The sequence below is a fragment of the Embiotoca jacksoni genome, unplaced genomic scaffold (genome assembly GCF_022577435.1).
Source record: "Embiotoca jacksoni isolate LCO1_2020_lvr unplaced genomic scaffold, fEmbJac1.0.p SCAF_17, whole genome shotgun sequence".
In the NCBI taxonomy this organism is placed as follows: Eukaryota; Metazoa; Chordata; class Actinopteri; family Embiotocidae; genus Embiotoca; species Embiotoca jacksoni.
The window spans coordinates 4,530,774-4,819,131 of NW_027185307.1; the positions used below are offsets into that span (position 1 = coordinate 4,530,774).

At 43.3% G+C, this 288,358-nt stretch overlaps 5 protein-coding genes across 11 annotated transcripts; 3 read left to right on the plus strand and 2 right to left on the minus strand.

The window, feature by feature from the left end:
* Positions 1 to 22,766: 22,766 nt before the first annotated feature.
* Positions 22,767 to 25,872, plus strand: LOC138199219 (uncharacterized). The gene is made up of 2 exons (XM_069151154.1): positions 22,767 to 22,955; positions 24,265 to 25,872. The coding sequence occupies exons 1-2, from the start codon at positions 22,928 to 22,930 to the stop codon at positions 25,479 to 25,481; spliced, it is 1,245 nt and encodes a 414-aa protein (XP_069007255.1). The 5' UTR covers positions 22,767 to 22,927; the 3' UTR covers positions 25,482 to 25,872.
* A 10,050-nt stretch (positions 25,873 to 35,922) lies between these two features.
* On the minus strand, positions 35,923 to 40,789 carry bambia (BMP and activin membrane-bound inhibitor (Xenopus laevis) homolog a). The gene is made up of 3 exons (XM_069151310.1): positions 40,218 to 40,789; positions 37,986 to 38,270; positions 35,923 to 37,046 (listed from the first exon to the last, which is right to left on the minus strand). The coding sequence occupies exons 1-3, from the start codon at positions 40,291 to 40,293 to the stop codon at positions 36,631 to 36,633; spliced, it is 777 nt and encodes a 258-aa protein (XP_069007411.1). The 5' UTR covers positions 40,294 to 40,789; the 3' UTR covers positions 35,923 to 36,630.
* Positions 40,790 to 46,664: 5,875 nt separating this feature from the next.
* Positions 46,665 to 71,917, minus strand: waca (WW domain containing adaptor with coiled-coil a). Of its 4 annotated transcripts, none has more exons than XM_069151314.1 (13): positions 71,654 to 71,917; positions 71,413 to 71,443; positions 70,401 to 70,593; positions 60,629 to 60,720; positions 59,770 to 59,885; positions 59,521 to 59,636; positions 53,952 to 54,197; positions 51,838 to 51,960; positions 51,545 to 51,693; positions 50,932 to 51,056; positions 48,739 to 48,937; positions 48,514 to 48,641; positions 46,665 to 48,416 (listed from the first exon to the last, which is right to left on the minus strand). In XM_069151314.1, the coding sequence occupies exons 1-13, from the start codon at positions 71,692 to 71,694 to the stop codon at positions 48,347 to 48,349; spliced, it is 1,629 nt and encodes a 542-aa protein (XP_069007415.1). In that variant the 5' UTR covers positions 71,695 to 71,917; the 3' UTR covers positions 46,665 to 48,346. The 4 variants fall into 4 exon arrangements, with proteins under 4 accessions (XP_069007415.1, XP_069007413.1, XP_069007414.1 ...); XM_069151312.1 differs by having other exon boundaries at positions 50,905 to 51,056; XM_069151313.1 differs by having other exon boundaries at positions 51,545 to 51,696.
* A 2,499-nt stretch (positions 71,918 to 74,416) lies between these two features.
* mpp7a (MAGUK p55 scaffold protein 7a) lies at positions 74,417 to 218,801 on the plus strand. 4 transcript variants are annotated; one of them, XM_069151315.1, is made up of 20 exons: positions 74,417 to 74,570; positions 110,625 to 110,793; positions 124,653 to 124,771; positions 137,376 to 137,453; positions 146,192 to 146,272; positions 156,146 to 156,277; positions 173,908 to 173,989; positions 174,508 to 174,593; positions 175,263 to 175,337; positions 177,140 to 177,336; positions 177,944 to 178,008; positions 186,490 to 186,510; positions 186,617 to 186,631; positions 187,479 to 187,511; positions 194,390 to 194,560; positions 201,603 to 201,683; positions 205,115 to 205,208; positions 208,044 to 208,152; positions 209,802 to 209,945; positions 216,525 to 218,801. In XM_069151315.1, the coding sequence occupies exons 2-20, from the start codon at positions 110,757 to 110,759 to the stop codon at positions 216,702 to 216,704; spliced, it is 1,800 nt and encodes a 599-aa protein (XP_069007416.1). In that variant the 5' UTR covers positions 74,417 to 74,570; positions 110,625 to 110,756; the 3' UTR covers positions 216,705 to 218,801. The 4 variants fall into 4 exon arrangements, with proteins under 4 accessions (XP_069007416.1, XP_069007417.1, XP_069007419.1 ...); XM_069151316.1 differs by lacking the exon at positions 186,617 to 186,631; XM_069151318.1 differs by lacking the exon at positions 110,625 to 110,793.
* A 15,105-nt stretch (positions 218,802 to 233,906) lies between these two features.
* On the plus strand, positions 233,907 to 277,347 carry odad2 (outer dynein arm docking complex subunit 2). The gene is made up of 21 exons (XM_069151155.1): positions 233,907 to 233,983; positions 235,413 to 235,654; positions 236,028 to 236,182; positions 236,576 to 236,783; positions 236,993 to 237,099; positions 237,713 to 237,849; positions 239,201 to 239,317; positions 243,579 to 243,799; positions 244,366 to 244,497; positions 246,667 to 246,820; positions 255,013 to 255,159; positions 255,538 to 255,747; positions 256,820 to 257,053; positions 258,645 to 258,755; positions 258,902 to 259,056; positions 264,034 to 264,214; positions 264,306 to 264,367; positions 266,772 to 266,886; positions 270,107 to 270,295; positions 270,523 to 270,744; positions 276,490 to 277,347. The coding sequence occupies exons 2-21, from the start codon at positions 235,431 to 235,433 to the stop codon at positions 276,613 to 276,615; spliced, it is 3,207 nt and encodes a 1,068-aa protein (XP_069007256.1). The 5' UTR covers positions 233,907 to 233,983; positions 235,413 to 235,430; the 3' UTR covers positions 276,616 to 277,347.
* Positions 277,348 to 288,358: the final 11,011 nt, after the last annotated feature.

Here is a 288,358-nt window from a genome sequence, read left to right on the forward strand (position 1 = left end):
TCTCAGAAGTAGCTTTCTCTGAGAGCTGAGTGAGAAGTTCAATACCACAAGTCACAGCCAACACATGGTTAGCTTAGCTTAGCACACAGACTCGAAACAGGGGAAAACAGTGAGACATGTCACCTTCAAAAATCAAAAGTTATTGTTTTAACACATCAGTCTTTGTATCGATTATACAAGCATGACGTGAGGTGTACCGTGACTGATTTGTTTTTGTTTATGTTGTTTCCCCGGTTTCCATGCTTTATGCTAAGCTAAGCTAAATGCTATCTGTTTTGATTCCAGCATCATATTTAACTGACACATGTATGGTATCAATCTTCTCATCTAACTCTTGGAAAGCAGCCTAATATGAACATTTCCAAAGTGATCAAACTGTTCCTTTAACTTGCAAAACATGTACTAATACAGTGTTTAAAATGAGAACCGACTTGTAAAAAAAAGAATTTGCCTTTAAAATTGTTAATCTATATTCATTATTACATTATCTTATGATACATGAAACTATTAAAGTACATGTCTATAAAGTTGCACATGTTGTCTTGAATCTTATTTATATGTAAGGCACTCACTGTTTTTCATGTTTACTAGTTTTCACTGAAAAAGATCTGGATTCTTTTTTTCAAGAAGAGCAGACTGAATTAAATCAATTTTCAGCCCAACTTTACACAAACCATAGATTCAAAAATACTCATTTCCTGCTGAGAATCCCACAGTTTACAGTAAACAACATACAATCGTCTCCAGTCATACAAAGTCAAGAGAAGCATGGAAAGCTGTAATTAAGCACCAGGATGAGATGGTGAAACTAAAGTGTCAGCATTGAAAATTTCATTTTAAAAGTTTTATGCTCAGGCAGCATAAAAGGAAACACAATAAAAAACAGTGTTTTCTGAGGAAGTTAAATCAACATTAAGGAGAAATGTTTTGGTTTTAATATACAAAACTCACAGAATCAGCCTTGATGTTCTCACTGATTCATTAGTATGGGAACAAATGTGCAAACTGGAATGGACTTAGCAACATTGCCAAGGTGGCCTGTTAAAAAAACAGCTTTTGTTATTGTCATTTCTTGATATTTTACATGGATAAATTGATTGAAATGCAAATCTAAAATGTTCTTTGGAAGGAACTTTAAGCAGTCAAAACTCCATCAACACTCGCAGTAGAAGAGAGAATAAAATGGAGAACAACTTTAATGTCAGACCAAAGCGTTTCGGCTTGTGGCCTTCATCAGGGTCAACATGATCAAGGCCAGGTCGAACACTATTGTTCTACATACTGGAGTTTGGAGCTCTGGGGAGATTTGTTTTCTTTCTGCATCTTGGCAGTAGGTGAAGTTGTTCCCTATTGTTCCCTCTGTTATGCTTCCTTTGTAAGGAACGTAACATCCACCCTGATTAAAGATAGTTTTCTAAACATTAGGTGAAAAAGTTTTCATTCATTCCACATGAAATCAACAGTTCAATTGTGTTGATTGTAATCCCACTTATTATACTGTTTTTAAATTTCTTAAACTTCTTTCTGTTTGTCCCCAAAACTATTTTATAGCTTTCCCACAAAGGACTTTTGACAGTGCACGATAAAGACGAGGACACACGGCGGGGACACAGTATCAACAAACAACAGGACATAAAATACATAAATACTGTGAACATAAAAGATGAAGTTAAATGAAAAGAGAGAAATACTACATCAAAGCAGGCTGTCCAGCTGCTCGCTGCTCGCTGTCGCCTGCTCTGCCTGCACTGTCGGCGACAGGAGCGACCGCGGCTAAACATATAACAGTTACAAAACAAACAGGGGAACAAAAAGAGCACAACTGTCCTCTGAAGTCTGGAGGCACCCCGGGGCAATTACACGCCTCTTCCAATCTCTTTATTTCTTTTTTTCCCCAACGCCGGCCTGCGCTTGCTCATTTGCTGCCAGTTTCACTTGGCCGTCTGTTGAGCGGCAGCGTCCGTCTGACTGCACAGGCCGTACTTGCTGTCGTGATGCCTGTTTGTAGCACTCTGAGCGGGTAGGATTTTGATTCGATTTAAGGAAATGAGAGCTGGATGCAGCGATGGTGACATACGGAGAATGGAATTGTGTTTGTTGGATGGGAACCTCACGGCCTGATGGGTAATTTTTGGGGGGGACGCCGCAGAGTTGTTTTTTTTTCAGAAATGAGAGGTAAAGCATTCGTAGAGTAACACCTCCCTCCTTTGCTCCGACGCGCACACACACACTAACACACACAAAGACACACACACACACACAGATATGAGGGTTATCTTGAAATTTGTGGCAGTATGTGTTTTTGTGTGTGCTTCCTCCTTCATCATCCTGCTACTCCCTTAAAGAGTTGAACAAAAACTTCTTAGAAAAGAATGAAAGGTCTGTACTTGTATTTATGTGTGTGTGTGTGTGTGTGTGTGTGTGTGTGTGTGTGTGTGTGTGTGTGTGTGTGTGTGTGTGTGTGTGTGTGTGTGTGTGTGTGGTGCTAATGGCTTTAGCGTTAGTTGATGAAGGCCTTTGTCTAAACATCCCTCTGGGGGATCTTAGTGGACAACATAAACACTGTTTACATATTGAAGAGCTGGAAAGACCCTCCACCTCATCCCTAACACACACACACACACACACACACACACACACACACAACACACTTCCCCCCACACCTCCCCCAACCATGCAGCATGTATATGAGCACCCGCTCTACCCTGAAAACCTCACTCACTGATTGAAAATGAAGAATTGTGCGAGATGCTTTGATGAACACACACAAACACACACCTACACCCACTCCAACCACCACCACAACTACAGTAGCCAAGTGTTTGTACACAAACTACTGTCTGCTGCTAATTGAACCTCCTCTAAACAGCCCTCGTCTTTCATTAAGCTGGCCTCCTGGAGGGGGTGGGGGGGGTTCCACTGTTCTACTAGACAGCACGGTAAATATTTGCCCTGTATCTGTCTCTGCTCATCTGCTGACACGGCCATTTGCACCTCCTCCTCCTCCTCAGTCCATTCCCAGTCCTGTCCGTTCATCCCTTTTTTCTTCTTCTTCCTCTCATTTTTCCTCCCTTCTCTTCTTCTGCAAACAGAGAATGAAAGCGAGGAGCCGGGCGGGACAAACAAAACGCTGTGGGTAAACATTCAAAGGGCTGCTTGTTAAGCTTAAACACATGTCACGCACTCCGATGAACCATCGGTGACGCACACACACACACACACACACACACACACACACGCACGCACGCACGCACACACACACACACACACACGCGCGCGCACACACACACACACACACACACACACACACACACACACACACACACACATACACATAGGGTTCTGTGAATGAAGCAGCTGCACTATAAAGTACACTACTCCTATTTACATGATGAGGACACTGATTTAGGCCCTTGAACATTTCTTTGATTGTGCAGACCGTCTTCATGATGAACTTCTGTTGTGAATTGATAACCGTCGTTATTTGAGGACAACAGCCCCTTTTTTAGAGGAATACTTAGATTTAGGTACAAGAGACACGATATTGATGCAATGCATTGGATTACAGAGGTGGACACTCTCTGCAACTCTTAAGTATTTCACGTGAGGACTGTGAGCCTGGCTGCGCCGACTGTCGCTCAGCTTCAGTTTTCTTCGTTGTGAATACAGTCTGGGAACTCGGCTCGTATTAGCGTTTGGACATCCACTCTGAAGGGCGGACCAATCAGAGACCAGTTTTGCTGGTTAACAATGTTTGTCCCGCCCCTACTGCAGTGCGATTGGACAGCTGGTGACAGTGACGAGCGCAGTGTTAACATTTATCAATTCCGGCTGACCGGAAAAAACCTCCAGCGCCGAGCACTGAGTGTTTACTCATCACCTTGTCAAGCTGCTTCATTAAAACAATTTACAACAAATGCTTTGGTGAACACAGGCAGTAGGTAGTTGCAGCGCTGATGTTGGCCTGATTCGGCGCATGCTGATTGGTTCAAATTAACCCGAGGTCGACGCCCAGTGGAGGGTGACAGAAAAAATTGGGCCGGGTTCGCACCAGGCTAGACGACTGCAGCTACACTGGTCCAACAAATAATGGCCACGCATCATACTGATGTCTTTTGATTCATTTATAATCTCTCTCTCTTTCCTTACTCTCTCTTCCTCACCGCAATTACAAATGAAATGTTGAAACATACATTCCTGAGCCCTTTTTTGGTGTTTCTAAATCAAATGTCCGTTGTTAAACAGGCTCACACGTTAGCATGTCAGCAATGTCTGTAAAAGCAACAACAAACACTCAAAATGCAACACATTGTCCATGTAAACGCACGTCAATGACAATATAGAGAAATATTTGAACAAATAAAGCACAATTTACCGTGTTCACCTCTTGGACCACATGCAGAACAGTAATAGGAAAAGGAAAAGATGAGGTCATTGAAAACATTCACATGAACTGCTGTATGGGCTTCCCTTGCTTCTGTGCCAGCAATGACCCACAATAGCACAGTCATGCTCTTAAGTTAACTTTGGTCATGTGACCCGTACTTTTACATTACCCTGATATTAAGAATTACGATATTTCTTAAATCGACATTTAAAGTTGACATATTTTATTTACATTTTTAAAACTGTCTTAAAAGCTCTACATCTGGTGTTGTAAAGTTAAAAATGAGAGTGAATAGTGGACTTACATTTATGAAGTCTTTCCTAAATATGACTTAACATATGTTAAGTATGAGTCTCCTGCGTATTGCGACTGTTTGCCATATCAACTTAATCCGGTGATGATCAATGAGTTCCTCCCGGAGAGAATCCGTTCCAACAGTTTGATCACTAAAAGCACAGAGACATTTCAGAGCTATCATTCTCTCTGTACTCTTTTACAGCGGCCTATAATCATGATGCCGTATAAACTGTTACGTAGCTGTAGGTTTATTTCAGTCACCAGGAGCCGGGCTCGCTGTTAATGCGACTTTATGTTTAAGTGTCGGAGCCAATAAAATCTTCAGACTATAATAGACTTAAACCCTACAACGTTCATGTTTGGCACCTCGGGCTTTGACATCATCCTGCTCTGTTGGAATGGAAACAGTGAGCTTATGAGCGCCATCGTCACTGGCCGCTGCACCCTGAAGCCTCCTATGGGCCGAGGAACTGGCATGTACAGTGTGTCATTTTCTAAATGCTATTAATGCTCAGACACAGTACATGCCAATGTGGGATCGCGACTTGGTTAATAGCAAAAACTGAAGTCTGAACAAATTAGACAGTGGACATTGCCAGCTCTGTATCGGTGCATTACAACGAGATTGACAGAGCCTCTCTGTGGATCCTGGCCTACAAAAAGACCCAAATCCCATAATGATTTAGGATGTCAAGCAATGACACTCCTTAAATCTTAACTATGGCCTTAACAAATGAAATGGGCTTTTTTTTTCTTTTAACATTGTTAGGAGCCTTCAAGATTACCCTCAAACTGTCTTTGCCATTTTACCAGTTTCTCTGCACCACATGCTAACGTTCACCTCTGTCTCTGTTTCTATTGAAGTCAGGAATCTATGTTTAGTGGCATTATGAGTTGGCGCTGAAACGGAGCCTGAGGGATAAAATGAACGGAGAAACCGGGGGAAGATGAGAGGCTACTGGAGGCTGGCACGGCTCAAATGAAAGGGTGATGGGAATCTGCAAAAGCTATCCCAGACACTGCAAAAGTCTGTGAGCGGTGAAAGGGGACAGACATTTGTCCACAGTTGGTGTGTAATGATTTCAAAAATGTCACTCCACGTGATACTGGATACTTGAGCAAGTTCTTTAATTTTGCAGTGAAGCTAATCTCTCTTTGACATGTGGAGTATTTTCTTTTCTTTTTAAAGTCAAGTTGAACGTCGTTAATTCTATTTTGGGGGGTTAAAAATAACGTTCAAAGTATTATATTTCCATTGTCTTTAAATTGTTGCAGCGATAGCACTCATTATTTATTATTTAATGTCTGGGTGGGCACTTAAACTAGCTTACTCTATAAATTAAATACCAATGGCCCTAGGTAGTTAGCTATAGCTTGGGCGCTTGCATTGCTCGCCATTAGTCCCCACTGATTAAAGCACTCACTACATTACCTTGTGACTCCAGACGTTACACTATATACTAATAATATACAAAGTACTGAGGTTACAGGGCTAACCGTTGCATTCAGTTTGGGAGCTGACGATGACTCACCAGGGCTGTGTTCAGAGTCTCCTCTTGTTCACTATAGTTCGCTACACAGTGAATGACCATTTTGTAGTGCTGTTACATTATTTGCCTGTTCGAAAAAGGGAAGGAACTTGTATCCATGTCAATTCACCACACAAACTTAGGCTATATACTGTTATCTTAAAGCTTAGATTACTTAGCCATAGACTGTCTACACTGGACATAGCTTCCATGTCTGAAAAGTGAAGTCAATGCAGAAGTGCCTTAGTGCAATACCACTGAGGTCCACCAGGGACTGGCTCCAAAAAATCTCTGGCTTCAATAGACTCCCATTTAATCTATTCCCATTCTCTCATTAAATACAAAGTCATTATGATGTCACTGGCTGGGTTTGCTTCCTCTGATCAGTCTCTTGGTCTATTTGAAAATAATTGTATAATTAATTTGGTGTTAGGCCTCACAGAGCGGTATATTTAAAGGTCTGTCTGTGTGACATGCCTGGGGTGCAGTCAGGTTTCAGTTATCGGTGGGCAGTTGGTAGTGCTCTTTTGAAAGCCCGAAAAATATGGACAGTAGCTGTAGTGTCACTACAGTTACCTGCATGTTTTCTTAGAGAGGAGAATTTAAGTTTCTCTTACTGTCAAACATGTTATCGCTTTCGATTTCAGAAGAAATTGGTGGTTGTTCCTTACTGAGAAATCCCTTTCACCCCACAAACCACAACTGAGCTGCAGCAGCAGAGCCTCTGCTCTAATTCAGCATGTCTTAGTTGTCTAACAGAGCAGTCAGAAAGTCCTGTCGAGCTGGTTGAAACCAGTTTTGGGGGTTAAATGACAGGTCTGGAGCTGCTGGAATTACACAGATTGTTAGAAAGCTTCTGCTCCCAGAAAATTAAGGCAGAAATGAACTGTCATTGCCTCAAATGCCTTTATGTTTTGAAAGGTGTGGTGGGTGTGCACAGCAAACATTTCCCCGGATCCTTCTCATCCCGGGTAACTATCCAGAGGGAACGTTCATATGAAGGCAGCGGTTACTCGTGTTTGTGTTCTCATGGCTACGTGTCCATGAAGAGCGAGACAAATGCAGCTAAAACTTTTAACTCAGCACTGAAAAGCAGTTGTTCCTCTCTAGGTTTCCCAGGTGTGTGTGTGTGTGTGTGTGTGTGTGTGTGTGTGTGTGTGTACATGCAGGCTTGTCACCAGGTGCCTCTTCTTATGTCTTCACCGCTGCTTACAAACACTAATTACCATAGAAAACCATTCCCAGGCCAGAGAGAGGTACACATCATCGTGACAAGCGCCTCTAGCAGTGAAGCACGGAAAACAACAGCAGGGAGAGAAAATGTGTCCAAACAGAGGTGTCAGAAACAACAAGATGTTTGATTGGGCCTTTTACAAGCTCATTACGTAGCAGAGAACCTTGTAATGTTTCCAGATTGTCAAACTAAGGGAGGATGATGTCAAAGTAATGACATAAAGGAAAAAGGAGGCAGGGTGAAGATCAGGGCTCCGACATTCCATCTGCCGAAGGATGTTAATCAAGAGCTGATCCGGCAAAGATATTATACATAAATTGCTGCTATGAAAGGGGAACAACTGAAGGACACTCAGCCTGTTTAAACCTCAGGAACTCTTTCACGGGGCCCAGGAAACCTTTCAGGCAGTCAGGAATCTGTTTAACCAAGCCCCGCTGTGTAGGACTGTGTTGCGATTTTGTGTGGAGATTTTGGCAAAGCAGTCAAATCATCTACAACTTCTGCATTCATCAGGTGATACGCAGCGGCCCAAAAGCATTTTTCCCCACACAATTATTGGAAAAAGGAGCAACAGTAAAATGGTGAATTCATTTTTGTGAGTGTTACAAACTCTGTGAAATGACTTTTTTATTATCAGAATTTAATCCATTTAGTCAACTAACATTTAAAAGGTCTAGAAGAGCGGTATAATTATTGGATTAAATTCCATTCATGTGTGTGAGGACCCAACCTGGTGAAGGCTTGGAAAACTTTTTCTGCACATGCACTACTCAGCAGTTTGAAGGAACAAAGAACCATTGGTTGTAATGGATATATGCTTTGTCACAACAAAATGCAACAGGACCCATCGAGGTGTGCTGTTGAATCATCACATTTGCACACTTGTCCCATATTTGCACTACAGAAAAAAACATGCACGATTATATACGAAGCAGTAAAATTATTCCTCATATCATGCGAACCATTGTTGTTGCTGTTGAAGTTCTTTCATGGTTTTTCTTTTCAGTGGACCACACAATTTCCAGCTTCAAAGTATTTGGGTTTAGGTATGTCTGTATAATATGTATTCAGGCTGAATTTATGAATCGGAATATTTAGTATTTTTATTTAATACCATTGGTGAACAGAGCATTTTGATGCACCTTCATCTGTCTTTAGTTACACTAACCGGCTTGGGACATGGCAGCGCTTTAAAAAATTATGAATCGGGTATGTATGACTCCTTTATTTGGAATTGCTGACTCCACCCTGATTCACATGATGTCACAGCTGAATGCAGTGAGGATACTGCACCACAGCCTCATACGAAGATCAAATATTTATTTACATGAGCAGATTTTATAATTCCATTCACATAAAACGCTGCTCTGGTTTCCCCCTCGCTCGCCCTCATGACTATTGGATTGCATTCACTAAAACCCAAATAATGACTTGATTCTATTAAACCCTGAACTGTTACACATAATTTGGTGATAAATGAGGGAAAACACAGACCGGGTCGACAAACTGTTGCTCTGCTCCGATGCCTCCCACGCAACCTTTGCAGCGTTACCACAGTGAACTGCAGACAATGTAAGCCTTTCATTTAATGTCTGCATGTCGGCATGGGTGTGTATCCCACAGATGTACAGAATATCTGTACCGTACCCAACCACAGCATGCACACGTTCATTTTGCAGAATCACCCACTATGCCAAATAGATCTCATAAACTTGCAAGCAATTACGCTTCGGTTTTGGAGTCTGTGGTGGCAAATCAGGGCACGGAATTTACGCGAAATTCACTAAATGCACAGAGCTACACACATACATGCTTCCCCCAGCATCTTGCTGTGTGGTACGTCCTCTCCTGAAAACTCATAAAGTTGCGGCTTTGTCGAAAAACTCGTTACATTTTCGAGCCTCTCAGCACCTCTGCTAATAGCAAACATAAAAATTGCAACTGCTTCTGGTGGGGCAGGAGTAGCTGCCAATGGGACTAATGAGTCAAGAAAGGAGCGATGCTTCAGTGCGTCATCACAGGACAGGAATTTAAACTTTCATGATTAAAAGCTACATATTTGAATTTCTATCAGATTTTCTGATTGCAATCCGAGTTTGATCTTTTTCTGAAACCCTTTACTAGTTATTGTCTCTGTGGCGATGCCGTCATGCGTTTCTTTAACAAGCCTTGATGTGTCTCTGTCTAAACAACCCAGTGTTCACCGTACTGCAAGACTTTTACTGCATTCTTTGAAGACTCATTTTGGAGATGCGCGTCATGTCTGGAAAACATTGACTTTTATCATTTGTAGAAGAAAAAAAAGAAATGACATCTTTTCAGCTTTCCTGAGGCTCTTTCTCAGCAACAGGAAGTCTAGTGGCGTTTGAAACTGTAACCGAAGCCTGTACCCTGCCCTCCATCTCCACCTCCCCCATCTTTGATGAGTGTAATTGGGAGTTGGTTCCATGGAAATGAAAAGGTAGGGCTGTTTCAATGATGTATAATCATTGTGTGTAATAAAAACAGAGAAGAAACACAGGCCAGGAAAGGGGGGGGGGGGGGTTGGCAGTGTTAAAACAAAGATTAAGAGTTTTCAGTTGCTGGAAAAAAAATGTAAGAAATCAATCTGTCCTTAAAAAAGAGCAAGAGCTGAAACCTCTGCGTCTTAATTATGGTGTTTCTGGAACTGTCCGATGCAGAAAACAGAAAGAGAGAGAGAGAGGTTGAGTCTCTGAAGTCCACTAAACTGTAGCTGGTGGGCCGCTTCGGGCTGTAACAGGATATCATAATGAGCCGGCCCTCCCGCTGGGCATTTCTTCCTGTCTCTGCTCTGCCTGAGACAGTCTACCTGAAGCAAACTGCTAGCCCTCGTCCGCTTGCCTCCCATTTTACTTTAAACACGCTCGTTTGCCTTTTTCTTTTCCCTCCTGAGTGTTTTCGCGTTAGCAAGTACGTGTTCTTAAATTGACAGAGCTCAGCCCTCCTGCAACGTTTCACCAACTGGGAGATTCACATGTTTCTGCTTTCGTGACAGTTGCTTCTCCACCCACAGTAAATGACCAGCAGTGAGTTATTGAAGGCCTGCTGGTAATTATTTGTAATGGCTTGTTTTCTTGTGATCATGATGTAATTACTGTGTCAAAATCGCACAGTGATGACATTATTATATTGACATAACAAACCTTGTTTTACTGGTATTATGACATAATGACTTTGATAACGATCACCACAAAAGACTCTTACATTATGTTGTGCTTAAGCAGCGATTTTGGGGAAAAGGTGCTGTAGCTTGTTTTACTGACATTCATTCTGTTCATCATTTTGTTAGGGGAAGGTTTTTACAGGCTTTAGGAAACATGGGATGCACCAGTACCTTAATTATTGTCATAGATGCAAGCGGCAACCAGCAGTGACCTCGCCCGTTGGTTTGTGAACGGCCGTTTAGAAGCCTCGAGTTCAGATTTTGGCCGTCGCCATCTTGCCATTCATGAGCATATTGGAGCCGGTAGTGATTTGGATGAGCTGGGGGGGAGCGAGTGCTGGATCTGATTGGAAACCCGGCGATACTTAGTCCCGCCCACTGATAGCCGTAACCTGACTGTACCACAGGCCTGTCAATCAAACAGACGCATCCCCAAAAACACAGCGATTTTAGATTATTTTCTCATTAATGACGGGATTATTTTTCAGATGCACCGCCAGACAACATGTAAGAAGGAGTCATTTTAGCTAAAAACATCGAGGTAACTCGTGGAGAAATTATATTGACTGAGAATTTTATGAGACTTGTTGAATGGGAGTCTATGGAGTTGGAGCCAACCTCTAGTGGCACTTGGTGGTATTGCAGATTAAGGCACTTCCGCATAGGCCTTATTTTTCAGACCCGGAAGCTGCGTCCACTTTTATATACAGTCTATGCATAGATGACATCCATTTCTTCCCACTGGAGCTTCTTCCTCCTCTTGTAGCTGGAGAGAGCAACGGAAGAATAAAGAGTGTAGAGAAAGTAAGGAGGGCGGCTTTATGAGGGGCAGGTAGGATACCGATTGGAGCTGTGATGTGTGTTGCAGCCAGCAGAGACTGGGAGCTGGTTAGTGTGTGTGTGGGGGGGGGGGGGGGTCAAAGCTACCATGGAGACAGACATGCAGGGGAATGAGTTTCATTAGCAGAGCGCTCAGCGGGCCCCTGTCAGTCACTGCTACAGGAGCAAAACTGTCTTAAACAGCTAAATGCGATGGAGTCCAATCTACGGTGTGCAATACAAGGCATCAAGATGTTATCCACAATGATTGGAAAACAAGCTCCAAAGAAGATAACTAAACGTAATGAAGCATTCACATTATAGGGTTATCTGTACTGATATGTTTGGAGCTGACTTAAAGCTTGAGAAGGCCCAGCCCGCACTGGACACCTGCTCACAGCTTCAGTTTGAGCACTGTGATTGTAGCCTGGAAACCCTTTTTTGCATAACATTTGCACACCCACACGAGGAGAACATTCAGCTATAACCCATATAGAAAATATAAAACATTAACTCTTGATCAAATCGGCAGTATCAAAAGGATGTGGTGGAGGGAGCAACAACATTAGCAGCTAACAGCATTCGCATGACAGTATCGGCAACGTCAGTGAGTGCTTATCTTCTAGATGCACATGTATTTCTTTTTAGACATAACTTAATAGAAGAGTTCTGCAGCCGTGCCAGTGGATCTGGGTCTGCTAAATGCTAATGTTAGCATGTTAACATGCTCACTACGACATTGTTGCTTTTTGGCAGGTTGCCCACGTCTTGCATGTTCACCATCCAGGCCAGTCTCATATAAAAATGTATTGTAGCTCCATTGGTCCACAGAGAAAACAAATTAGTTTCACAGTAATGGCTCTAAAATTGGAGAATGAGTGCATTTCAGAATGGGTTTTCGAAGAAGGAAGTCATGTGACGGAGTGGAAAGTGACAGGATGGATCAAAAAGCACTTACTTAAGCAACACGTGTTCTAATCCCAACCACGATCTTTTCCTAAAACTAACCACTTGGTTTTAGTGCCTGAACCTACGATACCTTGTGTGTACGTGTGGGAAGCTGGCAGACTTTGTCAGACGGTCACGTTACATGGATGTAAGAAAAGCACAAGTATTTCAAAATTTGTGAGCTGTGATTGTGACACTAACGTTGTTCGTACGTTTCTACGTTTCGCAACGTAGAGCAACATGGCTGTTACATGTTTCGATGTGAGTCGATCTTAGCATATTAGCATGCTGTTTGCCAGTTAGCACTAAACTCTAAGTACAAAGACTGAGACTGCATTGTCATTGTAGTTATTGGTATTTTGTCAGAAATCAAAGTGTTGCACAAAGAAACTTTGATCTTATGATGATTAAAAGTCATGGGATCACCTGTACACTACCTCTACTACTATCCAACAGATGTTCGGGTATTTCGGTCTCAATCAAAGCAGCAGATTTAGCATGACTAAAAGCTTGGTTCTGTGACCGAGATGAAAAACAGAAGACAATACGTACAATGTATTAAATCCCATTTAAAAACCCTTGAGTAAGTAAAGATATCCCAACCAAAATGCAGAAAAAGATACTTTCCAGTGGTTCACTTCCAATCCTTTCACACTTGGGAGTTAAACCCCGCTGCAGCTCACTCATGCCAGTCACATTCTCCTCTTAACCCTTCGTTAATACCTTCCCAAGTTTGATTGTGCACCAGCAGATCGTGTCGCTGGGGAGTTCTCGGAAGGTCGTGAGAACCGTCCTGTCCTGGTTGTGTCAGTATCTGCGTTTCAATCTAATTATTTTAAGACTAGCGGTGAGGGAGCTCTTGCTGTTGGTCCGGCCCGGAGCTTAGCTTTTTGGACCACGCTGCTGCTCTCCTCATTGTGCAACCGCTGCACCGTTCGGTAGGAGAGTTCAGAAACCTCGTGGAGGCCATGGGAACTGGGAGGAAATGTGGAAATTGATCCAGAATGTGGTTATGAATTCATGCTTCATTTCAGGCCATGTGAGGCTGATGCTCTTATTCAGTGCAAATGAATGCAGCAGGAGGAACAACTCTTGGACTACAAGTGATGCTTACGAATGAGTGAGAAATTGGTTCTGCAACCAGTAATCCAGCGAGGATTCAACAGTTTGTCATCGCTATGTCATTCATACATCTTCAACTTCTCGTAATATCTTGACGTGCAACCAACAACTACAGCACTCATTTTACTAAGCAGATCTAATGCAACTGAACCTCATAATCAACCAGTTTTACATAATCTGATCCTCACTGGGGAGATCTCATGTAAGGTTATCGTCTCTCCAGAACAGTTTTGGGTATGTGGTTGGACCAAACAGCACGTCTCTCCTCAGCAGCGCAGAGGGGGAAGCCTGCCTGTCAGCCTGTCAGCCTGTCAGCGCTAATCGCACCTCATCTGGTTCCTGTTTGCAGCTTTACAGGGCTGCTGCCATGTCCCAGTCAGCTTGCGCACGGTTTTCCCTCCTCTGCTTGCATATTCATTTGCCTGGCACAAACACTTGTTACCTCAGGACTTTCTCAAGGATACTACAGCAGGATGCAGCACTGTCATGACGTTTCCGCTCTCCTGCTTCCATAACAAACATATACAAAACCTCCTCCGACAATGTGGTCTTCATTGAGTGGAGATTAGATTAAATGAAACTTTAATGATCCTTGTGGTGAAGCTGCTTGTTGCAGCTGCAAGTCATTTGACACAGCTAGGATAACATAAGATGTAAACAAAAGAGTAGAGCAAAAAAAATAAATAAAAGGCTTGAAGGCAAGCATGACAGCAGGTACAGCTTCAACTTAATCCTATAAAAGGAGCGAATGCGAAGATCACATTGTGCCAGTGTATGTGCATGAAGCGCCAGAGGGCAAAGCAGACGAATCACAGTGTTTGAAATTCATGCAGATGACATCACACACACCCTTGGTCACGAAAACAAGGAAACGGATGATGAAAAATTCCTGGACGCTGCTGTGAGAACGGAAAGGTTTTGCCAACAGCGGATACATCTCACACACACACACACACACCCACACACACACACACTCACACACACTCACACACACATACACACACACTGTAATCCGCTCATAATGGCACACATACACAGCGGACCAACTCTGTGAATGACTAAGTGTCTAAAAACACATACGGCCCTGCTCACTATTCTGACGCGATGTACTGTAAGTCCAACTGTAAGGGCACTCGGACAGCACAAACCTCTGTCGAGCCCGACAGTCCCGTCTTCTATCAAATGCAAATCTGCACCTGCAACCATTATATATGTCTGGATACATTTTCTAAAACTATTAAAATGATGTCTCTTGTGCCGAGCTGAAGCTTCACATCTCTGCTGTTCTTTAGGTTCAAGTTCATCTCAGAGAACTACCGGTACCCCAAAATGTGTATGTGTGAATCATGGTGTTTCTAGACTGGCGTAAGTTTTGTCACCTTTGAACATGACTACTATCGACTACATGGATCCAAATCACAACATGGATCATTTTAGGTTACTGTTATTGTCAAGGGCATTACGCCTCTTTCTTATTAGTCGGCCCGCACTGGCTACTGGAGCCTAATTAGCAACTGTCGCTAATGTTTTATTTTCCATGTTGCACAGCCACACTTCCAATTAAATAAGCCTCGCCTCCGGTTGTGTAAAAATGTATTACAAGTACCATTATCGCTAAAGGCCGACAGATAGAGAATACATTACTAACTGATCAGCTAGCAGACCTGAATGAGCACATTAGGTATAAAATAAGCAATAAGTGTAGCAACATAGGTGCTCGAGAAGAGCAAGCTCGTTTTACAATTAAAAATTAGCCACCGTACAGAGATATTTAGATGTTGGTGAGGTGAGATTTACCAGCTAAGAAATCCATGAACAGCAGCACAGCAGAGGGCGCGAACAACAGGAAGTGACCAGATCTGGGATAAGCATGTACGGCACAGGCCTTCGGGCATTGTTAATGAAAGTGGATAGTTAATGAAATGATAATTAATAAATAATTCATGTTTCCACCCCGTAATTTGAACCTGCTACAAACTTTTTATGGGTTCTTCCTTTGCCAATGCTGCACTCTTCCACCAAGTTCCATTAAAATGGAGCCCATAGTTTTTCAATTATACTCCTGACAAACACGAACAAACTGCTCTAAAAAACGTGACCTCCATGGTGGAGGGAGGGAAGGGATCAGAAGTCTGCCATTAAATTCAGCTGGCTTTGATGATGTTTGCATGTTTTTGCATGAGCATATCTGTAACATATGCTTCGACACACGTTCTTAACCAAACATAATTAATTAAATTAAATTAAATTCCATATTCGAATGATGAAATAAGAACTCTCGTTGGAATCATACATCATATCTTTTAATGTTCACAGATCTCAATCTATCCTCATAAACCTGATTTTACAGGACTTCTGCGTCTCTGAAGCAGATTAGACTGTAGCTTCTCTCAACACAACGCAGCCTGACTCTAAATGCAGCTCTTTTCATTTTAATAGGAGCAGATTCTCCCTAAAACGCCATATTAAAAGTGCAGGCAGTTAACTAGGCTTCTTGTTTTCGTTTTCCACTGTGCCAGACAGAGGCTCTAACATGGCACCAGTCTGTTATTCAGCCAGCTCTCAGTGTTTATGACCTTATTAACAAGAACATCAGTGATGGTGTCAATCGCTCACTGTTTCATAGAGAGACTGTGAGTGGCTCTGAGCAAGATGTGGGTTGATCGTTTTTAGTTTTTATTGTTTGGCTTGTTGTTTTTTTTCCAGATGGGGAGAAGATTTGACTTGAATCAGGTTTCAGAGAAAATTTATTCACCTGGGTCTGTGTGATACTTATCAGTACAATTTCCTTATAAATTCAGTAATATATAAACTGCAAAACTGACTTAAGTGGTTTTAAATTGTTTTAATTTGGCATGTATAAATAAAGTTTTAGACAATACAATTTTGGGATTGTCATTTAGCTTTTGTATTTTTATTTTTTTTGAGTAATATTGTTTCAGTACACCCCTGATCCGGCAGGCAAACTCACGAGAACCACTGTGCTCATGTAAATAAACAGAGATGCCATGTAGAATATCTCTTGATAGTTGCAGTAATACGGAACATTTGTCATACTGGAAAGAAGTGTTAGTGTTAGCTAGTGTTGGCTAGTTTTCTGGCACTGGATGATGTGCCTGCACCTAATAAACTGCAGCTTCTGGCACCAGAATGAAACAGAATCTCACAATCTACCCTATTGAGAATCTCTATGAACAGATATCTGCAATTGAAACACTGAACCTGTAGGCAGCGGGTCAATATTTTGAAATCAGACACAATCTGGTTTCCGTTAAGTATTGGTTGCATGCAGGTAAACAGTCTGTGTGGAGAGCAGGAGACAGCGAACGCAATGGTAGAAATGTAATCTTGGAACCTTTCAGCTACTTTTTGACAACAATTCAGCTTTTTATCGGCTTTGGTGAAGTGATTTTAAACTAAACAGAGAGAAAACTGGCTACTGGTGAAATAATCTGTTTGTAGACGTCATTATTCAATTTCAACTCCATTCCTGCATCTCAGGTTGCTTATTGGCCTGCTCACAGAGGAGGAAGTCTTGGCCGGGATATCCACTGGTTACACCGGAAACCCCAAACTATTTTCTGTTGCTCGCGAAATTGCCGCCTGACCAACGGTTGCTATCAAATCTGACGCAAGTTGAGCCGGGCGCCCTCTCAAGGCATTCAACCAGTTTCATATTTTCCATTTTTCTGTCCAATCTGCCATAGAGTCATGTTTTTAAGAGTGGTTCCAATCTTAAGTTAAACATGTACTGATAAATTAAACATACAATTACCGAGTTGAAATATAGATTTTAGAAAACTGAATTATGTTTTCCAAACTGCGTTTTCTGTTCTTTTACTGTTGTTAATGTGTGGAATAAACAGGAGATAGAGTATTAAAATGTTGAGTTACACCTTTAGGGCCCTCATAACCACAGCGTATCATTCACATCAAAAGCTTGCAAATTGGGTTTTTTTCTGAAATAATTGTTTTTTTCTTATGTTTATCCAGAAATATTTAGTTCAAATGTATTTTTTTGGACAGTTGACTTGAATCTTGGTTGTTCTGAGCTATAGCTAACCCAGGTCCCATCAAAGACAACCCACACCAGGTCAGGCTGGGCCTCCTGTCATCTAAATGGGACAGGAGTTAAGCCAGTGCTTCCTGTCAGACTGGAGGGCTCTCAGGTTCCACCTCTGGTCTAAATTAGGTCTGTCTGTCCCAGACTGCCACATGAACCCTCATCCCTCTCCACCCCCCTCCGCCATCGTGCCCACATCTCTCCTCCCCCACTGTCACGACTCCCCCGTACGCAGGGCTGGAAAGACTACCAGATACCCTGCTCAGGAAGAGATGGACTGGAGCACTTCTGGCAATTCACCTCAGTGGAAGTAAAATTACAGGGTTTGAAAATAGGCCTCTCCGAGTCTATCCTAATAAAAATACTCACATGTCGAATTAACATTGAAGCCATACTTTCGAAGAGCAAATACACCATAAAAAACGAAGGAGGGAATCCACAGTGTGTAGAAGCGCATTCCAGAGTTCAGCCAAAGCTAATGCAGCTTTACACAGAAGGTGAAACACATTTTCTGCTGGTCATGTAAATTTGATCATACAGTCTGATTATTCACCCCAAGCAGCTAATATACCAACTGTACAAAGATTAGCTGCAAGTTAGCCACAGTTTTGCATGCTATGTCTGTTATTTTCTATCATTTCCACCCGGGGTCTCCTCCTTTTGTATCTCGGTTCTGATGGGACACACCATGGGGCTCAGCGAGTGGTTATCATCTACTGTTGTTTTTTTTTTTCCAAAACCAAACCAACATGTGACGAGCGGTTTCCCTCCTCATCTACAGGGAATGTTGTACTTTAACCTGATTTAGCATCCTCCGACGGCTAAAACAACATTTTAGGCTGAAGTTTAGAAAGTAACTGATTGTACATTTGACATGTGAGCGTTAAAGGAATAGTTTGACATTTTCAGAAGAGGAGATGAGAAGATCACTCACATCCGTCTGCTAATATGATGCTGCAGCTGGATTTGCACAAAAACAGAAACATATTGTACTGCAGGTATTTAATCTGTATGAAAAAGCATTAAAGTATTCAAATGTGAGTTGTTGCAGTGTTACAAGAAGTATTGTACCTCCCTCTTCTTGGTCAGGAGACTCTTCTCATCCAACTCAATAAAACAACATAATTCTCCAAAATATTTTAAATATTCAGTTAAGATAGACTTAACATCCGTATGACTCGATGTCATCTATATAGCACCAAATCACAACAAAGTTCAGCTTACTTTACGTTGAAACAACAAAATGTTCTAACATTCAAGAGAGGAACAAAATTCAACAATTCCCACATGTTGGGAGGAAAAATTCCGTATTAAAAGAAAGCTAAAGGATGGACAACATCTGCCCTTTGATTAACGGTTAAAATGTTAGACTGAGGAAAAACTGTCTGTGGATGTATTGCACTTTACATGACATTTAGTTGACATTTTCCTCCCGTGCTGCCTGTATGTCTGCTGCAAAGAGAGGCGACAATGTGTGTATTTTGTAACAGACGTAGTTGTTGAAAAAAGTGACACCCCTGATGTGAAATGACTGATTTTTACATTTAAAACACCCTCTTCAGTTGAATAAATGTGTATGAATGTAGAGTTGTGCTTCCACCCTAGCCTCTTGATCTGGCCTCAGACTGCAGAAGTCTGCCCAGTGTTGAGGAGACAGCCCTAATCTGCTTCTCACTCTTAATGCGCCACAGATGAGGGACGCCACCGTCGCCTTAACCACACAGGATGTTCCTGGCTCCCGGACTGAGCTGGGCTGGGTTTAGAAAGTGGGCTGTTCACCGGGCTGGAGAAGGCAGACAAGTTACGGGCAGAAAAGAGGAGAGGGTCTGCAGTTAAAAGCACTTTCCTGTACACCCCACAGGGGAATGAAAGGAGCAACGACTGGGGGAGAAGGGGATTATCACAAAGATCTTGAGAGGGGGGAAAAATCTTTAATGTTAAAAAGGTTAGAGTGGTCACATCACCTCCCACACTGAAAAAAGGGAGCAAATGAAAACCAGAACTCCTTCTTCCAGCTCACAAGTTGTGGAATTATAAAGAGCAGCCATGGAAATATAATGTTATGTTTAATTCAACATGTTTCAAAGATAATCAAATAAAATAACATTTACATTCAAGTGGAGGAATAAATAACGTCTGACAAAGCAAAGAGCATCGGGAGATAGATAATCAAGCGTGGCCGATGTCTTATCCTGAAACTCTAAATGGGTTTTAAATATCCTTTTGTGGCTTGAATTTATGAATCTGGTTAAAATGGGCTTCATTCTGCCCTAGGGGCAGAGGGGCCCTGTTAGATATGATCTTCAGTGTGGCCATTGCATGCTCCGGGTGCGTTTTAACAACAATGGCTCTTCTGAGAGAGCCCGTAAACATGTGCCTGGGACCTTGACCCCGGCAGTAAACAGTCCTTCCACCTGATGATGAATAGCAGAGCTGGGCAGGGCGCGGAGAGGAGACGAGGCCTGTGGCTCCTTCTCTCTCTCTCCCAGCTGCTGCTCAGACTCCAACATGCTCAATTTGAGAGAACTTAAGCCTCTACCTTTGGGCCTTCGTCTTATTATTAACAAATCTCACGAGACGACCAAAAACAAGAATAAAAGTGGCCTATTTACAAGACTGTATCAAGGCCTGACACATCTTATTCCTCTGTGCCGTAGAGCTCCACTGTCGGCTAATAATTTAAAAACATAATTGGTCCACACTGTTGCTCTGGCTTCATTCCCATGGATTTGAACACTGTAGCTTATTTAAATCCCACATACACCATTGAGCCAGAAATTCTCACTACAGCACAAAATGTGTATTAATCCGCAGCTGAAAGTAGACCCCAACAAATGCTCCATTTCCTTCTGTTTATGGGATGTTTGCTAAAGTGCCCGGTCATTAATGAATAAATTCATGAAAATATATGTGTAGGCTAGAAAGTAGTGATCCACACATTGTTGTATCAGGTCTTCTCGTGGGATTTTTTTTTAACGATAAAACAATATGTAGAATGACTCCAAACCTGACCAAAGTTTACTCAAGTACTGGAAGCTGTGCACGTTCTACATCACTGTTTATTTCACAGCGACAGATACCATGTTATTTTTCAGATCAATATCTTATATGTAAAATACATAAACAGATTGTTTTATATGCAGTGTTATATGTAGATTGTACTGTTCTGCGGAAGCAGATTATGTGTAGTCTCTTAAAGACACACTCATACATCCCCTTGGCTGATGGAGTTTGGTGTTTTTGAAGCTAGGTTAACTACAGGGAATCTCCTGATTCAGCGAGGAGCGGATGGAGGAAGCCGTCTCTTTGTTTATCCTGACCTGTTCAGTGGCAAATCCCCCGAGACAAGGCCACATCTCAACATATTTATGTTTAGAAATAAACTTCCCCTTCTGTCCTGAACAAAAGGAGGCGCTCTGGGATTTTTAGTAAAGAGCTGTTTACATTTATTTACCAAAATGGAACTTCTGGGTTTTTTTGCACAGTCGACCAGTAGTGCATGTGGACTATATCAGGTATCTCACTCAAGCTCTGAATGGAAGAGTAGTTTTCAGTCTGGGAAAGGCCGCCATTGTTGACACAGATCAACACATCCTCATGTTTAGATTGTGTGTGAAAACTGAAAATTGTCTTCGGCTACAGAGGCACCCGCCTCCGAGAGGTGTCCCGCTGAGAGCCTCAAACACTGAGGTTAGGTTGAGGTCACTCAACACTAAAACCACTGGCCACACCAAACCTGCCTAGAAAAACAGCCACAGCACCACCGAGTAAAGACACAACCTGCCCTGTCCCTCCGGTTTCCCCTCTGGATGCCAGTTTGACCCAGAAGGGCTTCAGGTAGCTTCCAGCACACACAGACAGGCCAGATAAGCTCAGAGGCAGCTGTTTATCTCTGCACGCTCCAGTTTCCAAACAGGACACAGACTTGCAAGAGCACAGAGAGGCCTGAGGCCTGATGGACTGAGTCAACTTTGTGGGTGGACGGGGCTCTCAGCTCACATTCAGTGTAGCAGCAACAACGATGCTGACAATTCAAAGAGACAGACATGTTTCTCCAAGTAGCTGCAGACCAGTGATCATTTACTAATGAGTTCATGTTATTTACTATAATTCAATTACGTTTTTATTTATATAGTGCCAAATCACAACACAGATTATTTCATGGTACTTAACACATTAAAGTCCTTACAGCAAGACTTTACAACATTATACAGAGAAACCCAATAATTCAACAATTCCCACATAAGCTAGGAGGGAAGAACAAGGGAGAAAAACCTCCAACAGAGGGAAGGAAAAACTCCCTCTTAACAGGAAGAAACCTCAGACAGAACCAGGCTCAGAGGTGGGCGGCCATCTGCCTTGACCGGTTGGGGTGAGAGGAGAGCAGAGAGAGAAAAGGACAGCATAGAGATAAAAGAGAAGAACTGTTGGTGGAGACGACAAGCGCAGGACAGAGACATGCAGCTCCATGACGGGACATCTGCAAAAGAAAGAAGAGAAACTACACGAGCGAAGGAACTGAATGGAGACAACAGACAATAAGAAAAAGAAAAAGCTATGGGAGAGAAAAGGATGGTGAGGTGTGAGTCAGTTAAAGAGTAGAAGGAAAGAAAAGAAGCTCAGCATGTAACGAGGTCCCCCAGCAGCGTTGGCCTATAACAGCATAACTAAGGGTTGGTTCAGGTCTACCTGAGCCAGCCCTAATTATAGGCTTTATCACAAAGGAACGTTTTGATTCTCATCTTAAAGCTAAAGAGGGTTTCTGCCCCTCCAACACAAACTGGGAGCTGGTTCCACAGGAGAGGAGCCTGAAAACTGAAGCTCCGCCTCCCATTCTACTTCTGGAAACTCAATTGCAGACTTTACACTTTCTCAAGGTAGTAAATACAGCTGAAGAAAGAAAAAAAATGTGTATGACTTATGTAATAACCTGATTTACATCAGTTATTTTGGTTAAATTGTCTCCATGTTAAATATGTGACTGTGAACTTCAGATGTCATTATAGTTTTGTGCATTTATTATAAGGTTTGGCATTTCAGTATTATATTTTGTTTTGAGAGTTAATTAATATTGTACAGTTACATCTTTTCAAGTACTTGTAATGTTGGTTTATTCACTAAACTCTTTAGTTTCGATTCTTCATGCACTTCAGAGGAATCGAAACAAGTTGATTTGAATAACCTCAGGCGGAAGTGGGTTGAGTGAGGAGCGAAACGAAGAGAAGAGAGACAGAGACGAAGAGAAGAGAGACAGAGACGAGAGACAGAGACGAAGAGAAGAGAGACAGAGACGAAGAGAAGAGAGACAGAGACGAAGAGAAGAGAGACAGAGACGAAGAGAAGAATGGCGCAGAGCAGAGAGCAGGACATCTGTAAGTGGCTCCAGATTATAGTGTTGCTTTGATATTTTGTGTGTGTGCGCTGTGAACTTTAAAAAAACAAAAACGGGCACACAAAACGCTTCGCTTCACGCTTTGTGTGCCCGTTTTTTATACGTCCTGATTTGGTCATGTATTGTTTTTGTTGTTATTTCCTACTTTGTGCAGCACCTACAGACAAAGTTAATTAACCTTGACCTTAGTCATTAAAAAACACGAATCCTCCTAATTATTTCCGAACTATTGCACTAACGCATCACAATGATACTTTTGTACCGTTGTAGTAGAAAAATCTGAAATATTCAAACATGATTTGACGTTACATTTTCTGTTTGACCCAAATTTACCCAGTGGGTGACGTTTACATCCATCAGCTGTCAATCATTCCCCAATGTCTTCATTCTTAACTTTTCTTTTTCCAGAATACATTTTCATCACTTCACACATCCCTGATCTCCTTTTGGTTGCTCTACAATTTATGCTTTGAAAAAATGTGCTGTTGCATAATTTGGAGCAATTTTTATTGGAAAACAAAAAAGGAGATCATTTATATGTGAAGTCTTGTTCGTGACAACACATTGAAAAAGACTGAATTTATTGAATATTCTCACACAAAAAAAAAAGTCCTTAAAAACGATTCAAGCATTATTTATCCAAAATAATCTGGTATTATAACCGGCAGATGTATGAAGTGAAGTGTGAGTGAACACTACATGAGTCTGATGCGATTAAATATTTGTCAAAGTATTTTTCTTTTTTTTCTGCGATCCCTGCGCTCACAGCCGGCTGTACATACAGAAAATAGGCATCGGTTTTATTTTTATAAACGGGATGCGTGTCTCAGCAGGCTGCGTGTTCCAGGTCTTATCTGTTCAGCTCTGAAGATGGCTCGTTTTGAGGAAAATTAGGTTATCGTTTTTTGGTTTCCTTCGTATGAGACGTTTGCATTTTAACAACATATAATTCAGAAGTTATTAATTCAGGAAGTCGGAAGCTACTCAATAATGTGCCCTCATTATCAGCTCAGCGTAATGTGTATCCGCTTCACAGGTGTGTAAATGGACCTGGATATCAAGCATCCGTAGCGCGAAACAATATTGTGTTTGTTTTTTAAGAGATAAAGACGGCGTCGTCTTCTCTGTTCCTCTCGTCAAAATGTTTCTACAGCAGCGATGCAAAATGCATACAGGGAAACACTGCACACTGCTTCTTAAATGTTTTTGTGTTGTGATTGTCGTCTCTGCCAAGTTTTGCTCAGTTCATCCTTTGTAATTTTTCTTAATATTTTTTTTTATCTCTTTAGCAACCAGAATGGAAGTGCTGACCCTACGTGAAAGGGTACTCCGCTTAAGGAAGAATAGACACAGTCTCCACAGTTTGCACGGTCTTGACTTTGGGATCATGAAAGACAAAGGCACATATCTGTGGCTCAAGCCAGATCAGAGTGAGGAGTTCGGCCTCGGGGTACTTACCCTCTGTGACATAGTAGTAAACCAACATGGTAGAAACAATCTACTGGCTGGGCAGGCGCTGATCGCCGTGCTGACAAGTGGTTTCCAAGCACCCAAAGATCTCTTACATGCAGTCAGGAAGCGGATCGACTCAGATCACACCCTGATCCCCCTGAAGTATGCTGGGGGTCAGTTTCAAACCACAGCTTGTTATGCGGATCAACATGGAGAAATAGTGGCGAATCTCAATTCACTGCACAGAAATAATGTTGAGTCTGAACATCGCCAACCAGGAGCTTTCAAACAACGAGCCAAGCTGATCAACAGCATGCCTGTTCACGACCACATCCTGACGTCGGTCTGTACTTACGTCTTTGCTTTATCGATAAAGGCCGTTACAAGCCCTGACCGAGCGATGGAACATGCCCTCAGACTCATCGGGCACCGCACGGGCGGCATGCGTCCACGTGAGCTCATTTACCCGCCCTATGAGGTCACAGACAGCTTCTGTAAGGCTGTTATCAACTTGATTCAGCAGTGCCACTTTCTTAAGTACACATTGGTACTGATGTACCTCTCCTTGCATGATGCAAGTGAGGCACCTTGGAAAAGCAACGTGGCCCACTTAGGGCGCAGCTTGGAGGGGGCGGGTCTCGGTATTTACAACCAGATCCGAGATGACCTCGTGGCCCCTGGGGAAGTTCCACTTGCTGATTTAATTATCCTTAGATCAGACATGCTGAACTATAAGCTAGCAACAGAGGATGCAGAGAAGCTAGGTGACTTCGCCCCCTTCGTGCGTTTTTTGAATATGCCTCAGGCACATTTCTTTCAGGCTGGCAACTTTCAGTTATTGATCCCATTCATGAGAGGCTATTTTGAAGTCGTCAAACCGAGCAATAATCATCTGCATGTCAGCGAGTCCTACAAAAACGAAAGAATGCGCCAATTCGGAAAACAATGGGCGGAAAAGATTAAAGCACGAGGATCCACTCAGGGACTGTATCGCACCTACAAGCACCACAACCAGCGGGACGAGGAACTCGATTCTACAGATTCATCGGAGTAGTTCATGAGGTTTTGACCATGCCGAGGCCCGGCAGGTGCTCACGGCACAACACCTGGAGGACTCCCATCGAGGCGGTCCGCCTGTGGACCAGAGTTCTGGCTCAGTTTTTGTTTTCTTATATTTTAAATGGAGTTTTGTTTCTGCATGTTTAAGTTCTGCATTTAATTAATACCCATTGAAAACTGAGATACTGTGTGTTGTTTGTTGTTGTCACATGATGTATTCATGAATGAGTTGCTGTATATGCTGTATATTGCCTTAATAACATTACATTTTGTTATCAGTGATGACCCCTTAGCTGTCAGGGATAAAGTGAGAATCATATGTTAACCTCGACATGTTTTATCATACGTCTCTTTCACCATTTGTTAATAAACAAAGTTCAAAATGACTGAATGCTTAATTGATTCCCGTGTTGAGTGTTTGTCACAGTAGGATCCTCTGGTGAAATGGTTACACTTAGATTATAAGGCAATGAGGTTTTTTCAAACTTGAAAATATTTGTTTATGGGCGTTGGCCCAACTTTGAATAATACATTATTCATATTTTTATAACTTCTAATTTATCAAATTCAACTAAAGTGCCTACGGACTAATAGGGGGAGGAGAGGGAGGTGGGGGGGGGGTGAGTGTCAGGTGGAAAAATAGTGTGTAATAAGGAGGCATCAGACAAATAAAAATGTGTTTTCTTCTGGCAAAACTACCGACATTAGTTATATTCAGACAACAAAATTCCAGGTTAAATTTTAACAGAAAAGTAAAGTAAAATTAGTGATGCTCATCAAGTAAAACATGTCAGCCTGTCTGCAAGTCTGAAACAATCATGAGAGTGATTTGAAAGAGCCAGCGGACTGGATGAAGTGGAAACGTACATATCTTCAACATGTTTCATGTCAATCAGAGAAAACCATGTGACTCCCCTGATCGAAATATAAAAAGAGTCCATCATATAACTACTGTCAAATTAGAAAAAAGAATTGTAACATAAATGCAAAGCATGCTGGGAGGCTTTTCTAATGGGGGAACAATGTTTCTAAAGAACTGAATGATATGTGAACGATCAGAAGGATATAGTGAGACGGAGGCTGAGTTCAGTGGCATGGTAACATAAATGCATCCTCTTCTGTAAACTCGTCAGTCTATTGCACAGGAATGGTGGACTTCCCCACTATGAAAACGAATATATAGAGAGGTTTGATTTCATGAGATTTAAGGAATAACTTTACAAGACTGAACTCTTGATTAAAAGCTCTGAATGTGAAAACTAGATAAGTTACAACAGAAGTCACGTGACATCACTTGAAGTGGATATTATACCTAAAGATCCAGCGAACGTATGTAAAAATGTATATAAAGCTGGAAAACATTTTTATGAAACAAGTTTTATTCTACACCTTTGAGTCCAGTTTCCCGCCCTGTTGATACCAAAGCCATCTCACTCAATGGGACTGAGTGATACAAGTCTGCCTTCCAGGAACTGGCCAATCAGACCACAGTGGGCTCAGCAGGAGGACGGCCTTAAAGAGACAGGAACTGAAGGGCCTGTTTCAGATAGATGCTGAGCTGAGCAGCTGCATAAAGGGCAGATACATACGTTTTTTTTTTTAACTGTAACGCGTGCGAGGATTTAACGTCAGCGGAGCCCCAGAATAAAAAAAAAAATAGATACCTAGAAATCTGTGTGGTACTTCCCCTTTAAATGCAGATTATTTACATTTCCAAGTCTAAGCCACATATTATATTTATGCCAAAAAAACAGTGTCTGGATTGTAAAATATTGATTTTCAGTCTCACACACATTAGTCTAGCCTTAGTTTGACCTACAGTGAGTATAAAAAAAACTTATAATCGAAGGCAGATGAGTTTACATTTCTGTGTTCCACAACTTGCCTGAATTGGAGCAACTTAAAAACCAAACAGAGAAGAGTTTTTCCGATCAGCCGCTCACACAGGCAGGATTTCTCCAGTCCATTCGGGTGTGTGTGCACAGGCCTGCATGGGATGTTTTTGGGAGAATTAGATGGGGACATGATGCTTAGGGCGGAGGGAGGGGTGGGGGTGTTGACCCTGTGCTGTGCTGTGTCTGTGCTACAGGGGGCGGGTTAAGGGCCTCGTGCTGGATCACTGGCTAATAAGTATCCGGTCGTTCCCCGAGGGAACCCGGCTGGTCAGGGTGGGGAGGTGGTGGCGATGTCTGCGTCCATCGCTTAGTAATTCACCACTGCGCGGCTCACTTTTCATATTCAAAATTGTACCAATTGGGGTTCCCTGTGTGTAACACAAACCTGCCTGTTTGTTTCCCACACATTCTGCTGCGCTGATGTCTCACTCAGCACCACAAAATGAAATTTCTCATTGCAAAAACACACATTTTCCCCCTAAAACTAATTCCGACGTTTAACATTCCCAAGGAATTGTCATAAAGCGCTCCAGGAAGAAAATAATTACTCTGTGTTCCCCACATACAGCAGCTCCTAAATGTCATATTTTACATGCCCCGAGGCGATCCACTCAACATGTGGTAGCTGCGTCAGTTAGCGAGCGCTCAAACATAAACAAATAGATGAATTGATATTGTCAGGCTGATGGGATCGGAGCGCTCCACTTGGTTTTATTGCCCGCGGACTCCTTTGGCGGCGTGAAGCGGCGGGTCCTCTGTCAAAGTACACCCAGAGTAGTTCTCCTCAACGCGTCGGACAACTCCACTCGGCAAAGCCAGAATAAACACGAGATGAAGACGGAGCAGTGTAAATATGTGTAGATATACAGTATTAGGTCTGAAAGATGAGGCTTTTATCAGTGAGAGTAGATGAACAGTTGGTTTAAAGTGATTTATCTCTTTAGCTAGTGAGATAGATAGATAGATAGATAGATAGATAGATAGATAGATAGATAGATAGATAGATAGATAGATAGATAGATAGATAGATAGATAGATAGATAGATAGATAGATAGATAGATAGATAGATAGATATAAAGATAGAGAGAGAGAGAGAGATACTTTATTAATCCCTCGGGGAAATGTTAACGTTACAGCAGCATATACAGGGCAAAGCAATACAAATGACAAATAAAAAATAGAGGTCGTAAAAAATATTAAATAGATTTTTTTTTTTTTAATGCACATTATATACAAAAAAAATAGAATAATATTAAAATAAAATAAAATAAACAAACAACAGTGCAAGGGTGTTGTTGTTTTGTGATGGATTTTGCCAGAGGTAAGTTCCTGTCTTATTGCAGTGGACAGGAATGATCTCCCGTATCAGGAATGATCTCCTGTGTCTGTCCTTGTGACAGCGGAGCTGGAGGAGTCTGTTGGAGAACGTGCTTCGATGTAAGACAAACATAAGATGAGTATGTCTTCATATTTGTCTTCAAAGCTTCGACACGCGGCATCAGAGTCCTCCAGGAAAACAGGGTCACACCTGCATCAATGTCTTCACCTTCACAACTTTTCTGCCAATAAAAATCTATCTATTTAAAGACTGACGGTACAATTTGAAATGTTTTAAGGCCATTTTCTAACCAGCCTACAGTCATAGCGCTACTGTAAATCACTTTTGCTGTCTATACTGTCTATATGTGGTTAGGTTGCAAAGTTCGGACTTGTTGAATGCTGACCTAAACTGTGCCGCCCATATTAGAAAATACACTAATTTGCTTTCTTTGATGAAAACATTTACACCAGTTTTGAGTCCGTACGTTAAAGCTGCAGCCAGCAGCCGGTTAGCTTAGCATAATGTAGCACAAAGCTGGAAACAGTTCACAAAACAAAAAACGAAATCTGTCTAAAGCTATAAACTGAACTAATAAACATTTCTCTTGTTTGTTTAGTTTCTGATGGTTGCCTGGCAACCTTACTGCATTACCAGGACTCCAGGAGGTCACTGCACCCGACCAGGGAATAGTCCGACACATTGATTGTATATAAAAACGGATGTAAACTCTCGGTCTGAAAAGTGAAGGCAATGTTGAAGTGTCTTAGAAATGCAATACCACTGAGGGCCACCAGGGGCTGGCTCCAAGAAACCTCAAGCTCCATATAATGAAACACAAAGACAATAAATGATGGTGTCATCAGTTAAATTCACTCCTTCTGATCAGTGTTCTGGTGGTCCTCCTAAAAATAATTAAATAATGAATGAATTCGATATAAATCATCAAGGAGAGGTATGTTTGGTTTGGTTGACATGCCTGCGGTGCAGTCAGGTTGCTGCTGTAGTGTCCTCTGGTTTTTCAGTCAGATCCACTGCTCGCTGGTCCAAATATGGTCACATCTGGCTCCAAAAAAAGTATGCGGCTTTAAAGCGCCAGCTCACAAACCAATGGATGATGTCAGGGTGGGTCGCCACTTGTCCAGCAAACAGCTACAAAAAAAACAGGTTACTATTTTCATATTTAATTTTTTTTTACAGAGAAAAGGTTTTATCTCAACTGGAAATATCATAAAGTACATACTGGACTCTATGAAAGCAGTCAAAGTATATGTAGTTAACCTACTGATGTATGTCAATCAAAGTCAGTTCGTCAAACAACACAATAAACTGGCAGTTTTTTCTGTCTTTGTCATGTTTCATTGTAACACCACATACCTGCTTGATTTTATGGAGCTGGGACGCAGCTGATGTAACTTCACCGATCAGTCTCGGATTCCAACTGTGAGCTGGAACAGCAGCTTTAATGTACACACTCTGGAAGAATCTATGTCACCGACCGCATGTTATTTTAGACCACTTCCTAAACTCTGATAGGGGTTTGAGCCGTGATGTTGTCAGAAAGACACAGGCCTCTCTGCTTTCAGCCCAGTAATCCCCGGGATCTACACACACAATGAACACACATCAGAGCCAGCCAGCCAGCCAGTTGAGTCCCGAGGCTCAAGGTGCAGGTCTCTGTTAGGTGGAGAGAGCTGGCCCGCTGCCAAGCGGGGAGGCTTTGTGAGAGCCATTATCATGAGTCCTCAGCATGCACGCAAGCTTTCGGAGGTCGCCACACCTCCGGCTTGCCCTTCCTCCTGCTCCTCATTCATGCTTATTAGAGGTCTGCTCATGTAACCACGCCTCATTTTAGACAGGCTGTCATTGTAAACTGTGGCGAGCTTGACAGGCGTAGCAACACGTATCTAAGGGGGCGGGGCTCAGTGACCAGACAGCACAAAGAGGATCAAAAGGTTACCGAGATAGAAATACATTTCAGAAACTAAACTTTTATAAAGACTCAGAATACATGGTCCTATTCATGTCATCTGAGTGGACGAGTGGTTGTCAGCCCCTTCGGGGCCGCATTGTTCAGCCATCTGTCTTCGGGGGCCCTGAGCTGACAGACGGGGGCCAGTGGGTGCCCTGAGCTGCACGAGAAAGACGAGGCGCGTCACCTCATCAAGAGCAGACCTGCATCTGACAGTTCAGCGAGGACTCCAGACCTACAGACCTGAGTACGAGTGTGTGCATGAGCTCGTTTGTTTGTTAGTCTTCAGTAGAAACCCCTCTTTAAGGAGCATACAAAACTCTTTTTTTTTGCTTTTTTCAGACGATGACATTTAACTTGAAGAAGCCCGCTATGTCCTGTAAACATTCCCAACATTATTATTTTTCTTTTGGGGCAGATTTATATCTAAATGTTAACAACCCACTGGGGTAAATGTTTAGATGGAGGGGGCAGGAGGTAAATGAGGACACGCACTGTAGCCATAGTTTGATCCACTGGAAGGAAATGAATTGGCTAAATATTTAGATCACGTCTTCTTCCAGCGGATGTCTGTCACCACAGAGGACCATTTGTCTCTGCACTCAGGCACATTTCTCAATTAAAATTCCAATATTATTTTTTTGTCTTCTAGGATGACAAGCAGTGTTTATTTTCTGGAATGTCTCTATTTGTTTGTGGTTTGGAAATGGTAAACAGCCTTCAAGTATCAGTGATATGATTTAGACCACAGCTACTTCACACCGGGGCCTTTACAGAAGCTGCTTCAGCTTTACAGCAGCTGCTGTTCAGTATGAAGCGGCGTTAGTATGTAAAGGCTGCAGCTATTGATTGTTTTCATGATCTAATTACCTGCCGAGTCTGATGTTTAGATCATCACACCTTCCCAGAGTGCATTGTGACAACTTTACATTGATTGTTCTGCCAGATCAACCAGCTAAAACAAAGACATTCAATCAGAGGCCCAACTGCAGACAGATTTATGATTGAGGCACAGGGTCTGATTTATAGTTTATAATGTCTTCACAAAAGTAAATATGGTATTTTTTTTAAATGTACTCTTCAATGGGAACCATTTTTGGATATTAAAGAACAATCATGCAGCCATGGATATGCATTAAAGGAGAATTCTGGTTTATTTTAACCTGTCCATGTGTCTATTGTAGCGCTATGGGTCATCCTTACTTTGAACTCTCCACCTCTGTGATAAAAATTCTGAGAAATGCACTTTCATAAAACAAAAAGCACAATCTCCTTTTTTTTTTTTTTGATGAATCACTTAAAAAAATGTGTCTAAAAATAAACAAAAATTCCACACCTGGAACAAATACCAGGATCATCTTTCAGGATGTGACGCCACCATGTGCCCCAGTGGCCACTCTCGGTACTTCAACACAAAAAAAGAAAGAAAGAAAGAAAGAAAAAAATTAATTAAAAAAAAATCTCCCACAGCCCAACAAGCATTTTCCCCATTGACGGCCATGATGAAAGGTTCGTTGCTATTCTTTGTATTATGAGAATCACAGCATAAAGCTGAGCCAACAACATTAATGTGCTAGAATAAAAAAAAGCAACAAAAGCTAGCAAACTTTTTTTTCACTCTGCCAGTGACTGAACACCATCTTTTCCGTTTCTTAGAATACATCCGTGCACACAGAGTGACCCAAAATCCCACAATTCAGTTTACATTCATTGCTAATTTTAGGTGTTAATGCAGAGAGAAGCTGTTATGTAGCAAGGCAGGGTTTGTGGGTGGAGATGGAGATGCAGCCAGACAGCAACCCACCCACTGGCTCGTGAACTGTTGTTTTGAAGCCTCGTTTGACATTTTGCCCGTTGCCATCTTGGTATTGTATTTTGGGCCAGAAGCGATCATATTTGGTTAAATGGGGAGGAGCGAGAGGGGGATCTGACAGAGAACCCAAGGATACAACACCTGGCTATCTATAGTGGAAACCTGACGGCACCCCAGGCATGTCAATCAAGCCAGACATGCCCCCCAACTTACCTCTCTTTGAGGTCTCACATGTAATTAATTATGAAATTATTTTCAGAAGGACCACCAGAACACTGATCAGAGGGTGTGAATTCAATTACTGACTCTATAATGACTGGTGGAAGAATTGGATTGGATTTTCTACTTCATGAGATAATTTTACACTTTTTGAATTGGAGTCTGTTGCAGGCAGATGTTTGTTGGAGCCCCTAGTGGCCCTCAGAGGTATTGCACCTTGAGACACTTCAGCATTGGCTTCCCTTTTCAGACCCTGCGACTAAGTTCATTTTTATATACAGCGTAAGGGTGCAGCACGTCGGGGACCAAAGTTGTCATTTGTGGGGGAAAAAAAAATCAGGAACCAACTAATTTGTGACATTTGAATTGATAATGGATTGAAACCATTATTTGTTTACGACAACCGCTGTTGAATATATGCGACTTGCAAACTCATCACTTCTGCACTGCATCCAATCGAAGCGTTTGTGTTCCACCTGGTGATCTGGTGAGCTGGTGGAACATGTTAAATGTGAGGACATGGGAGGAAGAAAACCAGGACGACTATACAAGGGTTTAAAAAAAAAAAAAAAGGCCTATTGCTACCCTGGGAGGTGTGCATCTACTGGCGTGTTCAGGTGTTAACAGGTTCCATGTGTGTTTACACTTCATATATTGTTCCACATGCTGCTGCTGCCACAGCGGGCGCAAGGCTTCCTGGACCGTTACTGCATCGCTGCGAGCGTAGTGCGAGGAGGAGAAACACGGAGGAACGCCTGAAGGTGGAGAACATTCAGGCAGAAAGAGAGGACGGTGACATTTCTGCAGGGAAAATTCACTGGTAAACTGATGGTGGTGTTGAAGGTGTGTGTGTGTGTGTGTGTGTGTGTATGGGGGGGAGGGGGGGGGGCAGCTCGAGATCTCATCCAAACAAATTGGGGCTCCTTTGATGGAGAACCTCGTTACATTTGCATGTGAATACAAACAGCTTGACCGCCTGGTGCTGCACAAAACAGACAGATGATAATAACGACAGCCGCTGGTACTGTGGAGGCGGAGCTGTGTCTGCAGGCTGTTGGTGGGTGTGTGTGTGCGTGTGCGTGTCTGTGTCTGTGTGTGTGTGTGTGTGTTGGTCCAGGTGGTGTGTGCATGTAACTGATGCACAATACAGCCAGATTCAGAACAAAAGAAGAGCCTCCCTGCATGCGTCCAGATGGTCGCTTCCTATTGAAAGAGAACAACAAACTCTTTTTAGGCATACGTGTGGCGATTTCCCCACTTTTCCAAAGCCACCTGACACCCACGGGTGAGGCAGCAAAGTGGAATCAGGCTAAAGAAAACAGCAGCCACATTAGGCAGCCCGGGCGGAGGACATTGTTGTTATTACAAGGGTAATAGTCCTGAGGGAGGCCCCGAGCTCGGGCTGAGCTCCGCTAATGCGAGCTGCCGTTAAGTGGTTAGCTGCTAATAGTGTTTTCCTGTCCTCCTAATGGAAAGAAACAAGGGTCGGCGCTCCTCAGCCCGAGCGGGGCCTCGACTGTCCAAATACCTTGCAGGATGTCTCGTTCGCAGTTGCCACGGTGACCGTTGAGCGCGCAGGGCGCGGACTCGTCACCCTTGCGCGTCCCATCACGCTTTGCGTCACGCAAACGGCACGCGGCGACACGACACGGCGCTCCCCGTCCCGTCCTGATCGCTGGCCAGTGCCGGACTCCTAGAAATGTAAACACTCAGCAGGAGTTTCGGAAACTCCCGAAGGAACGAGGGCGACAGAAACCTGACCTCGAGACTCCGAACAAGCTGTCAGAACCAGCCGTTTACCGTGCTGCTCCTTTCTGTTTGCGTCCACATTTTGCAAGAATTCAGCAGGAAAAGTGTCCCGCGGCGGTTGAAAGACTTTGTGCCAGTAACCGGTGGTGCTGCGTCACGTGACGTTACGGTCCCTGAAACGGGCCCTTAACCCTCAGAGCAGCCGTGGACGGTAACGAACTGTGTTTACGCAGGAGCTGCTACTTAATTACACTTTGAAAATCCGTGTAGTTCCATGTGATGCTGCTCAACACATCTGCTGCTTCTTTTGTCAGATTAAGACTTTAAGAGTATTTATACATTGTTGTACCGGCACATTTCCTAAATACCTCTTCCACCACATCTAAAGGGAAATGTCACTTTAAATAACACTAAACAATTGTCTTAATTCCTCATCCAGTTACTGGATAATCTGAGAGCGCACTATAAACAGTTTTAACTGGAACAACTTTAACCAGAAAAAAAATAGTCCTTCAGTTGACGAGCGATAGAGAAATGTTGCTGATGCATTTGATTTTTTTTAATGTAACTTTTAAACCCTCAAGAACCACTGAAGGATTTTTATTTACCTTCATTGTATTGGGGTCGTTGGTAAAAACCTCAGACACGTACCTCAATGTCTGTTAAAAAAACCAAAAAAAAACCAGGGTAAGTTCAAGGATAAACTAACCTTTGAACAAAGAATGAATTTGGTTGAAGTTATTTCCAAAAAAATAAATACGCATGAGCTGTCTCAATATTTCCTGGAGAAAACACAATCTTTAAATCATCACAAACTTTTATTCTCTATGAAAAGTGACTCAAGCTGCAGGAAACTGGACGTGTTGGGGACTATTTTCAGCGGTGGATTGATACACATGTGGTGCTCTGGCGAGTATTTCCAGCAGCAGGGCGGTGCACGGAGCATCGAGGCCTTTGGGACACCTGTTGTTGGGATCCGTTTATCAGCAAGTGAATTCCAACACAAACCTCTGACTCAACAGCATTATAACATGGGAATCTCTCCTCACCGACAGCCTGCTGAACACAGAAAGCCAGAAAAGGTGCTTACTGGCATTACAGAGTGTAAAATTAGCTTTACTACTTCCAGCATAAACTGGAGGTGGTGACAGGAGAGAGAACGATATTTGAAGCTGAAACCCTGAAACCCTGAAACCCTGACCTCTGGAGAGGGTTCAAGAACAACGGAGACAGACGGGGCAGCTCTGCTGGAAGACAAGGCCTTACTGTCGGGTCCCCACACACACACACACGTCCTCTCTCTCTCATACGCACACTCATACACACACCTGTGTCCTGGATTTGAACATCTGACTCTTAGCATCAACACTCAGAAGCCACAATATTGTACGTGTAAAGTTCACTTTCTTCTACTTTTGTTTTAAGGAGACAAACAGGAAAAAAAAAGAAAACGAGAGGGAATCAGTAACTAAATAAAAAGTCACTTTTAATGGAAGTTTTTCTTTCACACTCACAATCAAGCTTATAGTCTGATCACAGAGAGAGATGTTGGACATTCACCCAGAATAAGACACACGCTGGTCAGTTTTATCAGACAAAAATATATATATATTTAGAATCTTTACAATAAGCTTGAATCAGGAACCGTACACAGAGGAGTGTGCACACCTACAGTCAAACACTGAATTTTTTTTTTAACTCCTCCAACAAGTCCTTTTTTTTGTACCCTGGTGTCAGTGTAGAATTCTTGTTTTAAGCAACGGCAACTTTTTTTTTATTTTATTTTTTTACAAATGTGCAAATAAGACATATTTGGAATCCTTCAGCGCTCAGTGTAAAAAGTCCAGGATCCTCAGGAGCAGTGACGGAGCTCTCACTCCACCTCAGTTCTGCCCTCTCGAGTTTAAATACAGCTCCTCGTTGCTTTGCCTTTCATTTTCAAGTAAAGTGCTCCTCTAGCAAAAACCACACGGCATGAGATCAGTCTCGTATTTTTTCGCCACTGGTTGAAAAAGAACTGAAAACACAAACCCAACTGTCCGATGGAGGAAAAACATGGGAATGTCTCTTTTTAAAGTAAAAAAAAAAAAAAAAAAAAAAAGCTAAAGCCAACGATGGGAGAGGCAGTCCCGGCTGTTTTGTGGGGAGGTAACGGTCTCGTAAGTCCCAGCAGGAAGTCATACAAACTCCAGCTTGCCGTGGCCGCTGTACATCCCCCAGTGCACCAGAGACAGGATCTTGTCGTTGCCCAGGTCGGCCTGCCTCATCTTGTCGCAGGTCAGACAGCAGTTCTCGTGGCCCGTCACGGGCACCATGCACTCCAGGTCCAGTTTGGCCACGTGGCCCTTCTTGGTGTGGTGGCCGTGGAAGCTGTAGTGGAGCCGCGACAGCATCTGTTGCCGCTGGTCCTGCAGCCGCTTGTTCTCGCTGCGCAGCATCCGCAAGGCCAGCATGATGAGCAGCACCAGGATGAGGCCGCCGGCGATGGGCACGGCGATCACGGCCGCCCGGAACCACACCTCCTTGGCCGATGCCAGCTCCTGGACCCGGGTCACCAGGTTCCTGTTGCTGCTGTCCGGCTGGTACCTGCTATCTGCGCGCACACACGGGGAGAGACACCTGGTTAGCGGCACGCTCGTGTGGTTTCCGCTGATCCCTGTTATCACGTACAGATTTTTGCAGGCTCGGCTTTAAAGCGAATGAATATGAACTGCTGTTTGCGGCTTAATGAGAAGGAGCTGCTCTGCTCGACAGTCCTGCCAGTAAAGTAACCACAGGGAGAGAAAATGAGAGACAGACAGACAGACAGACAGACAGACAGACAGACAGACAGACAGACAGACGGGAGCGAGGAAGCGAGAAAGGCCAGCAGGGGCAAAAACAACCGAGTCAACTTGTCCCAACTGAGAGCCAGAAATTAATTGACGCTGCTAATAAACTATATTCTGCTCTGCTCGGGGTCACAACAGAGAAATCCCCTCCGGAGAGCTGCCCTTCCTCTGCGGCTCTCTATGCGCCTTTTCATTACTCCAGAAGCTGGTGCTGCTGTCCAGCCTGCAGACTTGGGAATATTCATTCTATGAGGCGCATTCCTACTCAGTGGGAAAATTACATGGTGCACACATAATAAAAAGAAGAATATATCTGATCTCCTTCCAAGTGCTTAAAGGTAAACTGGCTGCTCCCTGCCTTCCCAGGCACAGAGCTGGAGCCCATTAAAAGTCAAATTGAAGTTCTGTTAAGCTGGAAAATAGAGAGAAGAAAAAAAAAAAAAATAAAAAAGTAGGAGGGGGCAAGGGTGGCCTGCATGTCCATAAACAGCAAGTGTTTGAAGAACCCTACAGCTAAACGTATTGCTTCTGGAACTGGAAAGAGGAAAACATGGAATATTTACTGAGGAGGAATCGTAAAATCCCCCCAGAGAGTCCAATCATTTTAAAAAGCAGTTAAAGGGAATTTCATATTTCAGTTTCAGTGAAAAATAAACATCTCGACAGCCAGCGATTCAGCTCGGCGAGGGGTTCTTCTTTACCTGTCGAGTCCCTGGGGTGCGCCAGGTCTTGCAGGCCTCTGTAGTTGCACATGTCGTCGTGGCAACACTCCAGCGTCGTGGCCCCGGCGAGGGCGTCCGCGGCCCTTTGGCTGCTGCTGCTGCAGATGTCAGCGGCGTTGGCGATGGGGTCTAAACACCCGTGGGTGAGGGGGGAGTTTACGTTGTGCGGGTCCAGGACCTTCGTGAAGCAGGCGTTCAGTTCTGATTTGCACATATATCCGGTGGCCACGCAGTGCGGCGCGTCACAGTAGCACCTTATTTCTCCTGGAAACAGCAAAAAGGCAGAGTTAGGGAAACCCGTGTACTTACAGCCTCTGAAGCGATGATTTAATTTGACTTAAGTTCTGCTGATATTTTGCCTGTAACATGCAACAACGAGGTTCCTAAACTGCGCAGAGACCGTCAAGGGACCCTTGTAGAGTTTTCCTCGATCAACCGTCGTTAATATTAATGTCATGATGTCAATATAACCCGGCTCCTTAACACATATCGTTTTGTTTTCCGGGTTTTATTTCTGCGCCGTTTTTAGCGAAGTCGTGTCTATTTATACGAAATAAAATCCAACAATAATGCTGCCGCTCAGATTAATGGTTCACATTTGCAGTCTGTTGTGTTGCTACTTTTATTTTGAAACCTTCATCTCAAAGTATCCGCTGAACCCTGCAATAAACATCCAGGTAACTTTAAGGAGCTCAAGGGACATTCCAGGCTGTTGCCTCTATTCACCAATCACACCTTCATTAAAAGAGCTTCTCATATAAATGGCCCTTTTTGTCTGTATAATAAAACAGGAACCATGTAGCTTATAATTAGTGGTTTGTTTGCCAAAGTCAATTTCTTTCAACCCAAATGGAAACTGGTAAAGAGGGTGTGTGTGTGTGTGGGGGGGGGGAATCATGGAGCACAGTGCAGAATCCCACCCCCCCCCCAGTTTGCAGGCAAAAGCTTTACTTGTGGTCAGGGCTGCCTGGGGGTTGGGGCGTGGTGGGAGGGGGGCAGCAGGGTGCTCGGAGGTCTCATCTAAAGAGCTTCCAGCAACCGTATCATTACGGCTGCCTGCTTCTACACGGGCCCACTCATTACTTCATCCACTGCCTCTTTTTCAAAACATAAATCTAGGCCAAGGATCTGCCCAAACAAAACAAAAGCAGTACTTTAAGTTTCTATACTTTTATGGTCCTCGTGTCCTCCGGAGTCATTATGACGCATTTACAAGACACTAAATGCAAATCTAGTTATCCAACAAACCCATGTTATTAATTCTTCATTAGGACCGGTGACTGTTTTGCATTAAAACAACAACAACAACAAGAAAAAGGTAAATTATCAGAGCTCCACAAATAAGAAAACAAAAAGTCTTCTGGTATGTTTCCATGTTCTGGGTTCAAAGAATGTTTCAGAAAGCCCAGTTCCTCTATGAATGCACCAACTCGCAGTGCAGGAGCACATCCATCAGATCAGTGTTTTCCCTGTGAATGATTGGAGCAGCAGGGCCCGGGCAGGTCATTTGGAGAATATTTCATTAGAAAGGAGAGGCCCCTTTGTGGGCTGAAGGGGGGGTGGGGTGGGGGGGGGCACAGGCCGAGCACTGGGGCTTTGGAGCCCTGCTCGGTCTTGTATGAATGGCAGCTTCAAAACGGAGTGAAAGCAACTTATCCAAGTGAAACATAACAGCCAAGACGTGTAACACATATTGTAACACTAATAATAGTGGTTCAAAGAGTTTGGATTTAAAAAAAAAAAAAAAAAAAAAAATTTTTAATTGGGAGTTAAAACTGGGAAACCTTATGAGTCTACAACTTTAATGACGTTTTTAATCGTAGTGGTTTTGTTGTTTCCACTGCAGTTATTTAAGCTTTTGAATAAGAGTTGATTCAGAGTTTTTAGGAATAATACAAAATACGCACGTATAAGAAAATGTGTCAAAAAGGTTCTGGTTAAGTTGTAATGGAAAATAATAGTAAGTACAGCCTCGCAGAGTAGTTTAGTCTGTTGTTTCCTAACACGGGGTTTAAAGGCCAAACGCTCCAGGATTGTTTGGCTGCGATGTTTTGAGGAACACCGGCGCGAGCCTGCGTTGCGCGTGAGAGCGGCACCTCTCCGCGTGAGGTTTCAGCTCGGTCGTGTTTTAATCACCACCAAACACGGTTCATCCGGATTTTCAACGAGTTAACAAACATGCCCCGTCCGCGGAGCAAAGTCTACACGTACCTTTGGTCAGAAGGACGGCCATGGCACAGAGCTCCAGTTGTAGCCAAATGGAAATGAAACTGGACTGGCGATCCATTTACACCAAATTACTGCGCAGGAGACGTCCTCGTATGTCCAGTAGCAGCAGCAGAGTCCGCTGGGCAGAGAGCCGCTCGACAACCAAGATTTACATGGAGCTACGGCGAAAAATGAGGCATTCCTGTGCTGAAACACGACAGCTCGCAACCCTGACCGACCGTACAGCGAGTAGCAAAAGATATTACCCCAAAATGTCTCCTCCCCGGCATGGAGACAGAAACGTTTGTTGTTTTTTTAAAAGCGGTCCGACATTACTGGAGCACGCAAAAAATACTGCGTCTTCTTCTTCAAGCCGAAAGAGGACAAACAACAACAAAAAAAGAGTGATAATAGTCCTTAAAAGAGAGTGAAGTGGGATAGAAAGTTGTCACAGCGGGTCCCCCTTTGCCTCTCTATGTGGTCGATCACGGTGAAACATCACTTTTGTATTCCTGGACGGAGAAACGGCGAAATAAAGACGAAGGAGTCCACCGGACCGAGGACTGCACACAGACCGGGACCAGGCACGATTTATCCGAGCAAACAGCCGTGATCCGACAGAGCTCCGCCCCCTGCAATCTGATTGGTCAGACGAACGAGAGGGGCGTTAGTCAGAGGACGAGACGATAACGTATCCGGTCATTCTTTTCAAAATAAGACATGGCACGTTATAAGTCTCAGTCAAACATGAGGCAAAGGAATGCGTTCAAAAAGTTAAAAATGTCTTAAGGTGGGAAAAAAAAAATAGAATAGAAATAAAAAATATTGATTAAAAGTTCCAGTAAGTGGGATTTTAACCATAGTATGTTTCACATTAGAAACAATGTAGAATATATACAAACAGATGTACAAATGAAAAGTTTGCTGTTTTTCTGGGGTTCCTTTGTTTATGAGGACAGCAAATCAGCTAGTGTTGTTACATTAGTGAATAATGGCAGGATATTGTGATTTATTGATGATACGTTTTTTTTTCCAACCCGCTTCACGAGACTCAATCTTTAAAGCTGCTTTTTATTTGAAAATTCTAAATCTGCGACACATTTTCACAGAACTTCTTATATTTGTATTATATTATTTCATTGTTCAGTGCATTCCAATTATAGATTGTCTATTTTCCTCTAAGTGACCAACAGCTTTTATTTTCTAGGTCAATATCACCTAAATTCCGGTCTTGTTCTATTCTTCACTCTCCAGCCTGATCAAGCCAATGCTTTCATTCATTGTCCTTCATTTCCATAATGCCATGTTCCATATGTCATTATTGGATGCCATTGGTCTGGGCAGCAGTCACTCCACCAGTTTAATAAGTATCCCGCACACTTTACTCATACCTGACAACAGAAATGTAGACTTTGGACATAAGACTTACCATAAGTAGTAAACTATTTAATGTTTATAAAAAAAACCAAAAAAACAAACAGAGTAATGTAGGCCTATATAATAAATATGAAAGAAGCGCGCGTCTTCTTATATGACAGATTACATGTAGGTCTAATTACCGACCAAGTTTTAGGAAATATCCAATAAAGGGCAGACTGTCAAAGAGTGCAGGTTCTTCGGGTATAAACGATTATGGGAGATAGTGCATGCAACGTTTTAATTGCGTAGGTTAAAACATAGATGTGTGTTTCATACCCTGTAGACTGTCAGTGATCTCGTTAACTGCGGCATGGAGCCCGGTCAGTGTGGCCAGCAGCAGTGGATACCTGCAGCGTCATCGTGCCGGCAGCCTGGGTGACGCCGCGCTGAGCCGCTTCCCTTCAGGCTACCAGACTGCCGCTGCAGGGAGGAGCGGACAGCCGCTCAGAGAAATTAGCAATCCAAAAAAGCACATGGCGCCACTGAGACGACACTAACGCACGCGCGCGCAACGCACGCGCACAGACATAATTGCCCTTAAACAATCGGCAATGCAAAACACACGCGGGATCTATATCGGCCCCAAATGCTTTCTGCATTAAAAACAACAACAAAAATCTATATTTACAGGACATGATATATATACTCAATATATTTAATTAAAGTTTATTTTTATTTTATTTTGCAATAACGGCATAAATAAATGACCCACCCTCCCCCCCCCATGCAGAAAGTCTAAGAGTTAGCCTACTTCATCCTGAGCAGGGTTATCAGAGAAGATCCAGTCCGCAGAAATAAAACATCCGCGGGCCTGTATTGTGTCCCACAGACAACAGGATGAGGATCCTGCTTTAGGGAACATGGAGGACTACACACTGCAATTACCGTAATTATCTGCAATTCCACTGAGGCGCCAGTCCACGTCTGCCGTTACATCATTTATCTGCTGAGAAGTGCGTGGAAAGGCTGCAGGCCGGCGGAGGTAACACTTCAAAATGCTGGATCCCTTCATTCTCAGGAACAATGACCTGTTGTAATGTCTTTAAAGCAGTTTCTATAATACTGGGCGTCACTGTCTGGGACTGGCATGATGTGCAGTTTCCATGATTACGGCTCCTATTATCAGTGCGTTGGAAATATCAAAGACTGTAGGCATGAGTTTGGACTTTCAGTTAAATAGGATCAAAAATGTCCCTTTAATAGACTGTGAGCAGAGGTTACACGACCGGCAGCCTCTGAATGTGGTTGGTAGTTCAACATTACCACCTGGTGGTCAGAGCGGGTAACGACAGTTTTATTCGACAGTCACTTCTGCTCCACTTCTGAAAATAGGTATTCAGGTGGATGGATTCCTTTTCTTTCTTTCTTTTTTGACATGCACACAAACCCAGTAATTTACATCAAAGGGGAATTCCGGCTATAATGTTATAAGACACTTGTGAGATAAATTACACCAGCAGAGGTCTAAAAAGACATTAAACTCCGGACCAATATCCTCTGTCTGTAGAGCCTCCCTGCTTGGTAAACAACCACTTCTCCTGCCTCGCATTCAGTTTGCAACGCAGGGTTTACCTTAAAAAAAAGATAACCCCAGTGACATCACTATGACATCATCAGGGTTATTGTATTTTCAATATTATTTGCCTCTTATTTCACAGCTATTTTAGCCTGTAATTTATAAATAGTCATTCATCTTTTTTAGTTATCACTCCCGGTTTGTGCTGTGTACTTTTCTTTAGTTTCTGACATGCTCTTTGTTAAATAAACTTTACATTTAAAAATAAAAGCCCCTCTGCAACCACAGGGGACATTTATAGAAGAGTTTTTAACGGGCCGAGTAATACGCGTCCTTATGACATGTAAAGTGAGGTTGATGAAAGTCTGATGAAGGGAACCTGCTCATTGGGAAACTTGATGTTTGAAAGCCCACCAACAACCAAACAAAAGCGTGTGTGTCGCCCCGCGGAGAGGATGAGCGTCAACGAGCTCTCAGCACAGGGAGTGGGGGGGTGGGGAGCGCGTTTCATCATGTGAATGATCTTACAGGGTGTGATCACGCCCCACAGGTTGCGTCGGCTTTCACACATTAAGGAGACAGTCGTAGGTGTGACCTGCCGCAGACAGGAGGGACTCTGCTTAACAAAGCCCCCACCCACCCGGCTTCCAGAATCGTGCCGCTTTGATGAGCCGAACCCGAATGTCCATGAGAGCTCCCAGCAGAGCTTCCTCCGACACCTCCTCTGTGCTTCCTCCTCTCCCTTTGATGTGAGCCACATCATCAGAGACAGGCAGACTGTCTCCATCCTCTGATCTACTTCACTTCTCTTCAACATAATGCAGCAAATACTGTCTCCATCAGAGTCCCGTGTGGATAAATGCAGTGGACACGCATGCAGGGAAGCTGCTCCACATTTGGTTATAGAGGCTCAGAAAGCACTCGGCCAGGGTTCGTCTTCATCTGGACTCCTCTGAGACAGGAAACTGATGGCATCCACTTTTGTTTCGCCTTGTTTTATGGAATTCATTTATCTCCTCCTCAGAAAGAGATGGTTTTGTAGATAATCTGTGCTCGACTCGGTGGCTGAATGCGAGGCCCTGCTTCTCTACTTGTACGTTTAGTGCCGGGAAACATGGTGGAGTTTGAAGTGGGACTTTAATGCGGTTCAACCCTGTAAATGACAAGACGGTTATTTACAACATAAACACAGCTCTGGAGAAAATGGACTGTTTTGGTATAAATCTGATTAGATCTGTCTTGAGCCTGAAACTTCTTTTTCAATGTTGGTGTTTACATGATAAACAAAGCAAAAAGCAGTATTGTTAACTGTTTAACCGTCCTGTTTTCTAACCTCTGCCATAAGTCTGATTTGTCATTTCAACCAAACAAAGTTCAAAGCTTCCAGCGGCTAAAACTGCAAGAAAAATGCCGCCGGTGCCCATAAAGGAAAAAAAGGCAGAATTCTGCCGTCTCTCAGATCAGATCATCGGTATTGAACAGTTCAACACTAACAAAACAAAAAAGATTGCTTCCGATTGTATGCACAAAGACCAGAAAAATGTGAGAAGTAAAACATTAATACAGTTTATTATACATGTAAATAGCTTTTAAGCTCAAGACTAATTTGAAAGATTTCATTTTAGTTGTATTGAAAGGAAACTGTGCAAAACATCCGCTCAACAGCATGTCGTTGCTACGTGACGTGAAGGAAGTTATGTTCCTGTAAATGAAACATGTAATGTGTGATCCGTGTAAGAATGCACTAAGAAATAATAAAAAAAAAAAATTAAAAAGGAAAAAGTTTTAATATCTTGTTTGTTTGTTGGGAATAGGTGGAATTGTAAAAATAATTATAACAGAAGGTCTCAAACCTTTTCCAGAGCTCACAGTCACTAGTTGGAGCTCAGAGGGTTTTTAACAGCAGGTGAAAACAGCAGAAAAAGTAAGTAAACTGACCTTGTGTCGAGACTGTCTGTACAATCCTGAGGTGGAATAATTAAGTAGCTACCGCCACCTGCAGGCAGCGGATGGTATAACCAGTAACTTCAACCTGAGACGGGCTCAATGTGCAGAACTCTACTTCATACCGAGGACCGAAACCTGTTTTCCGTTTCTCCTTGGGTCTTAAGTCTCAAGAGCACGTTCTCCAAAGTTCACTTAAAGATATTATAAACTGTAAAGTCCTCATGTTAAAAAAAAAAAAAAAAAAAAGTTCTTAAATTGTGAGGAGCCACTGGTTTGTCCGCGTGTCCGAAACACAACAACAGAAAGGTGGTGAACACATAAACTGTGTGGGGTTCAAACCTCCGCGGTGGTTTAATAAAACATTGTGAGAATGGACCGATGAGATTTCTGTCAACTTTCACTTTTACTCCACTACATTCTTTAAAAAAAAAAAATATGTCTGACATAGGTTACTATTAGTCAAATAAAGTCCCTAAATAAAATTACAAAAACAAAAAACGATTATAGACTGAATTCAAGCAGCTTTGATGGATCAGTGGTCCGATAACAGACAACATAGTACCTCACCGGTAAATGACCTTAATGCGCTTAAAAGCCTGTTTATTTGCTGCCTATAATATCAGAGAAATTAGCCTACTTTTGATATTTAAGTACAATAAATATCAGACATTTTATGACTTAAGTCATTTTCTAATGGGTGACATTAACTGTGTTATCTGTACTCTTGACTAAAGCGTGGTTTACTCACCGCTGGATCTGAATGTACAAGTTCGGGAGTGAACAGGATTTAGCATTTAGTATGCACTCGCAGCATCGTGGGTGCGTTTGATTTGTGTCCATTAACCGGGCGGTGCATTAAACCCATTGTAGTGCGCAATATCGTGACGTAGCACGTGACTTTTCAGCGTGTAAATTTTGCAATTTCAAATGTAACGACGGACAATATCCGATGTAAATTACACTAATAATAGTACATTTACAAACCATTAAAATACTTTAGAGAGCAAACACAAAACATCTCATTTAAGTCGCAGTAACGGGAGTAACTGTAACGCGTTACTTCCAGCCTGAGCGCAGTGTTAAGAGCTCCACGGGCTGCTGCGCAGGAACTACACACACCAACAGGGGGCAGTAGAGTTCAAAATGAAACTCTCGGTCCACGTAGAGTAAAGTGATCACAGTTTTCCAGCTGAACAGATCTGATCATAAATGTATGGACAGTCACGAAGTCCTTCCATTGACACAACTACAGTATGAAATATAACCGGTCACACTTTTCCTGCAATAAAACCACCCGAACACGTCTGAAATCAAACAAGACAAGAAGCTGAAGCTCGAGGGACCATCAAAAACCCAAGAACAACATGGCCCTGGAGAGGCATATTTTATTTCATTTGTCAATATACTTCAGGAAACAATATACAAAGCAATGATGTGGTCACCTTTACTGAATGTGTGGTGCAGTTCAGTTCTCAATAGATAATATGGTGGGGGGTGGGAGGGGGGGGGTTAACAGGCCTTTGCAGCTGAGGACCCTGCTCTTCGACAGTATGGTGGGGGGGGGGGGGGGGGGGGGGGGGGCAAACGAATGAGAGGGATGGAGCGTGCTGGACAAACAACCGTGTGCGTGACATGCTTGTTGAAGATCTTCTGTTGTTGGTCGAAGGGGATGACAGAAAACGAGTGGGGGAGGGGGGGATGGGGAAAAGAGGCTTAAGACTTTCAACAAGGCACTAGTACGAACCGAACCTAACACCCCAATAAAATAACCAGTGCTCGCTTTAGTTTAACACGTTTATTACAATACATACATTTCACATTTGACCTTTGACCTCTTGCGGCCCTGCGCTGACTCGGGAAAGTGCTCCGCGTGCGCCCACCTCCGACCCACTGTGGCCGTTTACAGCCCTCCTAGAGCTGACGAGGATGAGTGGATATCATTAGGATTTACTGCAACTCTTATAAATAAAAACCTTTTTACTCTGCGTCCTCGTCTGAAAACTCCCACTGTGACGTTAGCGACTGTACAAAAGGAATGAACCAGCGGTACCACCTCAGGGGGGGGGGGGGGGGGGGGGGAGACCAACAAAGAAATAGGAGGGTGTGATGTCAGAGGAGGGGGCGTGTCAGGGCAGGGCCGAGGTCAGGGGAGGGGAGTGGGAATGGTCCAAAGCAGCACGCCATCACATCTCATTATTTTTATTAGGTTGTTTTTTTTAATTTATTTTTTTTGTGCGTTTTTTTTTGTTTGTTTGTTTTGTTTTGTTTTTTAAATCACTCACTCCACCACACCACCAGGCACTGGTTGTTGTTTTATTCAGACTGGGAAATGCAGGGCCACCAGAAGCTGCAAACAGATCAGTGAACCATTGTGCGCAGGGAGGATGGATCTGCAGAGAGGGGATGTTTGCTGCGCCTGAGTACATGTTACAGTTCACACAGAGAAGGTGGACAAAACAGAATAATCACGTTACCCAGATTTGGAGGAAAAAAAAAAAAAACTTTCACACTTGTGTGTTCTGCTTTTAAACCGTTTCTGTGTAAATAAATGGCTTCAAACATCCTCCTCCGTTTACATGCAGGTCGCGCACGCGCACACAAACACGCACACACGCGCGCGCACACACACACACACACACACACACACACACGCGCACACACACACACACACACACACACACGCTCAATGGTTCAATGATCTATGAACTGACAAAATGAAGCTTTAAGTCTGCAGACGAGTTAACATGAAGGAAAGGCTTGCTAATGAATGTAGCCGCCTAGGCGTTGATTAGTTTGGATGTCAAAAGCTTTGATAGGCATGGCTTTCCATGGCTTCAATCTACAAAACATATTTACAACATGGATAATAACATCTACAAGAAATCTACATTTTTTTCCCGCCGTGGGTTCTTACAAAACTGAGTGTTGTAAACCCCCCTTCCTCCTCCTCCTCCCACAACAGCTCTTCGTGTCTCCCTCTTGGTTCTCCCAGCCCAGCGGTCCAAAGCCAACCCGACTGCAGCTCTTGTGCGCGCAGGCGCGTGTGTGTGTGTGTGTGTGTGTGTGTGTGTGTGTATGTGTGTGTATGTGTGTGCGTTAAGACTGGGCTCAAGAGGAACTGAACAACTGCTCTCCCTCCAGCCTCCAACTATGTGCAATGGGTCTCATCCGCCAGCCCCCCCCCCCCCCCCCCCCCCCCGCTCTCTCTCTCCCCCCCCGACGCCCGCGTCCGACTCCCGAACACAAGTTCTCAGACCATGAAGGAATTCTGGTTCTTCAACTTTTCAAGTTCTTTGATTTGCTGTCTCAGAAACAGTATCCTGTGGGGAAGAAAGCGAGAGTGTGAATTAGTTGCGAGGAAGGTTTGTCTTTTTTTTTTTTTTTTACAGCGGCGCCGGACGGAACGTGCATTCTCACCTCTGCTCACGCAATGTCGCTTGTATTTCACAGACTCGGACCAAAGAGCGCAGGTTCTTGAGCTCGGTGCAGTTCTCGGACATGCAGATGCTTCCCATGGTGTGGGCCTCTTCACGTAGTCTCGACGCCTGCGGGATTATTGGTCACAAACGACATTCATTCTTGAATACGACTGAGCAGAAGTTTAGGATGAAAGGTGCGGTGACTCGGTGACTCGGTGCCGACCTGTTTCTCTGCGTGTTCAGCCGGCCATCCCTGCACATGCTTGATAAGGTTCTCGTTGAAGTGGGCGGCGAGGGTGGGGGTGAAGGAGCAGGTGAGCCGGGCTCCTGAGGCGGCGGGGGCCGCCGAGGTGGAGTTGGGGGCGTTGCTGCTGCTGCTGGAGGCGACGTGGTTGGGACCTGGGGAGGGACTCCTCCGACTGCTGCGGGCGGGAGGGGGGGGGGGGGGGGGGGGGGGAGGGAGGGAGACGCTCGGTTTTAGGAAGACTAGAAACGCTGAGTAATGTGAAGAAGCTGCGACATAATGAGTCTCTGTTGACATTAGTACCGATGCTTTCACAGCAACAACCGAATGTCTTCGATACCATCGGGGGGGAAAAAAGAAGCCTCGTCGACCGTACTCAATTTCGACAGCGAAGCTGCATTCAGGCCGGAGTAGATCTCAGTGAGCCGCAGAGTTTCCCATACGAAGCCTCTATCGCCGGTCAGGGAGACAAAAATCACTCCGTTCGACTCGTCAATAAATCTTTAATAAGAGCGTCTTATGGGACGTTTTTAAAACTCATTTTAAGCCACACATCGGTCTTCGTTGCGTGTGCTGCAGTAACTCAGGACGTCTTCGCGTGCAGTCGTCTTTATAGTGTCTCCCAACAGCACGTGAGGCGTTCAGGGAACATCTTTAAATTGAAGCTTTGGGCGACAGCGGCCATGAGAGGCGTTTAGAGAACAGACGAAATGTAGCGTCAACAAAACAACTTGCATACGTGGCATTTGAGGGACATCTGTAAACTGTAGATACACTAAACAACCTGCGATACACTCTTCCCATGAAAACTGAAGACTCACCCTTTAATGTCTCAAGTTTTATTGAAAAGTTATTGAGAATAAAAGTGCAGGTGTGTGCAGTAACAGTGTAACGCCACCAAAGTGATAACTTGGACCATCTTCACAGGCCACTAAGGCGGAGTACTGAGGACCGGTCTGAAACTGAAGGTGCTGAAACGGTCCAAACCAGAATACCGAGAGGCTTCAGAGAATATTGATGCTACACTGAACATGAAACGAATGAAGGACGTTGGAATACCGACAGTGTTTTTTCTTCATCTTCTGATTCTCCCTAACGACGTCGCCCAACTGGACACATTAAACATGTCGAGGTGGTAACTGTAGCAACGCTACAAGAAACGGTCACCACGACATGAACAGCTGTTATGCAACAGTGGAACAGCTGGCGAAACTAACGGGACAAACATTTGTCTTCTCCGTTTTAGATTTAGACTGATTTATTGTGACGCCAGCCTTTCAAACCACCGACAGCCAAACGGCCGCTGCCTCAGAAGCATGTTTAACCGTTCTGTTCTTTGTTTGGGGAAAAAAATTACAATAAAACCATCCGGCCTTCATGTCAGTATCCGAGAGAACTCGTCCTCCGTCCTCACTTTCAAACTGAGTCAGCTGCCCCGACAGAGTGATACTGACATTTGTGTGCACAGCTGTATGTGTCCGAGTCGACACGAGGTCCCCCGAGACAAAAATCATGTGTAATGACTTCATACATTTTCGGCTGCTGTAATAAACAGCTGATAAAGCTGAAAACACACACCGACTTCCTCTCACGATCTGTTGCACAAATCAAATGAATGACTTCAGTGAACGAAAACTGAATGAAGGAGCCACTTATTGTTCCATCAGTGACCAGCAGATGGTGCAGCAACACAACACAACGAAGACCGTCTTCATCATTCATGCCGAAGGTGAATGTACCGTTGCACATTTGGGCAGATTCAGTTATTTCCAACACTGTGTGTGTGTGTGTGTGTGTGTGTGTGTGTGTGTGTGTGTGTGTGTGTGTGTGTGTGTGTGTGTGTGTGTGTGTGTGTGTGTGTGTGTGTGTGTGTGTGTGTGTGTGTGTGGGCAACAGGTGGAGATGAAATCAGTGCCTGTAGATGTGAATGGCGTTTACAACACGTCTTAAAAGGTTGAATACAATTAAACATCTCTTGTGTACTAATCCAGGAATGATTCAGCACTCGGGAAGCAACAAATTAAGTTTTACAAACTAACAATAAACATATGCCGTGATGTGAGGAAAAGCCGAGTCGAGACTCGCAGACATTCACACCCACACCGAGACGCTCAGTGCCCCCCCTCCCCCCCAGCTCATACTAACTTTGGCGAGATGCGTGCTCGTACTGACCCTTGGCGCTGGAGGGTCCGCGGTGAGGCCGCGGTGGCGTCGTAACTGTGCTGCTTGTCGCTGGAGAGGGTCTGCTGGGATGACGGCTGCGGGTGAGACGCCTGCTTCGCTGCTGGCGCGCTCACCTGAAACACAACGAGATTCCACACGCGACGTAAACACACGGACACACAAACTTGCAGGTCGTGTCCGGACACTTCATTCAGCCGCAACGTATCTGGAGAGGTCAGCGAGTTCCATAACAAAACATCATGATACAATACACCGTTTTGACGGACACGGGACCGCTGCCGTACACATAGTGTTTCAGTATGAAGCCGTGATCTCATTCTGGAAATATGAATCACGGACTGAAGGTGTGATTACGTTCTGCTTCTTGAACTTCGGACGGGATGTAAAATATTCTAACTGAATAATGTCCAATTAATGAAATAAACGGGCTTCTCGGGCCTGAAGAAACATTTCCAGTGAAAGTGTTTCATGTCTTTACAAGCCGGGTATCGGTGTTATTTGTCCTTGGAGGAAGTTCCTTTCCCAGGGGAAACGTCCTCTAACATTTGCCCGGCTGGATCTTCTACACGCTCGCCGAACACGCTGCATTTTTGTGTCTTACTTTTGGCTGTGAGATGACGGGCTGCGTGCTGAGGAGGGGCTTATGATGACCGGCGTTGGTCTGCGGCGTGCTGATCCTCGGAGAGACGTAAGACCGCGGCGATGAGGCGTCCGACGTTAACGACATTGGTGATTGGTTTGATTGCTGAGCTGCTGGAGACATGCAAGACGAGAGGAAAAACAAACAAAAAAATCAGTACGTACTCACAGGGAGCTCCGTGTAGTCACGAGACTGAAAAGTGATTATATAACAGAGTGGCGGGATAGAAATACTTCAAGCGTGGCGTCGGTTACCTTGGTTGGAGAGCTGAGCAGCTTGAGAGAGGATCGTAGTGATATTGAAAGCTGATGGTCCGGCGGTGAGGATCTTATGGAGCATCGACTGTAATGAAGCTTGCGTGACAGCAGCTGTGAGAACTGGAGAAGCAAACGAGACGCCCGGTTAGAGCTGATGACGAGAGTCCGGCTGCCGCACGGCAACACGGTCAATCTGAGCGTCCGACTCGGTGCCGTGTCCTCCGTAGATGTTCTCGGGAAGGACGCGACTTCACGCCAACATGAGGCGGTGGCGCGAGCTGAAAATACGCTGCCTGAAGGAAGGATTTAAAAACGTTTCTCAATGCTGATTATTATGCATCAGTTTAAACACCACTGACTGGGTGGATTAAAAGAAGTCGTCCGTGAAGAGCTCAAACACACAACGCTTCTAAATCAACCGGCTTCTGAGTGCCGTTATGAAGTCATCTTTGCTAATGATTATGTGCGTGCAAATATTGGTGATCATTTATTAACAATTTAAAAGACAACAGCTGGTTGTTAAACATTTTTAAGGAACTAAATGGTTAAAAGAAAGCAGAATTTCAAATGAGCTCCCCTACTGCGTTTTTACAAGATGTTTCTGGTGTGTGGTGGTGATGATGATGATGACGATGATGATGATGATTACAGCAAAAAAGGTCATTAACTTAATTAAGAGCAACCCTGTCCTGTGCGGTCTGACAAAACCCTGCATCTCAACATGCCCGCTGTTGTCGTCGCTACCATCTCTGAAACATGAAATTAACTTGTGATCTGAGATATACGAGGTGCAATTAATAAAAAAGGAAGTTCACAGAGTTCCTGCCGTGCAAAAATGGAGAGCGGTACAGAAACTGAGCACCGAGCAGCGGGAGGCAGCAACTTTTAGAAGTTGTTTCGCTCCTCGATCAACATCAGCATCCAAGTTATTCACGTTTCTGAGAGCACCGGTATGTAAAGCATTTGCGATTTCACCACGGACGTGAGCAGAGAGGGCACAAAACAACAAGTGACAAACTCGGTCAGCGGACAGCAGAGGAGCTCCAGATGCTTCACGGAGCGAACAGCAGTGAAGCTTTTATCCAGTGAGGTTCACAGTTCATAAAAGAGCAGAACGTCACAATCCAACACCCCCCCCAGACCATCGTCGCTCCCCATCCGACCGCTCAACAGATTTATCTCTCAAACTTCTTTCTGTTGCCTAAAAATCGGACACAAAATTCGATGCGTTTCCTGCTCGAGTTTCAGGTCGATGCTGAAACGCGTACCAATAAACACAAAAACACACGTGACTGGTGCTGATGTTGATCAAGCAAGATAACTTGTAATACTTAGTTCATGACAGTGAGCGCTTCTCCGAACCTTTTCGTTGTCCCTCGGATGTGTGAATTTATAGACAGTCAAATCTTTTCAATTGTTACAAACTTTGTAACACATGTACAAGTCATGTACACGTGACAACAATTTTTTTGGGGTGTTTTTAGTGCGCAAGTGAGAACGAAGAGGAATGTGGAGAGACGGATACAACAGAGTCTCCTCAGAACTGCTCTCCATGTCCATCCTGCACACCCAGCATCAGCATTAGCATCAGCTAATACGCGTCCTTTTCACAGAAGAGCAGCAACATCTCTCAGAAGACTGATGTTTCTACAGAGAGAATCTACAGAAATAAATGGAGCACCATCATATTCCTGATACCGACTCGTCCTGTCTGACGACAGCAACACGAAAGATATCCGACTGAAAACAACGTCAACAGTACATCCAGGTCATTTGGAAATGTTACTCTAACTTGAATAGGTCATCCAAATATGTTCAGCCACTGTTTCTGTTGACAAAATGAACACGTTCTTTGTCCAGACACCAGCAAAACAAACAGGATGGAACTATGACAATATTAAGTTAAAGAGGAATCAATATTGTAATCAGAGCAACAGAACACAGTGACATGTCAGAGTCTCTGACTCCAAGCTGTCAGACCAGAAGCTGACAGCGATACAGCAGAGCATATTAAAGTGGCTTCCTGTAACTGGTTCTCATCAAACACAGTTAAAGTCGCGAGCTGAATGTTGACGCGGCTCGAATGCATCGTGTCCGCCTTTCCTTCTTACCTTCGTTGATTTTCGCCATGTCCACACTGGCATTGTTGAGCTGCAGGGCAGTCTGAAGTGCCGGGAGAAGCTGGCGAAGCAGGGTGGGGTCCTGGAGTAGCGGAGGAGCCGGGGACTGAAGGACCGGGGACACGGGCACCGTGGAGGCCGACGACCCCGGGGGCCCCGATGACGGGTTCAAGCTCCCCGAGCCGGAGGACGATGACTGGGACTGGGCGGCCGCAGGCTTCTCCGCCTGGACCGACTCTGTGGAGACGGCAAAGGACAAGAGGATGTCGTTTCATCAAACAGACGCAGTCTCACAAATCCGTTCTCTCTGGAGGTTTATGGTCACACGTGAAACTCTCGACTTTAAATAACAAACGCAGCCTTCACATCCATCTGAATGGAGGCCGGTCCGGTGACTCAGCAGATTTCCAAGACAACGTGGTACGGAAAATAAAAAAAATTAAAAAAAAAAGGTGCATCAACATCAACTTTAGCTGCAATGTAACATTAATCACATATTTGCAAGTGCACTGGTGGTAAAGCACTTTGTAACGTGAACGCTGTGCTGTTTATCTGCCCATCCTGTCTGTGAGTGCTTTAAACTGCAGTGTTTTGGCACTGATGAGGCTTAACTACATTAATCTGCTACTCCAACTGGATTTTATAGATCGTATTTCACCGTCCCGCTGGTATCATGAACACCACACCCCCAACAACTCAGACACCTGCGCTGCTGTAACACAGGACCGTCTTCTATCCGAATCCCCACAAAGGGCCCAAAATACCCGAGCAACACCAGCCACCAAAATGAAAAGGAAAATCTGTTCGCACGATGCAACTTCAGCCGACGGTAACAATAAGCAACAGTCGTGTGAATGATAAAATGCCTTGAGGAGGATTTTAACGCCACGATCGTTTGCGCGTTTATTTTGTTTCAGTTGCATTTGGCATAAAAGAAATTAAAATCGGTTTAATGTCTGCAAATCTATCTTAAGTGAAAGTATTAAAGAAGCAGACAGAACAACTGTACAAAGTAATTGGAGTGTTTTGTTAAAAGCTGTATAGAATTTATAACTTTATTTAACAGTTATTGTGAAGCAGGCACTGGAAGCTTGTGTATAATGCATGTAAATAAAAAAAAAAGTGACTTGGTCCATAGAGAGCAAAACAATCTAAAGTAAATAGTAAAATAAGTAAATGATCTCTGTGAAGTCTCCATTTCATTTTACACATTCTGATTGGAGGGCACAAACCTCAACCTTTATGATTACTGTCAGTGTGTGTAGCTACAGACATTATAAACAGGTTAGAGTTTCTGTGTGCAGCGGTGATTGCAGACACTGTTACAGGCAAGCTGTCCGGCACATGTCCATCAGAACTATTTTAGTTACATACTACAGTTTGACATTTGCCAAACCCATAAAAAGTGGGCACCTGACTTCATGTTACATTCATAGACTGTATGTAAAAGTGGACGTAGCTTCCGGCTCTGAAAGATGAAGCAGATGTGGAAGTGCCTTAAGCTGTACCACCGAGTGCCATTAGAGGTCGGCTCCAAAAAGCCTCCGGCTCCATAAACTCCCATTCAACTTCTATACACCCACCCACCCACCTCCCTCCCTCCCTTCCCACCCACCCACCCACCCACATCAGAACAGGAGTTATATTCGTTGAATCATACTGTACAACGAACAGTCCACTCAAAGTACTATTTCCACCAACATGCATACTTTTTGAGTCATCAGTCAGAAAGCAGCTTGCGTTGAATGACAGTAAACACGGGAGAAAACAGGCCGGCTACAGTTATTCTTATTGGTAGAAATAAAAAAACAAAAGCAAATTCTTAAATGCGACAAAACAATAACAAACATCCACCAGAGCCATTTAGTTAGAAATCCAATGCTACTGAGCAGGCGGATGCTTAACAGGAGTCGAATTAAAAACAAACCCCTGTGAGAACCTCACATTTCAAAGCATTTTGCTCATGTGTGTGTAAGCGGTCACTAAAAGTTTCGAAAAATAATTGTTTGTTTGCAGTTTTGTTGAAGAGGAAGGACTTGACGCGTCTTGACGGTTTTAAGCACTGAAGGCTAACTGAGTGACGGTAAACCAGCAAAGTGAGGGAGAGGGCGAGCGAGTGGGAGCAGCTGCTATCAGGGTGGATGGAGGTGTGCAAACCGCTGCAGAGCTTGGTGAGCAGAATAAACAGTGAATGTAAAAGTACACGTGTATAATTAATTGCAATTTGCAGAGTTTATGAGTTTGGTGTAGATCCAAACGAATGAGCTGCAATTCATTCCGAGAAGCAGTGAAGGCATCTCGGAGCTTTTCAACCAGCTGTGGAGGATGAAGCCGGACACCGTTTCAGTCGTCCATCATTTAGATAAATGAGTTCCAGTGGCAGAAGGTGCGGAGAATATTTTTGGCCTCGCCAAAATCAGGTGCTGGTGAGCGAGAGAGAGAGAGTGTGTGTGTGTGTGTGTGTGTGTGTGTGTGTGCATTTCCCCACAAAGCACAAGGTCTGCCGTCTGTGAGACTGCAACACTCGACCACCCTGTTCAGACCCCGGCCGTGAATGAGCGTATAGTAGCCAAAACCTAAAACTGGGCTGAGACGATACGTCAAAAGCAAGCCGGCACAGTGCGACACGAAACGTGCTGCTTCAACATAAATATAGGAAGGACCAAAACGGTCACAGGGGGAGAGGACTGTCCTTAGATGCTGCTGTGTAGCTGAGAAACACAGAATACTGGGGATCCAGTGAACACGGTTATCATCATAACGTCTACATCAGCCACCTCAACTTTCAAAATGGGAGGGAGGAACACCAGCGGTGGCTATGAGAGCAGTTCCAAGAGCTACTGCTGTAGGAGAGTACAACCGCATCATGTGGGGTTGTACTCTCTTACTTCTTTTTGACATTGCAGCTATGAATATGCCAAATCCTACACAAACAGCCGTTTGTCAGCGACAGTGAACAGCACACGACGCACACGATGTTCAAAGAGCTGCTTTCTCTAAAGCTCTGTGGAGCGTCTCTGGACCTCATAAATGTACCTCGAGAGGGGAAGTGGTCCCGTCACACTGGGGTGTCGTAGAAATAGCTCCAAATTCAATCATGCGTGTTTACATGTTTGGTAAATAAACCTGGTAGAACACACAGTTGGGGGGGCCCTGAGCACAACTCACTATCCAACCTTTAAAGCAGAATGAAACACCAACTTATTACATTGTGGAGAGAGCAAGCTCAAAAACTGAAGCAGAGCTGTGGTTGGGCTGGATGTGCATCATTTAGAAAAGTCAGCCAATCAGAAAAGAACCTTAAATACAACCTGTTCTTGGTCGACCTCCAGAAAGAAACATACAAGAAGAGATGCAATGAAAGGTAACAAAAACACTACAATTCTTAGATTTAGGTGAATCTAAGAATTCACCTAAATCTGAAAAGATCAGTATTATATTCCACTTCTGCCAATAGATCCTCCAACATCCGACACACTGACCTCTAAAACAACAAAAATATCTTCTAATGGATAGCAAGACTACAAAAGTGCATCCCAGAAGATATGCGGCAGCTATTTTTAACCGAAAACCACTCGAGCTGAACAGAGCAGATCAGCCGGAGAAAAACAAAGAGGATCCGGTCAACTTTCAAAATATAACCGTCCTGTGCAAACCTCCGATCGTAAAACACCTCCAAACACCACCGTCTACCCGTTAGGACAAGAGACGCGTTCTCCTCCAGCTGCAGGCACGGTAGGTGAAATAGTTACGCAATAGGAGGATTCATGTTTCTTGATGTCTAAAACACAGCAAGCTGTATGAACTTAGATGTTGTCGTTTCCTACTTTTTGCTGCAGCCGGCAGACAAACACCAAACGGACACGAGAGAAGCCGTTTAACGACGTTTACCAACGCGAGAAGCACAAAAAGGTGAAAAATATGAAGCACGCGCAACATGACGCCTCCGTGTTCGGTGGAATATGCAGCTTATAGTGTTGGATAATGGCCAGAACTGTGTTTTTCCAAACATGATGATGTCACAGTGCAGTTGACCTTTAACCTTTCGGACATAAAATGTCATCACTTCATAATTAGCGTATGAATTCTTGACCACCAAAACCGAAGCAGTTCATCCTCGAGTCCCAAACGATAAGCAATTCAAAGGTAACCGAGACTCTGTGTTCATGACAGACAGACAGACAGACAGACAGACTACGAAAAGCCTCCGGCCAAAACTGTTGTTGGCATGGAGGCATACAAATACTAATGAATGCGTCGGCGGTTTTTCTTCTTCTTCAAAAGGAATGACTAACAAAAGACATTGAAATATACACGAGTTATTAGGGATGGGTCAAGATTTTCACGTGGTTTCTGCAACCAAAGTCTTATTTTATTTCTGTTGTTTTTACCGCCGTCTGGTAATATTGCACTACAGCTGACAAAAAGTGGCAGTTCGGCACCTGAAAGACATTCACCAACCACTTTAAACAGAAGAAGAGGAAGAAGGAGAAGAAGGCGAAGAAGAAGAAGGAGAAGAAGAAGGAGAAGAAGGCGAAGAAGAAGGAGAAGAAGAAGGTGAAGAAGGAGAAGGAGGCAAAGAAAAAGAAGAAGAAGAAGAAGAAGAAGGAGAAGGAGAAGAAGAAGAAAAAGAAGAAGGAGAAGAAGAAGAAGAAGAAGGAGAAGAAGAAGAAGAAGAAGGAGGAGGAGAAGAAGAAGTCGTCGTCGTCCCTGCAGGCTCCAGTACAACATGTGTATCTCTGAGATATGACTGCTTCAGTACAAACAGGAGAAACACACAAAGACAACCAGACCCCTCAAAAAGCTCCATGTGGAACCGCTTCCAAACATAAACCAAGATGGGGTGCAATGCTAACTCTGCTTGGTAAAGCCAGACTATTTGTCTCCCACAACAGATGTACAGTCATTTCAGACCAAAGCACAAAGCATGTGCTCCATCCACAGACGAACAATCAATAGTTAACAGACAAAGCAAGTTTGATGTTGGATGTCCAGAGCCAACAGCAGCCCTGATTTCATCTCGGCATGCTTCTGATTAGCTTCGTCCAAAGTGAGGCTTTTGTTGTGTGAGTTAATCTGTGTGTGTGTGTGTGTGTGTGTGTGTGTGCGCGCGTGTGTGTGCGCGTGTGTGTGCGCGTGCGTGTGTGTGTGCGTGGCCACAGACCGCTGCTTAAAGCCACAGCTGCGTGTGCGCTTCAGCCATTTGCAGTCGAGAGAGTTCTGGGTATAACAGTTCCTGAGCATTCAACAGACAAAGGTTAGCACAACAATGCTCATCGATATTATAATAATTCTAATTTACTGCTATTTTATTGCTTTTCTATTATTCTATTATTATCTTATTGCTTCTGTATGCTGCTGTCGCGAAAAACTTTCCCCTCGGGGATTAATAAAGTAACTACCTAACCTAATATGGATTGGTAGACAGATGGTGATGATATTTTGGGCCCGCCATAAGACATAATCTGCAACTATGTAAACAAAGCATGTGTGATTCAGTGAGATCAGCAATGGCAGACTAATGAGACTAATGTGTTGTACTGGTGTGTGTAACACCTACTGAGACCAGTGAAGCCGGGCGCTGCCGATGCCTGCATAGCCTCCCTTCTGTAGTCCCTGTCCTTCGGGAAACTGTTGACAACGGCCGTCTTTGTTGCCTCTTTTTGTCTCTGTTCTCTGTAAAAGTAAAAAAAAAAAGAAAAAGAGACAGCGCCAATGTTAGCCATGCACGCATCCTTTATGTGACACTTCAATGACTAAAAGTAAGCGTGTAAAATCAAGTATTTTTGGCAAAAGGGATTGTAGCTACCGCTCCAGCCATTCTTTGGGCTTCTCCCACTGGGACACCTCTGTCCTGCAGTTGTAGTAGTATTTCTTTCCAGAGGAACTGATGTGTTCTGACCAGTCGTCACCAGGTTCGTAAGGCTGAGAAAAGGAGCAAATATTTAGGAACATGAGGACAACCACACAGAAAGAAAGAAAGAAAATGTGTGTGTGTGTGTGTGTGTGTGTGTGTGTGTGTGTGTGTGTGTGTGTGTGTGTGTGTGTGTCGAGAGGGTGTGATGCAACAGCTTGTAATGTAATCTGAAATGTACAAAAGATATTGGGATGAAAGCAGAAAGCTATAGTTGGGCTATTTTCAGACGAGATTTTCAAGTGGGAGGGAAGGCTTATTTCAGAGACGGCTTCAGACGGTTGAGGTTACCAAACAAACAGATAGCTGCTTAAAGGATCGCTGTATTGTGACTGCTGTTTTGTGCTCTGCTTCCCACACCGAGTTCGACTTTTACTAGGAAACCGTGCGCTTCGATCATGTTTTAATGTTCCATTTTTAGGATGTTCCTTAGGTCCAACATCGAGAGACAAATGCTTGGAAAAATAAAGTTTATGTCTAAAAGAAGAGCAAACAGCGTAAAAACCGTTTGTCCTTCTTTACTTAAATAGAATGGAAATGTTAATCGAGCGTAGAAGGGTGAGAGGGCGAGTCAATTATGAATTGTAGAGTAAAAACGTACGACGAGAACTTCCTGTACATTTAATGTGAGTATTTGAATGTTTTTCTTCTTTACGTCAAGAAGACGCAACGAAAGCCGAGAAGCAATTTAGACTATTGTACTAGAAAAACAATTTGACTCCATCATCGGCTCCTGTGCTGAAGCATTACTTACTGTGTCTGATGTCCTGCTGGGGTTAGAATGTGAGTTGGAGCTATGAAGGGAACTGTGGTTGTGAGAGTTTTCTTGTGGAGAATAACTGGTCCCTGCAACAAAACACAACCAGACAGAAAGATCCATCAGTAACAGCCAACAGCAAGAAAACAACGAGCTCACCGTCTCAACTGTGAAAAGCCTGGGTGATAATAAGAGCTGTCATATCTGCCTAAATCTTTTTTAGACATATTCTCAATAATAATAATAACAAATATCCCCTCAGTGGGGACGGCAAAGACAACAAAGACAACGCTCCAACCCTACGATGATGATGATGATTACATACAGCGCAATACAGATCTCGTGCTCTGATTTAAAAGCGGATGTGTTACAGTAGAACATTTGTTAAGAGCATCCTTATTCCATTTTTACTGAAAACATCTGCCTTAACTGTAGAACAACGTTGATTTGGTTTGGTCCTCCACCTGCTTGCCAAACAAAGCATCCACAGTTAAAATATGTCCATCTCAGTGCTCGGCTTCCTTCTTGAGGAGATATCCGACCACAGTCGACACCACGGCGGGTAGAACAAGTGGAACTATCAGATGACAAGATTGAACCTGCTTCTAATCTCCTCAGATCTGCCCCGCTGTTATTAGATGTTACAAGCGGAAGACTTTGGGGATATTTTGGACATTTTTTTAAACCTGCTTCGGGGTTACCATTGTATGTCAATGAAGCAGACCAGAGCAGGGAAAGTATGAATGAAAGGCCTCTGGTGATACGGTTCTCTTTTACACAGCAAAAGGAAACGAAGGACACACTCAGGATATCTGTCCACACGCTGCAGTCCACGGCAATCTGTCCACACGCTACAGTCCACGGCAATCTGTCCACACGCTACAGTCCACGGCAATCTGTCCACACACAGGATTGGTACCAATCTGTGGCTTTTCCACTTGTACCAAATCACCTTTACAGTTTGTAAAATATCATATTTAATAGAACATATTGATTATTTTTGTTCACAGCTGAGTCATAAAAAACAAAAGATAAAAGCTGACTAGTATCTCACCGAGTTGCCGCTCGGGGAAAACAAATATTTTCAAGGACAATTTTAGTGACATAAGTCTGTTATGACGAATGAGAATCACATCTGGAACCAACCAGTTCCTGTATGTGGAAGCTGACTGTAAAACATACAGTAAAGTGTAAAATTGCTTCAGTACTGGAGATGTTCAGATTCCTGTCCATGACACAACATCATCAGGGAGGCGACTAATCGCTCCCAAATTCATTCTGCAGCAGGACAACAAGTCCAACGATACAGTGACGAGGCGTCAGAACCAAGAACCAGTGAATCCTGCAACAGGTGGTTTGGTACCAACAGAGCCCGATTCTTAACATCATGGTCTCAGCCTGGGATTACACCAAGTCCAATACCTTCAGGACGAAATCCAAAGAAGAAACGTGACAAGTTCAACAATCCACCGAACACCTAATGTTGATTGTTGGCGTCTCCGGCCGCTAGTGCTCTATGACAAAGGACATAAAGATGACAAAAACAACACATCACCTTCTTTTAGCTATCTTTTAGTATCATGTATATCATTTACATAGTTTTAGGACTAGCTACAGTATAAAACCTTGATTCTAAGTTTACAGTACATTATGCCTTTTATCCTTTTTTATAGTCCAGAAGGTGATGTGAAGGTGATGTGAAGGACAATGTATGAAGCAGCATCGTCGAACAACCACGCTGTCAGGAGAGCGAGCAGTTTCTGTCGTTCACTTTTGGACGTAGCAGAGTTGGTAATAAGCAGGAAACAGAGTCACAGCAAGTTCGGCTGATGTTCGAAAATGTCTTTTGACAAATGAGGTGCAATAACAAGACCATCACAACTGAAGGATGTTGAATCCAGTCTTTGGTGGAAGGAGCCGACAGGAATCTATTCAAATCTATTTCCTGTTTTCTGAACAACTTCCAAATATTTGCATCAGTTAGTATGAATAGTTTCAATTGGAAATATTCGCAGGAAAGTATTTTGCATTTTCATTTAATTTACCTGTCGAACCGCCGGTGTGTAAAGGCCTTTAAAACCTTCCCCTGAATAAATGCCAAATTGTGAATTCTGTTCATTTTCACACTTAATGGATTCAGAGGGCACAATAAATATCATGGCAACAACTTGGTTAAAATTTTGAAAATGTTTCCGCACTCGCACGCATGTAGAAGCACAGCTTACATTCAGTTAACACCAACTGTGATGCAGCGCACATGTTGCACGTTCACATTGTTCACATCACATCGTCATTTTGTGTCGGTTTGTTTGAGGCAGTTGTCCGTAGTCGGTGTATTAGGTAATGTTACGTTGGCTTTGGTGTGAGTTGGCTCAGAACTCAGGGCTGGAACACACTGTCTGCGTTATTGATAATCAAGGAGACCGATGAACCGATATACAGTTGTAGTAAAAATGAAAATCTTTGTGTCAAGAATAACAAACTCTACTAACACAAAACTGAATTCAAATGACTTTAAATGAACAAATGCCGCCACTGTGTAATCTTATTATGAAGGTATACTGCATTGTGGGGTATTTATTGTAAAAACTAAAAAAATCCTTTATTGAAGCACCAGCAGAATGTTTGATATTTGATTTAAAAATGTGTTTGGGGTTTATTCATTGATAGCTTAACTTTGGGATTTTGTTGCGCTGTTTTTTTTGTTGTTGTCACGTACCGAGTGTAGTTGTTAAAAACTGGAGTAACGTCCACCTTCTGCTCTGCTGTGTGAGCGACGCACCGGAAAACAGAGAGCGAAACAGAAGAGCAGCGCCACAGAAATCAGCGCGACTTTCAGTGACGGAAAAACACATGAGCGACTCTCGCAAACTGAGCTAAAATGAAGTGGCAGCACAGGGACGGAATAAACACCATAATATCTTGTTTGGTTGTGGGGGGGGCAGGAGGTCCCGTCGGCAGGGCTGCTCTGATACACGTGATAACCAGTCGCTACGGCGACAAACTTTTACGAAAGTACAACTGTGGTGTTTTTGCAACTGAAGCGTAGAGGACTGTGGTGTTTTCAACTTGTGTCTGACCTTTGTAACACAGTCCTCTGACCTGCTGATGACTTCTCTGCCACTGAAGTGAAGCGAGCTTCTTCTGTGGCAGAGAAGTTCCCAGCGTTGATTGGCTATTACTCATGAGGTGTGACCAATCAGATAAAGCTGTGCGGGGCGGAGAGGGTGAGGGGGACATTTCTCAACACCACAGAGTGGTGACTGCAGACTGAGAGACTGCAAAAGAGCCAAGGCAGCGTTTTTTTTAATTAATTCATTTTATCTGCGATTAAATAAAAAAATAATACAGATAATCGTAAAAATGCTAAATATCAGCGGCGATAACCGGTCGACCCCTAGCGTGTGTTACGTGTTGCTGCGTGCCGTCATTTCATTTCGGCGGCCATATAAACGGATGAGAGCAGCAACACCGCCTGCACGCGTCTGAACGGGCAACTCTGAACTGCGACATGATTCCCTTTAGTCAAATAATACTCGCTCTCCGTTACGTCAAAACTTGGCGAGGGTAAACAAAAATCACGCAACTACTCATCACTTGTCGGCACTAAAAAAAAAAAAATGTCAATATCGATTGCCATTATCTAAGAGAAACTCAGCGGTAGGACCTGCATGACAGGTAACGCACACAGGTGTTAAAACACCACCGAGGCGCCACAATAGAACTTTTTATAGCAGATGATTTGACTTGTCATTGTAAGAAAAGAACAGGTGTATTATTGATGGCTGCAGGCTTTTGTGCATGTTGGTTCACTGTAACGGCTTACAGTTGGGACACCGAATGGCGCTGACGATCATTAATACACCTGTGCTTTCCCTATGAAATGACAAGTCACCACGCCTGCTGTGAAAAAGGTCTGTAATGGAAACAAGCTAACGGACCGACGCAGTAGTACAACAGCAACCTCTGGAACTGTTGTTGTTAAAGGAGTCTGGTGGCTCAGAAGAAAACCCAGAGGAAGATAACTGCTTCAGTTCCCAGTCAGAATAGTCTGTTTAACCGCAAGGTAAATAAGTGAAAATATTCTGAATACAGCGTGAACGTAAATTGATATTTGATTACGCTTCCACAGCAGAACACTGCTTAGCTTTCATGCAGCCGCCTGCTTCTCCAAACTGGTGACGTGCTGCTTCTTATCTACTGCAGGGAACACACTGAATATAGATACTGTACATACCTCATAAAACCCCACTTCAAACAAACCGAACTATCCCTCCGAGTGAAGATATGAGGTGACATGATCTGCATAAAAAAAACAAAAAAAAACCAAAAAAAAAACAATAACACAAAAAGTCCACTTGACAAAAGCCAAGCGTCTCATTAGCTCTACGAAAGCTTTATTAATTAGCTGATATGATCTACCGCCGGAGAGGTTTGTCATTTTAACAGGGGAAGCCGCTTGTCAGGAGCAGCTAATAAAAAATGGACCTGCTACCTGAGTGGTTGCCACGACGTCACCAATGCACCAAGAGCAAGAAGGTTATTATAATACGACTAACACTGAATTTCAAGTGAAGGTAGTAAGTGCTTCTGACACGAGCGAAGGCATTCCAGAAAACGAGTTTCCGATCAGGCGACTCCACAATAACTCTGGCTGCAATACGTTTAAATTACTTTACCGAGTAATTATTCTCATCCAACAGCAAGTATGCGACACTACTGGGACACGAAGGAAGATGGGGACGTCCTCAGTTAGTAATTAGTCAAACTGGGTTGAGTAACCTGGGAAATTGGAGTGTTACTGAAGCACGCGTGTATGAAAACAAAGACGGAAAGCTGGATTTAAATTGTGGATTTGAACCTTTTCCAACTTAAAACCAGACAGGACTTGCGAGTAAATTACCAATCAGCCTTTTACAGCCGTCGGTGCCACAATGCAGCCATTCACTGTCATTTACTGTCCCTGCAGCTGCCGTACAATAGTGAAGAATACATGATTACGTCAGCTTTCCCCATTAGTGCACAGATGTTTGCAATGAGCTCCACGTTCTTCAGAGAGCAAATAAGATTAAGCAATATTATATTCCACATCCCAGAATATTCAGCTGATGCCTCGATCCTGACCGCATCACTGTCGTGCCAAAAATCACGTTAACGCATCACCCTCTCGTGTAATATCATGATTATACAACAAGCTACCGCCTCAATAAAATATGCAATCAAAATGTTTTCATATCGTGGAGCAGTACGCTCTCAAAATATCAAACGTTTTTTTTGTTAGCGTGAGCCGTTTCCATGGCAACACATGGGGTTTGACTAACAACTGGAAAACAATCAGTCGCGTCAATAGAAGTATTGTGACGTATGTAATGTTTACTACTCCAGGAGGTAGTCCGACCCTTAGCAACATAGACGAGATCCCGTCCGTTCTATTGCTTTCTAAAGATGGTTTCTCAAACTGAATAAATACAGCACATAGAAACACTAAACTGCTCAGCTCCCTCAATCTCGTTGTAAGTTAGATATCCGCTGAAAAAAGATGTCGATGTATTATCACGATTTTAGCACTGTGTCATGTGTTAAAGATAACCGGCCCATCTAGCCGCCGCGAGGAGTGCGTGAGTCTCCGTGGCGTTACGGTACAAGTGCTCGGAGCGACAAAAAAGGACCAACAGAGACCTGATTTCACCAAACAGGTCACAACTAATCGACCTATAACAAGTTAAAACAACATTATATTCCATGTTATTTGAAATTCTATTTCAATTATATATTTGCATTGAAAAGGCAGCGTGATATTTCTAGTGATGAGCAGGGTGTGTCGTCATGGTGATTTGAGCACGGTCCATCTATCCAATCAGATCGCTGGGTCGGAACTACTTGTTGTATAATCAGTTGGTAACTTCTGTAAATTTAAATAGCAACAAACATGGACCATCTACAGCGTGTTATGAGCATAAACTGACAGCAATTAAATGATGTGATGCGACATGATGCTTCAGAGATTGATGTCCGGTAGCCTTCAAACCACAGACGTCACGAGCGGATCACAAGGGTCGACATTAGTGCCGTCGACTGATCAAAATCTGATCTCTTCTTCGCTGGACTTCCATCACATCAGCGGCTCTTCCTCCTAAAGGCCTATCAGAGCGAACATTTCACTATGCGAGTGTAAAAAAAACATTTTTCTACACTCTTCGACAAACAGGTTGTCAAAATACGACAAAATATTATCTCTCACTCGTCAGCAAAACTTTACATTTTCGGTCGGCGCTGAGTGACACTTATGTGTTAAAATGACAAATGTGTAAATAAAGCACAGAACGACATCTACTGTCAGCCAAAGTTAAACTGGTCTATTTGGTTACAGTGCTCTTAGAAGACGATGTTTCCACTCAGCCAGACTGTTTGTGGGTAAGGAACTTCCTCTCTGTTACAACCACAAGTGTTTCTGTACTTCCAACTATTCTGATCTTCTTCTCTCTGCATAAGCAGCCCAACAGACCACTGTGATCCAACCTCAGTGTTTCCCACACGTTCACTTTACAAAGGTCGGGACAAGCAGGTATATCGAGAGCCGCCTAAGTATATTCGGCGACCCATTCCGGCATTATTTATTTATTCTTTAATCTGTCCGAGAGAACGAAGCGATCGATTAAAAATCTCCCCTCGCGCTCCTCCACCTGTGCGCGATCTGCACCACGAGAGTGCAGCAGAGGTTGAGCTCATCCATGAAAGACGGGACGGAATTAACGTGACCGTCGTTGCCTGTAAAATGCAGCGGAGACTCTCGCGCTGAGGAAACGAAACGGGTGCTCTTTAATTAGGTAAAAAAACCGCATAAATACAACATCTTTTGGGTGCACCGTAACAACGGGGCCAGACCGGTACAGAACATGACGGTCACTTAGTAAGTGTGGGATCAGAGTTGCAGCACTGGTCGACCGAACGCCGCAACTTTAGTTTCAAATTTGAAGTCCTCCAGTTTCAATGCTTCCAGTCCAGGTTAGGTCAGCGTGTTGTTTTCGGGTGGCGCAGGACTATAGAACACTATATTTGACTCTTTTCAAAAATACTTTAGCAACAGACGAGTTGAATGTAGGCATTTAGGGAACAACTGTGTAACTGTACATGGAGAAAATAACCACCCCCCCAAAAAAAGAGAATTAGTCTCCTGTATCAGTCACAAACCGTGACACTCACCAACACAAGTTAAGTAACCGGAAACACTGCCACCCCTCCATCAACTCTAATACTCTACATTTTCAAGTGCATGAAGTCATAAAAAAAACCTCAAAACTAGAGATTCAGTTCTTTTCTGAGCAGAGAAGAAAGAAACCTTTTCTTGTTCACCTGTAATGTTTACAACGTGCAGTTACAATCTGAACACTTGGTAAGCAACATAAAATGTTTACTATGTGCATCTCACACGTTTCAGTAAAAGGTGTTGCAAACTTTTAGACATCTAGTAGACACACAGCAACATTAGCATTCATTTGGAGTCGTGTCTGATCACTGACAAATATGCTGAATGAGCCAGTCCAATGTTCCCTCCGTCTAAACCCCCTCCTGGGACTTCAGCTACCATTTGGGCCGTCTGGTGCTGGACAGGTAGTGGACTCTTGGTTTGTCAGAGACTGGTTGGTGCAAACAGCTGAAAATGAGACTGCTGAGCGCACTGAGCGTAAACAAGTTTGTGGGCCAGAAAACCAAAACAATAAGCTGAAAGAAGCAAACGCACTTAAAGCAGCTCTGGGAGATCCGAGAGGTGGGTGACAATTCTCTGTTGGTTCACCACAACCAGCAACACGTTACACATGACAACCATTTCATCCATTGATGATCGAACCCTCAGTTTCAAAACAGCTTATATTCACTTATTATTGATTTAAGTTTACGTCTTAAAATTCTGAACCAGGCCATCGTCTTTGATATATTAAAATCTGTTTACTATGATCATCACAAGTCATGTAAATATTCTAAATATTGCTCTGTTAAAAAGGTAAACAGTTCAAATCAGCCTCCTACACATAGTAAGAGCAAAAGACTGCAGAATGAATAGCAGCTCTGACTTTGTTGTTTAACAGCCAGTCAGTCTCAGATATCTCAGCAGAAAATGCAGCACTTCAAATCTATTTACGGATCGAGTAACTTCGTTTGTCATTTTCAATTCCTGACCTAACCCAACCCGACTGTCACCACATCGAGCTGACCTCTGTGTTCAGAGGGAAACCCTGTTACATTGTTTACGTTAAGTTGCTTTGCAATCGCATGTCTGTCGCAGGAAAGTCCCGAGAAACTTCGGTTACCAGTTGATGCTAAAATTCTGAAAGCAAGATGTTACTTATTTTTCTGCAGAACTGAAACTCCCATAGACTCAGTAGGTACCTCAGACATTGCGCAATAACAACATGTGGAGGGGTGGCAGCGAGTGGTCCGCTGTGATTTGAGAGAATCGCAGAGGAATTTTGCCTTGTGAGTGGGATGATCGGGGACAAGCCAGACAACCAAAAGCAAACAGCATAACAAGTCATACCGGAATGAAAAGGAAATACCTCGAAGACAAACATCTGGATATCTGCACAGTGAAGGAGTCTCAGCTGCTAACTTTATATCAACCACACGTCGGCACAATGTTTGCGTCCTGAAATGCCGCGGTTATCATTGAGTTATCATCGAGCAGGACCTGCCGTAGCAATGCTCCACACGCTACGTAGGGATAACGCATAACTGAGCTGGGTGCTGATGTTAGTGTGTGTGTGCATATTGTTGCAATGCCATTTTGAAACACTACGAGTTTATTTTGGAATATATTAAATAGAGGGGTCTATGTTTTTAGTGTCAAATTTGATACTGAGAATCGTGGACGTTTTAGGGGTCTTGGTACCGGCTACCAGATTTCTGGTATCCCAACAGTCTGTCGACAGACTAGTTGAATTCAGAGCAGTGATTTCTGGACTTCAACATTTGCCCCACACACATTTCATCACCGTATTAATTTGAAAAAAACAAAAACAAAACGAGAGACACAATCTTGTAATTGAAACCACAACGAAGTTTGCTCGTCTACAACTAAGATTAAACCCCACGTCACGATAATTCTTTACAATTACACTGCAAACATGAATCAGACTGCTCGACTGCCAGTGAATCAAATTTTGAGAAATGGAGGAATGTTTTGTTTCTCTGTGTCAATGTTTTCTAGGAAAGAAAAACACAAGGAAACTAACCGTGCAAGATTTAAAACCGTCATCCAAATATGAATTTCCACTTTCTATTGCTGATAATCCACTTGTAGAAATCTTACTTCTGACGCACTCTTTGTAAAGCTGGCAACTGAACAAGTCCCGGTATGATTCCTGAACAAAGCAAAAATACACTTGCTCCCCCTGACAATACTCCTGAATACTTGGGCAGTGTGTAGTCTCACTATTCATTCCACTGAATTAGATTTAAAACACATCCACTAAACATCTTTACTGCTTTAGAAACCATATTATTCAATCAACTGCTGACAGCTGAGGTTTTCCACAACTGGTAAAAATTCTGTCTTTTGGTAAAAAGACAAAACTGGGTTGGTTGCAACCAAAATAGATCGGTGCATCTATTTTGGGTTTTAATTGATTAAGTTGTAAAACCAATGCACTAAAAGGGAAAAGAACAATGGCCTTTCTGTTCCTGTCTTGCACGAAAACAATATCTGAAGCCATCAAAGGCGGCAGTTTGTTTTTAATCGAACCTATTTCGTCCCCAATAACTGCAGTCTCACCTCCGTCCCTGTCTCTGGCCCGGTGTGTGTGGACAGCCTTTGCTCTGCTGTGTCCTGTGCTGTCGATGTGTTTGTTTTCAGGACTGTCAGACCTCCTGAGCATTTTGCAGGGAGGGGTGACGTCCGAGGAGTCTCGCATCTTTTCATGCCGGTGGTCCCCTCCTGGGTGGCTCTTGGACGAGTATTTGAGAGTCTGCGGACACAACAAACACCTCACTAAAATCTAGCATCTTGAGAATCATCACCATCATTATTATTATTATTATCATTATTATTATTAAGTCTTCCAAACTAGTGATTCCCTGTTAGACACACAGACGGACAATGTCAAAGTACTTATGCATCAAAGTTTTAATATTTCAGAAATTAATTCGCAGAGCTAATCTCCATTCTTGCAGCTAAATATTTATGACCTGAGAGCTGCTAATTTAGCTCTTCAGTTCTTTCTAATGCAATATTAATAATTAACCACATCAGCTACACTAGTATTTTTTTATGTGTTTATGTGCACTAACACGTTTATCATTTCTGACAACGACGAAGTAAACAACGTCTTTACAAACAAACATGAGCCTACATTTCCGGCACTGGTGACAATATTTCCAATCAAACAGTTCACACGTCTGTCTGCAGGTTATATCCGAGCACTGTGCTCTTCTCAGAGCTTCGCTCGCTGTTATCCTGAAAATGACAGATTGCGGTCAGGCCCTGATCGGACCGGCTAACAGGCAAGCTAACAGGCTACCCATAGCTCAGAGCTGCAATCAAACTCGTCAGTACCTTTTCCAAAACTGCTGAATTCGACGAATACATCCAGCCTACGTCGTCTTAACATGGCGATATTTACGTTTGGAGCCATTTCCTCGACTTAAACCTCTATTTTAAGCTGAATCTTCTACTTTTCGTGTTATTTTCCGCACTGACTGGGGCCTGCTGCGCTCCCCTGAAGCCTGAAGCAGAGTGTCCATTTTAATCTGATTTGCTGCTACCAGGCTAGCAGGCTAACAAGTACCTGGTAGGGCTGAGAGTCTCTTCGGTCGCACCTGCAAAGAGAAAGAAAAGAGTTGTGAATGCGAAAGCGTCAAACGTCGACGATAAGTAATGGTTGAAAGTGCTGCAACAGCTGAACGTGCAAGTTTCCAGACACTTATTTTGCTTTCAGTAAAAAAATGGCGGATTGTCAAAGCGAAGCTACGAGAAAAAGGAAAATCCGAATAAGTAACGTTAAAAAAAGAAAAAGAAAAGATGATTACCCATCGCCGAGTCTCGGTTGTTTCCTTGCATACATTACCATCAATGCCGTGTTAGTGTGTTTGGAGTGGGATGTGAAAGACTGATAATGGTACTATGTTGTTTTTGTTTTCTTGTTGTTGTTTTTTTCTCGTTGATTCAGCGACCTAAAACCGTCAATTATTTCAACCTAGCTCGGCGGGTGTTGAATGCTATCGGCAGCAGTGGTCTGAAGAGCGCCCTCACTCAGTCCATCTCCCACTCCGACACTCAGCCGCGTCTCGGTCTGCCGACAAAACCGAGCTGTGGAGCTGCGCGCCGGGTTGCCAGGTCGGAGAAAATCCACCGCCACGGGAACGCCTCCTTAAAGTCAGGAGTACCACCAGAGAAACACACCATTCAGTCGTTCTCCCGACAGTTTGAACGTGAGGTGTTGTTGCTTAGTGTTTTTTTTTAAATGGAAACGTATTTTAATGTCACTCGGCTACAACTATTATTTTTGCCATAATATTTTGAGTTAGTGTAACAAAAAAAACAAACAAACAAAAAAAAAGGGATTAATGGAGGGTCAGAATTTCTCTGGAGACAATCTCAAGCGCAATGATCATGATTTTACTCAAAATTATTCAATGGAATTGAGACTTTAATTAAATACGACTGACAAACGTGAATATTGTACAAACCTGGCAACCTGACTGCAACCCCATTTTCCACCTCCCCCTTCCGATGGTAACATCCGGGATACAATGTAGCCTCAAAAACTTGTAAACCCACTCATTTGTGATGTAGAATTGGACACATTCTCATTTTCTACCCATGATATCGTTTCAAGTATTGGAATCAATAATGCAGCTCGACCTTTTTTAGAGCTACAAATATTAATAAAGTTTACAGACCGTTATTGCCCTCCAGCAGGCAGCAGGCAATGACTTGTTCTCTCCTGACATCTAGTGGTTGTACTTTGACATCGCAGGTAACATTTATTTAAAGATCAGCATATCAATTATATCTCTGCAAGTATTTCAGTGACATCCATAGCTACATAGTATTCCACCTCATAATTTTTGAGAGCACATTTTCCTTTGTTACATAATTTATTTATAAACGTTTTATTTATTTTTTAATTTTTTTATTTCAACTGTACTTTTTACTGTTTTTAGTTACAATAAATGCCACAAATGCCACAAGAGTGTGCTGGAGCTATAGTATACAAGGATCACCAAACATATATATAATAGACCCTAAAATATTAATTAAGTAGTACCATAAATAAGTATTCAAGGTGTACTGTGTCCATCTGAAGCAGTTTCTTAACATTTTATTGCGCTGACCAGTATCCATTGATGTTTCAGAGTGAGTTGCTGTCAGAAGAGGGCTGCTGGGCTCCATTGTTCCCTGACAATACATCCCACATCACATCCCAGGCTGAGGACAAAAGAAGCTGCGGTTCAGCATTTTGGCACACAATGCACTTTAATGTGGGGACAAAAAGGGATGAACTGGGTGCTACTATTGTTAGCACACACATTTCTGGAACTTGTTCATCCACAGAGGAGTTTTTTCTGTTTTTGTTTTCTTTTTTTGCAAGGCTGCATGTTCAGTCTTACAATACATGTAAGATGGGTGTTCAATTATGTTTGCTACATTTAATAATAAAAAATGGCTTTATCAGGATGAGTGGTCCTTTAGATTAAACACTGTGACTGAAAAGAAACAAGCTAATTAGACAGAATACATTCACATACTTTAGAAATAGCCCTATTTGGTCCTTAACTACTTGTTGCTTTTGATCTAATATGACCTGTAGGGGGCGGTATCGTACTGTTATTCCTACTGTCAAAGTAAGAAAACTCACCAAAGTGGTACCAAAGTGCATCCATCACCTGACAAGTCCTAAATAACATCGAATTAATTTAAAAAAAAAAAAAAAAAAAAAAAAAAAAAAAATACAGTGAAAGTCAGGTTGGCTTTATTTGAAATATTTAATAATAAAAAAAAGCTGGCTCAAATATTGTTTCTTTAAGGACCAGAAACAATCAAAACATTAGACAAAACCTATATATATATATATTTATATATATATATATAAAGATATAGCAGTAAATTATCCACAGTGCATGTGTTGATTAAAAAAAACGTCAGTGTGAAATCATTTGCAGATATCAGTGATTCTACAGGTGGGGAACAGATATAAAGAAGGTGAAAGTTTGACAGATCCGCCACGATAGTGCGCAGGTGCAGAGATTGCAGGTAGAAACAGTAATGAATCAATAATTTCACACATCTAATTCATGTTGAAATTGCCTGACGTGATGATTAAACTAAACTAAACTAAGACAAATAACTTTCCTTTTAGACACACTTTCGTGAATGGCAGTTCCTTATAAATATTTAAATTCGATTATAAACGCCATTTCCCAAAGAATAATGCTTTCCAAGTGTGATTGTTTTATTTTCCTCCGTCCGCAGAGGCGAATTTACGACGTGGGCGTTAGCTGATGATTGACAATAAGAGAAGCCAATTAAAATACAGGACTGAAATACTGACCACGCCTTATTCATATATTGACCAATGAACGAGCAGATTGGGCGGTCTGGGTAGAGAAGTCCCAGTCCGAGGCTGATCTCAGATCAGATTTGTGTTCCGTCATGTCCTGGCGCTAACGTTGTGTCTAAATATACAAACCGTTCGCAAGTCAGCGTCTTTTACAGGCCAATTTATGTGTCTTGGAGTGTGTCACAGCCGAGGCGTTACGTTTTGAAAGGTTGTGCAAAGTAGACAGACAGCCGGAGAGAGCGGGGATGAATTAAGGGAGCGTGAAGGGACAAAGTACGGCTTCGAAAAGTGGGAAGTAAAAACCAAAAGTTGATTGTTTGCGAAGGACTAGTTGGAGTAGCTACGTTTGTGAGCAGCACGAAACCATTTACCTCCGATGCACAGTGAGTACTAACATCACGTTATTGTTTAGAGCCGTAAGCTTCCCAACTGTCACAACAATGAAAACTAAAAGTGCTGCAACAGGGGATTTTCAAAATAAAAATAGTCGAAGGTATTATGGTCTTGTGGAGACTACAAAACATAAAGCAATAATGCAACGACTCACCTAATGATAGAGTAATGCATCGACTCCGCGTTCAATGAGGTAACCTAACAGGGAAGTTGTGTTGCTGCTAATAGAGCTCGGTGCATGATATTAAAGTCACCTTTTTGGAGCTTAGCCCGCGATACACACGCTCAACGTGTTTTTAATGAATAGGAAGGCTAACCTGGCGCTCTGTCTAAGACTACATGCGCACCCAAATGTGAACTTCTTCACTAAATTTTGCTTTTTAGTGCTTTTTTTTTCTTTTCAATGAAAAGTCCCCCAGACATCTCGCCCTGCGGAACGTGTCGGTGAGTGCAGCGCTGAACGTTTGCGTCGCAATTGCGATGATAAATTGTTGATGGTTACAAACTGGAACCTCTTGTGACGGCACAGCTTAGCCTCGAAAACAAAATAGTCACTGCTAACATATACAAAAAAAAAAAAACAACAACTATAACTGAACAATATTTCCCCGTGACACAACGCTCAACTTCCACAAAAGACGCCCACACCCTAAACGCACGTTTGCTTGTCGTCCAGGAAGTGCAGTGTGCCGCGGAGCGTGGTCAGACCGACTGCAGAGCCCTTGTGCCCTGCACAGTCCAGTACGTGGTGCCTCGGAGCTTGTCACTGGCTGACAGCGCCAAGCCTCTTACTGGGCTGCCTCACCGGGAGACTCAGCACTGGGCCAGCTCCCATTTACTCAGCCATTTGTTTTGCATACCTTGAATGTATATCTCACAATGAGGCACAGCACCAAATGATTTGTCTCGCACAATCCCATAATAAGCACTGTTACCATGCCTTGATATGAGTAATATCCCCTGGCATCTGATATAGTTAAGACCCTTCTTTTTGTGCTTTTACTTCAGTATGAAATTGGCCACTAACCGTCTCAAAAGCCAAACTATGTGTTTCTTTATGTGGTAAAAATTCAGTGACATCCAAGTTGTCAGTTGTAATTTCTTGAAAATGGAAATACCATTATTTTGCATTCCACCGAGTCATTTGTGCCCCTTTACAGTTACAGTCTGCATACTTCTTGGACGCACACATGGATGTCATTTAGCAGACGAAACGGAGCAATTGTTTTTTAGTGGAAAACGTTCATTCAGTTAATTAGTTCGAAGTAAAGAGTATTTTAACAAGTAAAAGCTATCACCTACTTCAGCGCAAAGCTGCATTTCAATGGTGAACATTATACTGTTTCACTTTCAATCTGTTTCTAATTGTGTAGATAGCTTCAGTAATGTTAAACCTCACTGCTGGCTTGCCAGGTACAATGTCTGCAACATGTCTCATCATTCATTCATGATTTTGTTGGTATCCTCAACAATGTTATAGTGCTCTGGCTGTGAGTAAAAAGAGAAAGGCAGTGAGAGGATGACCTTCTTTCGTTTGTATTTGAATGCCAATGAGGGGACTCTCCGGAGAGCCGACATTTCTCTGCGTAAACTCTCAAACCTCAGTGGTTTATCTGCAGTTTTGGCCGGCTGCTCTGCTCTCACTGGGAGTAACCCAGTTCTTCTTTTAAATCCTGCCTAGAAAAAGGTGGGAGGCCTTCAGTCTGCATTCCAAATGGGCAGTGAGAGTCTCTCAGGAGACTGTGATTACAAGTATTTTAGTCCAGTTCATTACTCTGGTTTGTTTGGTAGGTCAACAGCAGAGCATCACGAAAGGGGTGTGACGGTTTCATTACGGACTTGACGTGATAAATGGGCTCAGAGACTCTAAGATTGATGCTGCAAAGGTTTGCCACCTGGAAATTGTCCTGGCTGGGGCGGCCTGCGTGAGTGCCTGTGGCAAGAAAACAGATGCTTGGCCCTTGATTTTTGTGCACACAGTTCTGGAGCGTGTATGCGGAGGCAGTCGAGGTCAGGGTGGGGTCGGATGTAGCGGCTCAGACGAGGCCCAGCGTTGGAGAGTTTGCCCCTTGTTGGCCTTCTGAACAGGTGTCTCCGAGCTGCAGCTCTGCATAGCTCACATTCCCAGGGTTTTGTTCCTGGCGTGGACGGTCACCGAGTAGGGGGAGGAGGGAGGTGTGGGAACTAAGAATGCTATGCATGCAAAGCTCAACTCCCAGAATTCATCTGAACAACCTGCTGATAGAGACAAACGCTTCCTGTTGTTGCAACAGCCAGGCTTGTGTTGATGAGAAACCTGTCAGCAGCCTGTTGGGCTGCTCATGGCCGGGGACAAAGCTGAGAGTTTGCCTACATAACCGATTGTCAGCAGGAAGGCTATTTTCTTGGGGCTTAAAGGTGGGTAGGATACAGTGGTTTAAGATTCTCAATCCAAGTATTAGTTTGGACCACTATCAGCTCTCTCAGAATCATGGGAAAATGCCTTGTCTGAAGAGAAGTGCTCTGATTGTACAAACCTTTCCTTCTCAAGCCTAAATGCTTCCACAAATTCATCATCTTTAATAGGTACCAAATGAATCCTAATTTGAGGACTAAGGACAGGCAGTAGCCGTGGCGCTTCTCATTGGTCTTGGACGCAACACTTTGAAATACAGTCCTTTTGGTACTGGAGTAAAGCAAGAGACTGAAGCATCCAGAGAATGTAAAAGGGGGTTGTCAGATGGTTTTGGCCCCTCTTAATAGTTAGACGAGCTAATGGTGTTCTTGTGGTGAGTTCACTGGCTCTTCATCAAGCGTTGAGAGTTGTCTTGGCTCAGGTCTCTGAGGGCCGCCTCCTGACATATTGAGGTGAACCTACTTTACAACTAGCCATCGCTAAACTTGGCATCATATGAAATATGAATACAAGCATGTTGTCGCAGTAGCTCAATCCATTTAGTCTGAAGCCAGGGTGATAGAGATATTTTCACGCTGCATATCCTAATCTGTCTGAGGTCTTAAATGTCATATTTTCCAACACTGCAGTGCCTCTTGTGAAATTGAGCACTATAAAGAGATACGATTATGAAAGTAAACTTCCAGGAAGAAGAAATCTCAGTAGAAGAGATCTGCTTTGGTTCACGGAGTCGTTGTTATGGTTGTGATGATCTGAGCAACATACAGAAATCAGTCCATCCGTACCCCCACAGACACACGAGTCTTTCCATCCATCCACCTAACTGTTCATTCATTCACCTACTTACCCATCTATTCTTGCATTTCATTCATCGATCTATTTATCCATCCATCCTGCTGTCCATCCTTAATCACCATCTTTCTCCGTGGTATCACTAATCTCCAAGTCCTGCTGCTCTTCTGATCCCAGACGGAGAGATTAAAGCAATGTATTTGGCAGGGTCTCAGGCAGGGTCACAGTTGATGAGCATCACCAGTAGTGATGCTGTGTTGTTTAGCCGCTGCCCGCTCTGCGGAGGTGTAGAGTTTCCCACGGTAGTACCTAAGCCTCTGCGGTGCTGCGGTGGAATGAGCCCACCCAGCAGATGCCAGCCACCAGATATCGGCGTTGGCCCGGTTGTATTCCAGCCCGTGTACATAAAACGCTGTGCTCACCGTGCAGGCATGCTGCCCTCCTGACTCACTGTGGGCTGTGTTTCGATGGAGAAAGCAGAGAGACCAAACGGACGTTCGGCAAAATTAGAGTACTTGTTGTGGGGAAGCAAGTCAGACCTGAATCCTCGGGGAGAAGGTTAAGCTATAATGTGTTACTGTGTATATAGGCCGAGACATGATGGGTCTGAACGTGTGCTGTTTGTTATGGGACACTGCTTCATTCCCGTTTTAAGGCAAACACAATGTACAGCACCAGTTACAAAGTACAGTGGTCTTCCTATTCATCTCCTTCTGTTGCCTGACTCCTTGGTTAATGTGTTAACGCCTTTGGGCTAACAGGAACTTGTACTTCCAGGTATTGCTGTGGGAATACAACATGCACCAAATGCCTCTATTATAGTCTTTCAAATGTGATGTTTGTCAGGTTTTGTAAGTCCGTTGCTTCCAACTTTGTTTAAAAGGAATCGTTTACAAAGGAATTGTTGCACAAGCATGTGGAGACGTACCGTATATCTGTAAGAGCTTGTAAGCAATTTGTCAGCAGTCGGTGAAGGATATAGCCTTACATAGAGAGGCGGTGGGTTCATTTGACTGACGTCAAGCTTATTTGTCAAATGGTGTTTTATTTATGAGGGTTTTCCATGCATGGCCCCTGCCTAGCTTTACTACGCCTGTTCCCCTTATGGCAGCCCTGTGAATAATTCAACATACTTGGAGCAAACAGAACTTAAATAGCCCAAAGTGTGTGTTTGTTTGCGGCTCTGTCCAGTAAATCACAGCAACTGCAGAACATGTACTTTGTAGTTATGTTTGTTACAAATAAAAAATAAAATAAAAAAATGGATTTAAGGATTTTTCTGGATTAATATCAAATATTGAAACATACGTGATGGACCGGACAGTTCAGCATCATACTGAGTATTACTGGACATTTTTGCCACTTGACCTCTTGGCTTCAAGTTTCCACCACCAGCATGCGAGGATCTATGTCACCTGTCAGTGATGAGTATCCGGTGCTCTATTAATGGCCCATGAGATTGCAATATTCATGTAGCTTGTGTGCATATTTAGAGTGCTTTGGACGCTTGGTTACCATACACTTGTCCTGTGACCCGTGTTCTCCTGCCTTGATCTCTGAAGATGACAGCGACAGTAACTTGACCACGCCACGTAAAATATAAACTGTAATTCATCTAAGGGTAATGAGAACTCATTTATGCTGTTACACACACATGACATGCTGATGTCAGCGCCATCTGCCTCTCGCTTGTTGCTGTGAGGACCTCAAGTCATAGAGGTGACATTTTCTCTATCAAACGTTGTCAGGTTGTAGAAGACTAACGGTGACAGGCTTTATAAATAGAGTTCACGTACAAATTAATATTCAGTACACAATCTGCACCTAATGTCGGCTGTTGTTTTTCTAATTTGGACCGTATAAGCACCTCGTTCCCTCTGCTGGCTTGCACTCAGAGATCTCCTTCTGGGGAGGGATCCTACTTTCACAACATGACTCCTCTTGCCTTCTTGGCTGCATTCATGCTTGATATCAAACGCGATGAGGAGAGAAAACACAGATGTTCCAGTGTTGCCTACTTCTCTGATGTTAATCTAATGCCATTTACTTACATTTAATTAGTGGATGGCTGCACTCGATTGAACCGAGTTTCATTTCCTGAGGCCACTCAAGATATCTGTTCCACTCTTGACCTTGTTGCAGTGTGAGCATTGATTTGATGACTGGCAGGAGACTGAGTAATTTGGTATGCTGGGTCTTTGTGACGGTGGGTGGTGTCTCGCGTAGGCCTTGAGCCCTTGAGAATGCTGCTGATTGGGCCAAGAGGGTTTTCTCCCGCTGCCTGTTTTCTGTCAGTTGGCAGGGACCCTTTCCAGACAGTGATGCTGGTTTTCACGGGTAAATCCCCCCTTTGTGTGTGGGGTGTCTCAAGCAGTGTCAGCTGTAGCTGTGCACACTTGTTGTTGTGTCTCCTGCCACCTCCTTCTGGCTGCAGGGGCCCCCGGGGCTGCATTCTTATTTGTCTGTTAACTTCTCAGGCCCTTTATTTGTCTCTCCGCTACACTTCACAACATAAAAATGTTTGCCGATTGGCAAATGGAGGCCTCTGTGTTTGTGTGTGTGTGTGCGTGCGTGCGTGTGTGAATGCATGCTTTTGTCTCTGAACTTGAAAGCATGTTCTCCAGCTCCTGTGTTTGTATGTGCATGTACTGGACAGGCATTCATTCATCTTTCAACCACCAGGCCCACTCTGTCTACTCCCTCGCTGCTCATTGAGTGCAATTAGAGCAATGCGAGTGTGAATAGCCCTTCACAACAGCCTATTACAACCATTAACTATGCAATCTTCATTCTCTGATGGATTGGCCCACGTGATTAAAAGTACTCACTCTGGATGATGGCAGACAAGGGGATAGGATTGTGAGCTATTTATGGGACAACAGACTCTACTCTGTCTGTGGCCTGTAAGTCATGTAAATCACTTTTGTTTGAGTATTATCCTCTGCTACATTAGCCAGTACTCACATGTCCACTAACAGGCAGCTTGAAGTAATTCACATCTAATCAAAGGCATGTTAATCAAACATTTCAAGGGACTGACTGTGCGTTTCAATCCCCATACTACCATACTATGTAGTATGCCTGAAAAATATTCAGTATGTCATATTCATAGCATGTGCACTGCCAAAAATACCAGGATGTACAACTACATCTGGTTTATTTTGTAGTATGCATGCCAGCATGCCACACTGGCTGGTGTAACCCACAACCATCTGTGCAGCAAAGGATATGTCACCTTGACTGAGCCACAGAGGGAAAGCTCCTTTTTTTTTTTTTTTTTTTTTTTTTTTTCTTTTGACTTGAAATGGGGTGCTATGGATTTGTGACGGATATGATCAAGAGGGTCAAAGTTCATAGTGCCTTTTAATGATGAAGCAAAATGTCCCAATTGTATGCATAATGTTTCCAACATGTTGTAGTATGTAAAGTACAGAAATAAATTGGGATTTGGATCACAGCTTGGGATTCGGGGGTTTGGTCAGCTCTGACATAAAAAATAAACCCACTGCTTTTTGTTATTGTGTCGGAGAGTTAAACACACTGAAGCTAACACATGCAAATGAGCACTTTCACTAATTAACAACATATATGTTATGTAAATAAATACTAGTAAATACTAATGGTAAAGAAACACAATTAACAACCAGCATGGTATAAAGAACACTTTCAATAAAGATAACAAAAAACAACAGAACTAAGAAGACTACTGAAATTTTCCAGCTGATGGCAACATTACTATATGCTATTTATTATTATTACAGAAATAATAGATGACACATTTCTGGCTATCTGTCCAGGGTGTACCTCGCCTTTGCCCAAAGTCAGCTGGGATAAGCTCCAGATCCTGTGACCCTGTTCAGGATAAAGTGGGTGTCGATGATGGATGGATGCTTATCCCTCCTCTTAAGCATGAGTTAAATTAATAAAAAAAAAACTCTGACCTTTTTCACTCCAGCTGCCACTCCAGTTTTACGTTATAATGACTGGTCTGATATATGGGCTGTCAAATTGGTGACATTTCATTGATCTGATAGATCTGCGTGATGTGAAGTGCGCCGCAGGCCAATTTTTTTAAATTATTTTTTATGTTCTCTTTGGAACATACACTTCCTCCAGTACACCATGTACTTTGCCAGTTTCCAGTTTATGCTTGTCAGTTTTGCCACATTGGCGCTAAACTACCTTCACATTGCATAGACGTTACAAAACCAACATGAGCACTAGCGTGGTTTGAACCTAACATTACCACAGTCTTAATTGGGTATTTGCCCTTTCTTTAAGAACAGAGCTAGAATATAAACAGCTGTAATCACTATCTGCTGCCTATCATACAGTACCCTCATATCAAAAAAACACACGCCTCTGGTAACTATTAGCTCACCACTAATTGCTAAGTAACCTAAGTGCCTTTGAGCAGAGGTTTTTGGCTCTGGTGAAATTAAAGTGTGATATTTATAGTTTGCTTTGGCTTGTCGGTCCTTGATAACAGAAGACATATGGTGTTCATATGGTGTTCATATGCAGCAGTGTGTGAAGGAGGAGTTTACGCTGCCTGCAGAGATGGTGACTGTCCGGTCATGTAGTCGGTAGTCACTTCAGATTTGAATAGAGTTTGAATACATGTACAGGGTGGAGCTGAGGTTTGCGTTTTGAGTTCACGGGGTCGCAGAGTTTGTTTATGGTACATGGTACAACATGTTAAAGAACTGTAGCTGGTCTGGACTGACATGTTACTGAGTAACTCAAAACCTACTGATGCAATGGCTCAACTTACTGTACCCGTGTTTCTGCTTATTCTGTTCAGTAGCACGCTGCAGCAATACTTACAGTACAACTAATAAAACACAAAGAAAGAAATGAGCGGGTGATGTTTCGTTAAACTAATGTGATGCATGACATAATAACTACCAAGATGCTGCCAGTGTCCGAGTTCTCCTGCAACCCAACCCTCTCACAGTTGCTCATTATAGAGGCCATTTTTCTGTCCACCCAGTTTCCTCTCTTATTTCCGGGGTCGTCGGCACCAGATCGAGACAAAGCAGCTCTTTCTCTGTCCGGTTTGAAGTCGTCCCTTCAGCGGCTGGATGCTAATCTGACTGACCATCAGCAGCTTCTGTCGCAGACAGGGAAAGACAGATACAGAGAAAAAAAGGACTGAGATAGATAGCAAAGAAGGGGATGGGGTTGTGGGGGGTGGCATGAAGGGTGATGACTGGACCATTTGGCATCCGGTGAACAGAGGAGTATTGTGTGCCAGTGGGCCGCTGTGGAACAGGCTGCTTTTTTTTTTTTTTTTTTTTTTACAGGATGAATCTGGTGTTAAAGCTCTTGAATCATTTGGGTTTGACCTGCCAGAGATACATATGAATTTAATGCTCAGTAGCAATGGACTGCAAATCAACAAATATACACTTTTTAAACAATATATGCCATGTTTTCAGTACTTTTTCCAGTAGACCAGTTTCTTTGAGATACTTTAGTTGTCTGTGGTATTTGACGTGTTGTAGCTGTTACAGTGGAATAAAGGAAGTTACACAAGATATGATAGTCTCATTGTAATTGTCGTCATAAAACTGTGACACGGGGTCAAACTACGAGCTGTCTTAAGAACACAAGTCACCAGGTCAGCACAAGTTCATTTAAGGACAGTTTAAAGAAGACAAGAGTTTCCCTTCAGAAAGATAACTTCATTTAGCGTTTATTCCCAGTATGTTAATTTTGAAGACCTTGGCTAGCAAATATAAAGTTGTAATTTAATCTCTGAGTAAATTGTATTTTAGAATTAGTACTTATTTCTGAGTTTGATCCCTGCAGAGTTTTTTTTTTATTTTTTCCGATGACCTCCAAATGTGTAGTCTGCTATTCTCACACTCATTACAATTCAGAATAAATGGGATGCTAATGGGCTAAATTGTCCTTGCAAAAGGTGGTTCAAACTGTAATAGACACAGTAGTCATAGTTTATGACAAAGTGCTGTAAAGCATTAGGTTGTGCAGGAGATTGAAACCGACCAACCCAAGTTCTATTCTCCACATTATAAGTTAGTGTACCATCAAAATCACTTTGAAGCTGTTATTTAAAGGTAAAATAGTTGCATACTGTTGATGGAAATAGATAAAAAAAAAAAAAAAATTGCTTTATTAATTAGAGTCACAAATTAACTGAAATTCTCCCTGGAATTCCAAAAGACTAAAAAAGACCAAAGTTGATAGAAACTCCTCTTTATCAGAATCATTAGGCAGACAATTATGTATTACTGGAAATGTGCTGAAATCTAAAAAGCCCAAACTTCTTCAAGTTCAGTGACATCGTTCGTTTTATCAGTATTCTCTGGATCCCTGCTGGTGTTCTTCCACATGGCTGAAAGCTCCTACAGTTACAGAATACCTTGTCTTCTAATGAGGTTCAGGGGGGGAGGGGGGGAATCAAAGGTAAAGCCAAGGGATCAGCAAAATGTCTAAGGCTCACTGTTTCAAACCTTTTCATTTTGTTAGTCTCTGTATGATGGTTCTATCGGGACCTTACACAGTGCACATTTCATTTCAAACAAACTGCAGCAGCTGATTTGCTGAGTAGCACAATTTCAGCCTGAGGGAGGAACCAATAAACAGTGAGATCAGCTTCTCCAGTGTTTGGAATGAAAATACACACAGTCTTTGTCCACAGTGGCTAATGTTTCTGGGAGTTCATATTACTGCCTGCTAAGCCTCTTCCTCTGTATGTTGTTTTGCATTGATGGACTTTGGTCAAGGTAGATCTTAACTTGAAAAGCTTTGTTTGACGGCCTTCCTGTGCTTCTCTCCGTGGTGTGTGGGAGCGTGGATTCTCTCATCACCAGCAGCATAGACTTGTGTCCTTCTGGATTAATCCATACAAAATAATGCAATGGACACCTTCAGTTAGTCAGCCAGCCAGGGAAGACAGGCCATCACCTTCGGAGAAGACATCAGTATGAGGCAGAAAGGAAAGGAGTGTTGCAATATCAAGTTAGGTTGATTGGTGTTAATCTGGTCTTTAATTCATGAATTCATGACAAAGTACAAAGAGCAAAACTTTGCTTAACTTTAAAAGACCAAAATAAATAAATGAAATAAGGACTGCAGTCTAATATTCACACTGATAGCTATTTGTGCACAATACCCAACTGGGTGGACTCTGTAACAAGATCTGTCTGAAGCTGCATCTCTTCACTGAGGCTACCAGCTCTACTCTACTTGACTCAACTTGCTTTTGGTATCAGTTACTTTTCTGTAACTAACAAAACACTGTGATGTCATTTTCACAACCGCCTTTCACTACTGCCGTAGAACATTCCACAGACAAAAACAGCAAATAACGTTAAGTGGGGGCTTTGTGCTTCTTTTTAGGACTTAAGTCGTTTGAGCACAACACAGCAGGCGAGCTTTGCTCTGAACACATGTCCACCTGCTTGTTTTCAGGCAGCCGGGGCTCGAGGGAACACACATCACTGGGGGAACAGACTTTGCCACAAGACCGGCTTCATGAAACATTCACTGGGTGCAAAACCTCCGAATGTTTGAAGACACATCGATGTACCTGCAAACAAACTGCTCCAGTGAAGGAGGGACGGGACACAAACCTCTGCGAGTCTGCGCCTAAAGAGCTTGTGGTGTGCAGTGTTTCCACCTTTTAGTATTGGCTCAGCTCGCTTGAAACCCTGACGGAGGCAACACCAAAAATAGTAGCAGGTAGCAGATACCATCAACGGACAATGGAAAACCCCCAAAAAGTGAGTAGAGTCGAGCCCAGTGTAGATGGTGCTTGAATACCTGTCCACATATTGACTATGCTTCGAGTTAGATTTGAAACATGCCCTTGCACTAACTTGCAACAACCCCACTGACCCCACATGTTACCTCATTGCAACTTATTGAGTTTTGATTGTTGACTTGCACCTACCAAGGGTGAATAGGTTTATTACAAGTCTCTACAGCTCTGGATTGAAAAGATTAAGAAGGCCGGCTTCATCATTGGCTGCAAACTGGACAGCCTGGAAAAGGTGGTGGAGAGGAGGACGCTGAACAAACTATTATCCATATTGGATAATCCTGACCACCCTCACCACCTGCTGCAGGGACAGAGGAGCACTTTCTCCAATAGACTCCTCCAGCTCCGCTGTCACAAGGACAGATACAGGAGATCATTCCTGCCCACTGCAATAAGACTCACCTCTGGCAAAATCCATCACACAACAATAACACCGTTGTCTGTTTTTCTTGGTTGTTTAAATATAAAAAAAACAAAAAACTTTGCACTATTGTTTAGTTAGTTTTAATTTAATTATTCTATTCTATTTAATTTTTTTCTATTTTATTGTATATACTATGCATTTTTATATTTAATATTTTTTTTACTGTTATTTTATTTCTTTCCTGTATCTATAAATGCTGCTGTAGCGAAAAAAAAAAATTCCCCTTGGGAATTAATAAAGTGTCTGTCTGTCTGTCTGTCTATAACTGTTCACAGAGGAAAGAAATGCAACTAACATATTTAACACTTGAAATTGATGTGTGAACAGCTTCCTGTTGTAGAGGTGTAGTATTGATGTGTATCACTCCCACCCCAGGCTGGGAGTTAGATTGTGTACACTTAGACATTGATTCATTTGCAGTGGATCATATTTGATTATGTTACATAGTTGAAGTAAAGTTGTGCATTCAAGAGACTCAGAGACATTCATGGGCGTTTTCACACCTGAAACTCTTCACCAAGGTTCATAATTGTAAACGTTTGATCCTTGAAGTTTTGGTTTCACATTGAAATTTAGTGAGCACACTAAAGAGCTTTCTATGACACGCTAACATCCATTGCTTGGTTTGTAGACGTCATGTGACTAATGTTGTTTGAATGGAGAAAAATAAAGGAAATAATTCTTTTCATTGGCAGTATATTGCTATTTTTGGTATTATGGCATTACGGACGGCACCTATTTTCTTCCCAGAAAATGAAGTATAAGCTTTGCCATTTTTATGGGTTTTCCAAGCCAAGTTAGATTTCTGCATCGGACTAAATTAGAGTTTACTGCTTCCCTCCCGATGTGCCCCCACGGCTCATTTTTACTTCTTTTCTGTTTTTTTTCTTCTTCTATTGTTTAATGATTGAAGACACATTGCATCCTGTAATTTCATGTAAATGGTCTGAAAGTCTCAACCATCCAAAAAGCATTCTTTTACACTGTGAATGAACCGACCCATAGTTGAGTTTGATCTGGACCGAAACCACCTCTATTGGTCTGCCGATGGATCCCCCTGAATATCACACACCAGTCCCAACAATGTCAGCTCAAAGCTTCAACAGTGTTGCTGACATTTAGACTGCAGAGCAAAGTTAGCGAGCCTGAAGGACTGTCCAACCAACCGTGACAGAAATGCTTGCTGCTTGTGTGCGAGTATTTATGTGCATCTCTGAGTATATTGTGTACAGCTGGGTGTATTTGCCAGGGTGTTAACGGTTGTTCATCAGTTTGCTCTCCTGTCAGTCACACCCGTGCAGCAGTGTGTACTCTGTTTATTGCAAGGCCTCCCTCTGAACCGAAAGTAGAAATTCTCCTTCAATAATCAATGAAAGATGTAACCTGCAGGCCTTTTCCCACCTCTAAGCATTTCACCCTCACTATTGATTCACAGATCCTCATCCTCGTTCATCCCTCACAGTTGTTTTAAAGTGGCTGAAACCTCTTAAGGCTCGGAAAGTGCCTCAGTCGACGTCTGTGGTTTGGTCAGCTGTGAAGTGAATGGGTTCTTACGTCATGAGGTATCAGAGCATCTCAGTGTAGTCACCATTCACAGAAATGAGGATTAGCGCTGGGAGCACCAGACGTCCCAGTCACACCAGTGGTCTGTGTGCGCGTGTAGGTATGTACTTGTGTTTGAATTAGCCAGATATGCGTGTGCTCATTGGTCACGGTGAAGTTTAGCAGCATTCACAGCTCGGGCATCATTGCTCAGCACTGCATTACCTCATTTATTGTGGCGATTGCAGCCAGGTACTCCTCTGCTAACTCATCAAGAGTTATCTGGAGTGTTTCAGCCAAAGTATGAATTCATTTCCAAGAAAACTTTATCTAGAAATATTCGAGATGCAGTCTGTATTTTACAGGGAGAGCGACTCCCTATTTGCAGTTGATACTCTGGGTATTGTGGATTGGGAGTGTGTGCATGAAATGGCTTGAGTTTGTTCATACCCAAAGTATTCCTTGTCAAGTTTGAAGTTAAAGTTTTCTCTCCTGTGTTTGCGAGTTTGATGTCAAGTCTGAAGATGGTTTGAGTTGTTTGTTTAGTATCGGCAGAGTTCGTGAACCAGGCGGTTCCCTGCTTATTGTGCACTCACTTGTTTCCAAGTTATGTGGTTTCACTAACACGAGGCTTCAGAGCCAAATGAGGTTCAAGAAAAGCAGTGAAACAGCAGCGAGGTTCAACCACTGTTTTAGTTTGTGAACAGAAGGACCTCCGATATTATTGTAAACAGGAGCTGGTGGTTGAGTTGCTCCTAAAGGCTGAATAGGTGTGCAGGTGTATTGTTCACTTGCACAGAACTTTACCCTCTAATCTTGTAACTTGTTCAAGCACCTGGAAGGTGGAAATGACCCATATTCAATGACACAATTCTCATGTTACCTTCGTCTGCATTTAAAACACAACTTACTCATAAATCTGTGAACTGTGTGAACAAATTCTTTTGTCCTGTTATTGTTTTTTTTTTTTTTTTTTTTTTCAGAAACTACTTTTTAAATTCCAGACAAAGCAAATGTCCCCACATGGCTCCGATTTCAATGACAAAGCAGCAGGAAAATGAGAGGCAGGCTGTGGTAGAAAGTGATGCCATTCAGCCCTGTGTGTGTGTGTGTGTGTGTGTGTGTGTGGAATGTGGAGGAGAGTGGAGGGGATGATGAAGAGGGCAGGGGGGCAGGGACAACTCATGGACAGGTGTGTGTGTGTGTGTGTGTGTGTGTGTGTGTGTGTGTGTGTGTGTGTGTGTGTGTGTGATTATCAGGGTGATGACAGGTGCTGTTGAGCCACTTAGGAAGGCTGTGGGAAACAATAGGGATCATTATTGGCCGGACGAAATGCAACATACCACCTGATCATCTGATGGATGTGACAGATGAGGGAACACGAGACTGAAAGAAGCTGCAGCCAGTTACTTTAATTACAGGAACAGTGAATGTAAAGTCGACCTCTTTAAGTCGAGCTGAATCACACACGTTAGTGACACATTCAGAGTCCCTCGATGGCCCTTTTCAGCACATTGTTGGTTCTTAGTCACTTAAAGACTTATGGTATTTAAATGAGGTGAGTCGCATTCGGAGTTTGGGGCACCACTCTGTGATACTCAATCGAGGCATTGTTCTTCATCTGCCCTCCCCACTTCATGCCTCCTCTCTCCTTCCCAGCAACCAGAGGCCATGCAAAAAGGATTTGGGGTAACAGGAAATGGGGTTCCACACAGCCTTGTTTTCATTTATCAGTCTAATATGTGAATAACTGGGTGGAGGAATGTGTTAATTGGTGGATCTCACGGAGAGATTAACGAGGAGGCCTTCCTGCCTTTTGTTGCTGCAGCCTGATCCATTTTCACTTCCTCAGGTGAATTCAACACACACACACACACACACACACACACACACACACACACACACCACTACCCCCACCCCACCTGCGCTGCTCTCTCCGGAAACTTCACAATGGTTCAGAGTCTAGCTGATAATTGCATGTAAGAACTCGCCATGTGTTTTTTTTGTTTTTGTGTTTTTTCTCAGAGGTGCCGAATTACCAGCAGCAAGGGAATCAGTGCGGAGACAGACCAATGATGAGATATAACGGCAGTAGTTTTTTTTTTTTTTTTTTTGTCTCGGATTAATAAAAGCTCTTTGTGTTCCAGTGCGATAGAAACCAAACCTTTTATTTCAGTTTTCATCTTCTCATTATGGGTGATTGAGTGTAGATTGATGCCAGCTTTAACCCTTTAAAGTGACATCTACAACAGAGCCAAAATGAGACATGAGACATTTTGACTTGTCGTCGTAGGGAAAGCATGAGTGTATTAAAGACGCCTTGGTTCCGTTAAAGTGTCCCAGTAAGCCGTGACAGCTAAGCAACATGCACAAAAGCAGGACCTCCCCTAAGTGGGATGTAGCCATCATTGATAAACCTGTTTTTGTTCTACAATGACAAGTCCAAATGTTTGTTTTTAGGTCTGCTAGACTATCACTGCTACATCTGTCTCTGCGTATACGTTGGCTTTTACGAAAACCTTTTTTTCACACAATATTAAGCACCAAAATATCTTTGGGTAACATTTTTCCCAGTGAAGTTTCCTCACACTGATATGTGAGGACAATACATTGTAAACTAACTCCATTACATATCTTTGACACAAGTGTCAGAGTTTGAGGCATCATTGCAGAATATATACTCTACATACAGTATAAAGAAGATCATTACATTTCGCTTTTATCCAAAGCGACTTCCAACAGGAGCAATTTTAGGATTCAGTGTCTTGCTCAAGGACACTTAGGCATGTGGAGCGAACCACCAACCTTCTGATTAGTGTGCAACCCACTCTACCGACTGAGCCACAGCCTCCCTAAATCATAGATAGATCATTTGACATTGGAATTTTTCTTCCTAATATCGATTTTGGCATCTTCAAAAACTGAAGGGGTCTGAATACTACCTGAATTGAGCGTAACTCAATGGATCAAACTCCTGGAGATAGTCGCTGAAACAATATTCTGCACTAGATATAGCTGTCTAACTAACAGCTTTTACACTCAGCTTCAGTCATTGCAGTTTACTACTTGAATTGAAGCTGCTGCACACAGACCTGCTTTTACAAGCCTTTACCTGCCCTTTGTTAGTCCCTCTAAAAACATTATGAATTGGATTTTTATCTTGAATGCAAAACCTGGACAGACCCACATCAGTTGATGTCTGAATATAAAATCTAACAAATGAAATGTGCTGTGGAGCCGAATAGATGTTCAGATCATGTTGTAATCCCCCTGTCTTGCTCTGACAGGTTCTGTCAAGCGCCCTGAGTTACTGCTGAACACTGATCTAATCAAGACTGCAGGAATCTGCGTGGACATAGAGACACACAGAGCCACTGTCAACCCCATCATCAATTTAGCCCACCACCTTTACGCTGCAACCCGACTCTAAAGCTCCTCCGACTCTAAAAACAGAACAAAGTCTCACTGCGAAGGTCGGATCATCAGTCCTTCTAATTTGATGGACATAACCAGGGGCTCATTACGCTTCGCTGCAGGACGCATTTGGGCATCGCATCACTTCTTACACAAAATTGTGCGTGAGTTTGAGAGTGCACAACGCACGTGTGATCACAGGGAAGATCAGTTACGGCTTTGTAATTGCTATTGGGATGGTCTTTTTCAGAAAGATCAGAGTAAAGGAGATTTAGTAGGCTGCAGGGCTTGTCACCCCGACCCGCTCGTCTGCATTTCCCCCCTCCACGTACACACACACTGCAGGTTGACCTGTGTGTGTTGGTAATTTGGGAGGTGCTGATCGCTGACACTCCCTAATGGCTGCCAGGGGATGGGTATGATGATACTTCAATTCTAACAGCCTGTGTGTGTGTGTGTGTGTGTGTGTGTGTGTGTGTGTGTGTGTGTGTGTGTGTGTGTGTGTGTGTGTGTGTAAGTGAGTCACCGCCCTGCCCTGGAAAATGCTGCATTTGCAGTCTTCAAGGTTAAGCTGTCTGTTTCTATATATATTATGACACCGCATTGTGAGGATTGATTCTATAGATCCGTCCCATCTGCTCACAGCCGCCTGGGTGTGTCCACGTCTGATGTTTTGGGGGGGGGGGGGAGTATAATCTTGACAATGTGATCTGCTCAAAGGATTATTTAGACACACACACTCTGTCACACACACGTAACACAATAATAATAGGTCCAGGACTTTTAGACGTTTTGTCCCTGACTGACACAGATATGTTGTCAAGAAAACAAACCAAACGTACATCTGCCGTTCAAATGACTTTTCTTGGTTTGCCCATCTACGATAGAGCGCTCCATCTTCCTGCTTCCACTCTGTCCTATGAGCTCATTGCTGCTGGCTGCTCTGGTGCTCTGGTGCGGCTGCCTGACAGTTGCCTTGTTGTACCCGGAGGACTCGCTCTCACCACCTTTCTCCGCCTGCTCCATCCAATTTTCTCCATCTGGTAGGAAATAAGTCAAAATCAACAGGATCAATGCTGCCCCCATGACAACATTTGTCACGCCCTGTGTGTGTTGCTACTATGGGCGTATATGCAATGCTGAATATACACAAGTTTCAAGCTTTACGTGTTAAATGGTACAATTTTGGCACATATTATCATTAACAACCGCAGTCTGCAAAACTGCATAAACTCAATATTACAGGAAAACATTTGATATGTAAAGTTTGGCTGCTTTAGCAGTGAATTCAAACTTTAAAGTTTCACATTTCAGCAGCATTTATTAGTTTTTAAACATTGCTGACCATCTCTACTCAGTAGTGTGCCTGAATGTGGTCTGGAGGAGATCCAGATCCAAAACACTGAACCTGCTGATATTGTTTGGCAGCAAAGAGAACTAGTAAATGTATTTTTAGATATAGGCTTGGGTATAGTCAGGAATATTAATGGTTTATAATAGGCATGCAGGATGATATGCTGGTTTGGTATTGGTCTAATTAACTGGATCAGATTACTGGCCATGACATGAGCACTTCATATTAAATAAGGTGTTTCTGTTATTGCATTAGCTGTGGCTCACATGGTAGAACAGGTTGCCCACTAATTATATACCTGGCGGGTCAATCCCTGTTGTTCGTCCTGTCCACCTGCACAATTGTCCCTGTCCAAAACACTGAACCTCACGTTGCAAGATCTTGTCGCCATTGGTATGTGAGTGTGTGTGTTAGTGAGTGGTGCTGGGCTTCATATTGATATTACATTATATTGCGATATGAGGCTGGAAATCATCTCCGATGTCGGATCTCGTAATATCGTGATATGACATACTTGTTGTCTTTTCCTAGTTTTAAATGCTGAATTATAGTAAAATGATGTAATTTTCTTATTCACCAGACTGTTCTATGATTTGCCCTTACTCACTTAGTCTTTACACCCCCATTACTGATGATTACTTATCGTAATATCATGATATTCTTTTTGTTTTCCATATCCCCGAGCCATAAATGGGAGGCAACAATTGTAAAGTGCTTTGTAGAAGGTAAAGGTAAAGGTGTTATGTAAGTGCAGACCATTTACTATCTGTTTACATTCCTTCAGTCATGTTGCGTCACCGACTCAGAAGATGGATGAGTAAAAGTGAGGCTCGAGACAGTTTCAGCCTCTGTTGGTCTTCACTATGGCAAAAGTAGTACGAATGAAGATGAGTGACACCTAGTCATCAAAAGGCTGAAAATAAGCTATAAATAATGAACAAAACTCAATGAAATAATCTAAATAATTGAATGGTCAGAATAGAAATATTATTACACAGTGTAATGTAGTCCAACCAATCAACAAAGAGATTGCCTCTTTGGCATGATGAATATGGTAGAATTTATATAGTCATATTTTCCAACCAGTCACAGTCTGCTGTGTGCAAGTAGTTATAAAGGCTCCGTATTGTGCTGCAGCTTCATGTTGAGTGATGAACATGAGTGGGGAAATGATTCTAGGCCATGAAGTTAACTCAGAGCGTTTGTCTGGCACGCCTTCATTCATCAGCGATGAGTATCTCAGTTGACTGATTTTCACAAGTTCCCTCCCCTCAGTCGCTGTCAGTGTTGAATGATAATGATGCCGTTAGACACACCATGTGTGCACACCTGACAGGTCTTCTCGTGTGCCACTGTTCACCGTCGGACCGGTGTAGGGTTTCATCTGATGAGGTAATGCCCAGAGGACAACGTTGCGCACAGCAGAGCTCACCGTAGCTGATCAGTGCATCGTAACCTAATAGTTTCAGTCACCACATGAAAACTCGCGTAAATATCTAAACGCATTTGCATCATTGTTATATTTACCAAAACAACAGTGAGCTTCACTGATTCACAGAACGCTTGCTGTGTTACATAACTGTGTGTATCTCAGGACTTTTCAGGAACTTAAATTTGCTGACTGCAGGGCTTAATTTGATTCTGTGTGGTTCGTAAACATGCCTGCTGTACTTTCTGGTTCAGATTTGTGTTAGGTTGGTGCGAACCAGACGCAATTTTACTTTGTAAATATGGTCCAGCCACGCTGCACGGGGAATCGTTTGCAGTCGAGTCATCCTACTGGATGTAGACCTCGGGTTAATTTAAACCAATCAGCATGCGCAAAAACCTACTACCCGTTTTCACCAAAGCGTTTTTTCCTGAGTACAGCAATTTTGTAATGAACGCCACAGCAGCTTGATGAGGTGTTGACTGTTTATTCTGCGCTCACGTTTGCCGATTTTATTTTATTATTATTATTTTTTTTTTCAGTCAGCGAGTGTTGAAAAATGTTAACGCTGCCCTCGTCACTGTCACCAGTCGTCCAATCACAGTGAAGGAGGGGCAGGACAAACACGGTTAACCACCGACACTGGGCTCTGATTGGTCCGCCCTTCAGCGTGGCCTCTAAATTCAAGAGTTATCAGACTGTATTCACAGCGAAGAAAACTGATGCGGTGAGCGACAGTTGGTGCAGCCAGGCTCGTTTTTTGTATCATCTTGATGAAATGTTTGTTTATTAACATGCTATTATAAACCTTTGAAAGTGGCAAATTGCTTCCCTGAAACGTCAATGTGCTGTCAGTTATCTTGACACCACAGCAGCACGAAATGTCCAGCTTTTCCAGCTTTCTGCCATTAATCAGAGTTTGTTTATGTTATCGAGATGGAGGTTGGTGGGAACTATCCATTTTCATGCAATTTAAGACTGCTATACAAATAATAATCACTTAACATCAATAAAACAAAGTTTCAAGTCTGAGGAGCTTGGAAAAACACTCGTGTGCTGTGCGGAAGTGTTTATAATAGCAGGGAAACCCCTGTTTACTATTGAGGAAATATCTGCCATATGATTATTGTGTAGAATTGTGTATGATACGCACACATATGCTCGAGCTTCCTGTGTGTCATTAGACTCAGTGTGGGGCTCAGCTGTTGGTCGCTGCAGCCCATCTGTTTTTCTGCCTGTGCCTCTTGGTCGGGGTCAGGTCTGGGTCTTGAGGGCTTGTTTCATTACTCTCAAGGGAATCGTATGTCCACATAGAAAGGTTGAGTAGACCAGTGAGGAAGAGGGGGCAGAGTGGCAGCGGCCACATCTGCTCAGTCACCCTGAAACACCCACCTTCCTCTTCTCCGTCACCAGGAAAAGAGAAGGGTGGGTGTCTCGACTGTGGAGATGCTTGAACTTGTAACCCAACTCTGTGTTTGTGGGTTAACTAAGGCCGTCACAGCTGCTTTGATTTAGTCTGAACCAGAGTTTGATTGTCTCCCTCCGTCCCTGCTGTCTTTCATATAGAGCTGTTATTTCACTGTTGCCAGGAAACAAGGCTTGACCTTTTTGTGTGCGGAATAAGTGCCTGTCTATAGAAAGGACAAATATGTTGTGGGACTGGCATTAAGTTGGGCTTGAATGTCATCCTCCTCTTAAACTGTACATCACTGAGGCATTTTATCTCTCATATTTTCTTTTATTTGTCATATCTTACAATGTAAGATGGCTAAAAAAATAACACTGTTGCGGAAGTAAAGATGCATTCTGATTACATTCAGCTATCTGGACTGGAACTGAGCTCCAGTTGTCTGCTCCACAGATCCAAACCAAGCATTCATATTAACACATTCAGATGAAGTTCCTAGAATTAACCTGCATGTTCTCATGAGATATGATGGATCTAAAAGCTTACTGATGGAAGCACTAATTACGTGGCTGGTCGCTGAACTACTGTAGCTGCTGAGCGATCTGCTAACATGCTAGCCAGCTGTGAACATGCTGCATAGTGCTAGTCAGTCACTTAATCCTCCTGATTGCACCAGTCGGGTAAAACTAACCTACTTGTAACATCATTTAATTTCATGAAACAGTTATTGAAGAGGGACGTCAGGAGCATGCAAACACTGAAACTGTTAGTTAGACGGCCTGCTAGCTTGGTTGACAGCCTTCTCATTCATGTCTACAGATTACGAGAGTCCTCGTTAGCTCAGGGTAATCGCACTTCTTCCGATGAAGTGAACACGGTTTCAATGAGGCCTTAGCTACGACATAATTCAAATTATTATATGCAATTTGGGGAGATTTATTTTGCCCTTGAGAACAAATCCAGTGATCTCAGTGACTCCGTTAAGATAAGTTGATTTTGGAGTTTTAAATGCTGGTATGACCTGGACTCAGTCATCAGGTCTAATGTGCCCTTTGCTTTCAGCCACTGCACGACTCACACAGACTGAATCATGCAAACGTCTGAGAATCCTTCAAGTTCACAGAAAACAGATGTTTTGGAAATGTTCATCACTGTACTTGTAGTTAAAGCCCAGTAAAGATTCGTGACAAAAAGAAGTTGCAGCAGTGTGAACTGGACCTCCTCCACTCAGCTCACGTGACCTGATGGCGTTTCCTGCGACTCAGCATGTCAAATTGCAAGTGTACATGTTTAGAATGGAAGACTTGATAGTCGGTGCACTTTTCTGCTCATTGGAGGAAACATCAACTCCTCTAAACGATAAAACTGCTCTGCTGCCGTGTTGCAAAAAGACGGGAGTAATCGACCAAAGAGGGGAGATCTGCTGTCTCAAGTTTACGGCATAAATTTGCACAAGTCACCGTTTTCATCACTATTGAAAATGCTACTTTTGCCAGTAACTCCTCACCACTATCCTCATCCGTGTTTTAAGATGTAAAAAACTTATAACATGCTCTGAAAACGCCTGAAAAGCCAGCAGCTTGAGAGTCGCTGCTGTGGAAATTCTTCCGTCTCATCTGGCTACTTTTGTGTAGTAGGTTTCAGAATGTTGCATGCTGGGTAATTGTGAGTAGTTTCAAGTTTCAAACCATCTCGCTGTGACTCTAAAACTGCAACAGTAACGTTAAATATCAGTTCATATTCTGCTTCCTCTGGACGGTTATCTGCTCCACACAGTGTATGCCTGTTCCCCTGAGAAATGTTTCCCACCAAATGTTAAGTGTCCTTCAGTGGCAAAGCCTGCTCTGTTTTGCACTTGGGGAGTCTCCCTCAGCCAAAGCTGGTATTCAATAAAACATTCTCACTGCTTTCTTGTAACCACCACCTCAAACATTCTTCAAACCTTCCCCCTTTCATAACCGCTTCTGGAGAGGCCTTGACTGTTGCTGGGCGCTGTGTGGGAGCCGGGAAGCAGTGTGATTGAGGACGAGGCGGCATTGAGGACGATCGCTTGTTTGGAAGTTTGGACGGGAGAGCCGTCACCCCGGCTGATTTACACCTGTGTTTGTGTCCTGAGCTGGAGGGGAGGAGGTGGAGGGGGGCAGGATGGAGCCCTCTCTTTGGGAGAAGTGGCTCCTGGGCAGACAAGAGCTGGAGATAATGGAATGTTTTGATTACTGGATGATACATGTGGTATAAAAGTGGCTCTTACTGTGTGGCTGAACATATTTCATCCTGTTTTGCAGCAGACTAAATTGTTTTTGTTTTGCTTTTCGATGTAAATCGCATGATTACAACCTATCCCCTTCTTTTTTTTTTTAAAGCGTTTTTCTTATTTTTCATAAATGACTTTGCTTACATTGCAGAAAAATGAGTGCCATGATTACACAGCATGATTCCACTTCTCTTTCTTAATCAAGTATGGAGTGAAGCGTCTCTGCTGTTGTGTGTGTGGACACGAGGTCACGGCAGGACGTCTGTTCGTCACTCTGGACTTACAGTTTATGACCAAAATGATACCACACCAGCAGCTGGGTGGCATCTAGTAATTGTTTGTTTTCTATCATAAGCAGCTTAGCACGAGGATTATCAGTCTCTACAAGTGATGTTTTTGTGTCACAGCAGGAGGGACGACTTGCGTCTTATTTGCCGAGCCAAAACATGAAGGCCAGCTAGTCGTTCCCTCGGTATCACACTTCCTGTCCTCCCCTCCTCTGAGAGCTGGGCGTAGCTTCTTTGGCTGTATTGTAGAGGTGAAAAATGGTGAAAACACAAAAGGACAATAGACTGCGTCAGTGCTGTTCAAACGTGGAGCAGGTGAGCCACAACAGTTGGAGACAGACTGTCATCATGTGGGTGAATCACAGTCACTGAGGAGCAGACAGAGAGCTGTTTATGATGTGTTTGTCTTCATTTTACTGAAGATGAAAATGTTTACTTGCACTTCTGAAAACATTCTGCAGCAGGACAGAATATGTTAGATCGCTGTATCATCGGGAACGGGACACCTGCTTCATTATGAAAATAGGCAAAACGGAACGAACCCGACCCCAAAATGGGAAATGATCTCATTAGATTTGAGTCTGAACAGCTCAGGTATCACAGCACGGCAGAACTGTCAAGTTAAAATGCAGCATTTCTAAAAAGCCACCTCTCTGGGGATTAATGAAATTAAAACCCTACTTTTAGAAAGAGCTCTCACAGTTATATAGGAGTTTTGTAATCTAGTAGCAGGATGTCTGCCTGCTTTCAGGGATGCTGATTGACAGATACCAGCTTTTTCCAGACTCATGGTCTTTGCTCTCTTCTTGAATGGTTGTAGCTCATATCTCAAACTAACAGAAACATTTCTCTTTCCATCTCCTGAGCAAGGTAGCATGAATATTTTGGTCTGTGTTCATCAATCCAGCCGTCTACACAGGCTGTAAAGCAGCTCTGTTGTACTCATGCTTTACACCTGTAAACGTGACCTCAATCACCTGCGGTGATCGTGTATTGTGCTCCGAGTGTTGCCTTAACGTGGGTGACCTACAGCTCAGTTCTCGGCCCGAACACCTTCTGTGTCACAGATGGAGGACCGAAGCTGCTGCTGCTCTGCTGACGTGCTGCTCATGCAGTGTCTGGACACACGCTGGAAGAATGATGATGCCTGCGTGTCCAGATCCAGATTGAAATGTCAACAACTATAGGATGGATTTCTATGACGACAGACATTTATGATCCTCGGAGGATGAATCCTAATGACTCCAGTGATCCCCTGACTTTTCTTCCATGAAGTGACATTTGTTATTTGGACTGAAAAGTCTTCTATTGAATGGGTTGCCAAGACCAAAATGTCGACAAATTTGCTAAAACACCCCTCGGCGTCAGCTGTACTTTGGATTCATTGCAGCCTCCCAGAGGTGCTGTAGCTGCAGACCGTAGAGTTAAAAGATGGACTTAGCCCACACGATGTCTCCTATAGATTTTCTGAAGAGCAGTTTTGAAGCTCAATTCATTGCTATTTTGACTCAGTCTTACTCCTGGCTAATCCAAAAGTAGTCAAAGACGTGGTGCATGGGTGAAGTCGAGACGGGCCGAATTAAGCCTGGTTACTGAAACCAGCGCTGTGGAGAGTCTCCTGCTGTGTTCAGAATGATATAATTCCCTTAGTACATTAACAAATAGGGCTCTTACATGTTAGGACTTGACAGAGTAGTGCTATATATAAATAACTTCAGCATGTGAACATATCACGCACCAAAATATCTGCAGCTTTAATTATTTTACCCAGAAATGAACATGTTTCCGTGCCCTCTGTTTCACACTCAGTAAACACACTGACTCTTCTGTCCAGCAGCTGCAGTGAAAAAGAACACTTCTGTGTTCAGGAATAGCTGCAGCTTCCTCAGATGTCTTCATTTGAAAATTCTTTCGATCGGTGGCCCCGCCCCTTTCTCCATGGAGGCGTGATGGTGACCGTTTAGGGTGATAAGTTTCCAGCGTTTCACTCTTCTTTTTTTTAACCGTTTTGAGTGCATCATCTTGGTACTTGTAGTTCACAGTGTGAACACACTTATGCACTCAAAGGGTTGAGTGTTAGTACACAAGTACAGCATCTGGAACAAAGCATCTGTCTGTCTGATTCTGGCTGACAGTCTGCAAATGAAACCTTCAGGCAACCAGCCGTCTGTGGCGACATCCCCATGTCGCTCTAAGCAATTCCACCCTTAATTATGTGCGACTTTAAACCTTAATGTACCCCCGTACAGTTATCATGAATAGAGAAATTAGCTGTAGACACCAAAACTGTTTCTTTACCAGGTTGTAAACATGTTTATTTGGATTTTGTGGCCAGCCCCAAGTGGCCATTTGAGCAACTGCAGGTTTTTTTTTTTTTGCACTCTCATGTTGCTTCATTTTTCAGTCCTGGAAGTTTCCACTTGCTGTAGACTCCTGATGAGGACCTCTTGATTTTATTTATTTATTATTATTGATACCAAGATATGAGTGTGATATTTTACAACTTAAACTTTTCAGAGCTGTCTTGTAGCTGTACTACGCAATAGCAACCACAAACATAACCACGTGCATTTCTGTGCTGCAAGTGGTTCATCAATCATCACCCAACATTAAAATGACTCTGCAGTGAACTATAGACTCATCTAAAACCCAGCTTTTCTCAGGACTGTTACCTCAGAGGTTGCCCTGGTGTGACCAGTTTCGTGCCTCAAATCAAGCATTTTAACACAAATGCTTGTTGATAGTACGAGGGATTATTTTTTAGTGGCGGTGATGAGCGAATGCTAAGAGTTATCTTGGGCCAAACAGCATTAGTGTGGTGAGGTGCTCAGCGTGCAGATGGACTGATGGGAGTTTTTTTTTAATCCATCCTTCCCCTCCTGCCATTCTCTTATTTTTACCTTCTTCCCGGCCTTTCTTTCTTTCCCCTTACCCCTCTCCCTCCCCCGCCCCTCCCTCTCTGCCTCCACCTCTATTAATTATGCATCTGTTAATGGGCTCACTTCCACTTCCCGCTGCAGCTCTGTCAACTCGTCCTGTAAACACACACAGCAGGCGTGCATGTGTGTGTAAACATGCCGTAAAAGCGTGCAGACCCCGTCGGTTACGTCACCACTTTCTTATCTGTTATCCCATGCGTCCGTGTGTCCGTCTGTCCGACCAGCTGTCTCTCCCCCCGCTTCTGTTTGTGTTTGTCTCCCGCCGCTGCTCGTTCGCCCCAGGTAGAGTAAATCACTCCAGTAATATCTGGTGAGGATGTAGGTTACCCAGCAACACTGGCATTTAGATGGCCTTCCAGATTAGTGAGGCTTATGGCTACCTGCTGTTATATCTCTGTCGCTCGCTGACTCTCATCATAGGTGCATTTCTTTCTGCCGCACAAATCAGCCCATCGCCATCTAATTAATGGAGTACAAACTACAATATATTGTTTGTGTAAAAGATGGATGCCTTGGCCTCCCCCCCCCCCCCCCCCTTATAAATGAATACAATTTCGTTCAGGCACTTTGAGTGCTGCGGGGCTTAAGTAAAGTACTAAAGCTCTCACATCATGATATTTTTTGATCAAGCAAAGTGTGTTTTCACCACCACCACTAGTCCACCACATCCTTGCTGTCTTTCTGTCCTCCTGTCCTCCTGTCCTCTTTTACAGGAAAAAGGAATTCCCCCAGTTCATGTCCAGGATCAATTTAATTAGTCATTAACAAATCCATGGGCTGCCTTGCACCCTGTAGTTGTGCGTGTGCGTGTGCGTGTGCGTGTGCTTGTGCGTGTGCGTGTGCGTGTGTGAGACAAAGGAATGTGTCAGTGGCGACTGCTAGTGACTGTGGCCTCCTCTCTTCTCCCTGTTAATGGGTCAGAGAGAGACAAAGAGCTGCTGTGTCTGTGTGGGAACCAGGGGGCGAGATGGGAGGAGGACAAAGAGGAGGAAGAGGTGTTAAGACGAGTACAACCGATTATTTTCGTTACGGGGGAGCTATTTTTACGAGTAAACACATGACAATTTCCCATAAATTAAGGTATTTCCTTCAGATTACCTCTTTAATCTGACCACAGTCAGACCTGTATTATTTTGCAGATGTGTCGTATATGTGACACCTGTGTTGTGTGTACAATATAAGATGTGGCTGTGCTGTGTACAGTGTATATTATATAGTTTTGCGTCCTCATAGGAAGAGAAAAAGTGCTTCTAACTGTGTGACTAACCTTAACGGCGGCTCTGTCCTTCTAAAATGTTCCACCAAACTGTGTCATAGTGTGAGTCAGCATGAGCAAAATCAGGAAGCAGGTGAGTTGGATTCAGGTCTGGTGTTTAATGTGTGCTGAGGCTTTGCAAAATACGGCCTCACAGATAATATTGAGAATAGCAACTGTTAGTTGAATTGACTTTTTCTTTTTAACTAGGAAGTCCTGCCTACATCGGCAAATTAAGGTAGTAAACACAGACACAGAAGAATAACATTTCTAACTAACATAAAGCACAACAACAGCAGAACACACTGTTAAACTACCTTTTCACCAGAGACAATGGGGAAGTATGTGTGTGTTCAAATAGTTCGCCTTTATTAGAAAGAAACAGTTTATTCCTCAAAACGCTTTGTGATGTAATTCCATTTTAGATATTGTAGTTTTCTGTCTCTGTGGGCAGCAAAACCAGCAGAAACAAAGCGGGCTCCTCTGGCCCCTCCTTGGCTTCAGTAATAGTGGGGCCCTGGTAGGCAGTGGATGAGGTTACTGGTGTCCATCTTTACTGGCACCCGGATGCACATCTGAGGTCATGATGAGGACAAACACACAAAAGCAACACTTACACTGTCTGCTATTTCCCCAAATACTTTTTTTCTTCATAGGTTAGACTTGAGCTATTTAGTGATCTGACAGCTCCATCTAGAGGTTATATAGTGTCACTACAGTCTGAAAAGGTTCTGTACTGTGTACAGCAAGTCACATGATATGATTTTTAAATGATATTCATAAATCAAATAGAAGAAGCAATGACTTAGTGGTTGTGTTGGTATTTTTTACTTCTAATCTGTGTTTAGTTCCCATCATATGTGGATGTTTTTGGAATTACATATTTATATGTGTAGACCAGAGCGAAAGGCAGGGAAAGTAGCAGATTGATTGACAGTGAGCTATTTGAAACTGTTATGGGCAACATTTTTGATCAGTTCATGGAATTATGATTTGATCAGAATTGTTCCTAATACCAACGTTGTAAAAACATTTCCAGACAGACACAAGCAACAATTTGAAAAAAAAAAAAAATCTTCATTAACAACTGTGGAGGAAGAATCCTTTAAGATGCTGTAAGTTTCTTTCAAAGTCAATGAAAAGTGTGTTATCAGGGTCACTTTAGTTCACAGCCTTTCTGTCTGTTTACAGTTGAGTCATAGTGTGAAGTAAGAGAGGGTGGAGCACCGTGGACCTTTGGGCAGAAAGTAAAACTGGAGTTTCAGGTCTGTTCAGGTGAGCTGAGACACCTGGTGGGCGGGTGTCTTCCTGGATTTAGTTTTTTTGCACGTTTGCTGCTGCTGCTACTGTGTGAAGCTGCGTTTCTGGTGCAGGAATAAAGAGATCTGGTAAGTCCCAGCAGAGCTTTGTGTCTTTTTCCTGGTCATCTTCATGATCTGCTATCAAAGCATGTTTATCATTTGTCAGATTTATTCTGCTCGCTCTCGTCTCTCGTGTTAGAACTGTTGGAAAAGAGGAACTTCTGGATTATCGGTTAAAGCTGCTATGACCAGTCATTGAACTGAGTAGGTGATAGACAGCAAATCAATTGCCAATGATTTAGATTATCGATTATTGTTTTGACTCAGTTTTGTAGTGGAAAAGTGCAAAAATTCCGATTGCATCTTAAATGTGAATATTTCCTGGTTCCTTTCATCCTCCATGATAATAAACCAAATAGACTTTGGTTGTGGCCTGTTGGTTGGAATAAAACAAGACATTTTAGGCTTTGGGAAAGTCAAAGTCAACTTTATTGTCAATTCATCATATATACAAGACATACAGAGAGATTGAAATATTGTTTCTCACAGTCCCACGGTGTGTAAAAGTAAAAAGATAAAACAAGAAAAGTATAAATATGTAACCATAAAAACAGACAACAACCACAGTGACAATTGACTGCAGTATATATATGTACAATGTGGTGCAAATGCGGGTCCATAGTGCAAAGATTGTACCCGAGTCAATTTTTTATGAAGTGCTGGATATGGGTGTAATGAAGGGAGAGGGGTGAAGGTGGGGGACAATGTTCAGAGTTTATGGGGGGAGAGGGGAGAGAGTTCAGCATCCTAACAGCCTCATGGGCGAAGCTGTTCCTCAGTCTGGACCAGCGTGCACGGAGGCCGAAGAGGCTGTGTGAGGAATGGCTTGAGTCTCCCACCATGCTGACTGCTTCGCGGGTGATGTAGATGTCCAGGAGGGAGGGGAGTGCAGAACCAATCAAAACACTGGTCAACACATTTTTAACCATTTTCGGACATTTTAAAGAACAAACAACTGAGCGATTAATCGAGAGACTATTCAACAGATTGATCTATATTGAAATGAATCATTAGTTGCAGCCCTGTTCCCGGTCTTTTTGTGCTCTCAGGAACATTGTGAGGACAAAGTGACCCTCGGTTTCCTGTATTTCTGGTCATGTACTCATCCAGTTATTATTGATTGATCGGATTAAACGTTAAACATCCCGCATGCAGTTTCAGGATGACCCTGTTATTCTGGGTTTATATCAACTATAACCTGGAAGTGTGAGAACCAGGAGATAGCACCGTTTTAAAACCTCTATCAAGCGTTCTTTGTATTCTGCACAGGATATGTGGAGACTCATATTCCTATTGATTTTCTCGGAGCGCTCTGAGTCATACTCTTCCAAAGAGTGAGTTTCTGAAATACATCTTTCCATTTCTCTTGTAAATTAGATGAGTCGCTCGTTAATGCGTTTTTCGTCCAGTGAAGCCAGTCGAGAGTTGAGGTGGAAAGGGGAGAATGACATCACATGTTTTAGGTCCTCTGGAAAGACAGCTTGACCTAAACACAGATTTATATCCGTGTGTGTGTGTGTGTGTGTGTGTGTGCGTGCATATGTGTGTACACACACACACACACACACACACACACACACACACACATAAGCAGATGTATTTTATGTGGAAAGACCTGGACTCTTATGAGCAACACGTGGCGGAGAGCTGATTCTGTCTGAGCTGTCAAAGAAGTCCCACCTGAGCCCGCGAGAAGAGAGCTCACTTTTCCCATTTCTCTGTTAACCTCTCGCAACAGATGAAGCCGATTTTGTTGATCTGAACTTTTCTTCGTCACGGGTTAATGGCGTTCATTGGTATTCCACATTTGCTCCCCTAATCTGTTTCCATATGCTCTTTAGCTGCATGCATCCACTCCTTCCTATTGCTCATCGGTATTGCAGCAGTCAGTCATTCCAGGAACATCGGTGGTGCCAGGTACCGCTGAGTCTTAATTTAAGCAGCCCCAATCCCTCGTAAAGCTAACGGCTATTAACGAGAAGACGTATGGCACACTCCAGAAAACACTGCCCTGTCCCGCCAGCGTCACGCCGCCTCACGCTTAATAGGAATCGACGTGGTGACATTTTGGCTGCGCTGCAGCGAGGCAGGAGAAAGACATTATTCAACAATGTGTTTTTCCACCGAAGAAACAGAAAAGGCAAAGGGGGCTGCCTGTGCGGCGCTGGCATCAGGAGGATTTCTGACTTTTCAAACGGTATTTCCATTTCAAAATGTCATGTGGATGAACATTCCCCCCCGACCACGCTTTAATACACTGCAATTATGCACAGCCCATTGAAATGTAGATCCACTGCGTGTAAATGAATGTTCGCCTCTACCACAGTTGGTTACACTGCAATTATACTCTTATGATTGTGTCGTGTACGGCTGTGCGCATGTGGCTGTAACTGTATCTGCTTCTGTCTGTCTGACTTTGCACTTTGTGGTTGCTACAAGCCAATATGATGTAGAGGAGCTGAAATACAAATTGATTTTACATCCAATCTGTCTTCACAGCTACCCCACACCAACACCCAAAGCTCAAACTCACCAATGGGGCTCAAAGTCAAATAAACCTCGTTTTCCATAAAAGGAACGACATTCTTATTCCTTTTAAATCCTCATGCTGCTGAATCTCTTGTCTTCTGTCTCCCAGTCTCCCTCTTTCTCTTCAAACATCATCACAGCACAAATATTTGGACACCTCTTTTATGGACTGGAAGATTGTGTGCTTTCTGCCATCATCACTGACCTTAATGGGAATAAGCAAACAATGCAAAAACAACATAGCGTAGCCTTCAACATGCAGCTGTGAACTGAACAACTCAACAAGTCCGAGGCCCCGGATGCCGCAACGGTGCAGGATTGTCAAGGGGTAGGCAATGGAGTCAAATCTAAATAACTGTTGGAGTAGATTCAGATCATATACAGATATATATTTCTTATTTTTTTTGCCCATTTGTGCAGATTTTTTACTTGATAGACCAGAATGATTAGGAAGAGAGGGAAAAGAGAAATAGCAATGCTGCCGAATGTTTTTCTCCCAATGACTTCCTCGTTGATTATGTTGCAGCAGACTTAGAAAGTGTGATTTGGATAAAAGAAAAAATACTTTTTCAAAGATGTTGCACCTCATTTTTAGGGGGGTTTTATCACTCAATACATTTTTGGTATTTACTAAAAGGTTTCTTGAGAAATACGTATCAAAAAACTGTCAAATACTGAAAGCTTGCATGGGATATTATCGTCAGAATTATAACCTGATTGAAATCAAAGTAAAATTGTATCAGTTTCTTATACACCTGCTTGTGTTGAAACAACATTTTTCTTCTTTAAATGAATGAAGGGTTTTGTTTAAAAAAAAATGCGCTCACATTCTTAAAAGTAGGGTATTGATAAGTACTGTTTTTACACTGAAATTTAGCTATTGTATTGGCACTAGTAATGACAGATGCTATCACTACAATTCCCATCCCTAAAGTCTACACATTTAGCCCAAGTGTTTGTTGATCAGATGAGGTGACCAGCAGCAGTGACGGCTGAACTCCCAGCTTTGATCATGCGAGAACAAAAAAACCAAAAAAAAATCAAAGTGGCCTCTTCACCCAGATCGGAGAGATTCATGAAGACAAAAGCAGCAGAGCAGCGGACAATAAAACCCGATCTCCTCCATTTAACTAAACACTAAGATGATTGTTGGTCTAAAGCGTCACGATGTTAAAACTGACAGGACAGTATCGGTAACCTGAGGAGGTGTCCCGCAGGCTGCTGAACCCATTTTCTGTCGTATCACTGAGGACCAATGTAGATAAAATCATCGGGTTGAAGCAGATCAGCAGACGCTGAAGCTGGTGGATAGCTTTGGAACAAACGGGTCCTTTGAGCTGTAACCAGAGCAGGTGTGACCGGGGTGGGTTTGGATGGGCGTCAGTCCTGTGATGAAGATGCTTAGCGTCGCTCATGGTGGCCCAGTAAAACCTGGTGCCAGTAGCAGGCCTTCCTGTCACTTGATGTTGGCTGAACAGGGACAGAAAAACCCAACACCGCGATGGGTGTCTGGGGAGGTGTCGGTGGTGCTTCAATGGCGGAGTTGACCTCTGCTGCGTCCTGTTGTTGCACTCCAGGTCCAGATGGAGACGGCATGAACGCAGAACCATTCCTCCCACCTTGTGAACGCTTCGGAGCATGACACGTTTCTCCATCGTTGCTTTTCCCGATGAGGATCTTGTTGCCTTTTGGCCGAGTGCTTTAAACGGTGATCTTTCCACTGTCCCGTCCGCTCTGAGCAGGAAGAGAAGAGGCAAAAGATTGAGTCATAAAAGTGGTCATAAATTTTTAAAGGAGGAACAGACTTTCAAAATTGTTGATCGGCACTTAGAAGCGACGGGCCTCGGAGTGTTTTTCGCCATCAGTCAGTCAGTCAGTCAGTCAGTCAGTCACCTCCTGACTGTTATTTCTCTCGGTAGCTTTGTCAACATCCAGCTGGGAGTCAGACGGCTCCACCCGTGCCCCCCACCCCCACCCGGCTGGCCAGACGGACAGGCTTGTTTTTGAAACGAGAAGAATAACAGTCTCCTACACCTCTCTGTTTCCATCCTTCCACCTATCCATCCATCACCCCGAACTATTTTCTCTTCAAATACTGATCCGACCTCAGGTTTCACACACTGAACGAGGCCGAGTCTCCTGACATGCAGGTCTGTGTTGGGGAGAGGGGCTCCAGGTCGTGTCCCAGCTGGGTTTTCAGGGAGAGTGCTCCCTGCAGTACTGAAAGTTCCCACTAGATGGTGGCAGAACCATTCGAAGATGTCACGGGTAGCGGGACCAGCATCTCAATTAAGCGTCTCCTGTCTCTTGTCCACATGGCAAAGTGTCGCTTTACTCCCCCGATGACCATCTGATATTGTGTGACCCGAACAGTCATGGTTAGAGCGCTCTGACAGTGGAGAATGTTTCTTTAAGTCGGTCTGTTATGATCCTTTCGGGCCCTGTGAAAAGTCCCAGGTGTTCCCGGCCCTTCGACATGCTTCCTGGCCTTCAGAAAGCTCCCTGAATGGAAAGACGGGTCCTTCCTCAGATCGGGGACTCTTATGGTCAGCCCCCCTTTAGATACAACAAAAGGTGAGCGACTGATATTACACCGCGGCATACCTTGAAACTATCCGTGACCCCCCCCCCCCCCTCTCATTTCGCCGTCCCTTGTCTTTCCTTAAGTCTGTCATTGCAATCACCAAGTTTATGATAAAACCGTGCCGTATCCCTCTGTGTGAAACAGTGAACTGATTTAGCACGGGTCAGTGGTCTTGGCGTGAGCTCAGTGGCTGTTAGCATCGGTCCCCTGTTCAAGTCGGCCTGCTGGAGAGATTTTGTGGTGATGGCTTGAGGCGCCGCTGCCCTTCTCTGCTGGTCCTCTTAACCTATTTCATTGCAATATACAAAGGGTTGAACAGCACTGAACTCCCATTTCACCAGGTTTTTTCGTTTGTGCTTTACGCTCATGCAAACGACTGACAAATTTGGCCTACAAATTGGTGCTGGCGTGACATAGCAGCAGGATTTTGAATTCGTCCCCCAGATCTCCTCTCTTTGGAAAATCAATCCTTTCATAGGCCCTGCGTGATGAATGCACCATACTTTGTACATCTCAATCCAGAAGAAAAATACTCTCTCTGATATGCGCTCAACGACTTGCTTACTCGTTCGCTCAGGCATCTTCTGGACTGTATTGTCTAGATGCTTTTTCCACAAGGCCCCACCTGGGGTCTGCTCGGCCCGGAGGTGAGTTCATGTCGCAGTATGTCAGACAGGCGTGGTACCATTTTGCTACGTGGGCTGCCGTCTTGGCAGGTTTGATCCTCGACCTCTGCATGTGTTTGTACACGCATGCCGAGCAATACACCAGGAAATCTTCTCTTCTGTACAGCTGTCTCTGGGGGCTGAGTGGGAAGATCTCCACCGAAAAATACATTTGGACTGAATTTCCGGTCAAATTTTCTGGACACATAATTCCAGCTTTCCAGACTGTGTGTGTGGCCGACACCGTCTAACAATCGATTGACCCAACGCGCTGGAAGGGCGCAGGTGTCTCAGCCTCTCCTGTTTTTGGTCGAGCGGTTCTGACTCAGCTGTACCTCGCGTTGTGACTCAGTGTCCACCCACAACCAGTTTTTATAACACGTATCAACATGGGAGACACGGAATGTAGCTTATGTCACTGCTGGTGTTTCAATTGAGCATTTTATTATTGAACAAGGCCCTACAGTTTGATTGGGCCAGGGCACCGGGGACCTGACATTTAACGGGTCATTAGGCAGCCTGCTGTAAAAAAAAAACGAATTGTTTTCCATTCTCCTTTTTTAAATGATGGTTTGGAGACTGTAGATGGATTCAGGGACCTGCATAGATTTCACAGGGCCTTTTGAAAAGACCGAACTCCTCTTGTAGGATGAGACGGACACAAATATGTGTTCTTGGCTGAGGCTCAAGTTGTCACCTCCTTTGCAGGACACATTAAAGCAGAATTGATCCAGTTTTTAGTCTTTTTAAGTCTTGTCGGGCAATTCTTACTAAACAAACTGCAAGTCGAAATGCAAGTCTGTCTGAAAAATTACACTAAACTGACTGCATATAATGTTCATTTTTATTTTTATTTTTCAGTGTTAAAAGTCCTCCCGGTGCCTACAAATGTTAAATTTCTAAAGAGTTAGGCCAATTGCCAGGCTAACTCATGAAATTAGCACATGATATTTCCCTTTTGTTGTCTTTCAGGAGTACATTGTGAGCTCCAGTGTGTTTCTGCACATGTTCATCCGCTGCATGAGGAGTTCTCAATGAGCCACACACATTTTATTTGTGTTCTACATCCCCTTTCTTCCTGTCCCCGCTTTATCTGGCTTTCCAGTTGATCGCCGTTATTTACGAAGCGTTGCTTTTCCACGCCTGTTCGAGTTTTCACATGTCCGTTGCATTTGCTTGCTTACGTTTTCCTCGGCGGATAAAGTTTCCCTTGTGTCCGCTGGATGCTGAATAAAGTGTCGAATAGCTGCATGCGTATATGCAGTGCGGGTGCCAGGCAAGGTGTCGTTGGCTCGTGTACAAAGCAGGATGTTCAGCAGCTTTGTAAACAGCCAGTGAAGTGTGAACGTCCCGTCGACACACACACACACACACACACACACACACACACACACACACACACACACACAGTGAGTCATTCACTGTCAATCATTGGCACATCTACACATAAATACACGTGTTTGCTTGTATGGTGGACATTCATATCCATGGTTACAGATGAATATGTAATCCCATAACACACACACACACGCACATACACATCACAGCCGTTGACTGACACACACGTGTATGTGGCCTTTCTTCCACTTGACAAGTAGCCTCTAAAGTCTTGTTCTCTCGCAGGGCTCCATGGCATAAAGCCTGTCCTCCGATTCAGCTTCTCCCCGGGGATCGCTGCACAGCAGCCCACTGCTCTGACGCATCGCTGCCATTTTCCACAGCCGGAGGGGAACCAGGAAGCAGCCGGCAGGACACATGCCCGCCCTGGCCACCGGAGCCGGCCATGAGCCAGGTACGGACCCGTCAGCCGGGAACACCACCTGTAACATCAGGCTTTCAGCACAAAACACACAACCAGTGAAATGTGGGTCTTCCACAAACGATTATAAAAGTAGGCTCTGGTTATTTTGTCCATCATCGGTGCACAAACGGAAGAAAATGAATGCTCAAGTACCTAATGTGACCCCAGCTTTATTTTAAATGTCAGCATAGCATGGTGGTGTGCCCACCTCTTTAAGTGGAACCTAAAGTTAATTTCAAGGTAGGGAAGAATTACTCCTAAGTTGCCTCAGGCTGCTTTTTCTCGACTCGAGTCAACCATCTAAAACTGCGGTCGGAAAAATAAATCAAAGTCTATTTTCACTTCATTTTGTGCCCAGCAAAATGAAAAGCATACCGCTGCAAATTTACAGTGTAACAACACAGAGCAAATCATGTCAAAATACATCCACCAAGCTCTATCTCCCTGTTTTTTTTTTCTGTCCTCTGATGTGAGGAGTGTGCGTGTGCGTGTGCGTGTGTGTGTGTGTGTGTGTGTGTGTGTGTGATGTCAGAATGAGGAACAAGTCAAGCTTGTCATCGCCGAGACAGCGGCCAGAAATCAGCACCTCTCCCCTCAGGAACACTATCCTCCTCCTCAGTCTGGCTTAATGGCCGGCACACACACAAGCAGAGGACTCAACCCAACGAGCGCAGGATAGCAAAAGGACAAAAGAAGGGCAGACATTAAGTCCTGCTCTGATGGATATAGAGCGTGTGCGGTACCGCGTCCAGACTTTTAACAGAGTTAAACGAAGCCCCCGTCGTCTTGGAAATTTGCGCAGGCAAAGTAGAAAGCCAGACCGTCAATTACGATTACAGTCATTTTGGCCAATTACCGGCAAAGGCTCAGGTTTCCAAATAAAACACGTAAAGACTCCTCCGGCCCATCTCCTCTGCTTTCCCCTTGATGGTCCTGTGAAGTCGTGTGTGCAGGTGTAACATGATGAACGGTATGGATGGAGCGTTGGGTCACTGATCTCCAGGCCTGGTGAGGTCACACATACTTGTGGCTGGTCTGGCATCGGTTCGACGCAGCGCTGTACCAAAATCTGCACAGAATACTGTTCACAGGGCATCGGTACCATGCTGCTGATTTAAGAGGTAAAGCTCTCGGAACGTGATGGAAAAACTTTTGCATTGATGGTGCCCAACAAAAGGCAAATATTTCATCCACATCTGCTCTTAGACCTTCAGACTATGACTTCAAACTGTAGTAAAAAAAACAATGTTAAACAATGTAGGAATGACCACTGACTTGAAAGCAAACTTCACCGCTGACTAACCTTTCCTCTTCTACTAATGCCCTCTTAGAATATTTCATCTAATTCCCTGTTGTTATAATGTTACACCGCTATTTTAATCCTACTTGGAGTTAATTGCAGCTGGAAGATGAGTAACTGTCAATATGAAATGTCATTTCTTTACCGTAGTAATGTGATGTAGTTTTTAAACTTAAACTTACTTAAACGCTTAAAAGTATTGTCTTGTCCTGGTTTTAAGGTCTGTCCAAATTAAAAGTCCAAAAATTAAGTATGAAACTTCTCACCCTCAACAGTTGCCATCTTGGCTATGTAGTGGAAAGGGAGCGACCTCTGACCTAAAGGGTTTTTCAAACCCTGCCTCCTGGAAGGTGCAACTGTTCTGGAACTCTGCACTTTAACAATACAAGTTCTACACATCCACACAAAAGTGTTTATATTTCACTCGGTACCACCGGTACCACCGGTACCACCATACTGCTGTTGGATAGAAGCCAACAGTGTGTTTGTAAGCCGGCAGATATGTTTGCTGGTGACGCATTCAAATGTTGCGGTTATTTCCGGTAAGTGCAGAATGGTATCGTGCCATTTGAGACAACACTACCCTGCGGCACTTCAAGTACTACACAACTAAGGGTACTAACATCTGAGAGTACTGCATGTGATCGTACTATGTGAAGTACGCCTTTTGGAACACAGCTTTAGAAATGATTACTACCCAAACTAAGCACTTTAGTTTCAAAAGTTTTTTGCCTTTACACACGGACATCTACCAATATATAAATAAACAACATTTAATTAGGGAGGCGGATTAAATGTCATATTTACCAGATGTCTCTGTTATCCGACATTTAAGGGGAAACCAAGTTTCAAAATCAGACTCGAAGCAAAATAAAACAAGTGCAGAGAGCGTAGCTGGGGTGAGGCTGCTACACTCACTCCTCTCTGATTTAAATACAAGTTTGTGATCTCTAAAGACAGTTCTTGACTTGATCATAAATCCCTCCAGGACCATAATAAATACCCTTTATGTGTACTCTGCCACACTACGTCTGAAAATTTGAGTCAGCGGTTAGCTATTAAAAACAACTATAATCTTCCCTTCCTGCTCTGCAGACAGAAAAGCGAAGGCTGCTTCTTTTCCTTCACACACCAACAAACAACAGCACAAACTGTGAGATCTACATTCATAATTACTAAATCTGATTAAATAAATCATAATAACCAGGCTGTTGGACAGCGCCTTGAAATACGGTATGCATTACAGCTTTTTACTCACAAAAATAAAGCCTCTTAAAAGATGTAATCCTTTTTTTAAACTGTAAACAGTATAAATTCCAGACATTAGAAATGTTTGAATTTTTACAGAGATGAATGTATGTATGCATGCAGGCGACTCACAGCCTTAATGTCGTGGTAGTTTAATAATGGCCCCTTTCAATACTTTGACAGAAAGCAACTTGCTGGAAAGTGTTAAAATTCTTAGATATGTATGCGACACTCGATTACCAAAATTCTCTATTTTTCAGGACGTATCACCTTTGATAGACATCTGTCCGCTATGACTGGTTAACATGACACACTCCAGAGGGAGACCGGCAGGTAGCAGCAGTAATAACTCCACCTTTCAGCGTTACAGTTAGATGGTTCATTTTCCCTTCAAAGCCGTCAGTCTGCAGTTCTATCGGCCGTCACCGATTCCCACGCGGCAACTGGAAACGCTCGACGAGCCAACAAATGTTCATGCTCTTCATTAAGCAGCCTGAAACACACAGAGCGAGCTGACCTGCAGTCCTGCAGTGTTGATGCCAAAACGTCAAATGCTTTGAGAAAAAAAAGACACCACTCTGGCCGGATCGATGGCCAACAGCAAATTGTGCACTGTGGGGGATTTCCTTCTGGTGAAAATGACCATTTCCCCCTCATTATTTCTGTGATTGCTGCAGTTTAAGACACAGAAGCAACCTCACATGTAGATCGTCTCATAAACTCTCAGCCGTTCCCGTTTCTTTTCAGCCACGTCGCCCGAAAACCTCCATTCATTCATTAGAAAATGAAGATTAAAGATAGAAATGTATGGAACTGGTGTGAGCTCGTTGGTGCTTTTGTTCATTTAGAGTAAAATTGTGCTGATAATCAAAGAACCGTCATTGCTCTGCAGTGTATAATGAGACAATGCTGTGAATTCACAATAGAACTGGAAGTAATTTTACAATTTTGCAATTACTATCAGTACCATGCCAGAGCGTGTAGGTAGCAACACTTCAACAGACAAGCAGAAGTCCACACGGACAAACAAAACCTCCTCCGCATGGAAGGGCTGCCAATAATTACAGACACACAACAGCTTCGGCCAGTAATGCAGCTTCTTTTCTTTAGCAGTCCTGCCATCTGCAGACCCGTCAACACCCCTCGTCACAACACACACACACACACACACACACACACACACACACACACACACACACACACACACACACACACACGCACACACACACACACACTCTCTCCCTCAGAAGATAAAGTACTGTGCTCAGACTTTGAAACTAATGGCAGAAAATATTATCATTATTTAAGCTATTCTTTAGTAACAGATCTCGTATTTCATCGCTAGATTTGGGCAGGAGAGTGGTTAAGTGTGTGTAGATTTTATTAAAATGCTCATTATTGGAGTGTTTGGAGAGCAAACACATGGGCAGACAACTGGAGGGCACATGTAAGATCACACCATCTCTCTCTCTCTCTCTCTCTCTCTCTCTGGCTCAGCCCAAATAAACAACAGGTCTCCGTATGAATTAGAGTCTAATAAATGAAACCAAATAGTGAGAAAATAAACTTTAAAAACAATCAAATGTTAGAAAATGCTTCAAAATGTGTCCGTGGGGAGTGCTGGAGAGGCTGTCCTGGTGGTTTGGTTACAGTAGACTCACTGTGTGACTTTCTGCTCAGGAAGCAGGTTAATGACTGGGCTTCGGTTGGGGATGCTGGCTCTGCTCTTGATGTTCAAAACCTTTTCTCTCCCTCCTGCCGCGTTCTTTTGGATGCTGTAATGTGACTTTTTGCACGTTCTAACGAGGCACCTGAGAAGAGACAAAAAAATAAAATAATCTTTTAAATGTGCAAACACAACACGTCTGCACCACAAGGACACTCCTGCAATAAGTTTAACCTGTGCTCAGATTAACCTGAACACTCTGTAACCCCCCCATCCAACAAAGCTATGCAGCTGCTCTCCAGCTCCTCTCTGTGCGCCAGACAGCTGCTGTTTAGTGATTTCTCCTCCTGTTCAACTATGATGGAGTTTGAGTCGTGGGCTCAGTCGGGAACAGATAACTGTTACGCCTCCGCTCAGTTTGGCTCATCTCATCTCAGTTTATTTCAGCTCCCACTCAGGGATACTCAGACGCACAAACCCAGCCTACTCCTCTGTCTGCTACACGCTATTTATCTCCCGACTGAGCTTCATTAGTTTTGAGGTAAAGTTTCAACTTCTTTTTTTTTTTCTTTCTTTTTTTTTTTTACACTGTGTGGGTGTGTTGCAGCATTTATATTGTGGCCTATCAAAAGTTGCAGCTACTGCTACAGTATCACAGGATGTCCACTCAACTTCAATGACAAACTGACGCTTCTGTGCCAAAGAAACATACAGACACAATAACACTCCTGTGGAGAAATGAACAATCATTGCATTTCAGTGTTGTTTCATTTTCAAAGGAAAATATATGAAACAATTTTTCAACGTTTATCATGACTGCCCTAATGAAAGTGATGAGAATTGTATTCAAACAGGACCGTGAACAGGAACCTCCACAGTAAACACTGTCTGCAGTGACGCGTTGAGTCCCTTCAGTAATATCTTACTCCATCATTTACGGTTATAACTCACTATCTGCAGATGAGAAGTTTTCCCAACTGCTCCTAACATCTCTGCTCTCCCGTCAGAGACCTTCAGACACACAGCATCTGGTTTATGCCATTCAGAGGTTAGCGAGCCTCCTGGAGTGAGAGTGGGTGTTTGCTCCTTGTAGCCCCATTTCCTCCCTGCTTCTGCACTTCTGTGGTGGAGCGGTTCAGTTGCGAGGGAAAGGTGCAATGGGGTGATACTGGCCATTTAGAATAAACAACTGGACTTAAATCTTCCACCGACAGTAGGAGCGGTAGTTGTATTATATAATACAAGGTTCAATTACATTGCTCCTTTTTGCAACATGATTATATTCCCGTTATGACCCAATAGACAAGTTGGCTGTGGCACCATATTGGACAATGCTACCCTGTGTATATATACACATTTATTTATATAAATGAGATATGGCTGCCGTCATTAAGAGGCAGTGACATTATTGCATTGTTTCTTGTTTTATTTTATCAGAGAACGTAAAACTTTATTTTCCAACTGAAAAATGTCTTGGTCAGTTTATTCTTCAATCATACAATGTAGTTTGTAAAATGTCACAGTTTATTGAAAAACTACTTCAACAGCTCTTTATTCCTAATGTGTATTTATGTCCTCTATTTAAAGAAGACTAAGTCAAAATCTAGTATACTGCGAGACCATGTATAAATCCTGTAGAGTGACTGAATTCACAACAATGTGACATCACTGCGTTTTACTTTTTTTGGCGGGTTTGTGTAGTGTCATGCAAGATTTTGGGCATATATATATATAAAGACTAGTAGAGAAACACACCCTCTGTTCCGGTTTTACTATCATAGTGACGTTCTGCAGCGGCGGCAAAAGTTTGACTAAATTTGTAACCAGCATGCATCACGTTGAGTCAGCACTGCTTCGCATGAAGTCAAAAGAGCTTATTGACAGGCATTCGCACTTCTAAGGTTGGCTCTAGTGTTGTGGTCCAAAAAAGGTATATAGTTATCAAATTTGTGGTGTCCAGTAGCAATCACTCTGTGACTTTCTATTTTTTTAAGACGGCTTTTCTTCATTTTAATGAACGTAGTATGTACATGAAATTTAGTGTAGTAATTGAATTACTAAGATTGTGGCCATTACTGCCCTTGTTGATTCTGCTTGAGTTATTGAATGAGACACTCATTGGTGTTATTAGTTAACTCGTCGTGGTTTGAAATCCCAACGCTCCTGCCAAGTCACACTTGCTGACAAGTCATCCCCCACGTGTCATTACCGTCCCTGCATGGCGCCCCTTAAACCGTCGACCAGAGACCAGCCCAAATCCTCGCACACGCCCTCCTGAGCAGGCACTTCTGAAGACCCCGATGCCCTTTTATTAACCTTATTAAAGTTAACTGTGTTATTCCAAGCTGTACCTGCATGTTCTATCAGGGTTTACGGCCCCCGCACAGCATTTAAAGGTAAGGGTGGTTCAGCCATGCACAGCTGCGGAGGAGGTGGCCGACACTCGCATGAAAGGCTACACATGGAAATCTTTCGATAGGACAACGCTTTTACCAGACCCGCTAATACCTCACTGGCTGTATGTGTGTATGTTTGTGCAGGCGCGATAATGAGCGATTCCAGCCTTCTTATTTGCTCGAATCTTGACACCCCCCCCACCCCCCCACCCACTGTTGGGGAAAGTGATGGCTCCATAATGATACTGGGAAATGAGATGCAGATATTCCTATAGTGAGGCACTCCGTGAGTTCACTGCGTTATTGCTTCCACATACACATGCTCCAGTGTAGGATAAATGCACATGTAGAAACACAAATCTTCAAATCATATGAGTGATGTGATAAGAATATGGCTGTATTGTTTTTTTTTTTTTTTTCTCCGTCAAGGTTGACAGTAAATTTTTCCATCCTGATGTCAAGAATCCTGAGCATCTGGTCCTTAGTCGGTTTCAACTCTGGGGAGACATTAGGGAGGGTTGGGGGAGGATTTCGGCTGTGCCGGGGGAGGGAAGGAGAGGGGAGGGGGGGTGTCCTCTGGGAGCTTCCAGCCATTTGTCGTAGTCGATGGCCAGTAGCCGGCTCGGTGCCGCAGTGATACAGTACCGAAACACAAGGATTTGTTGCCACTGGAAGGGCTCCCTGTTTCCAGTTACATCAGAACTAAAATTTCCACATCGTTTTACCAAAAAAATAAAAAGTCGGTCAAAGGAAGCAGATGTAAAAAGAAAGAAATCGAGTGAGTGCCACTGAGAGAAAGGAATGATGGCTTTTATTTGTTTGAATACGAAGAATTCTTGCTGTTTTTCTGTCGAGGTAGGTTGACATCCCCCGCCGTTCCTTTCCAAAGCACACAGGGTACTAAATCGGTCATTGGCGGGCAGGACATGCTCACTTGCATTAGGAAGGACCTGAAAACAGCTTTACAGGCCATGTGCTCTGTTTGACAACCAGGCAGTGGGCTGTTGAATAATAGCCTGCAGCTTGGACACTGAGACAGAAAAATATTATTGTGTAATTTGAAAGCCTGCATTTGCATTTATTAATACTAATCAAAATTAGACTTTTCAGGTGGTATTGGCACGTCTTTATCTGATATTCACTGGAAGACTGGCTCTAAAGAAAGAGCTGGCCACGGCTTTGGACAGAACATGCCGGTTTGTGCCAGAAAGCGTGCTGCTGTTCCATTGCCACAGTAAAAGCAGAGGTGGCAGGTCATTTGTATCTGGCCGGCTTGTTGTGGATTCTGTGTTTGGTCTACCATGTTAGAGAGAATCTAAGATTAGCCAGCTCGGCAGCCTTTTATCCTCCGTCTGGTGAAGGAGAAGTTTTGGATGGCCACTGCCAATCTCAGCCTTCCCACAGACTTCAGGACCTTCTATCACAGTATCCAACAGACACTCACCTGGCACTCTGCTATATTCTCCATCCTCCGCATCTCGTATATCTGTCTTTATTCATGATACTGTCTCTGTCATCATGTTTCTCTCTGCCCAAGTCTTCCAAACCTTTCCCCTTCTCTCCATGTTTCATTCCTCTCCCTCTCTGTCTTTCCTTACCTTATATATCATTTACAGCTTTTCGGGAAGTCGGGTAGGAGGGCAGTTGAAGTACTCAGACTTGAACAACAAAACACGTTTCCTTCAAGTTGCAGGTGCTTACACTCAAGCCTCATTGGCTGCAGTGTGACCATTAAAACGGTTGTAGCTGAAAACACTACCTACTCCTCAGGTGGTGAATAGATCCTGCACACTGCATGCATTCAATTATGTTGATTGGACTTGTCCTTTTGTCCTGAGCTCTGCTTTCAACGTGCTGACAGCCCCTTGAAGTGTTAAGGTGTGACGGAGTACGGACGGGTGAGGCACTTCCTACACGATATTCGATGGCATGCTGAAAATACGATGAAATAAAGTAAATCCTTTTTGAAAAGCTTGGCCAGTCCCGGTTTCGAAATGCAATTTTGATAAGATGCTGCTTTTAACTCCCCCTGAATGAGGCATGATCTCAGCGAGAGCCACGGATTTTTTGTGGCCCCTGAAACGACATACATCCAGAGTTCAGCCGGCGGTAGTGAAACAGTCGATATATGATTGGAGTGACGGTTGATTGCACCTGGACCGGCCCACGGTATTTTGCTGAAGTCATTTTTCCATTCTGACGAGCCCTAACTAACATCTTGCAAAAGCCACTCACTTTTCTTTTTCAGTCCTAAATGATGGAGTTATTCAGAGACCGTGATATTGACATATCATTGAAGATGACATTGGAGGCGTCCGTCCCCTGACCTTTTTTTGATGTGGCGCAGCGGTTTGGTCTTTGGAGCTGGTAATGGGATGCTTGTGGGCTTGAATGGGGCACAAACTCCTGCTGTTACGCTCCATGGCCGGTCATATGTATATTAGCTCTCCCCATTCTCTTCTCTCTCTTATGTATCACAACGTCTGCTTAGCGGATACATCTTGTACTACTATATAATTTAATGTCCGATGATGCCACGTGGTCACTTCACCCCATGCTCCTTCCTGCTACTTTAGGAGACAGAAAGTTTTAAGAAGTGCTTGTCCCACAACAGAAGCTGCATGGGTCCAGTGGGCTGATGACATATTCTGTCCTGTCCTGTGTTGGCTGTGAACAAGGGGCCCTAAACACTTCTCCGTTTGTTTGGCACCTGACTCGGGTTAAATCTGTCTTCCCACCCACTGTCTGTCTAGAGTTTCTCCCCTCGGATGAAAACACGTTTACATAAGTGCAGGAATCATCATCACTGTAATTGTTATTTCTCCCCGATGCAGAAAGCCATCGCTTCGCTTCCTTTTCATGCTGTTCCTTCTCATCTTCATCTTTGGTGTCCCTTTTTTTTTTTTTTTTTTTTTTTTTCCATCTGCATGTGTGTCCTTTAATCAGGTGTTATTTCTAACAGTGTTTATCTCAGATGTTATTTCTTCACTGATTCTTGCTTCGCTTTCCTCTTTGCTCTCCGTCTACCTTTTCTATTCTTGAGACAGCTTTTCCTCCTCTCTCAACCAGAGCCTAAGGAGGTAAATCAAACCTTGAGTGGATTAGTCTCCACAGCCTGCAGCTGCTTCTCTTGCTGCCACCTGTGTCTGCCACCATTTTTCTCCACAGATGGCCCTCAGACATGTTCACGAGGCGGCATTCGAAATACCGACCTGCTAAAAAAGCTCCCACATGTTGTCACAATGCTCTTCCCCCAGCAGTCTGGCGAGCCTCACGAACATTGTGCTCTCTATATGTTCCTGAAAGATATATGACGGTGGTCAATAACTCATTCAGCACCTGGGAGAAAGTGCAGGCGGAGGAAATGGAGTCAAAACCCAGCATTCATTTCCTGGACTCGAACAAGTTCATTTTCACCAGGCAGACAGACAGTTAGTCTTTCTGTATGTACATCAGTTAAAAGAAGGAAGTGGGTTCGCTCAGCCTCCGCAATGTACAGTCCAAGACATAAAGTTACGGACAGACTGATACATTTGTCTCCCAGCAGTCCATGTCCCTCCTGTGTGCTGTGAGTAAGTAAACAGAGCTGAAGTTACAATGTCATGGCAAGGGTCATATTATACTAACTGTATTGATAAATTAGTCCTTGTAATTTTCTCGTCTTGCGCTGCAACCCTCGGAGGTTGTTGACCCGTGCGACTAGCAATTTGATGCACATCATGTTTAATGCATTTCATTGTCTGGGATTTTTTTTGTGTGTGTTTTACATAAAGGGGATTTGCGAAAAACACTGTTATTTTCTCTGACCGCTGTGGAGGTGTGGGCGTGAGAGGGGAAGTGCTGTTTGGCGGTTAAAGTGGTCACTTCCTCCGTACGGGATGCTTCGGGAGGCCCTGGCCTCTCCGATTTCTCTGAAGATTGTTTCGGCCATCCTGCGCAGCATCACGCTGGACTTCGGGACCTCTGGGCTGGGCCGGTCCAGCGCTCACCACAACAGAACCAAGTGGTCCGCTGCCAGGTCCGCTACACGCTGCACGAGAAGGGTCCAGAATAGTCTGGCCAAAACAAATCAAATGAAGCCAGAGCAGCCCGACGAGAAACAAGTCGGCCCATCCTTTAGTGGTGAAGAGTTGGCTCGGTCCTCCTTTGTTTCTTCGTCTCCCCTCTCTCATTTTGTGTCTCACTGTCCATACGGGACACTTCACATGTACACGGTCTACACGTGTCCTTACGTCTGGCCCAGGATTTATTTCTCCCTCCACTTTTTACAGTGTCCACACACTGATTTCTACCACTCATGTGGTTGTTTGTTTGGCTCCTTTCCACTCTCTCCATCTCTCTTCGCTTGTCCACCCATACATTCTTATATTTAATTTCAGTGTTGCAGAGTCCTTGTTTAGCTCCTGGCTCCTCCACAGCTCTTTCTGTCATTGTTTGAAACTGGGTTTTCTCTGGGTCACGGGGTTCAGCCTGACATAGTGACCCGTAAGACGAGTCCAGTGGCAGCTTCTTTTTAAAATTTTTTTTTTTTTTACCTTTTTCCCCATTATGTTATTATTCCTGTCCAGCTAATGGAGTTGATGTGTTTCCCATAATGCACCATTGGCACTCATCACACCCTATTTTGGTTTTCTCATGGACAACAAGGAATTGGTGTCACGAGGAATAAAGAGTTGAGTCACTGAGAGTGTAGACAGGAGGGGAGACTTCTCACCTGGGGAGAACAAATACTTTGGGACGCCCCCTCCCCTTTCCCCCCATTCCCTTCATCCCCTCCTACCAGTATCTCAGCACTGCCAATAGTAATGACATTACCATATCTCTTCCCCCTCCTCTCCCCCTGCCCTTCCTACACCCATCACCTCATCCCATGTCTCTTTAAATCCTTTTTTAAATATATTATGTGAGATGTTCTGTTGGGAGTTCCAAGTTGTAAATGATGGAGGGGGCCAGCTGCCCTCAGGCAGCTTGTGTTAGAAAGCAAACCTTCTGGTAATGAGGACCCCAGAAGCAGACATCAGATGATCACATACCGGGGACCATATCACACACCATGCTTGAGTAAAACCACGGGGTCCACTGTAATAAGACTGGTGCACATGTGTTGTGTGCTGAACTTCTCTCTCGTTCAGTGGCTCTTTCTCTCCTGTGTTTTCTCTTCACCACAGAACCTTTGTACCGGTGAGGTATGAGGCGCTAACACTACACAGAGAACAGGGCAGAACATCATCTTGATAGATCCTGTGCGTTTCTCAAAGATCTCTGAGAGTCGAACCCCTAATCACCTCCGAATGGGAAGCAGAAAGTTCAGAGTGGCACATGACAATCCATCCATCTGAGGGCCCGGCAGCAGCAGCAGCAGACTATGACATGAGCTAAGTTAGTCTGCCGCGGCTCTCCTGCCAAACATACTGAGTTGCCAGCACACACTTGCTCTAACCGGGTCAGAGCTCGCCAGTTTAGTCAGTCAGTCATTCATCCAGCCAGCGACGTCAACCATTGTTTTCAATCAATCATTCTCAGCTATGAATTAGTCCGGCTGCGTCTGCGGTGCTTTTTTTCTCTCTCCTTCCTCTCTTGCGCTCTGCCCTCTGATGAAAGACACTCTCAGAGAGGTAGCCAAGCCGCTCCAGTTTGTTTTGACATTTCGATGGCTCCGTCGTGAATGTGTTTAGAGTTCCTTCACATGATCAGTGTTACTTCAAAGGGTTTCAAGCACCGTGCGGTTGTGTTTGAGGAGTTTGAATCTGGGGGGCCTTTTCCTGCTGCATTAGTAGAAGGGTCTTTGATGCATATAACCCAGCTTGACTGCACTCGTATGGGCCTGACCTTTAATGTAGCCCCTGTTTTAGTGGATCAGAGCCACGCTGAGGACCAGAACTGAGCAACAAACAAGTATCTGCTCCCCTCAGTTGCGCTCCAGGACTCTGTTGTGTTTGGAAGGAACCCCAATCACTCGCTGGTTTTGTGCTCTCTTCCCTCTGAGTGCTTCGCCTCCCCCTCCGCTTAATCTTGAAACCATCAGCTCCCCAGTCTGGTTCTCTTTAAATTGAATTTGAAATATTCATTCCTTTTATAAGCTGGGTTTGTAAACCCCCGAAAGGCCTTGCGGATTTCAGCATGTGTTGTTCTGGAGGGATTCAGACTCAGCTTTGGGCCTGCTGTTCCATGAACCCTGTTTCTCTCACTGTCACCAACAAACCATGCTCATGCTATAGTGATGACCTGTATATGGGCCACATAGGCCTGGATAAATGCAAGCGTCTGCTGTCCTTGTGCGCTCATGAGTTCAGATGGTAAGCAGTCAAGCCATTTCACTACCTTCAAATCCAGTTCTTTTAGGTGCAGAGGGTTATTTCAGAAAAGTTTAATTTCATTTTAGACGGTTGCTCGAAAAGAAAAAACATGGACATACCCATCAGAACAGACAATTTATATTGAGCACAAAACTGCTGTTCAGCAAACACGCATGCGCTTTACTACAACATGTTTTATGAGTGTTTAGAGGCAGGGGAGATGCGTGTATGGAAAAACTTCTCGAGGCATGTGTGCCATCTGTTCAACAAAAAAAAGCAGGTACATATTGAACTTTTCAACTGATCAACAAAGTAGTGGAATGTCAAGTTGACCGACATGGTGCTTTTGGAGTTGTTTCTAACTGGGGACAGCAGTGTGGTCCTCAAACAACAGGAAAGGCAGGGACAAAAGCGGGAAGTAGAGGCTGCAGGGAAATATTTCATTGCCTCTGTGTTTCCTTTTGCTTCCAGGGACAAGCAAACAAGTAGTATTACAGTGTTTGGAGTCGCTTGTAGAACATTGAAGTGTGTTTATTTATGCATGTTTGAATGAGTTCCTCTGGGGAAGAAATGAAGAGCATCCAGAGATACAAGATTAGACGGTATATCCACTAGCATCGGCCTTTATACGTATCTTTGCATGTGGATTTGTTGTCTTATTTTATCGATCTTGTGACTTGTGACACTGTGTGTGTGTGTGTGTGTGTGTGTGTGTGTGTGTGTGTGTGTGTGTGTGTGTGTGCGTTAGTTCAGGTTTGTATGTGTTCATGCACTGGTCCAGCACTTCTGTTCTTTAAACAACTTCTGTCCTATTATTAAACTACACATGTCGGCACATCTGTGTCTATGCCTGTGTGTATTTTTGTGTGCGACTGTGCACGCTTGCACTCCCGCCTCCCCCTGCCAGGCTGACCCACTGTTTCCTCTCCCCCCCTCCTCTGCAGGTCTGTACGAGCTGCTGGCGGCTCTGCCATCCCAGCTGCAGCCTCACGTCAGCCGCCCCGAGGACAACACCTTCCTCCAGGACATGTTTGGAGAGAGAAGCCTCCACTCGCTTGTAAAGGTAAAACACCCCTTTCTTTTAGAGTTATTACATTTTGTTTAGTGGTTTGTTCAGGATGTTTGTCTGATTTTAATGCCCAAGGTCCTGCTACCACGGCACTGTCGTCACATGAGGGGCTTCACTTCTGGATAAGTGCACACTATGAAACTCGCAGTTTTTATTTTCAATGGTGTAGAAAATCATGTTTTTGCAGATCATGTATTGTGTAACGTGCATACAGCTGTAGTCATATCATTTCATTTAAAGAGTGACAGCTCTATAGCAAACGGCAACCTACCATGACGTCACCGAAGGTTTGTAAACTACCGTTCTGAAGCCGTAAGTTCGGCCATCTCGCTATTTTGGAGACAGACAAGCTGTGGAGGATCAGCTCGTCCAAATATGGTCATGGACGAGTAGTGGATCTAAGTCACCTATAGTGGAAACCTAACTGCACCAGGCCTGTCAATCAAACACATGCGCCCCCAAACATTTTTTGAGGCCTAATGTCTAATTAATGCTGAGATCAGCTGGATAGCCAGAAAATGAATAAGAAAACTTGACTTTGGCGATTGACACCACAATGAGTTGTGGGAAAAATTAATTGACTTTGTATTTGAAAGAAGAAGTTGAATGGGAGTCTATGGAGCCCACAGCCTTTTTTGGAACCAACCCCTAGTGGCCCTCTGTGTGTGTGTCTTGCTCTCACTTGTCAGAGCCGAAAGCTGAGTCCACTTCTATATACAGTCTATGTTCTATACACATGAATTAATTAAACCAGAAATTTCAACATACCAAGACAAAGTTCTCTACATATATTCATAAGGATTTTATTTTAACTTGTGTCACAGTTGATTTAAAAGTCAAAATACAAACTCTTTAGTTTTAAAACTCACTAATACAATAAAAATGTACATGAAAGAAAATAATTCCATCCATCCACATCTGGCTTCAGGGCCGACAGACGTTGACTCTCGAACCACCCTTGAATGTCGTCTGCCCACCTTCACAGTCACATCCTTCCTGTCGTGGGCCGAGGCAAAATCTGAACCCTCTCTCTCCACCGTCGAGCCGACCTCTCAACTCCGCATTAAATCTCACACTTGCAGCTTTGCCTGATTCCACTTTATTCACACTTCGTCCTTCCAGTCTCTCTCATGCATTATAGAGTTTATTGTCATTCCAACAGCCTACCCACCCACAGCTTCTAACTACCCCCTCTCCCAGCAGGATGGACCTGCGGTTTGGTTACTGCCTGTTAAACTAGATAGCTGCAGAGCCTTGGTAGAAGATGAGCGCACTTGATATCTTTATATGCTTGAAGACAGACAGAAGTAATGAATGTAACACATTGTGTCTGTCTGCCATAACCTCATCTTCACTTTGGATTCACTGGAATCTGCAGCCAGTCTCCTTCTCCATCTTCTGGGTTCTTTTTTCTTTTGCTGGATGGTGGTTTTTTTGGTTTTTTGGTTTTTTTTCAAGATTTTTGATCACTATCATCCAAGAAATATACGTGAGCTTTATTGCTCAATTACTAAGAAAACCTCTCTAATTGTTAAGAATTGACTTCATCCTTTTTATATGGTCTTAATTTTGAAAGAATGAGACTGTTTTCAAGTGCTGGCATGATATATTTCCCCCCTCGGTGGTCTCTCATTCTTCAGCCAGACTCATTAAGTCACAGAGACAATTGAGAGAGAAAAATCAACATCATTTTCAACCCCCCGTTTAAAGAAATCCTTTCTGTGTAAGCATGTTTGTTCAGGATCCAGGGTTGTAACACGCCAATGTGAGTGTGTAAAAGTGCCTGAATTATGGCATACCTCAGACGCTGAAGTAAAGCCCTGATGTCGGGACTTGAGGAAACCAGAAGGGTTTCATTTGATGCCTGGATTGTTATGGATGGCCAAAGAAAAAGGCGTCTTGAACATGGATAATGATGGGCAGGGCCTGCGCATGTTCGGGCTCTCGTTCTCGCCGGCCCCAAAGAAAACACAGCGCAGTGTGGGGCAGATAGAGTGATGCTAATGAAGGTGGCATTATGTTTCTGTGATATTTAGCCAGGCCTAAGGGTGGAGCCCCCAGACTTCACCTAGCCTTGTAACCACTCCTGATTATACCTAGCTAATCTTTCAAGACGAACTCAAAGGGGGAGGATGTTTCAGTGCAGTTCAGACAGGAGTGCCATGTCCTCAAAGGCTTTTTAACTTTGATTGAACTGCTAGAAGAGTTTTCCTTTGCAATACCCTTAGTTATTAAGATTTTGAGTGCACAAAATGACAAATGTTGAGGGTACGATGGACCACACGATCAGGCAGATTAGTGCAGCGATGGCAGGGAAGGAGAAGGTGAAGACAGAGCGATGCTGAAAGGAGAAGCTTTCGATTCACCCATCAATCTCTCAGACGGAAAGAAATAGGATACAAAGAACGAGGGCTGCGCACTGAACCGTGATACTGTAATGACACCGGACAAATTGCTTCAGTACCATGTCGAAAAATGCAAAATCTTTATATCTACCACAATTTATGTTATGTTTACATCAGCCTCAGTGAGCCACGATGTTTACCATATGTGCCTCTACGTGGGCGATCCACCCATGTAAATAAAATCACTTGACTTAAAAAAGTAAATCTTGCATTACAATTCCTTTTTTTGTCATGTAAAAAAAATGTGGCTCACACCTGTGTGAGTTGCGTAACTAGAGGAACTAGAGGCTTCTTTGTGTGCTAGCGAGCATCTACTGATAGTATGTGAGGAGTTTAGGGAACATTTAGCTACACAAATCAAACTGTTACGTTCTCACCTGCTAAATGCATGAAACTTAACTACAGGGCCAATATTAAAAATGTTTGAATGATACAGACTCCTACAAACAGCCAAAATGTGTTTCTTTTTGGGCTCGCTTTTAGGCATAAGGTGATGAGCTGAAGCTGCTGCTTCTTTCCACTGTGAAGGTTGCGAGGTTGTTCAACTATCTTAACTGGATCACCTCCTTTGTGCTCCCCCGTAGAGTTATTTTCGACACATCTAACTGGGAGTAGACTGTCGGGCCAGACACAAAACGCAAGGCGTGAAATATTGCTTTTGTTTAGGGACACGTTGGGGTCGTCCAGGTGAAGTCCCACCAACTTACCTACTCAGATCAGCGCCGACCGATGACGAGATAAACAGGAGCAAAACATCTCTGCAATACCAACCACACTGGTTTCACACAGTGTGAAATTTCCAGCCACATTAGTACAAAATCAAAGAGCCTCATTTGTTCTGCACTAAAATGAGCCCCTTCAACCGACTCTCTTATTCTCCCTCTTTGTTCTGCAGAGAGAAGCGGAGCTGCTTTTAGCGTCTCTTATTGTTAACACAGAAGCATAAGTAGAAAGTGCCCTGCTCCAGACAAGCAGAACTACATGTTTCCTCTGCTTTCTACTTGGTACTGCGATGTGAGCCAGCCTGTCAGCCGCTGAGCCAAATGGACGGACAGAAGTACAGAACAACCATCTCACCTTACAGCAGAGACCAGCAGTCAGACGCAGCATTCAGGTGAACATGGCTAACGTCAGTGGCACACCATTAATAAAATCCTTAATTGTCCCTTTCCTCTAAAGCCCCTGCACTAAACCTCCACCTTTTATTCCACGAGGCTGCGAAGTTGATACTTTGGGAAAGGCTAAACATCAGAGAGAAAACACACACATCATGTTAATCTGACAGACTCTCATATGGAAACGCTCAGGCCTCACCGGGGCAATTATGGAGCATCAGTTACTGGTCACTCTGTCTGGAGGGACCAGAGGACGAGGTGTCACAGACGGAGAGAAGAAGAGAGAAATCAGACCCACATGACGACTTAAACCAGACCTGAGCTCCTTCTGTCTCTCCTCGCCTGCCCTCCTCAGACGGTTTGGACAGCCTCTCACATCCCTCCTAATCCGATTATGTCACAGAGATGAAACAAATATTTTCTAATGTCATCTTTCAGCAGGGCTTTGGCTCACAACTTTGCCTCATTTTGCATACTTTTCATCGGCGCAGCATCGGACCTTACATGAAATGTGAGTTCTGGGGTGTATAGCTAATATAGCTGAAGCGACGCAGACAGTTTGACTCTTTTCAATTAAAGGGGGTTACTCAAGTGTGCTTTCTATAAATTCCACCACACTCACTGTTCCTCTGCCAAGTTCCCGCTCCACAGAAAGCCACAGGAAATATAATACAATATTCAATTTCCACCTGCCTCAGGTGGGGCTCTCCTTCAGGACCAAGTTTCTGTCAGCAGGCCTTTAGGCAGGCCCTGAGATCCCTCATTTTGTGGTCAGTCGTTTTGCCATAAATTCTGCTCCTGTTAGTTACTAATAGGCTTGGCCCCAGCTTCGTTGTTTCACAGCAATATTGATGTGGGCTTGCCAGTTTGTTCTTCAGTGCTGCAGGCCTTTAATGACATGTAAAGGTGCTGCAGCTGATGCTTGTACCCAAGTGGAAAATTTCAGCTATTTTTGATGAATGAGCTCATTTTCAGACGACCCACACTGTATTCCTTGAGTAGCAGACAGAATGAATAACTGGATCGAGCTCGAGCTGGCCCTCCAAGTTTTATGACTCACCCTATGATGTCCATCCTCTGGGCTCTCGGACTGCAACCATAGACTTGCCCTTTGACTGACTAAATGACTTGACTGGCTCACTGGTGTTTATGACAGTTTTGATCAGTGCGTCTGCTCGACAATCTCATTTTTGCAATAAAAGTGATTGAAGTGAGATGAACAGATTGAAAACTTTATCAGATAAAACAAAATGTTTCCTTTGGGGGACATAAAAAATGTTGACCATGATGTATGTTATCGCAATACTCTTCATATCACAAAATATTTAAAATCATGACTTAAGAATTGTGATAATTTTATAGCATTGGGTATTTTTGGGGCCAATACCAATAAAAACAAAAATCTGACATCAATGTATAAGCCAACATGTGTTTATCAAGTACACAAGTATAAAAAAAAAGAATAACAACTTCTAACTGATACCAATCATCTTTTCCTGCATCATGTTCTGTAAAAAAGAAAAGTTTTCTTATTGGACAACATATATGCAGATGCCATCAATTTCAACCGATAAAATCGGCCAACCTATACAGTATAAAATATATCAAAAACACTAATAGTCATGGATAAAGAGAAAATGAGCAATCAGAACAGGTTTACAACAGTTTAGTAACGCTGCACGCTCGTTTGTTGACGGAGAAAGTAGGAGCGCTTGTTTTGATGTTGCTAATGTCGCAAATAAAAACGCTTTGGAATTATCATTTGTAAATAATTAGATCCCACAGAGGCATGAATAGAGACTGTGATTTTATTATTATTAATTAGTCAGCCCTAATAAATAGAGTCTGTTCATTCCCTTCTCGTACACAGCGTCGGTGTTGGTCCTCCAGTTCAGTCTGTTGTTTAAGTGGACATCCAGTAAATCTGCAATGAATCTGCTGATCGTGTCTGTTTGAGGACTGGAGGTTTATATACTGTACCACCTCAGAGATGCACTCGTACTGTTTGTCGGTCAGCGAGTCCTCTGAGGTCTGTACTTATTATTTTGGGGGGAACAAATCCCCGCAGGCTGCTGCGGAGAAGGGAACCACCATCCTGTCTTCATGTTTATGGAGCCACTGGGTTTGTCAACTCTGTGTGGATTCTTATATTTTCATTGAAAAAACACGAGTAATGTAGTAATTGTAAATTGAATACTTTGTTCCAAGAAAATCGTCTTTGTGACAGAAGCTGGCTAGTTAGGATTTCCAAACCTTGCCTTAATCCAAAATAAATCCCCGTCCTTGCACCGCTACACTCTATAGGTGTAGGCTACCTTCCAAATATTTTCAGAGGACTTAAATGGTCGACTGCAGCATACAGTCAAAAGATCGTGGTCAATGTCCACAAGCATGCGCCTCTGAATCGAGCCAGAAGAGCTACATGACGATGGATGGAGCCAAAGGCGAGGGTGTGATCGGGACAAAGGAAACTTTATTACAGCAGACAGGCTGCTGTGAGCTGTTGACTACTGAATCACCTTAAAACTCATTGAGCGCACTGGAGGGACAGTTAAACAAGGAAAGACCTACAGTCCCAATTTCATCAGTCAAACGTCTGTGTTGGTAATCAAGGAAAATCTCTGGGGTGATCTCACAACCATTATTCCAGGTCACTCTGGTTGACCCCAAATTTGTATTACTTTGGAAATAAATGGCTCAAAGTGAAACCAGAAGGTCTACACGATACGAAGCCAATCTTAATGGGACCTGGAGCATATAGGACCAGTACAATATATATACAATATGTAAAATGACGTTCATGGTGCCATATCGTGTATTTATGGTTCCCTCATGGCCCAAGAACTGCCTGAAGACATCCTGGGCTCACCTGGACCCTCTAAAGATAGTCTGAGTAAATATACTCGTATGTCGAATGGACCGCCTCACGGTGCTCCCATCAATCTGATTCAACCTGTCAGATGCATTTGTCCTGGCTTTATGCCCTATATATCATTCATAATGCAGCTTCCTGACCCAGTAGCAGTTATACAGGATAGTTGCTTGATTCAAATATATACATTTTATATTTTATAAAAATGGAAATATAGAAATGGAAAACTTACAGTCTGGATTTGTGTTTCTCAAGATGGTCTTTGTATGTACATGAATGTTACTGTGCTTTCTTTTACACAACACATTGTGTATGGATGTGTGTCTGGGGCCCCTCAGCCTCCTTTTCCAAGAGTTCCAGGAGGAAATGTATCCCCCCTATCTAAATGATATGGCTCTTATAAAATGCTCGGCCAGCTGCTCCGGTCTCTCTCTCACTCATCTATTGGATCTACTGCCAGTTCTTAATTCACTGTCACACTCTCCAGGCCTTTTCCACAACAAACGAAACACAATGCGAGGCCCCAGACACCAGGCCTCTCTGTATGGGGTCCTTGTCAGGGAAAGTGAAAGACTGTGTGTGAATTGTCTGTTCAACAGGAATTGTTGAAACATTATACAGCAGATTCTCAACCTACGAACACAATGCGTTCCGAACAGCTGTTCGTAAGCTGAATTGTTCGTAAGTCGTTATATATTAGCATCGATGTTTTTGACACAGTCGTAGATATTATAGCCTTTCCAGAAGTGGCGTAGCGTTTTCTCGGTGTCCTCCTCGTCGATCATTTTCAAGGCTTGCCTGTACGTTCGGCGGGTGTAATACTTCTTGAACGAGGCAATTACACCTTGGTCCATTGGCGGGTGATAAATATATGAGAAACGGTAAAGTATCCAAGATGGTACGAACTAAGATGAACACAACAACGAAGTGAGTGTTGGAGCAACGAACGAAGTGTTGGAGATGAGCCAGTGCTGCTCGGCGTGGGTTGCGGCAGAAAGGGGAATCAGTCGGATGTGGCGCGCTGTACAAAATACGAACTTGCGAACGCAATACGGCATTTTACGAACATTTATGGACATCCGTCAGCGGTTGTTCGTATCTACGAATGTTCGTAACTCGAATGTTCGTAAGTTGAGAACCCTCTGTAATCAGTGATATAATTATATATAACATTTGAAATATACTGTAGAGATTCGTTGACGACCCAGTGTCTCCATGTGTTTGTTGGGGATCAAGACTTCAGTCCTGGTCCAAGAATTTTAAATATATTCGCAAATGTAACATGATAGAAAAGACCAATGCATTTTCAGTCATCCATTCTTACCCTTAAGAGATTAGTATTTTCAGAGCTGATCCTGCAGATTGATATCGGGGCAGATTTACACATATTTAAAAGATAAATATCAACTAAAATCAAGCCAATGAAAATCCGATCCTTTCTTTATTGAACATTACTGTTTGCTCAACTCAGCCTTCTAGAGATCTTTACAGAGTCCTACAGAACAGTGTTATGCTCAGTGTGTCTGTGATTGTGAAAAATGATCTGGGCGCAGTGTATGCGTGACTCTGAATTCAGACACGGAGAACGGTCAACTATTGGCAAGGTGGCGCCGGCCAATATCCAAACTGGAGGCTTCATAACAGCCGCTCGCAAACCAATAGGTGATGTCACTGTTGGTTGCCGCTTGGGTTGAAGAGCTGTGCTGACAGTGAATGAGGAGATATTTTACAAGTTGATAAAGTAAGTTTTGTTTGGAGAGCCTGACTTTGTGCTGTAATTCCTTCAGCAGAGCTTCTATTGAGTTTGGTTAATACAAAAAAAATGACGGGGAATTTGCAAAATTGCAAACAGATTGTTTAGATATGAATGAATTATTGCAATTCCAAGATCGCAATATTTGAAAGGGCTAATTAAAGAACTTGGATCAGAAACTGAGCCAAAAACATTTTTTTAAATTTGATAATTTAGCAGACAAACCACAACAGAAAACTGCCTGAGACCGTTGGATGGAGGCTCTGTGAGGAAAGATTAAGCTGCTGGAGTTTTGTGAACTTTGTAAAAACGGATGGCAAAGTTGAAAGAATGCTGTGATTGTCTGGTCCTGGTCACCAGGTTGAATCTGATTTCAGTTGGCATGTACTTAATTAAGCAGGATTTACCAGTCGTATCCTCAACAGACTAATGGAGAATCCTCCTGTCATCTGCAGGATTGTTCACAAACCGCAGCAGTGTCCTGGACCTATCGCCATTATGCCTGAGAGAAAGCCAGATTTCTGTAAACTGACCCACTGTGACAGGAGAAAAAGCAAATCTCAACCTTTCTCATTTTGCTTCTTGAGCAAACATATCGTCTCACAGCTATTCCAGTTGCAACCCTGCACGTCTGTCTATAATCCCCTCCTTCCCGTCTGCCTAACTTAGTCTGGTCTACCAGGCTACTGTGCCTTGACAAGGTGTTCTGGATCCGACCAAGAGATCAGACCCAGGTGGATTAGCAGAGGCATGATACTGGATCCGGTCCGGTGGGTAGATATAGAAACAGGAGTGGGAGAAGGATCGTCAGCTTTTACCGGTCCGATGTGAAGTTTTCTGGGCAGTGGACATTAACCAGAAGCTTTGAGCTTCGTTGCAGGACTCTGAAACAGAAACACTATCCAGCCCTGTGATCTCCAGACCTCTCTTTCTCCTTCCATCAGCACACCTCTCCATCTATCAAGCTTTCACTCTCCTGCACCCTCGCTCACCTTTTGCGTGCCAGACGTTGCTGGCTGTAGTGTCTGTGGATGAGCGTTCGTAAGGCCGGCTCTGTTCCTCAGCCACACCTCCACGGTGACAATCGAGGCTCCAGTTAGTCACTAATCTTGTTACTGCAACTGGATCATAAAGAAAATGATTTGTTTGAGATACTGAATTTCAGTTGTTTAAAGGTCCCCAAGGTGTTTGACCCCTGACCTTAACCATGATCCTCAGCAGTGGTTGAACCTCTTGTCTGAGAGAAGATGAAGATGGATGTTATGTTTTTGTTCCAGTCCGTCCTCGTTGGAGTTTTTCATATCAATTCTTACCCGTGTTAGTGTTTTTCCTCAACATATGTCTCCTCATGTGTTGCTGTGTGTATTTTAAGCCCGCAGGGTATTTCTGGAAGCAAACACAACTTAGTCTGAGGCCTCTGTGGAGACGGGACACACACTGCTCCTTTGTAGCAGGCGTTTTTTCATAGGCGTCAGTGAAGGTGTTCATTCATTTATTAATCTTTTCCCAGCTTCCACTTCTTGGAGCTTTATTTCCTGATTTTTTGAAGCACTTTGATGCCCAATATTCTATTCATCGTAGAAGTAGCAGCACTTCTCTTCAGAAAAGCTGCGGAAGCCCGGTCTGTGCTTCGGCTGTATGTTCTGGTTTGCGCTCTGGTTTGAGCTAAGCCCTCCTTGGCTCTTGCACACTGTCTCTCACTGTTTTTGTTTTTATATATTTTTTAATCCCACCAGGCCTCTTTTCCCGTTTGCCAGCAGCGCTGCTGCCTCACCAAGTGGACAGAGAAGGTGCTATGCAAAAAGCCGGCTAATGACTTTAAAATGCATTACTGCGTCATGGACAGGCACTTGGAAAGAGTCCCGAACTGTAAATAAAAGCATTTCAATCTCGCATTTGCTCACCAAGCAGAGGAGAAATTCCACAGTAACTAAGTAAGTTGAGGTGGTGGAGCTGCAACTACCTAAGCAGATGTCACCAGAGCTGTGGTATGTTGGAGCGCCGAAGACACTGGCAACCTCATGCATTTATTTCATCTGTTTTCTTCCAAAGACGATCAGGACAGATGAAGTAACCGGAGCTGCCTGCCTGTCCTTTTACGGCCCTCCGCTGTAGAAGAACAGACGGAGGAGGCAGAGAACAGGGTGGAGTTGTTGGGACTTCATGAACAGTGGAGAGTAACCGTTCAAATATGACGTGGCTGTGTGAAATTAAACAGATGAGGATGAAAATGTCCAGGAATTGCCCTTGAGTGGCATTCATAGATTTGATGCCATAAAACATGGAGCACACTGACATCAGTTGAACTTAAACACCGGGATCCACTTAAACTTGTGCTAGCAACGCTCAAAGTTTGTGCTAACTCTGTATCTGCGTCCCCAGCTTTGTCACGGTTGTATCTCTCATTGCAGATCTGTTACATCGCTTGTTCTTTTTCTGCCACCGTTGGTCGAACTTCCATGTTCTACGGTCACAGCTTTTCGCCTACTACAGCTGAGCAACCGTCTCCCTCCGTCAGGCCTTCCACAGATTACCTCCACGACACGCCTAATGCACCATGTTTTATAGCCGGGTAATGTCGGCTTTACACAGGGATTTGAACCTCTAAGCTGACCTTGAAACATGGCTCCTCCGCCGGCCAAGACACAGTCCTAAAAGGCCATGATTTATCACCGGAGCCTGTGGATAAGTCCAGTTGAAACGGTTGTAGCTGTTTAAGGCCAACAGTTAAAGGGGAATGTTGATGGGCAGAGTGGGGCATACATGTGCAAAGACATTTCACGCATAGCTACGTCGCATTTTTCCTCACCAGAAAGTCATAAACTTGCTGTTGAAATGCTGACATGAGTGTGTTTTGGTAATGTGAATGACATCATGTTTTGGATTTCAGATTTAGTTTTCTCTGGTGGTTATCGTTAAGATTGATGACAGCTTGAAGAGAATCAAATGAACTCATCTACACATGTTGCTTGTCTTATTGCTAATCAGGACGTCTCCACAGCCTCGAGCCAGACATGGTGGAAAACATGTCGTCGTAGGGAAAGATCACGTCCTGTGTTTGTGTCATCTCACAACATTTAACTCACTCCGATCCGAGTAGCATTCCCCAGCATCTCCACTGCTGCTACTGTAGAACGCCGTCTAGCTATAAAAACAGAATTTGTGTAGAGGGGAGTCAAAACTATGTCTAACAATCCTTGAACAGATGTTTTAATTGCACACAGCATCTGCAGCTGCTCACAATGTGACGGCAAACAAACTGCTTTTCTTGTCTCTTTCTGTCCCGCTGAGTGATTTTCTGTCGCAAATTGTCCCTGCTCCATCTTTGAGTGTGAGTGTGAGTGTGGATGTGTAGATGTGTGTGTATGTGTGCTCCCATGTGTGGATTTGGCCCGGCAGACACCGAGCTGGCCCGGGGGCTTCTCTGTCACTCTCGGCACAGCCAGAGAGCCTTCTGTTCCACCGTGGTGCTGGAATGCTTTCCAGGACATCCAGCTGGAGGCTCCAGGCAGAGGCCCACCTATCAGTCAGACCCGTGGCCCGGCTCCGCTTCACCATGCTGGGCCGAGGAGAGGCTCGGGAGCGGCTGCTGGGAGGATGGGCGTCCCTGTCTGTTCTCTGATGTGACCTGACAGCAGCCTGTAGCCTGTCAACGCATTCCTGCACAGCTGCTCTTAAATCACAAACGGGATGGTTTTAGTGTTTTTTTTCCCCCGTGTGTGTGTGTGTGTGTGTGTGCGCGTGTGTGTGTGTGTGTGTGCAACTGTGTGTCAGACGACATGTGCGTGGGCGCGAGTGCTTTGTTGTGTGTATAAATGATTCCATCTCTGCTCCACATATCAGCTTTTGAGTGATGAAGTGTTTTTGTGTGTGTAAATGAGTAAACGTTAACACACGAGGCGGGCTCACTTTCCATTTTGGCGACTCTCTGGAGATGCAGCTTTGTCTCAACATTGTGCAGTTGCAGTGTTGAGCCTGATAAGAACATGTTTAGCCAATTTCAGCAGACTGTTGAAATGATTTGGAATCCTCGGCAGGCCACTTGGGCATATCAAATGCTTGGTGGAAAACGGGATTGTTTGTACAGTGGCTAAGCTAACTGAAATACTCAGACCCACTCTATTGAGCACCGTCGAGGGAGTGAAAGTGTGTGCGAGTGCGCTTTGGTGTTTAAAAGTGTGATGGCTCATTGTTTTAATCGAGTGTGTGTGTGTGTGTGTGTGTGTGTGTGTGCGTGTGCGTGTGTACAATGGTGTGTATGGAGGCTGTACATGTTTTCAGACATGTGTGCAGGTGGGTGTGCACATGGCTTCTTGTGTGCCCACTTTGCTCACGTGTGTGTTTTGCTCCATGTTGACCTCCTCTCTCTCTCTCTCTCTCTCTCTCTCTCTCTCTCTCTCTCTCTCTCTCTCTCTCTCTCTCTCGTACTGATGAACACAATCTGTCTTTTCAGATCCATGAACGGCTGCAGCATTATGAAGAGAGCAAACCCGTCCCCGTCCTGCACAGCGTGGCGACTGTGGCCAGTGAAGTAAGAATTATGATTTTTTTTTTTAAGAAGAAAGGCTTCCATTTGTTTAACTGCACATACTGATGGGTGACAAATGAATGAAGAAGCCAACATAAAACATCTCCGTAAACTGATGTTGGGCCACCATGAGCTCAGAGGTAGGGCTCTCACTTTTCCCAGAAATTACATTCGAACAAATATTGAATGACACGCAGTACATTCGAATGAATTCAACCCCCACCAAACCGCCTACCGCCGTGTTTCCAGCAGTCAGGTTTCTATCGGTGTGATAGATAGTGCCCAATAATACTTTTACACCGCACTTGAGAAATTTACATTGGAATTGAGCATTGGATCATATAGATAAAAAATGATATTTCTGTTTTCCATTTATTATTGTAAACTAAATTTGCACTCGGTAGATTAACAAAAATAACAACTTAAATATACAAAGCTTATTACTAAAATATACAAAGAAATGTGTCAATGAGAGGTACCGACAATTCAAATATACAGTGTACTATGGCGGCACTAACTCTCTGTCATTGATCCACATCAGAAGGAGCACAACAAAAAGAAATCATTTGAAAAGTGTTGGTCGAACCTCCAACGGGGAAAGCGACCTTAAGATAATAAAAATATCTGTTTTTATAGAGATGAATTTAAACGATTGTAACAGTTATGCAAACTGATTGCGTTCAGCTCAAATATTTGCAATCAGCTGAACACAAACACGCTCAGAGGAGCCTTGACAGTATTCATCCTCTTTTGGTTCTTACTCTGGAGTTCACTGTTATAATAGCACCACACTGTCCGTGCTCCGCACACCGCCTGCTCTGCGCCCAAACGTCTAGCCATACACCACGAAATCTAAAATCTGGCTCTGCAGAGATATTTTCCTCTGTCAGAGACCGGATAGAAGGACTCAATCAGGGGAAAGCTGAAGATGGATGGACATAATGACAGATCGGAGGACGAGAGAACACGTGAAATGTTCAGATTCAGAGAGAGGAACCATCACAGCAGCATCACCGACTGTAGCTTCTCTTCATTAGTTAACCTGGGAAGAGTCACTTCTGTTCCAGCACATGAATAACAACATTAGCAACACGACCACTGATGAGGGTTTTGTTCCACTGGCTGTGCAGCTCTCATCAAGCTCTGTGAAAGATATTTAGTTTGATTTATAGACTAAATGTCCGGTGTCCTGCCATTTGTTACCATATTGTTCATCTGCAATACTTATTGAAAGCCACATGTGCACATAAGCCTGCACGGCTCACACACACACACACACACGCAACACACACGCACGCACGCACGCACGCATGCACGCACACACACACACACCTGTGTAAACCCAAGAGCCAGCCTGGCCTGGTGAACGCAGAGGAGGAAAAGCACTTTTACTGGTGTGTGGTTTTGTTTGAAATCCCCAGTTCTGTTTATTGTAATCAAAGTGCCTCCGTCTATTCCACCCCTTCTAAAGAGCCCACAGCCATACATCATCCTAATTAGTACTGAGTCAGGAGAAAGACGAGAGGAAGAGGGGCTGCAACTTCTACAGTCGGAGGAGGACGGAGCCCAGAGTGTCCCGAGTCTGTCAGGGAAGAAAAGGCCACCTTGTGGTCCAGAGTGGTTTTCCTGACCTTACGGGTCACAAGAGTCACTGGAGGAGTCGGAACGTTCCATCCAGGAGGTTCACATACACCAGCACAGATGACAGAAGTTCCAAACCACCCCGGACCCTGAACCAAACCAGGATGGCCGGGCCTTAAATCGTCTCAAAAATACATTTTATAGCTCTTCTTTCCTTCTGCGTGTTTGTTCTACCCTGCTGTTAGTACTGGCAGAGGACACTGCTAACCAGATAACACCAGAACAAGAACTCCGCCAGATTCAAGAATCCAGCAGAGTCTGAAGGATCACTTCTGTTTCTCTTTCCCAAGTCTTGGCTCTGCCTCCCCAACTCGTGGCAGGAGTCCACGGACTGTTGAAAAGACCCCCAACTATCAGCCTCCGGCCTCCCTCTGCCCTTACAGACTCTCTTTCTCGTTCTTTTTGTCAAATTACAGACTTTCAAATTTATGCTTCCTGGTAAATGCCCCGCAAAGCGTCTCCCAGGGATTATCAGGTATCGGGATAAAGCCCAGAGATGGTGTATCAAAGCATCTCACAGCACACCGCAATCCGGGGCCTCGCTTCCTTGGCTTGTCAAAAAAAAAAAAGAAAGTGTATTTTTAAAGCAGATTGTTTTTCAGCCGTGTCACCGCTCCAAATGAACTCTATTGAAGTGGTGGCTGAGGACCGAAGTGCAACAGGAGAGATCTACAGTTAGATGAAATTCATTTGAGGCTTGGGTTTCGGGTAATGGAGGCTTAATTTATTGGCTAACATAAAATGACACTTCAACCCCCGCCTGGCCCTGGCTGCACCGTCTCCAGCTCCCAGCAGGTGACTGCCACCGCTCAGGCAGACCTGCACCGCCACCGCCGGCTGAAACACGATCGATACCGAGCTCTGGGAAGAGGGAAGAGGTGCCGTGTTACATACATATAAAGACATGTCAGTCGGTGCCTGCACATACACTTTTATGAATGCACAGACACGATCATCACGACGGCACACACAGTCTCCCTCCAGCTCTCATCAGACCTGAAATAGAACCACATGATTCACTGTGGAATGAAAAATACCACTTTACATTAATCAAACGGGGCAAATCAGCCTCACACATGAACCACTTTCAATCTGTCGATCCTATCGGACTCTTTCAACCACGTCGAAAGTGAGACACACCACATCAACAGTCAGTTGAATGCCAGCCCTTCGGTCCAATCGGTGTCCATCACTTGAACTGTGACTGACGACTCGCGTCCTTCTCCGCTTAAAGAAACCGTTTCCTCTTCTGGCCAGCTTCCCAACATCTTCATACCCACCCTGCTGTTACTGGGAAAGACCACTGGGTGCCATCAGAGAGCACTGGTCTGTAATCCATACCTACAACGTCTAATGGGAATGAAACGGTTACATGTCAGTTTTCACTGTACAGTTTATGAGGACACTACAAGCCTTCGAAAGGTCCAGTTTTTCAAAGATGTAAATACAAATTCTGACCAAAGGGTTTCATCTTTAAGCCGAAGGATTTAAAACCAAAGAATGGGTGCTTTATTGACCTGATTGAAATGATAACTGGCTTTTCATTATTGCCATGATAACATTACTTTTGTCAGCAGGCTTACTCTAAAGTTGGACTAGTTCATGTTTCTACTCACCAACACATTGTAGTAAATAGAGGAAATGCAATTTTTACTTTAGTGCTTTCATTCAGCTACCTGCCTGTGACCTGATCATAATGTTCATTCATTAAACACAGAAGAAGAAAATACTCAACACCCTCTGATGTGGTAAACTTGGATTATCAGAAACAGATGCAGTCAGTTACTTTTCTCATTTTGTGAGAATAAACATATCTAGAACTGAAGCATTTGAGGGATTCATCTATTTATCCATCTATAGACTGGCAACATTTTTAACAACGGATTAATTGTTGATCAAGAAAACATTTTTCTATTGTTGTGTTGGGAAACATGTAGACTAAAGACTTTTACTTGGGTATGAGGAAATTGACATCATTCAGTATTTTTTTCCATTTTTATTTCCATTTAATAGATTAAAAATAAGATGAGTTATTTGAAGAAATAATTAGCGGAATGATCAATTATGAAAATTACAGTATTCATCATCTGAATGTATTGTGAGAAAAACTTATGAGACACTTATACCTTGCCAGTGTTTGAACCTTCATGTCTCAGTTATTTCTCTGTATTCTGTCTGTTAAAAGAAGTTTTTTTTATCACATTGTTTCCGTAGTATCACACACACAGTATACAGTACATCATATACAACATACATATATCTACGTACCTTTTGAGTTTATGTTGAAGAAAGATGCAAACATGTCTGTTTGTATCTAAGTCATTATTCAAGATTGAAGTGACTGCTTCTCATCCTGCTGATATTCCTGAAGTATTTTAAGAATGACCCCATTAATGAAACATTTGGATTGAGAACACTGTTTGAAAACTAATATGTCTCGTGATACCGAGTCTTTTTAAATCTGATTATTTGCATGAGAAGAACTCACATATTCATTATTTCCCTTTAAATTAGATTTTTCGCAGAGTGAACGTCAACATTTAGACCGTGAGACCTTAAACTGTTTATTGAAGCCTGTAAAATATAATAATAGGAAAACATCTCTGAGCATGACTGTGTAAAATCTCATCAAAACGCTGCGCGACAAGGAATTTCCATTAAATGCTTATTGTAGTCGAGCAGTGTGTTATTGATCAGTTGTACAGCAAGTCAAGCCAAAGTGCGTTTTATTGATCATATGAAGTGGATGACGCTGCCTGGCAGAGATCAGATTTTCAGAATAAAAGCTTTAATACATTTGAATAAAAGCTGTTTAGAAGTTTGGTGCGCTTGATGTATTAGCGGCGATATATCAAAGCAGCGAGCCCTCAGCCGTTCAGGGTCAAGAGAGAGCTGTAAACTGACATGCTGGGATCAAACTTATCTAAACACTGCAGCGTCTGTCCTGACATTTAACAAATGAAATATACCCAGTCTCAGAGGAGACCGGCATCATTTTTTTTTTTTTACCTCTCCCTTCGCTCTCTGTGAAGCTCTGAGGATGGAAAATGTGATTCCAGCGGGGAAGCATGAAGGTAGACAGCAGAACGTGTTGTCAAACATGTCCCATCTGCCCTCTGAGCTGAGTTATGGGACAAGGAGCTTTAATAAGACAATACAGGGGACTGGGAATGTACGGTCTTCTTCAGTCTCCCTCGTGGAAATGGCGAGGCGATGAGATGACGGATGGTGCTACATCAGAGCAGGAGATGTTCCCGCACTAAAGACATTGACCTCAATTCCCCTCCATCTTTATCTTTCTCTCTTTTTTTCACGCATCTCTCACTTCCTGTTTTTCTTCTCGGTCCTTCTCTCCTTTAGTCACCTTGTCTTTTTTTTTTTTTTTTTTTTTACTTTTTCCACATTTTGGTTTCTTTTCTTCTCACCTTACTCATCTCAGATTCTTCTTTGTCTTTCTGATTGTCTATATTTGATAAAGTGAAGTCATGCAGGGTTGAATGAGGTTCAGCAGGAGTAACCTTTACCTCTGTGGCTATTCATTAGCATGGTCTCCTTCCCGGGAGGGAAGGTCAAAACTAATGGAAATAATGAAAAGACCCAAACACTCCCTCAGCCTAAAGCACATGTTGCTGTCTTGGGATGAAGTGACAGAGCATCCTCCCTAACCCCGACCTCACCCTCGGCCCCCTGCCTTTACCTCTGCCTCACCTCTGCTGCTTTATTCCTGCACCACAGGGGTCGTTAGTCAAACAAACTCGAGGTTTTTCCAAACTCTGTCATCATCTGACCGAGCGTCACACATAAAGGAGCACACTGCAGTTTGGGGAGATTTCCCCGTTCGGCTTATCTCTTACGTGTTGACAACAGAGGCTCCAAAATGAATGATGCGTCTCTTCACGCTTCTTTGCTTCATGTTAAGACTTTTACCACACAGCCATCAGTTATTCTGTGTTGGACTTCTCTCTCAATTCTTACCCGTTTCGATCATTTCATCTTATTTTTACGTTGATGAAATCAAGTGAGGTTCATTCATTTCACTGTGAATCACAAATTTGTTCGAGCTTTAAACTTTGTTTTATTCTTAAACTTTTTGATTCGGATGTTAAACAAAAGTCCTCCAACACTACCCCCGCAGGAAACCCAAGAGAGAAACCTCAGCTGGAGCATCGTAATGTTCCAGAATAGACAGACATGCAAGTTACAGATGAGACAGAAGGAGCAGCGGTGGGATTTCAACATGGAGACAATATAACGAAGGACATAAGTGTAATATTAGCTCGATCCTGTCACATGCATCATATATATGGAGGCTGACAAGTCAGGGGAGAAATTCTACAAATAACGTGTCCTAGCAGGGCTCAGCATTCTATCTGTATTATATTGATATTGTGATGTGAGACTGGATATCATTTTACATATAATGTTGTGATATGACACACTGTACGTGTCTCTTCCCGGTTTTAAAGGCCGCATTACAGTAAAGTCATGTCATTCATATGAACTGACCGGACTGTTACAGCTGTTATATTTTATATATTTTTTCTATATATTTTGTGACAGCACCGATAGTCATCCCAGTTTTATTGTTGCAATATTGATATTGAGGTATTTGGTCCAAAATATTATGATATTTTACTTTGTCCTGCCCTACAAGTTTATTTTTCTTATATTTTGATCGCAGTTCTTAAATGAAAAACAAATTTAGGGCCACTTACGATTTTTTTTTATTTATGTTACCTTTTTATATCTGAAAAATTGACCAGTGGATGATAAATCATCAGATTTGTTCAAGTTCAAATATTGAAAGTGCGATAATCATGTCATTTAAAAGAGTCGACGTGGCTTCAAGCACTGGAGCGAAAACTGCGAGTCGTTGAAGACATCGAGCGGCCAGCTGTTACTTTATTCTTTGGTTCATTTATAATTTATGATAGAGATAAGAATATGATATTCGTTCTTCATATTGTTTTACACAAAGTTGTTTCTTGTTTCTCACTTTGAGGTTTCAGTCCATCACTCATTGATCTGTTCTAATTCAAGCAAGGAAATCTGGCCATGGTGTTCTAAACAAATCTTTCTTTCAGATTTTAGACATTTTATTACATTAACAATTTGAAAAGCAGGCTTGATTTGAGATTGTTTATGATAAACAAAACATTTATCCAGAGCCCCTTCAAGGTGATACTTTACTGGGGCTGCAACTAATTATTAAAGTATTGTCATGGTCGATTAATAGTTATTTTCTTGATTAATACATACTGCAACAGGTCTAATGTAGAGAAAAATCACATCAGACTTGTCCTGCAGCCTGAGGTCACTGAGGTTGTCCGATACATTCAGTTTACAGAGATTTATAGATGGCTGTTTGCTTAAAAAAATACTGTATTTGATAGTCAAAGCAGCTGGTGGTTAATTTTCTAACAAGTCATTTCAGCGCTGCATTTATTTATTCTTTAAATAAGGCTAACGTGAATGAGCTGAAGTATAGTCAACACGCAGCAGACAGAACTATTGAAGGACACGTGGATCGTCGTGGTGTCTGTATTCTTACGTTGACCATCCGTACACGTGTGTTACTCACAAATGTGCGTACAACATCACTGCGAGCTCTCCCCTCCACCTCCGCTCACATGCAGATTCATCTGATTCTGACTTGCACTGGCCCTCTCGGTGCAGCAGACACAGCAGAGCACAGACAGATCTTTGTGTGGGACGGCTCGCCGCTCCTCTCCACACTCACACTGCGTCCAGGAGGATCGACCATAAATCAGAGCGCAGACGGAGGAGCGTGGCCCGGGCTTTAGAAGCACAGTCACTCGCCTCAGAGCTACCAGACATTCATCATGAACGTAGCCCAGCTCGGTCCCGCTGCTCAGAGATGCTCTCACAGCTCCCATTGTTTCCAAGTGGAATAGACTGTTTTCTTTAGTTCCTGAGATTCTCGCTGAAAAATGATCCGGCAGTTTGGCAAATTTAATCAAAAGCAAGGTGGCAACAAGCGGGAGTTCTCTGTCCCATGACAAAGCGCGACCTCGCCTCCCGCTAAGATGTTCCTAATTTAGCTCCTTTAGGTCTGCTGCTTGGGGACACCTGAAAGTACAACCAGCATTCTAAAAAACTGAGTCTTTTATTTTGATTGGGTTAAGTTATCACCAGCTTAGTTTCACTTTGGGTTTGTTATAGAAGATAATATAGAAAATAAACATGTATTGCAGTTAAGGTGGAGATTGAATATAATCTGAGTTGTGAACCATATTGTATCATTACAATGGTCATAAGACCAAAAAATACAATACATATTGTTACAATAGCAATATTCCTGTAGTTGATGTAATGATGTCATACTGTGACGTTACATACTGTGGAGGATTTAGTTCCATATATTGGAAGTGGTTTGGTTACTGGAGATCAGATATACAACAACTGGATGTTAATATGATCGTTTTTACTGAATATTTGAAGGCAAACTGTACATTTACTGTATGTTGAAATAAAACTATAATAATTATTTTGTTACACTTATTTTTTTTTTTTCATGTCAAGACCGTTGATATCACAGAAGTACCCTGAAATATCGTGATATTATTTTAGGGCCTCATTGCCGACCCTAAATTAGAGGAGTTCTCGATAACCTTTGGGCCGCTGTGGTTGTTCAATCCCTGGACCTGCAGGACTAATCTGGGTAGGGAAAGTAAAAGAGCAGTGATTTATCCTTCCCTCATTACCGCCACTTTAGTGTCTGTGCTTCCTTCTTCAAGTTCTGCTTCCTGGGGAGGTTGTTAACACTGAGTACAACATTAAACCACCTTATCTACTCCTTATCAGTGAAACACATGTGGTGAAGGCGCCTCCCCTGCAACCCTTCTGCTTGGCAGGACTATTTCTTTCTGTCGCAGTGAACGAGAGACTGTAAACATGGCAACTGCATGCATACCATAATAAATCAGACCTACTCTGTTTGTATTTATGGCAGAACTGCTGTTGACCCTTCTTCCTGGAGAAATTGTATGTTACATTTTTTTTTGATAAACTGTATGGTGAATGCTTTTGTCTGAATGCTCTATGTTGTCTTTTTTTTTTTTTTTTTTTTTTTTTTTTAGTTGTTTGAGGAGCTGGAAGGGAAATCGGCCAACGGAGAGATCAAAGAGCTTCTGAAACTACTGACAAAACCGCACGTGAAGGTGAGTTTGATCCTGGTCTTTATTTCAGTTCTTATTTTTGTTGTCAGAAATGCTTGATTTTGCAGCGAATTTTCTCAAAGGTTACGATGTAATTTGCGGATTTTTGAGTGAGCTTTTCATGGTAAAATTACAGGAATTAGCAAAGCTCCCTCAAATATTTCAGAAATTGCTTGGATAATTACCTGATGAAGAGTAACATGTCACTCCCATGATCATAACCATGATGCATATCACAAAAATGTTTTACTTCTAATCTTAATGTTTTAAACTTGTTCGTAACTTTGAACCACAGGGCTCAAAGTTTCAACAAATGGATAAAAGTGACGTATTTTTACATACAGACGATCGGTGACTGTAATATAAAATACAAAAGCTACATCTGTTGTAAAAATAAGATCTTTGATGCTTTATAGTTGATATTAATTCAACACATAGGCCTACCGCCAAAAAACAACTGAAATTGAATAGAAAACTAATGTAATATATTCCCACAAACCCTGTTACTTTAGTTTTCTCATTTTTGCAGTTTTTGATGGTGGGTAGAGATGGAACAGAGTTATTTTTGTTAATGAAGTGAGTTTGAAAGGCAACTTTATGCCGTAACGCTTTCAGCAGAGCTGGTTGAAGATTTGTTTTGCGGAAAAATCGCGCAAATTTTGCAAAACTCCTTCAAATATTGCAGACATTGCTTCAATTTAAGTTAAATGCTCGCAAGACAACAATTTCCTGGCAGGACTGTTTTTTTATTTTATATTCAGTGAATTATTATCAACCACCACATTATCTTCTTAGTGGAGGACTAAGCATTGTCTGGACTTGTATAATCTAAATTAAATCTCTGCGATTATCATTGTGTACACAAAATAATCCAGCTGTTACATCTTGGCCTTCTCTCGTCTTCCTGGCTGCAGCCGCTGGCCTCGTTAGCCTGTCGCAGACAGCTACAAAATAAATTTACACATTTTATTTTCTAATGCATGACTCTGGCCATCCATCAGGCCCTCCAGGTGTTTGAGCCAGACAGAGCTGCCTTCATGACGTCGGGATGGAAGGAGACTTGGACGGGCTCCTTTCTTAATGCGCTGTCGTCATGCTTATTTGGGCTCTGCCAGAAACAACAGCTCCCCCACCATAATACACACACAGACACTTCCACTACATACAAATACTCAATACCTCTCGGTGTCAAACAGCAGGAGCTCCCGGAGGAGTCCGGCTCAGAAGTGGATGTTTGAATGTATGTACTAGTGATGATGGTTCATTTCTTAAATCCTGCCGCTACATTCATCTGTTAAAAGAAATACAAACAATGCGTTTTCTGTAGAAAGACTGATAGGTACAGGAGAGGTGCAGATACAGACTGTAGGAGAGCCTGAGAAAATGGGCTTCGGAAACACATACACACACAGTGGATACACTCATCACTAACACACACACAGTGGATACACTCATCACTAACACACACAGTGGGTACACTTATCACTAACACACACAGTGGGTACACTTATCACTAACACACACAGTGGGTACACTCATCACTAACACACACAGTGGGTACACTCATCACTAACACACACACAGTGGATACACTCATCACTAACACACACACAGTGGATACACTCATCACTAACACACACAGTGGGTACACTTATCACTAACACACACAGTGGGTACACTTATCACTAACACACACAGTGGGTACACTCATCACTAACACACACCGTGGATACACTTATCACTAACACACACACAGTGGGTACACTCATCACTAACACACACAGTGGGTACACTTATCACTAACACACACAGTGGGTACACTTATCACTAACACACACACAGTGGGTACACTCATCACTAACACACACACAGTGGATACACTCATCACTAACACACACCGTGGATACACTTATCACTAACACACAGTGGATACACTCATCACTAACACACACACAGTGGGTACACTCATCACTAACACACACAGTGGGTACACTCATCACTAACACACACAGTGGGTACACTCATCACTAACACACACCGTGGGTACACTCATCACTAACACACACAGTGGGTACACTCATCACTAACACACACACAGTGGATACACTCATCACTAACACACACACAGTGGGTACACTCATCACTAACACACACACAGTGGATACACTCATCACTAACACACACCGTGGATACACTTATCACTAACACACAGTGGATACACTCATCACTAACACACACAGTGGGTACACTCATCACTAACACACACAGTGGGTACACTCATCACTAACACACACAGTGGGTACACTCATCACTAACACACACCGTGGGTACACTCATCACTAACACACACAGTGGGTACACTCATCACTAACACACACACAGTGGATACACTCATCACTAACACACACACAGTGGGTACACTCATCACTAACACACACAGTGGGTACACTCATCACTAACACACACCGTGGGTACACTCATCACTAACACACACCGTGGGTACACTCATCACTAACACACACACAGTGGATACACTCATCACTAACACACACAGTGGGTACACTCATCACTAACACACACACAGTGGATACACTTATCACTAACACACACACAGTGGGTACACTCATCACTAACACACACACAGTGGATACACTCATCACTAACACACACACAGTGGATACACTCATCACTAACACACACAGTGGGTACACTCATCACTAACACACACCGTGGGTACACTCATCACTAACACACACCGTGGGTACACTCATCACTAACACACACACAGTGGATACACTCATCACTAACACACACAGTGGATACACTCATCACTAACACACACAGTGGGTACACTCATCACTAACACACACACAGTGGGTACACTCATCACTAACACACACAGTGGGTACACTCATCACTAACACACACAGTGGGTACACTCATCACTAACACACACAGTGGGTACACTCATCACTAACACACACAGTGGGTACACTCATCACTAACACACACAGTGGATACACTCATCACTAACACACACCGTGGATACACTCATCACTAACACACACCGTGGATACACTCATCACTAACACACACCGTGGATACACTCATCACTAACACACACACCGTGGATACACTCATCACTAACACACACACCGTGGATACACTCATCACTAACACACACAGTGGGTACACTCATCACTAACACACACAGTGGGTACACTCATCACTAACACACACCGTGGATACACTCATCACTAACACACACCGTGGATACACTCATCACTAACACACACACCGTGGATACACTCATCACTAACACACACAGTGGGTACACTCATCACTAACACACACAGTGGGTACACTCATCACTAACACACACAGTGGGTACACTCATCACTAACACACACCGTGGATACACTCATCACTAACACACACCGTGGATACACTCATCACTAACACACACACCGTGGATACACTCATCACTAACACACACACCGTGGATACACTCATCACTAACACACACAGTGGGTACACTCATCACTAACACACACAGTGGGTACACTTATCACTAACACACACAGTGGGTACACTTATCACTAACACACACAGTGGGTACACTCATCACTAACACACACCGTGGGTACACTCATCACTAACACACACAGCCACGATCCTGAAGAGGAATCGTTGGAATCTATCACGACTCTGCTCTCCTACTTTGCTACACAGGGACTCGGTGAGCTCCTCTGTCTTTGTCAGCCCCAAAGTGAAATTTGCCGGCAAATGATCAGTGCGCTCGCCATGAAGCATGCCTGTGTCAGAAAATCCCGGGTTTATTATTTTAATTACTCTTACACTGGAGGTATTTGGCATGGCAGAGGTCAATCCATCAAAACACGGAGCTTGTGAAAGTCATCGATCAGGAAGCTCAGCGAGTTCAGCTGATGAGGTGAAGGAGAGGTGAAGGCGGGAGATGGGACTGAGGGGTCCAGGTGCACGCACACACACACACACACACACACACACACACACACACACACACACACACACACACACACACACACACACACACACACACACAAGGTTCTCAGCATCAATTCATCCATATAAAAATCATCCAATCCCCTCTGAGCTAATATAATTACCCCCCCCCCCCCCCCCCCCCCCCCCCAGCCCTCTCTACAGAGCCTGTCCACCAACACCAGCTGATCATGCAGCTTGGATCAGTGGGCGTTCAGACCGAAACCAGCTATATGTTCAAATAAATACCAAATACCGGTGTCAGTGGAGGCGTATGGCTTCAGGCAGTCGAGAGACAATAAAGTATAATCCAGGAAGTCCAGTTTCAGTTACAGATCCACATGTTACGGAAGGTTTGAGGATGTAAGGCCAACGTACTGCACAGCAGCGTATACTATTACAAGGAAGGTTTGATGGAGTTAAAGTCACTCTGAAGACGCTCTTCGTCTTTTCTGTGCTCATCACAGAAGGCAGTTTGGTATTGAGTTCACCTTTGAATTTATCCTCACTGAGATCAAAGAGCAACTAAAGAGCTGAATATCTTCTACTTGGTGACTTCCAGTGGTCGAATCCTGCTGCCGTGAGTGTCCTTAAAGATGTGTCAGTGCTCTATGGTATCAATGGATGCGGCTCCAGGTGGAACAAAGTTGAAGCAGTACATTGCTTGTCAGTCTGGTTTGTATATGCTTTTTAAGTCCAATTATTATAATCTTACTAGATCAGATTTATTTCAATTTACCAAATTCAATTTCTGGATGGGAAATCTCTTCCATTAGGAAGAATTAGTGGTTTAAAAATCAAATATCCCAAGAACTTGTGATGTCTATTTGTAAAGCAAACATTACTTCTGTCAGGAGAAAACAAAGCCATTTCACCAGCTTCACTTTTGTCTGCTCAGGAAGAGCCTCATCAATATTTACCTGTTTTCACTCCATTTGCTCTCTTTTAAAATCACTGCTGTCGCTCTGCTCTCCCAACACCTCGGGACGCCGCTGAGCCGACCTCAGCTCCGGTGCAGAAAGAGGTCAGCCAAACAATCCCACACCAAACAATGGAAAATATTCGGCTACTGCTTCCTCTACTGCCGGCCGGTGCAGATTGGCAGAAAGCCCAGCAGCACAATCCAAGTCAGACAACCTGCGTAGCAAATGGCATTTTATGTCTGAAAAAGGACTCCAACCAATGACTTTTCAGAAACTTCACAGCAGGGAGAAGCAACAGAAACACTCAGTAGAAGAAATCCAAAAAGTACTGGAACCTGCTCATCGAGGCATTAAAGGTGCACCAAGCAGCAGTGAGTGCTTTGTTCAAAGACAGCTGCATCCCCCTATTCTGGATCTTCTATAGTTCTCGTCCTTTTAAAAGAAAAAGGCCTCTTATGTCAAAGGTTCTTCCCTTCAGTCGACCCTTTAGAGTAGTAACGCAGTATATCTGTTTTTTAGGGCAAGTGTTGTTTGGTGTTTGACATGTGTGTGTGTGTGTTCACACTCTTCCACAGACTTGCTGCCCCCCAACTTCACAAACTCTACTCCTGCGTGTTGGTTCACGGCGTTTATAAGCACATGGGCCTGACATGGCCAGACTAAACACTCCTGCTGGCTTCATCTGGAACATTCAGTCAACAATAGATCAATTCCAGCATCTTGGTTTTGGAGGGCGAGCTTCGACGGCATTTTCCTGACATAGTGTCTCGAGCTGTGAGCAGCATGTGTGCTTCAGAAACGGAGCATTAAAACGTTGCTCTCTTTCTGTCTCTTTCTGTCTCCATCTGTCCTCCAGGGCACTTGATACCGTACCAGCCAGGCCCAGTGTAAATCACAGGGCTGGTGGTGTAAAACACAAGCAGATGGCTGCTGCCTTTGAATGGCGTCTCTGTACGATAGTAACTGTATCACTCTTAATTATGGCTGAAATGATCCATTCCTAGGGTGGGGATATAAATCAGGCTCTTTAAAACTCCCCTCTCTCTTTCTCTTACTTTCTCTCTGCCTCAAACTTTCTCTTTTACGATTTGCACATGAAAAAACAACTTTCACCCATATTAGCCCCCCTCAGCAAGACTAATATTGACAGTGATGAAAGTGCCAATTATGATGGCCGGCTGTTTCCACCGGCGTATATGGACGTAGGTTTGTGTATGCACGCTTGCAGAATGTATTTGACTCGAGGCGGTGCGTGCTAAGGTTCAAGGCTCGGAGAAGGGTGGGCGTGAAAGTCGTATCCCAGCTGGCCTACAGCAGCGCCTCCGAGGCCGAGCGCGCACGGCAGGGTCCCTCCCGCCTGGGGAAAACAGTTACCTTGCACCAATCCAGCGCCGGCAGCTGAAAAACGAGCGGGCCGGTGACAGGGCCGGGGGCTTTAATGAGAGGCCAATGCCAGGAATGCACGGGCAGGTTTATTTAGTCAAGCTCAGTGATCTGTTTTTCTAGGATCCCTATTATGCCTTAATGAACACAAACACACGAACTGAGAAAGAAGGGGATGCCTGGAAAACAAGGATGGTTTTGCTTCCCTTCATCTTTCTTTTCGCCTCTCCTTCGTTCTCCTCTGCTATTCAGGCTTCAGCTGTAGGGTCTTTACAAGAATACAACTCCAGATTTGATTAGGCGGCTAATCCACCGACACTGAGGCATAACAAGACCTTGTGTGTGTGTGTGTGTGTGTGTGTGTGTGTGTCTGTGTGTGTGTGTGTGTGTGTAAGAGAAACATTTGTACCTGTGTAGTTGTAGTCCATGTCAGCGGTCACCAGCCAGGGCATGTACCATGTGCTAACTATTAGCATGCAGCTGTTATTGCTGCTTCCTACAACGTTTTTACAAGGAATTAGCCGTAGCTCTGTTACGGGTTGTTAGGCACGGCCGTGGGGGAGGATGTGGCAGAGGGGGAGCAATGCCAGATTTAAGGAAGTGCCATCGATGAGAGAACACTCAAGGTCAGGATATTAGGCCTGATGGATGGAGTTCAGAGGAAACGGCAACTGGCAGATTAGTGGGGGAAAGGTTGAGCAATGACAGACCAAAGTCAAGTTTTTCTAAGGTCATTCTCTCAACTTTGAACACTGCAACAGCCGAGTTTATTCTGATCAAATCAAATTGTTGATTGGTAATAATTTCAACATTAAAAAGGCAGTAAACTCTCACATCTACATTCACCAAATGTTTAACACTCGGTTATTGTTTTAGCTTAATTTTGAGTTGTTTGAGTTGGATTTAATTGCGTTTGTTTGAAATCAGATAAATGACATTCAAATACTAACAAAAATCGTATGTATAGGATTTCAAAAACCTCCCAAAAAGTTCTTAATCAACTATCAAAGTGGTTATTTGGAGGACTAATGATGGACAGCATCAACAAAGCAGTGAACTCCTTCTTCTCGGGCAGCCGGCCCGCATGCTCATCGGACCCTGCTGAGAGGCTGATGGACGCCTGGCCCTCATGTTTTTGCGTTCTAGATCAGGTGCTGTGACTGACAGTCGAACACCATAAAGAGAGCCACGACACCACATGTATCCAACCTCAAACTAAAACAAAATATTTCCCTTTTCTCCAGATTTGCTGTCACCGCAAGCTGGCTTTCACCAAAGGACGTTTTCAGAACGCTTACCCAAATTAAAACAGTGGGTTGTTTTTTTTCCACTTGTGGGAGAAAAACGGTTAAAAAGAAGATGAAGAAAACAAAAAAACAAGATGGTGGCCACAAAGTCATAAGCTTTCTTCTGTAAATAAATAGGGAGGTGATATTTTGTTTATCTTTAGACGGACCACAGCTTATAAAGTTATATACTGTATGTTCACGGGCCTTTGTGGATATTACTAACCGATCACATCATAGTAAAGGAAACTGCAACTCTGAAATCTCCATCCGTGCCTTGTACCAGTGCAACTGAAGTAATTTATATGTTACATCGAGCACACGTTCGGGATCCCGTTCCCATCCCTTTTGCTTTTATTGTCTTCATCTGCAAACAGTTTTGGTTTGTAGCGTTCCAAGAGAGTATTTCAATACCATAATGACAGCATCCCCAGACATACAATACAATGCAAAATGTGTTTATGTGTGGAGCAGATGAAAGCCAGGAACGCGTTGTTAGTCCTGTTCTGAGAAGTGAACAAACTGATGCGGGGAAGATAAAACTGAAGAAGAGGAGAGAGGCTTAAAGGCATTTAAAGGAAATTTGGACAAGAGGACCAAAAGAAACATTTCAGGGTGGAAAGACGTAAAAGGGAAAAATATGGAATCAAATGTTTGTTCTTCTGGGAATTCGAGTCAATTTGTCAATTGTTTTTGTTCTGGTCTGCAATTTTAAGAATTCGTTTTAATATTGGGTTGAGGGTAAGAGTTGAAATTAGGCATTAGGTTTGATGAGCTAAAGAAAAATTCTGATTTAATATAAATGGGATCTTACTTTGTGATTTGTCCACTGCTTGTTAGTCTGGTTTTACCAGACCCGCATTCACTGTGTGAATATGTGGGTCTTGTTAAACAAGTTCGACCGACTTGGAGCTTTGTTTAAAACCTGCATTATTGTCTGGCTCGTCGAGTTTCTTTCCCCGGTGGACTTCTCTTTCGTGATGTTGCCACATTCCTGGTTCTCAGCAATTAACTTTGTGGTCAGAATGTAAGATTTTGGATCCAGTTTGTGATTTTATTAACAGTTGGACAGCAAAGTGAAGATCGATAACTTGCAGAAAGAGTGACACCCATTAAAAGGTCACGAGTCTGACTCAAACATGGGACTTCGCGGTCAATGATCGGTACCCTCAAACCCGAGGCAACTGGGGTGCCCCGTGAGTACAGTGTTGTTAATATGGATAGAAATGATGACTAAAACTACAAAGGAAATACTTTTAGTTGTAATTAAGTGGAATCATCCTTTAAAGTTTCAGCCAGGACGAAGAGAATAAGTCCTCACGTTGTATATAAGATACACTGTGTGTGTGTGTGTGTGTGTGTGTGTGTGTGTGTGTGTGTGTGCGTGCTGGTCAGCTTGTCCCTGGTGGATCCCGGACACAGCTCAGGTTGTCTCCTCCTCCCATCTGCTCCCAGTTAGCAACATCTTGAACGCTGTACTGCAGCATGCTCCCATGTCATAAAACACACGGCTCCTCTTCTCACCATATCCCTCCCTCTCTCCGATTTTGTCTGGCACATGGGGTGGAAGATGTTTTTCTCACTTTTCTCTCCCCTCCTCAACCACGGAAAAAGCAGCACGCGTCCAGCTACATCTTGGTCCGGACACACAGCCGTTAAATAGTTTGAAAAATGAATGTCTCAATGGCATCATTCTTGTCTGCGTCCCGTCTCTTTTTTATGTGTGCTCGTGAACGTGTGAAATATCTGAGGCGGCTGAGAACTTCATTACTTTGAGCTTGCCGCCCGAAGCAGCGCCGAACATCACTTCTCCTGAGTGTTCACCACGTTGCCCTGGAAAGCATGGCCTCGGAAAACGGTGGCCAACGTTGCCCTCCCACCGTTCCACTCGCAGCTCCCGGTGAGCAATGGTCCAGGGCGAGTGCGAGTTGCCTTTAATCAGGGAGATGTATGGAGGGAGAGCATTGGGCCTAATGACAATTAACGCATGCAGCTACAAGTTCTGGCCCTGAAAGCCTTCAAATCCATCACCCTGCACTGGAGGCAGACACCCCAATTCATAACCATCCTCCCAGCAGTCTGCATTTTCTCTGTCCCGCTCAGAGAAACAAATGATAGATTGAACTCGTAATCGAATGCATTGGTGCACTTTATTTTGCTAATTGGGCAGACGGAAGGTTGAGGCCTTTATGCTTTGACTGATAACCATGGCCTGTTGTTCCTTTCCTCTCATCAATCCCTCCGTTTTCTCCTTCTTCTAGAGCCTTCTGTCCGTCCACGACACGGTTGCCCAGAAGAGTTACGACCCCGAACTACCTCCACTGCCGGAAGACCTCGATGACGACGAGGATTCTGTGAAAATTATACGGCTGGTCAAAAACAAGGAGCCCCTTGTAAGTAAACTCGGTCGTCTTGACAAATGATTTGCAGATCATTTTCAGCAGCTTCCAGAGGTTGGAAATATGGGTTTGAGAAGTTGGCAAATTATAAAAAAAAAAAAAAAAATGGCCCCCACCGTGGGCAGCAAATAGTGACGTCCCGAGCAGATCTCAAGGATCACGACGGTTGAAGGCACTTTTTTTTTTTAACTCGGTATGGGCTACACTGAGCTGGATTTAGCCCCAATCCTGTGTTTTACGTCAGCTTTCGCACCGGTGTCATAAACAGAGAGCGTACTCTGGCGTGTGGCATATATGCAGCTAAAATGCTTGCTGTGTGGAAATAAACAAAACTGTGAGGCGGTGGTGACAGAGTTTCATTTAATACCACTAATTTGATATGGCACCTAAAAAAATAAACACCCAACCAAATCCAGTGAGTTCACTCGGGTAACTTTGATTTGTAGTTGTTGTGACGTTAAATGTTAAGTTTTAACACTGATTCAAAGTGACTCTAAGAGTCATTTTGAGTGTGTTCTCACTCCAATGCTGCACTAAGCGGAATTGATAGGAGCTATTTATAAAGACAGCTTTTATTTTGTTAAAAAAAAAAAAAAACATTAAAACCAGGCCCTGCACTAATTGCAATTCTGATTGAGATATTTTTGTTTACTTTATTTTGTAAAAAAATATCAATTAAAAAAAACATTAAGGAACTAAGGAACCTAGTCAATTTCCAAACATATACATTGGATTGATTATAATAACTTTAATGAACTTTGATTTGTAAAACTATAATATCTAGTAAAATATAAGTACTCGATCAGGACTCAGTGTCGGCAGAAAATCCAATATTAAATAACTCGGATCTGGATCAGCTGCAAAAAACCTTCATCACGATGTCCCGAGGCTCAACACCTGCAGATCAGATCAGATGTTCCCAGAAACTCAGGAACTCTCCTCGACTCTCGGTTTTAAATGAAGGTGTAAACTTCGGCATAAACATTTTATGTGAACATATTTTGTGATTAGAATTCTATTGTGTCGACCTTGTTTGGTAATCCCTGAACTTCCAACTACTTCTTGTATCAAAGCAGACTCCCCACCACAAGTCAAGCCAATGCCGTACATGCTTCTGAGGTACTTGCCTGTGGGAATCCAACCCACAACCTTGAAGTTGTAAGCACACCAAAACCAGCCACAATTACCCTGCTCTTGGCCATAAGTATTTTCAGCCAGTCTAGGCTCGGTGTCTGCGAACGGCTTCCTCTTCTATCCTGGTCAGTGTTGCTCTCTCATTGTGACATGCCTCTCATGTCCGTGCGCTTCCGACGTGATCCCAGACATCAACAACCACCCGTCTGTCTCAGCCTTTGGGCCCCAGCGGTTCTTTTACATTCTCGTTTTTTTCCTCCACCCCTCGACATCCTGGGTGTCTGCGTCGTTTGATGGCTGCCATTCCCAGCATTCCCTGGGCCTCGTCAGCTGGTCAGGCACATTTGGAAAAGGGCTTCTGTAACCTCACCAAACATAAATGCTGCTGCTTTTGGTTGCATCACAAACCTTTTCCCCCCTAATTTTCCCTGGTGTGCCTTTCTTGTGATTCCTGTTTTGTGTTGACTCCCCTCCTTGTCCTGCAGCACATAAACACTCCACGGCACCAGAACTCGATGGCCTGTCAGAGACCTCCATCTGTCCTTGCGCCGCTTTGTTGTGTGCCCTGCCCCTCGTTGATCTGTGCTGGACATGTCCTGGTCCCGGCCGCCTCTATTTTCACTGTGTGGTTTTCACCCTGACCACCATCTTGGCTCCAGGCCGGCGCGCTCCTCTGACCACACCCCGACGGGGAAGGAGAACACACCTAAGCCATTTTTGGGTCTCTGCCCGCTGCATGTTCTGCAGAGCTGCGCGACGTAATAATGTGGCTTGGAGGAATTCTCGCTTTCTCTCCCTCACAACACACATTGTCGCGGACGCTTCCTGCTCCGGCCTCTCCCGAGCCCGACGTTGGATCACATTCCCCGAAACCATAATGTGATTTACACCCGCCCCGGTCAGCTTAATCACCGAGCTGGTGTTATTCCATTACGGGACCTGATGCTGTTTGGCCTAAGTGATTTGGCTCCTGAGAACATCTGAAACACAATTTTACAACGTGTGATATTGTGTATTGTTGCGCAATATCGAAGGTGTTAATTATGTCGAATATATTCTTGCAGTAATATAGTGGCTCAATTTTAGTTCATGGTTTAAGGGTGCACACTAGTTATTGTGTGTTTCAAAGTGACTGGATCTAAATAGAGAAGGTGCCGTGCCTTCAGTGTTGGTTTTTTTGGGTCAATAGGAGGTCACTTTTATAAATACTCTTCCAATTTAAAAGAGGTTTCATTTAAAGTGGCTCTTTAAATATGATATTTCAACAGCATCACCACAATATTGTTGCGACGGCGGCTCGGTTTTCTATCATTATATTTAATTAAGATCACTCCCTGCAGGCTTTGAAGCAAAACAGGCTGCACGTTTAGATTTATAGCAGGAAATCGAGCCATAATAACCTCTCACTTGTATTAGGTAAAAACACTTTTCATTCATCATGGAAACGGCGGCTGAATTTGCCATCGCGACTGATTCCACAGCAGTGAGGGAACCGAAATCATCCATACAATAACGGGAAGCGAGTGTGAGTCTGTTGCTGCGGAGAGGTGTCCGAAGGACCCACAGGGAGCAGCTGCTGCCCATAATGTCCAACGTCTATAATTTAGGCCTGACCATGGTGTGGACAACAGTAGGATTATAGGGCATAGTGTTTTTTTTTTTTTTCTGCGAATGCATGAAAGTAAACAATCAGGACTAAAAGGTTGCATTTGTGGCAGTGAGCAGTCAGAAATGTCCGGGCTGATGGTTTTGTGTTTGTCCTGTGGGCACAGAGCAAAGGGCAGCCTGAAGAAGTTTAGAAGAAGCTGGCTAAATTTGGGCAAATGCAGCGCACCTCTTCCACCATCCTGTTTGCGTCCTCACAGCTTCGGTCAGAGCCGATAACTCTTCTCTGTCTTGAGACCAGCGAAGAACTAATACGTCCCAAGGGAGTAAAACTCGCACTCATCAAGTCGGCTGCAAATATTTGTATTCATTTTTCCAGACAAGAGTTGCAGCAGAAAGAAGGGAAACCTGTGAACACACTCTGAACTCCACAACCGTCTCTGTTCGAGTTGTCTTTGCTGCAGCTTGTCAAACATTGAGTGAAGTCCTGATGTACATATCATAGAGCGTTCAGCACAACAAAAAGCTACTGTTGTAAATCATACAATTATTTTACCAACTTTTAGTCGCCGTGTGCATTAATACGTTTTTTGTTTCCTCTGTAACACCACAAACATTTTGTACGTAAATGTGCTAACATGGCACGTGAAAACTTTGCACTTGGTGTGAAATGGTCCTTATGCTTCTGATGAGTTCCTCAAGTTGCCTTATTAGACAGTGACTGTTACGATTCTCTCTTTGGCCCCTTCACTGTCATCATGTTCGTCTTTGGAGCAGAACTGGCCCTGATGAACAGTTAGATCGGACGTGAAGGAAGCAGTCAGCAGGTCAGATACTCACGGTGATGTCACAATGAAAAAACACCCTCTAATTGTGCAGGGTCCACATCCACCTCCTCACCAAATTGATTTGGATTTGCCCTTTAACTCACAATTTTATATAATCAGTCTGAAATTCTCAAACTTAACATCATAACAACGGGGTTGTACAATATCTAATTACCTAAACGTCTCTCCTTACTATGCTCTCTTTCATTCACTCTTTCACTTTTTGTCTCCCTCTCTCTCGCTCCATAGTTCTGGTGGATGCAGAGACGCGGCTCTGCTGAGCATGCAGGCCTCTTTGTGATTCATCCATTAAGTTAATTGTGATTAGTTGAGTGGATTGTGTTCGGTAGCGCTGATGAATTGCGATCGTTTCTCAGAGCGTGACTTCATGCCACATTTTGGTGAAACTGTAAAAACTTCTTCTTCTCCTTCTCCTTCTTCTTCTCCTTCTTCTTCTTCTCCTTCTTCTTGTCCTTCTTCTTCTCCTTCTTCTTGTCCTTCTTCTTCTCCTTCTTCTTCTCTTTCTTCTTCTCCTTCTTCTTCTTCTTCTTCTTCTTCTCCTTCTTCTCCTTCTTCTTCTCCTCCTTCTCCTTCTTCTTCTCCTTCTTCTTCTTCTTCTCCTTCTTCTCCTTCTTCTCCTTCTCCTTCTTCTTGTCCTTCTTCTTCTCCTTCTTCTTCTCCTTCTTCTTCTCCTTCTTCTCCTCCTTCTCTTTCTTCTTCTCCTTCTCCTTCTTCTTGTCCTTCTTCTTCTTCTTCTCCTTCTTCTCCTTCTTCTCCTTCTTCTTCTTCTTGTCCTTCTTCTTCTCCTTCTTCTTCTCCTTCTTCTCCTCCTTCTCTTTCTTCTTCTTCTTCTCCTTCTTCTTGTCCTTCTTCTTCTCCTTCTTCTCTTTCTTCTCTTTCTTCTTCTTCTTCTTCTTCTTCTTCTTCTTCTTCTTCTTCTTCTTCTTCTTCTTCTCCTTCTTCTTCTTCTCTTTCTCCTCCTCCCTTTTTTTCTGCTGCACTCCCTGCTCTCCCATTGCTCTCCCAAAAGGGCTGATTTATTAGCTCAAGTGTCGGGACAATGAAATAATTGGGTTTGGAGAGCGGCATAAACATGTGTGCGCATACAGATACATCAGCTCGACCGTGCCTTTTTATTGAAAGAATGTGTTATTTTGGATTTGGTTTCAGAGCAGTTTAGGTGGGGGTCTAAAGTGGAGCATTGAGGGGGTTGCGTCAGGGCTGAGAATGCGGCAGCGGAGCTGATATACTCTGCAAGTTGGCCTCCGGTGATAAAGGGCCTGAGTGCAGACTGACTAATAGGAAAACTGTAGACAACAGTTGGAGGTAGCAGTGCATTCTGCTACCTGGTGTTACACAAGTCATGTCACCAGGCCAAAAAAAAAAAAAAAAATAAGGGAACAGATCCAGAAGTTTGGAGGATTTTGAAAGATTTAAGAGAAGTTAAATACATTACCTCAAACCTTAAGTTATATGGTGTTAAAGCGTTTGTTGATGTTAATGAAACCTTAAAGGAACAACATTTTTCATGCACTGGTAAATTTTGAGTTTTTGGAATATTTTCCTTCTACAACATGTCTTCTTTCAGACTTGTGGAAACAAAAAACATCCAAAACACATTTAGGCGTTTTGGTTTTTTTGCTAAACCTTTTTTGTTCCTCCTAAATTCATGAAAAACATATAAAAGGTTATACAAATCAGATTGTTAAATAGCAATTTAACTAACCCCTCTGTAAAAACATGCAGAACATAGAGGAGATTAAAACTGGTGTTTTTAAGCACTACTGAAGTGAAGATTTAAAAAAAAGAAAAACTCATTTTGAGAAAAGGGCTTTTTATTTTACAAACATCTTTCGAGGCTCATTGCTGTTTTTCACCTCAGCCACTCTCTTCACTGTAAGCTTTGTTTGACCAATGTTTGGGAATTATTATTTTTATGGCAGACGGTGGATTTTTAAACACATATTGTAATGATAATAGTCCAAAATGATGTGAAGATGCATCGTTTCTAGTGAAATACCTGCCCACCAACCCCCACCGCTGCTACAGCACCTCAGCCCTCCAGGAACCATGGAAAACCAATTTAGTAGTAAAAAGACATATCCAAAATCTTTCATGGAAGAACCTTTGATTCTCATATGTCAACAAAAATCCAACAACACTTTTTGAATACTATTTCGGTAAACTTGTAGTCCAAGAAAGGTCTTGTACATATAGTGATGAGGTTTTGATATAAGCATTCAGCTGGGATTCAACTGAGTATGTCTAATAGTTAAAATTTGTAGCTTATTCACCTGTAATGTGTTCGATTTAAGCGTCATCTGTTTGGTATATTTTGAACTTTTGACCCATACGTATGTATACCGGCTAAACAACTTGATAAGTGACCTTTGTTTGCTGTGGAGGAGCTAAATCATCACCCCAAATAATCCTGGAAAATCCAAATCCTCACGTACACAAAATGCATTACGTATCAGAAGGCTGGACGCCCACCAGCCGGGTACACCGCAGCGGCTCGGGGTGACCGGCACTATGATGTGAGAACATTAGAGGCCGACAAGCCTGCTGCGGCCGACTCTGTTCCTCTCATTTGGACGCACTGGAGGCCCTGTGACGCAGATGTAAATAGCAGACTCGGAGATGCTCGCCGCGTGTGCCCCGCTGCGCGCCTGTTCCTTTTACACATCACTTGTCGGCTCTCCCAGTGCTACTCGGTTCGATGCAGGCTCACATCGCTGTCGGAGTGACGTTCATTCACTTCTCCCACTCAGTTGATCCTGAGTTATCCTCTTGCTAGCAGCCATCTTTCTCTTCCTCTTGTTCCCACAGTTTCATTCACTTCTTTCATATGGTTTTGCTATCAGACTTTTTTTCAGGTCATTCTTGTGTACTTGATTTTTTTGCAGCTTATTTGAGGTGAAGATAAGGCGTTAGAGCATTCACGTGGTTACAGCCTAATTATAAAGCATTTCACTTCTTTTTTTGTGTATATTTGGACACCTTTAATTCAGAAGTGAGGTCTTCGGTCACCTTTCCACATTCTTTTTTTTGTCGGTACTGGTACAAAATTGACACTCCATCCATCCATCCCTTGCTCCCTCAGTTCTTCCATCCCAGGTTGTTAGGCATCATTAGCAGCCATAAAACCCCTGCTGCCAGGAATGTGACAGGATCAGTGTCGGGCTCTATCACTCTCCTTCCTCTCTTCTTCTTCCTCTTTTTTTTCTCTCTGCTCCGTGTTGTTGCGCACACAGGGTTTGGTTTTCCCATTACGACCGGGTGTCATTGGGTGCAACTAAATGGAAACAGTAGATTGCAGGGTCCGTGCCATCCAGTTGGCAGCGCCGGCCTACATCACGTCCTGCCTGGCATCAGCTACTACCAATCAATACAGCCGGACCACTGCTAGGCCTGACCACCCGGCCACCCCGGCCACTGGATACCAATGGATCAGCTGGACTTCTCATTATAGACCCACAAATAACACTGGTTGGACTGCAGAGCTGTAGCACTCGCTGCACATACACTTGTAGACGACATGTCCAACATTATTATTGTAAAAGTTCCAGTTGCGTGATTGATGTCTGTGGATTTTCTGGACTTAATAAGGGAGTTGATAATTGCGACGAGACAGGAAAGTCTTGTGATCGATTCAGTTCGTGACGTAGTTGGTTTTCCATGAAGGGCAGTCACTGGAATGAGCTATTGGCACTTTGACATGCCATGCTTTTCTCATCTGCGGCAGACGGGCCTCCTCTTCTCTCTGACACAATTAGGACGGTCGGTTCGTGGCTGCTCGAATTCAATTTGTCTGGAAGCCTTCGCAAACACACTGAGTCAGAGAGTTACAGTCAGCGTCCGCCTCAGCTGAGCCCAAATGCCATTCACATTATTATATAATCTGTGCTGGTGTGAATATAAACAAACGCAGGTTTACACACTGAGTCGCGTCTGAGTGTGGCTGCAAACCTTGAAGAGAGGTTCTTAATGGAGACAGTTATCAAAAGAAGAGACTAGATAGATGTATGTGTTTAAAAAAAAAAGAAGAAAAAAAAAAGGGGACTTTTGTATTGTCTGTTTACATCTGAAAGTTGAAAGCAAAATAATGACACTGGCTGGAAATGAATGGAGCAGCTAATGAGATTAAACCCGACAGCACACATGTTAGTGTTTTATAGACAGACCCATGTGCTTTAAAAGCAATACATCTTTCACTTGATGGATTGGACTGCAGTGTCAGGGGTGCTGCAAAAGAAAATGGGGAGCAATGCTGGTGTTGACTGCTTCACTGTGTGTGTGTGTGTGTGTGTGTGTGTGTGTGTGTGTGTGTGTGTGTGTGTGTGCGCGTGTGTGTGTGCGTGTGTGTGTGTGTGTGCGCGTGTGTGTGTGTCACACTATCATCTCCTCAGTGTTTGGATCTTTGAATGGGTTTTTATGTAAAGGTTTTGTTGTCTGCATGTACTTCAATGTGCTTTGTGAAGCACCGACATCACAATCAGAATTAACTTCACGGGCCAGGTATGTTTTCACATGCAAGTAATTTGACTCCGGTTAAAACTTGCTCTCAATGTACATACACAGAAACAGACATAAATAGACATGGTTGTGCACTGAGTTTCTACATGCATGTCTTTCTGTGTACTTTTGTGTGAGCATAAAGGCAGTGTGTGTTTGCCAAGGTGTGAAAAGTAATGTGCCTTATGTTTAGGCATCAAAAAACACATGGTTAGCTTTAGGAAAAGACAATGGTTTGGGTTTAAGTAAATCATTTTACCTAAGTAATGTTACAAATGTTTATTAAGTTATTTAACGCATAATTAGTGTATGTAACTTAGTTTCTGTACCTCAATTAAAAATTACATTATTTTGCTTTCTCGTGAACTCAAACACTGGTTTCTTGGGTGAAAGTCCTGTGTTTGTTCCATCCATCCACCCCGACCTTCGTTACATGACCTCAGTCACATGGCCTCCTTCTTTGATCCTGGTCATACATGAGTGAGACAAAACGTCACACTGACACAGTATCCTGTAGTGGACTGAAAGGCACATTACATGCTTTGGAGTGATCCCCGGCTATACACATACACTGCATTATAGTGCACTGAAGTGTAAATGATTAGAGGGTTCAACTCCCTAAAAAGAATATAAATACATAATTTGATATATTTAAAAACAGTTTTACTCTTCATATCTCAAAATGGCGGCATTGTATTTATTTATTCCATAAGTACGAACTGTAAAGTAGCTCAGACTGTATTCCCAGTAATTGAAGGTGATTGACGACTGGAGCTGATGGGATGATACATTTGATTTTTAATTTGCACAAGTCGGCACAGAAAAATGAAAATGATCTGCAGGTGTAGTTAACTATTTTGTTGTTTCTTTCACAAAGCCCTGAGTGTTTGTTATAAATGCTAAACTTCATACTAGTTCACCTTCCAGAAGTGGATTCAAAATGTAAACATGGCTACAGTATAAGTCACATTAAATGTAAACGTAAACGTGACCATTGTACTTATTCAGAGGAGTTTTACAGATGTTCTCTCAGTTACACACACTCACACCTGAAAGGCTGAGTTGCCGCTCAGTGGTGACGGTGGGCCGAGTTACTACCGGATACAAGACTGCTTCTTTACCCTTTAGGCTACAAACCTAATGTCTGCTATAGAGCCAGAGCTTTACTCAAATTCTCAAGCAGAGAGTAGAAATAACATTTGGACTGCATTTTAGACAGCATCGAGACATGAGCACCTCATGAACCACCGACAAATAACAGGAACACTATTTTGTACACTTTTCGATCTTTCTGTTACAATCTTGTCGTGAAATATTTCAAAAGTAGTCTTTAAAATATAACAGGAAGCAGCAAATTTAATTGTTTCTATCATATCAAGTCTATCACAGGTTCTAATGAGGCAGCTTTGGGCAATTTCTGAGTGAACTGTATATACAATTTGTGTCGGTGTATAGAAAGTTGTGTGTGTGCTGTAGAAGATGGCGTTAAATATAAAGTCCTCTTGAGCAGTATATGTAAGTCTACCTAAATTAACTTTCCATCAGTATAATATAGATATAAATTTGGGAGAAATCTATTCACAAACTGTGTTTTTGTCATCTTCAATCAATTTAATACAGAGTTACAAAATAGTTTAAAGCCGCGGTGGAGCAGCCCTTGTGTTTGCTCGTATGTGTGTTCTTGTACAACGCTCGGCCCAGCGGCTGTTCCGCCACCCTTGCAGCCTGTTGAGTTGTGAATGTGAAAACATGCGCGGCTTCCAAAGCCACATCGGAGGCATTCCCAGATCCTAATCTCACGGCCCTCTTAAAGAAAACGTCTTCCTCCCATCATGTGTAATCATAAACGTGGACACACATCCCGGCGCTCTCGCTCTTTTCCGCTCTGCGTTGCGAGAGCCAGAGGACTCGGCGGCTGAATGTGGGCATTGTTGCCCGTCGGGCAGGGTGCTCCTCGGCGGCCCTGCTTCCTGGCCCCATTTGGAAATGAGAAGTGACATGTGAAAGTGCTGTTTTCTTTACGCGGGATAACGACGGGGAAAACACTAAACAATGCCAGAGCAGAGATAGACCTCTCTCCGCGACACAACTGTCTCTTTGTATGGACTCATACAGTTCTCACACACACATACAGTACATAATGACTAAATATCTGGCACTATCCAGCTTCTAGCAAGGAGACGGCAATTCCACTCAGTCGACATGAATCACCATACTGTCCGCGGGGTGATTCATGCGAACAGTATGGAAACAAATACACACACACACACGGTAAGATAGCCACACATTTGTTCACAGATTCACAGAACCAAACTCACCGCCACCTGTCTGAAGTCCTGAGGTGGGCTGCTAAGTGTGTTTTCATAGTAACTGGGTAATGACTTGCTCTAACATTAAGGTTTAAAGAGGCAGGAGGAGGAAAAGGAAAGACGGGGGTGTAGGAAGACAAATGAAGGTAAGCTGTCCTGTCAGAGAGCTCTCTGCATTTCATTACCTGGCAGCTTCTCCTGGAATCCCTCCTGCTCCCCATAATTATCATAATAAGGAGCTGCAATTTTCCTTTTTCTCAGTATACTTGTTAATTACGACTGGTAGGTCAAGACTTGGGTTAAGGAAATAAAAAGGGAAACCAGAGCCGGCTTTAGTGCTGCGAGGGAGACTAGGAATGAGGGAGGACGGGTAGGGTAGGGGGGAGTCGCTTTTATTAGTTGCAATCACAAGTGATTTAATAAAACAGGTGGAGAGGCATGCAATGGGTCACCCAGAGGGGATTGGCCTGCAGCGGCAGCTCTGTTGCATCACCAAAAAAAATCATTTGACATAAAACCTCAAGTACCTTTCGTGGCTCTCTGGTTTCTCTCCCCCCCCACCCCCCTTCTGTAGCAATATTGTACATTTTGATCTGGGCTCCTGCTAATTCTTTACAGTGCTGTATTAATCTTTATAGGTGGCCATAACATTAAATGGATTTTCTGATCTTGACCTAATACACTAATATTGCACGATTTTACTCCTTTTGAGCGGATCTGGAGTCTGCGGCCTTCGAGGAAGTCTGTAAGAAGTCGTAACTATGCTGGGCTACGTGTGTGGAACGGTCATGCGTGTTATGTGTGGGGGGCTCTATGCCATCTCAGTGAGGTAAGATGAAATGACACACTCCAACACCAGATATGATTGGAGGTAATTGTATTTTAATGTCCAGGAGGCCCATTCCCACTTTGTATTTGGTTTTTCCATGGCCGACATCTGGTGTGAAGAACGCCAGCATGTGTTTCCACTACACTTGTATTTATACCTCTAAACATAGCAGTCAACACAGCAGTCGGCAGGAGTTTATTGTCGCCGTTACACTTTTGCTGTTAAGTGACATCATGTCAAAACACGTCGGCCTCTATGCCCCGGCCGCTCGCGTTTGTTTTCCCTTGTCGCTCTCAATTTAGAGGGAGAAATAATGTTTGTCAAATGCCACGCCGTTCGGTTCGGTTCATGGGGCGATGTTTTGAGTGGTCGTTACGGGCCGTGTGTTTGAAATGGAGCACTGTGCTTGTTTTCCCTGGCGGGTTAGGACCAGCGCAGTGGTTTTAGTTGTGGCCGTGGTTAAGGTAAAGAGATTCGAGCGTCCATCTGTTCCACTGTGGGACTTCGTAGACAGGCCACACATATCCTGCCCCAGACCCCGAGACGTGTGATGAGCCAGGCCAAGACAGCTCGCCAATCCTCTCGTCATCCATACAACCAGAGTACAAGCCAGCCAGCTTCCATCATGTCATCCAGCCATCCATCCACTCCATCAGCCAGGGGCCACTCTAATTGCCCTGTAAATACTTAGTTTGCCAGACACTCTTTGTGGCCGGTCCGAGCCAACTGAACGTGATAAGAAATCCAACATTCAGCTTGTCTTACTCCTCTTATCTGCTGACGTTCCGTGGCACGACTGTGCGCTGACAGCTCGCTGGACAATCTTGCCTCCATTCCATTCCCTCCAATAAACACACACTCTCATGCATGAGGGGATCCAAATTTCAGTCCCTGTTCTCTCTTTTTTTTTCTGTACTGTATGAGGTGTGAGCCATTTGTCATCACATACTTAATGTGGCTGCCATGTCAGCATGTGTGCTCCAGTGCATGCACTGGGAGGGGTGATGGCTTGATATGGATAAGCGTCGCTCCACTTCTCCTCATCACAGAGCAGAAACTAAGCCGTTGTGTTTGGGCCAGCCCAACGAAAACAATCAGGCATTTATGTGTTAGAAATGGAGATATAGAGTTGGGAGCAGCGGCTGCATATGGAGCTGATCAGGTCAGGAGTGGAGGCTGTGGGATCACCTTACTGATGACTAATTGACCACAGCTAGATGGCTTTCCTTTGGCCGAGATGACCCTCCTCCCGTCTCTATTTTTAATGGTGTATTTCTGTGCTCTCTGTTCTCAACATTTCATTTCTGGAGGGATTTGTTCTTTTAAGTCTATTTTTGTACTCATCTAGCGGGCAAACTGCAGCAAGAGTTGACAACAGGAAGAGGGAATCAGTCCCTACCAACAACGCACGTTATTTAACCATCTCGGACACACCATACAGTCTCTTTCCATGCATATAGTGGAGTTGAGCCACTTGATGGTTAAGTGGCGCCTTGTCTCTAATTGCTAGCATAGCGTAGCCCATTCATCAGGCTTAGCGACTGTCCAGCATCAATCATCCAGTCTTTTGAGGTTTCTGTCAGGCCTGCTTGGCGTGACTTCAGGTAGAAGCCCATACGGACATGCTCGCATGCACACAAAAACACACCTACACATGCTGTCACTCATGCGTGCATGTGCTTTGACAGACGTAGACATTCCCCTTCTCACTTCCTGCACTGTTTCTACGCGTAAGGAGCAGCCTGAAATGGCTTCCATGTGCCAGTAGGCGTTGAAGGCTCGGCGTAAACCCAGCCATCAGTGTGTGCTAATATTTAGCTGCTACACTAGGAAGTCCATCTTGGTGCTTGAGGGTCTTTACCTACCTTGTTTCTTCCTTGTGTATGCACCCCCACTCACATCATGTAGCTTATTTAGATTCAAACCTCGACTGTTTATGTATTTGTTGAACAGAGCAGGCACTCCTCATTAGTTGCCACGCATGGCTGGATGCTGATGATAGCACCCATAGGGTATCACGGCACAAGGGAAGGTGATGCTGAGTTCAGGCGGTTGGATTTGCCGTGCTTGTTCCAGCTCCCTCCCAGTGCTTCCTAGGCATTCGCCAGGCCTCCAGGAGACGCTGATATGCCCCTGGAGGATTGAGAGAATAAAGGTTGACTATAGATTGTAATGAGGTGGAAGAGGACGAATAGTATGAATCAAAGGCAGAACAAAATAGGGACGTATAGAACCTGGAAAATCAAAGTGTTAGCCAAAAGCAGCTGGACTTGATTGAAATTGTTGAAGATGTTTCACCTCTCAGTCCAAAAGGCTTCTTCAGTTCTAGCTGGTTGGAGGGGAGTCCTGTAGCCGCGAGTTACCAGATCCAAATTCACTGTGTGAATATATGGGTCGGGACACTTTACATAAATAATTGTTTTTAGTCTACTGGACATAGAAATCGGAGTGAATTTTCAAACTGTTAAAGCAGCCTTTAGCAAATTGGAATTGACCACCAATCCGAAACTTTACCACTGCTACAACTGTATTTAGAAAAAAACACGTCATCATTCTTAGCTACCCGTACTGGTCCTTGATTGGTCCACCCTTCAGATTATCTGTACAAACGTTAATGCGAACAGGGTTTCCAGGCTGAAATCAAGGCCAAGAAAACTGAATCTGTGAGCAAAAGTCTGGCACAGCCAAATGGTGCAAAATGTGACCTGAACGACTAACAGGATGGCCAGGCGGGTCTCCCATTTAACATCAATGACACTCAAAGGTGTTAACAGCTCCACAGAAAGGTAAAAGCCTCAGACCCCCTTACAGTCAGCTAGACTTTAGTCATTCGGATTGAGAAGTGAAACGACCTTAAGAATCCCAAGAAAGTCCAGTTGCCTTTGGATAACAATTAGATTGACTATGACCTGAATGTCTGAGAATCTTCACACATAGGACTTGGCAATTATCAAAGAAAAACATGAATATGAAAATTGTTGACTATTCCAACAGTTTATGGTTGAAAGTCGTAGTTCTTTCCTTGACTACTTTTGAGTGCTGGAGTGTCATCAGTGCTGTGTCGTGGTCTCAGCTGTCCTCACACCTGTTAGCGTTAATCCTCAGAATCCATCCTTAATTCCTACTTCTCATCTTACTCTTGTTTTCCACCTTAAACTGGTGTTGTACCTCTGAAAAGGCAAACATTTATGTCTCTATGAACCCTACACAGTAGAAGGTTTCATAATTAAATCTAAGTCACTGAGGAGCTGACACATCACAAATCTCAATACTGCATCAGGCAGCGTTATGCCGGTGAAGTTCAGTATTGTTTGGACTTTTGGCACTTGAAATTTTAGCATGACAGGCCTATTCTTTTATTTTTAAGGATTTGTTGCAATACATTTCAGTGAAAGTCTCTTTAAAAATAATGCATAAAAACAACTTTCCCTTCTTTTTTTAGTCTCTATATTTCTCCTGTTTCTTTTTCTTGCTGTCTATCTCGATCACTCATCATATCCCTCTTATTTACATTTTCTCACTAAGACACTCACTCACACACACTTTTAACCGTGACCCCCACTCACGTACCCGCTGTCCTCGACCTCCTTCCCAGTCAGCCCGTCAGTCCTGACTCTCCTCTGGTCTTCCACTTACCCTCCAGTTGGTCTCACTTGTGTTGCCACTGGAGTGTGTTGGCCTCTTTTAGTTTTTCTTATCAGACAGAGCTCATTTGGCTACCGTACCAGTGCTGAGTTCAGACTGCGGCTGGCCAGATTATGAAGGGAGGGAGAGCCTCCCTTCATAAAACACTACACTCCCTTGCTGCTGGCTTGGCTGGCGTACATGGGCCCATCACGTTGAAGGGCAGTGGGTCAAATTAGATTCCCAAGATTTCACAATGACTGCAGCTTTAAATTACTCCGAGTAGAGAGTCAGTAAGGTGTGAAAGTAAAATAAGCCAATATGTCCACTAATACCCGTGTTTGTTTCACCACTAGTGTAAAAACACATAAATCACGGTGGTTTGAATGGAGATAAATTTGGTTCTTCTCCACAGAAATTTGAGTTCACGACCTCCATGCATTTGTGTTTGCATGCTAAATGTGCTGCCCTATAATCACCACTGCCACTTGAAATGAAAGTCGTAAAAGTGGTCTTTCTAAATGGCATCAGGGTTTCAGCATGTGATTTAAGCCATATGTGTCAAAACGCTGTTTGTATCTACACGCCATATGTGAGCAGATTCCATAGATAGCCATAGATGTGCAGTGTACAGTGTGTTTGTTGAGTTTGTGCAGACAGCCAGTTGTCGTTACAGAGTCCAAGGCTGCTTCTCTGCTGTTTATTTAGCCTTTAGACTGCCACCAGCCACCATGCACCCCAAGGGACACAATAAAAACATCCATCACACCATTGGCCATCAGCCAGCTCGAAAAAAAGAGAGTCACAAAGAAAAAGTAAAGAAAGAAAGTTAATGACCACATGTCTGAATACTCCTGCGAGATTTCCTGCAGACTCCTCATCTCACCCTGCTGTCTGTCTTAGTCCGTCTCTTTCCCTGTAGCCCTCTATTCTTTCAGACACTCGAACTAAGCGGCCTCCCTGCCTGTCTGGGGGCCATTGCATCACAGACAGCTGCTTTAAGTCACACTGCGGGGGTTATATGTGACCCTGACACCGGGGTCAGACAGTGCCTTACCCTCTCTCTGACCTACTCCACTGATTTCTCTCCTACTGAAATCTCTTGGGTTTTTAATTAGCCCAATTATTCTTTTAGGTTTGCAACTCTCTGCAGACCCAACCACTGTCTTTTCCTGATGTCTTTCCCTGTTTCCATCTCTACACACACCCTGAAGGCCTTGAGGAAACCATTATCTAGGAGGAAAACCATTAGGTATGAATAGGTTGTGAAAACAACTAAGATGACATGCTAATAGCATCGCTGAAGTGGCACAAACCAGAGGCTCCTTTGGTCTTTGAGTTTTTTTCTTTTTGATATCTCCATCAGCAGTAGTAGCCAGAACTACTCTGGATCTGCCGGAGTAAGGCATACTGGGAAATAACACAAACCGGAGCGGCGTGATTCACAGTGAGCCGTTGTTGCACCCGAGGCGCCAACCCAGACAGCACTGGGTTAGGACAGTTGAATTGAGGCACAGCAGCTGAATGGAGGAGGCTCCAACCCTGTTCCCCTTTTTTGTAACAGTAATAAAAACAATCTCTAGTTGATGGGAATAACAGCAAGAAAAGGGTGAAAGGATAATTTGCAGCCACGGCAAACTATGTGTCGACTAGACGACACATCTGTCTGCTTCAGATCATCAGACCCAAGCGAGGATGACGCCACATGCTGGGTTGTATTCTTATTCCATCTGAAGTCCCAGCCAAGCTGGTGTCTAAATCGTGTTTCTGGGAGGGCTGCGACTAGTTGGCACTCATTAAACTATTAAGCCTGTTATTTATCACAAGGTAAAAAAAAAAAGGTGGTTTGAGTTTACAGGTAAACGTGTCACTCAACTCTTCTATGTGAGTCTTTTTGGCTGAGCACCAAGCTAAAAAAAAACAGGACAGGCGAAGGTTTGAATGTGTTTTCTATCGTTTAGTTTCACCCCTCTCTCTCAGGACCATACTTCAGCAAAGAATGATGCCTTTTGTCTCCTTTCTTGGGAGACGGAAGAGGATGATAATCATGTAATTGTTGTTCTGTTGTTTGTTTAAAGGAAAACGTATTTCCTCCTCGACAGTCAATGTTAAATTGTGTGAACATAACATCTGACCAGTGCAGCTATCAGAAATTTTGATGCAAAGTTGCCCTTCAGCTTTTTTCTCCTTGCATTGGTTTACACTTTGCAATGATCCCTTATAGAGTTATGTCCCACCTCAACAACCTGTTTTAAGGGGAATTATATCATACAGATGCCATTTGATTGTGTCTTTAAAGGTTTAATTTCAGCATCAGCCTGTGTTTAGTACTGTCCTGCCATATTTAGCAAGTTTGTAGTCAAGGAACCTTTTTTTTACTATCAGGTCAGTACATAAATATATATGTGTAAATGAAACGGCAAAGATCACAGAAGAAGGTCTATATTATTTTCAAGAAAATATATAAACTGAACCAGTTGCTACTATCTGCACTATGCCACAATTTTGTTCATAAAAATACTGAAAATACTGCTAAAAGCATCTGCTTTTATAAATAAGACACCATGGATTTGTTCTATTTGTCATTTCCAAGATAAAGTTCAGTATCTGCTTACCCCATACAAAGATGCTATTACTCAACTTTTTCTGGAAAAGTAATCATAAATCAGCCATTCTAGTAACAATGAGCATCCTGTGTGCAATTGAAAGTCCTTGAATTTCAACCAGATATCTTTTTACTGTTGTTTCGGGCCATAATTTCTCTTTTTAATTCTTTTGCAGGGAGCAACAATAAGGCGCGACGATCACACAGGAGCTATCCTCGTGGCCCGGATCATGAGAGGGGGGGCGGCCGACAGAAGCGGTCAGTTCCAACTCTTTTAAAAAATTTGTGTATGTGTGTCTGCCAGAACACTTGTATGGAAGTCTGTAGTGTACAATTTAAAGCGATGTACAGTACAGCAAGTCTACATCAAGTGTGCAACAAAGAAAGGATGAATTCAGGGATTAGCTTTGAATTCACCAGTTTCGTGCCATAAATTGTGTCAGTGCACTTAAGATGAACATGAATGACAAGTCTACCGAGGAGCTCTGCCGTTTGTCCACATGTTTTCTGTTTGATTTCGTGTTCATTGTATCCAATCTGTTTTTCAGCCCCGGCACAGTCAAGCCAAAGGCAAATTTCCACATGTGTCGACAATAACGCGTTGATTCTTTTCCCATCTCAAATGCCACCATGACTATAAACATTAATCTGGTGTACAGTACACATCCCCAGGCTTTGTGCACACTGGACTTTTACACAGTAGCTCCCATTATTAGGACATTAAAATAATGGAATATATGAATTGATCGTAGATATGTCAACTTTTCGTTTGGAAGGGCTGATTCATGTGGGGGATGAACTGAAGGAGGTCAATGGAATCCCTGTGGATGACAAGAAACCAGAGGAAGTAATTCGTATTCTGGTAAGCCTCATCTTTTGTTCGTCTGTTTGTTAGACTGAATTATGCCTTGGCGTGTGCGTGTGAGTGTGCGCTGTGCAAAGGTTTCTCCTGTGTTTCAGCTCCACTCCCTCGGTGAAAATAACATTCCTTGTTTGTGATGGCAAAAACCTCCCCTAACTCATCCAGGACCTAAGCCTCCCATCGCTGTGCTGAAAACCAAACACTGGCTTGGTCTTTCCTGGCCTTTAGACCACTTGCATCGAGCCGCATGGTCTCCCTGGATGAGATTGATGCTGTGTAGTTGGTCCAAGCAGCCTTTGCTGCAGGCCTCAAATGAGCTCCGTCACGGGCCTGGACTCTGCCAGGGCGGACGACTGGAGAGGATAAAGAGACTCTCTTAAACTCTGGAGGCCGTCGCAGTCACAAAAGCCTCCAGAGCAGATGATAGCTCTCAACACTCCTCCTTTTACACCCCCACCTCCACACACGCTCACACACACTCTGCTTCTGCCAAGCGGAGTCATCCAATCCTAATGACCCTTCCATTGTTGAAAAATCAAACAGTACTTCACATTATGTGACTTTCCCTGGATTAGCTACTTTATGAAATATTTGCAAGGGTTGATGACTTCTGTTTCCGCCACCTCCATTGACTCTACTCTGTCTGTCTTGTTTTACTCCACAATATAGGCTCAATCACAAGGAGCCATTACCTTTAAAGTTGTCCCCAGTGTCAAGGAAGACGCGCCAACCAAGGAGCCAAAGGTAGGTCTTGTCCTGGCTTAATCGTTACGTTGATTGGGTTACATTCATCTTAAAAAAGAGACTGAACTGCTCCACCATTCTACCTTTTTGTTGGATGCTGAACATTCTTTTTGAGCCACTGTGAGGAAATGATGTATGTGCAAGGAAAGAGGAGCTGTAGAATGGTAATGAAGGGAAAATATAGTAACCAGGTCCTTTGAAGGACAATGTCACATCATTGAAATGTTTAGATACTTGTGCAGAAACCTACCAAAGAGCGGCCTCTGAACTTTTTGTCATACCTCGTATTTACCTTATCTTACTTTGAGGAATAAAAACATGTTTTCCTGCAAAATACTTGCATTCCCTCCTCACACATTCAAATGTTTTCAAACCTCCACCTCATCATTCCCCCGCCAAACTGCAAAGGACACATTTCTGTTGGTATAAAAAAAAATATTGAGGTTTGATACCCCACCTATAGGACAGGATTATCTTCAGTTGTGTTGCCAGTAGCTTGTAGCCATCTATTTTGAAGCTTGTTTAGGTGTCACTCTCGCTAGCATACCATCCTTCTCACCCACTGGGGTGTTGATACATCATTTCTCATGTGCTCATCTATCAGTAGCTGACAGAGGCTGGATCCACTCTCTGGTTTTAAGCTCCAGGGTCGAAGGCTGTTGATCATTATTCACATTGCAGCCTGCCCTGTAATGTGTAACAGAGGATAGAGGGTGGGCCACTTACGTCCTTTGTCATCGTGTAATGATTGAATCTGTGTGGCTGTTCAATGAATTAATCGGAGAAATAGTCCGATAGTGCCAAATACTCAGCCACTCCTTCATGAAAAACGCCTGCGCACTTACATCAGGTAGTGTGGCTGTATCAGAGGGCAGCTATGTGGCTGAACATGTACAGGCCAAAATAAAACAAGCCAAGGGAAGAAAATCAGGACACCTCAGTGTGCAAATCTATGACTATATGCTGCTGGAGAGTTTAGCAGCCAAAGCGCCTGTTATGACCCAAACAAAACATCTCTGCTCAAACATAATTTCACTACATGGCACAAAGCACTCCTTAAATCAATAGGGCATCGAACAATTTAATCTCTCCCTCCCTCTCCCACATTTTCTCTCTCTCTCACACACGCACATACTTTCCTTCCTCCTCTTTTCTCTTTCCACATGTACTGAGGTGTCTTAGGAGGGATAACTCATCATGACAGAACCTTAGTTGGACAGAAGACACAGCAAGGTGCTTTAGGTTGCAGCTTGCCGCCCACAACAGGAAAAGATGTAGAGATTTTTTCCACTACGAGGTCCAGCCTCCTTTGTGTTGATGAGGTGTGTAGAACCCTCACTGCCAAAATAGATTAGACCTCAAAAAAGAAAACAACCTTTTTCTGCACCGGTTTGTTTCTTAGTGTGGAAAGATTCCTGATATTAGCTTGTGTTTAGAATTAGAGGACGTCAGGAGGTGGACGAGAACATCTCCAGTGAGAGACTCCGATTAGTGGTGCTGAGTCTCGCCACACACATCCCACGGTGACGGGGCTTAGTCCGCCCTGAGTGTTGATGGAACACAGTGGAGAGTCTAACTCGGCCAGCAGCTGCAGGTTTCAACTTCTGATTGCTGTGACCTTTCTAGAATAATCACCCTGCGCTTTGGTGAGCCACCTTCTGTGTTTATCACGGTGACGATGATTGAGAGTTCACACTCCAGTGGATGGAAAGGAAATTTACAGTGAACCGTTGCTTTTTCCCATCGTGTCTTCAATCCTGCTCTTTGTTTTCTTCCCTTTCCCTCCACTGCTGTACGCCCAGGTGTTTGTGAAGGCACTCTTTGACTACGATCCCAAGGAGGACAAAGCCATCCCATGTAAGGAGGCCGGACTGGCCTTTAAGAAGGGCTCCATTCTTCAGATTATGAGCCAAGATGATGCAACCTGGTGGCAGGCCAAACATGAGGGTGAAGCCAATCCCCGTGCCGGCCTAATCCCATCCAAACAGTTCCAGGAGAGGTATGAACCAACCCCAACTAGAACTACCTGCCCTGTCTGCTGCCGGTGCCTCTTAACAAGGCTGGCCTGACTGTCTTTACTGCTGTCACAGTCACAGAAATTTCACCCTCTTTCTCTTTCCCTCCCCCTTTTCTAAAATTTTTTTTCTCACCTCACTGCCAAAATAGTCTGGATTTCCGCACAATGTCTGGCCCGAAATGAGTAATGACAGAAAATGATAGCGCTGGTACCGATCCACTTTGGACGACAAGTGGATGGAAAATCGCACATCAGTCTGCGCTCTGTGTTGCGCATCAAGTGCAACACAGCTCAGGAGGCCAGGGCAGTTTCTTGGCACCATCCCAGAGCACCCGACAAGGAAAAGAAAAACACACACACAATAGCAAGGTGTTGTGTTTTTCCTTCAGCTTCTCACTCATCCGTCTCCCTTCTTTTCTTTCACCAGTCTCAGCTGACAGAATGAAACTGGTGGACATTGGAGAGTGGGTTCTCTGTAGCGTAGCGGGGAGTGTTTATTATTCCCCAAGCAGTCATGAAAGCTGATGGTTTTATTGTGCCTTTTCTCTCTTTCTCCTTTCTTTCTTTATCCATCTCTCTCTTCTTCCAGGAGATTCGCACTGAAACGACCCATTGCGACTCTTCCGCCCCAGCGGACCTCCAGCAGACGATCATGTAAGCATATATTATCTGCTGCGTTCTGCTCTAACAAACGAGAACATGATAGTACACTTCAACAGGTGGGCGGGCTGAGGAGACGTGATACAGTGGAAGGGATGCTGCAAGTTAGGAATAGTCGGGACAATCAGTGGAGTTTTTAATTCAGAGCCCAAATGACCGATACGCATTCATCCTCACACTCTGAATCCACCGCTGAAACCCTCTTTACCGTTGCACTGCTTCACGCTTGTCATCAAAGGAAGTGTTGTGTCTGGATTTACCTTCTCTCTTATTTTTCCGTCTGCTCCATGTTTCATTCTCTCAGTCTCTTGCCAGTCTCTCTTTCCTCTGTTCCCCTCTGCTTCTCTATGTGTTGATGTGGTCTTAGTCATGCAGGAGTTTGATGAAGAGAAGAATCATAATCAGATTTATTTTAAGTTTTCACATGTAAGGGATTTGTCTTGGTGTAGTGGCTTAAAAGAGGAAAAAAAACCAGGTCATTTTATAAAGTGATAAAATGCAAAAAGCAAGGTGTATATAAATGAAATTGTACAGTTAAAAAAAAGACTACAAAAGTGTGAACTAGTGCAAAAGTAAACAATATAAAAAGCATGTGTAAAGTAATAATAATATTGTAACAATACAAATTATCTTGCTTTCAGGCAGATGGGAGGTGGGAAGGTTCCCATTTGGGAACATCCGACTTGCGAGTTGGAAGTGTTGCAACGTTGCAACCCCACAAAATGCGCTCATTTTCACAGAGGAGTGTCAAACAAAATTGTCAGCATCCATATCATTCCTGCTCACCTCAGAGTCCTGTAGGCAGTGCAGGTCATAAGGGATGGCAGGTTGCATCCGATCACCGAAGAGCTCCAAGTGCTGCAGGATGGCGTGGCGGGCCATGTTTACGGCATCGTCCACAGACCTGTTGGATTTGTTGGCGAGAGCTGTGAGGTGGCCGGTTGAGCAGCTGCCGCCTGCAGAGGTGGGGGAGCTGGAGGCAATATCTTGAGTCAGGACTGTCCTTTTGTCTTTCAAATCGACAGTAAAACTCCCTCGTGTTCATGGCCAAGCTTGAGTCAGTTGTGTCGTGGGGGTTTCTGGTATAAAGCTGGTGATCTGTCTGAGGCCCTTCCAAAGAAAGGATGAGTCGTTTTATGAGAAATGCCATTGAAGTTTCTCAGAATTCACTCAATTAGCATCTCACTGCCTTGTAAAAAACCTTTATTTAGACTGTAAACTGGCCCTTGTCCCCATTCCTAAACGCGTGCTCCTTGTCCAACCGTAGCTGCATGAGTTTAGCTGTAAACCAGCAGTTGTCATTGTTATGACTCACCCTGCTGCATGATAGTACACAGAAGCTGATGTTTGACGTGACAGCCTTTCTGCACTTATCCAGACTGGTGGTAGATACTTCCACCCTTGCTGGAAAGATCTATGTTGAGCCAGCTGCCAGCTGCAGGGCAGAGTCCAGTATTGATCCACACAGCCAAGTTTCCATGAAGCACAAAACGGAGGATGAAGAAAGAATTTTTTCCTGTTAACAAAGTGTGTTGTCCTCGTCTGCAGAGACAAACAAGCACGCCAGCACTCTGGCAATTCAAAGCGTGAACAAAGGCTAGCACACCTTCGACCAAAATGTCCAAGGAAAGGAAGGAAATAAATCTGCACAAGTCTTTTCCTGGAGTTTCACCAGCTCTTTTCTCTGAATATAAAACACTGAGGTCATAAACCTCTCTGAGCCTTTTCATTTTCCAGCCAAAACATGGGCCAGCTTACTCATCTCAGAGGGCCTAACGAGGAACTAATGATCTGATACAACACCTACAGACATGATAGAGGCTCAGGCCTGCTCTGTGGAGTACATTAACGTACCCTATTTATACAAGCCCGTACAATAACCTTAACCCTCACCCTGGCCAGTTGGTATAGCAAAGAAAGAGCGCGTCAGCAGAAATGTGCTCTAACAAGCCTGGATGTAAGAGACCCGGAAATGGAGGGATTATAGCTAAATTACCGTTATAAATCAAAGATTGATGATTGCCTCGTAATGAAGACAGAAGACATAAACCATGTTACACAAGGACAGCAGCAGAAACAATTAAGGTTGGCCTGCACACTCTGGTTTTAGTGTTGGAACTAGAAAAGAGATTCATACTCGCATGAAAAACGTGGAGAAGAGAAACACCATTACAGTGAACTAAGTGTGGAGAAATACTGTAGGCTTTCAGTTTTTTACAGCGTAACTTTGAAGTTACTTAATACCGAACAGTAAGGGATTCGATGGTGGATGAACTTTATTGTCAAATTTAGAATAACCACAACTGATGTTTCAGATTTGGAGTTGGAGTTAATGGTCCTCTTTTGCCATAGACCACAGATTTGTACCTTTTATATTCTGTAATGTGGAGTCCTAACAATTCTTTAAAAGTGACAAACCAATCAACTCAAAATACAAAACCCTCTCCAAACATATGCCTGTTATTGCTCCACCAATGAGTGTTGTTTTATCAAACGATTTAACATTTTCACCCGCTGTAGTCACACCAGCCAACAGAAATAGATGTAGGTGCGTATTAGTCTTAGCTTTGAAAGAGCCCCACCCACTCATCCCAGCTCCTCCCCATGCCACTGCTGACTGAAAATCTCTGTAAAAGATTCCCTGACAAAAGGACAAAGACATTACGTATGATTTACACATAGCTGCCAAACAGTAATTTGTTTTGTATATGGTGCGCTACAGTGCAGCAACAGAATTCTGTCCAGCTGGCATCCTGACTGCACATTACAATATGACTGCTTGTGCCTGCCCGTAGCCATGCAGGACCAATCCATGCTGCCAATATCTGCTGGGGGTCTTGCAGAACTGGTGGGCCACACAGACTTTAGTCCTCCAGTTTCACTTTATTTTTTAAGTAAAGGTCTTAAAAATTGAAAGACTATGTTCTCTTCCTGCAACGTAAGCTGCTTTAGTGGAAGTTCTTCTTGTGCAGCTTCAGTACCACAGTAATACCTGACATCATCTCATCACGGTGTTATTTTAATTTCTAATCTGCTTCCAGCTTCTTTATACCTCCTGACAAACCTTTCCTCTCCTCCCTTATTCAATCCCTCATCCACTTTCTAATTATCTCGTTGCTTCCTGCCAAACGCACATATCTCCATATTCATAACCACATATTTAAGCTTTATGAAAACACATAGGGTCTTTCTGCAATGTATGCTTGTCTCCCTCCTTTAATTCTGCCTTTTCCAAATATACAAACCCTCAGAAAAACACACTACACTTGTACTTGGCTTTATAGGCCTGCTCTGGTCTCACAATGACCCCATTGAACCAAAACCTTGTTCCCATTGGTTGTATTTTTCACTGTAGATTACCACTGGGAGACGGACATGTCCATTTGACTACTTGTTTCCCTCAACATGGCGGTGAGCCCTTAATGTAACGTGACTCTTTCAATATGTAGCTCTGAAATAACCAGCAGAGCTACACTGACCACCTCTAAACTTAGCATTAGGCTCTTTTACCTCCAATTCAAGCCTTCGGGTGAATTATAGATGTTGTCATTTCCTGGTTATGTTCGACCGCATACTGGCATACATGGTGCTAGATGGCCAAAAATAGCCTGCTAAAAAGTTTTCGACAGACAGTGCTGCACTGTTCCCTTACTATTTCATTTTAATGGCCCAGTTCCTCTTATGAGTTATGGGATTTGTAGCCTGCCTCCCTCTATGCACAGAGGGCAGGTGCAAAATGTAGTCCGCTGCAGCCCCTACCACAGGAACATAAGTGTCCCTTTGAGCTGTAGCAATGCTTTCTTTCTAATGTCGTACATACTGTAAGGATTAGTTGTATGTGCACCAGCAGTAGTAGGAAGTCCCTTGACATGTCCGTCGGAGGCCTCGATGAGAAAATGAGGAGCGATAACAGTTCTCTCTCTGTTCCTGCAGAGATGCACATACACATTCAAGAAAAACTAAATTTGAGTAAAATGTTGGCGTAATGACTTGAATAAAACTGAAGGATATTAAAAGAAAAAAAAAATACAGAAAGAAAAAAGCGTTATGGATGGACTTACAGAGCAGTAGACGGATAGAGAAGTTGTGGAGGGGTCACATTCGGTAGCAGATGTGGCCCTGTGGAGCGGTGGTGGCTGGGTCATGAGAGATGGAGGGAGACAAAGCTTGGCTCAGGGCCCCGTTCAGGGCCGGCTCGGCTGGGCCCCGGGGCCATAAACTACAACCTAATTGAAGGATGCCGTGGAGACCCCGTTGTTACCGAGCGGAGGACAGAGGTGGTGATTGAGGAGGGGGTCCATTTCTCTCTCTTTCTCTTTCCAGCCCGGGAGCTCCATCGGCTGGAACAATATTGGTCTTGGCGAGGGGCTGTGGTGAGCGTTGCTTAACCGTGTCCATTTACGCCGAACATTTACAACATATAAAGAATCCCTCTCCTCACTGTTGCTCTCACTGCCTTCATGGATGCATTCTTTGACTATGGAATTGATGTCTAAAGTTCCATAGGTTGCATTGGTTAAACCAATTATTAATTGGCTGCATGTTCGATCAGCTATCTTACTTCTACACTCGTCAACATGGCCGACCTACCCCCCCCCCCCCCCTAGCTCCCTTCCATCAATACCTGGCTCTCCTCCAGATTCCCCATCTGCTCCCTCTGAACATCCTGACAGCTCTCTGGGCTTTCTACAGCGTGTCTGTTGCTCTGTCTGACATGCAAACCTCTCCACTGTCTGATTGTTTGGTTTGGTTTGCAGTCTGCCAAACACGTGGACACACTTATCGCTCACCTTGGGGTCTTTCTACGTCTCTCTCCGTACATTACAGCACCATCCCTCTCACTTTTGCTCTCTCACTCCAGCGAGCAACTGAACCATTTCGAAATGGCGCTTGAGATTGGTCTTAAGTGGCCCTGAACCTGGCCCTCTGTTCAATTTATCCATCCATTTCATTTTTCAACTTAAATGCTTACAGACACCGGTGTAGATTTAGGTGCAGAGGTGCAATGGGTGCAGGAAAAAAGTTCCATTTTCTTCTCAAAGGTTAGCGCCAGATAACCCCGCCGAGACCACCCTTAAAGTTTTATAGATCAAGTTGTTATTTTTTCCTTCACATTAAAACCCTCAGCATATTGGTTCATGGTAGGTATCCCAATGCCGAGTTACTCGTAACATTTCATAATGCAGACCAGCTCTGCTCTGTCTTTCATTCACTTCCTCATTCCGACTTTGAATAATCAGCTCGATAGTTGAAGGCCAAAAGATGCATGACAAAGATCTCCTTTTGTGTCATCTGGAAAATTCCTCAAGTGTCATGTTGGTCATTTAAAAAAAAGAGAAAGATATTGCAAGCGAAAGAGAAAGTGACAGCGCGCAGTTTGTTCAAGGAGAAGGCCATCTGTAAGCTGGCTGGCTGTGAAGGTGACATCAGCTCATAACTCAGGGCCATTTACAAGGTACTGACCAGGGGTCATTCCTTTGTCTCATCCTCCCTGGTAAGGAGATAGCTGAAAGATTTCCTAACAGCTGTGCAGCACTGATACATTGCCGGATGGTTGACTGTGGCCGGTATAATCCATACAGCCAAATATTGCCCAAAGATATACAAATTTATGGTAATGTAATGGGAAGTCCGACTTGGCCGCCTGGCTTACCCAATTGGATGATGACTTCCACTCTTGGGGTGATGATGATGAGGACAATAACAATGGGTTTGATAATAACTTAGTACTCAACAATTGCCCAAGCACACTTGATTCCAACTGCAATGTCCAACTACTTAGAGTTACTGCCAAATTTATTTGGAAGAGAAAATGAAGGCGAACAGAAAAATTACTATCGATGTAAACATCCATGTCAAGACTGACTTCTTGATCATCTTGGACCCATCATACTTACTGTTGATGTGCCTAAATACACTTCTTATGCAGTGACAGGCTGATCCCATCATTTTGGGTGTTTATATAATCTGGCTAAACTTTTGTTTACAACTTGTCTGATTGTCTGAGTTGCGATGTCGTCATACCTGATATCTCCTTTAACAAACACTACATCGACTTACCTTTGTCTTCTTCCCTCCATTCCAACTCGACCGTCTTCTCACCCCTTCTCTCATCCTCTGTGGTGAATCTTTGGTATGTGAGCGACATGTGATATACCCCTAAGCCTGCACCCCTTTCCAGGGGGGGCAGAGTCAGCCATCCAGCATCCAGAAAGGTTGGTTAGCCGACTGGTGGTAGACTGGTTGACTGCACACTGAGAATGTCTGCGAAAGTCGGCGGCGGCGATCTGGGCGGCCTAGGCTCCTTGCACTCAGTAAATGATAGGCTTGGCTGCCACCATCACTGCAGGCCATCCTCATACACTCACATCATATCATGACTTCAGCTCAATCGCTCTGCTCTCACAAGGGTTCTATATATAGGCGGGTCAAATTCACTCAGAAAAGGTTTTTACCATGTAAGTAATGTCAGAGAGGCCGTGCCCTACCAATTTACGTTCTGTAGTGTTATCACGTTGTATTTCATTAGACGAGGAATGTTGGTGAACAAGGCTACAAGGCCATTAGGCAACTCGAACCATTCCTGTGGCAGATAGGCACCAGATGAAAGCCTTCCAGACTGGAAAGGATTTGAGATATCTTTATCATTCTCATATTGTCCTTGTTGTTTCCTCTTTCATGTTTCCCTCTGTCCTCCCTCTCTACAATTACCTCTCATCCTGCTCACTATGTGGTTTAGGTGCTGGTTCAATTTAAAATGTCACATTACAACAGGAAAACTGGGGAAAACTGATGTGAACAGTAACATGTGAAACACGATGTCAGATAAAGGCAGGCCCGTTTGGCTCCACACTTCAGAACAGTTGCGGCTCTCTGACCTGACGTTTCTAGCCTGAAACAACCTTTGCAGTGATCAGTCCTGACTGCTGTTTTGGCTAGTCATTAATTCGGGCTTTGACATAACATCTCCCGGAGCTGTGGTGCGCTCTGGGAAATGAGCACCGTGCTGTAAGGTGAGCCGCATACTGTGGTAGATGGTGTTATGTATGTTTTGATTTAACCTTGTTTGGCCAAAATGGGAACACATGAAGGGAAGGAAGCATCTATAAGTGCCTCCAAATGTTCTCGGCATTTTAAACCGACACACACACACACACACACACTGACCCTGCCTCGCCTACCTTTTTCAAACCATCATCTTATAGCTGTTTGGATGGCACTCTTGAACATATGGAGTAAATTCATAAGCTACTTTAAATTTGGATGAAACGTTTACTGTAAAATGCTCCCGCCTTTAAAAATGACAGGTAAAAAAACGCTCTCTGTGATATTTTGGTCTCAGCTCTTGAGCGCTGTATGAATATTAGGTCGCCCTTTATAAGGCCTTTGAATCTAAATATGTTTTTTCTGTGAAGTCCCAGTGGATGCACCTCAGACATGTACCACAGACTGTATCTCACTAGGTAACAATGGACATGAATGTTTCCTATCAAAATAGAGGCAGTAGAAGTGGTACTTAGTAGAATGTGAATGCTTGTTTTAGTCTCGTAAAATAGTTTGTCGAAAACATCTGAACTCAAGGTCCACTTCCTTTAAACTTCAGTTCAGGGATCTTCCTCAGAAGTTCCATACTGTTATGACAACTGAATGGACGTCCTCTTTCTGATGAAGACCATGAGTTCCTTCAAAAGAAGCAAGTGCACCTTGAGTTAGTTTTTCATTTTGTCAAATTAAATTATTCATTTAAATTGTAGACTCCTTAGCAATAGCCTTAGATTAAGGTCAGAGATATACTTGCTTTTGAACCATGTGTTTGCGTTTACAACCCTTTCCTTCTTGAACGTTATTGCTCACATACATGCCTCTGTACTCTTTTATTGTTACTGGACAACTCCACTAGAAGGCACACTAGGGGTTCATTAGGAACATCCTGAGAGGGGGTCTGGAGTTTACTTCCTCTGCTGATTCTGAGATCACAGTGGGACAACACGCCATCGGCACCATCCCCAGTTTTTCTAAAAACGGTAACGGTCTTAGATTTGTTCCCATTTTAATTTTTACAGGTACCCTGACCTTGTCACATCTCCACACTGCCTTTACATCGCACTTTCTGGTCGTGTATTTATTGCATCTTGCGTACGCATTGCCTTAAATTCTGAGGATGTCAACAACTTAAGCTCTGAACACACGCAGGATACGCAAATCGCGTAGCTTAAAGAAGCTTGTATATCTCTGGCCTAATCTATGTCACTGTATAGAGGAGGAGTTGAGCATTTTTCATGTCACAAAAGGCAATAAAATTGTGAGCTTTTTCACTTTTGTGAGAAATGACTCAACTTGCATGAAGATATTGTACGTGGGTGTTGCACAAGGCAACTTGCGTAGACTGTAGTTCAGTTTTATCATGTTCATATAAGAGATAAAGATTTTTTAACTGTTTTGTCATTTGTTTGCTCTTTGTTTTGCTTTTCTAAGATGATGTGGCGGTAGAGTTTGGTAGGTTTCTTCTTCTCTTACCTCATCCCTCAACCTTCTCTTTGTAATCCAACATTTTCTCTAACTTTGACTAATTTCCATTCCTTTTCTTCTTTGGCGCTCCCAGCCGAGGAGATCCAAGGTACTACTTGTCTGACATCTCCCATTGACTAGTACTGTACTGATTGGTCTCTGGCTGATTGTGTTGGAATACACAAACAGTAAAACCATTTGTGATTGGTTTCCCTTCATAATTTGTGTGTGTAATGAAAGGTCTACCTCTCACCTCTGCTCCCCATCCTTCCTGTCCTCATTTGGCCAATCTTCCCATGTCAAAGCTAATCGCTGTTAAAGTGGAACATTACATGTCATGGTTAATTTCTCCTCTGAAAGGTTATTGGCTCTCACATTTTACGAAGCCTCATCTTTCACCAGCTAATTTATCATTTTCATGAGAGTGGACATCATTTGGAGAATCATGTCGTCACCAATAACCGTCTGACGAACTCACTCATAATACTAAATATATTACAGTCTTTAAAAAAAATCATCCAAAGCCATGGCCAAGGATGTAGTGGGGAGTAAACCTAAATTCATTTTATAGCAATAATTAGGGATTATCAACTCGTTTGGGTATCCTACGTCTTGTAAAGTAAGGAAGAGCATTTTTGTATATGTGTGTCATTAATTGCCTCACGATGCTCATTGGTTGGAGGCCAGAGTTAACCTTTTAATCTTATTTACCTCTACATCACTGACTATCACTCTGGTTAAAATGCACATATTTAAAAAACAAAAATAAGCTCTACCCCAAAAACCAATCAGATTTCAGTGGTGGTTTTTTTTGTCCATATCTTTGGGCTTGTCCTTTTACGTTTCTCATACATGGTTAGAGAGGTAAGTGCCTGTTGCTTTCACTTCTGATTATTCTCTGTAACATGATGTTGCCTCTCTTCTGGCTTCTCCTTTCTGTTTCTTCTCGTCACCAGAGGATGCTGACTATAGTAGCGGATTCCACCTAGGTGAGAGATTGTCTTCTCCTTCTTGTCTCCTTTTCCTTGTGTCCTCTTCTCTCCCGATGTGGCCGTTTCATTGCTGCATTAACAGCGACGACTGTGTCCAAGTCTGTGTTAGAATTACTCTCCATTAATCCTTTTCGTGACCCTTCAGTTCTTCCTTCAGTTCTTCCTACATCAGCTTTTATGTCACGTGTTCCTCAGGACACAGAGGAATTGTTCCACTGAAAAATTGCACCTGTTTTTAATCATGTCCCGAACATATTCTCCTCACTCTCAGAGTGTATTTGGTACAACTTGTTCAACTTGGACTCCAGTATATAAAAACACAAAGACTAGTTCTGTAGTGCTACAAAGGACTACGGTGTGCTATTTCTGCTCCCTTGCTGACAGCATGAGTGCACTGGCAGATCATGTCATGGATTTGCAGTATGTAGTAGTTATCCTGTTCTGCCTCTGCTGTGGGTCTGAACACATCTTTCAGAACGGTTCTGGATGGATGTGGGTTAAGAGAACGGCTTGTTTTCCACGCTTTGTTCTGGTGGTCCGTCCGAGGGCTGCTCTCGTTGATGTGGTCCCGGTCAGACTTAATGACAATTACCGTGGCCCACTTTGGTTGCGCAGCCCTTTCCAGAGAGCTGCTTCCAATTCGCTGTCTTGTACAGAAAATGTTCCCCATCATGATTTTATTACCACTGTCATTTTCCCGACAAATCATAAGGTATCGTCCCTCCGGAGGACCACAGGCCGTCCTCACTGGCTCGGACACAAGTCTATCTGTCCATCCTTCCCTCCATTTGTCTTTATTTGCTTCTCTGTCTTTATCCCACTCTGTCTATATTCAGATGTTGAAGTCAAGAGGTGAAATGGCCTCAGAACCTTCCTCGCACACTACACTATTTAGAGTTCACATTACACAGGATATCCAGTGCACACGCAAGTTTATAAATACTAAGTTTGAACCTTGTCTGCCAAGCTCAATCAGGGTCACTTCCCAAGGCCCAGCTATGCCAAACACTATTCCGCTTTTTTCCGCTCCTCTGTGTCCCCTTCAGGCTTGCCCTTACTGTCACCCTGCCTCCTCCATGAGGTCAATGACCTCAGCCTCTCCTCTTCCTCTTCGGTACCCAGACAACATCCAGCACTCTAGCGGGTTAGCAGCATTTCTCGTCTCCAGCAGCCCAGAACGAGGTTTAACTGAAATGAGAGAAGCTCAGGAGAAACAGAAGAAAAAAAAATTGTGAGTTATAATAACATCTTCTCTATGAGCGTACTTGCTGCATGGCTTTTCAGCCTGTTGGATGTGGTTGTATGATTTAAAGTTGGCCCGTCCCTAAAAGTTTGAAATTCTAGAACTTACAGATGCTTTTGCAATGCTACTGAGGTTGCACGGGGAAATAAAGGAGGCAGTGGGAGGGGGCCAGCAGTTGTTGTCCTTAGTTTTTGGTTTGTTTTCCCTTCATGCCTCTCACAGTGATGCAACGTCTGTAAGGTCCGTTGCCAACTGCGATTCTCGAGCACTACTTGGGGGCGAGCAGATTCCTGTGCTCAGATGCTACTTGACTTTAGAGCCAGTACAATACAGACTAAAACCCAATTTAGGAGGAAGAAAACTGTGTCCAAGGTTAAAAGTGGGCCCTTCCAGAAAGCATTGCTGGGGAGGTTTAATTTCCCTCCAAGGAATTAAAAGAATTTTTGATGCCTCGATTGAGTTTTTTGTGACTACAGATCACCAGGTGATACATTTACAAACTATTTGTCAGGGCACTCAACGTTATACTCCTGCACTGTGATGTGGATCTGTAGCTATGGTGACAAATGTCCTCAAAATCACCCACTGTACATGTAGACAGAAAGATGGATGGATGGATGGATGGATGGATCGAGGGCAGGCAAGAAGCTCAAAATCAGTTAAAGCTGAACAAACGGGGGCTGGGATATCCATCAGCATCTCACAATACAATTATGGAAGTTATGGGGAAAAAAAATTGAGAAGTGTTATAAACTGAAATACAAAAACGCTTCATTTCCAAAATGAGATGAGTTCATCAGGGGGCAGGTTCCATTGTTGTGGACGGGCAGGAGCCAAAACGTTGGGATTAGTGAGTTTTTCCACCAGTCTGTGTCCAAACACAGAGGAACTTTACTTTATAAGATTTAAATGATACACAAGTTCATGAATATCCACCATTTGGATCCACTCAGAGCAGGTATAAGCACTGGCTTCGACAGCAGTGCTTTTATCAGCTTTAACAACCATTCCACTTGTTTAAAGAATCAGAAAAGAGACATGGAGTTGAGCTTCCCTGTGGCTTTGTTGTATCACAGCTTCCCTGTCTGACCAGCGGACTGATGAGACAAACAGGAAAGCAGGCATTTAGTCTCAGTACTTTTGGCACTCAGAGGCCCCTTTTGGCATGTTGATAGTGGCTTCAAGGACTCCAGTAGAAGAAGAAGCGTGTGCGTATGTGTGTGTGTGTGTGTGTGTGTGTGTGTGTGTGTGTGTGTGTGTGTGTGTGTGTTTTTTTGCCAACTCATACGGCATCAGGCATCGTTTTGAGACGAGACATTCCTGAGCCCAAAGAGCTGTGGGATAAGACAGAGGGGAAAAACAAATAGCACTCGACACAAACGGACCTCTTGCAGCCAAAGGTCTGGATCACTATTCTACCGTATAAGCCTGTAACACTTGGGTTGGGTACCACTTTCCAAACTCTTAGTGCGAGGGCCATGGAAACTGCTCCCAGAATGTGTTCTCCCCAGATAACACTCATAATGAGTTCACCACCGTGGACTGCTACGCGTCCATATTTCAAATGTCATGCCAACAGACTTCTCCCTTCGCCTTATGCTTTCAAAGCTTTGAAGAACATCACCTGGCTGAAACTGAACTCAAACATGCTTGTTGGTTGTTAAAGGTACTGAAAATCTAGGCTGCTGCCGGAAACGCCGAGGTGCTTTATGCAAACAAAGATCAGCCACGGAGCACACTTTATCACAGCACTGATCATTTTTACAGATGCCTTTTGTTGTTTGTGCAGTTGTGTGGACGGGAGCATGTGAAGGACAAGTCTGTCCCCTTCCTTTTCACTTGCTGCCATTTCAGCATCCTCTCCTCCTACTTTCCCCTCCCCTCCCCTTCCTTCCCCTCCACTCCCCTCTCCTCTTCTTCACTGTTGGGATAATAGTGGCTGACAGTGTGGAAAGCGTCCCCTTCCTCCTTAGCTGCCGACCATGCGTCTTCCTCATCCCTTCCAACCAGCCAGTAATGGAGATTCATAATAAGGCAGAGAGAGCTGGTAATGCTTCCCACATTTGGTGCCCACGAACTGGACTAAGTGTTGCAGCGTTAACCGCAGCGTGCAGCACTGAGCCGAGAGCGTAATGCTCACTTAATCTCCAGCTGCCATGGCTGGTTAATCATATAGATGTCGTCTCCGTTAGTCCTGAGAAGAGAGTGCCCCTGCCGGGAGAGCCAGGATGGCACTGGAGCTGTCAGCACGGTCTCCTGTAGTTAGGCCACAGGCCCCAGATGGCGGCCCTCACTACACTGGGGCCTCGCAACAGGTGGTTTCGCTATGAGCCTTTTCCTCTCTGCTCCACCGCGCTTTTTCTCTCTGCCCTGTTTGCGCAAAATGAAGTTTGATTAGAGGGAAAATGGCAGTCATCTTTTATTCTTCTCAGCGTTGTCATCTCGCTGATCGCCTACGCGTGACGCCTGGCGGACCTGATGCTTGTATTGTTCTCAGGGTTCTCCTCTTTCAGACCCCCGGTGGCAAATGCATGACTCGAGTCTTTTTGAGTCATCTGTTATATTTTATGAACATTCGTCTGACTGCGTTGTACTTTTCTTTTCTTTTCTTCTTTTACAGTCAGAGTCGTTTCTTTTACAGATGCCGGCTCGCTGGTGTCCGAGTGGGCAGTTTGTAATCACAGTTTGCAGAGGCCTGCGGGTGCTTTCATTACACACGCTAAATTTCCTACGTGGCTGTAAGACATTATCACACTGGAAAATGGGCTTGCAGGACTGCAGGCGACTTCCAAGCAAGTGTATGTGTGTGTGTGTGCGCGTGTGTGTGCGTGTACACGTCTGTGTGTGCACTCAGTCACGGTGTTTACACTGTGTTAAATATGCTCATCTTTTTCCTTCACTTTTTTATGTTTCTGAGGCAAAGAGTGAGAGAAACGTGTGTGCGTATGTGTGTGTGTACATGCAAGTTTTTAGTTTTGGCAATTTACCCAGTCACGGCCTGGTGCACACCATTTGGAGATGTCTGTGTGTGTGTGTGTGTGTGTGTGTGTGTGTGTGTGTGTGTGTGTGTGTGTGTGTGTGTGTGTGTGTGTGTGTGTGTGTGTGTGTGTGTTGCTCAACCAAGGAAACTTTAACTCCATACCCTGAGACACACGCTGCCACTACTAAGCTCTCATTCCTCGGAAATTCAAAACAGAACTATTGTCAACAAATTTGATTTGACCTGTCAAACCGTTAGAAGAGGTATTGGATCTCTGTGCCATGCGTATCGTACATTCCTTTCCTCCTAGTAACCTTTACGCTTGGATCATCCTGTGACAAACATGCTGGTGTTCCAACATAGCTGAGGCTTTTCATGACAAATGGGCAGGCTTCCTTCATTTAAACATGACTCGAATCAATCCTTTGTCCTGGATCACATTAATTTCCATCCCCTCTAATTCGCTCTGCATCGGTCCTGAAGATGAGACAGTTGTCGAGGGGGCTCGGTTAGGGATGATGTGCTGCTTACTTCTGCATCAGGCTTTATTCCATTTCCCCTCAGGCAGTGCTTTGAGGGGAGAGAAGTCGAATAGTCCTCAGTATTTGGATGGAGTCATCAAGGAGGGTTAAATTGAACTTGAGGGGCTCCAGATCACTGAAAGCCCCCCTCAGCTGGCAGATTTATATTAAGGACTGTGCACCTGCCTACATGTGGAAAGTAGAAGCGACTGGCCTCAGGCTGAACCAGCGAGGTGGCAGCTTGACTGACAGAATTAATGTCTTCTATAGTATTGCTTAAAGCCTAATTAGCCCGTAGTGTGTTTACACTGAGACAAATCACTGACCAGTGTGGGTTTTTGGGTTTCAGCTCTCAGACACTGACTGCTCGCTTTGAATGAGATATCACTAACATTATACTCTTAATGTTTATTGTAATGATGTCAACCTTGTGGATATAGGTTACAGTTTGATGTCTTTACGGCAGAAATGCAGATAAGCGGTGTGTGTTTTCCACTCTGTGGCAGAGGGTAATATTCCCTGGGTTGGGGCGGAGGGGTGGGGCGGGGGGGGGGAGGGGGGGGGGCTGATGGTGCTGAATGAGTAGATTAACCACAGGAGAAATGGCACAGGCAACAGAAGCCACAAGTTGCCCACAGTGGAACAAAGTCTGCCCTTAATGTTCAATGTAACACTATATTCAGAGCTCGGGCGCGTGCGTACTCTCCCGCGTACGTATCCGCACGCTCATGTAAAAACACTATTATTCGGCTCCAATGACTTACAGTGTGTTTCATTTGTAACTCAGCATACGTCTGCTGCTCCATCCCTTTTTAAGGGACTGTTTGGAGAAGAACAAGCTGAGAAAAATGCAGACTGCTTCTCTTCACTGCTCGTCTGCGCAGCCCCGCAGCGGTTTGAAAATGTTGTGGAAAGTATTATGGGGGCAGATATCAGGAGCTGTTTCAACTCCTAATTCTTCTCTCAGTCCATAATTTTCATGCTGCCTTAATCATGCACGGGGATATTGCATCATATATTCGATTTCATTAATTACTGATTAAAAACTGAAATAATGAAAGAGAAGTCAGCTCATGGCAATAAGAAGAAATGGGATATTAGTCATTCTGGTTTCTGGAGATTTACCTCTTTTCAGGGTAAAACTGACATCTGCAATAAATATGAAACCGTAGTACTCAAATTAGGGCTAAATGTTTTCTTTTGATACTGTCATAGATCATCAGATCAAGGCATGCGCACGCTTGGATCAGTATGTTAAGAGGCCTTTTTAAAAGAAGTCAGAGGACACGCTGCGTCATAAACAAATCAGAGATGACAGCTGCTGCAAAGCGACCTGCACATACAGGAAAATGGTTTCTTTGTTGCCAAACAAGCAGCGCTAAATAATACATCTATAGTATGTAGGCCCGGGACACACACACCTCATCTGTATCTAAAATTTGAATGTGAAGGGATTGCAAATCAAAGCCTGACAGTTCTGTGAACAACCATTAACCACCTCGCAGTAAATTCACATACCGTTGCAATAAATTACGAGTAAAGAACACCAAATTTCTTCAGTTTCACACAATTATCTCTGGCTTTAGAAAACCATAAGTTTCCAGACAAATCTAAAAAAAACAAGGATGAGTCGTTCCAACCTTGATTGAAACATAGTTCATTAGAAAAAAATCCGATGATGTTTCACAAATGAAAAAGCCTTAAAACCTTCAAACTGTCTCCAAGGGATATGTGCATGCACAAAAGAAGAAAATGAGAATCCTCTACATATCACCAGGGGAAAATGTGAGTAAAGTGTTTGAGTGTGATTTCTTGGGAAACTGTTTGGCCGAGGGATTATGCTGCACTTCTTTTACCTACAGCAAAGATATCTGTCATAAAACCGAGCTGCACAATACAATATGAGGTCTTGGACATGGACCTGTGTGGATGTGTTTGCCAAGACACTGAAATAATCATAAATCGCAGCTCACAGCTGCGGCCTTATGTGTACATACAATTGTATGTATTGGAATTTACATACTGTCAGAGCCACACTAATTGAACAAACCTTTTTTTGTATCAAATCTGTGGATAAACAAGTTTCTTTCTTTCTCTTCTTTCTCCTCCGTCGTTTCATCCTGACCTGCAGCTGGGTTCAGAAGAAGCTTCCGTCTCAGCAGGAGAGACAAGAAGACCAACAAGTCTATGTACGAGTGTAAGAAGAGTGAGATGTACGACATGGCTGACGTCCCCACATACGAGGAGGTCATCCCGTACCGCAGGCAGAGTGAAGCTAAACACAGGCTAGTGGTCCTAGTGGGTGAGTAGAGAGCTTGTGTATCAAACAATAAAGGTCTGGACCATGTATTAAATGCAATGGGGCTTTTAATTTGAAACAAGGGCTTTTAATTTGAAATGGACACAAAAAGTCGTGCAAATCAGCCAACCAATGGTGTAACTGTAGACCGTTTATAAAAGTGGACGTACTTTCTGGGTCTGAAAAGTTTGGCCAATGCGGAAGTGCCTTAAACTGCAATACCATCGAGTACCATTAGCGGTGCCTTCCAAAAAGAACCTAGCTTCATAGACTCCCATTCAACTTCTCTCATGAAATACAAAGTCAATACAACTTTTTATACTCGCAATAATGGTGTCATCATTAAATTCACTCCGTCTGATCAGTGTTCAGGTTTCCGCTATAGTTGGCAAGTTGTAGTGTCCTCGGGTTCACAATCAGATTGAGCTAGATCCATCACTTGCTCCTCCCCCATTTGTCCAAATATTGTCTCTGCTGGCTCCAAAAAAGATGGTGAGGACCAAAATACCAAAGGTTAGGCTTCAAAACAGCACTTCACAAACCAATAGGTGACATCATGGTTGGTTGCTGCTTTGGTGAAAATGTATCATTCACTCACTCACTCACACACACACACTCACTGACAGACATTGCCTATATAGGGCTGGCCCTGCTGTAATAGTCGGATATTACCAGACCCAAATTTACAGTGTGAATAGATGACCTCGGCTTATTTTTGAAACTGCTGGAGCAGGAATTGGCAGTGACCATCTTTTACCATATGTTGTGTGCTGAAACTCAACCACTGCTGCGTCTGTTGGAACTCTTTCATCGTCATTGAACTTAGACGCCCCCCACTCATCCCTGATTGGTCCGCCTTTCAGAGTGGCTGAGCAAACCCTAATGCGAACAGGGTACCCTGACTATAATCACAATAAAGAATGAAGCTGTGAGCGACAGGTGGGAGGAGCCGGGCTACCGCTGTTGCAGTCCAGCCAAGTATACAACTGTTGTCAAACTCTGATGTCACTGCTTACCTCACACTTTGTTTTTGAGTCTGTTGCTGTTAAACTTGGCACCGTGGAGACTGTAGATTTTTAATGAAAATCCTCACCTCCCAGCATGGTGACACATACAGATCACAGAAACCACTGTGACTCAGAGCTTTGTTGCTCCAGAGGCCCCAGGTGGCCCGGCCTCGGCCTCCCATGACCCCCAACCCAGAAATGAGCTTCCCAACGAGGGTACTCACCCGCAGCCATCCTACTTCATTTAGACTTTTAGCACTCAGTGGAATCGACAGAGCAGACCTCGTATTAATCAGTCACATTTAGTGCTTTCATTTACTGCACCTAGCTCTCAATGTTCTTTCAATTTTTCAAGCCGATGGAATTGTTAACACTTGCCTGGAGGAGCGGGTGTTACAAAGCCCTCCAAAGAGCTTTATAACGTGCCAAGGTCTTGAAATGAATTTAGCGGTTTCTCTTTCTGTATTTGTGGTTGGAAGACGAGTGTTGCCAGTGAATGGTGGAACAATATGCTAAGCCAGGTGCAACAGTAAAGATTTAAATCTTTCTCAGGACCAACTGTACCATCAGGGAGTTCCAGGCTTTTCCATATTTTCCTTTTTAGGTTTGTTACTTGTAACAAAAAATGACAAGAATGTCCCAGACACAGATGGAACCAAACATTCCCTAAATTTTCTGCTTGATTCTGTTTTGATGTTTCCATTCATCAAGGTAAAAGATGCACTCAGGAAAGGAGGACTCAAACATCTGCTTCAGTCTTCATCTTTACTTAGATATTCCACGTGTTGTTTTTTTTTACATATTTGTCAGGTTAATCTAGAAATGAACACCATTGGCAACAATGTCAACATTGTCTTACTCTTTTCTTTTTTTTTTTTTGTCTTTGCTACACATGCTCGCTCCAGATTTGTGCTCCTGGCCTGATTGACCAGGCCTTGGTTCACTTAAATACGCCACACAGAGCATGGACTTCATCAGGCGAGCTGCTAATTAGCGAGCCCATTTTCCTGCCAGCGTGTCACAGCCTTACACAGAGGATGCCGAACTTCTCCCACCTGTCATGCTAATGTAAATATTTTCAATTAACTTACATAATTTGGAGGACAACCTATGGACTATTTCACACACAACTAAGCGTAAAGGGCCAAGGAGAGATCTGCTTTATGTTTCTCCTACTTCCTCTCCCTGGAGTCGCTTGATTTTTCTTATTTTAAAAACTTTGCTCTCCAACTGTCCCTGCATTTTTTCTGTTTAGTGGTGAGACACTTTAGTCCTCAATATAAGGGCACAACTAATAGTAACTTCTCTTCATTTAACCTTGTTAAAGGTTTAACCTTGTTAAATGAAGAAAAGTTTTAAAATTCTTCGTAATTTTGTAAACAGTGAGTCCTTCGTTTCAGACAGAGGTAGACAAAAGCATGTCTGATATGTCAGTTAGCTGCAAGCTGACTTTTTAATGTTTTAAAACAAGAACCCTGTAAAAAGGTCTTAAATATGTATACGATGGCTACAAACTACAACCGAATATCTCAGGCAAAAAGTCAGTGGCTTTGAGGGTCACTGAGCGGTGTCGACATTGGGGATAAGGAAATAATATTAGCAATACAAGTATGATGAGAAAAATTTTAAGATCAGATTGTTACATCTGTTTCAAACTCTGATAGTGTCCTGGGCCAGTTTCCACACAGCTAGAAAGTAGTTGACAGTGTGCTAATTATGAACAGAAACCTTTTGTTTTGTATCTGTAATAATAATGTAGGTGTTTTCTGCTTGTCCTTGGGAGAAGCTTGTTTAATACTGTAAGTAGGGAGCTAGTTAAACTAATGATTGTAAGTTATGTTAAAGCAGTTAACACAGTTTAATCCATTCCTTCGATTTTCAGAAGGCAAAAACAAATGACTTTTCACATATTCAAATTATGGTTATCGTTCTTCTTACAGCTCATTTACCGTGTTTAACATTTGGAGAAATTGAAGCTAAGCAGTGTTTGGAGGGAACGGGTTTAGGAAAAGGTCAGTGTAATACTTAAGAGAAGTAAAGTCTGCCTTATTGTAGGAGCTGCAGACAGGACGCAGCCCTGGATGCCTGACTTGGCTGCAGCCCTGCACTTTTTCCGCTCTCCAGCCCAGCACCTTCTCTCCACATTATTTTTATATCAAACATCCCCCGTCTCCTGAAGCGTCTCAGGAATGCCTGAGGGCGTTTCTTCATTAATGTGAATGCACATGTCCGCAGCGCTCACTAATGAATGACCTGCTGCCACCCTCCTGTACGTGAACGGAGCCTGAGATCTGTTTCAAAGACAAATCAAGATGCTTATCTGTCCGTTTTTACATTTCAAATCAGACGGCCAATGAAAATACATTTTTGAATACTGTATGCATAGTTTGAGCAAACCGCCGATGGTTTTGAAAGAAATCTGATTATTTAACCTGACAAAATGCTGTGTTGATTTCCACGTTTCCCTGTAACTTGACACACTGAACTTACAGTAAGATTTTGATGAATCCAAAGTTTTCAGTTTGGGGTTTAGCCCCAACATATGTCAAATGCACTGATGCTTAAGTGAATGTTTATGTGGTATTTAAATATATAAAATTGGAACTCTATATTAAGACTTTGCCCTGTTGAAAATCTGCATTGTAAATGGTCTGTGGCCGCTACATTGAACCACTGTCATCCTTTAAATGTGGAAGTAGTAAACCCAGCACTGGGGGTAGTGCTGTAACGTTGCGTGCCCTGGATGTGAGGCAGGCCTGGAGGTTTGAGGCCGGGTCGAGGCTCTGGGGCCCGTCGCTGCGCCTCGTCGGGCCCGGCCTCAGCCTTGCTGCACAAACTGCGCGAGAGGTGCTCCGCGTTTGGCCTGGAAGTTATTAAGCTCTCAATAGTACAGGCAGCTTCTCTAATGAGAGTGGTAATGTAGTCTGACACTTTTACTGGCACAGCAATCTGCGAGGACAGAGAGAGACAGCTGGAGGGAGAAGAAAACACATAAACACAATGTAAATACTGCATCCTAGTCCAGAAGATTTGTGGGAGTTATGCCTTTTTTTATTGTAGCGTTCAGATTTATAATGTTGCTGTTGTATTGAGGCATTGTAAAAAACAAACAATGCACAAAGAAGCGGCGTGTTCAAGGTCAGACGGTGGAACAGGACCACAGGGCACTGCTTCAGCTTGTAAAAGACCTGATGGTGGCCCTGTTGGGCCCCCTTGGCAGGCGGTGGTACAGCTGGAATAAGCTTTAATCACCGTCTGAGGTATTCTGAAGAAGGTCGGCTGCCATGCATCATTGATATCACAAGTGGCAAGCAAGGGAGCGATGTACAAGGTGAAAATGGTTTTACGAGCACGCAGAACTGCAAGCCGTTAGTCATACCAAGAGTAGCACACATAAGTCTGTTGGTCCCCTGCGGCCGGGCCTGATGTCCACACTCAGATTCATGCAAACAAGCCTGTGAGGAGGTTTGTGGTCTTCTGGGTGGACTGTCTGCAGCGCCGTGATTGGGCTCATGAAAGACCCTCTATTGCCACGCTCTGCCACCTTCAGCACCTACAACAACATTGGTCCACAGCCTTGTTCAAACAGCACAGCTGCATTCCTCCCGCCCTCCCGAAACAAATTCAAAATGAACTCCATTTCCTCATCTTAATAAATCAGCCCGGCTCTCGGCCCTCAGGTTCCTGGACTCTTTTCTTCTCCTACTGAAAAACTTGCTCTACCCAGCTAAGATTGATCGCTGTCTTTACTTGGCCATGTGCTTGTTTATGATACGGTAACCACAGAATGCCTCACGCCGTCGGTCCAAAGAAGGTCGGGGTATTTTTCGGTCTTTTTTTCTGTGGTCCTTTTGAATTCATAGTGGAGTCTCTGAGCACTCTGAGGAAACAGCTTTTATCACTTACAGCAGTCGCACAATAGGACTCAAAACCATGTGTTACTGGGTGCAGAGGCAGAGGGAAAGCATGGGGTGTGAATTTGTCTGTATGCGACGGCTGCCAGCGTTCAGAGATTAGACTTAAAAGAGCTGTGTTGTCCACACCTATTTATCAGGTTGTGGATGACTGTAAAACCCTCCTGCTTCACACTAAATGTAGAGGAACATCACAGATAGCATGAGAGGAAACAGGAGCACTTTCACTCCTGAGAGCTTGTCTCTTTCAAAAAGTTTTCCCTCTCCCTCTCTTTCCACCTAATCCACATCGCTGAGTGAACTCATTGTCCGTTTGTTTTAGAGGAGCGGCCTGCTAAACACATTTGCCTGGAGAGATGAATTTCCAGTAGGGTTTGATGCAATTGTAGTGCCTGCCCAGAACGTCAGGCATGCGAGGAATCTCGAGCCCAGATCAAGCGCTGTCTCAAACTGTCCACACACTGCAGAGCTGTGGTAAAACACCGGAGCACAGAGCCATGCACTTGTAACTCCACAACTGATTTCTTGTCCAGGTCGCTGAAGACATTGATGCCAGTCAGTTTAAATTAGGATGATGTAGCACCCTAGTAACAACAGCAACCAAAATACTGGAAAATGGCTTTCAGAGACAGAGAGCAGAAGATGAGGAGCCCAGAGAACATTTCAGTGTTTAGCCATTTTTGTCCCACCAAACTGAAACCACTTTAAATGGTTTGAAAGAAAATCTGAAAAAAAAAACAACAATCAGCTATCTGATTGCTGCATTTTTATATATATATGTATATGTACATATATATATGTACATATATATACTCTGTGAATTATAAAAGCTCTGTGACTTTTCTTCAGGACAGTAGCTTCTGTTCTTCTCCAAAATTAAAAAAAAAAAAATTGAATGTTCTGAGTGTGATTAACCCTAAACTTGGCCTCTCTTCCCATGTTGGCGCCCGTTAAATGCTGGAGGGATGCTCAGCTTTGGGATCTACTCTTGAATTAATAGTCAACACTCAATGGTCTCCACTGCCTTCTCCACTCCCACTCATTGCCTCTGTGTCCCCACTGGGGATGTGATGGAAAGTCCAGCTGACGGTTTAGGAAAAGGCTTTCTTACCTTCACTGTGAACCTGTGTTAGATAATGTTCTGTTAAACTACAAGAGAGCAGAGAGAGAGCAGCTGGTTTGAAATGAACTGGAACAGTAGATTTATTGTATTAAATCAAGTATCTGTGCTCAAAGGCCTTATATTCATTGTTGTTTAATTCTGTACTTGTCTAAATTAACAGTGTGGTAAATTGAATCATTTTTTTTCTTCCAAAAACAGAGAAACATTCTCAGTTTCTCAGAGGGCAAACAGCGACACTCATGCAGAAATCACTTCAACAGAACGTTTTGACTTTAAATTTAGATTAAAGGGCAGACAGGAGGTAAGAAAACAGATAAATGAATTCAAGTAATAATATAAAATGAAAATTAGAAATTAGAGCGATGACAAAATCGGAAGACCTATATACAATCCATACATTATTAGACCATATTTATTTGTGCAAAATAATCCTGTATTGCAAATCCATCAGCCATGATGTGATCTGTATATCATGTAAAAGTATATACACAATAATGTAAAAATAATGCATGTGATGCTATGTATTATATATATAAAATACACGTAATACAACAGTAAAGTATGAAATGATATAAAAGAGGAAGAATACCACAACATAGTTAAATAATATAGAATATTAAAAACAGTGCTTGTAATATACTGTCTAATCTCAAAGTGCAGGTGTGTTGCTGTAACGCTTGTTTTATTTATTTTGTTGAAGGGACACTCCATGCATTTCAGTGAAAGTTCAATCAGTCATGAGTATTGCCCAACATGTGAAAATATATAATTGTAGGCCTTCCATAGTTCTAAACAGAGCTTTGTAAAGTCTGATCAAATAGCCGTGATGATGTCGCCTGTAGCTTTGATGTTGAGGTCTTTTTTCTTTAAAGTATATTTTGAGTCTATTTGTTTCCTTCAGTTGATATGGACACGCAAAACTAAATAGTTGGAGTGCCCCTTTAACATATTCACAGGTCTTCTGTCATTTTTATGGAGTGTATCTGTGTGTTTTTGTGAAGGACCAACGGGTGTCGGCTTGAATGAGCTGAAGAGGAAACTGTTGATCTCTGACCCGCAGCACTTCAGTGTCACCATCCCACGTAAGTTTCCCCCACAGCTCTGACTGACTTTGGGCTCAGCGTCTTCAGATAGACTCCATTCGTCTTCCAGTCCTTCCTGTCCTCTGTCTTATCTCTGTTTGTCCTGTGTGTGAAGGTGTGTTTTATACATTCTGTCCTCCTTGAACCTTTTTACCAGACTGGAGTTTTAGATCTGCTGTTTATTGGCAGATGCATTTTAATGGGAATGAAGACACTGTTTGGCTTCCTCTTCGTGCTGCACTCGCACCAGTTTATAAGCGAGCCAGATAGATTGTGGGACATTGCGGACAGGCACCCTGCTGGCCTCGGCGTTCCAACCATGAAGCGCAGTGTCCCCAGTTTGCCTCCAGGCCGTCACTCCCCGTCTCTTTCTGCTTTACTTCGTTGCCTCTTTGCTGCTCTTCTAGAAAAGCATGAAATTCCTCCCAAAATCCCAAAACACTCAAAGAAAACCATAAGAAAGGTTTTTATTTATCCTCACCAAGTTATACTTGCCTTCAAGATGTTTAACAGGGCGCATAGTGCATCAAATCAACATTAAAATTCTACTTTTAAGGCAGTAAGAATGTCAGATTGGCTGACACCAAACTTTGCCTCTTGTCTTTTTATTTTCCTTCCATTTGAAACTGAGGAGGAGACATTAGCAGCAAGACAACAAAGATGTTTGAGCACTATTTTTCTCACTATACAAGAATCTGGTTCCTTTCTACTGCTGAAAAAGGTCAAATATTGACTTAAATTACCAGGTTCTGTTTCTATATTATGTAAGTAAAGTTTGACATTATTATCTTCCTTAAAACAAACATTACTGGCTGCAAATGAATGCTGTGTATCAACGCTGTTCACAGATTAAAAAAAAAGAAAAAAGAAATGAACAGGTTGTGTTTTAAAAAGAGTCAGCTGCATTTCTTCGTTTGTCTATGAGGGTTCCCTGCTGTTCTGTGGAGGAAGGACCCTCCTCGGACACTACAGCTGTGTTGTCATGGAGATAAGTTGCCTCCCATCTCCCTCCTCTCCTTCGGAATCCTCTCGTACATCTGTCCGCCGGGACAAACGCACTGGAAACACATTCTGCTAAAATGTAAGCGCAGCGAGAGCGCCGCGGTGAACCCAGCAACAAATCAAAATAATCACTTTAGGTGAAGGATGTTTAGTTTACTCGTTCCAGTTTGGTTTGCTTGTGCTGTTTAAGCAATGAAGGTCCAGTCTGAGAGCTAAACACACACATGCAGAGGGAGATGTCTGGCAGCAACACCCAGGCCAGCTCTCAGGCGGCCCGGCTGGTCGTGTCGAGGCCCGGCTGGTCGGTTCTCCTCCTGTGTAATTGTCAGCTTTTCACAGTCTGCCTGACAAGCTCCACATGATTTCTACCACCTGAAGTCATGCCATTTCACTGCTTCACAAACTGGCACCAAGCTCTCCTTTCTTTCTCACTTTATTTCTGTCTCGTTCCTGCGCTGCCTCCTCCCTTTTTTATTTTTTTTATTTCTTCCTTTTAAGGACCCAACGACAGCTCGCCATATTTCTGAACACCATCCAGCTCGGCTGGAAACGACTGGATCTACACACTTTGCCAGCAGTTGTTTTGGTTTTTTTGAGTTCTGAGATGTCCCAAAGCCGGGATGTAGGGACAAATATATATTTTTGATTTATACATTTAAGCAGGGAAAAGGCGCTATTAATGGCGCCGTTACCATCTGGGGTTTGGAGGGAAACTGCAACATGAGTTTGAGGAAATATGAGGACCGCTGATATTAATTGCTGTGTTTGTTGCATGCCGTGTGGCATAATGGATGTGTCCCAGTCGAAGTCTGACACTTGAAATGTCCCTGGTATTAAAATCCCATTGGTGAGGCCTTTTTTTTCCCCACAAGACCTGTTAATTGTTCTCAAATGTGACCTGTGATGCTGTTGTTTAATAGAGCCCAGACAGTCTGATTCAGACCCGTATAGAAGACGTATGGCACAAGCCTTGGCTCTCATTGAGAGGAAAAGAGACTCGGAAAGTATCTCGTCCCCCTTTTTTTTTTTTTTTTTTAAGTTTGATTGCTGCCAATGGACACATGGATGTGTTTAACACTTGCTGTTGTTTCGGATTAAGCCCGAAAGCGTTACCCCCTTTTTGTTAATTTGAAAACCGGAGTTTGGGAGACCACCGGCTTGTGGCCCTGGTTACGTTTTCTCTCTCTCTCTCTCTCTCTCTCTCTCTCTCTCTCTCTCTCTCTCTCTCTCTCTCTCTTTCTCTGTGCTCGTCGCTGTAAAATGTAAACCAGCCGTCTAAGAAACACAAGGAGCATTGCAATAAGCCATTAGAGTTGAGGGGTTAAACATTTTGATTCCAATCCAAGCTTACAGATATTTTCCATGATTTGCGAATGAACGGATTCACATTCTTTTGTTGCGTTGTAATTATTTTCTGTGCCACAAAGCAGATGCCAAAATAATGCACGGTGGATGGCGTTGGTCTAACTACCGAAAGGCTGTTTGGCACCGTGTCTTACACATTTAAGTATATGTTATCTTATGACAAGGCTGTTCTGCTCTTCTCCGTATGTTTTTCCTACTGTTGTCTGGAGCTGATGACAGAAAGCCATTGATCGTCTTCAGTGTCTTCTCCACCACAGCTGGATTTATGGCTGTCTTTCCTTCTTAAGCAAGTGACACATTGTATAAATCACACCATTGGTTTTCCATGAACCCTTTAAATCAGTCTGGGCCATGTGAAGGACAGGCAGCGGTCCACTACGAGGGCACAGCCTCCGCACATGCTGACAAAAGGAACCGCCCAGAGGAGAGTGAAGCACAACATGGCACTTTTGATTGCAGGTGATAAAAGTTTAATAGTTTGTTTTGGAGCTGGTCGGACTGTCTGACGGGCGTAAACCTCTCAACTTTGACCTTTTGAAGCACTCCTAAAAAGAGCCGGAGTGTGAGGCGACCCTTGACCCCTACAAATCCACCAGCGCTGCCTGCTCACGTTCCCTCCACGTGCCGCCCCCACCGCCCATTTTACAGCATGGCTTTATGGTTTATGGCTAACTAAATGCAGCGACTTGATGTTAATGAGAGCTCCCAAACTCAATTACCTTACAGCCGCTAACACTGGTGGCTAACGCTACGGCTTCTGTTCCTACAGGCACTGCAGCCACATTACAAGAGACAAATTTAATAAGACACCGTAAACCTCTGCTGAATGTCAGCTAAGTGTCTGAGTTCGGTGCTGCAGCACTACAGGTTGTGTATTTTATAGAGCTATTACACAATAATATATACAAGGGTTGGCATGACCCATCGTGCCGTGTTTCAGACTTCCAGCGTTGTTAATAAGGGGCTCAGCTCAGATGGTTTCTGCCCCAACAGTGAGTCAGACAGTCTGGGTTTGAGGTAATCACTCCCTCTCTCGCTCTCCGTCTTCGTCCTCTCTCCCTCAGACACTAGTCGGCCCAAGAGGAACCAGGAGAGCGACGGCGTGGAGTACCACTTCATCTCCAAACATCTCTTTGAGACGGACATCCAAAACAACAAGTAAGTAAAACTCTGACTGTTACAAGTCTGGAAAAAAATATCCATCCATTATCTATTCCCAGCCACTCCTGCACAGGGTCAGGTGGGACCGGTGCCTATCCCTGCTCACTATGAATGAAGGTGGGGTAAACACTGGACAGGTCACCAGTCCATCACAGGGTCAACACAGAAAGACAGACAGCCATTCCCACCAACAGCCAATTTAGATTCACCAATTAACCTAACATGTATGTGTTTGAACACTTCGAGGCCTGCAGCACCTGAAGAAACCCCCACAGATGCAGAGAAAGCCCAGATAGGCCCCAGCTGACCAGCATGTTCAAACCCACAACCTTCTTGCTGTGAGGCGAAAGTGTGAAAACTGAACAGCTTTAATAACACACAACACGCTTCTGCAGCACTTAGTGGACACTTAATTACCAGTTAAAGTTAAACACAGTGAAGTTCAAGCAAGTGAAACTCTGGATGCACAACTCTTCTTCCATTTGTTGTAGTTATTCTCCACACTGCTTATATACTGTATATTCAATGTACCAAGTATTTTGTATGTAGAGAAAACTCATTTATAACCAATATTCAGCAGCAATCCATCTCCTTTCATTTGACATGTTTACTATTGATGGAGCAAACATTCATTACTATTATTATGTAACTTTACTCTCGACATACTACTTTTGGTTTTTAGGATTATTACTATTTTCTTTAAAAATGTTATTCCAGTACCATATATTTCCTTTACAAATTTATTTTCAAAATGTTTCAATCATTTGGCCCTAAAGCTGAAAACGATGCAAAAATAATGGAATTTCAGTTACTCATATAATATTTTATTTGCTCTTTTGTCGTTGTTGTTTTGTTAATTCACCATTAATTCATATATACGATAAATATAAAAAGATTTTTTTTTTTTTTTTTTTTTTTAAACATAGAGAGCTTCACAATGAAGAAGCTGGAGCAGGTGAATTTGTGGAATTTTTGGATTAGTGACTTCAACTAATGTTTTATTGTTGTTCAATTAATAGACGGATGTTTGAGCCATTTTTCAATCACGCCACAATCATCACACTGTTTAATGTAGTTCTTTGGTATTTCAAAGTCTCACAAAAAGTCTGTGTTCAGAACACTTGAGATCTTCGCAGTGATAAAAACAACAGTGTCTGCGTTCTGAACCACTAGAGGCAGCGCAGCAGGGAGAGCAGCGGTCGGACCGGTCCACTGCTTCCTGCCACTGTTCAAACACAGCCCTCCCCACTGTCGTCTGTGTGTCTCTGTAACTGAGTGTGAGCTGGTGTTGACAGGGCCGGGCCCTGTGCTGGTAACAGATCTCCAGACAGTGGCCCCAAGGTCTCCTGTCTCTGCTTCCTCCTTCCCTCAGGCGCTCTCTCTGAATCCAGCCGCACCGCGGCCCGCTTTGACATTTGTGGCCAACAAATTCAAATGCAAGTTGTAATAGTCATAAGAATGATTGATGCCTTTCTGCCGGTCTCAAAAAAAAAAAAAAAAGATGCACTGCGGGGTGCACATGCAAAACATTTATGCACGCAAACACACACACACACACACACACACACACACACACACACACACATAGTGCTGATGACACAGAGGGAAGCCTGTGGTGGCGAGTGCTTATAGAGTGTCAGAGCATGCAGAGAGGAGAAGGGAAAGGGGGGGCTGTATATTTAGGCCATGTTGCGGTGTAGGTCGAGGCATGCGATGTTTTTCAGCGAGTCGGAGGGTGAGTGACGGAGCTGTGATGTGGGATGGATGCTTGGGACACTCCACGCTGAAATTACAAGGCAGCAGAGCAGAGGAGGAGGGAGATGAACTTGTTTGCGTTATGCCTCATTGCATGCAGCAGAAACAATGCACTGTGCTCAGAAAAATAAGAGGCTCTCTGAACCGGGGCCACAACATGTGTTTAGCTTGAACAACTTTCCCAAGGGAAGCCCTGTTTTGTGTCAAAATGGAAACAATCCATACACTCAGTATATCAAACCTCCACTGGCATGCTTTGCTGTAATTGATATACCTTCCCCTCTGATGACACACAGCATAGAAGGCTGCAAGGTGTGACTTTTTAAACACAGGCTACTGTAGGCTCTTAAATAAATTTCCTATAACCGTATATGAGTTTTGTTAGAGACTTAAAAAAAAAAAAGAAGCTGAGTAAAACTTTCTTACATGGGCAATTACCATAAAACTTTCTCTTTACATGGCATCAGTCACACTGGGGCTCTCATTCTGTCCGACACTCGTCATGAGCCGACTGTGAGCATACCACGCCGACCTATTAGCTTCAAATTCTTTCCACGTTGTTGCTCTCATTTTTTTCCTCCTTGTTTCCAGCTAAAAATACTCCGTTGGCTGATTGGTGCGAAAAAGGAGAATATTATCTGGTTGGAAAAGTGTTTGTTTGCTTGCACCCATGCAGCTGAAATCCCTGTGGATTGAATCAGGGAAGATTTTTTGGGGGCTTTGTGGTTTTTCTGGAACAAACAGGTGTTACTGATTGAAAGAGTAGCGCAGCAGATTATATAAAAACACGGTCGGGCCAATGCGTCTGGTTTTTAAGTTCTGCTAAAGAATGCTATCTTCAAAATCTGTCAGCGGTTGAAAGAGTAATCCTCCTGTCCCTGTGGATTTGTTGGGTTTTTATATATCATTATTTGGAAGATGAATCTCAGGAGTGTGCTGGCACAGACAACCAGATTAGGATGGGATTTCTAATGTTTCTCCCGTGGGATGTTAGTGGTGCATTAGATTCAAATCCCTACATGAAAAATATTTTCTGGTTGTTTTCTTGCTCAACGATCTTTGTATCTCACCTCTCAGGTTCATTGAGTATGGGGAGTACAAAGGGAACTACTACGGGACAAGTCTGGACTCGGTACACTCCGTCCTCTCCAAGAACAAAGTGTGCCTGTTGGATGTCCAGCCTCATGTGAGTGCGCCCGACCTTTCCTCTGCATCCTATTCTCTCCCACCTCCTCATTTCACTGTATTTTTATCCCTTTGGCGCCTCCCTATCTCAGAAGCAGATCTCCCTCTTCGCTGGCTCTGCTAAAGGCCTCGGCTGTTTGCTGAGTTACCAAAGCTGGTTTCTGAAGGGGTCATTTTCTAGGGAGCAATTACTGCTAATTTCCTCTATTTGAAGATTTCCTCTTTGGCTTATGTGTCTTGGGTGGTGGCGATCAGACCTTACACAAATGGCCGGCTTGATGCTGAGCCCCGACAAACCCGTGAGCATGATTTCCATTAGTCCGGGGCAGGGCGGGCATCGTCCAACCTCTGCCCCACCGGCTCCTCTCCTCTGTTTGTTTTCACTCAGTGGATAATGACACACAGGCACAAATACAACATTACATAGATTAGCCTGGCAGGTTGGAAAACCACCCAGGCTTGAGCAGCAACGGGAGAAAGAGTCTGTGGAAGCTCAAGTGGGTGTTCGTACGTTTCGGTATGTAGTTTCTAGTGTTGTGTGAGCCAGTAGTCGGTCGACGTACCTCCACTATGAGCCCGTTCTCCAACATTACTCACGGAGCAGAGTCGAAGCCTGGTGCTGCTCCTGTGCTGACTGACTGAGGGTCTGATGAAAGCCACACTCAACGCTCCCCAGTGGTTACTCTGCTGCCCCTCCTTTGGGTTTTAATTTCATCTTCCTATCAGCTGTGGGTTTGGACCCACTGCCTAATAGCACAGGGAGAAGCCCCGATGGAGGTGCCAGAACCAGAGGGCGCCTGACGCCACCGCTAACCAACCCTGACCTCTGAGCCACCTCTGGAAGAACTGATTGGTGGTGTTTTTTCCTGCAATTGTCAGCAAAGAGGAGACAAGAAGAGCAGGAAGATGTGTCCTCCACAATCTAAAAGAACCACACGCACTTTGCAGTCAGGGGTGGCTGTTTGTGTCACCCAGCCACACATTAAGTCAGTGTTACCCATCCTTTATGGTTTGTATCCCCTCTAAACGCAACAGCCCTTTATCACGACATGTGACCAGTGTGTCATCTTGTGACTTTTATGAATAATTTTCAGAGGATCTCAAAAACAATCAGCATGAATAAAAGAAATCCAGCCCAGAATCATGGAAAGTAGATCTGCAACCATCGATTATTTTAATTACAGATAACTTTTTTTTTCTAATTGAATTGCTTTTTCCTTCAAGAACTATCAACATGTTGTGGAAAAATTACGTGATAATTTAAAATTGCTTGTTTCTTTAACCAGCCGTCCAAAACAAAAAGCATTAATTTATAATGAGCTAAAACTAAGACGAGTAGGTAATCTCACATTTTAAGAGCGAGAACCAGAATTTTTTTTTTTCTTGAAAAATGTAAAAGGAAAATTGATGAAGGGTTATCAGAAATGTTTTTTTTTTTTTTAATTATTATTGTTTATTGACTGATAAATGAATGTATTCAGTGAAAAGTTTGGTCTCCAGTTTTTTTACACCTCATGATCATGCGATTGTTAACTGTTTATTGAATGACTCTGGGGTTCTACTTTTATCTTTTGCCTCCCAATTTGTTTCCAAATGTTAACACCTTTCTCTACTCCTTCTTTTCTCCATTCATATTTGTTCTCCTTTCAGACCATAAAGCATCTGAGGACGTCAGAGTTCAAACCGTTCGTTGTATTCGTGAAGCCTCCGACGATCGATAAATTGAGGGAGACCAGAAAGAACGCCAAAATCATATCAGGCAAAGACGACAAAGGAACCGCCAAACCATTCATGGTAAGAGGGGCAGCACGTTTTTCACACACTATCGGACTTTTTTTAATCAACATAGTTCATTGTTTAGTGGTTTTAACTACTTGAAGTACCAGATGGGTCAATCGCAGGAAGTCTATATAATTTCAGTGAGTAGCTAATCTAACTGGACCATGTAATGCTATTCAGATTAGATTAAGGTAAATGACAGTTTAATGACCCCTGTGAGGGAATCAGGTCATTACAGCAGAAAGGAACAGGATCTGGCTAGTAAGGTGAACGTTAGGTAAAGAAGAGGGATATTAAACACACATACAGGAGATTCAGTGGGGCTCTAAATGTGTTTTTGATAGTTTTTGTGGTCAATACTTGTAAACATGGAATGACTTTATACGATTTTGACCTTTTATTCATGTCAACAGTGAGTCAAAGTGAAGGCTGAAGCCGCATCCAGTGAAGAGATGGTGTTATACTGCAGAAAACACATGGCTTTACATCTAACAGATTAGCAGCACAAGAAATAACAGAAACACTATCTGGACCCTGCGTGTGCGCGGGCGTGTGCGCGGGCATGTGCGCGGGCGTGTGCGCGTGCGTGTGATGAGGTCATCCCTTATACACCTTCATCCCGGCCCCGCGGGGACACAGATGAAACCAATTAGCCGGTGTTCGGTGCTGCTGTGAAGTTGACTGGTGGGGGAGCGGAGGGTGGTGGTGGGTGGAGGTGTGGGGGGTGGTGCGAAGGCGGATGATGGTTTTCCCAGCACCGTCGGGGCCGGGTCTTTCTTCACTCGCGTGTCTCACTCACCACGGGCAGTGGTGAGGCCAAGATCGCAGTCAGCGACACGCCCGGACGGCCTGACGGGATACCAGGAGGTGAGAAACACGAGGAGCGAGGGAAGCCAGGGCGGGGGGGCTTGTCAGAGAGATGGAGACTGACGGAGATGAGGAACTGTGGAGGAGGTGGTGGGCTGTGAACCAGAGTTTTTTAGGTGCTGCATGCTGGGCAAAGTGTGACACTTAATACAGCTGGAGTAACATTTTATGTATATATACATATGTATATGTGTATATATATATATATATATATATATACATATATAAATATATATGTATATATATATATATTACATTACATTTCATTTAGCTGACGCTTTTATCCAAAGCGACTTATAATAAGTCTAAACGTGATATGACCAGAACCTGGACCAGAACCTGCGCCGCCTTCTGAGTGAGAAGAGGACGTATTCTCCTGATGTTGTGCAGCATGTATCTACAGGAACGTGTTGTTGCAGTGATGTTGGCAGTAAGAGAGAGTTGACTGTTGAGTGTCACGCCGAGGTTCCTAGCAGTCAGGGTCGGGGATAAAACAGAGTTGTCCAAGGTAGTAGTCAGGTTGAGGGTGGGACAGTCTTTCCCTGGAAGGAAGAGCAGTTCAGTCTTGTCGAGGTTGATTTTCAGGTGGTGTGAGGACATCCACTGAGAGACGTCAGTCAGACAGGCAGAGATTCGTAGAGATTCAGAGAAACCTGTGTTTCACAGATATATATATATATGTGTGTGTGTGTGTGTGTGTGTGTGTATATATATATATATAGATATATATATATATATGTCTTTCTTCTCATGTTATCAAATCAAGTTGCCTTTTGCTGCGTAAGTAAAACCTGGTTTGCCGTCATGGAGAGATGTGGCTCACAACTCGCATTCATTTTATATGGGATGAAGTATTTGCCACAGAAAGGCAGTGCACAACTTCAGTCACATAATTATTGCAAGTAAATATTAATTACAGCTTATTTTATCATTAAAAAAACACTCCAAATAAGACTCAGTTCCAAAGATGCCCCTATTTGTATTCTTGTCAGTTAAAGTAATAGCAACAGCATCAACGACAGAAAACTGTATTTTGATGGACAGAGCGATGGATCTGCCTACATGTGGCCGAGTGGGGACGTGTCAGCATATTTCATATTCGCTAACTTTTAAAACCTAACCAAAATGGACCTTTGTGAAACCCCAAATCTGACTTCCATAAATCCATCTTTAGCAAGAGACCCAGTGACAGTGAGACTCAATCTGAAACGACACAAAGAGAATCAGACTCTGGCGGCAGAAAAAAAACAAACTGGAAACTATCAAGATGGGTAACAATGGCACCACTGCTGGGTAAAATCCTCCAGTGTGCGTACAGCGTGCGGGTGAAAGTCAGCTCAAACATCTTGTAGATATTTAAACTTCACTGTCAGACTTTTAAAGCCTCGATACAGACACAACGTCAGCTTGCATTACTCCCACAAGTAAATATAATTTGGCCTCAGTCTGCTCCTCGTGTCCCAGCCGGACTCTTGAGAACAATGAGCTTCAGTTGTCAGAAACAAGCTGCCTGCTAACAACCCATTGCTGTTGCTGTTATAACTCTCTGTCCATTTATTAGCTTCTATTATTCTCCCATGCAACACAAATATGCCTCCGTAAAACGGTGTGACAGGGAGGCATATTTCAGCCAGGTAACAAACTAGGTTGTGTGTAAATGTTCATGTACACCGACAGGTTGTGAGCCACCGCAGGTTTGTTGTTAAAGGCTCTGAAAGGGAAGCTGTTGTTGGGTGAGTTGCCTCAGACAGTTTCTATCCTCCGCCAGCTGTATTTCTCTCAGAGACAGACAGGTCTGCTTTAATGATAAAGACCGAGGAACAGTCGTCTCATTGTTCGAGCAGAGCAGCCTGACTTCAGCTCCATTGTTCGAGACGGAGACGATTCAGGGTCGGTTTTCAAAAAGCAGTAAGTGATGCAGAAACAAGCACAACAGAGTGATATAATGCTGTGATGTAACCACAATATCTAAAATTACCTCAAGAATGTCAAATGATTGGAAGAGATCGCTTTGGTTTTCTTTAAACTGAGAGGACAGGTGTGTTTCACTGGAACAATGAAGCAGGTGTCCCGCTGAGGTCGTGTGTGTCTGTGTCTGTGTGTGTCTGTCTGTGTGTGTGTGTGTGTGTGTGTGTGTGTGTGTGTGTGTGTGTGTGTGTGTGGCAGGGGGGGGGGGTTAAGAGATGATACTTGAGGCCAACACGTGCTGTTTAGTGCCACTAAAGTGCAGGAGAATTTTCCTTACTACTTAGATTTTTACAGCAAAGAGCAGACAGCAAAATCAAAAAAATGTAATAAATACAACAAAGAAAACCCTAAAAAAAAAAAATAGAAACTGACAGCAATTGGATTCTGTAATGAGTAAAAGCCTCAGAGGTAAAACCAAAGTCAATAGCCTTGTATTGTGCAATGAAAACGGCCATTTATCTGCGCTGGACAAAGTACTTCAGCAGGCGCAAGACGCTACATCATTTCATGTGGAAATTAAGCAATCGAATGGCAGAGGGGATGAATGAGTCCCGGGTGCTTGTTGGCCCTCCAGAAGTGGCATCGGCTCAAACTGCCCTCAGAGGAGAGCGGCCCAGCACCGGATGCCAGAGAATATCCACTCACTCCTGCTCGCCCAGCTTTCCACTGGCCTCTTCTACCTTCATTATATTTATCTCTCCACCTCTTTCATTTCATCTGTCTTATTATTTTCATGTTTTTTGATTCTCTTTCCATCTCTCCACTCAGTTTGATATCCCTTAAGTGGCTTCCTGCTGTGATTAATGTTCTTTTACCTGGAAAGGTCCAACTAGAGACTCCCAGACTCGCTGGTGGACGTGGAAACATCATACTCACACATAGAAAACTGCACACAGAGGTTCCCTTAGGAGAGGTCACGGATTGTCTTCCTGGTGTTGGACACGGTGGTCACCTGGAAGTCCTGGTCCAACAGTGGCGGTCCTGCGTGGGCTTCAGTCCAGACCTACAGTGGAATAGATTCCTCTACAGGCCAACAAACTGTCTGCCCTCCCTGAGCCGTCTTTGTGTCTCCTCCTGTCCTCTTCCTGTCGTTGTCCGAGACACAGGATGATAAAACCATCACCAAAGACAATAGAGCGTGCGATGCCGTGTGCTGTTGTTCGTGAGGCAGATGCATGCTACAGCTCGGCAGAGAAAAGCAGACGGGGCTTCTGCCGACTGTCCCAACGAGTGAGAGTTTATATTTAGCTGCGCAGCTAATCCATTATGAAGCGGAAAACCACCAGAAACATTCTGCAGGAACTCCTGGCTGGAAGAAATGTCTCTAAAAACGGAGCCGGTTAGGAGTTTGAAACTTTTACGAGGTTGTGTTTATGTGCGCATGTACACACTCGGCTTGATGCTACTTGTGTGTGTTTGAGTTTCTAAGCTTGAATGTGTGTATAATTGTCTGTTTGGCAAAGGGGTCTCACTATAAAACTGTATCTGTCCAGAAATCTAAAGCTGAGTGTTCCCAGTAAAAACACAAGGCTAAATCAGTGCTGCCACTTTAGCCTCACTGCTGCACTGAGGGCAGATTCAGCCCGGACCAACACAGTGGGACCACCGCAATGAGATACCTGGGCCTGCTCGCAGCTCTTTATCTATGAATACAGTAGCCCCCGCTGCACAATATTTACTCCCAACCCGACAAAAATATACTGTTTTGCTATTCCTCACAGTTAACACGTGGTTTTATTCTTTACACTGGACGGCTGATTTGCATTTTAACTTGGAAAACCCGTCTGGAGGATCTGTTTTTGTGAAACCCTCCATGTTTGTATGCAAATATTTTATCCCTGCATCTTGTCCTGTCTCACTAACTAAAGATTTAGACCCCGAACCTAACACTAAAATAGTATGCTGTGCAGTAGTTTATAAACTCCCTCGCTGTATTACTCTTATACTGTATAATCTAGTTTTTGATCCGTGGCCCCTAAAACCGCTGAAGTCTATTTTGGGTGGATTTCTAATAAAATCCAAATATATCAGTGAGCAGGACAGTTTGTTCAGTCATCGAGTCTAAATTGTAAAGAAACATATTAATGATTACTTTTTAAAAAGACATAAAGGTGTCAGCAGTTCAGTATGTGGAATGCAATGTGATTTTTTTTTCTTGTAGATTCTAAAAGCTGTCATATACCGGCTACTTGAAAGGATGTTACGAATATTCAGTGGTGGAAAGTAACTAAGTACATTTACTAAGTACAAATACTTTCGGCTTCCACTCCACAACATCTCAAATGGAAATAATGGACTTTGAACTCCACGACATTTCAGATCAAAATGTTATACCTAAAGTAAATGATCAGTTTCTATGTATATGCATTAATAAGATTAGACACTTTCTTGGTATCGTGTGGAAATTAGCTCTACCATGAAAACATTAAAATACTGCTCAAATGTACATGCCAATAAAGTAATAGTCCATATATGATAAATGTATGATACACATGACACTCTAAACTGGGCCATTTTACATAAGTACTTTTAGTTTTTATATTTTAAGTACATTTTGCTGATAGTACTTGGTACTTTTACTGAAGTGTGTTTTTGAATTCAGGACCTCTCCTTGTAATTGAGTATTTATCATTGTGGTATTGCTACTTTTAATTAAGTAAAAGATCTGAGTACTTATCAAAGATAAAAACAACAACAAAAAGACAGAATAGCTCATGTAAAATCTGATTTTTTTTTTTTCCTCCTACAGGAGGAGGGACATAGTGTTTGTTTGCTCAGTCTCAGGTTAAGACCAACGGCTCCAAAGTCCAGAACTCGGCGCCGTGTTAAGACATTGTGGTTGTGGCCATGTTGCTTTAGACACTCATGAGTCCAATTTGATTACAGATCCACAAATTCAGTCTTCTCCAATGCCAAATCACAGGACAGCAATTTATTATTCTCTTGATTTTTAACAATATCACTTTCTTTGTTTGTGCTTTGGGTCAAGTCAATACAAGTCTTAAGTTCATGTTAAATCAAGAGTCGTCCAAGTTAAAGTCGAGTTGGACGACTCGGTGCTTGAATCCACACTTCTAGAGGGCACATGGGAAACCATATGATTACCGCCGCCAGACATCTGCCTTCAAAAAAAATACTAAATTAAATTAAATTCAGCAGACCTAAAACCCAATCTGTGAATGTCCATTTCTGTCAGCGTTTCCTTCGGTGTGAACTCCAGGACACATAGTGAGCTGTGCAGCAAGTTCACACAGCCTGAGCTCAGCGGCGTCCACAAGCTGTCATTTCACCATCACGCATATAAAATCCAGACTGCCGATAATGTATGTTTTACATGCCTGTCTTTTGTTGTAAATTATGGTTATGTTTTGTCCTCGGCTTATTTTGAGGATATTGTATTTTGTTTGAGAATTGGATAACCGTGTGTGAATACGGTGGAGGAAATAATGAAAATTCCTTGAGGTCAGGTCGTTGTATGAGAGGTTTCAGTGCGTGGTCAGTGTCAGGGTTCACATGTGGGTACCGTGTCTCTGGGAGGTTATAATAGGCTCCGTACAGGCCTGCTCTATGTTTATTTGCGTGTTGAAGGCCATGTAATTTGTGTTTACAGTATGTGGATTTATCTCTTGTTTACTGTGGCTGCTAGCTTCTCTCTGCAACAGATTAAATGAGCTGCTTCTTATGGTTTGTAAAGCGTCTCTGCTCTTTGTGTTTGTTCACCTCCATCCTCTTCACCTCTCCCCTCTGGTCTCACTGCAGGAGGAGGACTTTCAGGAGATGGTGAGCACCGCCCAGACGATGGAGACTCAATACGGCCACCTGTTTGAGAAGGTTATAGTCAACGATGACATCTCGGCGGCCTTCAGCGAGCTGCGGTTGGCACTAAAGAAAGTAGAGATGGAAACTCACTGGGTTCCAGTCAGCTGGACTCACTCCTGAGACCCGCTCTGACTGTAAAAGGAGAAAAGGGAAGGACTTTGAGAAAATATGCAGGTTTTTATCTTTCTTATATCTGCTGTGGCTGGTGTTGGGGGGATAACGGGGATAAACGAAGACAGCGCCAGACTGCTGTGTCGCCATACCTGAACTGCACCGAGCTTCAGCCTGGGATCAGGTTGGAGCTGCGGTCTGGATGTGGATCTTCAGGTCTGACCAGACCTTACAGGGTTTGCGGCTGAGGGCTTCTGTCCAGAATATGGGCCTTGGACATTGACCGGAGTCTCAATCTTGGTCACACAACTCCATGGCTACAAGTAGATCTGTAGTCCAAAACCCGAATGTGGAACGAGCCTGGACCATCAGAGCACCAGCAGTCCTGCCAGCTCATCAGTAATCCGGCCAACCAGGACTCCTTCTTTAGTGTGTTTATAACATTAGACCATTAGAAACCAAAGGGACGGATGTATTTTTTCTCAGTGGACATGCATATGTCTAAAAAGCACACAGCGTCTGAGGGGAAACAGGGAGAGAAGAAAACATACTTGCCTTCTGTCTTACTATATTTCTTCTAAAATGCTTCCATGACTGTTTCTCCAAAAAAAAATACTGTCAGGTACACTCTCAAGAAAGGGCAATAAGTGTAATTTTATTTAAAATAAATTAATATATTTTCTAACATCTTCCAGTAGTTTTTTTTTTTTTTTTTTTTTTTTTTAAATACCTTTTATACACGATTCTGGACTTTAAGAGCAACCTGATCTCAACTGTAGCCACCTCTCTGACAGCTTTTTACACCAGAGGCAGCTCCTCTTTCAGTCAAGTGTTTTGACTTCATCACCCCATCACCCCCGAGCTCTTTCATTTAGGTGTTGTATATTCCATTCAGGAGCGTGTAGAAATGCCAGCCTTCATGTGGAGGTGCCCAGCATAACAGCAGTGCCATTTAAAGTCCCAGAAGTTGACATTGTTGGCTGTCTGCTAGAAGAAAATGTTCACAATTGTGTTTTATTAGGGTGGAGTCTTTATTTTTATTCACATAAAAATGGCTTCAGCGAGGCTGCTAATAGTGGCTCCATAGCACACGTCCAGGACTTTAACTTAAGTAGCCGCTCCTGACTTTATGAGCATTAGGAGTTTATTGCGAATTTGAGTCACCCATTCCCAGTCTTACTCACTCTTTTTTTTTTTTTTTTTTTTTTTTTGAACCGAGTGCTTCTCTTTTTTAAGCTTTTGTCATAGAGATACTAAACTATGACTTTAGGGACATCCAAAGCAGCTCGACACTAAATCTGCCTTTACATTTGACATTGTTATAACCCTGTTGTGTACGCGGTTTGTTTTCTTACTGATGCAGAGTGAGATGAGAAGGCCACTTTCATGTCTTTAAACTAAGCGTGGACCTGTAAAGCCACGAGGCGATAAGTGTTGCAAAGAGACCAGAAACAAGGGGGCCAGCTCGGCTCTGCTAACACTTCCGAAGTTGTGATTTCATGAACTTGTTCTTGCTGCTTGTGAACAACAACAATAAGTTAATTTGTAGTTAAGCTAAGCTAATTGCCTCCTAGCTCGAGCGGCATACTTCACACAGAGTGTTATTAATCTTCTCAACAAGGCTCAGTATGAAAGCAAACAGGCATATTACCCAAACTGTCTGCACTATTCCCGTAACTATGAATGCTCTGACTGCTGAATGTCCAGCTCGGACTGCATTTTCCAAATTCTCTTCATGTACGTTTATTTGACCTTTTTTCACCTGCTATGATCTTTACATACTGGCTTTCTGTCCATTTTAAAAAGGGTAATGTGTGAGTTGATGCTGTTCAGTAATAAGAACACAGTTAAAGGGATTTTAACACCCTCGCCCTTTTACGTTGCCCCTGGTTTTATTTCTTTTACTTTACGGTTAAGTTCCATCTTCATATCTCACTCTTCTGCCACCTGGTTTATTGATCTGAATCAGAGTTGTACAGTCTGCAGGAAATATTTTTTAATTTCTTGCTGTAAATGATATGCTGTTTATGAGGCAAGTTGTATGAATTTACATTATTCTTGATAATTGCTACATTTTATATTAAAGAAAATCCAACTAAACGTGTATTCCCGAGGTGTTAAATTGATTTCTGTCTTTAACTTGGCAAAGATTGAGAGCAGTGATGGATGAGGTGGAACAGAATGAGACAAATATTCCAGCGTTTCAGGGCTTCGCGCCCTTGAGTGCTATTCACATCTATTGGTGTTCAATTTTGAGAAAAATATTCCAGCAACATCTTTGCCGAGACATTTCATCTTGTAAATGACAGCGCTAGAGAGCAGTAAAAGTCAGTCACTGGCTGCTTTCCTCACTAATGGGCCATTCCAGCCGAATTACATTGTGAAAGTATTTTCCCTACAATGCAATCACCATAGATTAATGAATTATATATTGTTAGCTACTTTTTTAGTTACTTGGCCTGTGTCCCTACAATCCGACTTGTCAAATAAACATTTGCTCACCATTTGTCATCATCACAAATGCACCATGTGACTGAACAGAATTTTTACTTCTCTTTAGCAACATTTAGTGCACCTTTTAAACTAATTTTCCAGGAAGTCAGCCAAAGAAAATGCTTTTTTTTTATCGACTACTGTAATCTGTAATGCAGATATGAAGTGTTGGGTGCATTGAATATTTAGATAAACACCAGTCAAACATCAAACAAAAATTCTGGGGAATTTGTATTAAAAACATGGTATTTATGGTTGTTGAGGACAGTTACAGTCCCCTTATTTCCTAATTGTGTGAATGTAGCCTACAAACAGCAGGTGGATAGAAAATCACATGTAGTTGTTACCTTGATATCCAGGTGGAGTATAATCGCCTTGAAGAGTTGCTGAGGATTTGTTGGATCAGGATTGAAGGAAAGGGCCTGAATCCAATGACTGCTGAAACCACCAGAGCAGTGCAGCCCAATTAAACCCCAATGTCCTGCTGCAGCTGTGTGCCAAATTACTAACTCAGATGTCACTGGACCTTTGAAAACAGTGGCTCTGTGATTGGGTGGAGTCGGTGGGGGCTGCCTCCAACCAGCGATCCACTGGAGGATTCAGTGGGCCTTTGCTTGATGATGTTCCAAAGAAATCCCCCACCGGTCCAAATCAGGTCGCCCAGTCTTCACGTTTCCTCTTTTCCACAGTGCTCACTTTGATAGCTGTGCATAGCAGGCGGGGGGGATGAGGAGGTGGTGGGGCAGGTCAGGAGGAGGTAAAGGCACTCTCACTCAGGCCAAATGCAGGAAGCAGTTATTCCACATCTTGCTCTCTTTTCACGTCTTTCTTTCACTCTTTCTTCTGAATTAGGATAACAGAGTGAAGGGGGAGACTGGAAGGCTATGGGAACAGTGCGCTGGTCCTCCATGACCTCCGAGCTAAGGCAGTATGAGTGAGTGAGTGAGTAGGTGAGTGAGCGAGGTTTTCCTCTTCCAAAAGCCATCAAGCTCAGTGATCCATGTTTAACACAAGACAAAAGCCACCCTGGCTTGTCCTGGGCACTTGAGGATTGTGGGAATGCTTGGACAGTGACAGCCATAGACATTCTGGAGGTTCTAAGTGAGTGTTAATTGACCTCATTTCCTCTCGCATTGTAACACCAGAGGCGGAGCAGTGCTCTGGACCTTTTTAACCTAGAATCTTGTGGGTAAAGGTATCTTCATCGCAGACTTCAGGGAGCCAACAAAAAAGTTTCATTCCTCTGTCCTACCTTATTTATATTTTTGTTCACCTACTATCTCATCTGATGTAGGTTTATTTGAATTTGACTAGGCCTGACTTATGGTGTCATCGGTGTCAGGCCGTGTTTTGATAGCACTCTCTTTGCCCTCGGAGGGAGTGACGCGAGACCTTTTTTTCTGTAACAAATGATGAGCTCCTGATGCAGTGTCATCGATGTTGGTGACGGACACACTGTTGTTGCTTCTGGGTTCCTTGACGTCCCATCAGCCTGCGCCTTAAGGAGCTCACGCAACTGTGAGAGTGATGATGGTGTTGCATCAGCCCGGATGCTGCCCCTTCTTCGCTACCAACTGAGGAGGAGAGAAACACGTGTTCACAGATTAGGTTTCCCCTGACATGGATAACGAAGGCAGAGGAATCAGACACATGTGTCAAGGTACTTTAGGTGAGTGATGATGTAATTCTGAAAAATACTACGTGTGTACATGTGGGTCTGTGTATATGATGAAGAAAGGGAATAGTAAATGGCACTGCCCTCCAGTAAGTAGTAGCAAAGAAGAAAACGCTCTGATAAATCTTCATGTAGGTCTATAAAAGTCTGCCTGCAGCCCCTGGATGATTTAAGTTTACAAATCTCCCTCTTCCTCTTTATTCATCTTTCTCTGACATCCCTTGAGGAGTGAGCTGCCATGTGCGTGAAGGGCAAGTGATGGCTTCCCCAGCTCAGACATGAACACTGGCACTCACCAAATCAAAGACCTGCTCCCCGTCTAATCCCTGCTCGTTCTGGCTACTATAATAGTTTAACAGAACACGTGAGGAATCCAAGGATTTATATTAAGTAAAGTTCTGCTTTTATCTCAGATCCAAGAGATTAATGTTGCCCCTGTTGCACTCTAGTAAGGTCTCATGAATCACTCTCTTTCCTTCTGATGTATTTATTTTCATGTCCATAAATCCATGCATTAACTGACCCCATTGTTTAGCAAGAAGAGAAGCTGTGGAAAAGTCAGAAAGCCCAGCGTCATGTCATAGGAACCCCTATGACAACGTCCCCCTGACGCATTTCAGAAGCCATTAAAATGAAATGTGTCCGTCTCGCGTTACAATATACCCTGCAATCATTTTTGATTTACTGCCTTCAAATTACAGCATCAGGGCCAATATCCAAAACAGGGCTCCATGTGATAAGTCTTGCCTTTGCAACATAACAAATTGTACATCAGAAGAATGCAGTCTGCATAAGAAGGAAGGGGTCTCCTGCTGAGTTCTCTCTTTTCTTGAATGAGACTTTCTCTCACTTCTCCTTCTCTGTCGTTCCACCGTCCTGCCTTTGCCCAGTCTTTCATGTGGTGACTCAGTCCATCACCACGGCTTTACCGGAGCAGCCAGCCTGCGATGCTGCTCTGTTTTCCTCATCCCCCGGTAAATACCCCTGACCGTAGGGAGACTATACTGTAGACTAATGGGGCTTCAGGCCAGGAGCTTCCGCCCACCCTGTCTCCTCAGACTAATTAGCCTCACCATTACCTCATGTCTGTAGGCAAAGGTTCTTCAGGGCATGTTACCTTGATCTATATTTCTCAATTACAGGACTTTAGGAAGTGGAGGGTGGGGAGTGAGAAGTGAACAGGGGATGCCCTTCATTCTCCCCTGGCCTGAAACGCCTTTTCACTCTGATGAGAATATGTGGAAATCATAACGACACGCTCGGTCTAATAGCCGTAGCGCAGTTGGTCATTAACACAGGGTGACGTGTGCATACACTGCCTGCTGGTTGGGGCAGGTCAGCTCCACTCTGTGTGTGCGTTTGAAAATGAGACCAAGGGGTAAAAGTTCATGTGGAGGGTCCTCGCAGCTGAAGAATGCCTCTGACACGTGGAGTGAAAGCAGGGTCCAGGGGCTGAGGCTGCACGACGGCGTTGGCTATGTTAGTGCAGCTCAGAGCTGTCCACCTGTATTTTCTTAAACTTTTGCTGTGGCCTTTCCCTGAGCCTCATTGGCCTTTATTGAAGCAGTTTTAATTACACAGATTGTGAACTGTCATCTCGTTAGAATGCTCTGGAGGTCAGGACCTTCCTTGTGTGTGCTTCACTCTCACCACTGCCATGATTTCCCCCCTGTTACGGTGAGTGAGAGAGGCAAAAAGTATCACCTGCTTTCCAAATGTGTCTGTTTTCATTCCAGTGAAGTGTTTTTTTTAACAGTCTGTATTATTCCGATGGGTTTCCAGCACCGCTGTCATTTGAACAAGTCCGTGCAACTTTGTAAAAGCCAATACATGCAAATGTAAGTAGCAGAACAGTGTTCCTCCATCTTCCAGCCATACACCACTCAAATGGAATGCATCAGAGTGTCCAGCTGGGGTATGAGAGCCCAGCAGCAGTAGCCATGCTGACCCTGTGTAATAACGGTAAGTGGATTACAAGGAGGCCCTGGTCACTGGTCATTAATGCTAGAGTCCGCTAGAGTTACCTCCATGTGGCAGCAGCTACACCACAGGGACAGAGCCCACGATCTCCGAGATACCTGAGAAGCTCATTGCTCGTTGTCGGGCCTCTGATGAGCTGACAGTCCTTTGAAACTGGAAAGGACTTAAGAAAGATCAAGAGAGATCAGTGAGGACATTTTTTTTTACCCGTGAGGCCAAAATCTCACCAATGTCAGTTTTACAGTTCTCATTAGTTTATATTAGATTTACAGTGGTCAATTAATAATTCCAGTTAAATCAATGGACGGTTGACAGGGGCGGAGGACATCTATGAGGGTCTATCATGCAAAGTTTGACTTTGGTGAGCAAAGCTTCATATCACTGTGGACTTTTGAGGTAACAGAGACAAAGAGTCCTAAACAGAAGCAGCCATTGTAGATAATTGGCTTTAATTTAAACCTAATTTATCGGAGTATAGATTGCTTCTTTAAAGAGGGATGGTTTTCCATTCCTCGGTGGTGCAGTGGTTAGCACTGCTGCCTCGGTTGGGGCCTTTCTTTGTGGGGTTTGCGTGTTCTCCCTGTGCCCATTTGGGTTTTGTCCAGGTACGCCAGCTGCCTCCCATCGTCCAAAGACATGCATGTTAGGTTAATCAGTGATTTAAATTGCCTTTAGGTGTGAATGCGAGCATGCACGGTTGCCTGTCTTGTGTCTGCCTTTCAGTTTTGGCCCTGTGATGAACTGACAAGCTATTCCTGGGTGTAACCCACCTTCACCCCAAGTCAGCTGTGATAGGCTCCAGTGACCGCGTGACTCAGGGTAAAGCAGGTATAGATAATGGACGGATGGATATGTGTAATTGGAGTTGATTATACAAATACATATTTTGTTTAAACTGTGTGAACTTTGCTGTTCCCCTTTGTGTGACCAGGCCTTCACGGTGTCGTATCAGGAACCTCAGCCAGATATCTGTGTGGCGGCGCTAATAAGGCATTTTGCCATAAGATTGTCTTGGCTGCCGATTAGTGATTGAAATCCATTGTTTTAAAAAAAGAAATTCTACATGTAATATCTTCTCTTTTGTGCTGGTGTACAATCTTTTGCACAATAGCCTCGAATGCCAAATATAACATGAAATACATCTGTGGTCTTGACAGTTTTGAGGACATATGTGAGCTAATAGGAGGAAAATGTGGGATTCCCCATAGTCGCAATTTTGATTTCATGTACTGCAGTTCCACAAGGCTAGACATCGCCACATTATGAATCTCTGCATTTAAGAAAACAGAGGAACACTTAACGAGCCGTGTTCGTGGATATAACAAGCGCTCCCATGAAACCCTGGAGGTTGATAGAATTTATATCTTTTCAATGTGGGTTCTTGCTGCACGAAAAGACCTTTTAACAGACATGCAGGCATCACGTTGTTATTGCCGTGTTCTCGGAAACATGGTGACATGTTAGGAGTTCTTGGCATCTCTGTATCAACACGTTGCGGGGCTGACAGAGGCTCATGACAATCACAGATGTATCTCTCAGCTTGTTCCCAGAGTCTAAAAGCCGAGCTTTGGCCCCTGAACCTACACACTCCACACATACTGTGTTTTGACACGTTGTCACACTTCTTTTGGATGGTTAGGAATGAGGAAGAGCACAGGGTGGCTGCATACACACTCACAGTGTGTTTCTAATCAAGTACTTCTCTTGCCTTGGTCTGCCTGCCCATCAGGGAGGTATGATGGGAACTCACGTGATCAAAAACAAACAAAAATCAGGGCCGAAAGAATTAAAAAGGGACCGAATGGAAGTAGGGTGAGAGGCTTTCTTTTTTGTGAAGGAAGAATAACAAGAAGCAGTGTGATTTTGTAATGGGTCATGTCCCTTTACGAGGTGATGTAATTTCCAATAAAGAACCATAGGTCCAGTGAGGATGCCAGTATATTATGTGCAGAGCAGACAGGAGACTGGGGCCCCCAGATCCTGTCCTGTCCAGGCCAGACTCTGTGGAAGGAGGACATATCTGTAAAAAGGTCTGTTCCACGCAACACCTTAAACTGTCAAAGCTGCCGTGACTCACTTGAAAGAAACCATGTGCCGGGGCCTTATGACAAACAAACCACGAAGCTCTTCACCTTTGCCAACCAATAACATTTAGTTTTACACTCCAGTGTGATGACTTTCAGATCTCTGAGGCATTTTTGAGGAAATGCAGCATGACGTCAATCAAGAAAACAGGGGATCTGACGTGCAAAGGTGTCAGGAAAAGAAAGATATGCTTGGGGCCTTGTTAGGCGAAGGTGGGAGAGCAGGCGGGAGTTCTTCCCAGCAGTCAGCCGGAGCCTGTGTGTCATGTGTTAGCAGGTGTTGATGGTGGGGAGTGGCGCTGCAGCGGCTTGAGTTGAGGTTTTGGCGCTGGACAACAGGCCCTAATGAGTGATGCTCCACAGGGGCTGGTTTACAGCCAACCAGAGGTGGAGAGTATAAAGTGCCCCTTTAAGTGAAGCCGTCTGAAGAGAGGAAATGCCCACAGTCCAAAGTCTGGCTGCCTGGCACTCTGACTGCTCTGCAGAGAGATCTCCCTCAAAAAAAAGGATCCTGCCGCGAGGCCGAACCCAGCCCCCTCTCCAGTTTGTGCAGCGGGGCTCACACGCAGGCTGCAGACAGACTGATTAGTCCTCAGAGCTTTGTGATTAGACTACATTGTTAGCGTTGGAACAGCGCAAGCTTTGACTGCCTTTTCTTGGCTTGTTGAAAACTTGTAAAGAAACATATTGTATTTCTATATGTCTTAAACTTCAAAGAGGCCAGTGGGATACTCCTTAAGTCCAGCTGTCCTTTTCTTTGAGCCCTGGAAAGGCTACTGTTTGGGAGCAATAGGCAAGTAATAGCGTTTGCCTGATGCTAAAGCTACGCTCGTTAGCGTTATATACCTTCCAGCTTGAATGACTCATTGACACTGTTGCTTAAGGCCTGAGAGGAAATATGTCAGCCAAAATGACGAGTTATACAAGGCTTTTAATGGTCCGAGAAATATGGTGTCCCGCTATAAATAATGCTCCAACAGCTTTTAGGCGGTGTCATTTTTAGTTTATATTTGTATTACTATAACTATAACTTTATCTACTAATACTGGAAACATGTTGAGTAAAAATACACAAATTAATGAGTAAAACATCGCAATCTTGAAATCTGCGACTGCTTGGCACGAGCTCAAACAAAACAAACGTGTCACACAGCAGACTTGCTTCAGTCTATATTTGATTAATTACACTCGAGCACCTTTGCTATTTTAGAGTTGACTGCGTTTTACTATTTCCCAGTAAACTTAGTTTCCTTGTAAAACACTTGCTGTGCAGCGACTCAGTCAGTCCCACGGAAATGAAACAAACATGATATTTTAGATATATGGTTATCTCTCCATAAATGCCTCATGGGTCAGTGGAAGACTATTGATGTCCATCAGTCATGTCTGGTGAAACTGTAGGCCACCCCAGCAGCCAGCTGATGCTGATCTCACTGCATAGCTGTGCTCCTGCTGTGGCTGCATGTCAGCGCACAGTGAGGGCCTGACTCAGGCACTTAAGGAAAAGGCCAAGTGAGGGTCAAAGCATGTCAGTTCAGCTTTAGACAAGTTTCCTTGTGCCTCCCAACTCAAAACATACATTCTCAACGCAGGTGGTATGAGTTGCCAATAATATCAAATTTTTGGGGGCTTAAACAGGCAAAAAATGCTCAAAACCAATGGATCATTACTTAAGTGAAAAGCAAGAAAAAAATCAGATACATGAAATAAATTATTATAAAGGAAGAAGATTAATACCTCTTAAGTAAGTGCAAAGGTGGCAGATGGACACCAACTCTCATCTGTAAAGTTGGGGTCTGTTGTTTCTTTTAAAATCAGATTATTTCAGAGGTAGAGAGAACAAACTGTGGGTGTAATTTTTCATGCTATAGCTCTTTCTTGGCCAGCAGCATTGAGGTGGAGTTATTGGGTCCTTGAATCTTGGCTGCCGAGCGAACCCAGTAACCCCCTTCATATCTTGCTTTCATATTTCTATTTATGTACAGATTAAATAAAGTTTTAAAATACTTTTTTTTTTACTTTGGACTTTAGCTTCTATGCTATGGCTACTAAACTAATCACCCCATAGGCTCTAGTTTCAAGTTTAACATACAGCAATGAAAGTGGTAATAGAGAAAATTAAGAAAAGGATTCTCTGATCTGATGAGTCAAAGACTGAACTATTTGAGCAGAACTCCAAGCACCATTCAGATGCTTCCCATTCAATCAGATGAATGGGATAAACTGCCCAAATTATAGGTGCACAAAGTTTCTAGAGACTTAGCAAGTTTTAATTGCTGCCAAAAGGGTTTCCACAATTTACTGAATTAAGAATCGGAATACTTTTGTAAATCAAATATTTAAGTTACTGATTTCTAATAAATTGTTAAAAATTTCAAAAAAAAAAAAATGTTTTATTATGATTATGGGTTATTGAGTGTAAATTAATAGGAAATAGTTGTCAATTTTATTCATTTAAATTTATGTCACAAGTGTGCAAAAACTGAAGGGGTCAGAATACATTCTTAAGAAACTATAGTATTACCTTTGTAGGCATCCAAATTAAGTATATATATATATATATGTCATGTGGGTTGCTTAAGAATAAGAGAAGGCTAATTAAAGGAGAATGACAGAAGTCCACTGTTCTGTGTTCAGAATAAATGATGTGATGACCAACAAAGCTGTCTCAAGGCAAAGTTAAATTCTATTTGTCTGTCCACAGTGTAGTCTCATTTTCTTTCCATGCCTTTCATGAGGATGTCTCATTATTTCCAAACACCAATATCCTTCTTTCTGATTGGTCTGGTGGCGCCAACGTTGGAGCTGCACCAACATAAAGGTCTCAAGCAGCACCTCCTCTAATGATGGGAGTACAGGGGACCAGCTCTCACTCACCTCTCAGTACACTTAACAAGTTGCCCTGTCTGTCTGTTGTCGCTGTCTCTCCTCCCTTCCCCACCTTTTCCATTCCCATCAACATCTATCTTCGTCTCAGGCCGCTCTTTTCATCCACATGTTCTTCTTTCCAAAAACAGGCCTACCACTCATTCACTCTCTCCTCCCTCCCTGCTTTTGATTACTTCTTGCCTTGCCTTCTCTCTCCTCAGCTGCTACCTCAGCTCTCCCCTCATCCTGACACAGAGGAGGGAAATAACAAAGGGGCCCTGGTGTCTTCCTGGAGAGGTTATAAAGCAAAAGTCAAACTGCATTAGAGCTCCCCGAGCATTAGCGAGTGAGGCAGTGCCAAACGTGGACGGCCTCTCAGACCGCACTTTCAAAATAATAATTACACTGTAAGAGATGAAGCGAGGGAGACAGAAGAGCAAGGAGGTGAAAGGAGGAGGAAAGGGAGAGGGAAGAGCTGTGCTTTTAATTCAGCACGCTGAACGTCTTGAGAGAGTAGAAGCAGCTGCTATCTGCGGGCAAGGACAAAGGGGAGTGGACAGTTTGCCAGCTCAAGGATATTTAAAATCCTTTATCTGGTAAACAGGTCAAGGTAGGGCCAACATCTTCACATGAACCAGACAAAAGACACTCTTTATGTTTGTTTTTCTTTAGTAATTTTGGTGGCATTTTGGATCTTATTTTACCTGACAGTGGAAATGTGACAGGTAACATCAGCAAGAAGGGAAGACAAGCCTTAATGGCCATTATTATTCTACAAGGTCAGTGTATAACACCCATGGTCCTGCCAGGTATCACACCCCAACCCTGTAATAAATATCAGTCCACTGGAGGATACATTGTCAGTGTCATGTTTTGCCTCACCGAGATGTGAAAAGCACACAGATGTGCAGTTGCAAACTAATAGGGCCCCTAATCCTGTGGCCCTGTGATGCCGGGAAGCCATAGTTTGAAAATGGTAATTGTTTTAGTTGTTATTAATCAAATTGCCTTAAACTAACTCACACACAGATAATCTCAGGGTAGCTTTTCGGTTCCACTTCATGGAACCTTGAAGGTGAGAAGGGCTGAACGCTACATTTCTGCCTGAGGTCTCCGTCGCAGGTCATCAAACCTATGCAGGATGGCTTTGCTTTTAATACACAAAAAGGCAAGTGAATTTTACTTTAGGGTCTAAAGTACAATATATTACACTTTGAAAAAATTCAAATATTATTACTTACATTTGCTGTGAAGGATAGCCTATGTGCTACTGAGTATATGGTGGCACCCCTGAACATTCCTTGTATTTCATTTTCGGTCATTTTCTGAATCAGTTTTAATGTTTTTTATAAAAACAATTCTAATGGTTTCCTTTGCCTTTGTAAAGCTCTTTGTTTGAAATGTGCCGTGTAAACAAGACCTTTCCCAGCTTCCTCACTCATGTCACAATTTTAACAGACTTTTATAAAACGTAATTTTGAGTAAACAATGTGAGACTGTGCCCCCCAGTGAGTATCTGTGAGCATGGTGTGTGTTTGTCACAGTTTTGTTTTTTCTGCTTTTTAATTATTCAGATTGTCATCTTTGTTGCTCCCTCCGCCCAGTGGTGTATAAAGTACCTGAAAGCCTGTGCACTTAAGTAAAAGTATAGATATCATACTACACTTTAGTAAAAGTAAACGTTTTTTATATTAAATGTAAAAGTATATGCTACAATAAAAAAAAAAATCAGACCTTTGAGAATTATGAAGTTTGTTCTTTTAAACAACACTGTGACATTTGCTGAACTGTAGCTACAAGTGAAAATTAGAATTAATGTTATTAAGTTATCATGATGTTGTCGCAACTCACTAGAACGACTCGCCAGACCTGCTTGTGTGCAGTATGTATCTTTAAGTGTCTTCGAAATGTCTTCCGATTATATTTTGTAACAGAGACATGAGGGAAACGTAGCGGAATAAAAGTTAAACTTGACAGAAATATAAAAACTCAAATAAAGTACAGATACTCTCAAAAAGTACCATAACAAAGTATTGTTACTTTACACCAGCCCCCCCCCCCCCCCCCCCCCCCACACACACACACCACCACCACCACCACCCCAGTGGTCCTCAGTATCTCTCCATGTCCAGTCTCCTGCTGCCATATTGTGCCAATATTTTGTCCACTTTGGACCCAGCCTGCACTTTGGACTCTGCCTTCCCCGTAGTAATTTTTCTGTCTACCTGGCCTTTCTTAATTCATCCAGTTTTTGTAAGTCTCTGTTTACGTCAGTGTCGTGCGTTTGGGTCCTTCCTCCTGTTGAACTGTAACAGCGACTCTCTAGCTGATGCATTTGGCCCAATTCTCTCCGTTTCTCACCTTTAAGGGACGTGACACAAGTGTGAGATGCATATAGGGCTGGCATTATTTGCTCAGGTGTTGTAAAGATTAAAACGGTTACCTAGGAACTCTGCCGTAGGGTGTTTGAAGACACGGAGCTTTAAGCAGCCACTTGGCATGAAACGGGTCATATTTGGCCAGTTGGTGAAAAGTCTCACTCGAAATCTCCCACAAAAAAAGAAGCTCGCTAATGGCCAACAGGGGGGTCAAATACACTGCCATGGATATGTTAGCACATAGGAAACCAACTGAGCTCACCAGCCTGCGAGACCTTATGTAAAACATGTGGTATGTACTGTACAATATAGGCCAGGCAAGTTAGAAAATGACTGGAAATGCATTTTTCATCTAAAAACAGATGTGAAAAAGTGAAATGCGAAGAGTACATGGGATCTGTTGTGTTCAGCACACACCCCTCTGGCTTCATATTTGTTGCTCTATTTTTAAATTAAATGACAACCTGCAGATTTAAAGAAAACACAAGATGCACATCAGCCAGTCAGAGGGGCTGGGAATATTCAAGTTTATGATGATATGATTTTCTCAAATATATGTTTTGTGGTCACATGTGCTCATTCAACTTCTCTGGAAATACATAAAAGCTCTTGTAAAGTGCCTCGATGAGTTCGCAAGAGGAGCCAAGTGTCGCCTTGCAGAATTGCAACCAAAATAAACAAAACGTGTTTCAAGTCATATAGATGGAGACTTTGTCACTGGTTTCCCAGAGAAGCGCCACGGTCATAAATCTTGCATTACTTCTATATTTGACAAAGAGTGCGTCCATTCCAAAGAAAGCACTGGCACCAGGCGATCGGCACTTGAAATACATACTGCATACAGTATCTGAAAACCACAATTACAGGTTTATGTCCATAAGAAGCTCAAATCAGGATATTGCTGAAAAAAAAAAAAAAAAAAATCTTCCCAGCAGTATCAGATTTTGTTTGCTGAGACTTATTGAGCAGACTTTGATTAATTTCTATGCATTTATCAGTAGGCCTTCCGTGTTCAGTAACATGCAGGTCCACTTCTTTCCCTCATTGCTGTCTTGTAACATCACAACATGATTTAATGCGGACACGATCTTGAGGAATAATTAGCTAGTTTTCTTTGGCTCTGCTGTGTTTGCTTCTATTATTGTTCTTAACACTGACAGGAGGGTTTAGTGCATTTTTCTACTGGCCCCTTGTAATGCAGCCTATTTTAACAGGCAATAATTCAGGCAATGACTTAGAACCACCAAATGATCTCACTGTTGTCTGTCAGATTAACAGGAGATAACCTTATTAGCAGTGAACCAGAGCAAGGCTGCTCCACAGGGGACCACATGTGGGCAATAAACTGTTCTTGGAAGAAAGTTTATAAGGCAGGTCATCAAGCTTCTTGTCAATCACAAGTCACCCGTGCTGAATCTCATTTAAAAGCACTTGCCCCTTCTTCTCCTTGCCTAAACACACAAGAGGATTATGGGGAAGGACAGGCAGCATTCTGGAGCGTTTTACTACTGGAGGATGTGGTCATTGCTTCTTGTTAGAGTCCCTTTTAACTGGTTTCTATTTTAGAAAGTCACATGGATTAGTGAGACACATTTCGCAGGTGCCCATTACAATGACCAATGTCACCCCTTTCCTTTCCTGCTACAACCGCACAGCCATGAGCCCCGCTCAGCTGGATTTGACATGAAGCCTGTAAAAACATCAGAGCTCTTTGCAGGATGTGAATCCATGCCTGAACAAAAAAATACAGGAGACACGCTCTCCAGCTCGGTCCAAAGCAGGAACAGGAACAGTAGTCTGCACACCTCCTCCTCATCACTCTTGTTACTCACGCACGTCTTTTGTGTATGTTCAATTTGAGTGTTAATGGAGGGTTGTGGCGGTTGGACACACGGTGAACGGATGCAGTAATGATGTCCGTGTGTAAAGCGGCCGGGCTGCAGTACCTTTCTGTGTGTGTCATCAGTGGGTTTCCATGCAGCTCAATCAGTGACTGAACTCAGTCGAGCAGTTGTGTTTATTATGCTGTATTAAGTTTTAGTCGAAGAACATCTAAGGGTGAGCAGGTGCTTCTGAGCACAAAGCATATTTGTTTTACTTTGTAAAAGACCCAGGCTGGGATGATTGTTTCATTTAATCCCCTTTAACAAACAGCAATTAGGATGCTAATGAGATCCTGGGTTAGATGTATTAAGTAAGACCCACGTTTTTCCTGCTACCCCCCACCCCTCCCCTTCTCTTCTTTTAGTCTTCAATTCGTCTTTACTTCTTTTTTCCTCCTTGCTGCTTCACAGACCGGCAGACACACAGAGATGCAAACGCTCAGAGTCTGAGTTCACTCTGTGGTGTGTGTGAGCTGCATTGCCCTCAGCGACCCCCCAACGCCAGCATCCCACTGCAGATTATCAGTGCTTCTTAATATAAACTGTTTCCCCCTTGTTCCGCATGTAATACCTGGAGGGGGAGGCGAACTCATAAATCCACTCCTCTAACAACAACAACATCCAGAATGATCTCTCTTGATACTAGAGATGAGCTCCCCTCCTGGAGATCCCAGGTGATTGATTTACATGCAGGCTCAGTCCAACTTACCCCAACTCAAGTTAAAGTAGTCCAACCTGCTGTGCCGCCGTGCACGCCAGACTGAGAAGGACAGGTCTCTGTGCCATTGGTGCTCCTGTTGTACCAAGCACGGCAAGTAAAAGAGGAAATCACTCGCCACAAGATGCCTCTTCTCAAAGAGAAGCTCAGGACATCATGGATGGGTTGCTGCCAGATAATAAAACATGTATTTGTTCTTTAAGAGACATGGCATTTAATCTATTTGTATGAAAATATGTCTGCAAACCGAATCATGTGTCTGGGAACATGCTTGATCAAATACAAGCTGCCTACCACACTGACGATATCACTCTGTTCCTGCCCAATATGACTTATCAAGTAGTTTTAGTGTGTAATAAAAACAAGAACCCAGAGCATATTATACTCATTATATGCCACCATGTACAACAGTTAAATAATTTTGAATAAAATGTGAAAGGATGGAGGCACTGTAAATTTACATATTCACAAGTGGTATTTTATTTTATACTTTGCGACTATGTCAAGGATACGGTTGAATAGAAGGGTATTGGTTGCTTTATTGTCTAACTCTGAGTGAACTGAGTGAACTTACTGTATTGGCTGATTCTAAACAGAGATCCACTCAAATAGAATGTTTTCACTACCCAGTGTTTGTCTACAGGACACTGCCAAACCAGGAGTGAGAGAGGAAATAGGCCCTCAAATATGCGGCCATGTGGACACTCTAAAAGGAAAGCATACAGGGATTTTTATTATTGAGACAACATTTGACTTGACATTTTCCAGTCTTTGGCCAATCACAAAACCATTAACCAAAGTTAGACTTCATACTAGTAGATTGCAGTTGCTGCTACTGCACATTGCTATTTTGATTACATCTTTGAATTCTTTTGTATCTTTTTCAAATTCCGATTTTAAATATTAATCGAATTATTGTCCTTTTCTGTGCCAGACCTATAAAAAAAAAAAAAAAAAAGGGAACAACGGACACTATTAGTAGCAGAGCCACTGTGCTGCATTGCGTTAGGTCCTCGTCTGTTTGAGTCCAGTCATGAGTAACTCAAAGAGACGGTTTGGGATTTTTGACCTAACTCGCTTTCCGTTGTGTTTGGCTGTATCATAGCAACAAAAGGGGGCGGGAGAGGGGGGAAGGCGTAGCATGGTTTCCATGGACACCGTTGATCGCAGACGGCCGGAAAAAGTCCTGTAAAGCAAGTTGAAATACAAGGTAGGTTTGTGCTTAAATTCACGTGGAGACATAAGTGAGAGAAGAGGAAACATATCTTATGTTGTCGTTAGCTTTAGATTTGCCAATAGGAGCATAAACTAAAGATAAAGTGTCAGCCGTCAGCAAAGTTAACGGAGGCCAGTTTTATGTTAAATGTTTACAAGTTCAATGTGCCGTTATTGTCGAACACCGTTAATTTAACGTCTGACCGGTTTTTATTACGCCTGGATTTGACGCCCTGAGCGTCTTTGTACGCCACCTCGCGTTTCAAAAGTAACTTGGCAAGTCATAATTCAGAGTTTGTAAAGTTCTGTAGGATATTGTTTTGCTCTTTAAAAATCCTGCAGCCAGTCAAAGCATACTTGAGCGTGTGCCTCTCCACAGCTAACGACTACATCATAAGTAGGCTGCATTCAGGAAAACACGGTCATTAGTAAGAAAAAAAAAATACACATTTTACAAAGCCAGCATTGTTTCTTTCTGCAGTGTACTTCAAGCTTCATTACTACAAAAATGATGTGTATTATTCCATTTGTGCTGGATAAGCATAACAATATCCTCCAGAAGACTTGACAGTGAACCATAAACTGCCCTTTTCCCACCTCACCTGTCATTGTGTCCCTCTGTCCATTCAGTTTGTTGACAGCATTTGTTGACAGAGCTGCAGAATGAATACACAAACCCTTTTTTTTTTTTTTTTTTAAACCAGTGGAAAATCGTACTCTTAGTCTTAGTTACTGAACATATGGCGAGATATTTCACGAGACACCAGAGCTCACCTGAGAGCCTCAGAACATTCTCATTAATCCAAACATTCATCTTTGAGGGAGAAATATTTACCATTTAATAGCATCCCTCCTTTTTCCCACAAGTGTATTAAGAGTTAGTTCTGAATACAAGTCATTAAGACATAAAACTTTTATGTATAAGGTTGCTTGGCCGCAGCTTGTTGAACTTATTGGTTTATTATTGTTTATGTCTGGCGTCATTTTATCATGAAGCTGCAGCCTGTGCAGCACAGAGACAAATACAGATGTGCTCAAAACATCATGACCTCAGCAACGCTTACAGATTTGACACTTAAATATGACAGGACTTATATAAAATCATCTCAGTGGATTAAGAATAAATACCACACATGTTAAGTCCAATTGATTTTATATTGATAGGCAATATAATGGGGCCTCAACTACAAATTATTGCCATTATCAAGTAATCTACTGAATATTTTTCTGATTTATCAAGTCATCATTCGACCTTTAAAAATCCCAAAATATGGAAAGTTTTAATATCCAGTGGTCTTGTTTTGTTTGACCAACAGTCCAAAACCCAAAGATATCCAGTTCCTCACAGTTGAGAAGCTGCAGCTTGGCAGTGTTTACACCTTCAAAAGCCACACGCTGTTTAAGATAATGTTGTTAAATTTCAGAATATCCCAGGCGGTGCGATGGGGGTATCACTGACCAGGGCCGCCGAGTGGACCACGGCCAGCTCCGATACTGGCAAACTGGAGTTCACACCAATGAATGAGTCCTTGTTGAAAGAAATCCTTTGCTTTGTGGAGCAGTTCACTTCCCAACACCCGCAGGAGGCCGAGCATGTGTTTGAGGAGCCACTCCAGTGGAGTACCACTTTAGTGGCATCTGATTTCAAAACAGACTATGACATCAGGTTGGTCTAATCACGAGGCAGGCAGCTGGCTGGCCGGTGCTTTCAGTATTACGTATCTGTGCAGGATATGCTGTCACCATGGTGTCCAAACGTATTTTACCTTGGCTATACTCAAAGCACGAGGTTATAATTCATTTGTTTTTCAGCTTCAGTGAGACCAAGAACATTCCATTTTATTTCATCAGGATCTCTGGTCTACTTTCTGTGTGTGGTTTGCTTTGTATCGCATAGCTGCCACCTGGAAAAGTACAAAAACTTAAAAACAGACTCCCATTACCCCGAAGTGGTTTTGCATTTATAATCAAATATAGGGAAAATGACAGTGTGATAAAACTGTGGAATTCAGTTTTTTTGTGTTTTATCTCCTCTTCAGTGACGCAGCTGTAGAGTCCCATGAAAAAGATAGTGAAGGCCATCCATTGTTGCAGCTGTCTCCCCCCACTGTGTGTGTGCGGAGCTTCAGCCAGCTCTCTAAAGTTGTTCATCTGGCAGATGATAAGTTGCAGGAGGTTCGAGCATGTCTACAAGGTACGCGCGATGAGGTTTGGATCCTATTTGCATCCCAAGCAGTCCAGCCACCAGCATACCTCCATAACCCACAGACTTAATTTGTTTGTCCTACTTGTTACTCTCTGCAACCATCCAATTATGCTGCCATTGGCAATTATTTACAGATACTGCATGTATTTACTTTAGGGCCACTACCAAAAGGAGATATGGTAATATATGTTTGTCTGCCAGATGCATGATAAATATGGTAAAACGTACATCTCATTGCCAGTGGATTTTGTCCTGGAGCGGGGATGTAATGCATTTTGGAGAAACAGTACATTTAAGGCCAGCTGTAATGATAGTTCCAAATAAACCCATTTCATAGTGTCTGAATTTGATTCACTAAAGCTAACCTCTTCTATTGTTCAGAAAATAGAGCCCCCGTGGTTAAGATTCTTGGTTTGAGCTTTGCCACTGCCTTGGAGAGAGAAGACGCCCATACAGATGTACTAAGTCTCGTAGACAAAGTGAAAGAGGAAGACCCAGCCAAGGACACAGAGGTCATGGTCAAGCTGTTTGTCTTACTCCAAAACATGGACAAACAGATCATCAGCAAGCTTCTCGCAGAAATATCAGAGTGGGTGCTTCCTATTTGATCTCTTACTGTCCTTACGTTCATTCAGATCACATCCATCCTCCTCAGCAGCTTCCTTCAGACAGATTCAACCAGATTAGCAGAGACATGATGATGTATCTGACTGGAGTAGGCAGCTTGTTTAAAAAAGGAACCATTAATTAATTAGAATGGATGTTTGTTTTGTTTTGTTTTCCAACATTTTACTGTAGACAAGTCGTGCTCGACCCCACTGCGGTGAAGAATGAAGTGGAGCTGTTGCAGCGGTTGTGCAGTGAAGGGGATAAGAGGGTGTTGAAGTCGCTTCGATACACATCAGGTTTGAATTATCTTCACATTTCACTGGGTTGCAAGAAAAGCAATTGCTATTAACACTAAAGTTGGATATTCCAAAGCATAAAAAGTCTGTGTTCTGCTGCCACAAGAGACATGGAAGTCATTATATCTGTCAGATTCCAGTTTACCAAGTCATTAGTCAGCACATGCTTTTTGCTCCATTGCAGTGTATTTATCATGCCCTAACAAAGCATTCAGCGACATGCACACACCGAGTGATGAATGCCGTCTATGTCCCCTTTTTCTCTGCTTGAATTGACACCTTCTTTAAAAATACTCTCCAAACCAGCTTTAAAATATGATGGTGTCACCATGTGGCTCAGTTCTTTAGTGGATGATTTATATTGCGAGTGAAACTATGGCTCAACCCTGGGCTCACGTCTCAGACCTGTTCTCCTTGGAGTACTATGTTGTCCTCTTTAGGAGACCAGGCTCAGGAGGATTTCTCAGTTTCTCTCACCGTTTTCCATTGTTTCCTTCCTTCTCTAAGGATAAAGCTGTTGTGACCTGATTTCATGCTGCACCTCATCTTATGAAGTTTGCTCTAACATTTTTGGGGGGTTTGAAGTTGCCTTTCTTTTTCTCGTTTTCTTTAGATTTTGCATTTTCAAATGGCTGTCACACCGCTCTGTGGAGACAGGTGCACGGTGAGATTTGTTACCTTGTGATTGAGCCTTGTGACACTGAGACCCTCTACATCACCTGCAGCACTGCTGGAGTTTTTCTTAATGGGGTAAGACTTGGAAGAAACAGCACCGTTGACTACATGAGCTACAGCAGTCAAGAGAACAGTTTCCCTTGTAAGAAAAGTGCAAAAATAATTTTTTTTTTAGCAAATAATGTCCAATAATTGCAATGACGCCATGATTCTGAAGGGATTAACTTTGAGGTAAAACTGTCTTTGGAAAATAAACCTTGAGTTTGAGAGCTATCGCTTACCAAAGGTAGTTAGCAGTTGCTATTTTGTGTTTGATATTTTCACTTTATTTAATCAGAAAATATTTCAAAGAGTGTAAAATCTTTCTTGTTTTGAGAGGCCTGGCCAACAGAGCGTAAACACATTTCTACAGCAATTGATCAAACATAAACAGGCGATAACATTTGTCACACACTAAAAAACATTACAGAAAATATGCCAGAAAGATGCACAAACAGATTCCAAAACTATCCAAATAAGGCGAGGACAATACATTTCGAAGCAAATGCTCAGACCGCGAGTGTATCGTCTCCATCGTCTAAGAATTGACACCACAAGTAATGACTTCTGACATTTTTAAGTCCCTCTCCACGTCGTTCCAGCTGGAAGCGGCAGCATATTTAAACACAGTACAGCGATCTACGAAATAAACCACGCCCACTCATAAGCTGCAGAGTCCTACGTTGCATCCAACCTCTTTAGACGCAAATCCATTTTTTTCAGTGCAGATTATCACAATCCAGAGGACACCGACTACCACTTGACAACCAAAAGGTTATTGATGTTTTCAGATGCTGACATAATTATACATGCATATTACGTCACCTGACATGATTAATGTTGGTAGTGCGAATCAAACACTTTTAAATGGGACCAGTCGACAAACTGAAATAAAAGTCACACCCTTTAAACACATCAAATAAATCACATACCGGGCTTTTAAGTCTCCTGCCAAACTTCCTTAAGTCTGCTGTTGTGTAGAGAGTTTCTGAACACTTGTCAAATGTCAGAAATACCTCTGAATGTGTTTGCAATCATTTGTAAGAGGGGATTTTGCCTGCTGCAGCACCTTTCACTCTTTCAATGACTGTGCTGACGAGCCGTCGGTTTCCTGTCTCTGTTTCTTCACCTGGAAATAGTTCGAGCAAGGTGAAAAGAGTCCAACCTAAAACCGATGGGGTGACATTGATGCAAATGAAACCTCAAAGAGAAGTAGTGTCTTCAAGCTAATTTAGCGGTTTACATGGTTTTACACTTCCTCTCTGAGGCTGCCTGGAGACACTCTGAGCTTTCTAACTTCAGCTATTCCAGCTGACATGTGGGCCACATTATAATTGTGTTTTTTTTTGTTGAATTAATGAAGCTGTTTTTCACTTTGTTTTCACAGGGCATAAAACAGGAGGGGGAGGAGAGTGGCTATGAGCGAACAAGTGATATGTACGAGGACCTGGTAACACTTCTGAAGAGCAGATCGCCACATTTTGCTGAGAACATAAACAAGCAGGTACAGTGGAATTACAGGCAGATGCAATTAACATCAACACATTAAGACCTCCCTTTTTTAGCCTAGAATTTTAGCTCTCACAGCAAAGATGTGTGGGTGTTGAAATGCCTCTTTGTCCCCGGCACAAAGTCCTTCTCTCTAAACCTTTGATTCGATCCCTGATGCTGTGTGACTCACATTCGTAAACAGAGTTCGGATTGTGTAATCAGTGTCTGTGCTGTTCCACGCTAGTGAGCTAGTGTCTGGTTGTCACTCTGTTGAAACATTTCTGAATCGACCTCCCCCTGTTTTCCTACATCAAAACAGCAGAGCCCCATCCCACCCAGCAAACAGTGTGTCTGTGTCCACACACAGACACACACACACACACATACGCTCATTTCCAGACACTGAAACACGCGTGATTTTTTCAGTAGTGCTATTTCCTGCTTTAGTAATTTGACGACATAACAAATTGCCTCAATAATGGGTTCCATCTGCTCTCAAAAATCTGTAGATCATTTAAAAAGATGATCTTTTTTTTCTCACTCTGATGTTTGTTGGAAAATGTGGCATCATCACAAGCTCATTAGATCCTTTAAAGAGCACTTACACCTCACTGCCTCCTTTATATAGACATCAGTTATGTTTCTTTAATAAAGGCAAAGGGAATGAGTACGTTATTATAAGAATCCTTTTATACTTTTTTCCGTTTATTATTTTGCCATTCTTAGCAAAATAAAGTGTTGATATGATCAAAAAAACAACAACAACAACAACACGATTTACCTGCTGTGAAACTGTCTCTCTCAGCAACAACCAAAAGTACATCAGTAAGAGGAGCAGAATTTACAAATGTCAGAATGACATGTGAATGTATTTTCCCCAAAGAGCTTTGATCTGTGAAGGGCCAGGTGATAATGTTTCTACAGTACTCATCTCAGACAAAAGCTCACGTCAACGGAATTATATACAAAAATCAGAAATGCTTTTTGAATTCTCTTAAGAGATTTTCAGTGCGGCTAGCCTCGGCTCTACACTCTGTATATATTAATACTAATGCTTTTTCGACTGGTATCTCTATGCATGTTAGCAGAGTGGCTCTATAGGTGGCGATGTGTATCAGTCCACCTCCTCCAAACAGAAATATCTTAACAACTATTGGACAGATTTCCTTAAAATGTTTTATTGACATTTATGTACCTAAGAGCGTGAATCTTAATGGCTTTGGTTGTCCACCAACAAGTTTTCCAGTGAAATAGTTCTACATCTAGTTAGTGGATTGGTACAACATTTTGGTGCCGACATTCATGTTCAGCAACAATAATAACTTTGTTGATTCCCTCGGTTTCCATCTAGCACCATGGTCAGTTTCCAAATTTGAATTTGTCCATTATTTTGGTTGATCAACCAATAGCTGAAGAGTGTGCATTGCCAGCAGCATCGGTTGTTTGTGTAAAGTGCAAATATTAGCACCAGACTAACTTGGTGAACATTATACATGCTACTCTACACTGTCATTTTGAGTATGTTAGCATACTGACATTAGCATTTAGTTTAAAGTGTTGCTCATATTGTTGTAGACTTCTACCACGGGTCCATAATCACTCCTGATTTACACAAGCATAGTGCTTTATATTAGCTCTCCACCATTTTATTAGGTTGTCAATGTGTGACATGTATGCACCACAGAGTGACCTTAAAAACTCTCACAGTTAAAAGAGAAAAGCAGCGACCATGGACTGTACCACTACTTTTTGCCAAAAGTCCCACAATGCAATGCTCCTTCGTGTATGGTTGCAAAAATATGACACCCTGTCTGTAAAGACACAAAATAATGATGATTCAAAAGTGTCTTTAGTCTCAGTTATCTGCTCCATACAGAGTAAATTAATTGCTGTTTTTGTATTATAGAGGCACTTATGACTGAGTGATGACAGACTGGTTTTGAATAGCGTCAGTGTAGCGAGCATTTTCTTCTATTTGTGAAGTTGGGTTGGTCAGTTTGAGTAGGGGATGGATCTAAAGGTGCCATAGTAAGCTGCGATAGGGTTAGTGAAGACTTCAGTAAACCAGAGTGGTGCCAGGCTGAACCATGTAAAAAAGACATTCAGGCTTTTATGTTTTACGAGTGCTTTGTGAAGAGTGATGCCTTGGGTCTGAGCGATCTAAAAATGATGGACAGCTGCAGTAAAAATGGCTGTGAACGAGTTTGTGGAGGCACAAATCATCGTCAAGGTCTTTTTCTCTTAGATTCTTCAACTCCTTTGATATGTGCAGCGTGCATTGTCCTGTAACGTTTGGTTGAATCTCACTGCTGAATATTTTCTCTCTGCCTCTACTTGAGCTAATCCTTTTCATGTGATGGGGTTACAATGCATTGCTTTGAAATTCATTTGATTGATTGCCAAAGACAGCAATCAAATGGTGCAATATTCATCGTCTGTATGCGATATTAGGTAACAGCAGTCAGTCCTGTGGACATGGTCCATTCCAGTATTAATTTGAGGAAGCAAAAGCAGCAGCGTCTGTCCTAAACACAACCTTGCATAGCTGCGGCTCAGTTCCCTGATTGCAATGCAGAGAGTCCGATCCGAAAGGCGATAGCCAAAGATAACAGCACCTAATCTCCAAACGTATCTGCTCCTTTCCAATGTGGAAGCAGGTATTTTTTAACAGTTCTATTAGATTAGACAGCCTCAATCAAATAAGCAGAGGCAGCCAGAGGAGATGATGGCTGCAACACAAAGAGGAATCAGACTCGTCTTTTCTGTCCAGTGTTGCGGATTTGTTTTGACATCACAGCGTGATTGGAAATTGGACACACTGGATGTTTGCATGCACAAAATTCTCACTGAAAAGCAAAAACTCCCTGGTTTGTACATTTGTTTTTGTTATTCACATCCTGAAATTAATACAGACTGCCTCACTGTCACAATCAGTCAGCAGAAACTGCAGGAATCCGGCCACTGACAGATGTTTTATGGTCACTGGCTTCAGATTTGCTGCCGTGCTGATTTTCCATCAGTCTCGATCAAGTAATTAGATGCCAGTCTCCCTCAAACACATGTAAATAGATGTGGTTTAAATTTAAGTTGTCAAATGCTTGTAAAAAAACAAACAAGAGAAATGAAGAAATATAGTAAGTGCTAATGATTGAATGTCACCTGCTATAAAAATGTTTTTAAGATCTCAGGCGTCAGTCCAGCTTAACATAGCATTTGCCTCTCAGCCTGCAGTGGTTTAAGATGCAGAAAGGCACCTGTAATAGGACTTTTTACTGTGGCATGTCAAGAAATGTGGAGTGTTCCCTTCTGCGTAAGCACATGGACTTTGTCCATTTCGCATATTATAGAATTAAAGAAGGTTGGTTAGCCTAATAAAATGAGACTGTGGGTCTGTGGTTGGGTGAATTGACTTGTATGTTTCCAATAGCCGGTCACTTTGTGTTTTATGAAAAACAAGTCTTTGGAAAAGTGATTGGGCATGCTTGGCTCCAGCATGAACACAACCCGTAGAAATACATCTTAATTATTTTTCCCTGCCTTTAAAAACGCTGAGCCGCTAACAGCCAATGACAGTCTGAGCTATTTCGGCAAAAGCAGGTGTCTGTGATTAAAAACTCTCCGGCCTGCAAACCATTCATATGTGTCTTATTGGCATTCGTATATACAGCAGGTTGTAAAGTTTGGTATAAAGACCTTGAAAACTTGAAGAAAAAAAATCCTACCTGAATAACAGTGACACAAAGGCGTTACTTAGTCTCAGCCAAGCTGTTAGGTTTTAGGTGAATGTCGAGAAACAATAAACTTTTTGACATTGTTCAGCCAATTAACAAACAGGGACCTCTGCTGTGTAAAGCAATGGGAAAATGTTCTTTTATTCCAGTGCCTCAATAAAGACTGAATTGTTATGCAGGTCTGCATATTGTTGAGAAAAGGATTTTATGTGAGTTTTGTGTTTTTCATTTGCCATTGATACTGTTGTATAGTTTTTATTTTCTTGGAGTGACATGACCAACACTTTGTCACAAATTCATTTGTATCGTGTCTCAAATAATGAAAGAAGATGAATCATTGCAGAAGGTGGAAAATCCAGCACACAGCTTCACGAGAAGTGAAAGAAGTGTGCACCAGACGGACAATTTTATTTTAACAAGCATCATTTGGAGAAATTTACAACCAGATTAGATACAATTTTACAATCAGGATTTATTGAATAAATTTAAGAAAATATATCTTTTTCCTTACTTCTCAGCCTCTGCCTTTTTTCCCCTTACCAGGAGGATTTTGCAGTTCAAGAGCTTCCATCAACACAAAAGATTCAGCATGTGGAACCGGTTGATGGAGAGGAACAAGGCCAACCCCAGAGGTCTTACGAGCAACAGGAAAAGAATGTGCATGAGAAGCTGAGACAACAGCACACGGCGAACAAGGCAGGCGGCGAGAAGAAATATGACCCATGTCCGAGCTGGAAGAATCTCTGTCTCTTGTCTACATGTGGGTATGTGATAATTCCTCTCGTAAGATGTGTCCTGAAATATCTTCAGGCTACCACGTACTGTGCGTGGCGGGGATTCCTCTTGTAGAGCAGATGAGCTTTAGACGACAGTGATGCCAAGCCTTCACCACATGTGCTCAGTGGGTCTGCCAGCAGTCACACATTCTGAGGAGATGGTTATATGGTTTATACATTTTAGGGCAAGTGAAAATATTCCTGATTACACAATGATCTGAGTTAATAAATGCTTCACAGTGGTCAAACCCTTTCTGTCCAATTACAGACACAAAACTTGGGAAAAAGTATTAGAAAAAAAAATCCCCAAACTATGTATCACATATGGTCTTTGATTGATAAATAGATCTAGCGAGGGCTGAGCTGTTGCAGCTGTACCTTGTGATAACTGTACCCATTTGAGGAGAAACTGGCTCAAGATAAAAGTACCTCAATTGCTAAAAAAAATTCCTGCTGAACCCTTGTCTCGAATTGTTAAATAATGATTATGTTAGAAAAATAACCATTTTCAAAATAGAAGCAGGCATAATGACTCTCATTTCACGTCATTATAGTGAAGCTGAGGAAAAGAAACCCAGTAAGAGCTCTGGAGAGGAGAAGAAAAGGCTGAGACCAGGAGCCAAGAGCAAGATGAAAGCAGAGTTCTCTGTGTCCTCTTTACCTGGACGCCGCTCCTCCCACAAAATGTAAGTGTCCTGAGTCACTTCTTCTTTGTCAGAATCTAAAAGGGCTCTTAGCTGCTCTGCAGGTGGAGTTACTTACAGTATACGGTAGAAGTGAGTAGAAGTTAGAAGAGTAGGATATTTGATATAATTAAAAACAAGCAGGTTATATAGACCTCATTGAAGATACACACCGCAGAGTACAACCTCATGAAACAGTAGTGAATACACCTGTGATCAATGCAATAGACGGTTTATCTGTGTTCACGGCTACAACTGTGGTTGCACGTGTAATTTTTGAGGCGAAGGCTAATTATATAAACAAGATTTAAAAAAAATAACCTGTGAACTCAACAGCTTTCTCAGTGTTGTCCTGTACAACATGATGAGTTGCCTGAACAAGTAATAAACCACATTGTGGTACTTAAAGATGCAACAACATCAGTAGGCTACTGAACATAAGCCAAAACACAGCTGCAGCAGATGTTAGGAGGTACAGCAAGAGACATACTACAAATAACAGAATGTGCACTGACGCCACACACAATTCACTATTTACACAACTTTGCATTGAAAAACAGACGAGTACATTTTTGGCACAATAATGTGTAGAAACAGGTGTTTCAGTGATACTCAGGCAGTGAGAACAGTGAAGTCCACCACTGCAGACAGTGTCCAAGGACAAAATCATGGCTCACACTGTAAGATTAAACTTTGCACAACAGAGTTAAGAGAAGCCTGATGAATATTAGTAGCACATTCTTTGGTCACATAAAACCAAAATAACTTCATTTGGATCAGATGGGGCTCAGTGTGTTTGGTGTGGACCTGGCAGCACCACCACAGTGGCTGCACAGTGCCGACTGAGTGACGGAGTTGTGCTGATATCGAGCTGCACGAGCGCGAAAGGTGGAGGAGATGATATTTGTTAACGGCACTATGAATGCAAGTTATTGTCGCTAAATACTGAATGAAAAGACGACTCTCAAGAAACTTGGCAGAAAGAGGAACGACCCCAAACACACTGCAGCAATCACACAAGAGCTTTAAAGAAGAAAACTCAAGTTGAAACTATGAGCTGGCCGAGTCTGTCTCCTGACCTGAATACAACAGAACATCAAAGAAGAAGAATCATCTGTGAAGAACGGCAGAACATCTCCCCACAGATCTGTGATAGACTGGTATTCATGTCCAGGAGGCTCCAATCTGTCAATGAAAATAAAGGCAGACATGCAAAATATAAAAAAAATAATAGAATACAATCTCACTACTGAGGATGGACTTACTGTTGTTGCACTGAAGTTTACTTTACGGTCTGTACTTTCTAGTAGTCTATCAAACCCGTTTGTTTTGAACTATTCATAAGATAAAATAGCTCTTTGACTTACAAATAATACATTTAATATTTATTGATATGTTATGTACTTCACACAGATTTTGGCCCCGATAAGAAGAACTGAACGTTTTAGCAGTACTGAAATCTGTAGTAAAAAAGTGTCACCTGCAAACATTGTATCGAACTCAAACCTACGTAAAAGCATTTTCCTCTTCTAACTCTTGGCAGCTTCAGCTCCTCGGCTGTCTCCATACTTGAATCTGCCAATGTATACAGATGGTTTGTGTAATAAATCCACAAAGTTGATTCTCGCTTTTGTCCACTGATGGTATTCTTTGCTGCTCATCACTTTCTGTACCTGCAATAAAGACTCCGGGGTGCAGTCACTCAGTCACTCTCATCACCTCACACCACCCAGGACACTGCCGACCTGGCAACTTCGGAAAGGTCTCGTTCAATGTTTATCATGCTGCATCGCGGAAAACCCTCCTTTCATATCAGCTGTCTGACTCTGATAATATGCTCCCCTGGAAATGCTATTTGCATGTACATGGGAACTTCCTCTCAGCGGCCCCGTTTGAATCTGTACCAAATTTCATTGCTCCACAGTGTCCAGTTTTCATGATGCCATTATACAAGTGGCCCTGCGACCATCTGCATTTCTTTTTTGGATCAATAGCTTAGCAAGAGTCTGCTGTGTATGGTGATGGCTCCAGTCCACCCATGACATTACTACAATCTTTTTCTCCTGCTGCTGAGATTCTGACGATGATATTATATTCCATCCCTTTGTTTGGCTGTCTATCCTACAGTTATGCACATTATCTGTGGTCTGTTATCTGCTCTTCTGTGTTCAGTAAGACCTCAGCCGGAGCCATGCCAGTGGAACTTTTCAGTGAGAGCTCCACGGAGAGTGAGGAGGAAGAGGAACAGCCAGAGCGCCGTCCAGAGAGTAACACAGACCTGCCTTCAGAGTACTGGCAAATCCAAAAACTGGTCAAGTACCTCAAGGTATGAGAACGTCACCCAGCACACTTCTGTTTCCTTTCTCTGATGGATTCCATCCCACTAGTGATTTGAACAGAGAGTTGTAGTACTGCAAGGCGAAGGCAGGTCACAGCCGACAGGAAACAGTAAAGTCCAGTAAAGTTCCCTGTCATCTGTTCAAGAATGTTGATGCTGATCTGAATCAGCAGTCAAATTTCTAAAACCTCTTCAGAAATGCAGTTCATAGGAAAGAATGTTTAGTCCTGGATGTGCAGTAGCGCTTTGGATTGTTGGTTTCACCAAAGATCATTTTCCTATCACATCATCCCACCTGTCTATTACTTCAGTCATATCGAGGCACACTCAGAGACAATGAGGATGTCAGATGAAATAAAGCGTCGGTTGCTCCCATTTAAAGCAGTGCGTCGTAGGAAGGCTCTTATTGAAGTGGTTGGCTGGGCTCGTGGATTCTTGGTTTCTGACACAGGCCTGTTTGGTTGCACATGCGAGCCAAGGCACAGGGGAAAGAGCTGTCTGACGGCAGCAGCTGTATGCACTGTTTGCCCACACCGCAGAAGCATAAAAATGAAGCGCGCCTGTGATAGGTCTGACAGGGCATATGGTGAATATTAATGTGTCAAAACATGGAAGGAAAAGAAAAGAGGACAGAAAAAAACCAATGACCCAGACTGGCTGGCAATACCTCCGACCACTTGACTTCAGAGATTACCCTGCATCACTCAGTGGTCCTTATTATCTATTTATCTGGACGCTATCATTCAGACAGACTGTATTAAAGCCGACTGCATTTACTTTATTTTGACAGGAATCTGTTTTGTTGCACATTGCAAACCAATCCCCTTTTATTCAACTGTGAAAACACCATAAGTGCTGTTTCAGTTGGAAGAAAGTGAGTTATTTCAGTGTGTAATATTAGTCTTCATTTCAGATTTTTCATACTGTGGGGGATTTCCTGATATTACTGATTTGGCTTCTGAGTCCCATGGCTAAATAAGATCATTCCCAGTGCAACCAAGTAAATGGTTTATAGAAATCACCGCTGTAAAGTTGAACTCTTGGTAGATATTTTTAGCTGATCAAAATAGAAAAATAATGGAAGGAAATTCCCACTCTTAAAAGCAGGCTGTTGCTCCTTTCCAGAAAGGGAAAAATAAGATGTAAATGATATGAAAGGAGCAAATTCAGATTAACTACCCCTCACCGGTTTGTATATTTTCTACTTTTCAGTGGGATTGTGGTTTGAGTTTTAGGATTGTATGTGTGCTCCTGCTTCAACAAGATGCCGCACTGCTGTAACCAACATGTCCCAGCTTTCTATCTGTCTGGAAACCACACTGCACAGTTATTTATGGGGTTTGTCCAGTAGTCATTTTATAATATCATTACCATCAGACGCTAAAACTTGCCATGAGCCAAGTTAAATATCTGTTTTATTTTAGGAGATCTTTTTTCCCCTTTTCCCTCGTACGATAGACAGCCGTTTGTACTCTAGAAAGTTTAACACTTTCATAAAGCGACACATGGATGTTCTGTTTTGTGTTTTAATGATATTTATGGGGGAATATTTGCCACGGGTTCCCGTATGTTTGTTTTCTTACCTGTATGACTGGAGATCTGTGCCGATACAACGGTTACGTGGACTCTCACAAAGTGCAGAATGCAGATCGAGGTCTGTTTCTCGCATGTGTTTATATGCATGTGTATTTATGGAGACGTCTGTAACATACTGACATGGAAAACAAGTTTTAGCATAATTCCCACTCCCTGTTTCAGTCTGTAATGTATCACTGGTACAGGATAAGCAAGCATTTTTTTTTTTTTTTTTTAATCAAACTTTATATTCAAGCATGTATTTATAGGCTGTATGCTGCAGATATAACTATATTTATTGCATAGGGCTTTGATGAATTATGGAATCAAGATAAGCAAAGAGAACAACTTTTGTGAAGAGACTAAAGGCTTGTTTTTCTAGCCAGGACTAAACAACATTAAACAGGTTCACATGGTACATTTAGCAACTAAGCCAGAAAAATATGATTTGAAGATTTTGTCCATGTTTAAATAAAGACAAAATTCACCAGCTGCTATCAGTTAGTTTGGCCCGTGGCTTTCTAAACACAAAACAATTTTCATATTCTTAAATGTATAAATATTTTGTCTGATATATAATATGTTACTAGTTAACTGATAAACATTTCAGTATTCTGCTTTTTAAACATTTTCATAATCAACCTTTTTATTTTTTACAAAGCAAATTAACTTTTATCATTTTTTTGAACAACAAAAGAAAAACTCACCTGACTTTCGGACCTTTAAAAAGGTCCACTCTTAGTGCAACTTGTCTTTATAGCCTTACTGAAGTCTACATAAATATTGTAGATTAACATGCTGATCTGGGTTGTTGACACATATGGGATTGTGTTCTGTCCTCATTAAAGTTGCTCCCCCTCTGCTGGCCAGTCACAGTACTACTGCCCTGCTCTCCTCTCATGAGAGCCATTCCACTAATTGCTGCACTAAAACTAATCCCGTCTCCAGCGTAAAAGAACCCGCACCAGCTCATTTTCTCAGCAGAAGTGAATTTGGGGCTAATTATGTTGTACTGTAAGTAGTTAAGCATTTTTAATAACTACAGCACTCAGTTAAACCATTTCATTTTGAGTGCTTGTAATGCGTTTACAGCATGTCTAATCTGGAGAATTTTCTTACAAGAAGAATTGCATCATTTCATTCTCATGAGTTAAGCAACTTTTCACCTCAAAGACCTGACTAGACGTTTGCTCAGCGTGCAGTGCAGCCATTTTATGACAGCGAGGCCTATTAAGTGATCAAGTTTTTATGTTATAGTAGATCCTATGTCAAATACGAAGGAAGAAACAACCAGTAATTATTCATTCTGTCCCTTCTGTACCCAGTAGAAAACGGGTTTGTTCTTGTCATTAGTAGCCTTCCCTCTGAGTCTGCTATAGACTGCAGTATGAAAACTCATGCATCCTCTTTGGCTTGACCTCTGTCAAGACCCGGCACTTCTCTCTCCCAGTAAACTCTGTGAAGCGCTGTGAGTGGCCCGAGTCCACCTGTCACCGGTCCAGCATCGCAAATGTACTCAAATGTATCTGAGCACCGTTCTTATTATGCATGTTCACTCCTGCTGGCATGATATCCAAGTAGCACACACACACACACACACACACACACACACACACACACACACACACCCTAAATGGCATTAAGAAAAGGGCCTGAGGTCAACAGGGTATCATTGACAGCCCTGTTAACCCCGTCCCTGCTCCTACATGCTTAGTGCTGTGATTTATAGGCCTGGAGAGGCTCAGGCAGGGCAGTCCGTGTCTGCAGAACCCAGTCTGCTGCTCCACAGCAACCAGACTACAAACAATAAGACCTACATTCAGTAGAGTGGAAGATTCAGCTATTCAGTAGCTCAGGCCGAGACACCTGCAGTAAAGGAAGAGACAAAATGTGTAAAGCATCTTTATGTGGCTGATATCAAATTCATGAAAGTAGTTCATGAATGGACTTTGATCCTTTATATAGTTTGATCCTCTAAAAAGCTGTTTTTGAAGATGCAGTTTCATCAGACCAGGAGATAAAGTATTTATACAACTGTCCTTCATCATCGCTAGATGAGCTGCTGTTAAACTGCTTATTACATTACATTTCATTTAGCTGACGCTTTTATCCAAAGCGACTTACAATAAGTGCATTTCAACCATGAGGGTACAAAACCCAGAACAACAAGAATCAAGAAAATACAATTTCTTCAAGAAAGCCAAACTACAAAGTGCTATCAGTAAGTGACATTTTAAGTGCTACTAAAGTTCTATTGTTCAAGATAAAGTCTGAAGAGGTGTGTTTTTAGTTTGCGGCGGAAGATGTACAGAGTTTCCGCTGTCCTGATGTCAGTGGGGAACTCATTCCATCATTTAGGAGCCAGGACAGCAAACAGTCGTGATTTTGTAGAGTGTTTAGCTCGAAGTGAGGGAGCAACAAGCCGATGCAGAGAGGAGGGAGCGGGCTGGGATGTAAGGTTGGACCATGTCCTGGATGTACACTGGACCCGATCTGTTCACAGCACGGTACGCAAGTACCAATGTTTTGAAACGGATGAGAGCAGCTACTGGTAACCAATGAAGGGAGCGGAGGAGGAGGAAGAGGAGGAGGAGGAGGAGGAAGAGGAGGAGGAGGAGGAGTGAATTTAGGAGGTTAAAGACCAGTCGAGCTGCGGCATTCTGGATGAGCTGGAGAGGTCGGAAGGCACTAACAGGTAGACCTGCCAGGAGGGAGTTACAGTAGTCTAGACGTGAGATGACCAGAACCTGGACCAGAGCCTGGACCAAAACCTGGACTGGAACCTGTGCAGCCTTCTGAGTGAGAAGAGGACGTATTCTCCTGATGTTGCGCAGCATGTATCTACAGGAACATGTTGTTGCAGTGATGTTGGCAGTAAGAGAGAGTTGACTGTTGAGTGTCACGCCGAGGTTCCTAGCAGTCAGGGTCGGGGATAACACAGAGTTGTCCAAGGTAGTAGTCAGGTCGAGGGTGGGACAGTCTTTCCCTGGAAGGAAGAGCAGTTCGGTCTTGTCGAGGTTGATTTTCAGGTGGTGTGAGGACATCCACTGAGAGACGTCAGTCAGACAGGCAGAGATTCGTACTGCTACCTGTGTTTCAGATCGGGGAAAAGAGAGGATCAGTTGGGTGTCATCAGCATAGCTGTGGTAGGAAAAGCCATGCGAGGGAATGACAGAGCCGAGAGAGTTGGTGTACAGAGAGAAGAGGAGGGGACCCAGGACGGAGCCTTGAGGGACACCAGTAGTGAGAGGACAAGGTTCAGACACAGATCCTCTCCAAGTTACCCGGTAGGTACGGTCGTTGAGGTAGGATGAGAACAGGGAGAGAGCAGAGCCTGAGACACCGAGGTCCTGAAGGAGGAAAGAAGGATCTGGTGGTTCACTGTGTCAAATGCAGCAGAAAGGTCAAGAAGGATCAGGACAGAGGACAGAGAGGCTGCTCTAGCAGTGTGAAGCTGCTCAGAGACAGAAGGAGGACCGTCTCTGTTGAGTGGTCTGTTGAAACCAGACTGGTGGTCAAGAAGGTTATTATGGTGGAGATAGGAGGAGAGTTGATTAAAGATAGCTCATTCGAGAGTTTTGAAAAGAAAGGGAAGAGAGACGGGTCTGTAGTTGTTTACTTCAGACGGGTTGAGGGGGGGGTTTCTTATTAATTATCATTAATGAGCATTATCTTCCTAAATAGGTTTGTGCAAATGCCAGAGTGGTAGTCTATAAATTCTCTTCATGTGGAGAAGACTCCAGCTGCACATGTATGTTGAGATGTAGCGATGTGTTCGTCGTACCCTGTAATTTCACTTCATTCACCGAGCCGTAAGACGTTTTACAAATCTTGATGACATTTGCGGTTCAAACACGAGATGGCTGAGAGGAGGTCAGCGTGGTGCCGCGAACAGCACAGCACTGTATGGGGTTTTCTTTAGGTCGTCTCTGTGCTCCAGCTTCCTCTCGCAGTCCGAAGACGTGCGTGTGCTCGGAGAAGTGATGACTCTAAATTGGCCGTGGATGTGAATGTGAGTATAGGTGGCTGTCCGTCCGTCTGTCTGTGTCTGTCCCTATGATGGACGGGCGATCTGTCCAGCGTCTACCCTACCTTCAGCCAAAGTCATTTAGGATTGGCTCCAGTGTCCTGTGACCCTGGTCAGTATTTGGTGGGTACAGGTCATGAATGGACGATGGATAGATTGCTGAGAAATGTGCTGCAAATATTTAAGACCCCTGGATGAGACATTTTGTTGAATTTTGTGAGTCCTCCACTTTTCCTCCAGACCCACCAAGAGGTCCAGTTTTTACATTTTCATTGTAATAGCTTGATGGACATTCATGCTCTCCACAGGCTGTATTGTACCGACGTTTACTAGCGCCACCATGAGGTTGATATTATTGACAAATATCGAATGGATTCCTACCAAGTTTTCAGCAATAATTGTTTCATGTGTATTTCTGAGCATTGCTGTGTTGTATTTCTGTAGTTATATTTATTGTATAGATAAACACACTTGGACAGTAAAGATTCATTTTACAAACAGAATAAATCCTTCTGTCTTTTGACGACTTCTGAATTTGGTGATCCCCTAAGTTTTCATCTTTCAAAATTTCATTTTGCCCTTTTAAATTTTGACCAACTGTTACCCTGCTAACATGCTAAACTAAAGTGGTCACCCGAACAGCACTTTTGTTATTACAAACTGATGACTGAAGGCCAGCAGAGCAAATATAATATATTTCCCTCCAAGACAGATATTAAACTACTTGAACTTCTTTGAATTTCTTGTTCTGGGGTCGAATCGTGGTTGAATTCGTTCCTCTTTGAGCATCTGCCGCTATCATGCTCAGAGAGAGTCAAAGATCTTTCTCCATAAAAGATTGTCAGATGTTGTCAATGTTTTAAAGAATGTCGACAATACTTCAAGAGCAAAGCTAACAAAAATGAAAAGCATATGATCTGTTTTCTCTTCTCCCAGCTATCACTCCTAAACATTGCTTTTTTTGGGGGTTGTTTTTACAAGGTACGAAGCGCGCCCGCCGAATCCTTTGAAGAGTGAGAATGGAGGAGACAAAGGAAGCAGTAGATCCACTGCTGTTAATGGGCAAATGGTTCACATTTAGGCTAGCGTCATGATATGGAGAACACATGTGTCTGTTATCCTGCTGTGTCAGAGCACTGCTTTGTGAGGCAGATATGATCAAACACCACTTGAGACTGTAGTGTAGGCCTACGCTGATGAGCCGGCCCCTCCAACAGCTGCATGAAACACATTATTGGCGCAGCCTTCTATATAGTGATGGGCTATTTTCTACTTATATGGCTAGTTGTTAGCAGGACATGATACATTCTCATGTTTGGTTGAAATAATCTATTGAGCATGGTCCTGAAGTCTCAAACTGTTTGTGAAGTGTGCAACTAATAACCGCTTATAAAGCCTGGAACGGTAGAGACGGCCTTGAATCCACTAAATGAGAATTCTATCTCTGGCACATTTTAACCACTGCAGAAAAGGAATAGTATTTGATTGTTCACTTGCCAGAAGATTTTCTACTGGACGTTTCAGTGTCACATATCAAAGCCATGTCGCAGCTCTAGCATTACAAGCAGCTAACTGTTGCATTTTTGTGCCGGGAACTTCTGTTTTACCCGACTACTGATTTCCCCGATCATGATCAAAACCATCGCATGTCAACAACGTTTGCTCTGCGACTGCATATGATAGAGACTAAATATGGTCACATAAACACACCATAGCTGCCTGACTAAAGGGTTCTTTAACCATCTCAAAACACCAACCATGAGGCTTGTATTTTGAGTGCCATAATGCTGTCAACATCCAACCAGAGCTAGGACATTATGTGGATTTATGCACATAATCCACATCATGCCCAAGCTGAAAAAAACACAAGTATTTGGATCATAACTTGAGGCGAAAAACAGTAAAATGCAATCAGGTCCTGCAACTGCAAGACAGGATCAGACCACACAAGGCCAATTTTAAATCTCTGCATTGTTTCTTTCTTTCTTTTTTAGCAAGCGCATCGTAGTTAAGTGGTAATAAAACCTAATCAGTTCAATTTCCTGCCCCACATGTGTAGAGGGTCATGAGTTTAAATCAAATAACAGATTTTCCTCCCTCAAACCACTTGTTGACTGAGTAGTGTTGTAGTTACTAAGTTGTTAATCGCTGCGCCGCAGGTCTAAAACAACATATGTGTATATAGCAACTGTCAAAACATATTCTGCTTTTGAAAATGCTAACTCATCATTAGAATCAGGGTCTCACTGCTAATACTGCTTTATTTTGACTTAAGGGCAGCGTCTAATGGATTCTGGTCTTAACGCTGTAGTCAGAGCACAGTGCTCTGTTAGTCAATAATTTCTCTCCATCAGTGTTTACCACCACAAAGCTAAACACATACAAGGCTGTGGTGTAAACAAAACAACTGAGTGGTATTAGGGGGGGAAACAACACATGGAGAAGTAATGCAGAGAAGCCGAGGGCAGTTTGCATCCTCCTCCCTTTTCCAAATGTCTGCTTCATGTTCAATTTTCTCTTCCTCTCTTTCTTTTTGTCTCCCATTTTCATTCGTTCATGTTTGGCGTTATTATTTCAGGGAGGCGACCAGACAGCCACTGTGCTCACTCTCTGCGCCATGATGGACTTTAATTTGATGCAGGAGACATGCCAACTGGCCATCCGGGATGTAGGTGGCCTTGAAGTCCTCATTAACTTGCTGGATACAGATGAAGTCAAATGCAAAGTGAGTAGCTGTGCCAAAGCTGGACCTGGATGGCCTGCAGGCATGAGCAGAGCTGGCCGTGTGTGCCAGCCTGTGTTTTAGTTACAGAAACACGAGTTCTGGGTAGAGAGCGTGCCTTTAAAGACACAGGGTAGCAATTATTCTCCAGTGTGCCTAATGACATGTGTGGCTGCTTTCTAACCTGGTTTAACTACGAATTTTAGTCCTGTCTACTTTAAGTGGAAATGTGTCTGAATCTTTGGCTCCTAGATATCATCGTATGTATGGATGGCCTCATGTTGGCACAGACGCAACAGTTCCTTTGTCATAAAGCAAACCGTTACTTTTAAACTCATCATACTTAATGTTAACATTTGCAATCTGTGTTTATGTGATCAGATTGGATCTCTTAAAATCCTGAGAAAGATCAGCCACAACATGCAAATCCGTCGGACCATAGTTGACATGGGAGGGCTGCAGAGCATCGTGAAGATTCTGGACTCACCAGTCAAGGACCTCCAGGCCTTAGCAGCCGAGACCATCGCTAACGTGGCCAGGTTCCGCAGAGCAAGAAGAACTGTCAGGCAGTATGGTGGCATCAAGAAACTGGTGAGTATAAGCATAGAAAAATAAATGTGAATTCAGGTCAGTGCAACACCGCTCAAGCTCTGTCGTGCTAAAGTGAAGCGCAGCAGGAGAGAAAACTACAGACCAGAACCTGATCTTTCCGTATTGGCATTAATGAAAAAGTGTTATGTCTCACAGTGGTAGATTTTCCACTAAAACTGTTGCCTGTTGATGTCTGTGTCAGCTAGTTTGTGATTTAGTGCAACATTTTTTTGGGCTGAACCACAGACACCTTGGAAACTTGGAAAAACAGGATGGTGTCGTGTTCCGCTGTGATCCATGTGAGAACGATCACTGTTTGCTTTTTCTTCATAGTGTACAACATTTACAAGTTTTGTTGTTTTGAATCACAGCAAATCATTTAACTTTTCATGCCCTTTTTACACTGCGCAGCAGATGTCCGATAGCGGTCCATCCATTTTATGGAAAGCTCCAGAGTGGGTGCCGGGTGAAACAGATAGAATGTCTCTACATCCTCTGACCTGCATTCATGTTTGTTGACAGAGGGACCTGTGATTAAAGCCTACATGCCTTGTATATTTTCCTCAGCCCCAAATCGGATGTTCTCATGTGCAAGTCACTCACGGAGGCAGATTAATTTCACGCTACGCTACGAGACCACCTTTGAACTGTGCAGTGTGTAATAGCTTTGCCTGCTCTGTCTCACTGGCCAGCAGCTATGGGTTAGAACACTGAATGATGGCCATAAACCGTCACACTGGGCTTTTCAGGCCTAACATCAACATATACGCTGACAGTTTCCACTCCCAGCATCTTTGGCGTTTTCATCCTCGCAGACCCAGCGGTAATAGAATTTTAATTACGCCCTTAATCACGGCCAACAATTTGCTATTCCCATCTGGAACCATCCATTATCACTCCAGTCCTGCAAACTGGATTCCAGGCAAACTTTAGAGAGTTTTTGAATTTATGTCAGCTTCTCTGAGGCGGTGGAAGTGCGTGCATGGAAGTCTTCTGCCTAAATACACGCCGTCACATTTTTATGTTTGTGTTTATCCACATGTAAGTCTGGGAACCTTGTTTCTCTGATCAGGTTGGGCTGCTGGACTGCGTCCCTCATTTTGCCAACCTGACTGCAAACCAGCAGAAGGATGTGGAGGTGGCCTGCTGTGGGGCTTTAGCGCTGTGGAGCTGCAGCAGAAGTACCAAGAACAAGGAGGCCATTCGTCGGGCCGGGGGGATCCCTCTGCTGGGACGCCTGCTCAAGTCTCCACATGAGAACATGCTTATCCCTGTGGTGGGCACCCTGCAGGAATGCGCCTCAGAGGTGAGGACGTCCAAGTTGTCAAGCCGCGGTCTGTGCAATAAGACCTGCAGGTCTGATTCAGTAAGACAGTTCTAAAGTACAGCTCGTAAAAATATGGTATAAATGTATACTGTAAATAATATAGAATACTTTTATTTTTATTTTATTTATGTCCCCCTCCACTCAAGAATGTGTTTTTCTTCTTGTTGCTACACTTGAGTGTTCAAGCTTCCCTGTGCAGAATGATGTACGTGCAGAGCTCACTGAAGATCTCATTTTAAGGGGCGGGTCAATGAGCATGATTTGTAATATCATAAATAATTTGGAAACCAATCCTGGTCTACTTACTACTTACACAAGTATGATGTGGAAACTTGAAATCTCCAGTGCACATACACTGAGAATGGACTTTACAGTGAAGTAACAGACATGTTGTGCTCACTGGTTAAACTTTGGAAAATGAAATGTATTTACTTATTTGTAGATTCTGGAGTTCATAATGAGTGAGTGAGCGAGTGATGTCATTTTAAGGAATCATATCAGACATAAATTATGAGTCCAAGTATATACATGTTAGAACATATCTGGAAGGGATCTTTAAAGATTTTCCAACATTTTTTTTTTGTCAACTATTCCAGTGAAAGACCAAAACCAACAATGAACTGATCCTACCAAAGCTTGATACATCTGATTCCTCTGAGCCACAGAGCTGCTTTCTGTCCAAAAAGTATGAAAAACACTTAAATGAGCAACACCGTTGTGTTTAGTTCAGTGCTCTGTACCCTTTTTTTTTTTTTTTTAAATAAGATATACTGTACATGCATACTTGACAGACATTTTTAAATCATTTTTAGGTTTTTTTTGTTTGTAGACTTTGTGAGATGTGTTAAGCGATGATGATTCACTGTTGGATATGGTCTTTTCATGCAACTTCATAGATCCTCTCCAGACATATGTGGAGATTTATACAAATAATCTGCTTTGAATACTTGTTTGGGTCTGATTGTGATTTTTCCACAAATTAATTTATCTAATTAAAGATTCTTAAAATTAGATCAACTTTTCTCTACTACTGTGACTTTGCAAATCGTTCACGTCAAAACTTTAACTGCTGAACACAAGATAGTCCTACGTCTTTAAAAAGTGTTCTCAGTGTGCGCTGGAGGTTTCAGGTTTCCACATTACACCCAGTTAAGTTGCATTTTGGACCACGATTGGCCTCCAATCTTTTTGTGATATCGTCATCGTGCTTGTAGGGACTTGCATTTTAGGTAAGCACATAAACCTTCCAAGATTTAGCAGATGGAAGAGAAAGCAGCCTTCTACTGCTCAATGCTGCGCATACAGCACTCTGCGTGGTGGAGGGTAAACATCCGGCTGGTGCAACGATGAGTGACACATTTTCAAGTGGAAGGAGACTTAACTGTAAGTGGATGATGATAATTAGAATAAAAGAAAACATTTGCAGCGAGATGTTCGGGTTATATGTTTATATGTTATATTTAACATATAAACATGATAACTGTGTCAGAAAACGTTATCACCCGTACATGTAATGTAATGAAAGATGAATTTGTGATTATGGGGTCTGTTGATTTTTGTGCCGTTACAGGAAAGCTACAGGATCGCTATTCAGTCTGAAGGCATGATCAGGGATTTGGTGGAAAACCTAAGCCGTGACAAAGATGAGCTACAGATGCACTGCGCCAGCGCAATCTTTAAGGTAACAATCCCCCTGCCTGTGTATCACAAAGAAGAGAATGAATAAATACGGACCAAAACGGTTCTGAGATTTCTCTTCTTCGTCTCAATTGGACCCAGACTGAAGCGAAATTAACGTAGATCTCGACCCTCTCTTTGGCTTTACAGTGTGCAGAGGACAGACAAACCCGTGACCTGGTGCGAGAGTACAAAGGTCTGCAGCCGCTGGTTTCACTGCTCAATAAAGCGGACAACAAGCAGCTCCTCGCCGCTGCCACCGGGGCCATTTGGAAGTGTTCCATCAGCATGGAGAATGTGGCCAAGTATGCACGGAGTCAGACTGTCACCTTATTACTACTCATCAGCACGCATCGACTCATATACACACGTTAAAACACAACATATGAGGGGTACTCGACACATCGGAGTGAGATTGTCTTGTGAGATGTCTGACTGTATGTTTGTAATCAGCAGTAACAGATTAATATGACTTTGACAAATCACTGGTATGAGTGCCCATATGAACAGCAATCTAATGGGCCTCACTGTAAAATGAGGTTAATGGCAATTGGGCATTTCATCCATAACTTTTGGAGCGTATGCTTTCTAAGCTGATGTGGTTAACAGCAGTATGTGAGTACAATAATAGCAGCGATGACTACAGAACGCATGAGGTTCAGTCAACTAGCGTGCCTTCGCGTCGTCATGCCCTCATCACATATGTTACTTTTACAGGGGGTTCTCACTCATTCATGACAAGTTGTGTCACTTTTTCCACTCTCATGATGTTGTCATATCTCCATCGTGTCTGGTTCAAGTGATCACTTGTGTAAAATGTAAAGTTTTTCTACGGATTCTATCAGCTCAGATCTTTTATGTGAATGTTTGCCTTTAGGATCCAGTCTTTTCCACCGTTAACGAAGGATCAACTAAACGCGCTGATTTTATAGACTTCAGTGACGTGTTAATCGAAGCCTGTTAGTGTTGAACCAAACGTGCGCATGCTGAAAGAATCAGCCTTTAGATTGAGATTTTCTAATGACAGAAGATGCAGGCTGAGGGCCCTTCAATCATTTGTCATGTAAGGCAGGGGTTTATTTAAATGTCATTTCGCCCAGTTCCTTCAGTAGTGACATTTCTGGAAGGGTTTTGACTTGTACTTTTAGTGTCAGATGATTTTTAAGTCAGTAATTTTCCCTCTAAAATAAATAATGCCCAAAGACTTTGCCCTGGCAGCCCAACACATTTCCACTAGCGCTCCCTTGAAAGAATGATTTAGCTGTATTTATTTTCTTATTCAGTGTGAGGCTTGGAATGTAATATGTAACCCACATGCAGTGATTTAATACCTCAGTAGCAAATTCATCAATTCAAAACCTATTCTCTTCAGTGGTGCCCTGAAACTGATAAGCTGTTGTCTTTAAATACCTTTTACGATAAAGAGTATGAAGTTTAAGTGTTTTGCTGAGGTGAGGTGTGTAAAATGCTTTTCTTCCTCCTCAGGAATGATGTGTAGTTCAAATTGCAGTGGAATTCTAAAAATACCAAGAAAAAGGCTCAGGAGCACTCGCGAGGCTCTTTCTTCACGTCATATATCATAACTGACAGAATGATATCCTACATTTAAAGTCTATGTTAAGTCCTCCCAACTGGAACTGAGTGTCGGCTGCCACATCGAATTAAGTGAAGATTCCTTTACAAAAGCAGACGGATGACAGTAACATTCTTTTAAAGTAAGACGGGCAGATCGGTATCTATTTAACACACGTCATGAAAGAAGAAAAGCATTTGGGGCATTTTTATTTAACTGTAGTAGCACGGCTATTATTCTGTAGGCAGAAATTCTGTTTTTCGTGGTACAAAATGAAGCTTTTGAATGGACGTTTTAATCATTTTTTAGCGGAAAAAAACCCTAAAAAAAAACAACAGAACTGGCAAAATATTGGGTTCCTTCTGACTGCAGCTTGGCGTGATGATAAAACAACTTAACTGCACCGGCCATGAGTAATGTGGCAGCTTAATACACATGCTGCCAGTACAGGCTCTCTGCCATACTTAATGACTTGTCACACTGTTGCTATGTAAAATAGTTATACTACTACTGATAATAACAATAATAGAAATGATTATAATGATGCCATTAATCACATGTAAAGCACATTTAGTGACACTTCATTTGCAAACACTAAAAAACACTTTGGTTGCCCTCACTCTAAATTTAACATGTCACAAAGGTATCTTAGTGAGAGCATCGACAGACCATAATATGAACAGAGTTTTTGTTTCATGGTTTCTTTCCTGTGTGTGTTGTGTTACATTTTGTTTTTTAGACTTTGAGTGCAGTTGGGTGTGAATGAAGGTAGAATTGGCCACCTCCTCAGGAGGAAACCAGCATGATGCACGGCAAATGTTTTTAATGCCCACTTGAATGTGTAAGTGGATCTGTTTTTTTTTTATACACTCCCAGGCTTATTTGAATCACTTAAAATGTCTAGGTCAGGCAAAAGCTTGGAATAAAGTGACTGAGCCATTACTGTCAAAAAGGAAATGCTGCTAATGGTAACAGGGTTTTAAGGGCATGCGCTCATTTCAGAATCAATCATAGGCAGAGTGCTGCACTGAAATTGGAATATATTTTGCTACAGCAATAATGGCAGGCAGAGTGTGTATTTTTTTCCTCATTTCTGTCATTAAGTTCATGGTCAAATGAAACAGACCTAGTGGCCCATTGCAAACAACATGATTTTTTCTTTTATGTGACTGATGATTTGCATGGTCTGGACAGTATAGAGGTTGGGAGGACCTCCACTCAAGACAAGTAGCAGCACGTGTTAGCCATTTTCCTGATTAATGATGCATTAAAATCAGAGACGATTGATGCTCCGAAATATAATTACATTAATAAAATATGAGTGTTTGTTTAAAGACTACTTTGTCACAAGGTTGTGTGACTTCCACTATACCTGGGCCAAGATTATACAATATGTATGAGAAAAAACCTGCTTGGAAACACTGGAACACTATTTGGTGCAGATTTATGGATGCATCCACATGTGGCTCCTTCAGCCTGTATACCGAGGTGTTATGGATACACAAAAATGCTGTAAAAAGCCTTAACAAAAGAGTGAGGGAATAACTTTGCAATGGAAAGTCGCGGCTGCCAAGTCTCGGACTGTATTTGCCAGCGCAGTAATGCTCGGGGTCAAGATTGTGGGGTTCGCTTCCAATTACTGACTACCCCTCCATCTTACCTCTGTTCCAGCCCTATGATGAGCAGACCATAATTGCCCCTCTAAATGATACTTCTCCTTACCTCACAAAAGTGCTCTGCTCACCCAAGTTATTCAATGCTCGGCTATTTCCTTTCAAATAAAATAGATCGATCTGTCTGTTAAATTTCCGGCTGAAGGAGCCACTATCTCTCTCTCTCTTCATGGTCATTTCTACGTATGTCAGGGTCCCTGAGATGTCTTATTTTTACTCGGGCCCGCCTAAAAGTCTTAGTTAGTATAAAAGGCAACATTTAGTCTTTCTACACTTCGCTGAATGTGTGACCAGCGCAGATGAATGAGAAAAGGAAAAGGCAGACAATCAATCATAAAACTCTGCTGCACAGAAGCTCCACTGTGGTTCTTGCATCCTCAGACAGGCTTTAATAAGCTTCCAGTTGTGTGGAGCCCAGTGTTTGCAGTAGAAGCTGCTTCAGGCAGCTTTGTGTAATGTTACTCTTGCCATCACGTAATTACTTCATCTGGGATTGGCTTAACAAAAATAGACATGACTTACTGTTCATTTATCAAAAGTTATGTCTGTGATTACAAGATAATTCTACTGCAGTCAACTGCAGATGACACTTCAGTGATGACATAGGAAAACCATTGTTTTTCCTTATGGTGAATTTCACTAAAGTTAACTTTGGCAGCTCCTCTGTTCATTAGCAGTGTTTTCACTTGCAAGAATAGGCTGTCTGTCGGTGGACCCTGACCAAAACCAAATGACCTTGGCCATCTACAATAGCTCACGGACTATGATGCCAGCAACCGTAACCGTGAATAAAACCAGTCGTAGAACTTAACTGTACATCAGAGGTTTGTTGAGGTTTTTTGCAACCGCATTATATCCCTTTTAAATGTTTACTATAGTTTACCACTCTATAGCATTGGCAAACAAGGCAAAATCACAGCAAAAGAGGGAGGAAGAGTTTCCAAGCCGCAGCAAAAGCTTTGGTTATGCAAAGTACGTACGAGGGACAACTGTGAGGAGCCGTGGGAAAACTGTCTGTACAGCTGGGTACCGAAAAGAGATCTGTGCCCATGTGGCTGAGGGCAATGCAACTTCTCCCCGCCACTAATAGCAATTTTATTAGCTACGCTCAGGGTGTGGTATGGGGCATGGCGGTGTTAATCAGTCTGTTCTTTTCTTTTACAGACATTCGAAGGATGAATCATAATGACTTTGATGATTTTTATCAGTGAACATTTTCACTACTTTTGGCACTAAAGTTGGCTCAGACATCCACAGTTCCCAGACGAATTGGTAATTGCTGCCTAACAGTTGTCACCTCCTGGCTTTTCATTCAGCGCCACCATGAGATTTACATTTGTGCCGGGCAACCGGCGTGTTTAAAACCCCATGTACACAGCAAGCCGGATAAACTGCAGCTACAAACAAAAGCGTTGACGAAAGACATTTATTAAGCCTATCGGAGGAAACAAAGCGGGATTTTGATTAGACGAAGAGAAATATCAAATTCTTTTCAGGCATCTCCGGCCAACTCGCTGTGTTGGGGGAGCATCACACAAAATCAAGATTACAAGAAAAATCCAAAGAAACAGCCAGTTGTATGGGGCCCTGGACGCTGGCCTCTTCGCTCTCCTTCTTGCTATTTCAATGGCATAAGTCGCATGTCTCATTTCAAACTCTGTGACAATTAAAAACATGCTCCCACATGTCTAAGTGCAGCCTTTCTAAGAGGCTAGCTTGGCTTGAGGATCGACAGCACACTCTTAACGTTTATTGTTAATTTATGTCAATTGTTATTTAGCTAAAGTTAGCATGCTAACAGGCTAAACTAAGTTGGTAAACCTGAACAGATTACACCTGTTAAATCAGCATGTTAGCGAGGTCATTGTAAAGATCTGCAGACGTTGACATTTAGCTCAAAGCATCACTTTAATCACAGCCCTCCGGAGCCTCCAGCACAGCTGCAGCTGTTTCATGTTCATTGATATAACGAATATAACAAAACAAGCAATTCGTCAACATGATATAAAACTCCTCTTCCTCTTCTCCACCCAAAGGTTTCAGTACTACAAAGCCTTGGAGATGCTGGTTGGTCTGCTCACCGATCAGCCTGAAGAAGTGCTGGTGAACGTAGTCGGAGCTTTGGGAGAATTTGCTCAGATCCCCGCAAACCAGGCCACCATCCGCAGGTGTGGAGGCATCAAGCCGCTAGTTAACCTGCTCACTGGAACAAACCAGGTATGACACATTTTCTCCGGCTGCATTAAGAGTCATCTCATCTTAAAAACCTTCTCCCATATTTATTTTTATGCCTGTGATCTGTAACCAGGCGCTGCTTGTGAATGTAACCAAGGCAGTGGGTGCCTGTGCCACAGATAAGGAAAACATGACGTAAGTCTAAGTCTTCCTATTCATCCAACCGACTAACACGGTCTTTGACATTCACAGTTTACATAACTCAAACAGCCCCATGTGAGGTGTCTCCCAAAATGTGATTAGTGGCTGACTCACTGTCATTACTGAATTGGCTCCATATTGCTGGCTGGGTGTTGATGTCATGTGTTTTTTCTTGGCAATGACACCGATTGCATGATCTGAACACAGTATCATAAAGCTGCCACGGGCTGATGCTAAGTGAAATCTCCTTCTGTTTTAATTTGTAATTATACAGGTAGGTTTGTCTTTCATCCTCAGCTTAATGACAGCTTTTAAAAGCTTTGTTTATTGTACCTGCTGTGTTTAAGATGGTTGTGGTTTAATTCCCAGTGTTTTACTGTAGCCCTGCGGTCACTGTTAGGAGCTAAGCTGGTCAGACGAACATACCTAAAGCCCTGCCCTGTCCAAGACTGCACGGCTGGGAAAACGCAGAGTCGGCGTCCAGAGCAGACTTTATTCTGTGCTCTCCCTCCTCACTGCAGAACATTGTGGAGTTTCCATCTGTGCCTCATTGCTTTTACAAGATTGTTATGGACTACAAGAACTTTCTTAATTAGCACTGGACACAAATACAACTTAATGTGTGAGTTCACATTGTTAGTTAGCTGTTAATGCTATTGTATGAGCCTATTATGTTTGTTTGGAAGCAGAAAGTAAGGGGTTCAATAAAAAATGAAGCATGTCAAAATAAAGCCAGTAAGTGTGGTAAGTCTTGCACAACAAGAGGAGAATATTACGACGGTTCATCATGTTCTCCATGTTTTCTCACGGTATGCGTATTTAGGCCAGACCTTGTAATCTTTCAGCTTTCACGCTTAGCTGTAAACATGCAGTTCTTATTTCAACAGCCGCTCTTTGTATGTTTCGTGGCGATGTCTTATTTCGAGACACGTACGTGTACAGTAGTTTGCTGAGCAATTAGCATAACTCACATCTGACTGTTTCCTGCTCCAACCGGCTTTTCAGATCACCAGTGATAGACGATGTTTGGCTGCCTAACACGTATAATGATGATGTATGTATGATACCACACAGCTAGCTACAACATTCCTGTCAGTTAACATGACTTCACTCCATGAAAAGAAACTTTTCTTCAAATACAACCTTCTGTTGATCAACACAATCATTCCCTCATCATCATTGTGAATCAGGTCGTCCATAACTACCGAAAGACCAAAAAACGAACTCTGATCACTTTCAAGTTTTCTGTGAAACACTCATATGTTTGTTTTCATTCTCAACCAGTAGGCAGCGTGTGGTTGATGACGTAGCACTTCCTCGTATGAATCCCGTGTAGCTACAAGAGTGAACACACGTTGTTTAATGCCTCCAAGGTTTGTGGTCTCCTCCTCTAATCCATCACTGTCAACTGCAACTTCATTGCTAATCTGTTTCATACCTGCTTCATGGGAAGACGGAGCTGTTTTGGCGGATGATATGACGCTTCACTTTTGTTTTTGGTCCGGATTTAAGAGGCCCCGCAGACTGGAATCTGCTGTTATGATCCCTCCAGACTGATTTATGTGCAAACGGAAGACAGATGGCGCAGGGGACGTCCCTGATGAGTGTTCGCTCGTTGCCAGTCACGGAGATACTGTGATTAGGGAGTGTTTAAGTAATTATGACAGCATTCAATGTCGGCCTTGTTGGTGGAAGCACACATGGGGAACACGTTACATGTTATTTATACCAGACAACGGGTGCACTGTGGCGTAATTCTTTGAGTTCTCAGACCTTGACTGCAGTTTTGAAAACAGTCATGTATGCGACATGAAATACAGCTCATGCTTAAGTAAACTTCACTCAGACTCTATGAAATATAGAGCGACCTGTCTCTAGCTCTGTTTGATTTGGAAAGGGGTCCTCTTTTTGGCTCTGGTTTAAAAACAAGCCCCCAACATAAAGTGTAAGTTTGTCTCCGTTTCTATTTATAAGTCCATGTATGAAGCACTATACACAGATGCACGAGTTAAACTCTGGCTCAAGCATCGCTGAGCTTTTCCTCGGAGAATGGTTAGAGTGAGCAGACAGTGGGTGGTTTGAGGCCCTGGAAAGGAGCTGAGCCGGACTGAAGGCAAGTTGTGATGAAAAGCCACCCCTGTAATCGATTGAGGCTTTGATCCTATTTGGCTGTAGTTGCGCCGAGCCTGTGGCAGGCCACGATAACACAGACGGAGCCCTGAGAAACAAACTCGATCGAAAAAACGACACTCCTGTCTTTCAAGCATGAAATTTTGCTTAATGAAAGCTATGAATGAAATCAGAACGTAAAACTTTTCTTTAGGTTTCATTTGCTTGTTCGTTCCTTTCTCTCATTGCCTCCCTTCTCAGCACTTTCTGTCTCTCTTTCTCCTTCCAGAATCATTGACCAGCTCGATGGAGTCCGCCTGGTGTGGTCGCTGCTAAAGAACCCCGGTGCAGACGTTCAGTCTAGCGCTGCGTGGGCCCTCTGTCCATGCATTGAGAATGCAAAGGTACAGTAAAGTTTTTAAAAACTTAAAAAACACGTTAGTCTTCTGCCTCTGTCCTGGTGAAGCACTCCAAAGGCACATAGAGAGCCGGTAAATCAAAGATGTGTGCGCAGTTTGTGTCGTTTGAGAATAAAGGGGTTATCCCACTGACAAAACAGAAGCCTGCTTATATCACCGTGCTTGTCTGCTAAGATCTCCCTCCGACCTGCCGCTGCAGGGAGGTTAGCAAGGGCAGAGCTGTGTCAGAGCAGGCTTACATGAACCTTGGGCTAATATGAAGCAGAGAAGCCGCCTTGGCACACTGGGATTGGTGAATGGGGAAGCAGGCAGGGAGAAAAGACTGAGTAATATCCTGTGGCATGGCTTCTGACTTCCCAGCCGAAAATCTCCCCTCAACATGCTACTAGTTAGGGAGGCACACAATCCACGCACAGAACACAGGGTGCCAGGCAGCTTCTGTGAGCCCAGCTCTCTAATGAAAACACTGCACAAGTGGATCCACCACATGGTCATTAATGCTACGTATACAACTTTAGATTTAACTATGCATAGAATAAAAGTCTTGGTCCATAAACATGACATATTTACACAATATTGCCTACGTGAGGAGGTTCTATAAAGTTTTTTGTTGCTCCAGACGAAGCTGTGGGAAGTCTTATAAATGACCCCAAGTGATGTCAGTTGAGTCGACTGATGACTATTTAATTGAAAATGTAAAAAAAATCTGGTGGAGTCATTTCAGAGGTCTAACAGTTGTCTGGTGAGCTCACTGCTTTGTAACTGTCAGCGGTTGAGCTGCATTGTGGGTAATGTAGGCACCATGAATGCATGGAATAAAGCTGGCCATACATTTGGCCTCGCTGCACTGATGGTTGTTCTTTTTTGTCTGTTGTCAGGCAAAGTTCTAATAGTGTAACATTTATCCTTTAAAGTATGCGTCCCTCTACGCTATTGTTTCAGACCTTGAGGCTGCTATTACACAGCAATGTTGTCAATCAACTCTAATTTCAGTTCCACATCCGCAGGTCTTTGATCCCCTCAGCACTCGTATCATTTCCAACGACAAACGTAATGTTGTTCTATTAGATTATCGCTGTGATTAGAGTAAACAACCTGTCAGCAGAGCAATCTGCTCCTCAAAGTTTAAACAGATATATTGAGCCCAGACAGGTGTCTTGGGGGTGAAGCTCTTTTTTCGCTGGCTGGAATTTCTCTGGCCCAGAAGTATAGCGAAAATGATGCATGGCGACCATATGGAGGGGGGGTTGGGGTGTGTATGTGTGTGTGTGTGTGTGTGTGTGTGTGGGGTGGGGGGGGCTATGGACCCACTATTGAGCACTAACAAAGTTTGACAATGTTTGTCTGGATGTCAGTGTGCCAATTTTGAGGGAAATTCATGAACATGCTTTTTGGGTGATTTTTCTGGGACGGGGCAATGACAAGAGCTAAATAGAGCTTTCTGCCCATCGACTGGAGGAACCTGATACAGCTGCTCTGGTGCAGCCGTTATTTAGATAAAAACCCCATGTGGTTTGAGTTAGCAGTTCCATAGTGGATTTATGAAAGAGCCACGGTATAAATGCATCTGCTGGATGCTCCATACTGTACTGTTGCCCCTCCACAGACACAGACACAGACTGAGGCTTTGCTCTGTGTCCACAGGTCAACAACTTAAACTGATTTAGTACCAGAAAAGTACCTCAAAGACTAAGTAGTGAATCATTCAATTATCTTTCTTCTCCAATCAGGGGAATCGAACCGTCCCGGTCGCACGTAATGAGGTGTATCATTAATTTGCCAGGATGCACAGGCACATTTAGATGCTTGATTTATTTTTCCTTTACATAGTAGCCATGTACGTTATGGAAGCCTGATTGCTCCACAGACGGGGTCGGGGCACGCTTCTGCCATTCCCATCTTGGCTTGCTCCCCTTCAGCTAGAGATCATGCGCAGCAGATAATGTGTTTTCTATTTCATTTCATCCTGAGTAAGAGGAGGGGAGCGAGAGGATAGCGAGAAAGGCCTTTCCGTGTGCAGCCTCATAATGCTGCGGTTTTCAGATCTGGGGGCCCATCCAGGCCATGAAAGAGATTCTGGCTAGTCTATCGCAGCTGGTGGCTTGAGAGAGCTTCCTCTGTCACAGAGATTCCCGGCCAGCCGTCATCAGTATTCCTGAGGAAGAGCTTCCTGTGTGTCGGGGGGTCAGCTCCTGGCCCCGGCACCCCCCTCACTGGCCCGCACTGCACACATGGCTCATCCTCTGGCACGGCATCACAGGGCCCATACACCGCGCCCTGGCCTGATCTCAGCTGTGAGCTCCCTGTCAGAAAGCACCAGTACATCCAGCTCTCCCAAAGTAGCTGTGCAACTAAAACAGTAAATCAGACTGTTTCATGTCAGTGCTGAATTTGATGAAATCCCTTAATTTATAGAAATAAAGGAAAACAGTACTGTGCCTTACATCAACCATTGACATGTAGATTGATGTTGAAATGGACTCAAATTAGGTATACTTTGTGATTTGCATCCACTGATCCATAATTGCATGCTTTTTGGGAAATGTCTGTTCTATTTTCAAAGCACTGAACATTACAGACTCGGCCACCTTAATGTCTTCTTGCAGCGCTGGCGATATGGTGACTTGTGATTTTAATCAGCGGCCTGATGTGCCAAGCCGTACTGAAGCCGGTGTCTCTGCCAGCTCTTCCTCTGTGGTTCGCTCAGTGCTCCGTCCCAGCTCTCCGGTTTGGTAGGCATCGTCCCAGAAGTGGCTGAGAGTCCTGCGGTGCCTGCCGGTACCGTGCACTCAAACCATGAAGCCATGAGTCCAGGCTGTGTCACTTTGGGTTTTAAATGTCGCCTCTAAGCTTTAAATTCTATGTTTCATCTTCATTATGACACAATAGGGTGCGAGTGGAGAGGTTGACAAAGATGTCAAACTTCTTGCTCGCTTCACCATCCAAAACCCATTTGTACTGCAGGACGGGGTGCCGCGCTGCACTATTACATTGCAATGAACGCACTAATATGACTTTGATTGTTGCTATTGATGAAAATACTGTTTTGATTTTATTTATTTTTTCTTTTGTTTTGTCTACAATGCTTAAATGCTCCCAGCCTTCCTTTTGCTCTTTCCTCAGTCATTACACTCTCCCCCTCTTCACCGTCTCCTGTGCTCATTCTCTCAGAGCACCTTGTTAATAACAGACTCTTTGACTATAGCATGCAGGGGAAATGGTACGCTCGCTCGTCGGTGGATTGGAACTGATTGTTAATTTGCTGAAGTCAACAAACAACGAAGTGCTGGCAAGCATCTGCGCCGCCATCGCCAAAATAGCCAAAGACAAGGAGAACCTGGCAGTCCTCACGGATCACGGGGTCGTCCCACTGCTGGCCAACCTGACTAACACAGTAAGAACACCTCACTGCTGGAAACAAACAGCAAGGTTTTACTATTCAGGAACACTGCAGTTATTGTCAATATACAAATAGTGTCTTTACAATGGAGTTTAGTTGGTCTTTGCCTGCTCATTGCTGCATAAATCCAACTAATGAGAAGAACATTGGTGGTTATTGCCCAGGGTCTTTATAAAGCCTGGTGTCTAGGATCCAGTAACCTCCCGCTCTCCTCTCCGCAGACTGATGACAGGCTCCGTCGCCACCTGGCTGAGGCCATCGGCCACTGCTGCATGTGGGGCAGCAACAGGGCGTCCTTTGGTGACGCTGGAGCCGTGGCCCCGCTGGTGTATTACCTGAAGTCCAAAGACAGCACGGTCTACCAGACCACAGCCATGGCCCTGTACCAGCTGTCCAAGGACCCCGACAACTGCATCACCATGCACGAGAAAGGAGTGGTCAAGGTCAGTTCCAGTATTTCTGCGACCTCATTAATGCCTTTTTGTAGATAATTCACAGAGCAGTATATCTTGTAGTTTATTTGGTGCTTTTGAGGCTAAATCTGGTATAATTGCATTGAGGAAAATGTGCTTTGGTCTCCCACCACCCTTGTTTTAGTGATGTGTGAAAAACAGTGAGTAATAAACTTTGAAAAGCTGTGACTATTTTCAGAGCCTTTGACCGATGGAGCAGAAACAAAGTGGGTTTTATTCGTCGGCGGAAACATGACTCCACTTTCTAGCCGACATGGGAATTCAGAAAAGCAAACAGCTCAGTGTGTGCGAAGTGCCATTTCTACGGTAGACCCTAGATGCCATTACAACACAAGTCAAAGGGCTGTAGCCGGGGGTAACTGTTGCTAGGAGCTGTTCCTGGACATCAGGGTAGAATGCAGAAACGATATGGTTCAGGCCAAGGAGTGGGGTCAGAGCTGTTCAAGGCTAAAAGAGAACAATGTTTTTTTTATGGTCAACTTTTTTTTCTTCTCAGTCGGGCTTCATCCGCCAGCCTCCCTCATCGTGGCAGTCGTGTAGCGCTCTTCCAGGAACAAGGAACAAGCATTGTTTTGTCTAAAATTTGAGCCTGTCGGGTTGTTTCCATGCTCAGCTCCACAGCCTGTTTATGTTTGTCTCTGACGGCTCTGTACAGATTTTATGTTAAGATTATAATTAAATTGATGTCTTGTCACAGATGATCATGTACCCACATTTCAGCATTTTGTGAAATCAGCGCTATCTCATTCTCTAATTCAATCATGTTTTGCAAAGAGACTTTCACATGAGAAATCTTTTTGTGGCCATGTGTAAGTTTAAATCCCCCCTCCCCCCCCCCCGCCTTAAGTACTGACTGCGATATAAATTATGAAGTGGTTATGCCATTGCAGCCAGACATTTTTTTTCCCATGTTCATTAAATGGTGTACTTTAGCTTGATCTGCTGTTACGGGGTATGTGGTTCAACACTCGCCATAATTGGTTAGCTGGACTGAACACTGGGTGTTCCAAAAGAGTTATGTCCAATTTGCAAAAGTCATTAAGCTGAATGCTTTTTGTAGTTCGAGCCACGACAAAAGCTGCACAAGCCCAATTTTTTCTGCTCTGTGTGTGTGTGTGTGTGTGTGTGTGTGTGTGTGTGTCTATGTCTATATTAGAAATTCTACTGTGTGAATATGGGTGTGTGTCTGTGTGCAAATTCAAGACATACCACCCTTTGTTTTTATCTGTTTCTGTGTTTGCCCTTATTAATGTACCAGCTAAGAGTCATTGCAACATACTCCATAATATATTTTTGGACTTTTAAAGAGCTTAATTACCGCAGGCCACGTAACTGCACCAGCATTGCATTTGTTCCTAATCTCAGACCGGGAAACACAACACAGGCGGGCTCATTGTTCAGTCTGGCCTCTCGTCTCAGCCGGTCTGACGCTTACCTGCCTGACCCCGGACGAAACGCTGCCGTGTGGGAGCTTGTCAATTCGCTGTGATGCTGCGCTTCAATGATATACAGGCAGCCGGTAGGAAGAATGTGCAAAAACAATATGTCTTAATAGTTCTGAATGGGCTGGAGAGGGTTTATCGAGGATTGATACGGGGCCCCGTGTCTAATTTACGGCCCCGCGTAAAATTCGGGACCCCCTCCTGTATTATTGCAACTGTGTTTCAAAGAGTTTTTCTGTGCCGTGGAGAAGCTCTGAAAACATGTTCACCCACGTGTAGTATACAGTTTCAAACGAGAAAAGGTCTCGCCTATTCCAGCGCTGGTTTAGGAAGTAACGTTCCTCTCTCGCACACTTAATGGTGTATGGCCCAGTCCCTGAAGATTCACGAGGGAAATTAAGCGTAGAAGAGAAAAGTATTTCACACTGGAAAACACATTAGTGACCCGTTCCAGTGTTTTTATTCTGTCTTTACCAAAACATTCAAATTGTGTCCACTCAGTTATTTACTCTGGTTGCTATGAGTATTAAACATCTCAAATAAATCGGTTTAGTTTCATGTTTTGGATAAAAACCTCTTTTCGTCCCTTGGTTTTGTTTTCCTGTGGAATGTGTTGGATCGGATCAGACCTTGTTCAAGATGAGGAATTCAGGTGTTTTCTCTCCGAGGAAATTACACACCAACAAAAAGGGGAGCTTTTAACGTGAGAGATGAATTGGCCTCGCTGTTTGAGTTGACATCCACTCTTGGTATCTCTCAGTTTTATACCGATGTGCTTCATTTTGTGTCAAATGGAGAATCAACATGCTGTTCCGCTGTGCTTTTACATTGCTTCCAAAGGACTGAGGATTGTTTGCTGAAACCATAAATCCTTGTAGACGGCTTCAGCCAGCTATTTGTATTAAAGAGGCTCTTTCATAAGAAAAGCTTTGTAAAGTAAATTGATGAAAATTACAAAATGCGGATGGTAATTACTGGTAATTTTCAACTGAAGGTATTCCAGTACGTCGCTTTTGCCAGGTCCTGCTATGTATTGTCGCCTCTTACTAACCTAAATGAGAAAAACGTTTGCACTTTTGTTGCCATGAGTACACTTCTGTTCCAGCACTGTGTTTGTTTTCATTTTCATTTTCAATTTCAGGAGTGCAAGTGCACAGTGAGGCAGCGGGGGGCCAAGAATTACACAAATGTGTGAGGAAAGGTATAAATCACTGCACAGGTTTACTTCTCCAGTTTCTTCTTGGTTTGTGTGAAACATGACTTCAGGCCGAGGGCGTGGTGAGCAGATGATACGGCCGCTGTGTGCTGTGCCTTCTGTTATGACTACCATGTTTTTCAGATCCAGGGAGTGTGAGGTTTTAGGGCCTTTGACTTAAGCCTCTGTCCCTCCTCCCATATTCTCCAGGTTGAACCGACTTGGAGTGAAAATTTCCCCTGAAAGTCATTGATTTGAAAGCTGCCCTCCCTCCATTTCTTCTTCAGAGACACTGAGAAAGCAGCTCAGCAGTCTCTGGCTCACTGGAGGCTGCAGGGAATGTTGTTTACCTTGACTTCCGCAGCGCCTTCCCCTCGACGCAGCTAAACACTGATGTCTGTTTGTACTGTTTGCCTCCTCGGAGGACTCTAAAACATGGAAATGCTGGGATGGGTTGGGTGAATGAAGGGGGAGGGGAGTATTTCAGCCTCAACTCCTGTGCAGGCTGACATGGTCCAACAGAGCACACTTAACGCTGAGACACCTCCACGGGTGATGGAGTGTGTGCGTACACATGCAAGAATACGTGCAGCCCTCCCAGACTGGGGGGGGGCGGGGGAGGCGGGGGGGAGTGTGGTCCCCAGCTCCCTCGGAGGAGGTCGGGACTCACTGGAGCTCTCTGAAGTGCAAAAAAAAACCCTCCAAAAACTCACGATTCACTTTTCAAACGTGGAGCAAGTGTTCACGTTAGCACAGTCGAGGAATATCTAACAAGCGGCGTCTTATATTCCTGGAGATCCCAGCTGGGAGGGAAAGAGCGAGCTCGGAAAAAAAGGCAGCAAAGAGAGACACGCTTATCTCAGCCGAGCCGCGCGCTTCGGGAGACCTTATTTGGCGACGTCTGAATAACATGCTATGAGGTTGGCAAAAACGCCGCCTCTGGCACATCTCAGGCATCCTCTCTTTTCACAAAAGAGACTTGTTTAGTGAGCTGCATGTTTTCTGGAGCCTGTGGATGCAAGTTTGCTTTTGGAGGTGTTTTGGATGCTAATTAAGAATCATATAAAACCAGAAGGCAAATGTTTCACACTGTATACTCCTTGACAGAAGTTTATGGAGAGGAACTGACAGCTTGGACGGCTGCGTGCCTTTTTCCACAAAATGATGTGATTGTAATCAAGAAGAAGGATATTAGTTTCTCAGGTTTTAATTGGACTTGTACTGTAGGTCCACGGCCGATCCGTGCTCACACACACAAGCTGAACCACCTCATCTTTCATCTGTTTTCCTTTCACTGTTTATCTTTGCACTGAAAATCCGGGGAATGTCTTCTGTCTGCTCCTCTGGCTGTTTGCTAACCACACAAATGTGTGGAGTGGCGTCTTAAGTTTGCATGTAAGGTGGAGAGAGGTCGGGGTCAACCTCAGCTCTGCTCTGACATGCATTATGAACGCAATGATAATCTGGGGAGGGGGGGGAGGGGGGGGGGGACAGACACAAGTCATTCAAGTGGTGATCTGCTGGATGGAGATGAAGTCAAATCTATGCACAAAAATGTTTCATAAAAATGATTATTTAATCTGTGTAAAGGAATTCCATCGTTTCCTGTGTTGATTGGCGGAGTTGGTACAGAACAGGACGAGTGAGCTTTGAGTCGGAGAGAATCAGGAGGGATAGAAAGTGAAAACGGAGATTAGCCAGAAGCTTTTGCGAGTCATTCTGCTGCCTCAAACTAAAGCTCCATCAGTGGCTGCACGTAAGTTTTAATAGGGTTTGGTTCCTGGATCATTTCCTAGATAGTGCCCTGTGTGTGTGTGTGTGTGTGTGTGTGTGTGTGTGTGTGTGTGTGTGTGTGTGTGCGTGTGACGGGATCAACACGGATGTGACATTGTTGCAGTGAAACCGAGGGAACAATCCAGATGGCGTTGAAACGCAGCGCGCTCTTTGTTCCGGAGATCCCGTTGGTTCAGGGGAGAACGAGGCCGTGACTGTACGGAGCCTCCGAGTGCCTCCGACGTCTCCGCAGCGTATTTATCAAGGCTCTGTTATGTTTAGGAGCAGGCAGTCCTTAAGTGCTTAGTTGAGGGATGTAATGTTGCCGTTGGTTCATTATCGATGTAAACAAGACTATCCAGAATAATTGCAAGTGTGGCTTCGGAAACCTCAGTGGCACACCGTCGTGATTTTTACCGCACAGCACACATTGAACAAATTTAGATTCATCCATTGCAGCAAAGTATTTATGCTTACATTTACTTTTATTTTGATTCAGCCCCACAGCCGCCCACAAACATAATGTAGTGATTTTGCTGCAGATAAAACAAGGGGGGAAAAAAAGCTCACCCCAAAAACACATGCCACTCAGCGGTACTCTATATATCCACCGTGTTCCTTTTTGCTCGCGTCTGCATCGTACGCAGCTCTTTGAACATTCGGAGCTCTTTTAAATGTTCACTTTTATATAACCAAAAAAAAGAAACTTCCAAAGCTAGAGATTTCTGGAGAGCTCAAAACCTTGTTCTGCAATAAGATCTAACGAGATCCATTACACAAGCCACTAATAGTCGGATATAATCTGACCTTTGGAGCGGCGGAAAGGCTGTCGAGTGGTGTGGTTCATGCTCAGGTTTTTAATGTCGAGGCTGCCCTGCATGACTTTCATCTGAACAAACTTACAGAAGCATGTGTGCACGCAGCTGTAACCCCTTTGCTGAGGCATGGTTTGGAAGAGGGACACACACACACACACACACACACACACACACACACACACACACACACGCGCGCGCGCACACACACACACACACACACACACACACACACAGGGTCACGTGCCAGTGCAGTTTGAGTGAGTCGCTGCACAGCCTCTGTACAGCGTATCTCTGCAGCCCTCGCTGCGCGTGCAGGACTACTGCTGACACGGCAACATGTGCTGCTAGCCACTTTTTTTTTTTTTTTTTTTTTTTTAGGCGCTGGATGTTGTTCCAAAGGTGGATTAGTCCACTTTTGGAAAACAATGAATCTTATGGAATCTGTTCCCGCTGCCAGCTGTAACCTCTGTCCTGTGTACTCCCACAGCCCCTCATCCACATCATGGACTCCGATGTCGAGGCGCTCCAGGAAGCTGCGGCCGGCTGCGTGCGCTACATTCGACTGCTGGCGCTGGCTAATCTGAAGGCCTCTTTATTTATTGACAATCCGTGATCACGGCAGCACTCGTAGGAATCCATCAGGGACTGAACAATAAAAGTATATAAAGGTGGACCTCATGTTTGACTTGTAAGATAATGAGACCTTCACCATTGTTGTTAATAGCATATTGGATTTCCACTTGACTAAAAATGAATCAACACTGTTTCCCCCAACAGTGCAGCCGTTGTTGTGAATAGAACAATACTTCACAAAACGCCCAAATTACACATTAGCAGTAGAATTAGTTTTAGCCAAAGTATGAGTAAACCCAGCTTTCTGTCCGTTTATTACAGTTAATACTCCCGTCACCGAATGAAGAAACAGGCCACTGTTTCTGGGTTCTGATTCTAAACATGCTTCATGTTGTGCGTTAACTCAACAAGAAAAGGTAACCTTTGTGTAAAAGAAGTGATTTGCTCATGAAGTCACGTCAAATCCCAACTCGCTGAACTGATCGACGTCAAACAGTCGACGCAGTTTTTTTGGAAACAAACACGCAACCCTCCATTTTCTCTGGTCCCATCTGCCTCAACAACAGTTTCTGTACAATCCCTTAACAGCTTAACGGTCTCTTATCAAATATTATCACAGCTTCTGTCACACTAACTTCAGAGTTTCATGTGTTCGTAAAGTGTTTTCACTAGAACGTTGTAGAAGAGTTTGTTTCTTCTATTCGTACCACAACTGTTTCAGATGTGTTGTATCAAATGATCTGAAAGGGTTTTCAAATAAAACAAAAGAGTTTGATCCAGATTCACGAGTGTGTATTTATTTGCCGTCTTGCTTGCTTCCGTTTTAGCCGGGAACTTTTCATCCTGGCGTCCTTGTTTACATCAGTTGCCTCATCAGGAGTTCATACAAACAATCGTGAAAGCCCTCTTCTCGCTCTCTGACCGTCTCCACTTGGAAATGATGACGATAAAAAATAAATGCGACTTCCTCGCATGTGTTCTCGTGCCAAATACCCCATACGTTGTTCAGAGAGAAACGGTTTGGAGCCACCTTCTCTGCAGCAACATTCTTTAAGTGCTCCAAACGAGACCACAATATCCAAACAACATCCACATCTGCTCGCGTTGCTCAACCGCCTCTTATACAGTTTGTATACTCTTCGTGAACATATAGGAAAAACTCAGAAAACACACAACCTCCAATGGGACATTTAGATAAACTCGCTGCTGGTCAGAGAGCACCAATGTAGAGTACATGGAGTCTGTACAAATGCTCTGTATAAATTCCATCCAACAATGTGAACACATAAATTCAAGCTCTGCTATCATAAGTGGAAAAGATGTCCGTAACAATAAAGAACACACCAGTGTTTCGTCTCCACCACAGACAGAATACATTTAAATCATGATTTTCCACAGTTCACTTACAGTAATCTCAGATTTTGTAGAGATATTTATTATAAATAGTAAAATATATTTTATAAACAAGCTCATTATTTTTGTCGGTAAAAACTAAAAGCTGTAGATATTTGCCCAGATGGGATCATCACTGTACCAAAGCACTCGCATGGCATTTAGTCAGCATCAACTATAAAACACTAATAAAGGATTTGGGGAAAAACACAACAAATTGCACTGCTCTTTCCAAAAAGTGGTTATTCTTTGTTTGTTTTTCCTGCTGGTTGTCTTTGTTGAAGCCTTTCCCCTCATTCTAACCGTCTTCTCCTGCACATTCAGTATGAAGACATTGCAGTTCACAGCACTTTATTCTGAAAGATATGTTTCTTCTGCTGAATCCGTTTTTTTTCTTTGTGTGTTTGTTTATGTTAAGCAGTTCCACTGGAAACATAATTCCATTCATAATTGAGGTCTCATTCTACAACAGCAACAGTTGAACATGGATTTTGTACAGATTATACCGTTCATCTGTCATGTGTGATATCCAGCCCCGTCAGCGAGCTCGGGGTGGAAGTTGTCTTTGACATGTGTTCAGTGTTTGTGTTCAGTGGGATTATTGGCAGTCCCTTCATCTCTGTCACTGTATGTAACATCTGCATGCTGCAGCGCTGCTCGTAACGGCACGGAGGAGCTACAGGAACGGGTGAGCTGACTGATCGCTCCACGTAGAGACACTGCAGGTGGATCATTGCATGTTTTGAACAGATTCAGTCATATTGTGTTTAAAATTGATTATTAGTCAGGAAGGTAAAGAAATAGTGTGTAAAGCTTGAAAGTGGCTGCAAAGATTCGTCCTTTTTTAAGGAATCTATGATTATGGAAGTTGATATTTACTAGCTTTATTAAGCCGGTACCTTCAGGCATCTGTTGAATCCATGGGAGCTCGCAAAAGGCGATGAGGCCTGAGATGTAGTGGAATCAAAGTATAAACTCTTACAAAGCACCAATAATTGTTCTCAATTTGACTTGAATAACATTCAATATGTACTTTATTACACTGAAATAATCAATGATCAGAAGAAGTGACACTGATTCTGGATCATTGACTAAAACACATCCTGTATTGTTCGTCTTCTATCTCTATCTTGTGGCGCGCAGCGACCAGAGTAAAGAAGACATCTCGCCATTTCTTGTGTTGGAATGTCAACCAGATACCATCGATTGTTCACCATATTATCGTATGTGTGTAGTTAAGACAATATCAGCACTTCATTTCTTAAATATCACAGTTATCGCCGATACCGGCATTTCATGACACCCCTAACTTCAACAGTGTGCGGTGCAGCTCGTAGCAGCTGATCTGGACTCGTCTGATCCTTTTGTCTTCTGTTCCTGTTTCTTATAAACGGCCCATGTCAGGCTCGACAGTCTGTCAGGAAGACTGTTGCTTTCTGCCGCCGCCGCCCTCTCACATGTTTCTCAGCCCGCCTGTCTCTCTGATCCCGCTGTCCTGGTCCCACTTAGCTTAGATGCTCAGCACTCAACCACAGAGGCTGCCACAAAGTCTCATGGGACTTTCATCATTAATATCAGCCACGTGCAAAAATTGAAAATTAGCAAAACATTGAAAATATGTGGTTGAAAATCTTCATCACTCTTTGAAGTTTAAACACTAGCAGCTGCTTGCAGGGGTCACTGGAAGAGCACGGATGAAGGAGAAGTGGATGAGTGAGCTTATTACCCTGAAGAAGCAACTTCCTCCAAAAAAACAAAATAGGAGCTGAAGGCAGCCACTGTCTCTAAACCACTCAGAGCAAATATATTCACAATGATTAATGGCTCTTTAATTCCACGCGGCAAGCTCTACGGTCTCTGCAACATGAACACCACATATTGTTTACCTCTTGTGTGCTTCCTTTATTCATTCTGACATTATTGAGCTCTTTAATTTCTCTCATTGTGTTGCTCTTTTCCTTTTAGCCCTCTGGTGGACATCAATCTAATGTCTGTACTTTATGTTCTGGGCTCGAGTCAGGAATTGATTAGCTTAGCCGAGCCTGAAGACTGAAAGCAGGGAGAAACAGCTAGCCTGGCTCTTTCCAAAGTTTTTTTTTGTTTTTTTTTCTGTCTTTTTACCATCAAGCTACAGTCCAGATGAGAAAAGATCTGAGTTGTTGAAAATGGGCTTCGCCTTCAACGATCACATTGTGTGTTCAAAGCAATAAGCTCAGTGAGCAGCAGGAATTGCAACTGTCTGCCAGTTTTTTTGAGAGTCCAAATTGTTGGTACATACGTGTATTCACTGTAAACCACCACCGAAATGTAGTCCCACCATTGTTGGAACTATGTTTCATGACTAACGCTCGACTTCCACGTCATCACACGTTGTCACCCCTACGGGTCACTGATTGGTCCGTCCTTCAGAGTGGCTGGGCTAACCTTGAACAGACTATAATCACAGCAAAGACTGAAGTTGTGAACAGTAGGGCGGGCAGAGCCTTCAAACTTCTGACAAAAATCCCACAATGCAATGTGTCGCATTTGATAGATTTGATTGTTGGTCGTTGGAGCGACATGCAGACTGAAAGTACACTTTCAAAGCGAAATTTCACCTTCGCGTGAGCACGGCCGCTCTAGATGAATATTTTGAAGTCTCATGGATTCGAATTTGTGTCCTTTCACGTCACCCAGTGCGAATTCCTGGACATTCGCGTCTTTTCATTGACTTTGTATGTATTGTAGTGGTTCGCTCTGCGTTTGGTCTGAGGTGCAGACACTAATTCAATAAAGGTGTTGCCAAATTATTTTAAACCTGATGTAAACAAGAAAGTAAGAACAAAGTCAGTAGAACGAGGTTCCATCTGATTTCTTAAACACATATAGAGCCGAGTTTCGAAGAAGAATCGTGTTCTTGCTCTGCACGCTGTCTCCCGATCATATCTTCTGGCCTTTTTGAAACACTTGTTATGATGAACCAGAGCTTTACTTTCCTTTGTGAACCTGATGTTGAACCCTGTGGAGCTCAAGGTTGAGGCGGAGAGGAAGTAGTGAGGTGGTTTCAGGGGCTTGGCCCTCAGGCTCATTGGCCATAAAGCCACAGTTGAGTGTATTAGTTGAGCCACAAACCCTTTGAGAAAAAGAAACTGCCACTTTCTTTGGCTTGCTGTCCAACACAGGGACATTATTCAAGGGAAATTAGAGGTTATGCCTCCACGCCTTGGCAGGGGCAGCAATTACGTCCGACTCTGGCCTTTCTGGTCCCCGTTCAAGATCCCATGCCTCTCATCGCTTCATGGGTTAGGGTTGGAAATAGTGGAGGGATATCCCGGATGTTGTTGCTCCCGTTTAGAGGGGAACATGTGGGCCCTGGCATCTGCCACACCCCTGCATCTCAGCTGGTATGTCCCACCATTGGCCTAACCTTCACCCCGTCCGTCCAGTCTGCAGCAGACGTTTCCCACAGGTCAGGGTGATGGGTGCAACCACACTCCCCTGCTTTATTACACATGTGGAAATGTCCTTTCCGCACTCGTGAAATGTGTCTGTCCACATTTTGGGTGGACAGAGTTAAATAAATATATATCTTTTAATTGTTATGGTCCGTTTGAGAGCGTGCTGCGTGTTGTGATACAAACTCAATTGTTTTCAAACGCAACTGCTCTTTTGAAGTTGTTTAAAGAGCCCACATCTCCCGAGGCGTTCTGCAGCAATATTTCATAAAAGAAACTAATGAACAGTAAAAGTTCTTTCCAAATATTAGAAGTGGCTTTCCGTCCGCTCCAGTGTCTAAAGAGCGTTTTTAATATAAAATCACAAACTGTTGCGCAGCAGCAGCAGCAGCAGCAGCAGCAGCAGCGGTTTGCTTGCGATGCTGCCATCAAAAACATGCGTGTACACAACGGCCCCTCAGACCTCTGTCCAAACAGAGGGCCACGCTCTCCGCTAGCCGAGGACCGGGGGGTGAACACAGCTCCTGTTCTCCATCTGTAAATTAGCTTTTATATCTTTACAGCGCGCTCACACCATCAGGTCTGTTGGAGCGAGTCTCGCGTGTCTCGCCCGCCTGCTGTTTGCTCAGCGGCCGGCCTCCCTGCATCCGTTCCCTCGCCTCAGTCGAGCTCTCTCAATTCTTTGCTGCTCGGTGGTGCCGTCCCGTCATCCACTTGCATTTCTCAGCGGGTTCTGAGGACACGGAGCTAATGAATCCTGACAGTCCCTTCCATAAAGTGTAAATAACAAGCTGGCATGACAATAAATAAACAGAGAAATGAGTGGGCAAATACCACAGCGTCTGGGTCAGATTTCAAGGCTGCAAGTGGAATGTCTTCATAAAGGTCTCACAAATATTAATAATACTTTCATTGGTCGTGACAGCTGTGGTTTGACTCTGTGACCATATAAATTAATTGCAAGTATCAGTTGTTTTTTTTGACAGGATGTTTCGGCCAAATGTTTATATCCGCTCTGAAAGGTCCTCCTGAAACATTTGTGTCCCAGTTTTCAGGGAGTAATTGAGTTTTTGGACACAAAAATGATACTTTTTGCAGAAATCATTATCACGCCAAAAATGATTTGATTTGCCAAAGAAATAAATCCTTTCCGTGCTCAGTAAACATATTTAACCACACCAGCACACAATAATCTCCTCTGAAAAAGTGTTGAGGTCATCTGAGAGAAACACTGTGAGCAAATGTCTGAAAGTTTGAGGGCACTCGGGACGGGGCTTTTCAGAGAACATTTGAGTAAACTTGAGTCCAAATTTATTTTTGTGTGCTGATGTGATGTGTGATGTGCAGTTCAGATTTTGTCTGCTCAAATTCAATTACTCTTTGTGTGATAATCATTTCTTTATGTGCTTCCAAAAAAAAATGCTTCATTGCACTTTTAAAAGAGACAAACAAAAGGTTCTGAAACCAAATTACAGGAACAGTAATAGTTATATGATCTCTTATTTAAGCTGCACTCTTTAATGCTTTGTAAAACTGCTGTGATTATAAAACATTGGAAGCCTTAATGAATAAAAAAGACGCAAGTCTGCGATGGTCATTTAATGACATGGCTTTGCACTTTGCTCACGTTGGAGGACGCAGCATACGTCGTGTGATGGTAAATGCTGATTGGTTAAAGGTTTCTCCAATGGTTCCAAAATCCACCTGAGTTTGATGCAACGTCTGAAGACAATCCCAGACTCATCTCTTCCCACAGTGAACGTGGGTTTACCGGCGGCTCAGTGGTGCAGTGGTTGGCACTGATGCCTCACAGTAAAGGTTGTGAGTTCAAACCTCGGCTCTTACTGTGTGGTGTTACCTGTCCAGGGTGTCGCATGTACAGATGAAGGATTGAATTTGAGTATATGAACAACACCACAAGGGATTTTTTTTTTTTTTTTTTTTTTTTTCAATCATTCATTCAACAAAATGATCAATAGATGTAATATTCTTGTGTGGAATTAGTAGCTAGATCCTTGACCTCAGAAGGTAGCAGTGCCCGTTTTAACAGAAATGACTTGATTGTCCACCAGTCTCTGACATCATTTTGTGTTTTGACCACTCTTCCGTGTAAGTTTCCTTCAGTTACAAGATGTTTGAGAGTTTTCTTGCACGCACTGCCTGTTTCTTTGTGCCTCTGCCCTTTAAGGACTGTGAGGCCTGTGCAACTTTGTTCCTCATCAAAAACACAGACTTTTTTTTTCCTCCGCTGAATTTTTGAGGCCGAGCAGACTGGAGGAGACTTCATGCAGCAATCATCCTGAACTGTTACGGCACTTAACATCTAAGCATTTCTAATGAAACAGTTTTTACTCACCAGATCTGTTGTCTGTCTGTCTGTTGTAGTCAGAGAGGAGTAGAAGGGGAGGAGAGGGGGAGGGGGTTTCAGGATATGCCTGTCAGCCGCATTAACAGATCAGAGCTTTTTTTCTCTACCTGACCTTGAAATTGAGGAAATTGTGAAATCGTAGCAAGCACTGCTCTGATTTGATGAAACTTGGACGGCATGACTCTTTCTGCAAAAAAAAAAGTGCACTGATTGGCCTCATAACTGCAACATTTTTAGAAAACAACATGATTTTAGTTATTTTCTTCTGTGATGATCTACAGCCTTCTTTGAAATCTGACATGTGATGATGTTTGGTACTTTTCAGCTTTGTGTTCACAGATTTTTTTGCGTAACCTAAATTCTTCCTGGACTCATCCTTCTTGCCATTCCACTGCACTGGCGAGGAGAGACTAGTGATAGCCAACAGGCAGTTATATTCATTTGCAGACAAAGGGATAATGCCTGAAGATGCTCAAAAATGCCAAGTTCCTCACACAGCAGACAGTGATGAATTGGCGCGCGCTCCCAGCCGCACAGCTGTGGACCATAAGCCCGGCCAGGTTTCCCTCACTGGATCGCGAACCAACCTGAGAGCTCTGTATGGCACCCCACCAAGAATTATATTATCCCAGAGTTTTCATCAGGATCTTTTCATCAAGCTATCACAACTGTGGACCTGAGGGGAATACATGTAACTGAGGGGAATAGCACCAAATCAACAACTCATCAGCAAGGCATTATAGAACATCCTATTTAAATCTGTTACTGATTGCGCACTTTGAGACATGAGCACAGAGAACTAAACTGCAGTAGACGCCGCCGGCTTGAGTTTCCTCACAGAATTAGCAGTAATATTTGTAAAAGTGGTCAACAAGGCAAGTGTTCAAGAGTGCATTTTTCTCGTCTGCTGTGGTGTCGTATCTTTCTGATGTGGCCTTCCCTTCTAGTTGACTTCTGAAGTCCCAACATGTTTGTCCCGCTTTAATTCTGACATTAATAAATGTCCTCTCCCTCCGCGCGATGCATAAATAACCCTCGTTCCAGTCTAGCTCACTGCTGCCTGTCACTTTGCCCAAAAACTCCCAAATACTTCAGAGCTTGGCAAGTGTCTGCTCCCGAAGAAAAAAACACCTGGAGGCGCAAAAGCAAAGATAGCAGCGGCAGAGTTATAGAAGCGATGACACACGAATAACTGAAACATTTCAATGCAGTTTTCACACTGGCAGCATAAACGAGTGAGTCAAATATGCCTGCTTGTTATTCTAACATGAGTGAGTAGATTTGACGAGTTGTTAATTCAACTTGGATCAACAATGCAAGAAAATCAGAGGGTCCAGTTGACAGTGAAAGCGTGTTACTTACAGCTGTATGCATCACCTCGGTGGATGCTGGACGCTGAATCCTGACTCCTCCCTGTGAAGTGCGTATTTAGCAGCCAGGTCTGTATTCTCAGAAAGACGTATTTAGAGCCACAACAGAGGACAGGAGGGTTAAAAGAGTAGTCGATGTTCCATGTTGCAATTACTCCCCACTGTAATTTCAGGGATCAATCCCAGTGGCTTCTAATGGCGCTCGGTTTTGACTCTCGATTGCTCTCAGTCGACGCGTACAGGCTGAACAACTCGCTGCTGATTAGTGTCCCGAATGTTTAAAATCCCTCTGAAAACAGTAATTGGGTCATTTTAAACAACCTGCAAATTTTCTCCTCAGTCACACTTTCCACCAAAAGCTGGCAAACTATTGAACAAATATGTCTGTGGCTTTACAAGTAGTCCGTGTGCCACACTGTGTAATTCCAACTTGGTTTACATGGAGCAATTATGTCCAAGTCTGGAGTGAAAACATCATCTTAAATGAGGCAGGTTTTGGGTGCAGCGGCCGGGGTTTTAAAAAATAATTTGGATTGTAATGGTGTAAAGTGTTGACATTAAGCTAACACTGATTTCAAGTAATGGCCCCCTTTCATAGCCAGATCCCTTAATGCTCACTGAATGATGAAGTACCTCGAGGCAAAACAGGGTGTTCTCGGCAGGATCCATGAAGTGTAATGAAGGTCTGCTTTTTAATTTAAAAAAAGAAAACAGACTCTTGAACATCTTGAAGCTGTACAATGTGGATCTTCATATTGGGCTTTCTACAGTCTCGTTACTGGACTACAGTCATTAAAAAGCAGAAACATTTGATCGTCTCTGTCAGTGGTGTGTTTTCTGTAAAGGGATCAGAGTCCAATTGGAACTTTAAGGAGAAAACAAATGTTATGAGTGCAAGGAAATAAAACTCTCACTATGAATGCCCCTCTGGCAAGCCACACCGAACCCACACACAAATGAACTCCAGTCCGTGTGATATAAAACAATACAAGAGTGAGTGACGTTTGTGTATAAAACACATAGATTAGATGCAAGAACAGAGCTTCTCAAAATTACACTGACATATGACATTTTAATTAAATTGTGTTGGATGGAAGGCAAGGGTAACGTTGAACTAATGTTTCCTTCCCGGTATTGTACGAAAATGAAGCTCCAGATGTTGCGACACGAAGATATCTGATATACCCATGTACTCATATGAATCAGTCTATGGATGTATTGGAATTTGGGCCTTTATTAAAGGGGTAGTGCAGTGATTTAGTGTTACACTAATGCTACGACTGGGAAATAGAAATAGACAGAGACTTCTTGGAGACTTCTTTTCACATTAGACAGTCTGCTCTTGGGCTGAATTCACAGCCCTAAATCAGCTGTCATTTGAAACCTACACCACATCTAGATGGCTGTTCTTACATTGTAATGATTTATTTCAAATAAACTTTTTGAAAATGTCTCATCCATAACCTTGGCTCTCGTGTGATGACACCGCGCACGTCAGTAGCAAAGAGAACAGCAGACCTTCGATGTCAGACAGGGTCCACATGACACAGCATGAAGAGGTTCTGATCATTCAGCCCGGTATCACAGCAAATCACATAATACACCTGTCAGTTCAGCAGAATATACCGTGTTAGTGTCACATTTTGCCTCACCAAGGAGTGAAAAGTACACAACCAGGGTCAAAGAAGGAGGTCGTGTGACGGAGGCCATGTGCCGAAGTCCAATAATCTGAGTAGGAAGGAGGTTGGGGGGGTCAGATGGAACAAACCAAGTACTTTCACCAAGAAGAGCAGGGTTTGAGTCCATAGGGAAATGATGTTGATGTCTTTTGATTAACTTAAGTTACTTACTTACATACTGTACTGATTTTAGCTTGCATAACTTATTTAAACCCAAACCAGGATCTAAACTCAACCACAGTGATGTTGGGGGCTAAACCTGAGAAAAATGTGAAAAATGTGACTGACACGGTATCCTGTAGTGGACTTCCTGGTGTTATACCACGGCTGGCTTGATACTGGCTTGAATGATTGGCACCTAATCTGAAACCCCTGATTCTGGTTTTATGGATTTTAGGTGTAATAAATGGGTTGTGCTTACTTTTTCTATGTGACTGATCAGTTTTTATTGCTTTAAATTATGAAATTGTCTGATTAGGGTCACTCCTGGACGCCTTCCATTGGAGGTTTTCCTGACACGTCCCACTGGTAGGAGACACCGGGTGGACCCAGAACACGCTGGAGAGATTATATATCTCATCTGGTCCAGGAATACCTCAGGATCACCAAGGAGGAGCTGGAAAATGTTGCAAAGGAGACGGACGTCTGAGCGAAATGTCTTGGCTACACTGGAAATGAATGGATAACAAAATGTCTATTTTATGTGCTATTTTTTTTAAAGGAATTTCACTTTTATATTTAGGCTCTGGTTCAAACAGGATCAGGTGTTTTTCCGTTTTCAAATATATCAAGAAAGCCAATAATTTCCATGCGATGAATTTACTTTATAATATGATATTACTACTGGTGTCACCAACCCTTTGGTCCAGAGTATTGGTCACACTCCAGAGACACAGGCTGAGATGACCCTGATGACATCACTATGACATCATCAGGGTTACTGTCTCACGCTTTAATGAGCTGTTTGAGCCACAGACGACTGGAATTGGTGGGGTTGCTCGTTAAATCTGAAATCAGACTGTAAAATGATTCTCTGTACTGTGTAGTGGTTCAAGTGTCACATCAAAGTCTTTTTTTTTTCACCATTACAAGACAACGTGGCAAAGAGATTGTATCATGCATGAAAATGTCCAAACATATTGAATATCTGCAAAGCTTCTCGGCCGACTAAGAATACACTGGCACCATCTCTGGTCAAACCCAAGCAGAGAAAGTATAGATGACAAAGAAAGCAGATGCCAGTGTAATTCGTGAGCTGCAGCCTGAGATGAAACAGAGCTGTGGACGCGCATCGCCTGCTGAGTCGCTGCCACCAATCCCTTCACAGCAGGACATCACGGCTGATGTTACCTGTTGAATCGCTTTGGACGCCCACACTGGACGACAGGAAGCGGTCAGAAACCGAGGTGTAGTGAGCCAAAGCAGGGGCTTCGGAGAGGGGGGACCAAGATTAAAGAGATGCTACTAACGAGCCTCCATTTTTTCCCAGAGAAGGTTTGGCTGAGCCACAGGTTGAGATAACAGTGACGAGGTCATGGTA

Excerpts from the sequence above, each read along its gene's own strand:
- LOC138199219 (XM_069151154.1), top strand. The coding sequence starts at position 22,928 with ATGGCGCAGAGCAGAGAGCAGGACATCT. Across the intron at positions 22,956-24,264 it reads GAGCAGAGAGCAGGACATCT|CAACCAGAATGGAAGTGCTG; the intron begins GTAAGTGGCTCC and ends TTATCTCTTTAG.
- bambia (XM_069151310.1), bottom strand. The coding sequence starts at position 40,293 with ATGGATCGCCAGTCCAGTTTCATTTCCATTTGGCTACAACTGGAGCTC. Across the intron at positions 38,271-40,217 it reads GGCCGTCCTTCTGACCAAAG|GAGAAATAAGGTGCTACTGT; the intron begins GTACGTGTAGAC and ends TGCTGTTTCCAG. Across the intron at positions 37,047-37,985 it reads GCACCCCAGGGACTCGACAG|ATAGCAGGTACCAGCCGGAC; the intron begins GTAAAGAAGAAC and ends GTGTGCGCGCAG.
- waca (XM_069151311.1), bottom strand. The coding sequence starts at position 71,694 with ATGGTAATGTATGCAAGGAAACAACCGAGACTCGGCGATGG. Across the intron at positions 51,961-53,951 it reads CATGGCGAAAATCAACGAAG|TTCTCACAGCTGCTGTCACG; the intron begins GTAAGAAGGAAA and ends TTGCTTCTCCAG. Across the intron at positions 48,642-48,738 it reads CTGAACACGCAGAGAAACAG|GCGTCGAGACTACGTGAAGA; the intron begins GTCGGCACCGAG and ends ATAATCCCGCAG.
- mpp7a (XM_069151315.1), top strand. The coding sequence starts at position 110,757 with ATGCCCGCCCTGGCCACCGGAGCCGGCCATGAGCCAG. Across the intron at positions 110,794-124,652 it reads CGGAGCCGGCCATGAGCCAG|GTCTGTACGAGCTGCTGGCG; the intron begins GTACGGACCCGT and ends CCTCCTCTGCAG. Across the intron at positions 208,153-209,801 it reads TGTTGGATGTCCAGCCTCAT|ACCATAAAGCATCTGAGGAC; the intron begins GTGAGTGCGCCC and ends TTCTCCTTTCAG.
- odad2 (XM_069151155.1), top strand. The coding sequence starts at position 235,431 with ATGGGGGTATCACTGACCAGGGCCGCCGAGTGGACCACGGCCAGCTCC. Across the intron at positions 236,784-236,992 it reads CTTCTCGCAGAAATATCAGA|ACAAGTCGTGCTCGACCCCA; the intron begins GTGGGTGCTTCC and ends ATTTTACTGTAG. Across the intron at positions 266,887-270,106 it reads CATGCATTGAGAATGCAAAG|CATGCAGGGGAAATGGTACG; the intron begins GTACAGTAAAGT and ends CTTTGACTATAG.